At 32.8% G+C, this 214809-nt stretch overlaps 16 protein-coding genes, 1 long non-coding RNA gene and 2 other non-coding genes across 34 annotated transcripts; 12 read left to right on the forward strand and 7 right to left on the reverse strand.

Annotated features, from left to right (window-relative positions):
- The first annotated feature begins 3617 nt into the window (after window positions 1-3617).
- On the forward strand, window positions 3618-3699 carry Trnas-aga (transfer RNA serine (anticodon AGA)). The gene has a single exon. It is a non-coding gene; the product is annotated as a tRNA-Ser (tRNA).
- A 6224-nt stretch (window positions 3700-9923) lies between these two features.
- Trnar-acg (transfer RNA arginine (anticodon ACG)) lies at window positions 9924-9996 on the forward strand. Its single transcript has one exon. It is a non-coding gene; the product is annotated as a tRNA-Arg (tRNA).
- Window positions 9997-43893: 33897 nt separating this feature from the next.
- LOC113394017 (splicing factor 3B subunit 3) lies at window positions 43894-51631 on the forward strand. 2 transcript variants are annotated; one of them, XM_026631191.2, is made up of 17 exons: window positions 43894-44065; window positions 44319-44565; window positions 44872-45042; window positions 45173-45367; window positions 45538-46012; window positions 46258-46415; window positions 46505-46681; window positions 47155-47462; window positions 47763-47918; window positions 48110-48294; window positions 48491-48657; window positions 48903-49107; window positions 49305-49444; window positions 49688-49914; window positions 50046-50493; window positions 50674-50948; window positions 51448-51631. In XM_026631191.2, the coding sequence occupies exons 2-17, from the start codon at window positions 44340-44342 to the stop codon at window positions 51586-51588; spliced, it is 3654 nt and encodes a 1217-aa protein (XP_026486976.1). In that variant the 5' UTR covers window positions 43894-44065; window positions 44319-44339; the 3' UTR covers window positions 51589-51631. The 2 variants fall into 2 exon arrangements, with proteins under 2 accessions (XP_026486976.1, XP_026486977.1); XM_026631192.2 differs by lacking the exons at window positions 47763-47918; window positions 48110-48294; window positions 48491-48657; ... (4 more) ...; window positions 50674-50948; window positions 51448-51631 and adding an exon at window positions 46991-47037 and having other exon boundaries at window positions 47155-47433.
- A 689-nt stretch (window positions 51632-52320) lies between these two features.
- Window positions 52321-59038, forward strand: LOC113394018 (DNA ligase 1). Its single transcript, XM_026631193.2, has 5 exons — window positions 52321-52736; window positions 55820-56219; window positions 56847-57003; window positions 57210-57364; window positions 57445-59038. The coding sequence occupies exons 1-5, from the start codon at window positions 52670-52672 to the stop codon at window positions 59036-59038; spliced, it is 2373 nt and encodes a 790-aa protein (XP_026486978.2). The 5' UTR covers window positions 52321-52669.
- Window positions 59007-61177, forward strand: LOC113394020 (uncharacterized). The gene is made up of 4 exons (XM_026631196.2): window positions 59007-59381; window positions 59454-59704; window positions 60220-60374; window positions 60521-61177. The coding sequence occupies exons 1-4, from the start codon at window positions 59241-59243 to the stop codon at window positions 60736-60738; spliced, it is 765 nt and encodes a 254-aa protein (XP_026486981.1). The 5' UTR covers window positions 59007-59240; the 3' UTR covers window positions 60739-61177.
- A 2107-nt stretch (window positions 61178-63284) lies between these two features.
- Window positions 63285-67132, reverse strand: LOC113393909 (ABC transporter F family member 4-like). The gene is made up of 5 exons (XM_026631025.2): window positions 66798-67132; window positions 66058-66555; window positions 65493-65633; window positions 65263-65368; window positions 63285-65164 (listed from the first exon to the last, which is right to left on the reverse strand). Exons 1-5 carry the CDS (start codon window positions 66987-66989, stop codon window positions 65103-65105), a joined length of 999 nt encoding a protein of 332 aa, XP_026486810.2. The 5' UTR covers window positions 66990-67132; the 3' UTR covers window positions 63285-65102.
- A 656-nt stretch (window positions 67133-67788) lies between these two features.
- On the forward strand, window positions 67789-68673 carry LOC113393911 (uncharacterized protein C7orf50 homolog). Its single transcript, XM_026631027.2, has one exon. It carries the CDS (start codon window positions 67973-67975, stop codon window positions 68669-68671), a length of 699 nt encoding a protein of 232 aa, XP_026486812.1. The 5' UTR covers window positions 67789-67972; the 3' UTR covers window positions 68672-68673.
- Window positions 68674-68679: 6 nt separating this feature from the next.
- LOC113393912 (thioredoxin, mitochondrial) lies at window positions 68680-69702 on the reverse strand. Its single transcript, XM_026631028.2, has 2 exons — window positions 69424-69702; window positions 68680-69048 (listed from the first exon to the last, which is right to left on the reverse strand). The coding sequence occupies exons 1-2, from the start codon at window positions 69606-69608 to the stop codon at window positions 68784-68786; spliced, it is 450 nt and encodes a 149-aa protein (XP_026486813.1). The 5' UTR covers window positions 69609-69702; the 3' UTR covers window positions 68680-68783.
- A 556-nt stretch (window positions 69703-70258) lies between these two features.
- On the forward strand, window positions 70259-74906 carry LOC113393907 (eukaryotic translation initiation factor 3 subunit L). The gene is made up of 10 exons (XM_026631023.2): window positions 70259-70395; window positions 70610-70705; window positions 70784-70948; window positions 71362-71585; window positions 71657-71789; window positions 71872-72012; window positions 72183-72470; window positions 72695-72880; window positions 74085-74318; window positions 74584-74906. Exons 1-10 carry the CDS (start codon window positions 70369-70371, stop codon window positions 74716-74718), a joined length of 1629 nt encoding a protein of 542 aa, XP_026486808.1. The 5' UTR covers window positions 70259-70368; the 3' UTR covers window positions 74719-74906.
- LOC113393906 (pentatricopeptide repeat-containing protein 1, mitochondrial) lies at window positions 74780-77614 on the reverse strand. The gene is made up of 4 exons (XM_026631021.2): window positions 76002-77614; window positions 75745-75914; window positions 75128-75299; window positions 74780-75041 (listed from the first exon to the last, which is right to left on the reverse strand). The coding sequence occupies exons 1-4, from the start codon at window positions 77514-77516 to the stop codon at window positions 74802-74804; spliced, it is 2097 nt and encodes a 698-aa protein (XP_026486806.2). The 5' UTR covers window positions 77517-77614; the 3' UTR covers window positions 74780-74801.
- Window positions 77615-79210: 1596 nt separating this feature from the next.
- Window positions 79211-83357, forward strand: LOC113393908 (glutamate-rich WD repeat-containing protein 1). Its single transcript, XM_026631024.2, has 7 exons — window positions 79211-79606; window positions 79695-79869; window positions 79957-80175; window positions 82175-82311; window positions 82388-82542; window positions 82808-83025; window positions 83156-83357. The coding sequence occupies exons 1-7, from the start codon at window positions 79293-79295 to the stop codon at window positions 83291-83293; spliced, it is 1356 nt and encodes a 451-aa protein (XP_026486809.1). The 5' UTR covers window positions 79211-79292; the 3' UTR covers window positions 83294-83357.
- Window positions 83308-87332, reverse strand: LOC113393905 (mismatch repair endonuclease PMS2). Its single transcript, XM_026631020.2, has 8 exons — window positions 87232-87332; window positions 86733-86892; window positions 86256-86399; window positions 85913-86114; window positions 84246-85754; window positions 83963-84161; window positions 83737-83886; window positions 83308-83451 (listed from the first exon to the last, which is right to left on the reverse strand). Exons 1-8 carry the CDS (start codon window positions 87319-87321, stop codon window positions 83374-83376), a joined length of 2532 nt encoding a protein of 843 aa, XP_026486805.2. The 5' UTR covers window positions 87322-87332; the 3' UTR covers window positions 83308-83373.
- A 347-nt stretch (window positions 87333-87679) lies between these two features.
- Window positions 87680-91393, forward strand: LOC113393910 (WW domain-binding protein 2). Of its 3 annotated transcripts, XR_010309382.1 has the most exons (8): window positions 87680-87842; window positions 88195-88369; window positions 88455-88614; window positions 89315-89445; window positions 89612-89741; window positions 89924-89979; window positions 90530-90612; window positions 90871-91393. XR_010309382.1 is itself a non-coding variant. In XM_026631026.2 (7 exons), exons 1-7 carry the CDS (start codon window positions 87787-87789, stop codon window positions 90916-90918), a joined length of 906 nt encoding a protein of 301 aa, XP_026486811.1. In that variant the 5' UTR covers window positions 87680-87786; the 3' UTR covers window positions 90919-91393. The 3 variants fall into 3 exon arrangements, 2 of the variants coding, with proteins under 2 accessions (XP_026486811.1, XP_064073379.1); XM_026631026.2 differs by lacking the exon at window positions 89924-89979 and having other exon boundaries at window positions 89612-89864; XM_064217309.1 differs by lacking the exon at window positions 89924-89979.
- A 230-nt stretch (window positions 91394-91623) lies between these two features.
- Window positions 91624-94162, forward strand: LOC135193694 (uncharacterized). The gene is made up of 3 exons (XR_010309381.1): window positions 91624-91918; window positions 92704-93164; window positions 93790-94162. It is a non-coding gene; the product is annotated as an uncharacterized LOC135193694 (long non-coding RNA).
- A 3235-nt stretch (window positions 94163-97397) lies between these two features.
- On the forward strand, window positions 97398-127724 carry Spn (Spinophilin). 10 transcript variants are annotated; one of them, XM_026631182.2, is made up of 24 exons: window positions 97398-97829; window positions 100910-101004; window positions 107788-109363; window positions 113758-113981; window positions 115377-115549; window positions 116548-116568; window positions 116839-116964; window positions 117291-117537; window positions 117752-117840; window positions 118009-118187; window positions 118780-118916; window positions 119244-119395; window positions 119596-119704; window positions 119858-120010; window positions 120330-120485; window positions 120574-120685; window positions 120793-121141; window positions 121366-121588; window positions 122113-122130; window positions 122782-122874; window positions 123450-123537; window positions 124092-124247; window positions 125341-125501; window positions 125710-127724. In XM_026631182.2, the coding sequence occupies exons 3-24, from the start codon at window positions 107818-107820 to the stop codon at window positions 125944-125946; spliced, it is 4749 nt and encodes a 1582-aa protein (XP_026486967.2). In that variant the 5' UTR covers window positions 97398-97829; window positions 100910-101004; window positions 107788-107817; the 3' UTR covers window positions 125947-127724. The 10 variants fall into 10 exon arrangements, with proteins under 10 accessions (XP_026486967.2, XP_026486970.2, XP_026486972.2 ...); XM_026631185.2 differs by having other exon boundaries at window positions 125365-125501; XM_026631187.2 differs by lacking the exon at window positions 124092-124247.
- Window positions 101071-107247, reverse strand: LOC113394016 (uncharacterized). The gene is made up of 7 exons (XM_026631190.2): window positions 106983-107247; window positions 104520-104616; window positions 104269-104345; window positions 103718-103903; window positions 103269-103440; window positions 103120-103199; window positions 101071-101303 (listed from the first exon to the last, which is right to left on the reverse strand). The coding sequence occupies exons 1-7, from the start codon at window positions 107218-107220 to the stop codon at window positions 101086-101088; spliced, it is 1068 nt and encodes a 355-aa protein (XP_026486975.2). The 5' UTR covers window positions 107221-107247; the 3' UTR covers window positions 101071-101085.
- Window positions 127725-129196: 1472 nt separating the features above from the next.
- On the reverse strand, window positions 129197-130740 carry LOC113393966 (p21-activated protein kinase-interacting protein 1-like). Its single transcript, XM_026631111.2, has 3 exons — window positions 130567-130740; window positions 130184-130475; window positions 129197-129992 (listed from the first exon to the last, which is right to left on the reverse strand). Exons 1-3 carry the CDS (start codon window positions 130633-130635, stop codon window positions 129217-129219), a joined length of 1137 nt encoding a protein of 378 aa, XP_026486896.1. The 5' UTR covers window positions 130636-130740; the 3' UTR covers window positions 129197-129216.
- Window positions 130741-130996: 256 nt separating this feature from the next.
- On the forward strand, window positions 130997-137749 carry LOC113393882 (uncharacterized). The gene is made up of 9 exons (XM_064217304.1): window positions 130997-131154; window positions 131258-131532; window positions 131837-131999; window positions 132205-132376; window positions 132872-132982; window positions 133133-133334; window positions 133503-133735; window positions 133917-134013; window positions 134396-137749. The coding sequence occupies exons 2-9, from the start codon at window positions 131294-131296 to the stop codon at window positions 134445-134447; spliced, it is 1269 nt and encodes a 422-aa protein (XP_064073374.1). The 5' UTR covers window positions 130997-131154; window positions 131258-131293; the 3' UTR covers window positions 134448-137749.
- A 969-nt stretch (window positions 137750-138718) lies between these two features.
- On the reverse strand, window positions 138719-188032 carry LOC113393916 (protein-L-histidine N-pros-methyltransferase). 4 transcript variants are annotated; one of them, XM_026631032.2, is made up of 6 exons: window positions 185350-185543; window positions 185003-185206; window positions 169079-169269; window positions 141815-142030; window positions 141041-141216; window positions 138719-140125 (listed from the first exon to the last, which is right to left on the reverse strand). In XM_026631032.2, exons 2-6 carry the CDS (start codon window positions 185114-185116, stop codon window positions 139914-139916), a joined length of 909 nt encoding a protein of 302 aa, XP_026486817.2. In that variant the 5' UTR covers window positions 185117-185206; window positions 185350-185543; the 3' UTR covers window positions 138719-139913. The 4 variants fall into 4 exon arrangements, with proteins under 4 accessions (XP_026486817.2, XP_026486818.2, XP_026486820.2 ...); XM_026631033.2 differs by having other exon boundaries at window positions 185497-185513; XM_026631035.2 differs by lacking the exons at window positions 185003-185206; window positions 185350-185543 and adding an exon at window positions 187879-188032.
- Window positions 188033-214809: the final 26777 nt, after the last annotated feature.

Raw genomic sequence — 214809 nt, forward strand, 5'->3', positions numbered from 1 at the left:
GAAAAAAGGTGAAATTACATACAAACTTTCCACCTAAGTTTTCTCACGTACGGTAAAATATTTTAAAAAAAATTGACGGCTGTGTTTAACTCATTAACATGAGCCTAAATACAAATTATTTTTTTTATAATATTAGATATAACGATTTTCTTTACAAACATTCATCAACCATTTAGTCCCGTAGGAGGTGAATTTTAGAAAATAACTTCTCGCCTTTTCTGCGCTCCATAAGCAATTCAGCAATAACCATTTCATTCCGTTAGACTACTAAGGTTACATGGTTGTAAGGTTACATTGTTATATATTGCATATGAGTGTGAAATACTAACTTACTACCAAAATACACAAAAAGATCCCTAATTGAATTTATTGAACACACCGGGATGTTACCAATGATCTAAGTGTGTGTGATTACAGGATATAAGAAGATTCCCAGGAAATAGTTACCATACGCTTGATATCAAACGACTACAAACGCATCGCGCCAAATGTTTCCTATGGCTTCGTTCTTAGTTACATATTACTCTTCCATCGTTCCAAAATGCATTACTTCATTTATTTATTCCATTGTTTATAAAACAAAAGCGTTACAATTAAAATTCGACCTTGACAATTTTCCTATAAAAAAAAAAGAAACATTACATAACATTATAGCTACTTGTTTTAAAAAAGTATTAACAATGAATACACATACATATATCACATTTATGTTACCGTATCTCCAGTCTGTGTGCAGCGGAAGTGACGCCCCAGTCACCTCGTGCATTGTGTACCAAATAACCAATGTTATCTATGGCGCATATGTTCTATTTTTACTTAACTGGCCTTAGTGCATGTTGCATGACATGGTTAACAACCACATAACTGACATCCTTTTATATCTAGCTGGTGTATCCGTGTCCTTACGCGAGATATCAAGGACCAAGAAATTTGTTTAATGTTTAACACATTGGATTGTCATACTCGTACCATATTAAGTAATAACCTTTTTTACTTTGCAATTTGACAATATGATCCGGAAGAATTTACAGCACTAGTTGTAGCAACAATAGATAATGATGGTTGTAAGATAGTTCGCTAAGCTGTTTATTGTCATTTCATCATAACATCACTGGACTTTACACTTTCAACCATTGGTACTTACTCGTTATTTCCTCGTACATGTTATTACACTGGCTCACTCACCCTTTGGGTATATATTTTTAATTTACATTTAAGTGTTTAATCTTATGTTAAATATATTTAACTGGCATATTTTTTGTCTTCAAGTTACTCATTATTATTTTTTAATAATTCAGGTTTCGAGCTAAAAAATTCTCTAAATTAGGTAGTATGATGCAAAGTTTGCGGGTGTGTAAATAATAATTAAATGTACTAATACAGAAATGTATTCAAATATATACAAACACACATACGCCTATTCATACCAAAATAATCAAGACATAATTTTTTTAAATATTATACATAAAGCCGGGTATTATCGACCTTAATAATATTACGTAGACGTAATTTATTGACATGAAGAGGTAGCTATAATATTCAACAAGTTCATTAACTAAAACGATTTCAGTTAATCAATGAGTACATTGTAACTGAGTGCGTTTATTTACAAGCGGCGTGAACACTAATCAAAGTGTACGGTGAGTGGGCAATTTGACATGACACTAACTTAGTGTAGACGGTAATGAGATGAATACGTACAATCTATTTTAATGAAATCCGTACAAAGTATTAACATCAAGAAAATGACAATTGGTGGTTTAAAAGTCACAAATGTCATAAACTGGCTTAGTAAAACCTTTTTTATAAAAACTCTTGATTACCATGACTCGTAACGCAGTTCTAATAGATATAATATCCCGAATTACATACTTTGAAAATGATGCTACAAAGTCTTATTTTATTTTTAAAAAACTGCTTTACTGTGAACATCTTTTTGAAATCATTTCAAATCACTGGAATAAATCTTCTATGTTCTGTGTACAAAATTTTACGCCCGTGCTATTGACCATTAAGGAATTTGATGGTCTGGGGCCAATTTTAGTTGTAGAATTTGAGCTAACTTACTATAAAAATGCAAAAATGTATATCTTATGAATGAATATCTTATATGTACACAAATTTATCGTGACTTATTTTTATTGAATATTTAACTTAAAAGTCACAACCACAATTATTAAGCTATAAGGATGAAAAATTATAGAATGCTTTATATAGAAACTGCATGGTGGTAGCTTATACCCGGACAACATGGGTATTCATTTTATCTAAGTCAATGTAGAGTTAAAGGTGAGCCTAAATAATCTTTATCACTATATCGAACATATATGCTACGCACGTTTTCGTAAAATGTATATGATAACTTGGCCTAAAATTATATAAACATATACTTGTACATATATATTATAACTTTTTAAAACAGTCATTAATGTATTAAATAATTTAACCGAACCCCATGCAGGTTTATAACACCGTGCAGATTTTTTAACAAACTGATATGTATGCGCAAATTGTAATTTTATTTTATTTCTTTGAACGATAGAAATATGAAGTATTTTCATAATTAAAATTCGTAACTTTTTAAACTAAAAACGTATAAGTGTTCCTATGAATAATCATATTCATTCGTAGGGCCTTTTTGTTTTACGTATGTTTTAATGATTTGTAGTTAATTAGTTACACGGAAGTCATTAAAATTTATATAATAGATAAAGTAAAATATGATCTAAATCCAAAGGCCAGAGTATCTTGTTATTTTGTTGACAAAAAATACCCTTAAATAATCATGAAAAACATAGTTAGTTTTATTATTTTAATATATATATAATCAATGTATTTTCTTTTTCTAGATTCACGCACAAAGTGCCATTCCGTTTGAAATGAAACATTACAGTATATTTTTTATCGTTTCAGAATGGACATAGACTCAATATATTCAACAAATTTTAAGTTGTTCTTATTTAAATCTGTTGAATAGAATTAAACGAAAAAGAAAACTAATAATCAGGTACTTATTGGTGATTATTATTATTCATTTCATGCTATTTAGATCATCAGATGATTGATCTATGTTATAATTTTTATCATTTAGTCTATAATCCAAGCTAAATAACGTTGACTAATTTTCATATAGAATTTCAAGAGTCAACAACATAGTCTACGTTTTAAAGTTCAAAAGCAACAACGCCCAAACGAGGAACGAAGTAATTTAATACTCAAGTACAAACACAATATCTAAGCTTATACGAATAAAATAGTACAATATTTAATAATAAATTTCTACAGTGTAAATCACAAATGTAAAATAAAATAAAACAAAAAGGCGATTTCTTTCGCACAAACTTTCAAGGTTTCAATAAACAAAAATTTAACCGTAACAAAAACATAATAAACTTGTACCATATATATGTTTGAATAAAATTCAAAAATCGTCTAGATACAAAACAAAGCTGTGATTCATCTTATTACTAACACGAGCAGTGACCACTTACGTCTTACGTGTAGCGGGAATTGAGGATATATTTATTTATTATGTGTCTCGCAATATAACTCTAAGCTTGTGTCTTTATATTAATATTTTATATATATACTTTCATAATTTTACAGTCCAGTTATCAGCAGTCGTGGCCGAGCGGTTAAGGCGTCTGACTAGAAATCAGATTCCCTCTGGGAGCGTAGGTTCGAATCCTACCGACTGCGACAATTTTATAATAAATTCTTAACTTATTTTTATAATTTTTTACTTAAACAATAAATTAATTTCTTAACTTAATATACCACCAGAGATATCAAGAGGAAATAAAAAAATAAATTTTGGCAGATTTTTATTCAATAAATACTGTTTTGTTACTAATGCTTAATGGTAATGTTAATGGTTAATTAGTACATATACCTACTTATAAAAATAATAAATTGTATATATCGATTTGCTTTTGTTATCAATATGTTAATAAATCTATACGAAAACAATGGCACACAAATAATGATTAATAACGTGAATAACGAGCGATCATATAACAAGCCACTTGATATAAGGTAACAACGCGGTGTAACAAAATTACAAGCAAAATGTCTTTCTCATGTCTACCTTGATATTAAAATAGTTGCACGAACAGCATTACACGAACATAACTCAGAACAACAAAACTAACAAGCTTCCCACTCATTGATCGGTCGGAAGATGGCCGTTCCAGCCAACCAGGCTCTCATTAAGCCTGCACGTGCGTCGCCCACGGCATTGCATGCTTCTACCAGGGTTGCGACACAGACTAAACGGAATAAAAGCGGGGATCGTCGAGTTCAAACTTGGAATATACATTCGCGAGACCGCCGAGCTACATTAAACAAACAAGTTTCTTATCTCTCCATTAACTTCTATAAATACATTCGTAATGGGATTACACCGAAAAAACAACGTAACGCGAATAAAAACACAATTTGCAACTGAAATGAAATACTAAACCACATTAGCTCCGGCCAACTGCCACCCCTGTGCAAAATAACTTTTCGTCATGGGATTACGAGTCCGTACCAGGGATTTAAGGTTTCATTACTTTGCTTCGTCTCTCCCTTCTCTCTGTAGGCCCTACCAATAAACTAACTAAGATTCTCACAAATACTCATAGAGAACTCTACACAATATTCTTGCGAGTAATCTATAAAAAGGTAGGTTCTTAAAACCATATTCATTATTTTAAAACCGTTATACTATCAGAAAACACACCTTACCTTTATACCTTTGTTAAAAAAATGAAGGTTTCATAGAAATATTAAACAAAGTAATAATAAAAACATAAACATACAAAACAAACAAAGTAATATTTGTATACATTATTTACTAACAAGTAAATTATTTTTACTCGATTTAATTGCATTCGTGAAATCATAGTAAATGCGAATGTCCCCTGATGAGTGAGGCTATAGAGTCAAGTTGGGGACGGGGAGCGTAGCGAGGCGAGACCTCTAATGTACAAATATTGCGGACGAAATGAATATATTCGGCCCCTCCCCCGGAGGGCCAGACAAGTGCACGTTTTGATTAAGTCGCTGATATGAATGTATGAAGACAGAAATTAGAAGGGACGTTGTTCGAGATGGATGCGTTCTTTTAAGGGCTTAAGATGGTATTACCAACTAATTTTGTTTATAACTTCATGTTGACATTATAAATGAAAACTTAGAAATTAAGAAAATATCATTAGAGATAAGAAAATAAAATACGTTTTTCAAATGTAGATACAATTTTTTGGAAAATGCAAATGTACAATATTTTACAAAATTATTCTTCAACTACAATTTACAAATCAAATCAAATCAAAATACTCTTTATTATACACCAGTAAACATAAAGTTGAATCACATTTAAGAAAGATGCACAAGAGGCGGCCGTATCGCTAAACAGCGATCTCTTCCAGGCAACCTTAGGGTAGAGGAAAGAAACAGATATAGAATGGTAGGGGTAGGTAGGTAAAGGTATAAATTAATTTATTCAAGTAAAATTCGCAATAAAGCGTTTTTGAATCGACAATACCTATTTAAATACTACCACCGTTTCGGAAAGCAGCGAAAAAATTGACTACGTAAGCACTACGGAACAAACAAGCTATATATAAATATTAAACTATAATATGTAAATAGTAAAAAGAACTAAAACAAGGTTTGTGTGCAAAAGTTGACAGTTGTTCCCATTCCGACCAATCCTTACTACAGTACGTCCCAAGTGTCTCGCTAATACTCCATATGGCGTTATACAGTCTGCTACCTACAGTTAGCCATTACTAAAAGGCCTCTAACTGCAATATTTAGAGTAGATAAATGAACGGTTCAGGTTATACTGGTTTAATATTCATAACATTGAAAGGGCGGAAAAGTTGATGCAATGCCATGTGCATGCATTAGGGACGATGAGACAATCGGACACCAGTCGCGTCGATTAGTTCCAACAACTGGCCACTGTGTACGATTGTACCGGACTGTCTAATTAAGTAATGTGAGTTACTTAATGTGACGGTTCGTATACAATATATATATATTAATAGAGGATGTTCATTGTTATCATGTAAAGAAAAGTTTTTATTGCCCCAACTACAAAACTAAACAAATCATATCAATTTTAATTTTACTTTTATTGCTATGCTAGCTAAACCTATGGCTTAACCAGCGCGAAATTTATAAAACTTTACCTATAACTAGCAAATCGCCAACCGAATTTGACCCTCTCGAGGGGTGAATTAAAATAAGTAGACAGTTGTAGTAGCTAACTATTTACGTACCAGATTTCATCTAAATCGGTTCAGTGGTTTAAGTATGAAGAGGTAACGAACAGGGTTACTTTCGCTTCTATAATATTAGCATAGATGGCAAAAGGAACCAGCTCAGTATAGCTGAGTCGAAACAGGGAAAATCAGAAATCAAATTATCGATATCACCTCCAATCCTATGTTGCTATATAAATATATATACATCGATTTGGTTTTCATTGAATTACATTCACCATAAAAAATAGTTATTCTTCTGTTAATAATAATAAATAATAATAAATAATAAAATGGCGTCAACACCGTCAAATGGGATTGGCGTTTCGTCAGACCAAAACAAACTCGGACAGAATTTATTCGTTTACAAACTTTAGTACTTACATATTGACTTATTGCATATTATACAATATTTCATTCGGAATGTAAAGAATTATTGCATATTCGCACACAACTGTCAATGTCTGCAAATTTCTTACAAGCTCTCATGTTTCCTGAAGTACCGTCTGTCTGGCGCCGGATATGTGACACCCACGCTTGTTACCAACTAAGACGTTGGTACTACTATTTGCTAATGAATGTATGACTTGCCTTCACGATCAACTCATTACATATAATTAATTTAAGAAGTATATTAGAAAAATATGAAGTACATGAATATTATTATCTCAAAGAAATATTATCATAAAATTTGTATTTGCATTATAGTTTTTAATAAAGTGCTGATCTGAGGTATATATCGGTTCTACCTTTTAATAATGTTGGCCGTTTAAGAGAAAAATAAAAAATACATGTACACCATAAATAAAAAATAATTAAAACTATTTTTGTTGATAATAGTATTCATTGTATCATGATGATGGTAATATTCGTAAAAAGATGAATACCTAAGGTTTCAAGGAAAATGTGGCAAACATTTTATAAAATGAGAATAAAAGCTAAGGTTTTTAAACGCCGTTTCATTTTCCAATTGTACGAAGGAAAACCAATACGATAGTTTATCTTAGAGCAGTCTTGAAAAATCTCGCAGACAACTACAAATATTATACATATGCTTATTGTATGTATTACTATCTGAACCAGCGGCTTTATCTGTACGAAATTTATAAAACTTTAACTATAGCACAGAAAACAACACCCCCATTTTACCCCTCGAGGGGTGAATTAAAAAAAGCAACCGATTTAGATGAAAATGTGTATCTCCATTCAGTTTCATCTTAATCGGTTTAAGCGTGAAAGGTAATAGACAGAATTACATTCGCATTTATAAATTATAAAGCATTTTAATTTTAAAAGTATTTAATGGTGGAAGAAACAAAAACATTTATTTATTTGATTTAATTCGATGAGATTAAATTTCGACGATAAATTGATTTCAATTGGCAAAGCAATTATTCAGAATTTTCTTTCGTCAACACCTACCTATACCCAAGGTAATCAATGTATACGATTGATTTCCCAAAAAATTATATCGAATAAGTAAAATCATTCAATAAAATAAGAGAACTCAGTTTAGTTAGCCCTCTTTACAGCTCCGTGTTTGCAGTTCACACGGCCGTCATCCCACACGTTTCACAGTTCACACCTTGGTGTTGGTTGAAATGAATGACGTCATCCGTTCTGAAACATTCTAAAATATTTATCGATGTAATAAGATACAAAGTTTTATTCAACTTGTTATTGCTTACTATAAGAAGTGAAATATTTTGTGTTTAAAAAGTGTTATAATTATTGGACCTAGCTTTTCAAATAACTAAAAAATCAGTACTAAACGATAAGGTCAAAAGTCTCTATTATAATAAGTACTTCAGTATTATTTTTCTATGTATGCGGTGCACAATATTAGAGTAATCTATCTATCTATATTTACAATATTAAAATTATTTCTAAGTAATCTTGAGTTAAAACATTTTGGTTACAGAGGTAATGAAAAGATGTATAAATCTCTCACATTGTTTTCTAAAAAACGTACATTTAGTTTACGGTAGAGAGACAAGTATATTTTATAGAGTTATAGATGTAAAATATGTACGGATGGCTTGCAAAATCAGTGATTATTTTGATGTAAAGAGTATTTGATTTCGAGTAATGTAGTTTTTGTTGTTGAATCTCCATGGAAGGGAAAAAACATTTTTTATTCAATTTATCGACGTTTTCGGCTCAGGTACAGAGGTTCTAGGTAACAAAAACACACAAATATATCAATCACCACTTAATTGCTACCTTTTCGTTCACACTTTCAGTGTTAGTGTTAACAAAAATTAATGGGTGACTGAGAGTTCTTTAAGTACTTAATTGTTAGTAATTGGAAGAGGAAAAAGCTTATTACAAAACTTACAATATCTACAGGAATCAAACAAATGTACAACGATGAATACAAGCATACTATGTATCCTTGTATTTGAATCTGTTTAAATATGTTTGATGTTGGCTGATATTTTCACCTTATGGCCTTAGACGTAGCCAAACAAATGGACCACCTGATAGTAAGTAATCACATTCTAAGATGATGAAAATAATAAGTGATATTGTGTATCAAGTGACCGTGAGGTTTAATATTTAGAAATATATGAGTAGTGTTAGCACTAATAAAGTTTATGACCTATAATGAAATAAATTACCATTTTCTTTGGCAGAAAATTTTCCCCATTTATTAAGTCTTATTATTTCAATGTTATTATAATAAAAACTTGAATCATAAATTATTACGTGACAACTTTGAACTACCTGTTAAAATAACGCACAAGTATATTATTATACTTTCAAGAGATGAAAGTAACATAAAAAAATATTTTTATTAATAGAAATTATAGTAGTATTAAAATTTGTATTATTTTATTAGTATCCTATATTTATAATAGAGAGTCATAAAAATGTACTTTTTATGAGGCAAGTGGCGAGAGTGGACATGTTAGATAGAGAAGCCGTCGACAGGTTGATGATTCGAAAAACCTTGTCACGGAAATTTACAGTATATAATGGTCTGCCTGATATGTTTTATAGTATGAGAAATAGTTTGACACGAAAATATAAAAGCGTTCACAAAAATAAAACGTTAGTAAAACGGAGCCCGTGTTTTAACGTTCATTAAATTTGATTACGAAATACAATACACGTATACATATACGTGTATTGTATTGTATTTTATACAATACAATACAATTTGAAAATATTTTTAATACAATTTTTAGTTTTTGTCTTTTGTGAAAAATTATTAACTTAAATATTCATATAATTTTATTATGCGATTTTTCTATAAACTAAAAAAGAGATAACAAGTTTAAATTAACTAAAGTTTACATATTTGATCCTAACAAGCAAAAAATAAAAATAATATTTTTCGTCGTAAATCAACGCCATTGGACCAGTGGCGCCGCGTGCGGGAATAATGTGCACTAACAAGCACACGCGACTTGCACACGACAACTAGAATGCTCATGTTAATTCATTTAATAATAATAATTATAATCAAGTATGTATTTAGTTATTTACTTAAACATAACCAATCCACAATTATATAACGTGTTCATATAATTATTGTTTTTTTTTTGGAATAATAGTCCTCCACACACATATCATTTATGTATGAATAATTCATACTTTATTGTTATATTTTTAACAATAACAAAAACTAAGCTACTGGTTTAGTTTTTCACCATTATAAATATCGGCCCTGTGGCGCAACGGATAACGCGTCTGACTACGGATCAGAAGATTCCAGGTTCGAATCCTGGCAGGGTCGCATAATTCTATTTTGTTTTTTTTTTCATTTAGATTATATTTTGATACAAATTTCTTATTTTAGATTTTTAATCAAATTTATTTATACTATATTCTTAATGGTGCAATATTTAAGAGTAAACATTTTAAGTATATGTTATTACATAAGTTAGTCAAAATTCAATCTCAACATTTATAATACTTACTTTTATACGAAAACAACAAAAACAACCATACTATTTTTAAGGAAAAAAATCCTTTAAAATCTCTAAGTACAAACACTTGTAAACAACACAAACATTTCATCGCCTATAATAAATTTTCGCTATCTTTAATCTCACGATTTGTTAAGTGTCAAAATACACAAGTTGAACCAAATATATCTTCTACGCGATAAGATATTGCACATTGAACTTTTTTAATCGTCAAAAATGAACTCCCATACTTGAATTTTTTTAAGCTTGTATGTAAAAACAAAATACTTTATTTGAATAATACAAGCAGACCCCAAGCGTTACAACATTTAAAAAACGATCTAATTTGATTTAAATTTTAAAATAGATTTTTTATTTTAATATATGTAAAATCCTTACAAAAAATGATAATTTTAACTCTACTACCAGCTGTTCTGTATTTAGTAGAGCTTATCAGTAAAGGTCAAGAGCGCGCCTTCCGCCCGACAGAGATAAGCCTCCGAAACACAGCATCCACAGCCTAAGTTTATTTATAACCCGATACCAACGGAATAAAAAACATCGATAGTGACGGCATGTCACAATTCTGTTTGTACGATTGTATAGTTTGTGTTTGCGATAAGAGCAGATAATAGAAAAGCTAAAGATACTGCATCCAGCTAGGGGTTTGCCAGAGTTACACAAGCACTAAAAACTTGCATTTAATTAGTGTAAGCGCCATAACGTGGACAAACGTTCTTGTATTTCCCTCGTTACATAAGGGTAAGAACTATTTTCGTTTTTAAGGGGACTACAAGAGCTAAGTGCCCTTGAGAATTGCACGCACACACTTACAAAATCGACAAAAACGGCAAGCCCGTGAACTAAGGGTTAAGCGAGGTGACGAGGTTACGCCCAAATATTCTAATAGATGGCGCCAAACCGAGCGAAGTAAGATCAATCATAAATCTCATAAAAAATAGATAGGACAACAGAATTGTTTTTATTTCTTTCGATGTTAGTTAACGAATGATTATAAAAAAACTGATTCAATTAAACTTACAATATTTTTATTTATATTTTGTACACAATAAAATAGACAGTTAGTTTTAACCTTTTTTTCTTTTATTTATATTATTATACCTACCACAATTAGTTGTTATACTAAATATTAAAACATACCAATTTTTAATATTTTATAAAAGTTTGATAATCTATTTATATAATAAAATCGTAAGTGTTCGAAACCTGTAGTGTAGTAACCGTGGGGTAACATATAGCGTAGTGTTTGTTCGTTTTATTAATATCGGTTCACAAAGAAAAAAAAAATTCAATTAAAACAAAAACATCTAAATATTTACAAGAAAAAAATGTCGTCAAGTCGATTTGGTTGAATCATTGGTTAACTAGGTTAATCATACTAGGTTTAATTATAAATCTCATAAAAATAGATAGGATATTAGAATTATTTGTTTTGCTTTGGACTGTTATTCGAAAATGATTAAATAATAAAACTGATTTAATTAAACTTAAAATATTTGGATTTGGTACTACAAAAAAAAAACATTTAGTGTTAATTTTTTTATTAAAATATTTTATTTAATTTCACTTGTATGTATGAATGTATGTACGTATGTCCTGAAATCTTGCAATCAATATTACACCTACTTCCATTGAAGCTATGGAGCTGAAAGTTGGCACACATATTTAGTCTCGATGACAATCCACGATTCATGAATTGCTTCCATTTTCAATCTAATATGGCGGACGTTACTAAAAATTACAATTTTTGAATTACGTACAAATGACACTTCTAAATATTCTAGTTCTCTGGTTCACAACAATTACATTATTTTTTTTATTATTAAAATTAGTTCATACATAACTTTAATTCCTATTATAAACAAAATCGATAAAATTAAACTCTTACGCAATATAAATAGCTTCCGTGTTATTGTTTTCGACTTTCTTTATTCTGTAAAAAATAAATATATGTTAGTAATTATATTTTTATTAATTATAAAATTATGTATTTAAAAAATATGTATCTAAATATGCCCCATAGTATTTTTAATGAAAAATATCAAATTGCTTCGAGATCATGGGGATCGAACGTAGTCACTCTCAATTGATTTTATCCTTACTTTCACCAAATACTCTATCATAATAATTGAAGAACAGCTCGAAAAATCTGATTCTATGCGAACTGATTGCACATTTTTTCTAATAGATGTTTTCAATATTCATAATTTATAAAAAAAAAATATGTTTACTAAAAAAATACTCTTACCTTTTAATATCGTTCATAAGTATGTTCGGCGCTTAATTTATATAAACGTTTTTTAGTTTTCCTCACGCGTTTCACTTCATGTCCCATATTTACACAATTAAAATTTATGACAAATAATATAATAAAAAACAAATGCCTAATTACTACTACATTATTTTAACTTAATATATTTATCTACAAGAAAGAATAATATTTATTATAAGAAAACATGAAACAATGAATTTACAATTAAAATTACAAAAAAATATTTCGTTACGTAATGAGGCTCGTAACGAAAAGATCGACACGTCTGTATAGCATCAGGCCTCGGCCGGCAATGTCTGTACACGGCGTTTACGCACACATGCGTACGAATTTTGTTCGAAAATAAGAATATCTGATTTAAAAAAAATCTATTGAAGTTATTAAAAAAGTGACGCAGAGGTTAAATAATATATTGCTTGTAGAATAATCTGACAAAAAACCAGAATTATTGAATGTATATAAGTATAGTTTTTATTCATTAAAAGATTTTTTTAGAGGTAACTTTGTGATTTTTTTCTATCGTACCAAATTAATTACATCATGTTTTCAAAATAGCAAATAACTAGCATGTATCCTGAAGATTATCATATATTTTTTTCATTTGGTTTACTGTATCGGATCTTATACTTTTTTGCATTATAAAACTTGCATTTAGCTCATGTAGTCCCCTTAAATGAATAAATAACAATAACACGATGTTGTTGTTTCGGTTAAATAGATAATATGTATTACCCTGTATATGTGTATTATATTATATATAATATGTATTAACTTGTATAAACTTGCTAGAATACAAATGTTTTTTTTTTTTACATTAATTAAATAAACAAAATTTATAATTACGAAATTAAACAAAACTGGTTCATTTTCATTAAAATATAAAAGTTTTATTCTGGTTTAAGTGGAATATTATGATAATATTAAATAAAAAACGTGAACTTAGTTATTTTTAAATATTTTAGCGTATGATTTAGAATGTATGAATAGAATATTTATAGTGGCAGTCTAATATGTGAATATTGTATTAGTTTTTAAATATTTTCATAGCTTTTAGCCCCTTATACGTGAGGCAAACATCCTGTCGACGGACAAATATTGGCCTGTCCGTCGCGAGATGGCTCCGGACGTCACAGACATGTGCTAAACACCTATCTCGTGTAAACTCACCATTACATCCATTTACGTACTTTTTAACAGATAATATAAATTGTGTTTACTTTGAATACATTCGAACTTACCTTTCTTTTATTTGTAGATGATAAAAAAGGTTCCAAAACAAAAAATTATCAAAATTTCGAGAAAATAGTCCAAAATATTTATTTGTATTTTTTCTTTATAAGAGACAACGTGTTCTTATTTCAACACGATCACGTCTATGAAATATCAATTTGAGCATTTTATAATTATTCCTCAGCTTCCCGAGATATAATTGAAAAAATCGATTAGCATTACCCTACACGGTGACTGTGATTTGTAAATTCGACAGATATTTAAAGTATTACAAGATTGCAAGTAGTAAAAATACAAACTATAAGATACGTTAATGTACTATTTCAAATTCAAACTACAGATTAAATAAAATAAAATCACAACCTATATAAGTATAATTTATAATATAATGTATTACTTATTGGTAAATAATACAATCAACAGTATTATTGAAAAATTAAGACTCGATAAGAAGACAACAACTTATTGGCTGCTAACTCTTTCTGAATCAATTAAAAATTATATTTGTGGTCTCTAAATCGATAACAAACAAGATCGATCTTTATAAAAAAAATATGCTGATATGACCCTCTTAATTTTTTATTATACGTTCAGATTAACTAAAATATGTTATTGCAGATTAATGCTATAAAATCTATCAAATTAATCTGATCAACAGTCAATGGGATATCATGTTAATGTCGCACTTAAGATGATGTTAACATTATTTCATGACACGCGGCAACGCGACACGACCCTATCATACTTGTCACGCTAAATGCGCTCACTCATAAAGAAATGATAAAGGTTCTTTCGCATGTGCATAAAGTGATAAATATAATCAAATTTTATTTTATTATTAATAATAACGGATTTACTTACGATGTTCGTTGGGAAATGTTAGACTTGATTCAGAATGACGTCTCCCGTCATTAAAGTTAAGCCGAGTTCATTAATTATTTTATTTAATTTAATACTTTTGTTTCATATGACTGTAAAAGTTAATAGTTTAATTGGGCTTAAAGGCTACACGCAGTTGTATCAAAAACAAACATCAATAGCAATTTTCTAAAGATTTGAGTTTGCATTTATTAAAAAAAGCTATTATGGCTTCTTCGCATGTCAAGCCAAACATCAGAATTAATTTGAATAAAACTTTCTCTTAGTATTTGATTCTCTTAATTACATCAACAAAACTACAACAAGTAATTACAAATGACAGAGCAATAAGCTGTCAGGCAGAAATCTAAACTGAGGTCGCTATTGAGGATACATTATACATACTTAACAGTATATTTAGTTACGCTGCGATACGTTCACATTGAGACCGGTCACGGTTATCACTTCCAACCACATGGAAGCGAAGGGCGATTGTCATTATCTATGAACGAGAAAAAAAAATCGGTAGACAAATAAGTTGAGTTACAAGGTTTCAACATATTGCGTTTTAACGTATTTCACAGAAATCAGTTTTTCTTTTCTATATTTGATAAAATAGACGCGAGGGGTAAGGCTTATTTACATATTTATTTCAACCTACCCTTGAGTAAATTGTATATTGTACAAATTTCCATAGTGACTCAACGAAAACTCAACTTCCGGCTCGCCACGTGAACACATTTCCTGTCTTGCGGAAATGGTCGTATATCGTGAGAAAAATGTATTGATTCTGTTTCCCTTAATATTTTAGACATTCAATGTAACTTAAATATTTTTAGATATTCAGTGTAACTAAATATGTTTTCAAGTAAACATTGCTTTTTATGTTAATTTAATTAAAATTTGCAAGCACAAAAGGAACTCTCCAGGATTTTAATAATAATTGGTACTTTAAAAAGTATAGATTTGTTTATGTTTACCTTTCTGCTATTAACCATAGCATAACTGATCATCTTTTATCCTATGGTTAATAGCACAAGAGTCGTAGCTTTAAAATTACTCTAGCTCACTCACTTTTTAAATCAAAACAATGATTTGATACTTGGCGATAGAAAAATTAATGGAGACCAACCCGAGTGACCTTCTTACTTAAATTCATTGTAGTGTCAATAAGATAAGCTTTTACTCAACATTAACCTTAACTTCGATGAAATCCAACGATTATATATAAATTAATATACATTTTTACTAGATTTTAGACCAATATTAAAACAAAACAAAAACAACCCTGTTACATATTCATATTGCTAATTTATAAATATTTGTATATCGAGCCCATTCCTTCTTACCACATACTAATGAGGGATATAAAAGGCTCCTCACATCCGATCATTAATTGCGATTGAACATAGTAATTTACTTTAAATCTTCAATCACGCTATTAAAAGCGAATAAGTTTCAACTCATTAGTCTATTTTCCCTTTTATAGACATCCGATTGACAATAATTACTCGTCCTAATTTAGGTTTCAAATTACACGCTAATTGATAGATAACTAAATAGATGTTAATTAACAACTTCGTCTTTTAATTAAATGACTTAAACTTTGTTCTTCTTGATACTTTATTACGCACATACTTGTAAAAGTGTGTCTTGATTGCTACGCTATCAAGTAGGTAATCCATTTATCTTGTTAGTGTATGCCGTTTAATTGATGACCGGAATTTCTGTGCCTTGAATGAAACAATATCTCCATTTTATTGGGCCCAACAGATCTTCTATCGAATTCTAAAGTATTGAAAACACTTAAAACAATGTGATATTTAGTCCCAATATAAAAAAAATGAGAAATCTAAATTGTAGGGATCATAACGCTCATTGAATCGAAAAATAAAACAATTCTTATTGCCAAACATATATTACACAGTTAGAAAATTTAGGTTTCAGCTGATTGACGGGAAAAGTTTTTGAAATAATATTATGTTTTTTTTACGCACATTATATGAACAAATTGGCGTGTAGACAGAACTCTGAACTTTGCGCGGTAAAAAATTTAGACTGTTGACTGATGTTGACACGGCTAGCCAAGTGTATTTAGTTATTTCTCCGTAGAAATACCATAATACATTAATTTATTTAATTTTCACTTCATTTCGAGAAATAAATATTATACTGATGAAAATGATTGCCAAAATGAAGCAAAAGTAATTTAATTAAAAAAAATTGGATTTTTTTCGATCGTAAAGCACTCTCGATGCTCAATTCAATATTTATGTGAAATTCGTGTTTAAATTATGTGTGATAAAAATATATATAATAATAGATAGCTACTACTAATAGGTTGCTATACATATAACGATAAACATAATGTTCTTTATTTATTTTAGTCATTCTCGTTAAAAAAAAGAAAAAACAAATTGTAATATGAAACATTTCTGTACTAATATAATAATGTTTATCTTAAGGAATAAGAAATACTCAATAAAGGTTTGGAATTTGAAAATTAATGGTGCTAATATGTAAAATTTCGTTCATGGAAACGAGTGAAGCTATAGGTCTTTTGCCTTACCTCTCATCGGATATCGGATAACCATCCCAACGAACTATGAGAACGAGAGAATAAAGGCATCTATCTTTGCACATAACTTGTGCTATATTGAAATGAACCACCACACCCAAAATTTAGTGAGAAGAACATTATAAAAAACAATATTATATGTATTATAGCAAAACAGAAGAAATATTTCAAACAATAAAACGCGTTAGATAAAATAATTTTCTGATAACATTTAATTTGATCAAGATACAAGAGTTCTTGCAAAAGATTACCTCAGGCTTATATGGTACAGCCTCGATGTTTGCTTTTCTTAACTTAACGCTTAAACTCTGTTTTTGCAAAAAATATATAAAACTAGTTATCGCCCGCGGCTTCGCTGGCGTTTTAGAAGTTGGCTGTCATGTGTTAGGCAAAAAAGTAGCCTATGTCCTTCTTTTGAGTTCAAGTTTACTTCATAACAAATTTCGTCAAATGGTTCATTAGTTTGGCAGTGAAAGAGCGACAGACGACTCTGTCTGACAGAGTTACTTTCACATAATATTAGTATAGATTAAGTATTGAATTCAGAAAACATCATCAGGCAGCGTATTTTTGTTTAGTATATATAATAACACAGATGTGCTTAAAGTTCATATCTGATGGCCAAGGCGTGGCGACAACGCCCCGGGGACACAGTATGTGAAAGGGTTTCCCCTCCGGCCTCCAGCAGACTTACAACTATTCCAATTTAGAAGGAATTTTCATTAAGCATTTGTTAATTACTTACCAGCTGAGCGATAAATGTTCTTCCGAACCGGAATACCTTCTTTTTTTATTATGTAATATAATTATAGTTTGTTTTAAGAATTATTTTAAAATGAAAAATCAACTATCAACGAGTCCAATGTGCAAAAATTCTTTTGCACTAGATGGATTACTACACGACTCTTCGGGCCACGGAATAGTAGGTAAGGTTTAACACAGGTGAAACCGCGCGAAAGACCTAGTTTATATTTGAAACTAGAGAATTAATACCCACGGTTGATTGAATCGGGAGCTATCTATAGTGCTATTCAAAAAAATAAGCTCTATACTTAGACAGCTCATTTATTGAGTAATTTAATATAGGTACCATAGATAAGACGAGTAACTGTTGACGTCAACCAGTTTGGCAAACTGCTATTTAGTTATTTCTGTTAGTTCAAATCAAAATTTGACAAGCATGCACCGTGGTGTACAACTACTTATTATATAAAACTACAGTATAATCATTACGGCACTGTAATGTAGTGCGCATGCGTTATGGCCCCAAGTAATACTTACATCGGTCTTACACAGTTTTCTACTCCGAGCTCAATCCAAGTAGAATAGGGTAAGTGTGCTTAAGTTAAAGCGCTTGAATATGAAAGCGCTTGAAATAAATCTTGAATTTTAGACATTTTTCTTTTATAAACCATATTTTATCTGTATAATGTAATGCAACAGGCCTACATAAACTACTTAAAAAGCAATGAATGTTTTACATATAAAAACGAATGCTCATTTTATTTTTATTATATGTAATGCACCTACAAATCTTATAAAGTTGTAACTTGGTATAGTAATTACATTATAGAACATTCTAACAATAGTTACTTGATTTATAATGGTTATAATCATAATATAATCATCAGCGCGAATATCATATTAGGAATAAACCTTGGCCTTAACATTCAAATAAATTAATTGATGACATGTTCTAATTTCGTAAGTATGTTATATTTAATTACTTTTACTATAAATAGTCGTTACATATCTATTGCTTAATGATTTATTTATCAACTTACTTACGAATAAATTATCTAACTCATAATTATCATGTATTTTATTGTACTTAATAAACAAAAGAGTCAAAAAAGTAGCGGAAAATTTATGAAAATACTAATAGATACGTATGATTTTGTGTTTTTTTTTTAGTTTTTTCAGCTATGAGATCTCGTATAAATCCAACTTGGCAGAAAGGCATAGCAAATTATATCATTGTTTTTTTTATATTCTTGTCTATAAACCATTGTAAAGGGCATAAAACTTCAACTAGTTACCAAGCCTCCTTTGTAGATGGTCTTTAAGAAATGCAATGGACTAATTTGAATACTTGCTATGTTCAAATATTTATATAAAAAAATATTCGAATGTAATAAAAAAACATTTTTATTCAATAAAATTATAAATAATATTTATAATATATGTATATGTATAATATAAAAATATATCTAGTTCACACACAAAATTTCAGTCTTATTACAAATATCTAGTTAATACGATTTAATTCAATAAGCTGTCGTAGAAGGGCGGAAAGAATTGGTCAAATTAATCTAATTTGAGTAAATCGAAAACTGTATAAATCATACGGGCGATCCGGAGACCATACAAGTCCGTATACCAGCTGTACGCCGCCCTCAAACTCCAAATCAATTTAATAAAAAGGTTTCCCATTGATTGTTCGTCTAATGAAACGTCGGTATGCACGTGCGCAGTTTGTGTAACAATTGAAGTTATATTTTCTTTATTTAAAGCGGGACAGTGCACGTGATTAGTAAACTCAATCACTTAAGTTAACAAGGTTAGATAAGTGAAAAAAATATCGTAAATGAACATATTATTTTAAGATTATAACTTCAATCAATTTAAATATAATGTTGAAAAAACATTGATTAATAGGCTTAAAGATAATAAGACAAAAAATAAGGATAAAAGACTATATCTATACTATTATTATAAATGCGAATCTCTATCTCTCTGTCTGTCTGTCTGTCTATTGCTCTTTCAAGACCAAACCACTGTCCTAAATTCAATTAAATTTGATATCAATCAAGTTTAGTTATAAACAACAATAAATCGTGTTATTTTTAATAAATTTGTTTCAACCCTCAAGCATGAATATGAAATCCACTATAATTAGGCTGCAATATATTTACGTTTAAAACTATTACAGTAAACCAATACCTCTAAGCTATCCCAAAATATATATCCAATCAATTCTTGTAACATAAAATCAATACTGATAATTCAAATAGTTGATCACGTTTAATGCTAAAAAAACAATATAACGAATAGTATATATTTACTATATCACGTTATATTCGCACGATATCGCACTCAGAGAAGGGTCTTGATTAAATTACTTGACATGCGCGCGCCAATTTGTATCCTTCTTCCCCCTTTAAACTACAGAGAATACTTCGTCAGCTAAATCCTGTTACTGTTTCATAATTAAATAGCTTTTATTCATAGCAATAATAAAAGCTTTAACGTTCAACAACCTAAAAGTGACTTATACTTCAATGTTAATAAATTAAATTATGTTATAGGAAATATAACACGTTAGTCTTAACTAAATGATTACCAACAGAGAGATATTTACAGGCTGCTTGGTACTTTTTAAAAGAGATAATTGCAAACCCATCTTAAGCGTTGGCGGTAATACCCAGTCATCACATTATAATCCAACGCCAAGCATCAGTACTGAGTGTTGTTGTACGTCGGTTGGGAGAGTGTGTAAGCCAGTGTATTCGCAGGAGTAGGAGACCAACTTAATTCCCAAGATTGGTGAGTGATTGCAATATAAGTGATTGTTAATATTTACAATGTATATGAGCAGTCATCAGTTGGCCCATTCGCCCGTCCACCTGCCTATTTTATATATAAAAAACAATGATATACTCTAAAAGGTGCAATTCCATGTAGTAAAGCAATTATTTTTTGCAATATTAGAGATACAGTTTGTGAACTAAACAAATATCCCAAAATATATTTTTTTCTAAGTATATTTATTCCGTTATTTTTGGTTTGTTAATATTAGTAGTGCCAATGTCTGTCGGCGGTTGTGACCACTCACCATCAGGTGTCCTATTTGTCAGTCAAATTTATATATATCCATATCCAGATCTTAGACATAGATGTTATACCAAATTTAATTACAATCAATTCAGTGACTCAGCGTAATGAAGTAAAAAACGGATAGACAGAGTTACTTTCGGGTTAATAATATTAGCCTGATTACACACCTCGTATGACCTCCCTCGTTTCTAATGCAGACTTGTAACACGATTTGCGCACGTATAAATTTCATTACAATTTATAAACCAAACTAAAAGCTTCTCTCATCGCGGCTAGTCCACTAATACACTTCCTACTATAAACAATAACATGGAAACTTTTTAACACGTCATATAGTTTATACTCTAGCGAAGTCGGCAAACGAGGCGAATAATTCGACTTGTTAAGAAAATACGCGCACGTGCAGCCAACGAGCGTGGTTCAAGTGACGTTTGTTTAAAATTTTCCCAAATAAACGATCCCTTTGTATTAATCATTGTTATATTTAGTATAGATACGGGATATATTGTTTTATATTTAAGCGCTGGTAACAATGATTGAATATTAAATAAACAATAAAATTTAATTTTGTAAAACATCTATATTTTTAGTTTTATCTTATATTCCAACTAGACAAACATTATTTTAAACATTACGTAATATATTCTATAATTATCTTATCACTAATAACTTAAGTCTTTTTTATTAGAAATAATAAAGTTGATTATAAATTAGCCAAAGAACAAATACATCGTACCCGATGTATTCCTTGATCCACATTTCAACATTAAAAGGATGTCATTATATTACAAAACGGAATCTTATAGCCATTTAATTAAAAACATTAAACTTGTACCACGCAGTTATACAAACAGAGGGCGGCGCCGACGCCGAAGAGATTATGATCGGCGTGATTAATAACGAACTATCGCTGCGCCCGCGCCGCGGAGTCGCGGACGTCTTGTGTAGATCAAACTGAGCCACTTTGGTTAATCTTAAAAATATGACCCTACGCAAACGTATTATCTATTTTAAAACTTATATTACTTTTGTAAAGGACAATGGAAATAAATGTCGGTTCGACTTAATATTCTGAATTAAAGACAATAATAAATCGATATCATGCAAAAAAAGATAAAAATCGTTTTCGCGTTTAAGTTCTTAATGATACAAACTGACTAACCAAATAGATGAAAGACATCACGAATGTAATAAATAAATCAGTGCGCGCGCAGGCGTCGCCTTCGTCAGCTATGACGACGCGCGACGCCTGACAGCAGTCGCCTTAATGACTCATTCCTTTGAGAACTTCGCTTTTCATTCTGAATATTAGTTCGTGTGTCATAAACAGAAAACATCGAAAACAATATATTTAAAATATATATTTCAAACTGTATTTAGAACAATTTTAGAATTTCAATAAATTCAATTTAAACATAATTCGCGATATAACTATTAGTTTATATTAATACTCATCAATAAATAATGATAAGAAAAGGTGACCGGTGGCTACAAACAATAATCTCTATTCCATAGAACGCTATGGCACTTCGCCCAACCGTCCTTATAAAACAATGAACATATACAAGTACGAACAAGCTAATAAAAACTGAAACAATTACAGTTGTCAAATATATCCAGCCATAAGCACGTAGTTTACTTGACAAATATCGAACAGCGGCTCATGAACATACTTCTATTACAGAACATGTAAATTTAGATTTTAAATTTCTGTAAGTGGCAAGTATGTCGTGGTGATAGGGTTCAAATCTGCGCTAAGTGAATACAAGTACATGTGGTTAGCACAAGTGGAGCGCAGGCGCAGCTGTCGCGACGACCAGACAACAGTTGTCGACGAAGTGTGACTGGATGTGCTGTACGAGTGCGCATCGCATTAACCGAGCACTGATTTACTGTCGACTATTTTTTATTAACAACTGCCCGATTATTCATCCTATAGAGCAAGTTAAGCCTAATTTATTCAGAACCTAATCCCTGTCTAACTAACACGGGATACTAATGTAATCAAGTGCAACGATAAGCTTTGACAATTATGATCGATGTTCTAATTTGGATAGATTATGATTGTCTAGACCTGTCACAATTAAAACTCTTCGTCCCTGACACTGGCAGAATTGTCAACCTATTGACAGAAGCCATAAATATAATTAATAATAAAACTCTTCGTAAATTAATAGTCTTAAAGCAACGACATCCCTGACACTTTCATTGACAGTATCTATTATTTACCTACATAAATTAAAAGTACTTGAATATTATCTAATTAAACGTATTTTTTTAAAAGTAATATCTGTTTCATTTTTCTCAAAATAAACAACAAGCTATCAGTATTCGCTACCTCATAAATAAAATGTTTCCTTATGTAACGTAGTATATTATAAACATATCTGTTTAATTTACATCGCCCATTATATTACCGTCCAGTCACATATCTGAATATGATATTACCGTTTTCCTGTAGTTAATTATTATTAATGTCCTCGACGAGTTAAGAGTAGCCGAGTGTTATTTATTGTGAAAATGTTATTTATGCTACAAATAAGTGCGGTGTGGTATTTTTCATGTGTCGCTCGTCAGAAACTCTTCGCGTTCGAGATCTGGCTCAATACTTTTGTTTACTTGTTTTTGGACGAGTTCTTATTACAGACTTGGCTATCATTAACGTAACTATATTTAATGAACGTATATAATATACATGTGATTTCTACTTTAAATGCCTAAATTAAAATCAGTTGCAAAATTTTTAATATATGTTAAAAACAATATTAATGAATATACACTTAATTTTTCTATGAATAATTTACAGCAATGCATTAATCATTCATTAGTCTTTTAATCAGCTGGGAGGCGATATCTTTAAGAGAAAACACATTATGAAATATACTCTAAAACTAATTAATCTTAAAATATTTGTAAATTAATGTTGCATTGAGAAAAAACATAAACGACTCGTAATTTTTCATTTATTTTCATTAAAAATTAAATGTGAATATTTAACCTTAAAACTGTTATAACGAAAATTACCAAATAAGCATATATGTTTTTTGTAGAATGATTTGGATAAAAAATCATCACAGATTTCCTTATATTGTCTGACTAAGGTCTACGATAACAACTATAATAAACACAATAAATGTAACAATAGTAGCTCAGATAGAGTTGATTTCGCCAGATCCTTTATAATTAACCCTACAAACAATGCTGATGTAACTTACCATCACAGCGACATTGATTTTATATTATATTTAAGGTAAAATTATCCGAAATAGGCGTATGTTTTCCAACGGAAGCGCGCTATATGCCCTCATGATTAAGCCAACAACTGGTGTGATTTTTAAAGGAAAAATGTCCAGATGAGCGCTGTATCTTGTGACATGAACGAAAATAATTTGACGCAGCCGTTCGGCGGACGACATACGGGGACACGTGGGCACGATATATTACACGCGAGCCGCGCACTAAAAATATTGTGTTGGCAAATTAATGGGCATTCCCGACGGTAGGTTGTGGGATGAAAGGAAGTGCCTTTTATATGTGAAACGTTGGTTTTGTATGAAAATGCATGGCAGCCGCTCACACCTGTCCGCTCGCTTTGGAACTGAGAGTGGAAAGCGACAGGGTTAATGCGTGAGACGAATAAACTATAATTATCCAGTGATACATTGAAGAAAATATGAATTCCTGTAGCATTTCCATAGCGTGTACGAACGTAAGACTAAGGCCACACTGCGAAATCACACAAATGTAAAATTTGTAACAAGCAATTGTTTTTTTATAATTTTGTGTGTACGTATACGTACTACGTATACGAGACTATAAGTAGCACAGAATTGTGCAAATTAAAACACCCTATTCCTTTATTATGTATGAATAAATAAAATGATACAAAAGGTGCATACTTAAATTTAAAATATTTGCATTTTTTTTTTAAATAATAAACTAACCTAATTATATTTAATTAAATACTTGCCATTTGTGTATTGGCGTAGTGTGTTGTTATAAAATATATATATTAAAGTGGCTGCTTTTACATCAAATATTCAAACAGCAAAATTCAAAATCGCATCATCACGGTTCTTATTTAAAATGATGTTCATCTCAACTCTTTCTATTCATCTCTAGACAGCCCTGCGAGACGGATGTTACGGAGAAGACATGCGTCGTAGTGTGCGTCAGATTCATAATGATTGAGCAGATTAATATCCCTCCGGGGTGTTCATATTTCGCCGTCCGGCCTCTGCCGTCTGTCGACTTCTTCCGCCACCCATTTTACATATCGCCCACGATTTTTACGTTAAAAAACTCATTAATTTTAGAAATATGCCAGTTCAATGACAACTTTATTCATATTTCAGTCCGTATTACCTGCTGTTATGAATTATCTAAACTTTTAAAACTTTGCTTAAACCAAATTACCAATATATAGCAACAAATCAAAAGAACGTATTCACATACAACTTTCGATGACGCTTTCACTAATCTCCCATGCATAATAAGAATGAAATTATGTTAAATTAATGTCAAGCAGTTATAACATTAATGTTCATCGTTAATTACTCATATACGGTATATTTATTTTTTACAATATGACAACTACATTTTACTATATTTACGATATTTTACCGCAAACAGTAGACAAAACTAAAATTAAAAAAAAATAACACTGAAATACTCTTCTCTGACATCTTCATTTTCGATATAAAAGAACACATCGCGACATCTGTTTCAACTTAAATGTTATACGAATTCTTATAGTCAGTTTAATTTCTTATAAGTAGATATAGATTCGAAGTATATTGCTATTAGGTATAAGTAGCGAGGATCCTGATGCAGGGCGGGCGGCGCAGTATAAATACGTGGCACGTGCGCTCGCGCAGCTGCCCGCCACGTGGCCGCCTCTTTACACATTTAAATATAGATCATTGTCTCGACTATCGCGGACACGCCCACAAAGCAGATAAAACACCACATCAAACGCTGAGCTGTAAATCGGCCGTTTATACGGTAACCAATTCTGTTATACCACCTGCACGTACGGCAGCTTACATCATGTTTTTGTAAGTTCGTGAGTTTTTTTATTGAGCAAATGTTTAGACAGGGCTTGAAACAGTGTCTAAATCCAACGTACAATACCGCATCCAGAGACTATAAACAAATTTCAGATCTACAAAGTAAAGAAACAGTTAAACCAGAAACGATACTTCATAGATCACAACAAACGCCATCGGGAATTTATTTTCGATGAGCCTTCTAAAAGTTTCCATGTACTACGTTTATATATATCGAGTACGGCCGATGTCCCCTCGCTAAAAAAAGGAAACAAAAAGACAATCGAGCTTACTTCCGCAGCAAAATGCTTCCTCTAATGATAAATTCCCTTCATACAAATATCTCCCCATCAAGTAGAGATGTCTCAAGGTGCTTTTGAAAATGATGCAAAGATTTTTTCAATATCCGTAGATGTTCCATAAATTATTATCTGCAGACAGCTGTAAAATTTAGTTATACATAAAAATCTACTTATCATATAGTCATTATTACTACCATACCTATATTTATACTGAAAATTGATTTTCAATATAAAAAGCTATTTAAATTTTTAAATAAAACTATATAATTCATTTTCATAAGAATAAAAAAGTCGTGTTAATAAAACAGGAAGTTCACATTAAAAGATTTTATGATTTTTTTTTCATTGAAAAATTATATGATATAGAACTTGATTACTTTTGATAACGTATATTTTTATGATATGTACAGAATCGTGTCGTGAAAATAATATTTTTTTTGTAACATATTGCATTTCATTTGTAAATAACTATCATTCTTATTTGGAATTAACTCATTTTCAAAAGAGGAACATTTGTATGAGTTTATGCTTAACGTTTTAAGGTAAAATTACTACAGTAAAATAATGTTATTAACCACATAATTTTTTTATTTTGGTTCGTACCCGCTAAACCTCTACGGTATTCCACTCTCCGTCTAGCATCAAAATACCAGTACAAGGGTAAGCACAATTTACTACGCCTCATTCCCCCTAAACCTCTCCCCTAGCGATCGATAGCCGGCGCCATTTTGAATTTTCCGACCAATACGCGTTGTCAGGGAAAGCGGTAACCATGGAAACATTACGCTTCGCCACTCGGCCTGAAGGGGAAAGTCAAGGAGGCTTTGAGGTAACCTACCTCTATTATAATATATCTACGTTAATACATAATATGCATATTCAAATGTAATCGTAGAGTTTTCTGTGCATTCATTTAAATATTTTATAATACACACACTTTACAACTTAAAATATCTAGTTTAGTTGATTGATACTTACAAAGCCTACATTACTTTATTTATATGTATTTTTACAAGCCTGTTGTGTTATATGCAAATTTACAGATAACATGTATGTTAAAAATAAAGTAAAATCTTCTTAATATAAATTACTTTAACACTTATACAATGTTCATAGTGCATCATATTCCACTACAAATGAAGTTATTGTTAATAAATTTGTAAAATATGTACAAAACACATCAAAGTTTCGGTATTTATTTTCCTTGTTCACATCATACTGCTGGATTAACAGATATACAATATTAACTACAAACGAAAAATACTAGATTACATCAAATTTACACAATTTTTTTTGTAGTTAATATGTATATTAAGTAATAATATTTATATAAGTATTAAGATGGTAATTTCACCAAAATATTTAGTTTGACACATATGTATATGTATTTGATTGTTTGATTTGTTTTGATTCGGGAAAAATTAATGCATCAACAACCAACCTCGAGTATTTTAAATTGTATTTCTAAAATATCCTATAATAATAATTTTAATTAGAGTTAATTCGAAACTAAATATAAGATTCAAATATTAGCACGCTTCTTTTTTTAAATATTGTACATACGTATATTTTTTAAAATAAATAAGAAATTATTTTATTCGAATAAAATTATATTCAGTGTGGTGTTAGCAATAAGTATTATATGTGTTGTACGTAAAAAAAATAGATTAAATTTTATTAAAACTTAACAATACATAAACATCAATTTTCAATGTTGGTGTATAAGTATGTTATGTTGATTACAACAATTATGACCAAACTTAAACGAACAGTTAAACTTGCCATCCCAAGAATCACTAAGAATTTTAATACGCGTGAAGTACCATTTTGTTGTTAGTAGTCACTTCAAGAGAATCGCAACTGTATTTTCCTAACATTTATGAATAGCATGGACATCGTTTCTAAAGAGCACGCATTGTATTGTAATGTTTTGCCAACACCGACGCTCCCCGCACAAAGCGACCGTCGTGCTAATATCTTTCATACTCAAGTAAATTTCAAACATTATGAACAACTTCCTCGCCTTTCTTGCCTTCAACCGCATCGGTGTTGTATTTACGAACGCTACCCATTGTTTATATCTCGTTTTCTACTCGAGTGAAGTTCTCTAGTGATGACACCTGCAAGTTTCGACCTACCTGTCCGTACGGCGAAATCTTTTACAACGACACTTTCAACTTTACTGTTTCCTGTATTTGTTCATCAACAATAGGCCGTAAGACTGCCGGTATCACGTTGACAAGCGACTATACTGTTCCATTACTGAGACTCCTTTTGACGTTATACTCATTCAGTAATTGTTGCATTAAAACACCTTTATTGTGATATGGGTTTTCGACATTCAATTTTGCATAAAATGTACTTTTGGTAATCTTAAGCCCTTTGTCATCATTTAGACCTCTCAACATACTTGGTTCATGTTTTTATTTTTATCTGCTCATTATATCGTAACCGTATCTTGAATATTTTAAACATTTTCTTTGAAAACAAACAAGAATCCGGCATCAAACTATAATGATACAAGAAAGCTATCCAAAGCATCCGAAGACCTACAGCGGAGTGCCATTACCATTATCGACAGACAGTTAATTTGAAATAATTACACAATAAGCTCTATAATCGACTAAGTTTAACATACCAAATGCCTTTTATGAGAATTTTGATAATATACAAACTTTTTAATTCTAAATCAAATAGACGTCCCCAATTAAAATTAGATGTCACAATATTATGAGCACTTTCGTATAAGGCATAACATTGGTAATTAAGACGAAACGTTGTAATTATCTTAGAGTAAGCATTTAAACATTTTCTTAGATAAAAATTATGACGCAGTCATTAAATTAATTTATCAACAAAGAAATTAACTGTCATAGAAAACATTTATTTGTAATTAAAAACTAAAGAAATCTTGCTACCTGCATATTAATAACCTAGCTTTTTACTATAAGAATGATTTCTCTTATAATATTAGATCATAAATATGACTCTCGTTATTAATAATAAACAGTCTTATTACAACTGTTTGACAAAAGAGGTAGGTTAGTCATATAACACTTTGTCATGTACATAACCTTAGGTTAACCATCTGGACATACATATTACTTGACCGTCTTTATATTATCCTTGCGTGCCTGTAGTGTCGAATCACAGCGTCTCACCCTGACCCGCGGCCGTTCTTATCGTTAGGGCTCAGCCCACACGAGTCGAGAGCATTGACTCTGCAGGTGTCGCGCATCTCGAGTGACGTCATCGAGCGTTGCCTTCACGCTCTTAAGGCGAGTTATACGTATTACCATTAATGTTCTCACAGATTTAAGATAATTTTAGTATTCTCAGAGAAAGCAATTGTTTTATTCACTTGTAGTCTTTCGTATAACTTTATTTATTTAAAAGTATGCAATAAATATGAATTACTATTTGTCAGGTTTTATTATGCTCATCTTTATTATTATAAATATCATTAATAAGATATAATTAATATCAGCTCAGTTTTCTTGCTATTTTTTTTTAATTATTACAAAGATAATTATTCGTTACATACACAAATTTAATCAGAAGCCGACTGAGATAGGCGCCTTCTACTAGAGAGCGAATGACAAGACTACAAGAGCGGTCGTTATGTTAACGCCCTTATGCGGCCGGCGCCGGCGCAAGCTCGCGTTCAACAATGCGCATTATGCTTTGATTTACGTTTCTGTGCCTATATAAAGAAAATGCTATGTCCGATGTATTCAATTTGAATTTAATGAGTCCACATTTTATATTATTAGTAACCACTTGTGATAATTCTCAAGATGAACAGTTAAATATAAATTTACATCTTAGGCTTTTTTTACTTTTAAAAAATTGAAGTTTTATAAATATAAATATTGTAAATACTTTAAACTCAAGGAGGGATTTTTAAGTGTTATTTGTACTTAAGTGCGAAAAACTGAGTTAATCCAACGAAAGTTATATAGAACATGTAAACGGTCGCTATCATATATAAATCACGTAACTAAGTACAACAATCGAATATTCTGGTTGTAATTGTATACTTTCGACTTTCTGATTGTTCTCTCGTATTTTTATATCATTGTACTAAAATTCAATATATAAAGCTGGTTAGTATTATTTCAGGTATTTAAGTAGAAAGATTATATTATTTTAAGACAAAACTGGGTTATAATGTTGTAACAATTATCCTTAGATATATTAAACGTTAATTCGCTTAATAGGCTGCTTGTATAGCTGTATCGGGAAATCTATTGAAAATAAAAACGTAAAAGTCTCAACACGCGAAATATTTGTGTAGTTATATTTTCGCACAGATAGATATAATGTAAGATCCTATTTTTTTCATTTGTTCAGTTTTTGTTCCTGCAACTTTAATAGTAAAACCGTAATGATCGTTGAATTTAATACAAATATAAACTATATAATTATAATAGACACAAATGTACCTCTAAATTCAGCTTTTATTATTGTTTAAAATAAATTATATTTATTAAGGACATTATGTATAGTGATGGGCCGAAATTCGTTTTATGTTCGACTTCTCAATTTACCGGTATTAAAATAAAAATCTTTGATTAATCAAATACACATCAAAAGGCACGTTACAAAATTTATGTAAAATACTAACAACAATTATTGCTTTTATTTGCTAAAAATTAAACAACTATTCTATTATTTTTATTCCTATTCAGATTCATAAATTCAAATCATTTGTAAAAAATACACTAATAAATAAAGCATAATATTCAAAACAAGATTATATAAATGATAAAAAAGCATGGAACTAGTACTTGTTGACTTTCAGGCGGGATAAATCAAGTATATATACATAATTGTATTTAACTAACATAACTTTGTATTTTAAATTTTGGAAAAGAGTAACTACTGAGTTTCTTGCCGGTTCTTCTCGGTAGAATCTACATTCCAAACCGATGGTACCTTCATAAATAAACTTTTTTAAAATGACGATTCAAAAATACTTGTAAAAGCCAACTTGTATAAAGTATATTTTGGTTTTTGATTTTGATCAACATTATGGATAAGATTAATTGAACATAGATCTTTCAGAGCTAACTCGAAAATCACCACAGAACACGATCGTGAAATATCTGAAAGAGATTTTGATCGAAACAGCATATCAGTAAGTCAGTTTTCAACATTTTACGAGTGAGTATACAAGTAAGTTAACTCAGGATAGCAATGCAGTTGTTAAATATAGTAGAGGTAGTTGCTAAAGAAGTAATTATAACAATCATCACCTTTTCATCATTGGCTAGGTTTAATTTATTCTAAATATACTGTAATTGGCAAATATAGTGTTGAGTTTTAAAACTACCTAGTGTGTAGAACCTTTCAGTACCCACATCTATTTCTGTTTTATCTATATGCTTTTTACAGATGTTAAACGCAACTTCCAAGTTACCTTGATTAAATATAGGCACTCCTCTCCATTGTTAAGGTACTATAGATACTCGTATAAGAGAGTTGATATGATTTTGGATGACATTAGTTAACTAATTTCATGTGTGAGAAAAAATTATCCAATAGTGACTTTATTATAATAATATTTTTACTTGATTTTTAATTTTCCTTCGATCTACACATTTTGATACGAGTTACATTTATTTATTTTACTAACATTCTAAAATACATAAATATTTATATCCTGACGACTGGTCGACGAATTTCGAATTCCATGACGTTAAGATTTCTCTATCGTCGCCTTACATTGGTATAAAGATAACATAATGACGCTTTCAATGTTTGTAAAAATTGTAACAATACATAGTCAGTCACCAATTATTATTATTATTTAAATGCTAAATAAACACAAGCTCCTTTTACATAAAAACTGGATTATCATAAGCAATTATATTTTGCTAGTACTGTTAAGAATACAAAATTAAAGAGCTCACTCTTAAATATGTTTCATTATAATAATAATTAATATATATATGTGTGTTTTATTTGCGTATAAAAATAATAACACAGATGAATTATTATTTTTTTAGTTAATGTTATATCCTCAATCCTTGATATTGAATGTGAACGATTATTCATTGAAAATAAATGAATGTTAAGGTTTTTATCAAATTGACACAAATAAAAACTTTAAAGTATATTTTATTAAAAGAAAACTGAAAAATCTTTCCATGCAAACCTTACCTTATAGAGTTAGCGTAATGATTGACTTAATAAAAAATACTGCGGTCAAGTCCGTGTGAGGTTATATAAATAGTAGGGTTCTGTTATGAATTCATTTTGCTGTCAGCGCCCACTTATACGTTTATTCATTTGGTAAAGTCGGAATCGCATAATATCTTAGTACCCTCTTAAGCTTCTAATAAAAAACAAACATAAAAATATAATTTGATTAAGAATTTTATTTTAATTATAAATTTTATTTTAAGTGCATGATACCCAGACATAGTTCATCTTCTAGAACATTTTTTTCCAAAATAACTGCTCATACCTCACAATATGAAATAAAACAATTCGGATGAAATATACATTTTATAAAGCAATTATTTGTAAATATCTCAATCTGTATCGTTCGTGCTATTGTTGATAAAATTAATAACAGTTCTATCTGAAATATCTAACTGCAAAATTACATGTACATGTAGAATTTACCGGCGTGGTAAACCATCCAGAGGAGACCAGTCCGTACCGCCCTATAGTGCCGCCCACTCTAAACAGTACTGCTTTGAAAATACTAATCTAATCTTACGATGCGAAGGGTAAATTAACCATTATTACAGTCACAAGGGATTTATCAAAATAGGTTTGCTTCTTACATTCACTTAAATTGAATTGTCTAGGATAAATTATTTATTTGCTAAGTGGCTTTTAGTTGTACCAACACACTAGATACGGCTGTATCTAGTGTGTTGCGTGGCTACGCAAGATGAAAAATACAAGATGTTGATCGATTCATTGTCTATGACTTACCAGTAAAATTCCATATCAGCGTATACCTATTGCCTGCCATATTCATATATTAAGCGTCTCTTTGATTTTACAGCACCATCGAGGCTATAGATCTCTAGTCTTAGATACAAATTATAGGACAAAATTATTGGTCTTTTCTGTGAAGGATTTTAGAGTAGCACCCTGAAATTCGAAAGTGGCAGTCTTGTGGCAGTTGGCAGGTGGCATTCTTTTTTGTGTTTATGAAGAAATAGAGAACATGCTTCAAAATTCTGACTTGGACATTTTAATATTTCCTATGGAGAAGCTAGTCTCTGTCGAAGATTTTTTTTTTGAAAAGGCATTTGTCAATGCACTATTTTATGATAAGTACATACCTATTTATTTAATGTTGTATATTTGAATTCGTTTATTGAGAAATATGAACACTACAATAATTACAATTAAGTAACTCTTCTGTATTACAACAATAATTTAAAGTAAAATAAGGGTCTTGTGTATGTAAGACTACGATACCCTAAAAGGATAAAAAGTATTTTTACGGTGCCGTTTCGAATAAGCAATGTTCAAGAATCGAGCTTACCTTTCTTGCATTTTGGCTTCCCGTTTTATAACATTACCTTATAAGAAGACGGTTTTTTATATCTAACTCGGGAAGGAAAGTTGCAATCGCCTTATCTCTGTCGCCTACAATGATATAGTTCAAATTGAATTCAATTTGTCTGTATATAGCTTAATTAATTTATTCTTAAAATCCATAACTGAAGTTACCTGATTACGACTAACAATCATGTCTTCGTCAATGACGCACAAGCCACGACTTTCTTTTCAATAAAATAAAGTATATCTTCAGTAATAATATGGAATTAATTTTACCTACCAAAAATCTTAAGGTATAACTTATGAATATAAGAGGAATAATTTATTAAAAATTTCACAATTTCGGTTCATATCAATCACCCCCGAAAAAATATTATATATATCATGAGAAGTCAAAGTCCTCTCCTCGTATCAAGTCGACAGGCTTCCTTCCATACATATGGTCATGGTCCATAAGAAATCACTGCCTGCACATATACTTATCCATATTAGGACTAAATGGACAGGTGCACTCGGTAGCTACTGAAATGGGTAAGAAAAAAAATACATTAACGAGAATCGGTGCGGTAACTATTCTTCCATAGTTCTTAAATATGATAATAAGCCACATCAAATTTTCGGCACAGCTAAAACTTTTCTGTAATTAACAGAAATATAGGTTTATATAATCTATATTTTTATATATAACTCAATATTAAACTACGTATATTATATATTATATTGTATTGTATTTTATTTTATTTAGTAAAGCATTTTAGCTTTACTAAATAAAATAAAATATTTAAAATATACCAAAATTAGAATTTATATTTTCTACATTCTATCTAACTTTAGATTTTTACCAATAAAGACAACACGAAAAGCTATAGATTGAAATAATACTTAACCATAAAATCAAAACCAATATAAAATTACATTTACTAAATATTACGAAGTTTAAGTCGTTAATCATCGACAAATAGTTATGTCATTCTTCTGTCTGTGGAATTCATAAAAGAATTTGTAATGTTGGTCACATAACACCGCGCCGCAGCGGCGCGGTGGCGCCGGCTTATCAACCTGCAACTTGCGACTTTTGACCATTACTCATAATACATAAATAATGAACCTCTTTTGTGGCTAAAATGTGAGCAAACTCAAATACCGTTTTTATTAATTAGAGGCAATTACTTAATTATGATGAATACCGTCATTTATCATTAGTTCTATTTATACGGATTAATTAAATAAATAATAAATATAAAAGAACATCAAATACGTCTATTAATATTTTTGTGCTTGATTATTAAGTATTTAAGCTCGATTGCATTACATTGAAAGGAAAATGAATGCTAACATCTTTAAAGATCTACTCTGATTTCTGAAATAATGTTAGACATGTTTTAAAATTAGACCTTCCAAAAACAATTAAAATTTTAAATAAACTACAGCAAGATCTTGAAGCTAATTAGTCTTAATCATCCAAACTCGTATAAGTTCCGACGAAGCCGTAAGTAAAAATTGTAAGGTATGCGTTGATGTCAGATGAGTCGGTAGAGGTTATCAGAGCGTCTCTACGGCGCCGCGCCATCCTTATCAACCTGCCAGTGCCACTCGCGGCGTTATTTAGCCTCTCGTCTCGTCAATATACCACGACTATTTGTCGTGCTGACATCATGAGCATATTGCATACAATATACAATTAAAAACAATTAGTAGAAAATGATGTTTAAACACGTCTAGCCGGCATTTGTGATTCGAACAAACTGTGGTTGAAAATTATTTTTAAATTAACTTTTTATAAAATAATTGTTTCCATGAAGTTTCATCATATCAAAAATCATTTTGTTTTTGGAATTATAAGGAATGAGTTCAAACTAAATGTTACAAGTGACATTCACACTCATAAAGTCAACGTTTTTACGTTCTTATAAAAGTAAAAGTAGTTTCTAATGAAGAACGAATATAGAATTAAATCTGAAACATGCTTTTATGCAGTTACACTAACTTTATCCAAATGATTTGATCATTTTTGGAATTCTTATCCTAATTTAAATTCCAAAATAACCCAGAAAATTATAACGACTCTAAATGACTAATCAAAATACCGATATAAAGAGGATGGTTGGTTCTGTATGTGAATATTTACAGATTATTTCGACTTAGGTATCAGTACAGACTGTTTAATATTGTGTGATAAAATTGGTATTTCTTTTAAACTCAAGATCGTCTTGATAAAGTTTTGGCTCATCAACTTTTTTTATGATCCTTATTGTCAATTTCTGTTTCTCTTTTAACGAAATTATTCCATTCAAAATTAATGTCATTATTTTACAAACTATAATATTACAATAAAAATATTTCAGAAGTATATAAGCTATAAACATGTCTTCTTACAAAACAATGTAAGTATTACAATGTTTAATAAAATTTTGTTAAAAAGTAAATCCCATAATAAGGAACCCTACGGTGACTCCTTAACAAAGCTTGGGAAACTTCTTGACATTGTGAAGGCTTTTAAAACACAATAAAAAAACATACACGTTTCTTCAATACAAAAATGCACCTGAGAATGAAGGCGGGCCACTTGACTAATATTTCGATTATTATAAATCACAGTTCGACGTCAACATTTAAAGTGTATAACATACACCACGTACTCCAGTCAATAAAATAGAAACATTTCAATACGAAACAAGCAATGGACGACAAATACAGCGAATCTGTAATGCAATATCTTCGTCACCGGAAAGGAAGTTGCAGGTAGTGGTGAATAATTCGTTTAGTCCGAGTTGCGCCCACACTTTTTTTCACTTTGGGCCACACAGGTGCGCCTGTCTACTAATTTACTATTCCTGCTAGGGTACGTGAGCCATGGAACGGAGAGGATTTAATGGGTCTTTGTAGCATAAGTCGTGATAGGATTTATTTTATCTCGTATATTTTAATATTAATGGTCATTTGTATAGAACATAATTTGTCACTACGCCGAACTCTATCCAATACGAAACTTATTAATATGAATAGAAACATAATGAACTTGAAAAACAGCTACAAATATAGTCGATAATGTGTAATAAAAACTTATTTTTCTTTACTTTTACTTTCAATAAGGATGCCATTTACAAAATTCGAATTTGGTTAAGAAAACAAGTATCTATTAAATATAATATTAAAAATCATATAAAAATAAAAGTTAAATAATGTTAAGGTTACCCACATATACCCAATTATATAAACATATTTCTATTTTGTAGCCGGAAACATATAAAATAATTAAATTAAAAGTCTGAATCATCTAATAACACTAAAATATATTCGAATATACGCCAATTAATTTCCCTGCAAGCCGGGATGATGACGTCAGGACGAAAGACAATTAAGTGAACTGTAGAAGCTCGTGACCAATCTTAATGGATCAGCATCTGATCAATTTGTTGGTGTGATAACATCAGAACGTGCCCGGCTTCGCAAGCAATTACGGTTACTCGATTAACTCTCAACAAAGACAAACGCAGGGTCAACGTTAAGAGAGCTCTATCTCTTAAATCACGGTTATTTGAAATGCATATACATAGATGAGAATAAGATTTGTGTAGCAGTAGCAGGTCCATTGTATAGATATGTGTTTCTGGAGCATAATAAACCGGGGTTCTTCAAGGTAAGAGTGAATAGGCATCGTCTCAGTAACGTTCCACCTTAGACTGATCACCATCTTGCTATGAATCAAACATAAGCCTGTATAAAAAAGGTGCATGCTAAAGAAAAAACTAAAAAAAATAATGATAAAAATTAAGGTATAGGGTTATAGGTATAGGTTTCTGATTCCCAGGATTTTGCTGATTATTAAATTAATACCTATAAGTTTCATAATCAGCAATGTTGAACGCATGTTGAACTAATTGTTAAGGGGTTATATGATGTTCGATCTTTCTCATTCAACCGACATTCCTTTTATAAATTTTGTTTCCATTAAGCTACTCATTGACCTGGTTTTATATTCGATATTGCCTTATGGTTTAATCATTATCAATCAGCGGTCGGGTCGGTCATGGACCCGGCCGTGATTGTCTACAATGACACGACACTGACGTGTTCCTTCTAAATACACGAGACGCAATTCTCTTTATGTGAACTAATGACAACTTATTTTTAGCGTTATTAAAGCGCTGTTCTAATTTCGCAATGTATTTGTTACGTTTTCATCACTGTTTTAATTGCTTCTAATTACAAGTGTCTAGTCTTTGCAATTTTTATGCCTTTATGGATCACTTAGTGCTGATTTTATTACAGCTCTTTTATACTGGTTAGCATTGTCTTCCAAAATGTAATAAAAACGTGTCGATGACAATAAAACCCCGAAAAAGTTGATTCGAATTTTAAATTCGGTAATTATTCTTATCATAATCTAATGTTAATCGATCCACGTAACTATCAACGGGAAGTAGTTGAAATAAAACCTCAGTTACAATGGCGGGAGGCTATAAAGCAAGGCGCCATTTTGAATTCGTATTGACGCCGATGCAATGGTATTGTCACTGGGAGGTCCGCATCCGGCGCCGGCCATTTGCATCGAACGCGACTCGAATCGATTATTTTGTTTAGAATTAATTTGTACCCATTAGTGGCAACGCTAGCGGAGTCTATTAATAAACTTATCCTCCAAAATTGGTAATGACCAGATAGCGTTCTAACTTACCAGAGTTAATACTAAAATATTATTTCCATTTGGTATTTGATTTTGTTTACAAATCGAAACAATATTAAAAATGCTTTAATTTTATAAGATTATGAAGTTTTATACTTATTTACTTTTAAATTTTGAAATACAAAATGATTATAGAATAGAACAGTTAAGCACAAATTATTCAATTATAAGACTTCTTAAAATAAATAAAATTATTTTGTATATTGCAGGTACGTCTAGTTTGCTGTAATACAAAATCTCTCTTAATTTAAAAGATAATTTTCCTACATAAAGTAAAATGACTGTCCCATCTTACAACATGGCAATCAAAATTACTGGCGTTTTGCATGTACCTATTAATTGTGAAGGAGTAACAAGTGTAGAATCAACGACAGGTGGCCACGCACGTGCCAACTTGAATAAAAAGCAATGAATGTCAAACGAACTCGCGAATATGCATCCTTGCGCCCTTTGACTCCCATCAAATACTCGAATCAGACTCTACCTTTCCATTATTAAAGTCTAAAATATTTTCGTCGATTTTGGCACTGACGCCTTTTTTAACCTATGGGTGAAAGATACTTTCTGATTCCATATCATTAAGATATTTATTGCGAACATTGCGCGTGCTATCGTTTTATTTTAGCGGTTCGGTTCAGCATCATAAAAGACAATTTTGCTGGGCCAGGGTGTGTCCCAGGACCGAGGGTTAATACGCCACCCTCTATGACTGTCTGACTTTTCATTATCGAGATGTTTTATTAAAGAAGGGCTGGTATACGGGGGAAAATTAGGGTTGTCGCATCAAATCATTTTTTTATCATTTAATCACTTCTATAAGCCTATGCTTCATATATTAAAATTACACAATTAAGTTACCTGTTATAACAATTTTATGTAAAACATATTCTACTAATTGATTTTTTTACGCATATTTATATTATTTAAGAATGTGACCAACTGGCAACCCTACAGTGGATCAAGCGCCAAATATTGAGTTACACGATCGGGTGTGGGTGGAATGTTTACACTTGGATTTAGGGTTGCCAATATTACATTCCACTACAGTCTACACTTTACAACGGTTTTACAATTTCACAGCCGCTTCTATATATAGTGGCCATAGCTTAATACATAGGAAATTTAAATAAAATAAATATGGTTTGAAGTGACGAATATGAATATATAATATTTAACAATTATAGAACTTAACAAAATATGTTTCTCCTTAATTTTCAAAATAAACGGTTCGAATAGTTTGTTACGTCTTGGTAATCTGACGTCGTGTGTTGTCTATCGAACAGGATACGAGCTGTAGTAGATTAAACAACCAGTGTTATAACACACAATTACCACGAAACAATGTTTAACTAAACATGATAGACAATGCCACGCGCCGAATCAAAACATGTGACTCAGTCATTCACGTTGTCCACAAACAATTCACTAGTCACGACTTATTCATAAGACATTAAAATAAGGTGATGAATTTGAAAATATAAACAGCGAAATTTCTTCATCTATCTTTAGCCATAATGAACCAACTAATTGTTCCTAAAGCAAAAGGCTTGCAAAGTGCAAAATATTTATGAACTTTATTCATACACATCCGGTAGTCTAAAAGTTAAAGTTCTTTCAATTCTATCTAAAGAAAGCATTCGATTTATATGAACACTAATAGATAATATGTGTACATATGAGTAATAAAATATGATTAGAATATATTACCAAACAATATTATTTGTAACATTAATGCATTATGCAAGTCAGCAATGCTATTCTGTAAGACATTTAATATCGCACTAGTAAAATGATGGTAACTGACTTATATTGATATGCTATTTTGATAAGTGTAGATTAAATTACATAATAGAGTTAAATTATACATAATTACCAATGTAAGATAAATTATCTATGTCGGATATACATTTTTGACATTTCATGATCGTATTCCACGTTGAGATTCGGGTTTTTTTGCAGAATAGCTCTACCTACAGCAGTAGGTATATCCAAGTGCATAATTTCGAAAACTTGTTTCATTAAGTAACAATTCTTCAAAGGCCTTGTACACCTGTACGCATTTATTGTTACATTAATATACCTAATATAAAAACAGATAATCGGCTGTACATTTTAAGATCTTTATGTACCTGTGTATTTTAACTTCAAAATTACAGTGTACTACATTTTTATATCTTTTACTTTGCATTATCATCATTTCAGTCCATCTTATTAGTGATTTTGCTTAAATCAATTTAATCAATCTCAGCAGGCAAAACACTTATGAAAATTAAATATTAAATTCAAAATGTATATTCAATACAACACTATCAAACGAAAGTTACAAACTTTTAAAAATGGAACACAATTATGTACGTGTGTCGATATTATCTATTAATAACTTACGTCGATGTGGTGGTAAGACCAGTATAGTATATTATTTATCTATAGACCATCGATGGGCCACCCGATGTGAACTAATTGGCATAATCAGTAAGATCGCAGCTGCGATAATTGCACCCGCGTTTAATTATGCCTAGCACTGCTTTAAACACTTCAAATAAGACTATACTACACAATAAAAGTAATTGTCCAGAATATTATTTAATGCGTTTAACTAACCTAATGTGCTTCAGCTAGTATATCACGAAAGTCTATCTTCTGCTCATGAAAGTTTTCTTGTTAAGTAGGTATACAATATTAACCTAAAATTCAATAGTATGTTAATTATTTTGTACGAAAATTGCACTAAACTAGATATATTATAAAATAATCTCTTTATTTTTCAAAAACCGTAGTCGAATGAATATAGTAGTATAGCTTTTGAATATTACCATTCGATAAGATAAGGCAAGACAAGTAATTCAAATATACCAACTGACATAAAATTAATTAAACACATTACATACCTACTTCTTAAGCAATGACATTAAACGAAGTATCTAATTTACTAATCCTCCTACACTGTTAAAAAATATAGTATAACAAAAATCTTGATAGAAGGCATTACATTTCAAAGCCCACTCAAGGGTCACGTAAATGTAAATTTACATACAAATATCTGTAAGCGGACACAGAGCCCATTTTTAAACGCATCTGATACTACTAGCAACGATTAAATGTCCTACAATTTACGCTTAAAACGTTACTAAAATATTTTTATAGTCAATTATTGGTTGAAAGTACCGTGTAGTAAAGATTTTTCCCGTTTTTGATGCGAGCACACGTGCAGGGTCGTCGGCTTGTGATTCATGCGCATCAGGTATACAATAAAACGGAATACGCCAGCGCTAGTTTCTTTATGTGGCTTTGCACTTCCATATTCAATGTTCATTTTATGTTCACTGCAAATCTTGCTAGCTTTTAGCACTATTATAAATATAACTTCAAAAATTGGTGCAATATGAAAAACGAAATATTTTTGAATTCATTCAATAATGCGTGCGTTACGAAAGATGAAGACATCAATAGCTAGTTTTAACATTCATTTGCTGACACTGCTATAATTGATTAGGATCAATTGCAACCTAAACAATTATAGTTTAAAACTAGTTAGGTTACTTATTTTAAAAAACAAACAACCCAATATAAAAATAAAGTATTTATTTAAACAGTGTTTGGACGGTGACCAAATATATATACAATTTCTTGTTGACTGATGATCCAATAAAGAACGCGGCGTCTCAAAGTGAAATGGGTCCAAATACTCAGGTGCGCCGGCGCAGCGAACGGATACATTGTGATGCCTCGCCTCGCCGCGCCGCGCGGCCAGAAAATAGAATTAAAAGACAAGCCACAATGGACTCAGCCCTTACAATACACGTACAAATACGGAGCTAAATCCCACCAGAATGCTTCAGGTTTTCGTATTTGTAGTTAATGCCAAGATCCAAAGCTCATAATAATAACCGTCGTAGAGATTTAACTTGAAATGTATTTAAAGAACATAAATGTTTTAATAATTAACATATTTACTTTATTAAATAATGTTTGTATTTCTTTATCTGTATTTATATTGTAAATGCGAAACAAACTGTGTCTGTATGTCTTTTACGCTTTCACGGCTAAACCACTGAACCGAATTTGATGAAATTTATTAAAAAATAAACTTGAACCCCAAGGAAAGATATAACCTTTTGTATACCTAAAATCAACCACTGCCCCGCCCAAACACTGTGAAAACTCAAAACTTAAACACGTTTAAGATATAAGTATCATATTAAATCTATTTTGTGGAAAAAATACACTACAACTGCTACACTCTTCTTCTATCTTTTTGTATAATACATAAGCAGGTACCTAAGAGACAAGTCAGATATATCACAAACGGTAATATCAAAAAAATTATGTCATAAATGTATTATAATGTATTTTAAATAAAAGTCATATTTTTCTCATATAATGGGATAAGTCTAATTAATACCTACTTATATTGAAAATTTTTTAGAGAAACACGTTTGAAAATATCAGTATTTATAAATTACTAGTTGTCACTCGCGTTAGGGCAATCGTGTAGTCAGATGTTAGGTAAATCATTAAATTCGCTTAATTGGTTTTACCGTGGGCAAGTACCAGAGGACAAAAAGACTAAGTTAATTTTGCATTTAAAATATTAGTATATATTAGTACAGATTAAGTGTACATAAAATGCCACTTTCATACTAACTAAAGTACGTCGTGTCCCTATGTTCGTTTATTTCACATCAAATACTGCTAAGCACTACAATAAAGAAAATATACACATTAATTAAATACCAACTATATTATATATAACGGAATTAATTAAAAAAAATACCAATTTTTAAGTAAAGTGAATCACGGGCGTACGCAAGATTTTATAACGAGAACTCGATATTTTGTTCCATATTTTATATATGTATATAGTGTATATTATCTGTACCTGTAAAGTCATAGAAAGATTTCTAAAAGGTAAATATTCTAATATACCGTCCTATTACCTCTATTAGTTACAGGATGTCTAGTTAATTTTTCACCCAGATTATTTAAATTTCGATTCAAGTGGACATATCGGCTAGTCACCATTCCAATGTCATATATCTGTAGTCTGTACACTATATCAAAAAAATCTTACTTGTACCTTATCCGTGTAAGTAGTAAAACTATAACAATAAAAATAAAGAATTGACTGCCATCTTCTGGATATAAATAAGTTCATTTTATTTCCAAAATGTACAAAAGATGTCACTTCACGCAAAACTATTATTTATCAGTGCCATCTATTGTGAAGTAGTTGAAGTTAAATTTGGAGCATAACGCCATCTGTTTGTCAATAATCAACTAATTGATAAACTTAAAATTGTCTATGATTTCTTGGTATGGCAACCCTACTACTATATAAGAAGGCGCCATGTTAAGTATTGCTCTATTTTGATTGGTCATTGTGGTTGGCGCTCTTCTTCCATTCGTAAGTTGACATGCGTTCAGTAGCGTCTCATCAACCGGCGTCGGCCATTTTGCCGTCATATGCTCTTTGGGCCGGCGCTAAAATATTATATCCAGCCGCATTGCGGCCATCGGATACTTATTCATTTCAAGTAAGTTTAAACTAAATGTATTTTATTGTGTGTGTCCCTTTGTAATGAGTATTTGCACGAGGTATCTCCACGAAAGGTTTTATATCTATCGTGGTCGTTTTTTAAGTGCAATAGTATCTAAGCTCACCCATTCGGAAACACATGCTCATTCTGTTTTCGTTAGTTACGAGCCTTACAATCTCTTAAACCTAAAACTTCAAATGACGCGTGCTTCTCAAATGCGTAGCTATAATTAGATTTAATTTTGTTTTAGGACGGATAAGACTGATTTATCATGTATTTGTATAACCTTACACTGCAAGGCTCTACGGCCATTACGCATGCCGTGCATGGTAATTTTTCTGGCACCAAGCAGCAGGAAATAATTATATCGCGAGGGAAAACGCTGGAGTTACTACGTCCTGACCCTAACACTGGAAAAGTCCACACGCTCATGAAAGTAGAAATATTCGGCGTTGTCCGATCGATGATGGCGTTCCGTTTAACCGGTGGCACTAAAGGTACTTGACCGTTTTTAAATATAATGAACACTTTAAATTTATAATATTCGTAACTGAAATTCCCACGTGGTATTTAATAATGTTGCATTGTCTTGCTCCGTGCTCTTTCTTATTTGAAAGAAGCTTGGTATAACTAGATGCATAGAATGTATCCATCACGTCGCTCTTGACTGCTTAAATAGCAGCTGGGATGTATCTTGTTATGGTACATTATGTACGTAATGCTTTCATTAAAAATATTAACCGAAAATAAGTAATATTAAATATTATTCAAAGAAATCACTATAGCCAAATCTTTATTTACAGATTACATTGTTGTGGGGTCAGATTCGGGACGAATCGTCATATTAGAATATATACCAGCGAAAAATATACTTGAGAAGGTGCATCAGGAGACTTTCGGAAAGTCTGGCTGCAGAAGAATAGTACCAGGACAGTATCTGGCTATTGATCCGAAAGGACGAGCTGTGATGATCGGTAAGTGGAATTTATTTTCCGAACCGGTGATAGCTTATGAGCCTTTAATAATGAAAATTTAGATCGATCTCCCTAATAATCTTCTATTATGCTTCTTGGTATATGTACTAATGAAAATTATAAATTTTAGGTGCAATTGAAAAGCAGAAGCTGGTGTACATTCTCAATAGAGATGCTGAAGCGAGATTAACAATTTCTTCTCCTTTGGAAGCTCACAAATCAAATACATTAGTTTATCACATGGTGGGAGTTGATGTTGGATTTGAAAATCCTATGTTTGCCTGCTTAGAAATTGATTACGAAGAAGCAGACTCGGACCCTTCAGGTGAAGTAAATAATTGTATTTTTAAGTCAGATTAAAATATTTAATGATTATGATGAGGTCCGTGTTTCCGATTGGCAGTGACGCTAAAACCTCTTTTAAATGAATTCTATATGAAGTAAAATGGAACTTTAATTGTAAGATGTGATGAATAACTATAAATATTTGTGCAGGTGAAGCAGCTCAAAAAACACAACAAACTTTAACATTCTACGAATTAGATTTGGGACTGAATCATGTTGTAAGAAAATATTCCGAACCCTTAGAAGAACATGCTAATTTCCTCATAACAGTACCAGGTGGTAATGATGGCCCATCAGGTGTACTTATCTGCTCAGAAAACTATTTGACATATAAGAATTTAGGTGACCAGCATGACATAAGGTGCCCTATTCCAAGACGTCGTAATGACTTGGATGACCCAGAGAGAGGAATGATTTTTGTATGTTCAGCCACACACAAAACAAAATCCATGTTCTTTTTCTTGGCTCAAACTGAACAGGGAGACATATTCAAAATTACCATTGAGACTGATGAAGACATGGTAACCGAGATAAAACTGAAATATTTTGATACAGTCCCTGTAGCAACAGCTATGTGTGTTTTGAAGACTGGATTTTTATTTGTGGCCTGTGAATTTGGCAACCAGTAAGTATTTTGATATTTAAGTTATAATAATATAATATTAAAAAAAAATTAAGTGCATGTAAGCCTTGTGTGTTTGAAATAAATTCATTTACACTACTGATCCACATGCTACAAAAGACATCTCTGAACCAAGGTTTTCATTTTCTATAGAGTGAATGCACACTGATATGAGATGAACAATCTTATTCTGAATCAAAATATTAGTATTTTGATATTTCCACATACTTACATATTTATCTTTACAGCTACTTATATCAAATTGCCCACTTGGGTGATGAAGATGATGAACCAGAATTCAGTTCAGCCATGCCGCTTGAAGAGGGCGATACATTCTTCTTTGCTCCACGACCTCTAAGAAATTTAGTTCTTGTTGATGAGCTAGATTCACTTTCCCCAATATTGGGTAAGATATAATAACATGTTAAACAAATAACTATTTTTGATAAATAGATTCATTAAGGAAGGCAACATCCAAATATTTTTTTTTTTTAGCTTGCCATGTGGCTGATTTGACAGGTGAAGACACACCCCAAGTTTATTTAGCTTGTGGTAGAGGACCCCGATCATCTCTGAGGGCTTTGAGACATGGTTTAGAAGTAGCAGAAATGGCAGTTTCAGAACTGCCTGGATCCCCTAATGCAGTATGGACTGTACGCCGCCATAAAGACGGTAAGTTTCTATAAATAGATACTATCTTTACACAAGTAGATTTCTATGCTAGTATCCAATAAACAGTAAGTAGTTCCATCTATTGCTCATTATTAAAAATATATTCATATTATGGATGCACACAGGGTTTATGCAGACTCCATAATCCTGAGCACCAAGGGAGCTTAATGATTATATTTTTTGGTCCGTGTTACTGATATACTGTGACGCTACAAACTAACCACTTATGAACGCTCCTCTTTATCAACAAGTTACTAATAAAACCCTGGTTGTTTGTTATACATAAACACCAGTGGTTTTTCTTTTCAGAATCTGCTAACGGGCGATGAACATTTTGAAGTACTGGTGATGCTCAGGTAGGCATCAATACTCCATTCACTTCACTGGAGGCTGTCATCATAAGAAGATCATGCGTTTTTTACAAATTAGACCATTTGATAATTATTCTACATTTGTTTTCTCTTTGGTTGCAGATGAGTTTGATTCATACATCATAGTATCATTCGTAAATGCTACACTTGTGCTCTCTATTGGGGAAACTGTTGAAGAAGTGACCGACTCGGGTTTTTTGGGAACTACACCTACGCTCAGCTGCCATGCTCTAGGAAGTGATGCTTTGGTACAAGTTTACCCAGATGGTATAAGACACATACGAGCCGACAAACGAGTCAATGAATGGAAAGCCCCTGGCAAAAAGTCAATTGTCAAGTGTGCTGTGAATCAGAGACAAGTTGTTATTGCTTTAACAGGCGGAGAATTAGTCTACTTTGAAATGGATCCTGTAAGTATAAATAATAGAATTTCTCAAATAAAATTCCCGACGTGTTTGCGAAACGTGGCCTTCGGGTCGTGTCTCGTAAGAGTGGTGCGTAGCTGTATCCATGCAGTGATAAGCCCACAACGTCGCAGATCAAGTCTTACTCCTACATTGTGGTTGAGTAAGGCACTTGGCATATTCCATAGCCAAACTGGAGTCGCTTAGACTGTGAAGGTGGCAAAACCATGCCATGGACAAACATTTTAAGAAAAAAATCTATTTTGATTTACTTTTTTCCATAGTATAACCAAATATTGTTTTCAGACAGGGCAATTGAATGAATATACAGAAAGAAAAAAATTGTCATGTGATGTTTCTTGTATGGCATTGGGATCTGTGGCAACTGGAGAACAAAGAGCTTGGTTCTTAGCTGTTGGCCTTATTGATAACACTGTCAGAATAATATCATTAGATCCAGCTGTAAGTACAAATACAAATTTGTATTCTTTTAATTATAACATGTACTAACAATATGATGATACAAGGACACCCCTGAATTTATTTGATTACAAACACCCAAAATGCGTTATTCTCAATTTTCTGATCTTACTTAAAAATAAAGTAAGTAATATTTTTAATATGTAAATTTTAATGTAAAAAAAAATTTTCAGGATTGCTTAGCGCCTCGCTCAATGCAAGCTTTGCCAGCCAGTCCAGAGTCGTTATGTATTGTTGACCAACCATTTGAATCGGGTGCTAAATCTGCATTGCATTTGAATATAGGTCTAAGTAATGGAGTATTATTGAGAACAACCTTAGATTCTGTGAGTGGGGATTTAGCAGACACAAGAACAAGGTAAATAAATAAAACATTCAATATTAAATGATACAATTTATTATATTTTATTATTTATCGATGATGTCAAAACTTTTCGCTCCGTGTTTCATCTGAAAGACTGTGACGATTTATTAACCAGATCTGAGATATTACAGCATAAATATCTTATAAAATAAACTCTACTTCTTGTTATAAACATGTGTTAATTTTTAAGGTACCTTGGATCTCGGCCTGTGAAATTATTCAAAGTCAGAGTACAATCTGCTGAAGCAGTACTAGCTGTGTCATCTAGAACATGGTTAGGGTACCAATATCAAAATCGTTTCCATCTCACACCACTGTCATATGAATGCCTAGAATATGCTGCAGGTTTCAGTTCTGGTAAGTGTAATTTATTAAATACTTAAATCGTAAATTAAATTTCGATGTATTATCAATGGTATGTCCTTTGGGTCATCCTTTGTTAGGCGGTGTGTAGCTGTGTTCTCTGCATAATCCATAGCCAAACTGGTGCTGCTTAAGCTTTGAAGGTGGCAAAACCATGCTGTGGACATGTAAAAAGTAATACCAAATGTGTCAAAAGTTAATTAAAATTGATGAAACTAATCCGTATAACTCTATTTCAGAACAGTGTACTGAGGGTATTGTAGCAATCTCTTCAAACACCTTGAGAATTTTGGCCTTAGAAAAATTGGGTGCAGTATTCAATCAGACTTACCAACCCTTGGAATATACGCCGAGAAAGTTTATAATCAACTCTGACAATAATCAAATCATAATTTTAGAAACTGATCATAATTCATACACCGAAGAAATGAAGAAGCAGAGAAGGTAAATAAATATTATTTTACATTCTTTCATCTTATCATATCATAATCGGAAGTAATAATTTCTTCAAATGATGACAAACTCACACTTGAACCTGAATTTCCTGTTGATACTCCTGCAGTACTGATTAAATTTCAAAATTTTGAAATACAATGTTCCTTTTCAAAGTTTTGTAGCTAAAAGCCTTTTTAATTTTTTAGAGTTCAAATGGCACAAGAAATGCGCGAAGCCGCCGCCGGTGGTGGGCCGGAAGAGCAACAGCTAGCAAACGAAATGGCTGATGCCTTCCTTTCAGATGTTTTACCTGAAAATGTTTTCTCATCACCTAAAGCTGGAGCAGGTTAGTAATTATATTTGGTTACTTGCAATAATAGCCATATTCTCTGGGCAAGAGCAGCACATGTTATCAAACATTCTGTCTCTAATCGAATATGGCTAGATTAAACCCATGCATTAATCCCAGGTGGCTAAATATAAGCTATTTGATTCAAGCATTGGAAACAAATACAAGTTTATACAGTTTTAATATACAAATCTATTTAGGCTGAGATAAAAAGTCCTAATGAGTTATATGTACCCTCAGGTATGTGGGCATCACAAATCCGCGTAGTTGACATGAGCGTGAGCGGCGCTCAGCCGAGTACGGTGCTGAAGCTGCCGCTGGAGCAGAACGAGGCGGCCGTGTCGCTGTGCGCGCTGCGCTGGGCCGTGCACGCCGAGCACGCCGCGCTGCATCTCGTAGTGGGCGTCGCCAAAGACCTCCTGCTCTCGCCGCGCTCCTGCACGGAGGGGAGTTTGCACGTGTACAAGGTATGTTTATATGACGATGTGTGCATGTGTGTAATTATTACTGAAAATATTTATTCTAAAATTGAATAAAATGCTTTCCTAATTTAATAAGATAAAATAGCAATTATAGTAATAAATATCCTTATTTTTAGGTATATAACACTGGTAAATTAGAACTCGTTCACAAAACGCCGATTGACGAATACCCTGGTGCGTTGGCAGCATTCAATGGCAAATTGTTAGCTGGTGTGGGTCGCATGTTGAGACTCTACGACATCGGTAGAAGAAAATTATTGCGCAAATGCGAAAACCGACACATACCAAATCTCATTGCCGATATTAAAACTGTCAGACAAAGAATATTTGTATCAGATGTGCAAGAGTCCATATTTTGCGTAAAGTACAAAAAAAGAGAGAACCAACTTATAATATTTGCAGATGATACAAATCCCAGATGGATTACGAATACCTGCATTCTAGACTACGACACAGTAGCCATGTCTGATAAATTTGGTAATATAGCTGTTATGAGATTACCCCAGTCTATAACAGATGATGTAGATGAAGATCCTACAGGAAATAAAGCATTATGGGATAGGGGTCAGTAATACATATTTTAAAAATTTAATTATATATCGTAATTGAATGATGAAATGAATAAAAATCACACATGCTAGACTAATGATAATCAATGATTAACTTATTCTTTATCTGAATTTAACTTAAGATTTAATAAAATATTATTTCTGATGTCTATACTAATAGAAGTTATTTTTTTAGGTTTACTCAATGGTGCTTCTCAAAAAGGAGATATTGTCGTCAATTTCCATGTAGGCGAAACTGTTACGTCCCTTCAGCGTGCAACTTTAATCCCTGGTGGCTCCGAAGCGCTGCTTTACGCTACTGTCAGTGGGTCACTAGGTGTATTTCTACCATTCACCTCGAGAGAAGACCATGACTTCTTCCAACATTTAGAAATGCATATGAGAAGCGAAAACTCGCCTCTGTGTGGTCGTGATCATCTGTCATATAGAAGTTATTATTACCCAGTTAAGGTTTGTAAAGTTTTTAAAAATATTCGTTCTAATGCATCTCCATCTTGTAGCGCGCTAGATATTTTTTTTTTTTTAGTAATATGGGCATGATAAAACAAGATGAATAATTGTCGTAAGCTAGTGAAAATCAATATCCAAAGTGTAGTCAACAGGTGTTCAAGTAGAACATTTGTGTTACGACGTTGGTAGAGAGTGCCGCGCGCGCGCCGCCCGCGTGCGCTCCGTGCTGGCAGCGCGCGCGGCGCGGCGGCGCCGGCCGTTCCCGAGAGTCGGCCGCCGCTCGTGCGGGCGCGCCGTAGTGTTAGGAACGCACAACTTTCTTCAAATTAATCATCAATATTTATATCTTGTTATCTAACTACATCAGTTTCATCTAGCGGATGTTGCGTAAGTCGTCTACTAGATATGACTTGTGCTGATTGTACTCGTGCGTGTTAAAAAGTGAGATTGAATAAAATCACGTAAGATTTTAATTCCCGGTTATTTTTATTTTTTTCAGAATGTGATCGATGGAGATATGTGCGAGCAGTTCAACTCGTTGGATCCTGCGAAGCAGAAAGCGATAGCGGGAGACCTAGAACGTACACCTGCTGAAGTGTCTAAAAAACTAGAAGACATTAGAACTAGATATGCGTTTTAAGTTTAATATTCATGGATTTGCTAAATATAAGGAATTATTCGTACGATTTGTTTTAATTTCAATATAGTTCTGCCCTCGTATACCTTAAACCTTCCTACCAAAATAAAATGCTATTATTTTACACTTTCTTCTACTTCTAAGCGGTATTTATCTATCAACTCTTATTAGATTTTTAACACGTTTATCTTCCCTTATCTAAAAACTAGTGTGTATTATTTATATATCGGACTGACATTAAGCGTCGATTTTCGACCCAAGGGTGAAAAAAATTCTATCTAAAGACGTTACATGCTAATAAAAATAATTTATACAACTTTATATAGATAGTAACATATAACAGTAAAAAGTATGTTAATGTTAGTCTTAAAATAATTATCATTGAAACTAAATAGTTTCATAAACCTAATAAAAATATACACGAAAATTAATTCAGGTACCATTATCGATGGCATGGCGATAGCTGTTATTTTTTGTTCGAAATAAATAGATTAGAAGATTATTAATTATTATTTGTAATACGAACTTCGTATATGACCCTATTAAAAGGAATATATAATAGCGTAAGATAAAAAAAAATTATAATTTAATTATAGTTCTAGCTTGGTGGCCTAAATGCAAATGAGAAAAAGCCACATTTCCTTGCTTATACGTAAAACATCGTTACTATGACGATAATATCGACCGGGGGCTTTTCCGAGGCTTTCGTCTGAAGTTTCCACATTGCGTGTCAACCACTGTAATATTAACGCCTGAAAATGTCTAGACATCGTGACTGTGGATAGGGGAGGTCCACAAGCTAGTAGTGCGACCAATTTTATTAAAACGACCGCAACATAATGCTGTTCATAAAAAAAACATTGTTATTGTAGTATTGTATGGTATTCAGTAGTTCAGAATGCAAACAATGAGTGCACGAGTTAAGCGAACCGCAACGCGCATCCACCTATGCGCGGGCGTCTGCTTTTAAAGAGCACTCCGGAGCACTCATTAGCCGGTGCACCGTAACTGTGCTGCGGTTGGGAGGAAACGCAACGCGTGTGCAATACGGGGTATTAGAAAGTGTAATGTATATTCTAGTGCGATGCTGACAGTGGGCAAGCCCGTATCTCTAGTACAGCAAAAGAAGCAGCAGTGGGCCCAGGAAAGAGGTGCGTACCGCGTGTTTTTATTATACGCACCCCGAGCACTGCTATAACTGCACGCGCACGCAAGCCGGCAGTTCACATTGTTTTGCAATAATTCGCGGTGACGATTTTGTCTAAAAGTAGCGGTCATTAAATTAACCATTGCCACTGTAAAAGTCAACTTGTTTGCACGAATCATGTGTTGTTAAAGAAAAATTGATAAGAGTCGTTTATAATATTCGGTTGGTACGTATCCTCTAAACCTATATTTAAACATCAAACAGATTAGTTTTTAAATTAAAAATTTAAGTACAGCCTTTCTATTACTATCTACGACTTTTCAGAACATTAATGGTAAGTTCCTTATTATTTAATACCATAATTGTAAAAAGATCTGCACTATTTCGGTACGAACACATTTAGATCAAATACACTCCACCCAATCCCGGACACAAAGAAATAATTAATTAGTCACAACATACTGTGAAGTAAAGTAAGCATTAGTTAACTAAGCAACAAGTCGTTAGTGATTTAGAAAACGAAAAGCTATTTTAATAGCTGTCTTGATCTGGATTTCAAATTACTGATATATATCTATACGATCACGCATCGATTCTTTATAAAATGCTTTACATTTAGAAAGCAAGTCATAAGATTATGTTCAATTCAAATTTTTATTATTATTTATTTATTTAGGACTATATGTTAAGCAAATGAGTTAATAGAGATAATCTTTTTATTGCGTTTTAGTATTAGTAAACTAATAATACAAATGAAACTTAAATAAATGTTGTAGCTCGATTGTGTATAATTAGAAATTGACCCTAATTAATGGCAAAATAACTTGACCGAGACAATGAGTCAAAGCTAGTACATATATTTATTTACTTTATTATAATAAAGTAAGTACGTATATTAAAACACCTTCCTTATAGCTACCTGATTAAAATTTTTAAAATGATCACAATACCTCGATTTTTCACACAATCCCGATCTTATCTTATCTTACATACTTAAATACCAAATATAAATTTTCTTCTTTTTAGTTTCGATAACCCATTATAAATATAAAAAAAATCATCAAATTATACCTTTGAAACTAGTAGCATACATTTTAATTTTGAAATATTAATTAAAAATATGAATTCTGAGAATTATTAACTTATGGGTGTTATTATTATTCATTTTTTTTAAATGTACGTCATTTTAGTAAAATTCTCTTTTTTGAAAAATATCGTTTTCTGTTGGTCGTGGAATTTATTCAATCAATTATTATTAGATTAAATCAATCATCAATATATTACCATAAATCCTGAGATGGCCAAGTGGTTAGATGTGAATCTTATAACCCATGATTGCGGGTTCAAACTTACGTAAGCACCACTAAATCTAATCTTAAACGAAAAGCATTGTGGAGAAACCTATGCGGTGAGTGTAAGTTCGCCAAAAATATATAGAAGCAGCGTGTTAGAATAAGCGCCAAGCCTCTTCCTCAACAGGAGACGAGGTCTTAGCTTAGCACTGGAAACACAGCCTTCTACTTTAATTTGTAATTCGATACAATATATTTCTACATGCAAATTAGGTAGGACGTCAAGTGGCAAGTTGATTCATATTCATATTTTTCAAATATGTACCTATATAGGTATATTTTATCTACAAAATCCATTTTTAATATTTTAACACATAACTTGAAATCATTGTATAACAGACGAATATATATGAATATATTAATAATATTCAGATTATAATGATGTAGAATAAGACACAACAATATTATTTGAGAAATAAAACTGAAACATGATATTAGTACCTACAAAGATTCCTATATTATTATAAATTAGAAAAATATACCAATGTTCTAATATTAGGTATATGTGTAGTAACTATACGTTTCCGTGTTATTTCTTTTTTAAGGCAAGAAACCTGTATAGACAAATGCCTATAAGGTTCCGTTATCTAAAATACAAAATTTGAGACAAATCGTTAGTAAACGACGATATACGATGCGAAATAACTTTATGCTTATATAAACATAATTGTTCATTTAATAAAATAAAAATAAGATCTATTTAGGTTTTAGTCTACAATTACATATCTATTTCCATTACATAAAGGTTGACGTAGCGTTCAAATAATAATATAAAAAACAATTTCGCTCGTGAATTTATTGCGCATGAAAGCGTAGCGAAAAGCATCTAACAAAATATACCTACCACAATCTAGTTGATCTTAAATATTCTGTTAATTACTTGATGTATTTTTACTTCAGAATTAGATTGAAGTTTTTTAATTTGTTAAATTCGCCATTTACGTAAAAGTATAATACAAGAAATTTCTAAATATTACGTCGAATTGCAAACTCAAGAAGAGAAAATACAGTCATGTTTTCGAGTAAGACAAAACATTATTACCTAACGTTTTTAAATTACAAAAGTGACTCACAAAAACACTTTTAAATTAAACATGCCACGTTTTAGAGCTCGAAATAAAATATGTTCGCGTCAATATGTCCCATTCGATAGTAGAGGTGACTCTTAGCCGATGATTGCGGGTTGAAACTAAAGCGGGACCAAATAATTTTCATGTAGCTTAATTTCCTCAACAGGAAGTAAAGTAATCTTTTAAATGTGTAAATTTGTCATTTTTGTATTCACCAACCAGTATTGGAATATGAGCCTGGTGGCATAAGTTGTAAACATTGTCTTCCAAAACGAGAGGAGGTTTAGTAAAATCCAGCTGTAAAACTTATACAGACTATTTATTTACTTTTACTTTCAGTTTTGTATGCGAATGAATGTCAAATGGTATGAAAAATAGTTGCAAGATATCTATGTTGATTTCACACGAACATATTTATGACAACCAACTACATTATACATAAGTACGTAAACTGTTGGCATGCGTTTCTTCCGTTGTTCTACTTACATGCTTTATCGACAAAACTTAGAGCCCTTATGTAACTAAGTAAAGGGGAAATCTTGAATATTTTTCTTTGATGAAAAAAAATACTATTCATTTGGAAGCTACTTTCGACATAAAACGTTCTCTCATTCGAAAACATAATTAAATAAAAGAATTAAATATTAATCTTTAATCCTTAACAGAAGAGATGTCACATCTTTATCTTCCCTGGGGATCCGGAGAACGGTATACCAATCGTTTGCAAGTACGAAATCAGTTTGCCAGTTCTCTCGAACTTCACAAACATTCTTCATACGAATATCAGGAGCCAATTCAACGCCAAAGAAGTCCAAGTCTGCCACCAATACATAATATCGAATTGAAAAAATCGTTAGATGAAAGTAGAAGACAGAAAGAAGTTTTAAATAGAAACGTTTCTAGTGCAAAGAGATTCGCGTTCTATGATGAAGATGGGGAAGGAGATACCTCGGGCTATGGCAGTGAAACAGTCAACCATATGAACATCAAAAATCAGTGCGGAACTTTTCATGATATTGCCAATAACCCTGTCGTAGCATGGCATCAAGAAGGAAAAGAAAAAAGGTACACTTATTAGTAAAACTTCTTGGTGTTCACTGATTCACACTATTATTATTAGTCTTTAATCTTGCTTATAGTAGTTAGTCATTCCTAACATTCACTAATTTTATACCTTTTTTTTGATATCCGAATATTTTTTTCACAGCTCAATACCTTTTAAATGTATTGTTTCTTTTTCTTCCGAACTAAACATTAAACAACGAAATATTTCTTGGAACACGACCTTATTTCCTATTTAAAATTGGGAGCAACCCTCGATAGGCAATAGAAATACCGAAAACACGCCGTAGACGGTCGTAGTGATTAAACCTTATAACCGGTCATTGCTCTGTAACAATTACGACTTGAACTTTAGTTCTGATATTTTTGGAATTTATTGTGTGTTTGCGAACAGACGTGGCAGTCTACAATATACAATAGAGAACCTAAATCATTCTAATATGAAAGAATATATTTTGTAATGTAGGATTCAAAAATTTACTATCAATGTGTCTCTGAAAAAATATAAAAAGATTAAACAGTTTTCATTTAAATAGAAAGAAACCAACAATTAATTACTTTTCATAGAAACCTATCATCCTATTTTCATACGAGTGAGTATATGAGTATAATGTAAAATGTTTTAAGTAGAAAGCAACCTTCAAGCGGGCGGTCGGGTATGACAGACGGCGCTCTATCTGCGCGGAGCACGTCCGGTATAGACGAGGGTCGTCCCCGATGGGGAGACAGGGGAGTCGCCACGGGTCGGCTCTGGGAGCCCACTGCCCCCACTGCTAGATTACCTCAGGTAATTTTAGAAAAAGTATGTATTGATTATTATTGGGAACTCTCAATTCAATATTGATGAACGTAATAAATTAACTAACTAATTAAACACTTTGAAACGAAATATGTCCATTTGATTATTTAAATGTTAATGTTGCGTAAGTATGTCGCTTTTATTAATATAACTTTTATGTTGCTATTTATTAAGTTTAAATAAATTTGCTTTAGATGCAAAACCAAAAAAAAGGAACTCCGTCGTGGGTAGAGCGTGGACTTAATATGATAGATAGTACATCTGAAGTGTTAGTCGTTGACCAAAGAAGCTCTACGAATTCGGGATTGGATTATGACCGATCATCATACAATGGTAGTGATGAGGGCAGGTCCGTATATATTCATATTATGTTACATATTTCATAATTAATAATAAATAAAAATATACTTACTAAAATATTTTTCTTAGGACCTTTTTAAGAGGACAAAATGTACCGATTGAACCAGAAATTAAAGCTCAAAGGGAAACTAAACGGGTTAAAGCTTTAGAACTACAGTCGGCTATATTAAACCAATTAGAAGAGCGAGAAAAATATCGTCAAGAAGAAAGAGAAAGAAAACTTAGAGAGGAACGTATAGAAGAACTAAGAATACAGAAACAACAAGAAGAAGATCTGTTACGGTTGGAAGATGAAAAAAGAAAAATAAAAGAGAAACAACTATTTGAACATCGTAAATTGGAAGCTTTAAAAAAGGCATTAGAAGATGCAGAAAAAAAAGCAAAACAAGATAAAGAAAAAAAATTTAACTGTCACCGTCAACTTACAAATTCTATTGAAACGCTCGATTCCAAAGAATCAAATTTAACTGAACATTATGAAACGGAACAACCTAGTCCAATCAAAACTTGTAGCCCTACCAAAACAAACAGAACTTACAATGTACAATCATCTCGAAATAAAGAAAGTAACTCCCAACAGACTACAACTTTTAACTCACCTCGGTCTTTACCAGCTAGTAACTTGAATTTATTTATACACAATGTGCCACCGCTTAACTTAACAGATAATCAATTCAATGTTGTGCCAATTGGAATGACAAATGCTGCTGAAATAATTAATAACCAGTCAAACAATATACAACTTGCAGTTTTACTGCCGCAAAATAAAAATTTATATAGTATGTCGTTAAATTCAGTCAATAATTTGCACGAGTTAGAAGATTTGGAAAAAGTGCTTACGCCTAGCAAATATCGTACACACAGGACCAAAGATGCTTATACTCAAACTGATATTAATACTACATCGCAAGTATGCGAAAAAATAGAAAAAGATGATGTCATACGATACGTTGATAAAAATTATTCTAAAATAGATGAAAATGCTCCCCAAGATTGTCACCGTAATACTAAAAAAGATCGTCGTTTAAGATCGGAAGAAAGGTTCAAAAAAGACATCGAAAGTCGGCCCAAATGGGGTGCAAATAAGCCTGTAGCTCAATATAAAAAGCAAAGCGAAAAAGATCCTTTTTATACCCAAAAAAGAAAAATACGTCAAAAATACCGACCACAAATAAGACAGTATGTGTCGCAATCTAGTGAAGATAGTCGATCTCCAAGTCCTCCTACAAGGAGCGAAAAAACTTTGGAAAATATCAAACAACGAAACTCATTGAGTCAGTCGTATTGGAGAAGTAAAAGATCTAGTCAAGATTTTACGACAGTTACATGTGATACTGTAAATAATGTAGTACCAGAATTTACATCTCTTGCACAAATAACTGCCGATGTAAAAATTGAATCAAAAAAGTCTCCAAAACTGTCCCCATCAAAAAGACTTACATTATCTCAAAAATTTATAAACGATAAATATGGTAGTAAAAAAATGTGGACCGAGGACAGTGAGCAAAATTCTAAGTACAATTTTAATGATTTAGATAACACAAAAAAAAATTGTGAAAGGTTAGGTTTTTTAAAAAAAGTTATCAATGAGAAAGATGATCGCCAAGATCACAATTTAGAATACGAAACTTTTCCATTAAAAACACAAAACGTGAAATTTTAATTTAATTTGAACAATAATTAAGAACGAGACATTTGTATCATTATTGTACAGCATTCGTAGATGTGTTTAGTTGCTCAGTTTAAGTTTATTATTGATTCAGCAGTTACTAAGGTATACAACGACACGTTAAATCGATAACAGAAGTTACGTTCAAGTCTTAAGTTAAAAGTTGAAACTAGGACATCAGGCTTTCAATTAAAAAATGTCGAAGCTCGATGACTTATTTGATAAAAAAAAAGATGAAGCGCCTATGCTAGACTTATCTAAAGTGGTCATAAATAATGCTGAGGAATACCGTGAAGTTTTGGACAAAGTGCCAGATTTCAAAACGAGGCCGGAAAAGGTTTGACATTAGAATTGAATTGAATATTTTTTTCTATTTACTTTAGTTTTACATATAAAATATTTTTAAAAGGTTAAGCTTGAAGATATTAAAATTAAAGATAAACCAGAAGATCACAAAACAAAGACTCCTAAAAAGGAAATAAAAGCTTATGAAAAACTAGGTACGCGTGGCTATGAAGAAAAGCAATTTACGTTTATGGATCCGATACCAGTGGAAATGCAAGGATTAAAATTCGATGAACTTTGCGCAGTACCTATTGAATGGCGAATGTTGACGTCCATTAGACCGAAATCGAAACTGGATGAAGAGTATTTTAATAGGTAACAGAGAGCATTATTAATAACATAAACGTTCTTGTAATTATACTTCTCATAGAATATATGTTTTATAATGTAGATGGGCACCGAGAATCGAGTTAAGAAAATCTCTAAGGGATTTTTTAAATAAAGTTTGATAGTTAGTTTTTTTTTTTACTTTTTTATGTTACCAATAAGAAATATAGTCTTTATCAGTTTTTATACAAATTATTACATATCATACTTACTAAAAATAAGGGGCCAACGTTTGTATGGAATTAATTCTTCGCCTCCAACCAAGGAATAAAAAAGAAGGCATACACTTAGCCGTTAACTATTATAAAAGCTGTAATATTTTAAAATAGGCAGATAATTCTTGATATGTTTTTTACCGGGATTATTATTTCGAAGCCAGAACGTATCTACATGAAAAACAATCCATATAAATAAAAAAAAATCATAAAGTCTTTTAAACTATTTCCTGCTAAATATAAGTTAAGAAAATTGGATCGAAAATAAAACCTTCTTTTCTTTTGAAGATTAATAGAACTCGGCAAATCCGAATTAAGAACAAAAGCAAGAGATAAGAGGGAATATGCTAAAAACAACATGATTAGAAAAACTAAGACTCGTTCGGGTGTAACTGAAACACGCATCGTGTCATGCTCTGAGTGCGGCGAAGAGTACTGCAATGGTGCGTAGTATTCCGTTATTATGTTATGGTTACAATGTATGAGTTATGGTTATAATAACAATTACTTTAATCCATTCATCTATTCCATGCTCAAAGCTATTTAATCTTATTATACATTATTTATTGGCGTATTCTATTTATTTCAGGTAAAATGTGTACCATAACAAACTACGACATGTTCGCAAGGCTAAAGTTAGAAGTAGAGACGAAAACCAATCGTGCGCAGGCGCCAACCGCGCAATTGAGCAAGATGCGTCGCATGCGTCGTCGCGTGCGGCGCAAGCCGCGCAGCAAGAGTGCCGCGCCCGCTTACAACAAACCAGGAGCCACTAAGCTTGGCGCTAGAAGTGACACTGAAATTTAAACCTGATGAGCATATACTTACAGTACATTACATCTCTGGTGTTTTTATAATAATTAACAACATATGATTGCTTTTAAAACTACCCAAAACATTTGTTTTATCAATAATACGGTTAATGTTTTATTGGATAAAAACTTAAGATTGATTGAAGAATCTTATTAGGTATGTAACGGTTGGCATACCGTAAACACGTATGATTTTTATGAGTCGGGCCGGAAATTCGACCTGTCTCCAACCTAGATCAGTGGCTGCACTAGCTATCATAGAAATACTTGTTAAAAATTCAGCTGTACACTATGACTACAGCATACTGCTACGAAAACAACCGACATATATATATGAAATTAATACGCTAAGAATTATAGCACTAGTTAGCATTGATGATGTCTTCATTTAAAAGCTTTTAATTCATATCATTACATAGGATAAAACAAAGTCGCTTACCGCTTTGTCTCTATGTATGCTTAGAGCTTTAAAATTACACAACGGATTTTGATGCGGTTTTTTATAATAGATAGATTGATTCAAGACAAAGATTTATATGTATAATACATGTACAATATAGTAGAGAAACTATAAATGTGATGTCTTAAATAAACACATTTTTTACGCTTACATTGTAAACGCTGGCTAAACCCTACGAGATAAAACAAAATAATGTACTACAGTATTGAACACATTAAAAAAGTCTTCAAAAAATTCTGCGATGGTATGTGTCTATCTCTTAGGGATAAATACAATAACCATTTTTTATCCTTTACTTTTTACGAGCAATAATGGCTTGTTTTCGATATTACAGAATTAAAACGCAGGGACATAGCGGTTTGTATTGTCTAATGACTGAAAAACTGTGAACATTGTAAGATATTCTGAAGGATATTTAGAATCAGCATTACACCCGTGCGTAACCGGGGCGGGTCGTTAGTACCTAATATAAGTATATAAACGATATTCGGCATTTGACACAATACATAACTACCGTGTTAATAATATATTTGAAATAAAAATAATCAATTATACACAAATAAAGTACATTAATTATGTACCTACATATAATTTTTATTTATAAAAATATGGTTATATTTATATATTCGCTGTACTCATGTTTTAGAAATGCATTTAATGTGAAAGTTTTAACATTGATTTCTTATTATATAAAAGTCAAGCCCCAATTTGGCAAATTATAATTAAGCTTTAACCTAACCTAAGTGAAAATCAACTAAGTACAACAAATGATTATCTGAATCGATTCCTATTCTTCATTATGGTTCCATTGTTAAAACTGGAACACAAATATATAATTGTTTGAATGTGCATTGAAATTGTAACCAGTTTTGATTTTAAATTATTCGGCTTAAGATTTCATTAAATTTAAATATAATAAATAAAATTAAGGCACACGTCTTAGATAAATAAGAACTCCCAATGAAACAACTCTTAATAAGAGTTTTAGCAAATAGGTGTGATAATTTAATATGGTACACCGTATACACACACGTACACACACACGTTACTTAAATAAAGTCCAACAAAATACACTTGTTTGTACAATATACGGGGGATTACGTGGCTTAACACGTCACCTACAAATTTTTACTAATACCTACAACTAAGTAAGCGAAATGGTATTAAGTCTAGTCGACAAAATAATTATAAATTACCTTTTTACAGTAATTTTGAATCTCAATTTTTATACTTACAATTATTATCATTAAAAGATATTAAAACAACTTCGCAATTAATATAGTGTTTTATAATTTTCACCTTAATTTTGAATAATCCCTTATTTTAAAATAATGACAAAACATAATATTTAAGACCAGCTGTTGGTTACTTTTACCATTAAACCATTCTTGAGTTAATCCTATACATTGGGATTAAAATTAAATATATAGGGATTAAAATACAAAACTGGTAATCCGTGCACGTTGTAAGTTTAAAAAAAATGCTTTTTTTCCCTACATTATAATATATTTCAACTAAGAAAATAAAGAATAACAAGATACTAGTTTGAAAAAGTTCTTAAAAAATTACTAATTATAAGAAAATTACTATTTGTTTATTTTGTAAAAGCATTCTAGTAAAGTAATATATAAGTCAAGGCAACAGAGGAATGCAATAAGTACAAGTTGATAATGAATTTCAAGTATCTAATTTTTAAGAAAAGAAAACATAAGTTGATCTTCTAATATCAAAATATTGAATCTAGATTTCAAATAAATACGTGTGAAATTGGTGGTTACAACATCTCAATCTCACCAAATATTGTGGGTTCAAAGCCGGGCAAGCAACACTATTTTTTATGAATTGCTGATAGCGAAGCTCAGCAATGAAGACAAACTTCTAGAGGAAACCTGCTTTTGTTGGAATAAATTCTGCCACAAATGTCAAATCCACCAATCCGCATTCTTGCAGCGTTTGAATTAAGCAGTAGCTTCACTTTCTCAGTGTTTTTTTTTTATTAACTTCATAAACTCAAACGGAGTGCCTCTAGCCCAACAGAACAGTTACAGGCTATTGATTCACGTGTGAAATAAGACTATAAGTATTAATATCACTCTTTATTGATTTTAAAAAAATATTTATATTACACATTCATTACGTTTTAGAGCCTATAGACAACATCCTCATGATACAATGACACTATACGATAATATGATAAGTCTGTCTAATTGAATCGATGACTTTCGATTCGCGATTCACTTAATCTACGAATAAAAAGTCGAAAATATATTTTATCCCTAATGTTCTTAAACATTGAACGAAAGGTTTAAAAGTAAAAGTAAGAAGTCTTGAAGTTTATTTTTTCACACTTTAAGATTGTTTAGGCCCTAAGTACAAATGTCTAGAAATAAATAACTGAGCACAATTTTAAAGAAACACAAATAACTGAAAATAAACCTCTCTTCCAATATCTTTCCTATATTAAATTCACCTACAGCGATATAATTAATTAACAATAATAATTATTGGTAAATTCCATGAGTGCGCTCAACGGAATTTCGCTGTTACATTAACAATCTTACTTAAATTACTTATTGCAACAAACTGATTGCCTACAGATTACCCTCTGACACGAACTGATATCACAAGATAAAGAACGCACAACTCAAAACAATTAAATATAGTAGAAAAAAACGGAGCCAAAATCATTACAGATCGCAGACATGTGGCTACATATTACGATTATAGCTGTATTGCGATTTAAATTTTGAAAACTTACAATCAATTAGTATTCCCAGGTTGACGCTTTTCTTCTTTCATGATTGAAAATAAATTAAGAGTATAATTTCCGAACAGGCCATGAAAAGTTGTATTGAATATTTTTTTTATTCTGATGTCTTATATTATCCTTATATCTAATATACAAAACAGGAATCTGCAATAAACTAATCGATGTTATACTACATTCAATTGTAAGAGCTATTTTGACTACAATAATAACTCATAGATTAGGCTCTGTATGAACATTGAAAGAGGAATATAGTATTGGAGGAATATGGACGGATAATCCGACATATGCTGTTTAAGCAGACGAAAATGATACAGTATTTCACTGGTTTTTACATATTATGTTTGCCTTAATATTGGCAATGGTTAATATATTTTTACCGTCTTTTAAAATTATAATTACATATTAGTACCTTATTAAGAAATAGTAATGAATTTAATTCACATGAAAATTCGGTTTGTAATTGTTAATCAAGAATAAAATACACACATGGAATGGAGTCAAGACACTTACCGCTACAAGCACCAGGATATTTAATGTTAAAGGTTTGAAAGGTTTAAAACTATTTACTACATAGATACTAAATTGAATAATGATCTAAAAAATGTCATTTCTTACACCATATTTAATTAAAAAAATATTTAGTAATTTTGAATATACTTTAAATCTCATCAGATTAAGGTAGTAACACCAAATATATTGCAGATTCCAAAAGATTTCTCTCATAAAAATATAATGACTCTTTAAAAACATATAAAAACAATTTGTATTATTATGCATCAGTGAAAACAAATAATTAAATTATTATGAAAAACAAGTCATAACATAAAATATGAAACTAAAACATGGACGTAAGTAATCTGAATGTGTAAGAACAGTTACATAATTAAAACTTAAAATATATTCACACCATATAAAACTACAATTGTAATGTCACATTCACATAATCATTCGATTAATATTAATTTGATAGTATATTTCTTTATAAACTAAAGAGTACTATAAAAAACATTTTAAGTATCATGTCATAAATTACTTTAACAAAAAAAAAACGGCATTGTAGTTTTATGAGTGATGTGAACAGCATTGAGCTAGCACTGGGGCAGACACCCGGCCGGACCCTATTAAGACCTCACTGGTCTTTGCGAGGTTTCTTTTTGCTCTTTTTAGCCACTTTTGCATCTGTCCAAGTATCTGAAAGTTAAAAACAGATTACATTATTCATACAACATTATATTCTTTCTAATATTATGTTTATCATGTAAAAAAAATTTTTTACAATTAATGTTTACCTCCAAGCTCATCAAACACTGGACCTGCAGGTTTATCTTCTTGCTTTTCAGAAGATTCCAAATTTTCATTTTCCTCAGGTTTGATGTTTTTAGCTACTGCAGTAGCCTAAAGAGAAATATAAAAAATATAATATACAAATAAGATGTATTATATATAAAAAATATAGAAGAAATTTTATAGAGAAAAACTTAATAAAGATCTCTATACATATCTGTTTAAAGGATTGTACCTCATTAGCCTTTTTCTTGATTTGTTTTTCTTTATTTTCCTTTTTCTTGTTGCTTCTGAGATCTTTCACTTCGGTTAATTCATTTTCTGGCACATCATCTTCCTCAACAGACCCAAGTTGAATTTGGTCACGGCGTTCAGCCTGAAGAACGAAAATTTTGTAAAAATATAAAATAAATATATTTTCATTGATAGTGTAACATTAATGATTGTATGATAATTTTTAAGTCTTCTGATTATGATTGAACACTTATGTTCTGTGATAATATGAATTATAGTAATATGTATAAGGCATTTTTATAATAATATCCATTTTATGATGATATGATTATGATTTAAACTGCATTACAGCTGTTTAAATTAAATTTTAAAAAATAAATAGTTTTATTATATGAATGTATTGCTCTCTGTCATACCTCATCTATTAATTTCAAAGTATGACTTTTTTCTATAGCATAATAATTTTCATAGACTATAATGACAATTTTTATCAAGAATTATTCCATTAAATTATGGAATATAATTGTAATAAGAAAATAATATTAAAATTATTAAGATTTATATACCTCTTTAAGGACTCTTTGTAATTCTTCTACTTGAGCCTGCAAAGCTTTGGCTGCATCTTCATCAACATATGGGCCCTCAGCACTCAGTACTTTAATGGTACCTGATGGTTGTTCAGGTTCCTCGGCTGGCTGAGCAGCTTCAACATCTGCTTCCTTAGTCTTCTTCTTATTCTTCTTAGAGGGACTCTCTTTCTTGTCCTTATCATCTGGCTTTACTTTACTCACTTTACTTACTTTCTTATCACTCTTCTTTGGGACTTCTTCCCAAACACCCTCATCAAAATCTGCAGGTTTCTCTGCATCAGAGACAGCTTTACCTTTCTTAGCCTTCTTGATATCAGCTGCAGGCTTTACAACCTTAGTTTCAGTCTTTTCCTTAGGCTTGGGCTTTTCAACTTCTTTCACCTTATCCTCTTTTTTCTCCTTTGCTGGTGATTTTTTAGTACTTTCTGTTTTTGATTTCGCATCTTCATTTGAAGTACGGTTTGGAGAAGACTTCTAAAATAATAAAAAAGCTTGATATAGATACATCTGGATAGTAAATTTAATTATAATGGATGGAAATGACTTATTCTTTAATTATAACATTTATAGTACATTATCGACTCTTATTTAATTTTTCATTCAAAATTCTCAAACAATTTCTATCCTATTCAAAACATGTTCATATGTTAACGGGTTAAAAATAAAACGAGCACAAAAGACCCCTGCGTCAGAAGATTAATTTCATTATCACTTACCTTCTCTTTCGTTTTCCTTTTCTTGTTTGAAGATTTCCTGTCATCGACAATTAAAGGTAGCTTATCGAATTGCGGCTGTTCCGCCGTGTGGAACCCGAATATAAATACAAGCGCAGCGCATACTAAAACAACCGCTACAGCTGCCGCAGGAAACAGAAGCTGCGTATTGGATACCTGCCGTAATAATTCCATCTTAAAAAATAATTTCGAGACAGTCTTTACTTTACAGTCCACATAAAAACGTTTCGATAAGGTATGATTATGTCGAATAAATTAATTCCCAAGCGATAAAAGCAGACACGGAGACATGATGACGCGGCTGTGACGTGCCAAAAATTGCGACCTGTAGGGTGGCCAGTTCAGTGCAATAAAATGTCATAAAAGATTAATCATATTTTAATAAATTATATTTTAATCGGTAATATTTTTTATTTTCAATTAACAATAATTATCATTGCAAAAGAATGTTGGGTTTTATGTTTATCTTATATCTATGTTAATACATTGGTGTAATTTTATTTATTTTCATAAATAGGTAAATATTTACGTAAACACAACTTGAAATATTTTGTTGTCTTATTTATAATATAAGTATTAATATTATTAAACAAAAATATAAAATATTAAATATATTAATTATTATTATAATATTAATATATTAAAATATAAAAAACAAAATATACCTATTGATTTTATATACAAAAATATGATATAATATTTTACTAATATTCATAATCTTAATACAAAATTTCAAATATTGAAAAACATAATAAAAAATAAAATCGTATTTAGCTCTTTTATAAATATTTAAATGTTCCAAAATCAATAATTATCAACCTTACATGTTATTTTTCGCTGAAGGATAAACATGAAAATGTACGTGTTCTAGAAAATAAGCCTATCAATTTGGAATAAGGATACCAAATTCGATATTTTAATTTTTTAGGTTAGAATTACGTCAATAATGTCATGCATCGATTGCATGGTTTATGCATCCGACTACTGATCACTATTCATATTTCAATAAATGTCTAGGTGAAACAAGATAAATTTCGATTAGATTCTCTAACATATTATACTAGTTAAAAAAACAAAGATATTTTGTATATTATATCATAGTGTGTATAGCATATAATTGTATAATATACGTGGTAAACATTTTATAAGCAATAATCATGGGAGGCAAAAAGAAACGGAACAAGACCATGCAAAATATAACTGAAAATACAGAAGTCGAAAATGTTAATGAACAAAGTACTGAAAATCATGATGTCATTAGTGGATCACAACAAGAAAACCAAGAAGATACTGAGATCTTAGACAAGAAAGTAAACAAGAGACCTCATGCAGATGATGGTTCAGACTCAGATTCGGAAAAGCCTAAAAAAGCAAAAAAGAAAAAGAAGAAACCACCTGTGGCTGCAGAGGAAACATCAAATAAAAAAGGTAAGAAGTCAATACGTCAGTTGAAAAAGGAAAAATATGCTCAGCGACAAGCCGATGCACAAGCAGTTGCTAAAGATCAATTGAAATCTCAATGTCTCAACTACCTATCACAGTGGAAACATGACAAACAAAATTGGAAATTTATGAAAGCTAAACAAGTGTGGCTATATAAAAATAAATTTTCTACACAACTTGTACCAGAAGCAAACTGGCCAGTCTTCTTAGAATATTTTGAATCAGCAACAGGAAACATTAAGAAGATGCTGCTTGATGATGCTCACAAAATTATAAAACAAATGGATGAGTGGACTGAATCACATCAAAATGAAGATGCTGAAGATAAAGAAGAAGAAACCACATCAGTAACTAAACCTGACGAAAACATTTATAATAGAGCTCGGAGTTTAATACAATGTCTACAAGAATAAAACTGCTCTTTTACTTTTGCTAAATTTTATTCCAACTACATAATTATGAGTAACAAGATCAATAATTTATATCAACAAATAATAAAATTGTATTATCCATCCCTTTGATAATTTAGGCTTTAATTTTCACTTCTGACTCCTCAGACGATAACTGCTCAATCCATTTCCGTAATTTATCCGTATCTTGCAAGCCCACCAATCTCTGTTGCACTTTCCCATTTTTTATTGCTACCAGAACTGGTACTGAGCTGACTTCATAATCGAGAGCTAAATCTGTTTGCTCATCAATATCTACTTTGGCTAGGAGCACTTTACCTTTATTTTCAGAAATAATTGATTCAAGCCTTGGTGTAAGAAGCCGGCATGGATTGCACCACCTGTAATCATATTTCATATAAAATGATAACAGTCTGTAAATGTCCCACTGCTGGGCTAAGACCTCATCTCTCTTTGAGAAGAAGATTTGGAGCTTATTGCAGTGGATAATATATTTTCGGGTTGGAATAATAGATTTAATTTGTAATAGAAGGTTTGTGAAGTTCACAATAATATCAATTAGATACAAAAATAAGTATATTGTTTTAGATTTTTTTATTTTATACATAGATAATATCAGCAATGAGATTACAACTATGCTTAACAAATGAATGCTAACATTAATCCTTATCTGATCTCAGTTTTAATTAGATTATTTTGTTGAAAAAAATTGTTTTATATTTATTCTATACTTATTACTAGTATACTATACTTACGTTGCAAAAAAATCAACAACAACAGGTACTTTACTATTGATAACTTTATCCTTAAAGTCATCGGTGCTTTGAATTTTTATAATGTCATTGTTCACCGGCGTCACGGAGATATTTCTTAAAATTAAAGAGGGTTTATTAAAATAAGGATTTCTCACTAATAAGGCAGTTGCGCTTCGACCAAACATTTTAAATACTTCGGCAAAAATGTGCGAACTTGTGATGTGACTAGTGAGTAGTGACAAATGAAACAATTGAAATTGACAATTTACTTTTCTAATGTCAATATCAATTTATCCTTGATGCAGTCAATTATATGATGATTGATGATATTATAATACAGAAAGTTAGAATCTGATAATAGTATATGCGTAAATTATATTTTAATAGTAGGTATTATTATTTTTTGATTCAGTAAGTAATAATTAAAAAAAAATACATATTTTTATACGTATTTCTACAATTTTGAATACGTTATAAATAATTATATATAAATAGTTATCTGTGAAGTGTTTTCACAGTGTTTAAGTAGTTTTAAATTAGTTTCTTTTAAAATAAATTGTCTGTTTTTTTAAATACAATCTTTACATGACAGAAATGGACCGCTTAGCCTATTTGTAGAATTATAAAAATAGTAATAGGAAATCATATGCTATCCAGCTAATTAAAGTCTAAATCTAAATCACTATGTGAATCAATCTAATAAATTAAAAAATTGATTATATAATTATTTTAATAAATAAAATTTAAAGTGCTATTTTTTATTACATATTTAAATGAAAAACTGTATTGACTCTGTTTTTAACTTTATTATGTACCATGTACAATCTGTTTTTTTGACAAATCCTTTCGAGCGTCAAAAATATTCCCTTTACGTCAAAAATCACAACGCGATTGAAAGTTGTGCCAACGAAATATATTTAATGTATTTTATGAAGTATAATTAAGATGTACTCAAGCGACGATTACAATGAGGTTTGTTTATTTCATTTCGACTCTTTAATATAAAAGTGACTGAATTATTAATTTTACATATCTAGCTAAAAATAACCTACTAGTTTTAAAAGCTAACATTTTTATTTGGAGCTTATTTTATCTTTCGTATTTAATCCGTTTTAGGTTGAATATTTCTTAAATATATATAAGGTTTAATATTTCTTAATTAAATATATATTATTAAATATTTCAGGGTGGTTATGAGTCCTATGGCGACTATGAGCCTCATACAGGAGACCCGCAATATGACTTGGAGTATGACAGATCATATTATCAAATGCCGGACATGGTAGGTAACTTTATGGCATATAATTTTTAAAGGTTAAATGTATAACACTGGTAAATTTTCATGTTATATTGATTTCAGGTAAAAAAATTCCTTGTCTATTTTCGTAATATGATCACCGAGGGAATGACATTTGAGATTTTGAATTTATATGAAAATACATTCCCTAAACTTACTGAGCAGTATTTTGAAAATACCCCATGGCCAGATGAGAAAGAAGTCTCACCAGTTGTAGACAATGATCATGTAAGTTATATTACTTCTTTTCAGAACAAAGTATATTAATTTCTAATAAAATTCTACAGTCTATACTTAATACACTTTTAAAACAGTAAAGCCTTTAAAGTACTCTAAAATATCACTGTAAACACTGTTAGAATCCACATGAAGTCATCAGTGTTAATAGTCAATGATTTAAAAATACACCTAAAGGTTACTGTTTTAACAAAAATATTTTCTTCTTATATTGCCTCCATCTATAAAAAGAACAAACAAACAACATAACATAGCAAACAACAGCTATACACAAAAAAACAAGGTAACACTTGAGTGTATTGGAGTGTGATTGGACAGAATGTGAAATTTTTAATAAACAGTAATAGAACTAGTACTTTAACAGAAACTTAATTTATATAATTTTTTTTTTTTTATAATTATAGGTGTTCATGATTCTCTACAAAGAACTTTACTTCCGTGATATCTATGCACGGGTACCAGGTGGGCCTAAACCTGAGCAAAGATTCTTGTCATTCTACAATTATTGTGACCTATTTAATTACATCCTCTCAGCTGAGAAACCAGTTCCTCTTGAATTGCCTGATCAATGGCTCTGGGAACTCATTGATGAATTTGTCTACCAATTTCAATCTTTTGCTCAGTACAGGTAAAATACTTTGTTACTTTAGATAATTATTGAATACATTCTGTGCCAATGTAAAACAAATTTTTTTTTAGATCCCGTACTTCTAAGTTAAGTCAAGCTGAGATTGAAGCTTTGAATACGGAGAACAAAGCATGGAATGTCCTTTGCATTCTGAATGTCCTGCACTCTCTTGTAGATAAATCTAACATCAAGCGTCAACTAGAGGTATTATTATTATTTTAATGTTTAAATTGAATTATACAAATAAACACTTATTATTTGATTTTTCTTTTTGTTTAAATAAAAGGTATATGTCACTGGTGGGGACCCAGATTCTGTGGCTGGAGAGTTTGGCCGTCACTCTCTTTACAAAATGCTTGGTTATTTCTCTTTGGTTGGTTTGCTACGGTTGCATTCTTTGCTTGGAGATTATTACCAAGCTATAAAGGTAATGTTTATATAAGTTTTATTCATTATTTTTTAGTTTATTGATACCTTATAGAATACAATAGAAAATTAATAAAACAGTAAATGAAATTTGTAATCAGTGTATAATTTTTGCATATTTATTATAGCACTAAAAGAACACAAGTAAATTATTTACGACTTTTGATACAGGTGCTCGAAAATATTGAGCTCCACAAGAAGTCTCAATATTCCCACGTACCTGCATGCCAGATCTCCACATCCTACTATGTGGGCTTCGCGTACATGATGATGCGTCGTTATGCCGACGCCATTCGCACGCTTTCTTCAGCTCTGCTTTACATGCAGCGCACTAAGCAGCTGTTCTCGACTCGTTCTTACCAAAACGATCAGATCAACAAACAAACAGAACAGATGTATCATCTGCTCGCAATCTGCTTGGTACTCCACCCTCAGTGTGTCGACGAGTCCATACAACAGGTTAGTCAAAAAAGATGTTTCTATGTAAATATCATATAAATGTTGCTATTAAATAATTGCTTTTAAAGGCTACCAAAGTAAAATATATTTTTTTCCTTGTTTATATTATTACTTTGTATATATTAATTATTCATTCCTCCAGAAATTTGACATGACTTAAGTATATGCAGTTTCATTTGAGTAAATAATACAGTAATACAAAAATTTCCATCATCACACCTCAGGTTCTTCGTGAAAAGAACTACCACGAGAAGATGTTCAAGATGCAATATGGCGACCTCGGAGAGTTTGAGAGCTGCTTCACGTTCGCGTGCCCCAAGTTCCTGTCGCCCTGCCCTCCGCCCATCGAGCCTGGCTCCAACTACGGCCGCGACGCCGTCAAACACCAGACGCAGGTCTTCATGGACGAGGTACGCCTCTAAATTATGACCCAGTTGTTGCAGTGTCTTGAGCTCAGAAAAACGATTACTTCAGATAATAATAAAAAAATTGCTTTAGATAATCATAAAAATATTGCTTGAATTATGAAGTGAATAATGTTATAGCGAATGGGTTGAAAGAGTATGCATTTTAGTTAATAGCATATAGATACCGATTTATATGGCAAGGAGGAGGTCAATTTCCAAAACCAAGCAATCAGAAGAATATTAATAAGATTTTTATTTGAATTAGCCTTATATGTAATTGCAAACAATTTCAATACCATGTCAAGGACACTGTCTATGGCAATTACTAATGTTATTTTCGGCGGATGAATTATGTATTCATCATCAAGACAATCGTACAAATCTGCATTGTTACATATATATATTTTAAAAGGTTTAATGTAATGGAAAAAGTTATAATCTGTTATATCGGTTTTGTTTCTGTAAAATGATGCACCTTTTTTTTTCAAATGTTAAGGTATTAATTAATGTTTATTTTTAGTAATAACACTATTAAGGCATATAAAGCCGGTTTACTGTCGTCCTTAATCATTACAGAGTTAGTTGTCTATGGAGAAAATTAGGTTAGAAACATTTAAATTGAGATTAAAAGGGGGTACCCAATGATGTATAATTTTATTTATATTATAGATTAATTTTATCATTTACTTAACATATAATACAATTGGAGTGTCTGTTTGTTATATTAAAATAACCTCGTTTTACTAAATGCATATGTATGTATACATGGTACATATACCAAAATAACACTTTTTACAATTCTTGTCAATCTGTCTGTTTGTTCCTAATCTAACCTAGCTAATTTCTGGAACGGCTGGAAAGATTTTGACGGGACTTTCACTGGCAGATAGCTGATGTAATAAGGAGTAACTTAGGCTACTTTCATTTTAGAATTATATATTGAATAAAGTCAGGCTGCAATGTCCAATGTCAATGAATACTGCCCAGTACCGCGCGCAGCCCTCGCGCCGCCGTCACGTCGTGCCTCCCACCAACGATTTAATATCACAAAAGCTGCCTAATAATAAATAAATAATACAGAATTAATAAGTTATAATAAAATCTGTGAACTGAACAATAACTTTTGTTAAATTCAAACGCGCACGAAGTCGCGGGCTTAGGTAATTAATAAACTATTTCTGCTATGTATAAAATGTTCCGTCATTAGGTTCGCCAACAAAAAATGCTACCCACTATCCGCTCGTACCTCAAACTGTACACGACGCTGCCGCTGGCCAAGCTGGCCGCCTTCATGTCGGCAGCTCGCGGCGGGGAGCGCGACGCGGCTCGCGAGCATGCCGCGCTCGCCATACACCTGCTGTGCTTCAAGCACAAGATGAAGAACGTAGTATGGACCAAGGGCCCGAGTGGACTCGACGGCAGGTTCCAGAGTGGATCTGAGGTATTATATTTTACATATATACCCTGCAAGTCAAGTCATATAGTAATATAAATGTCTTAATTTTTATATTTCATGTCATATTTTTGTACTGCATTATTGAAAGAAGCAATGGTATTGTGAAAACTATGTCAGGTGTAATAAAATTTGTATGAATTATTAATCAAATTACATATTAACATTAATTCTATGCATAAGTAATAAGATAATCATAAAAACGTTTTTAGTGCAATTTAGAAAACTACTCATTTTTATTTTTAATTCACAGTTGGACTTCTACATTGATAATGACATGATCCACATTGCGGACACAAAGGTGGCTCACCGTTATGGCGATTTCTTTATTCGCAAGCTTCTTAAGTTTGAAGAACTCAACCGCAAATTGCATCATATTAAAATATAAATATCTTTTGTAATGTATTGTTGTACCATTACATTTGTATCAAAATAAAAAACTAAAAAAATATTTTATATTTTATTTCATATTTACAATCTTGGTCTATAATGTATAAATTTACGGCTTCTCTTATAAAACTTTTTTGGTTCAACAATTTTCATGTTTTCCCTTTGTATTGGTGTTGGATTTGCTTCGACGAATTGCTTCCAAGGATGTTCAGGCTTTAAAACTTCTTCAACATTCATTTCTTTTAACCAATTATTGTATATGTTATTAAATCTCTTGTAAGCTGCCATAAATACAGGACTTTCTCGTTGTTCTCTATTATTCTGAAACATATTTTATATTAATAATGAACACATTCAACAATATGTAAATGAAAACTGAACTAAATCATTTGTAATTCTTTGACTACCTTCTCTATTATGTGTAAACATTTATCATTAAAACCTTCCAAATGTTTTATAAATACATCATTAACTCTCAAATCTTCCTGCTTCACAATATTCATTATGTATAATATATATCCAAATTGTGTTTGTCTTGTACCATTTTTTAACAAGGTCCCCAAAATTTCAATATTGATTCTGCAAAATGTTTTGTTATAAAATATGTATCACAATTTCATTCACAAGAAAGCAAAAGAATAAATATAGAAAGCAGATAGAATAAATATTCTTTGAGTAATAATAATAAAATAGTTCAGCAATAATGTATGTTGCAGTATATTTATTAAGATACAGGTAGGAAAGTGGGCCATTTGTTGGGAGTAGTCACCACTGCCCATTGACGCTGCAAGAAAAATTAACCATTCCTTATGTGACCAAGCTTGGGAACTAAGATGGTTTGAAGGGTGAGTAAACCAGTGTAACTATAGGTACAAGGGACATAACAACATAGTACTTGAGGTTGGTGGCACATTGGAGAGGTAAAGAAAGTTTAAAAATTTCTTATACCGTCAATCAGTGGTGACCTTTAACCAGTCCACATAACTAAAATTTTAAAGTATATTTTTCCTGAGTTTATACTTACTTTAACTGATTCTCTTTCATTTCTGAAAGTAAACTCTCAGCTTTTTCTTTTGTATCACAAGTCATGGCTAATACACCATAAGTCATAATATTTGCTTTTAATTTATGTTTTTTGTTTAAAGGGTGTCGCTGGCGTGATTTACTATCCTTCTCCATTATACTCCTTACCTCCTAAAATACAAAAATAATTAACAGAGGCATAAAATATATTAATAATATTATTAATAGTAAAAAATTTTTATTTATTATCCCACTTACTATTGCATTATTATAGTCTAATCTTAGACATCTTCGTTTAATAAGCATATTATAGAAATCTATATCAGCTTTAATCTTAAGTATTTTCATAGTATCCATTAATTTATTCTCAGCTTCTATACTATCATCTATGACATAGAGCATTTGTGTAAATGTTTTGATGTTTGGTTTTACAGAATATGCTTCCATTTCTTTAAGGAAATCATCTTGTCCACCAATCATGGCAAATTTATCTTGTGCTGTGTGCACATCCTGAAATGCTAAGACTTCATTGATATTTACTATTTTTGAAAGCAAATTTGGTAATGTCCTCTCTGGTATTTGTGGAAGCAGCTTTTTCTGACTTTGTATTAATTCAATGTGAAAACCATCTTGATTTAAACAACCTGCATTAGAATTGTTTTCTTGTGTATCTATCATCCCAATGCTATATTTTGTTCTATTATATTCTGCCTGTCTGGTTAGCTCTTTATCTTTTTCATCTAAAAATTTAGTTTCAACTTTTGCTTTAGTTTCAATTGAATCTATGTTTGAATGAGAGGGACTAGTGGATGGATTGGCTTCAATTTGTAATTGTTGAGGTTTTACATCTAAAAGCAAATTCTGTTCTTGTATAATACCTATTATATCAAGCACATCCTCTTTGGTGCCTAAATTACAATCTTTTATACATTTAAGCATCAAATTAAATGAATAAAGATTTGGTTTTTCTTTCATTTTCAACATCTTCCTCCAGACAATGAGTGCTTGTTTCAATCCAGACTCTTTGTTAGCTATACAAGCTTGTAGTAAATGGTTAAAAGTATGTACTCTAATTTTTATTTTTTTAGAAATCATTTCATCAACAATCTTAAAAGCTGTTGGTAAATCCGACAATCTACCAAATGTTTTAATCATAACATTGAAAATGGTTATATTAGGTTCTACACCTTTTTCAATCATGAGACTTCTTAAATGGGTTGCCATTTTTAAGCCATAAGAAGGAAAGGGACTATTCATACATGATTCAAATAAACATGTATAAGTGTCTCCTGTTGGTTTAAGAGCACGTCTTTTCATATCATTAAACAATTTGAATGCTTTTTTTGTATATCCTACTTCAGCACAAGCTCCGATTAATATGTTATAAATATAATTTTCGGGTTTAACTCTATCTTCTTTAAGCATCTTAATTTCTAGTACATCTATAGCATCTTTTATTCTCTTATATTTTAAATACTGCTTTATTAAATCTGCATATTGCTTGGTAGACAATTTTTGAGAATTCAGTGGAATATTTTGCAGAAACTGTTCCTCTTTAATATCGCCTTCATCTTCCAACGTCTCCTTAATGATTGGGCCACTTAAAGTTCCAAAAGAATCGGGATCCCGTACATATGCTATACGGTCTTCTGTTCTGTTTTTTTTAATGTCGTTTATTCTGTTCGGTGTTATCGACGTACATAATAAATTTTGGCGTAATATTACATTACTGCTTCTTATATTTTTTAAAAGATTCAAACAACGTAATGCCATTTTGTATGATTTAAAAATTGTTTTTCACTTAAATAAAAGCAAACATTATTGAATTATATAAAAACGGTGAAATAAAACAATATTTTTAACTCATTTTCATATTGTTATTAAAAATAACCTCCAAAATCAAAGTAGATCTCTACTCTCTAGAAAAGAAAATATTTACATCAAAGTTTAACGAGTCGACCAGTGCTGCCAGATTTGAGTCATAATTTTACTCGAGACAATTTTGATATATTTAACTCAAATTCACCTTTTAATTTAATACTAAATTTTCCTCCACGCTGCTCCAATGCGGGTTGGTGGAATACACATGTGGCAGAATTTCGTTGAAATTAGCCACATGCAGGTTTCCTCACGATGTTTTCCTTCACTGCCAAGCACGAGATGAATTATAAATACAAATTAAGCACATGAAAATTCAGTGGTGCTTGCCTGGGTTTGAACCCGAAATCATCGGTTAAGATGCACGCGTTCTAACCACTGTGCCATCTCGGCTCTCATGTTTGTTAATAATAAAAAATACATGTTAAATTTCCAGTTAGTTTATTGCTAAAATAATGTTTCGCATATCAATCCGGATTACAATAAATATGAGCTTTACTCATAGCAACACATATGACATACATAACAATTAAGAAGGCGGGGAGAAATAATGGGGACGATCTACTTTTGAAGTGATAACTTCTTATGGGAGGATTAACAAATTCGTTACGTAATGCGTTACAGAGCCATTCTATCTAGCTTCCCTTTCGCTTACGCATGTTGCAGCGGTAAACAGGAATTAATGATACTAATGATGCACATACACAAAATTCTTCTGTACATATTCAAGAATTTTAACTAAGAATATAATATGTTTTATAATCATTAAAAGTTTTTTTTTTATCTTATAGGGGGCAAATGAGCAGGAGACTCACCTGATGGAAAGTGATTACTGGCGTCCATGGACATCTGCAACACCAGGGGTATTGCAGGTGCGCTGCCGGATTTTATTAATAAATAACCTTTCCTTACATTATCATATTAATATACATCAAATTTAAGTATTAACCTAAGCTTTTCTCAAGTTAAGCAATTTAAATATTAAATAGTACTACTTATATTAGTTTAAGTTATCACTTCTATCGGGTGTCCGGAGATATACGTGAGTTACGCACACGTATTTTTTTAAAGTTGTTTTTTTTTTTTTATTTCAACTGTTCATTAACTTTTTTTCATTGTTCGACTAACATATTTTTTTGTAATAATACACAATTTAATATTGAATTCTCTACGCATTAAATAACGAAAGCCACGACGACGATTGCATATCATATTATCGTTTAGGCTCAAAAATCTTCGGCACTGGCCAACCCAATGTTGCTTTAAGTAGAGCCATATCACTAGAGGGTATCGTTTTTGAAGTATTAAATTATAATAAATGAATAGACGAGTGACCGTACAGCAATGATGCATTAATCGAAATTAACAGAGCTAGAAACATGTCTAGCTACCATTTTTTTTCTCTTGCACTGATATTCTTTACCCTATATTATTCAATTCAATTCAATTCTTAGTTTAATGGCTTTTAGTTGTGCCACAGGGCCCAGATTATTTCGCCAATGTCACGTAGGACCTATATTATTATTTGTCTGTATAAACTGATTGACAATCATTAATCAATTGACAATTGACATTGAAAGGTAAATTATTTCGTGTAAACACGTGCTGCTACCTAAATTTTAATATTTAACGCCTGATATTGAAAAGAAATTGTAACATTAATAATTAGAAATGTCTAATATACAAGAAGATCACATGGTAGAGAGCTCCTCTGAAAGTGAAGATGAAGATATGGACGAGGGTGAAGAGGGAAGTAATGATGAAGACACTCGCCCCAATACTTACTTACCCGATCAGCCGTTAAAAGAGGATGAACATTTAATATGTGATCAGTCGGCTTACGTTATGCTTCATCAGGCACAAACGGGTGCACCTTGCCTCAGTTTCGATATTATTACTGATAATCTCGGCAACGATAGACATGAGTTCCCAATGACTACATATTTAGTTGCCGGTACTCAGGCATCCAGCGCACAATTAAACAAGTACGTTTTTAATTTGTCATTATTTACTTCATAACGTATTTACTATACTAAATAATATGTTTTATATATATCTAAATGTTTTTCTTAGTCTTTTAGTTGTCAAAATGTCAAATCTACATCCAACTTCAAAACCAGAGAATGAAGAAAATTCAGAAGATGAGGATGACGATGATGATGATGAGGATGAAGAGGAAGATGAGGAAAAAAAACCTCAAATGACATTCTCATTTATAAAACACCAAGGATGTGTCAATAGAATTAGGGTATGATTTTTAATAGCATTCTTAATATTGTTAAAATATTGATTATACCTATTTTATTAATTTATAGAAATTTAAATATAATTTCAGGCATCAAATTTTAAAAATTCTGTTTTGGCAGCAAGTTGGTCAGAACTTGGTAGAGTGGATATTTGGAACATAACTCAACAGTTACAAGCTGTAGATGAGCCTACTCTGCTTGAAAGGTACAATCTGGATACTGTTAATAACCCAGTGAAACCATTGTATTCTTTTAATGGACATCAACAAGAAGGTTTTGGTATTGACTGGTGCCCGACAGAACAAGGTGTAAGTTAAATGTTTCTGATATTTATATATATATACTGTTAACATTATTATTATTTTCTTTATTAATTCTCCTTCATGTATAATAAATTTTTAAATATAAAATACAAAATATATAAAATATATTTAAAAATATACAATACAGAGGCCAACCAGTGGCGGGAACAGGGTCCAAGCCACCGGTGGTCAGGGCCCCAGAGAGAGGAACTTCCTCACAATATGCGCCGTGCTGAGGAGTACTGCCTTCTGCATCAGGCCCTTGACCCAGCTGCCTAATGAGAGCCTCTTAAGGTGTTGGTCGAGGCTCTTGGCCATTAGGCCATTCGCTGAAACGACTATTGGCACAATAATTGCTGTATCCACATCCCACATGTCGACAACCTCGTGAGCTAAGTCAAGATATTTTATTTGCTTATCCTTCTCAGCCTTCACGAGATTCTCGTCATGAGGGATGGTGACGTCAACAATTATCGTGCGGCGCTCTGACCGATCTATCACCACTATATCAGGCTTGTTGGCGACAACAGTCCTGTCAGTGATTATAGATCGGTCCCAGTACAGTGTGATACGACCATTCTCGAGAACTGGGTCGGGCACATACCTGTAGTAGGGTACCTCTGATACCACAAGACCGTATCGAAGTGCAAGTTGTTGATGGATAATCTTGGCCACTTGATTATGTCTGTGCAAATACTCTCCGTTAGCAAGACGAGAACAACCGGAAATAATATGTCTAAGGGATTCGCCCGGAGTGTGACACGCCTGACATATGTCCACCGTGCCATCCCTCACAATATACTTCCGGTAATTGTTCGTCATGATAACTTCGTCCATAATTGCACAGACAAAACCTTCGGTTTCACCAAATAGGTTGCCGAACCGTAGCCAAGATACGGACGCCATAAAGTCCACATCGGGTCCATGAAGGGCCCGATAGAAGCGTCCGCGTAACTCCTTGCTCTTCCATACCCCCTTGCAGTTCTCAGTACTTAGTACTACAGGCTTGCGCCAGTTCTCTTTGCCTAAGGAGAGCGGAGTTAGCCCCTTGTCCATTGTAACTATATCTCGGTGCATATCCAAGTCAGTGTGGAGAAAATACTCTCTGAGTTTGTATACCTCATGGTTATGTAGGGTCTTGGCATTTAAAAAGCCACGGCCACCACATCTCCGTGGGATATACAATCTCATCACCGAAGACCGAGGATGATGCATCCGATATGCAGTCAGCAGGACACGGACTCTCCTATCCAAGGCGTCTAGTTCTTTTTGAGTCCACTTGAGTATGCCGAAAGAGTACATCAAGACCGGCATGACCCAACCATTGAAGGCGCGAACCTTATTGCCACCCGATAAAAGACTTTTGAGTACTTTTTTCAGACGACCAAAGAAATGCTCCTGCAGTGATTGTTTCATGTCGGTCACATTGATGCCTAACGCTTCCGACACACCCAAGTATCTGTATGATTCGTTTGCGGACAGTGATCTAAAGTTTATGGAATCTGAAAGTTGTAATCCGTCAGATTCCATAATCTCTCCTCTCTCTATATGCATAACCGCGCACTTGTCAACTCCAAATTCCATTCTAATAGAATTACTAAAAGTTTCTGTTACCTTTAGTAACTCCATTAGTTGTGAACCTGAAGGTGCAAAGAGCTTTAAGTCATCCATGTAAAGTAGGTGGGATATTACTTTACCGCCTCTCCACAAACAATAGCCTAACCTTGAACCCTCTAACAGAGTACTTAGAGGGTTCAAGGCTAAACAAAACCACAATGGACTCAAACTATCGCCCTGGAATATTCCCCGCTCAATCCTTATCGGTTCGTCATTACCATGAATCATTCGGCATCCTGGATAGCGAAGGACTGTCCGCCATTGCCCCATACATGATCTCAAGAAACTGCATAGAGTTGTATCTAATTTATACAACTCCAGCACCCTCAAGTTATTATTATTATTATTAGAGAAAATTTTGTTTATTAAGCTTGATTTTGTTATATAGGTATTAGCTACTGGTGATTGTAGGAGAGATATACACATATGGAAACCAAATGAAGGAGGTACTTGGACAGTGGATCAACGTCCATTGATTGGTCATACAAGCTCTGTTGAAGATATACAATGGTCACCTAATGAAAGGTATATTTGCCATATGATCTAAATTTAAGTTAATTAAAATAAAAGTGTTTATTTGTAACAATGTTAATGCTTATAGAAATGTATTAGCATCATGTTCAGTAGACAAGACTATAAGAATATGGGACACGAGAGCCCCACCCCACAAAGCTTGCATGCTGACAGCTGAAAATGCTCATGAAAATGACATAAATGTTTTGTCATGGAATAATAAGGAGCCATTTATTGCTAGTGGTAAGTTTGTTACATATACATTATATTATAAACTTGGTCAGTTTATATGGTTGAACATGTTTGTCTCAGTTACTACAAGTCCAAAGAATATTATGTATGATAATTTTTTTTAATAATACAAAGTAGCAGAGAAGTAACTTTCCTAGACCTCTATTGGAAACTTATAGTCAACAATAGTATAACTCAAGCTCAAAATGCAACTACTATAGCCATCAGCTGTTTGATGTCAATCTTGTCTAGAATATAATATATTTAATGTTTTTAGGTGGAGATGATGGTTTTCTTCATATTTGGGATTTAAGGCAGTTCCCCAGTAACACGCCTGTGGGTACATTCAAACATCATACAGCCCCAATCACTTCAGTTGAATGGCATTGGTCAGAACCTAGTGTTTTGGCTTCAGCTGGTGAGGACAACCAAGTTGCCCTCTGGGATTTAGCAGTTGAAAGAGATGATGAAGAAGTTGTAGATGAAGAGTTAAAGGTATATTGTGACTTAATATTATTATAATATTAAATAGGCTCATTATCTTATTAAATGTATTTATTCTAATCATTTGTTAATAGTTTTTTCTAAAAGAGAAGTTTGAATGAATTGTTAAAATTTGTTTCAGAATCTGCCACCACAGTTACTATTCATTCATCAAGGACAAACTGACATCAAAGAACTTCATTGGCATAAACAAATTCCTGGGGTTATAGTGACCACTGCACATACAGGTTTTAATATATTTAAAACTATTAGTGTATAAAATAAAATATTAAAAACAAAAAAAAATGTTTAATTTAAATATTCAAGTAAAACTTTCATGATTTTCTGATATTTAACTTATTAGATTCTATCATTATTGGTTTGAACCATTGCTAAGTTAACAAGATGACGAATTGTTGGTCTGCCATGAGGGCAATTCTGTAAAAAAAGATATATGAACATTATAAATTTATAGTTTTTGACACTTGCCTATGAGTACTAGACTATGACAAGCTAGTAGCTTGTACATAGTAAATTTATTTGGTGGCTTTGTGTAGGCACATTTCATCATGCTATCCTTATGAAATATATAACCTACTCAATCATAATACCACCCTACATTTCGGCTTTGAGTCAATTTAATTACTGGTATAACATCTTAAATACATATATTTGTTGTTTAAATATTACTAAAGTAAATTTAAAAAAATTGAATAAAATTACCCAGGGTTTATCAATTTCAGCCATGTGATCAACTAGTTGACGCATGTCAGATTTACCTAAAGCTGTCCCAATCATGACAGATTTTCTACAAGCTCTAGATGCAAACATAGCTCTAACTCGACTTGGCCTACAATATTCAGATTGGTTTTCCTAAAACAATAAAAAAATTTATAAAATCTTGAATTTTTAAAAATAAAATTTCATCAAGATAGTTATTTATACCAACTTTTAATATAAACAGAAGCTCTTCAATGTCATCCTTACCAAATATCCAATTTTTTGACATTGGAATTGTTAAAAGTTTAACTCGTTTAGTAGGTGGAGCATCTTCATCTATCTTAAAAGTAAAGCCATTCTTTTTGAAAACACCCACATTATCCATTAATATTTGTTCATTGACACCTGTTAGCTCTAGTTGTTGTGGACTAAAAATTAAAGTATACCTTTCTCATATAAATTGAAAATTCAATTTGTATCATATACAGTTTAATTTAGTAATATTTACTTACATAACAAGTTTCTGACTTGTTAATTCTGTTGTTTTTTGTAATGTTTCGAAATTATAAATTTCATCAGTCGCATGTTGGTCTATTATAAACAGATCATCATCTAACTTGGTTATTATAAAGCCTAAATTGAATTGACCTACAATTGACATATTTTTAAATGATTCTTTTGATATTTCCTTACTTAATTCTTCTTCACATTTCTTGTTAAAAACTGGATTAATACCTGATTTAAATTTTATCCTATCAGGATTAGATTTAGAAAAATTGCTGTCACACAAATTTGCTACTTTTTTAATATCTTCTAGGGAAGTCTTCAAAATTACAGATTTTCTTGCATGTTTGCCTAGGTCATCTTTATCAGTTACTACTTTTTGTATTTTAGATTTTGGTGTTTTTATTTCTGCACATTTTGTTTTGCAATATATAGTATAAGATTCTTCACAAACACTATCTGAAATATTTTTTATTGAATCAGGAGAATGATTATCATCAGTAGATAAATTGTCTTCTTCAATTTTATTTCCTTCTGAAATTTTCTTAGTCTTTACATCAGTTGTATCTGCATTTTTAAGTTCAGATAAGTTATTTATGGGTGAAGACTTTGATTGAGTTTCATAAGATACTTCACTTTCTAGTATATCTTCATCATTAGGATTATAACTTTTTTTTATACTTATAAAGTTATCTAAATTTGATGAAGATTTTCTCTTTAATTCTGATTTTCCAGATGAATCAGCTTTATTATCCATAGACAATTCAGATTGATTACTAAATTGTTTTAAGAATGAGTTAAAAATTCTTGGTTGTTTAAGTTCAGGTTCAAGTGTTTGAGTAAGAAAGGATGTTGTTTCAACTTTTAATGTTCGAGGCACATTTTCAAAAAGTTTTGTTAATGAAGCCTTCAGAACATCCAAAATAAACTTCTCCTTTATTAAAAATACTTTCCTCTTATCTGGAGTGACATTGACATCTACTGATATTCTTTCCACATTAATATTAAGAAAAATAAAAGGATATTGATTAGGGTTGTACTGCCTATAAATTTCATTTATCAGTTTTATAACTTTAGTAGGTTCACAAGGTCTTGAATTAACGAAAAAATATTGTCTATCTGTGCTTGATCGACCACAACCATGTGCACAAGAAGAGATATATCCTACAAGCTCTACAGGATCAGGTAAGTTCTTATAACCTTGTGTCTTTTGTGTACTTGTTATGATTTCTTGTGAAATTTTAGTTTCATCATTTTGTGCATCATTTGAATCTTCAGATAAATCTATTTCTACATCTTCTATATTGATACTTTCATTGTTATCTTTTACCCCTCCAGATAAACCCTTAAATATATTATCTTTTATATTGTATGCATACTCTGATTTTATTTCAAATATATTTTGTAATTGTTTAATGCCAAAAATACAAGCAATATTATCCTTATAAGATAAAGATCCTTGAGTAGCTACAACTGTTGATTTATTTGAAACACTAACATGGTTAGTGCAGGTTATCCTAAAATAGAAAAATGTAGGACTAGTTGCTGTGGCAATAATTATATAAATAATAGCATTAGTGTTATTATTTTACTTATTATATTATATATGAGCTCAACTATCTATGATATATTATTTAGAAATATTAAATAAAAACCTATATTTTTAATTACTTACTTAACTCCGACTGATATCAAACAATATGCATATAGTAAATTTGTCATTTTATTGAACTCTCTTTTAGCGTTCTTGTGGAATTCCTTTTTCCTTACTGGCAGAGAACAAAACAGATTTGACAAAGAGACAGTTGTTCCAATTTGCCGGGAACATGGTGTCTTATTTGTTATATTTCCTTTATGATCATACTGTATTTTAGTAGCTGAAGATAATTTATAAATTATATAATAGTATATATTCATATTTAAGTTCAATTTATAGCTGATAAGGCTAAATTGTAAAGCAGCAGCTTATTTTAAAGATTGTTAAATATTTATTGGTAAGATATTTAAGGAATACATACCAAATTGAGAGCTTTCATGTCTAGTAGTGATTGTAAGGTCTGCTAATGAACATAAAGAACTTAATGCTTCTCCTCTAAAACCGAAACTTGATACTCCTAGCAAGTCAGAGTAATCATTTAGCTTTGAAGTATGGTATTTTAATGCTGAAAAATTGAATATACAGTTTAATTAGAATTATACATAGTAATTTTTTAAATATCTCTGATAGGAAGGTTCTAATATGGCACTGTTGGCTTAACAGAATATAAATTAACATCATAAATTTAAATTCTTGCTTGTAAAAAATATATTTAGAATATATACACATTTAGGTTTATATAATAAAAGAGAAACAAATATGCCATAATATGACATAAATAGGACCTAAGTTGGGAAATCTCTTGTGGTAATAATTAGAATTTTGAGAGAGTTAAATCCAACAGGATCTGCATAGCACATAAAAAATATTTTAAAAATCGATATAATGTATTGCATACTTAGAGCTGAAAAATTATCTTCTGTTACACCTGATCCATTATCTGTAACTTCAATTAAGTCAATACCATAATTTTTAATTCTTATATCAATATTTGTGGCACCAGCATCTAGCGAATTTTCTACTAATTCTTTAACTGCTACTGCTAAACTAAGCACCACCTACAATAAGATTACTTGAGATAAATTTTATTTACATGAATTTATTCAAAGGCCAATTTTTTTTTAAATTACAATTCAGTTGCTTTTTATTATAATGTTAACAATATTTTCCCAGATACCAAATCATTTCAATAAATTTAAAAATATTCGGGCTAAAATGTTATTAGTTTAACATTTTTAATAACAAAAAATTACGCAAAAAGCTATATGTTATCAATCAACATAGGTTAATTTTTATCTTTTCAAATTACTAACAGTAAGGGTTGTTGATATTAGTTCCTTTTAGCATAAGATCACAGACTAATATATTAATAAAAATAGCAACAATTTATACTGCACCTGGCCAGAACATATTTTGTGCACTGTGTCTTTGTTAATAGGTTTAATACCATTAACTTGAACTCCGGATAAATCATTTATTTCTTCCATGATTACTATAGATTTCTACAACAATTATAATTAATAAAACTTTATTACATTACATAGTTTCGACTTCCATATTCCCGCTCTTGCCTCTTATCATGAGTCAAAATGTCATTAATTTTGGATGCGTTCCACTTAACACACAATTGCACTCACGACCGCATAGAAATAATAAAAATAAATTTTTGATCGGACAATGAACAGTTGATAAAGCAAAAAATATATAAAGAAAATTTTATTTGATCAATTGATCATGAATCGATAATGAAAATACGAATGAGATTCGTCTTCACTTGTCGAGGAATGTTTAAGAAAATAGGCAAATAGGTATGTGATATGTCAATTATCTTTTTCATGTGTCAGACTGTCACTGTCAGTAAAGTTCGAGACTTTCTAGTATATACGCAGTTTTTCCTTTATCATCGACTTGCTGTGGAGGCAAGAACAAAAGACTTAGTTTAATTGTAAAAAATGTCTTTAAATACCGCTCATGCTGACCATGGCGTTCTAATACATGCTGGAGAAGTGTAAGTATTCCATAAATTCACAAATACAATAACAAACACTCGACTTGATGCAATCAATATTTTTATTTACACCTTATGACTCATAGTAAACGTTTTACAGGCCAAAAAAAAAACCTAAAAAAAAGAACTTAGAACAGCTACAACAAAATAAATTTTCAAATACTTATTTCCATTTTAATTATAATTTCGTTATACTTTATTTTTGTTAAGATGAGATTATAAAGTAGAAATTCTATATATTTACAAGTCCCTAATCGTATTTTTTTTTTAGATAGGTATATCTTGCTGTAAAATAATTATTAATATTTATAATATTACAGTTACTATAGCATATTCATGGTAATTTTTTCAGTATCATCTTATTTTCCGATAATGTAACTGTGGAATTCTATGGAAATGAGACATCTGAATTTAAAGGCACAAAAAATGGTCGTATGTATCTTACAACTCATCGCATGATATATAACTCAAAGGCTAATTCAGATGCACTTCGATCATTTAGTTTTCCTTTCATAGCACTACAAGATGTAAGTATTATGAAATGATGATGCAAATAGTTGCCAATGACATTTCTTAAATTATTGGTAATGAAATTTAATACCATGTTTTTAGGTGACTGTGGAGCAACCTATGTTTGGTGCAAATTATATCAAGGGGAAAGTAAGGGCACAACCAAATGGGAATTTCATTGGAGAAGTCAAATTCAAACTAACATTCAAGTCTGGAGGAGCAATTGAATTTGGACAGGCTATGCTAAAAGCAGCACACCTTGGTAAATATAATCCTAATTAATTAAACAATAGAATTTTAGAATTCATATTTACTTTTATCTATCAAGTTTATTTCAGTATCAAATAAACATTGACAAATATGAGTCTTATTTATATAAAGAATTTGAAAATTTATGTTTTCTGAGGACATCACACTTGCTTGGCCTATTAAAGAATCCAGAATCCATGCTGAATATTAAGCCATTTATTTCAATTATAAATTTAAAAAAATATTCTACTTTTGATCCCATTTTTACCAGTCAAGTTTTCCTAATGCCTTGCCTTATCTACATGTTAAATACAGAATGATTCTACATTTAAAAATAACCAGGGTGATAAATGATTTCAATAATTTGATCCTATAATCATTTCAATTACTTTAATATGGCTTCTCAATGTCATCAAGACATTCTTAATGCATTATTATCTGTTCCTGGAAAACAGTAAATAATAAAATTGCTTATTATGTTTATAAAGGAATAGTTATATAATCAAGTGTTAAATTTTTTTTATCTATTATTTTTTTTTTTAATTATGTTTAAAGTTAGATAGGTTAAGTGTAGGTTGAAAATAAGAACAAATTGATTGCTGTATCAAGAATAATGAGTTAATATTATTTTACTAAGATTTATAAATAATTGGGTTATAATTTATTTGTAATTTAATTTTACAATTATTAACATTATAATGCATTTATATCAGCATCAAGGCACACTTCACCAAATGCACCACCGCCACCTTACACTCCGCCTTCTGGACCTTGGTATGCTGCCCCTCCTCCGGCATATGCTCCTCCACCACAGGGATATTATGGCTGGGTGCCACCATATACAGTAAGTAAAAGACTTATAACCTACATATGTATATGAATCTAACTTATGTAGGGTCGTTCATACATTATGTTTGTTGATAAAAATTCTTATATTTTTTTACATTAATTTATATTAATTATCAATTACTATTAAGACACAAAAAGGTAAATAAGAATCTTTTTAACAGGCATTTCCCGATCAACCATCTCCAAACTCTGTCTTCGTATCGAATAATCCACCTCCTTACCCTGGTGTGATGGGTGCTACATATCCACCGGGAGCAGGATTCTCCGGTGCTGCTGGCCTTAGCCCCACAGGTGTGCAAAACAATGGTTATCCGGGTAATATGCCACCACCGGGCTACCCGGGTAATGCCAACATGCCGCCTCCAGGCTACCCAGGCGGCTTTGTCCCAGGTGCACCCAGCATGTCATCAAGTGGTAAGATCTATTAGTTAATATATACAGTGAGTTTTATAAAATTATTGACAATTTTACAGGTTATTACATAGCACTTGTCAAGTGGATATAACATAACTTACAAACCAAAACCAAGGTATTACCTTTCTTAAAGTTTAAAAATGTTTGCTAAAATGAGTAACACACACACACACACACTTCTATATTAACATGATGCTAGTTAATAAGTTATACTAATCTTTCCTAGGGTTTTGTCCTAATAATTCACAATAATTGTAGTCATAGTCCCTGCAGTTGTTTGATTGAAGAGCACAATAATTGATGAATAAACTGATGTTTATTTTGTAAAGATTATTAATTTATGTTTCCTTGGATCAAATTGTCAATAATTTTTATTTAACCATTTAATTTTCATCACATTAACAGATATATCTTCACAGACTTCCTTAACAAGTGGATTTATTATTGTGACTGTGAATTGTATTTTTGAGATTAAGAAAAAATATAGATTTAGTTATTTGTAGATAGATATTTCATAACAATGCTACTAATGTTGCTCATTTTGTTGATAGTGTACTTTACTTGTAATAAACAATTTTAGTAATTTGAGCAGATTATCATGTAATTAGTATATAACGTAATCATTGTGTATGAAGATTATAGAGTAGTTTAAATAATAATTCCAGATGCTAAAGCAGCAGAAGCAGCTCAGAGTGCTTACTATGATCCAAATAAGCCCCAAACAGCTTATGTACCACCACCCTACAATGTAAGTTATTATATAGGCAGATTTTAATTAATACTTTTTAGATTCTGAACAATAAGTAGTATTCATTTATTTAATTACAATATTTTTACTATACTCAGAATATATAAATATGTTATTGGTCTACATATTAAAAAAAAAAGAAACAATAAATTGATCACTACATGTACATTGCACATGTCTCTTTTCATGATTTTTGATGGAAAAATTATTTAGATATATAAATATGTATTGTATGATAAACAAAATATTGTTTTACAGGATCAACCACCGACTTATCAGGAGTCTACGTCAAAGAAAGACAACTAATGCACTGTCCTCACTACCACATGGACACTCCCCGCCACACGGCTTATTTTAACTCAAATGAGACTTAATAAGCTTTGTATGTTTCACAAAAATAAAGTGTTGCAATTATTTAATAATGTTAAAAATATTTAGTTGCTTTAACGCATTCCAGTATTGTATGGTGGCTTATAAAGAGTGCTGTTAGAATATTATAAGGCTGTGTTTAATCACATACAAGCTAAAATTTTTGTTACCAAAGCATAAAAAATATATAAAGATATTCATTGGTATTAAAAAGTATTTTATAAAATAAACAATTATAGCGTTTTTGATATTCTTTCATTGTTTCTGTTTTTTAACATATTATATAATTATGTAAATATACTAATCTATTTAATGAAAGTTAGAACTATTTTGCTATAGAAAATGTTTGTTCTACAACTATTTATTTAAATTGTAATTCACTATTAATAAATTCTATTCAAATATTTAATAATTGTTTCAATATTTAAGTATTGTTTATTATATTTGCAATTTAATTATTAATTTTAAGTTTCAATATTCAAAGAATACTGAACAAATAATGGGGGCAGTTTTTTCTTTATGAATTAGCTATTTAACATTAATTATGAGTTATAATTGGCAAGCAAACATATGCAATTTATAAAAAACCTAAACTGTTATCGTTTGTATAATATATGATATAATTGACTAAACTAAAGTCATCATCCGGATGGACAACAGACTTACTTTCAGGATTTCTAATGTTACCTATTATTTAATTATTATTAAGGAACCCTAATATTATAATATTGTGGAAAAAGGTCTGTTTTAACTTCGTAATCTTGCACTCAAAAGAAGAGATTAAATGTCAGTATTAAATATAGAAGTTCACCTGATTTTTGTGTCAATAATGAAAAATTCAAGTGTCAGTTAAAAATATTAAAACATAAATATAAAAATGCAATTTTAATAGACATGAGGTAGTATTAGTTAATATCATTCGACTTTCATAATATGGGTAAGTTTTTGCCGCAAGACGTAGCAATTTTTATTTAACAGCTTTGTACAAAAATCCTACGACTGTAGATTTATTTGATAACAAAGCCAGCTTTATAACATCTGCCACTCAAATATACAAAAGTTCAATTGCAGTTTCATAATTAATAATATGCTTACAGAATCAAAATATTACGTTTAAATAAACAGGCGTTGAACTTTTGTACAAAGTTGTATAAACAAATAATCAGTTTAACAATTTATATGACCCCAGTCTGTCTGGAGAAGTTGATCAATGTTTTCGATTGTTAGTTTTAAAGTTTTAGTTGTGGGATCGGAATATCTTGTTTGTTATCAAAATGAGTAAAACGTGAACAAGTACTGTACTCGTTCGTATCATTATTCTATATATTGATGTTAAATAAATAGGAAGCAGACTTTAGGTTGAGTAATAATAAGTAATCTTTTTCCCTACGCATTGGTATCTCAAGTTAAATGACTTCGATTTCAATGTCAATACCATGTCAGACGTGGAACTTCTTTGTTTATATTACACTCGCTTACTCACTATTAATACCGGAATACATTTAACTAATTTCTAAGATTACCAAGTGAAATATCCCTATTAGACTTGTATTTTAACTAATATTATGTGCGTTAAAAATGTAAAATGTCAAGATACTAATAACTTGGTAAGTAATAAATTTTTATATTAATAGAATTCTATGAGTGGCAGATTAATAATGTTAATGCTGGCAAGTTGTTTTTTTTTAACATATATTATTAATTTTCTTTACATTTCCTCAGAGGTATAACTGTACCAATGGCGCCACATCCTCCGTGTACACCGACAGCATCATGTACCCCAATAAGATGTCATCCAACTCCGCCACCTTGTCAAAATCCGGAACGATGTTTGAAAAGGACGACCTCAAAGGGCTTAAAGCCATGTCGAAGCGCAGTTTCTATTATGGCTGCCAAGTCGAAGACAAATTGCGGCAGTTGCGGCAAGTTTAAATCTACCTCATCTGACCCAAGAAATGTAAAAGCCGTAGATAAGTTTCTGAAACAGAAATCCAAAGAGGCAAAAATGAAAAAGCAAGATAGATTAACGGGAAGTCATAGTTATACAAATTATACTAAAAGACAAGGCTCACCAAGAGCAAAGGGCGAGTGTTGCCCTGGTAAAGGACATAGAGGACGGCTGAAACGAGAGAAAAAATGCTGTGAAATACTTTAAGTCAATATCTAAATTATATCTTTTAGAAGTGCGTAGCTTTGATGCTTAATTTCCATATGTAAAATAGAAATATATTTGTTATTATACTATAAATAAACGTTATTGCTCCTTCAATTGTTTTTTTGTTACTTTTCTTAGAAAATCCATTTTTTTCTTGATATAACATAAGCGTACTGACCTTAACCCCTCGACAATCTTACTGAAATGAAAAATATACACCACTTCTAGCATCGCCAATAAATAAATAAATAATTATTGGACAACATCACATACATTACTCACTTAATATAAGAGTAGTGCGTACACCGGTTTTCATGGGTACGCCACTCCTAGGTCCCGGGTTCTATTTCCGGCCGAGACGACGTCGAAAAAGTTCATTGGTTTTCTATGTTTTCTTGGGTCTGGGTGTATGTGGTAACGTCGTTACTTCTGATTTTCCATAACACAAGTGCTTTAGCTACTTACATTGGAATCAAGAGTAATATATGTGATGTTGTCCAATAATTATTTATTTATTATTTAACTATTGTTAGGTGTTTCGAATACAAAGATTTCATATATCTATATAAATTTAGTTCTGCATGTAATATATTTTAACGTTGCTAATAACCATTAGTACTAATAATGATTACAGATTAGTTATTACTTTTCAGCCGTCAATTCATCAAAAAGTCTTAAACCTTGCATATCAGAACCGACATGCAGTATTCACAAGCATAGACCTAGATCTGCACCCTGTGCAGAACCTGACAAGTGCTACAAAAAATGCATCAAAACTAAAAGCAAAAATAAATGCCCCAGTGCAATGGATACAGTCAGTCGTTTGGGTTCGCCCTGTGAGTGCGCAAGGATACAATCTAAGGATTCTCGTCTAAGTAACAATAGAACCAATAAAACTCATAAGAAACGACTACGGAAAGTTTATAAACAACGTTCAATGGAATCACGATGGAAAAGACAAAAGAAATGTTGTACAATTATTTAAAAAAAAATAGGTATTACACCTATATATAATATATATTTCATAACTGTCATTTATTTATTCATATTTAAATAAATTCATAACATAAAAAGATAAAATATATGACTAGAATGATGAATATCTTTTTTTTTATTAATATGTTAATTAAAAGTATAATAGAAGCCTTGCAGTCATATTGGTAGAAAGGTTTGTTTAGAAATGAAATGGATGGCAGTATACTGCTGACATGGCAGCTCTTATTGTAAATTGTAATGACGAAAAATTACTAGTTTATGGTTAGAGATCTTATCTTAATATAGCTGATGGTTAAATTTTAAAAAATAACTAAAGTATTCATTACGTGCAATTTAGAGCATACCTAACTATGTTTAATGCGCTTCAGTCCGTAATAGCGGGGCTCTTTAAAGTATAAAACGTATCGGAAGCAATTCAAAAAACAAGACTAATTTAAAAACTATCACCCCATTTCAATAATTTTTACTATAACAAAAGTCTTTGAATCTAATAAATCGCATAAATTAAAAGTATTTTAATAATATTTCAGTACGGGCGTTTAACCAAACGCTCATCAAGAAATAATATGTTAGTATGACGTATTTATTTTCAATCTGGCTATGGCGTATGGATCACGTGCAGACAATTTATACAAATAACTCAAAAATAGAAAGTTATTGCATTCTGTTAGCTTGAGGTCTGATGAAATCTTATCTTAATCTTGCAGAATAACACATGTAGAAATTCAAGCAGTTATTAACGGAACGCTATCTATTGTTGAGGTAGTGCATGTCTAGGGGTCTCTCAGGTATCTATTCGAGGACCAATGTTTTAAAATTTCTATATAAAAGACATTGTGTCAATATTTTAAAACTGTACCGTGAGATAAAATGCTGACGATTTAAAATTAACAAAAATCTTTATTCAATATAGAAGTGTTTACACTTGCTTATTGATTGTCAAAAATCTACCACCGGTTCGGAATTTAGCACCTCGGACCTGAGAAGAACCGGCGAAAGAAACTCAGCGGGATATCTTTTTTTTTTTTTTTTTTTTTTTTTTTTTTTTTTTTTTTTTTTTTTTTTTTTTTTTTTTTTTTCATTTTGCATGTACAATAATTATTATATTTTAGTTATTTGAAACAGCCTGGAGGCGATCATTTCATTCCCAAGGTGTGCAGTCAACTAAAAAGTCATTAGTGTTGTAATATCCTTTAGCACACAAACGCTCTTTAACGATTCTTTTGAATTTTATAATTGAATAATTTTGAACGTTTTCTGGGATCCTGTTGTAAAAACGTATACATTGCCCCAAAAAAGAGTTACTAACCCTGTGTAATCGGGTACTTGGAGTAACAAGTTTATTCTTGTTCCTAGTGTTAATAGAATGTACGTCACAATTTCTGGGAAAATCGTTTATGTTTTTGCGTACATACATAACATTATCAAAAACAAATTGAGAAGCGACAGTCATTATTTTAATTTCTTTAAATTTATCTCTTAACGAATCTTTTGGGCCCAGGTTATAAATTGCACGAATAGCCCTCTTCTGCAGTACAAAAATAGTATTAATGTCAGCTGCATTACCCCAGAGTAGGATGCCATACGACATTATACTGTGGAAATAACTGAAGTACACAAGGCGAGCCGTATCCACATCAGTCAAAAGTCTAATTTTTTTTACCGCATAGGCTGCAGAGCTGAGTCTATTCGCCAACTTATTTATAAGCTCCTGACTTAACTTACAAAGCAACTTAACAACTCCAATTTTCATTAAAAATAATAAAAATTGTGTGAACAATACCTTTATTTTTAAAAGTATTAAATACAAAACATTTTATAAAGGTTTCATTATAAGCATAATATATACAAATAGAATTAAAAATAATTACTGTACAAATTAATTATAACATATTAATACAATTATTGTATTTGACAGCTCATCAGACATCTGCTTATTATAAGAATAGAGATCTTTTTAGAATCAATTTATTCTAAAAAATCTGACATGCTTAAAATAGTGTCACTTATCAATATTATCGATATCCTGAATAGTTTTCGAGGTCAACTATCGATAATCAAACTGTCGATAGTTTTCCAACACTGGCTTAAAATAGGTCTCACTCAAATATATAGATATTTTTCCCTTTAATTTAATCAACAGTAGCATCGGTAATCGACTGAATTGTTACATCCAATCGATTACTTTTTCATAATAAGTTCAGGGAAATTTCATATTTTGTTCAGAAATAAGTCATTAGAACGGTCGTACCGTTTCTAATGACTTATTTCTATTTAAATCAACACAATATTTTATTCTAACCATAAAAGAATAAAATAATATGGTCAATCATAGAAGTTGGTCATTTATAGTTATGTATTTTCAAGTTTTTGTTGTCTGAGCAAGAAATTACAAATCAAAGCCTCTTTTCAAATGCTTGTCTTCTTAAATATGCTACATGAACGAAAATCGATATAAGTCTCCAATAATTATGCATATTCGTTTTTTAATCTTTTTAATGACTTTGAATTCAGGGGATAAAAACAGTCATTAATTCATCGTATCAAAGTGTTTAATCTATTTTATGATTTGTTCTATATATGAAAAATCGTATATGTTAATATATAAAAACCCGTTTTAAATAATAATAATAAAATTGAATTTTATCAACAATAATAATTTTAATAACAATAATTATATTAGTTGTCAATTCATCACGTTAACTTGGCTTTTTAAATGAAAAATACCACGTAATTATAACCTATTATATTGTGAAAAATCGTTATATATAGGTTAGGATAAATTGGGTGCATCTCATAAAAGTTCTGATGTAATGCACTAATGTCATTTCTATGCACATTTATATTTACATTTAACAAACATAAAATAAGTGAATTGAATGAAGTAAATAATATTTGAGCTTAAATAAAGAATTAATACAATTAATTTTGTTATGTTTAAATTGGTTATGTAATTTCCTGCTTTTTTGTAATAAACTAAAATTGGAATTTTAAGTTATTTTTTGAATAAGCAGATATGATTTTGATAGAACACAAATAAAAATTTCAACAAAGATTTTTTGCAGCTGCCTAGTATTTAGTTTTTCTGGCTATACTATAAATATAATAATAATATAAATAAAATAAAAGATAAAATAAATAACAAATTATTCTTTATTTTAAAAAACTCATTTAAAATTAATAAAGAAGCAATAGAATTTTGTCTATCGATTTTAAAATCGATGTTTCCGTCGACGCGTCGAATTTATTGGGTGTAGAACATCTCTATGGAAAGAGCTGCAAATGCAAAATTAGCATTTACACAGCAAAGAGAAAGACTAAATTTTTGGTAGTAAATGAGTGGCACGTAAATTATTGGCATTAATTAAAAAATACGGTTTTCTTGACTTTATTTATTCGATCTTTCATAATATTTTAAGTAAAAAAAAATATCTTAATTTTTATATACGAGCTTTGCTGGCCTGGATTATTGACGTTTTGTGAGTCGGGAATAGGCTTCTGAATGCTGTTTGTGTCGGTGTGTTGGGTGTGCGGTGTTACGAATATTTATTAAAAATAATAATTTAAATATTTAATTAATAATTGTGATAAGTGCCAAATTGTGTATAATATTTTATATTTAAAATGTGGTGCAAATTAGCACTGATGTGGCAAACCGGATTGCACCAAGTTGGTGAAAACGTGACTCTGTTTTAAGGTCAGTATCGTATTATCTTTTCTATTAAATTCCGATAGTAATGAAGGTATACATCAGATCATAGCAACCTAAATTATTTTTTGCTTATTATTAAAAAAATGATTAGCTAAATAGAAACATTATTGCTATTCTGAGCAAATCCTAGTAGTAACAGTAAAAAAGTATGAGTATATCGTAAAATTTACATTAATAGTAAATATTACAAGTTAAGTACTTCCACAGTTATTATTAAAGAAATATATTTTTTTTTTATTGAAAAGGTATAATTAAAATACAATACTTTCTTTATTAATAAACTAAAATTCATTGAATAAATAAAATTTGTATAACAATTATATTTGGGAGCAGTTATTTAAATATATATATATAATTAAAAAATCCCAATTGTATCACTACAAGCTGCAGTTATATCAATGAGGACCAGTTGAACTCATTAATACAACTGTACTTTCCTTATCTTGCTTGATGTGTTATGGCAAAAAAAACTTTTCAGTGTTATTTTGCTTTTTCCATAAAGCAGCTACATTTTTTTTTTCTATTAAAATATGATAACATGTATGATCTAAATATTGATGAAATAAATGTTTGTTACTATAGTTATCGATAATGAATAATAAATTCAATTATAATCAAAAACAGTATCAAAAATTTCTAAAAAAAACTGAATTGTATATATCCATCTGCCTTATTAATTAGAACTGAAGGTTATTTAAAATTAAGCTTTTACTAGTACTTGTATGTACTTGGAGACTTGATTTCTAACTTATATATTATCATTCACATTCCCTTATCTGATTATTTAGTCGCTACTAACCATGCCAAGGCATGTTGTTCTCATACAATCATCTCATACCTTAAGAACAACTCAAGTCAGGATTTGAATACTCAAATCCAATGACTTTAGTTTCTTTTCTTTCACATGTCTACTCTCAAACAATCCATCCACTGTTTTTTAAGCTTTTCTCTTGTTTATTTTTATATCTAACATTCTCTTATATCATTTATCACTTTGGATATTATCAAATTCCTATCTATTAACTAGAAAAATTACTTAGTATACTAATTTAGTTTATTTTTTTTTCTGTCGTATTTCTAATAATAGTTATTATTAATATTAATTAATTATTTCATTATACACAATGAATCTAGTCTTCATTCTGATACATCAGATATCTATACTTATATACTAATATTATAAATGTGAAAGTAACTCATGTCTGTCTGTTGCTCTTTCTTGGCAAAATCACTTAATGAAATTTGATATGAAACCAGCGTGAACTTCAAGGAAGAACATAGGCTACTTTTTATGACTAACACAAGATGATCGACACCTAAAACATGAATGAAGCAGCAGGCGACAACTAGTTATTCATAATTATATATTAATTATATAAGATCCCTTAAGATTCTCTTAATTCAGTTAATAGAAAACATGTAGTAGTAAATTCATATATATATATTATAATTTTTTTTCAATTAACAAGCTGAGTTACCATTGGTTAGGCAGATTCCTAAATAATTGAAATTGCAGATTAAACATTGCTAATTCATCAACAAGTAATGATATTGTTAGGCACTTATTGTTTTATAAATATGAAAAGAAATAATTTATTTCATAAATCAATCAATTCCATAATCACACACACACATACGTATATTATAATTAGTAGTGTGGTTGTATTATGGGAGAAAAATTTTGGAGATGGATTTTTTCTATGTTAGCAATCTTTATTTATATGAAACTAATAAATGTTTGTGTAACTTGTAAGAGTCATTTTCTAAGAGTTGTTTTATATGTAGTATTCCATGTAATATTCATATTTGAACCATTTGATTGTATTACCTTCTAATGAATATAAATTTATAATCACAATTTTTTATACTCAGACCATTTAACGGGGATTTCGTGTAATAATTTTAATTAAATAAAATCTGTTTGATAGTTATCAAGGTTATTGCTTTGAAAGTCAAAACTGGATTTGTGTATATTTATTAATGATCAAAAAGAAAACTAATAATTTTGAATTTAGCAGTTGTGTTTTAACTCGATCATAATAATTACGATAATACGGTTGCCAATTGATTGGGTATTTCAGATCATTATCCCTATTTAAATTTACATTAGTAAAAACGACCAATACTTTGAAAATCTGTAATAAGGTCGTAAATGAACTCAGTGATTACTTGGGCACGTTTATTTGTAAAAATTCGTTTCTTTATGAATAGAAATGTTGTAAATTTAAATACAAGTATGAGACACGCTCGTACCAGAAAAACGTAGTTGAATATAGTCATCGACCATGGCCAAAAAGCAAAAGAAATACCGGCAATTTACTTAAAATAAAAGTAAAATACTATGCGAAATTGCGATTTGCAAATGTTTCACCGTATCGAAATTGGAATGGGCGATAAGAACAAATTCTGTATTTTTAATGCTTTCTAATTACAATTTAAAGTAATTTTATGTTGTGTGCTTACATTATTAAAAAAATTGTCTCGTAATAAAAGACTATGTTTATCAAAAGAGGGTGTAACGTGCCCAAGTGCCAAGAAGCTGACTTACACTCCGGTCCACCCTCCATTGAGCACCCTCTTTATGAAATATAACAGCTAACTTGTCCTTATGGCCCGTTTCTTTAAAAGGGTTTCTTTAAGCTTATGTAAAACTTAAGGAATATTTAGTTTTAGTTACTTTTCACTATTTATTCTGTCATTTAACAATAAGTTATTGATATTATGATTTATTATATTGTTTTCATCATAATAGTATAAGGTTTTATATCGTTATTCGGTAGAAGTAAATATTTCGTTATAGAAAGAACTTTAATATGTTATTACTATAAGTATAATTATTGTGTCTTTATTAAACGAAGACTCGTTTCCGAAAAAATAAGTGATATCGATGAATTAATTTCTACAAAAGCAATCGATTATTTTATTTTGTTTCCGGTGGTAGGTTGATTTTGAATGTTATGACTTTATCTTGTTTTTGAAAGTATCACAACAAAGGTCAGTCGACCTTGGTCGAGTCGGAGGTGAAGTGCGGTTGCAGCATTGGTAATCCGAGCCTCGTGTTCCAGATGGGCGAGCGCGCGCGGCGAGCGAGCGGCCGCGCGGCGTCGGGTGACACGCGTTGCACGACGCTTGCGCCATACACCGGGTTCTCACTTGTAACGTAGGTATCAATATTACATATAATTTAAATAAGTTTATTTAAAATCATGATTTAAAGTCAATAATACATATTAAAACATTTTTAAAACTTGTCTTGTATGATATTTGATTTAATTTCGTCAGCATTTCTGACACATTCATCAGGCCAATCCTCCCTCTCAATGTGGTAGCCGTCCGAATCGACGCAGTAAGGCACATCTCCTGCGAACTGACTAGGCCGATAGTTTCCATTTGGCTCACAAACCTCAGAGACAGTCATGCCCTTTTCTGGGAAGTATATGTTAGTGTCGCGCGCGCAATCTGCAGAAAACAATAAAAACATAGTTTGAACTCTAAAGGCAAATTAAAAATATAATAAAAAAAGTTATAATATGAATATCAAAAATTTAATTAACATGTCGGGAAATAAACATTTTAATATTCTTAGGATTCTCATAAAATGTATTACATTTAATTTTGTAATCGTAATGTTCTACTCGCATATATAAACAAGATACTCGATATGATTTAGCCGAATTTTACCCTTATTCATTACATATTTATAAATACTCTTAATACAACTGCATGAAATGTATTAAGAGTATTAGTTTCATGTACAGTACATACACAGTGTTGCAGTACAGTACCGTTAGTTAGTACAATATTTTTTTTTGCGATTTTACTTTTCATTTACTTTTCATCCACCGAGTGCGTTGTCCTTCTATTGAAATAAAGTTAAGATCTAACCGACCATTTTACCGCTTAAAACTTCGTATAAGAATTACATTTCACGAATTTTACGTGCCCAATTCGGCTGAACTATTTTTTAAGGTTTCGTACAATGAAGAACTCTTATAGTTGTATCCGTCTGTCGCAATCGTTTCCCCTAATCGTTTCTTCAGTTTTAGAACAATCTGCACATCATTTTATAAGTATACTAGCTGAACCTGCGGCTTTATAAAACACAAACTTCCAACAACCGTTCGATCCCCTTAGAGATGGAGCATCGTAAAATCTGTTCTTAGCGGATGTTTACACCATGTATGGACCCTACCTGACAAATTTCAAGTTTGTAGGTGTTATAGTTACTGAGATTTCGTGTTTAATCAGTGAGTGATATTTCGCTTTTATATATATATATTATTCATATGGAGTTTCAGCCATTGTTAGTCGAAATTTTGGCTATATGGCTATTTGGCTAAAATCGATAATGTTTTTTGTATGTGTAACATTCTTCGTAGATTTAATGTTTCCCGGTAAATTTGTTTGATATATTTAACGCTTCAAATCGACGATTATTAAAATTTATTAAAAAGTTTAATAATTCTTAAATCAACATTACTTTCACACCAAGAACCTTCACAAGTTTTCCCGTCTTATTCTACCCTGATTTATAAATTAAGGCGCTAATTTGTCGTAACATTCTCAATCAAAATTAATTAAGTAGATGCAATTCAATAGTTTAAATACAAGATATGTTTCAAGTAAGAAACTACAAAAATACTGTACGCAATGTAACGTAATTGGATTGAGGTATTGATCGAAGTTGAATTCATTAGCATGTTACTGTTCTACCTTACCGTCATCACTTCTTGAAAATAATATTTTCACTCTTATCATAATTCGAGCTTATCTTAAATATTTCATATCGCGCTTTCCTTATCGATGAATATATGTGGCTACGTTACGTATGTAAACAAGTAAACTATGTTTTCCCTCGAACTCGTTGAACAGTTATATTTTGGTGAGAGATCCAGTATTGCGGCTCCCGCATTCCATCTGAGCGTCAACCGATTGAATGGAGTACAACATGTCGGGAATAGGGTCACGGTCGCAAACCGGTCGCCGAGAGTTCGCTCCGCAATGCATGTGCGCTAACGGTACAGCCATACATTTCCGCGTGTTTAAACTTATTAGCATATTTAATATATCAATTTATATCAATGTTATATTAAAGATCAACAAAATTAATATTAAATATTACCGGAAGTTAAAATTTTAAATATTTTAAAATAGTATTAATTCAATTATTATCAAGAATTATTTATGTGATGTTAAGTTCAAATAATTTGGTAAAAATATTTTAACAATAGTAACTTTCGTTACTAATAATATGAACCGAGGCGTTTGTACTTACTGCAATTCATTCCTCTCATTTTATTTACGACGACCTGCCACGAGCCTAAGATTTTGCCATCTCGACCGGTACAGTAGGCACTGAAAGTAAAGTTATATTAATTCTACGCTCCCGCTCCCGAATGAATGCTATAGACAAATTAATCTTACATTCCATTTTGAATCTGATACGGTCCGTAGCTGCCGTCGTAGTCGCAGGATGTTATGGAGTTACCTAAGAAAAAAGTTCCATGTTCCTCTTGTTCTCTCTTTATGGTGGCCAGCGAATAAACGATACTTTCGCATCTTCGTAGATAATTCTCACCGACAACTGTTGCACTATCTAATGAAAAAAGTTACTGGTGTTTCAGTTATATTTAAATGTGTTAATAATAAAGCTCACATAGAAGACTTTTCAGTGTCTCACCCCATATCACTGACGCTTCAGTGAACGTGAGAGCGTTCTATTTTGAGAGTACGTTTTGTTCACCCAACGTCATTATGCGACAATATTTAAGAAGATCTTATAAATAAAATAATGTTATTTCTTTCCTAAAATGAGATCCCTTTTGTGAACTGTATAAATTTAGTGAATTCAAAAGTTAAAAAAGGATTATTACAACATGGCAGCATAGCCATATCTGCTTCTGGCACTGGAGCTACTGTCGGTTGGCCAGAATTCGGGCTTGCACACCAGCACATGCCTTCATCACACTGCAGTGGTTCGTAATCTCCAGTGCTAGTACAATGCAATGTCGACATTTTGTTCCGAGATTTTTCTAATTCTTGTCTCCTGCGACTACAAGCTGAAACCAAATATTCAGCTGTAATTTTATGCTCCCATATAAAACCTCCGTTGGGTATTTTATAATTTGATTTGCAATATTATGAAGTTATAATGACGTTTTAGTTGTAATCGATGTTTAAGTCAAAATTATTAAAATTCTAAAATAAATCGCGTGTATCGGCCCTATTTGATAAATTAAAATTATAGGAGTGTATTTATGTTCTTTACGGTACTAGTAGATACGGTATTTAAAATGGATATTACATTAATGGAGTTCTATACATAAAAATATACATGGGTATAATATAAAGTTCAATAATATACTGTCATGTTTAATCCAACGGTAATTATTATTTGATTAATTTTACATTAACAAAAACTTACCACAAGTCATCTCGTCGGCATCCCTTCTCCACATTTGTCCAAATATTCTGTTTCCTTCATCATCGGAGCAGAAACACCTGTGTATTGTGTAAATAGTTGGTGCAGTGAAGCGTAGTTAAGTAAAAATTTTAATAAACACATAAATGTATCTATGTATATGTGAATTTCATGAAGTTCTTTGTCGTATTTAGACATAAAATAATTGAATATTGATTAATGAATAGTGGTAAAGTTTTTAAATTAGCAATAACCTTCCAACAAACAGATCGCCTTTACATTGTACGGGTGCATAACGTCCATCAGGTAAACAAGTGGACGGAGGTCGACATGCTTCTGCAGGAGTTACATCTGTATAAAATTATTATGACGTTATTTATGTTATATAAACTTTAGTACAAAACGTTGAAGCATAATTAGAGTAACGGCCTGCTGGACTAAGACCTTCTCATTTCTTTTTGTTTGGAAATTATTCTATTATGTTGCTCTAATGTGGGTTAGTGGATACGTATGTGGTAGATTTTCATACGGTACGTGCAGTTTCCCTTATAATGGTTTCTTAAACACTGAACGCGAAATGAATTATAAACACAAATTAAGCCTATGGAATTCAGTGGTGCTTGCCCGGCTTGAACCATTGACCAACGCGGATCAAAAAACGTTAAACTACTTTCTATACTTATAATATAACATGTCCTGACTGACTGATCATCATCGCCGAACGTAAACTATTAAATTTAAGGGTGAAATAGGGGTTGAAAGTTTGTGTCGAAGTCCATCATTTTTGAAGTTAGAACCAGCCTTCTCCAATAATGTTACTCGAGAATTTAAGATTTTCAAAATTATGCAACGGCACCAAACTAACAGAAACGGCACTCCATGCGTGGTATACAAAGAGGTCTTGAATTAACGTAATATTTTAAATGAATCTGTAATATAATCAACTTCTATGCGAGCAAAGCTGCGGGTAACAGCTAGTTTATTATATAAAATGTATGTAAATATAAGCATTATACAATTAAAAAGGACATGATTCTAAATTGCCTAGTAATAAAAATAAATTTGATTCAAGATATTGACATTGGTATTTGGCATATAATTTCATTAAATTGAACTAATATAATATTGTAGTATCCGTATCTCATCTGAACCTCGGGGTAAATATCGCATTTAAAATAGTAGGTAATTGATCTGTGGTATTTTTTATGGCTTAGGGAAGTACGATTCGAATTTCGAATTATATGTATTTATTAGATTTTCTTAAATCTATTTATCTCATCTATCGAATTGTCTCTGATTAAGTCACTAAAATATAAAAAGTTCGATTGTCGTTATTATTAACAACATTTTAAAACGGCTGGTTATATTATACCAGATTATTACCTACTATGATTATTAACGATTTTTCATTCGGAGAACAAATCATAAAGCAGATTAGAGGCAACTATAATAATGTTGATGTCGAATGAGCAAAAGGTTGTAAACTTTTTGTTAAATGGAAATATCTTGGCGTTTAAATAAAACTAGTGGGTCTCCCGCGAAACTTTGCGTTTATTCAAAATATTTTTTAGAAATTTCGAAACCTATGACAGGACTTATTTAGATTTAATTTCATTGTAAACTGTAAGTCGCTCATCTACATTTTGCGCGACAATTATGAAAAAAATAATATAAATGAAAATTTTAATTTCAAATATTATACATTAGTTCAGTTAGAATTGGAATTTGTCGAAAAAAATTTACTTTAATTTTGTATAAGTTTTTAATTTTTTTTCTTACACAGACGCTTATGCAGTACTATCTAACCGGCCGGTAAATTTTTCCGCTCTCTAAAATTAACTATTTGTTAAATTGTAACAATTTAGTAAATTGCAATCAAAAATCCTCTTTAATTTTCTGCACATCTACGACTGGAGCTCTTCAAAATGAGACCATAACCGATTTTTTATGTACAGCCATCGTCCAATAATCACTGGGACAGAAATCGACTTACGCTATTAATATATAAGATTCCCTGAATTGGTATTCGAATATAGAAAAATAAACATGTCAAAAAGATAATAAAAATGTAATCGATTCGATCTAATGATACAATCGATTACATTCTGGGGAAAATATCGATATATTTAAGTCATTGGAAATATGTCTATTTATTTGAAAAATATGCGAAGCGTATTAGTGACATTGTTGTTTAAGCCGGAAGCTTTGTTTTTTTTTCCTTTTCTATCAAATATACCGAGGGTTTCTCAAAGGTGATAGTTATGAATTATGAAACTACTTAACCAGCAAGTGTAGAAAATATAACATCTGTTTTTGCAAATTATGTTTTTTACTTTAGGTAGTTGCATACAAAATCAGATCATGTCCTTTGATCATGAAATAATTAACACCAATTTTCTTTTTGGCGGTTTAACTTAAATTTTGGAAAGCTTTGATATCACCGTTCATAAAAGTTATTTTACCATCAGCTCTTTTTATGCAAGGAAGTATAGAAAGGGCTATTGGTATATACATACATCTCCCTAGTCTAGGGTTGGGAGATGCACTAACTCCAATCCAATTAGGATTTTTGTTTGCAAGTCGGTTACTTGGGATCGTATAAATGAGGAAGTCGCTTAAACTGATATCGTATTTAATATTGCATAACAATTGTTGTTTAATCATTTTCATATTAATTAATTTTTATATATTAAAAAGTAAATATTTATAAAACTTACCAGTGCCATTATTATTATTTCCGCCATCAGTTATAAGTTTGCAACCTGGACAACAACCAAAAATATTAAAATTTTGAGTGAGCACTAAACCAGCCCCGCATTCTGTTTGCGTTAGGTCAGTCAAACAAACTTGGGCCACCTCACATTGAGAAGCTACCGTTTGATAAACCACACTTATTAATATTAAGAATAAAGTAATATGATATATTGTCATACTGAAGCAATTAAATGCATGCATGGCAATGCGAAGAAACAAAAGAACTGATTCTAGAATTGATTAGTTATTGTATGCTTATCGTTAAATGTTATCATCTAAATCTTATCGTACATACACTTAATTCTTGATAATTGTAAAATAACATCAAATACAATAATTATTGCTATATACTAAGTATATTTCCCAGTAGAAACATACCCACTTATATTATGTATTGGTAAAAAGCACTGGCTGTAGCATATTCTGTACTTAAAATATTTAAGATCATTTTGTTTTTTTTTTTTAAATAGATTATACTCAACGCCGTGAGTATGTGATTAAAAATGACATATATGTACTTATGTTATTTAGTAGTTTTATGAGTAAGGCATTATTATCAGCGCTATCGTTATCTCTGTTTTATTTCGCTGCAAACGAGGGAGCTAAGACGCGTCGGTCGCACTAGTACGAAGCGCCGACTACCTGCGTCGCTAGCGCTTATCTTATATTATCAGTTTAACATTTGAAAACGCGGCCTATTTTTCATATTTGTACTAAGTGACATGAAGATACTTTTCGTTAATTCATATTGGATAATTCCTTTTCCAGACTGGATTGAAGCGGCCGTACCGGGCTAGTATGGAGGAGTGCAAGAAACGAGCACAAGGCACTAAAGTTTCTAAAATTGCAAATATTTTTCAAGGAATGCCGTCAAGGGACGACGACGACATGCGCGGAAGTGATGTGACAGTGGTTCGAACTGAAAGCCATTTGGCGAGGTTTAATAATGCTAGAGCTTTATTTGAAAAATTAGGTGAAGAAAATCGTAATTTTCGAATTGAAAAGTCGCCTTCTGCGGCAGCTAGTTTTGCGGGAACAAGAGGCTTACCGGTGGTTCCTTCGCGCTCCCGTTCAAGTTCAGCGGGCTCTGTGAGTCCGACTCGGAACAATGCCACTCCAACATCCACTCTCGCACCAGCTGTTAATGGCGATCGCTTATCTAATGGTGCTACCCAACAGCCTCTACAGAAACCAGTTAAACCGAGTGTCCTTCCTAAACCTGAGAAGCCAGATAGAAGGTTTAATAAAGAACTGATTGAGAAACAGAGAAACTGGACGGCCCATTTTAATAAGTCACGACCGACAAGATATGAACAAGAACAAAGATTGGATTATAAATCAAGTGTTGGCTATCAAGACAGAAAATCGCCAGAAGTTGCAGACATACATGTTCCGTCACGAGTTTACTCACCACCGCTTTCCCCTGGTGCCGGTGATTCTCATATAGAGCGTCCTAGTACTCTTCCTTGTGTAGTTAATCGAGGTATACATGTTGCGAAGTCCCCTAGTCCTGTAAAAAATGTCGCTCCTGTATTACCTTCGCCTAGATCTAATAATAATATTTCACCTACAATAAGATCGGACATAATATGTTCACCAACAACAAAAAAAGATACTTCTAGTTCACCTCAAACACCCCAAAAGCCAGAATCGATGGAAAGGAAATGTGTAGAAAGATCTTCTATTTCGCTGGAATTTGAAAAAAGAAAAATAGACACAATAGATGAATTTGTTTCAAGGACTGAAATTAATTTACAAAATTCTAAAGCTACAGAATCCCCCAAAGTGGTAATGTCATCTTCAATTACACCGGATATGAATGTCGATACAAGTCCAAAGTATCCTAAAATACCACCATCGCCACCGATTCGTGCTCCAAAATCACCACCACCACCGATACCTGAAGAAACAAAAATACTAAGTGATACTTCTAAATCTGAAGAAACTGAAAGTAGAACCGTTTTAGAAATAGCAAATGATGATACTGATATGTCACAGAATATTTTGAAACCTTCGTGTATACCTTCCTTTATAGAAGAAGTAATAACGAAGAATGACTTTAATGATACTGAAACTTCCGTAATAGTTACACCCGATGTATGTGATATTTTATTGAGATCACCTGCAAAGAGTCAAGAGGAGGATGTGTTTGAAACGTTGTGTGGTGAACTTTGTAGTGGTGATTGGAACGAAAAACGTAAACGTCGATCTTCGACGCCCGAGTCGCCTATCCATGCAACTCAAGCCGACGACACACCGGGGTCTCCTCTTGCGACGCCGTTAGCTTCTCCAGTGCATAGCCTACCGTATTCTACATCTCCGGCGCCTGCTTCACCATCACAAGGTAAATTGTCATAAATATTACTTTATTAAAACTGTTATTGGTTCATTCTTAAATTAAAAAGTTAAATCATATCTACTCACAGTTGATATTTCGACGAATCAAAAAAAAAATCTCTAAATAAATAAGTCGGAAATCATTAAAAATATAACTATTTCAATGAAATTACAGCAAGATTCAAGGAACTATATATATATTTTTTTGAATTGTATTTTATAAATATTAACCATATACATATAATTCCTAAGAGGTCCTCAAGAGTCTAGAACCGGGGGATTCATGGAATGGAAGTTATGGTAGACGTTAAGCTTTTGGTTTAGCTTAATCTTATAAATACGACTCGCATAACATGACGAGGGTTTAAAAAAAAAAGACTTATATTACAATAAAACGTAATATAAGAACATAGTTATTTTGTTTAGGGGCGACAAGGTTGTGTCCTATAAGATTTCATAACATTTTCGAATCTCTCAATATGACGGATATCATGAATGTGATTCATTTGTTTTTGGTTATTCTTCAATCAGCTCTTTCTTCTCGATTTTCTTCAATGTTCCTTGTTTTTATTGTGGCTGCTTATAGTGTTTTAAGAAAAGGGGCTGTATTTCCCACATTGTTCGATAGTTAGTTAGGTAGTTGTGTTTGGAAATAATATCGGTAAATTGCCTATTCTTGAGGTCAGGTTTATCTCACTATCTTGAAATAAAAATGATTTTGTTGTGGGCCGGGATCTTTCAAATATGATACATATTTTATCGATATTTTACGATGCCCTACTACTGTATATAAAGTTTCAGCTTTATAACTAAAGAAATCGTTAATTCTCAGTATCACTACTATAACAACTTTGCAAAAATAAAACAGTCCATTGAAAAGTAATTTCAAAATATTAAATAAAAATTGTGAACTTGTGGGACGTAAATTAACCCAAGGAGTTGGTAAAAGTGGGCGTCGATTGACGTACGTTTGGCGGTCTCGTGTTCAGCGGGTTCAATGTAATATTGAGGAAGTCAAGGTATTTGAGTCGTTGCGAGAGTTGCGAGTCGATCCCGATTTAGATGCTCCGGCGCCGCCGCCTCCGCCTCCGCCGCGACGACGCAGTAACCCGAGCGACGTCGTCCTGCACGCCCTTCCCTAACCTCTTTACTTCACGTTACCAATTGGAACAATCGTTTTAACAATTCAATTTTCCACTTAAATCTCGCTGCCAATGTGACGTTTGTGACCGTGTTTATGTTATTATCGTCATGTGTAAATTATTTCATTTGAATATTATATAGTTCGGTAAACACGATAATGTGTTGTATGTTTTGAATAATTACTTCTTGACGTTGACGCTTGTGAAAGTGATCGTTGTCTTACCTACTATACAAGCGCAGTAAGCATATAGTCAAATACATAAGTAATTTATTGTAATATCTTTTTCGACATAGAGGTAAACATTTTCTGTTAAGAGACTCTTACACACTCGTGTGTGATTTTTTTATAAACCTTCTTTCACTGTCTCTAAGATAATTTTACCTTCAACTGACTCATATAACCATATTTTACGAAAAAAAAAATAACCATAAAAACAATAAAATAATGGCAACCTTATTTTAGTTATGAAATTCAAATCATTATTTTGTACTTAAAAAATAATAGAGCACTACCACGCCGCTTCGTAGCGCGGTGTGCAATAAATCAAGAAACAGTGGTTTTCTTTTCGAAAATATCATTGGATTTATAAGATTTCTAATTTAAATTTGACTTTTTAAAATTAGCTGAAGCGGCACAAATCGCAAGATGTTGTCGATATTAATAAATACTGTTTATTTTGAGTAAATAATACAGAAATATGACAAATCTTATTAAGTTAGAATAAATATCAAACTTTTTGTTGATCAATATTTCATTTTTATAAGGCAATGAGAACATTCAGAATGCGGACTTGGTTCATTATTCTGTGTTGAGGTATTAAGAACATAAGACGTTAAAATGATTGAGTGTTAGAATTGGTGTTTAATTGTGTAGTGTGAGTTGGCAAAATACGTCGTTTCGAGTTAAAAGTGAGTGTGAGTGTGCAAGGCGCTGCCGTATCTTCGGGCGGGCGATGGCGTGGCGATGAAGTCGTCACGTGCACACACCCGCGCTCGCACAACATGCGCCTCTGCGGATGCTGTATCGGTTAGTCAGGGAATCATCTTTGACATCATATCGATAGTGAGATAATTGCTTTACAGTATGAGTATAGCGATGACATGCGTCAGCTAATACCATATATAATATGTGCATTGTGGCTCCTGATAATTTACAGGACAGTTCTTTGATACATATGATTCTAAACAGTCGCTACAACTAATGTATTTATTGAATCATAAATGACATCATTTTGTTAATGTTTTTATAGAAAAGTTTAATTATGCCGGTATAATTATTTTTTTATATAATTTATTTAAATTTTGAATAAATAATTCTCACGTTATGGTTACGGTCATTTCGTACAACTATTATAACTGTTTCGTGAAATAGTATAATTATTAAGCATTTAATAAATTATAAAGCAAACAAAGTAATATAATATGTTATGATAATAATGAAAAGACTTACAGAATATTTTGTTTTAAACTATTGTTGATACAAATGATGGTCAATATTTATCTATACTCTGATATAGGTCGAGTATGAATGGATCTCGTTTTGTATAAGGCGCTAAGCCATACTAATATCAATCTTGGCACGTCGTCACACCATTCAGTTGACTGAACCTTTATTGCTAGAATGTTTTGTACGGACCCAATGTAATTAATAAACATTGTTTTTTACAATACTATTTGTTTTGTTACTGCATTGTATTCAGAAGATATACATACACATTGTGTTTATAAGATGAATGCATTCGATTTACGCACTACACATTAAATTTCTTTGTTTTTTTTTTAATTCTTGGAGATATTTGTCAAGAATTTTTTTTTTAGAATTTTGGAAATATTATGTCCTCTACGTGTAGTGTGATTTTTATAAAATAAAATTTATAATCAAACATAAAATAACTTTGAATCACATAATATAAATGATATACTTGTTAGTTTATTTATGCGTGTATTGCGTGGGACGTTTAACCCGTTTACATCATTTAGCTCTAAGATGAATACCAATTTAGGAAAGTTGACTTAATAAATAACGAGCGTCTCATTCTGTAATGGAATTTAAAAGTCCATATCGTGTGTTCTCAATTTAAACATTCATAAATAGTCTACTCGGCTCCGTCTTAGTTAGATTAACGTTTAGAATTATACCGTAAACAATGCCTGGCATGGCTTAGTAACTGTACCGAAGAATTAACAACAAACAAAGCGTCTGAATGTCGACGTTTATTAATTAGTAAAGTGGAAATGGAACTTCACTCGTTGCCTCAATGAGTTAGATCGCGTTCCGCTCCACTATATCGTTTTCGAAACAAATTTAACGTTTCACAAGTCCACTACGCACGATTTAAAACGTTTTTATATAGATATCGGAAAAACATTATTAAATGCATTATTTCTCTGAAATTATTGCCGTCATTATAAATTAACGATTATATTAATGTTACAATAAATCATTACTGTAAAATTAATTGAAATGTTATGACTTGAATACTAGATTAAAATAATAAATTAAGAATATTTAATTACAGGTTTTTTTTTGTTAAAGTGCTTCATTTCACTATAGTAAAATTTTTCTCACAGAGTGAAAGTAACGGTTTCGTTTGTCTTCATTTGAATAAATAAAAATAGGCGTGTGAATAGTTCGTATAACCGATTCTTATATATTCGAATCGGATGTCGGAACGCAATAGGCGGGGCACCTGTGGTAGAGCCGAAGATAAAATTAACTATGTATATTAACCTATTTTAATTTTACACACATTCAAGTCTGGATGTATTGCCATGCTAATGTTCGAGTACCTACTTTATCCTATTCAGTTTATCTTTCCCCTTCACATACGTTATTTTGGCTTATAGATGCTAGATAGTTATAGGTTAGAAAGGGTCCTTGGACTCGTATTACGTTTCATTTACATTTAAACCGATAACGTACACAATTGATGAGCGATAATTTGTTATCATGCTCATTTTGACAAATGAGTTATTTATTATTTTTGGTAGGTGTTTTCGAATGTCACATGTATGTATAGAGCTAATAATATGGTTTTCGTATTTTTTAAATTATTTTATCTTAACCGATAATTGCGGGTTCAAACCCAGGCAAGCACCACTGAATTTTCATGTGCTTAATTTGTATTTATATTTCATCTCGTGGTCGGCGGTGAAGGAAATGATCGTGAGAGATCAAATGCAAGTTGCATTTGACTAATTTCTTCGATATATTTATATTAAAGTAGATCTATATAAATTAACTTACATGGTTCTCAGTGGGCGGAGATCGCAAGTCATCGGAGACGGAGGAGGTGGCGGGTCGCGCTCGCTCGCGCACTTCGAGCGTGTCCGACGAGGGTGGATTCAACGAACCCTCGCCGGAAGTGGTAGCACGGCTAAAGCCTGCCGACTATCGCGACCCGCAACCGCCGCTCACCAGCGACATACGGGACGCGGAGCGCGCTAGATCCGATCCCGATACGCTTTCCGTGCTGCAGCAGGTGATTAAATACTTCTTACAAAGCAAAGTCTCCAAAGGTTCCAAGAATAAGTCTTGTATGTCTTCTAATTGGGGCATTTTTCAGCGGTAGTCTATTCGAGTTGGATCCACAGACTACCTAAAAGTTTTTCTTTGTATTGACGATAAAGAAGACCATTATATAAGCTAAACATTACATTTTGAGCATGTGTAAATTTGCACCTTTGATATCAGTTGATATTATTTAAAAAAAAATCTCATTTGATAGTATACCTTAAATAATAGGTAAATTAAAATGTATCCAGTAAAACATTTTAATTAAGTACACTAATAAATTAATTTGTCAGTCGTTTAAAATGTTCCGTTTAAATTAATACTTACAATTTTAACGCCAATCATACAGTTGATTTATATATTTTATACGTTTAGTCCAAACGTTTTACAAAATTGTATTACACAATAGGTATTTTACAATATATTACTGTTTGCAATTAATAGTATTTATGAAAAACATCATATTTTCATTTAATCGAACGTGGTGTTGAATTGTTGGCTTATAATATATTACAAGTAATGCGGATGCACTTGTTTCCCTTCAGGAAACGTGCATACATTACGTTTTTACGGTGAATTTATAATACAATACAACAATAATTGTTGCAAACTTGGAAGTCACCTTTTTTGTAGTTTAATTTCATTCATAATTAACGCGATTAAAAGTAAAAACAAATTTAATATATGTTAATCGTTATAAAAAAGTTCATTTAGGATACGACTTGTTTCGAGTACAATTTTGAAATAAACATGCTGATTAGGTACATAGTTATATTAGTATTACGGGTGTTTATGATAAATCTTATGTTTAATACAACACATTATTTCTACCAACTCTTCAACTTTTAGTATTATAAAGTAGTATAGATTTTAACTTATAGATTGCGACATAAATCCTTTATAATTTTAATATAAGAACGGATAACATACCAATCTTGGCTATGTCTGTAGTGAACTAAAGCTATTTCTATGTTTCCATAGAATTACGTCGAATATTGCTTTTTATACAACAATGAAACAAAGTTCATTAAAAAAGTCATTATCATATTTGATAATGTTTTTATTTATAAATGTTTATATAAATATTATAATAATATAAGTATATTTTTATTTTACATGAGATATTTTTTAAAAAGAATTTGAGGAACATTAAATTAAATGGATCACATAAAATATTGCTATAATATCAACTACGATAGACTAATTCCCGAGGCAAAGTAAGACGCGCTTGCACAATCAGATTGAGACAAACATTTGCATAGCCGATAGCGATATTTGTCGAGCACAGGTACGCTGACGACAGCGCCGGGCTAAATTGGATGCTACTAAACTACCTCTATAAGAATCTACGCTACTGTCACAGGACTCTGGTGTAGTGGTAAGCGAGGCGAGTCAGGGCTCCATAGAGGTGCTCGATAAGTCGACCACCAGCCAATGGAGCGTGTCGGAGGAGGGCCCCGGCGAGGCGCGCGGCGACGAGGACAAGCAGCCCGACAGCATGACGCCCGACGAGGCTGAGATACTCTTGAGCTCCAGGTACGATACTGTACACCCCACTCTCCTCTTCTTCGAGATACACTTTTTCATTCCCACACTTCTCTCCTCTACACTTCCTTTTCTTATTTCGAACTAGTTTCGATTCGCGGCATCACCCGCGTGTTACAGGTGCCCTATATTCTTATCTGTACCCGAGACGACCTATAAATTTAATAATGATCGTTTGAGTAATTAAGACGTGAAAGCTTAACATACAAACAAACTCACTTTTGCATGTATCATATTAGTAAGGATGTTAAAACCCATCTCTTCCTCCTCTTTGAATGTTTAGAATTATTTTCTTTTGGGAAATGTTATTGAGATGCGGTGGACTGTATGAGATTTTAACACAGTATTGTAGTTTTGCAACGTAGCACATACATTTTGTCATGTAACAACATATATTAGTTATAAGTACATATATCAAAATTAAATGATTGTAAAATGTTTTGCATGTTAGTTTTCAATTTATGTTTTAAAATTTTGCATCATAATTTAAGTTATATTGTATACGGATATTGGTTCGATAAATGAAATTGTTAACTGTAGTATTTTGAGCAATAACAGCTATATAATGCTTCCCTTATCAGGAAAGGAATAAGTATATCCGTTTTCGGTAAAAGAAATCACGAAGGAATCGACTTGAATGAAATAAATGCGTAAATAATATTCTCAAGGTCAAGATTGAATTTGCAATAATTTTATTTTGTTGTGTTCTAAGACAATTTCATAAGTACTACAACATATACAAGCTTTAGTTATTTATACACACCGTATGTAAATTGTAATTTCTCTTTCGCACAATACTATATGATATTATGATTTTTTTTGTTGCACGCTTATTCTTTGTTTTCAAATCTCCACCTACGTGTAAGTATACTGTTTCTATGCTTTTTAGAATTAGTTAATTTTACTTGGAGCTTATTATTAAATGTTTGATTTTTATCATTTGCATGCTGCCTGTGCGCACAACGCTTCATTCTTGACCGCATTCGCAGTATTCTGGAGAAAAAACTTAGGTAAGCTTGCTATGTAATCTATGTCGTTTCCCTTCCTTTTCTATTTCACTTTTGATTTTCATTATTTCATTTTAGAAGCAATCCCATTAAAAGTACAAAAGTATGATAATGTAGTGTATTATGTTTTTAATTGAATAATATTTTTTTTATTAATAAAGAATCATTAATAGGATACAGCTCGCGTATTATACCTTTCCTTGAATTCGACGTTCCATTGGTGGCATTGGAAAAAAGCACATGGATTAATAAAGTATCGTTCGTGTCGAGCAGGCAAGAAGCTCTGCTGTCGGACGAGCAAGCCCAGGAGATAGTGGCCATGCTCTCTCCGCACGCGTTGCCGCACGACAACGGCGTCTCGCTCAACGACAGCTACCAGTCTGTGCTCTCCTACGAGAGGTAACACTCCTTTCGTTTATAAGTCTAAACATCACACTAAATAAATTCATTTGATAGTAAGATTTTAAATTACTTGTTCACGAGTTCTCGTGAACAAGACATTCGTAGATAATGTCGAAATATCGAGCTCCACCAAATAAAAATAAAAAACATGGTAAATATCCCGTTTTAGATACTGTTAGTAATATCATTTGATAGTGTTAGAAATGTTATTAGAGTCGTAATAATAACCTTTACTAATCTTAAGTTGGCCGATTGTTTGGTCGTGATCGGTAACATTCCCGGAATATATATACAAATTAATATAGAATTGTATTTTCTTACAGCATGCAGTCAGTGGATGAGAGCTACGAGTTTGTGTCTCTGGAGGCAGACACGGGTGCGGGCGGAGACGCGCGGCCGCTCGAGCCGGAGCCCGAGCCCGAGCGCGAGCCCGAGCCCGAGCCCGAACCCGAGCCGCAGCCCGAGCCCGAACCCGCCACTGTCTTTGAGCACTATCCGCCGCGAGCATTGCGCGAGCTCGCTGAGGAGAACGGCATCCATTACTTCGAAGACGGACACTTTTATACAGAGGTATGCTTTCAATAATTACTTCAAATAATCGGACTTCTAAAATATATTAGTATTTTTTAACTAGACTAGACATATTATACACACAAGCAAAACCTATGAAAGTAATTAATAAAAACTACCAGTCAGAATTTATCATATCATTTGAAATTATAGATAGAAAATAATGGAAGAACAAATATAAACAATACAATAAAATTATCTATTTTATTTTTAGGTCGCCGGTCTTCCACCAATCGAAGAAGACGACGATGACGACTACTACCCACCGGTATTCGTCAAGAGAAACACTAGAGTTAAATTCAGGTACTTATGATTATTTGGAACTACCTATAGTCTTCGTTACATACGTATATATTGTGCATTATTATTTACAGATTTAAAAAAATCACACATCATTTGGACTAATTTGTCCTCAGTGGCTGAAATTATAAATGTATACTAAAATTAATTATTCCCTCACTGTGTCCGCAGCACGGACCCCATGCGCGTGTTCTCGACGCACTCGGTGCGCGAGTACGACCGGCGCAACGAGGACGTGGATCCCGTGGCCGCCTCCGCCGAGTACGAGCTGGAGAAGCGCGTCGAGAAGATGCACGTCTTCCCGGTGGACCTCATCAAGGGAGCAGACGGACTCGGACTCTCCATTATCGGTTAGTCTGATCGTTGAATGACATTGCCTCGTGACATATCTCCTCTTTCTCATCTTTGAGTTGTGGCATGTGTGCCAGTTTGAAGGGTGAATGAGCCAGTGTAACTACAGGCACATGGGACATAACATCTTAGTTCCCAAGGTTGGCGGCGCATTAGCCATGTTAGGAATGGTTAATATTTCTTACAGCGTCATTGTCTTTGCGGTTGTGACCACTTACCATCAGATGGCATTTGCTCGTCCGCCAAACTATAATATAAAAAAAAAAATTTTTTTAATCCATCCCAATAACTGGAAAAAAATGATATTTATATTCGGAGATTTTGATTAACATTCTGAGAAAATATATATGTATCTCTTATCATATATGTCTTTTACCATTCGATTGGTATCTGACTTTACATAACACAAATAGTATGATTTAAAAACAAACTTTATTTTATTTCTGTCATATAAAGTCTATATTAGCATATTCATCTCACGATATATTTCAAGTTAACAATTTAAAGTCAAAGCTCAAATTATCACTATATATTATGTTCCGTACATGTTTCCGTTATAGTAATAAATTTCTGGTATAATTTTTCTATCAGGCATGGGAGTGGGAGCAGACGCTGGACTTGAAAAATTGGGCATCTTCGTGAAGACGATCACAGAGAGCGGGGCGGCCGCGCGCGACGGACGCATACAGGTCAACGACCAGATCATAGAGGTGGACGGGAAGAGTCTCGTGAGTACCATATACTCTTTTACAATCACGTTCTAGCAGAATGCGACCACCATTCTGAACGGAAATTGCCAAATGCACAGACAGGTGTACTTCTCTACCCAACTAAATTTTCATTGAAGGACTATTTACGCCGCCGAGCGAATCCATAATTATAGTATGGATTATTTAGCATCTCGACATCGCATCATTTCCATTTTAGTGCTTTTTCAGCTAAATTTAAAATAAATTATAGCCAGTGTTAATTTCAAAAATATATATAATCTATTGTTAAAGACGCGAGATGAACTATTTTTTAAATAGGTCACTAGTTTTATTCATATTTTTTAGGTGGGCGTAACACAAGCTTACGCGGCGTCTGTCCTTCGAAACACTTCGGGTCCCGTTAAGTTCCTCATCGGACGAGAGAAGGATCCCGAGAACAGCGAAGTGGCTCATCTCATACGACAGTCACTTGCCGCGGACAAAGAGAGGGAAGAAAGGTGATTATCACGTTGGTCGCAATTATATATTCACTCGGGGCTCTTTAATGATACATACACCCCCTATTTTTTAAGATTTATTTAAAAACATAAGCAGCATATATATATATACGATAGACAAACAAGCACACAAAACTTTCCTTACCTCTAGTAATATTAGGATAGTTATAAAATGATGATTTAAACTTGGCATCGAGTAGATCTGCTCGCGAGCGACAGCGACGTCAGCAGACGGAGGAGGAGAGCAGCCCGCCCGCCGTCGACGCGCGACATCCCGATATCACCGAGCTGCGCGCGCTGCTCAACGAGGTTAGTATTAACATGATAACTGTCTTATTACGACGATAATTTAGATCAAGTAAATAGTTTAACTGATTTAATTTTGATCTTCACCACTATCTTAAACGCAAGATTCAAAACCTGTAAGCTTTATTATTATTAATACCCTATATGAAATCTTAGGTAGTGGGTATGGAAGCGGGTGGCGGCAGCAGCACCGAGATCAGCTCCCGTGTACGCGACTGGTGCGCGACGCGCGCGCCGCAAGACAGCCTGCGCCGCGCCATCGCCTCCGCCGCCGACACCGCGCAGCGAGCGCACCGCAAGTACGAAAAGGTGCGAGGCCTGGCCTTACTCTCAGCCTACTTGTTTTGGAAGTCATTCCATACCAACATAACATAGATCTAGATTTAATTTTTTTCTTTTTATAATTTTATTTACACTATCATTCAACCATCAATTATAGTGTGAAAATGTAATAAAATTATATAATTATTCCATAAAATTTTAATCGTACTTCGTGAACCGTTATTCAGGATCATCCGTATTGACTGCTCAATGAAGTTCCTAAATATTATAAAATGTATCATTAATTGAAGTCCTTAATTGGCCATAATGATAATGGATGAAAGTGACGTGCATATCCGGTACGCAGGCGAGACGCGCGCTCCGCGAGTGGCGCCGCACGCGCGCCATGGTGCGCGCGCGCGAGGAGTGGTGGAGCGGCGCGCTGCGGGACGCGCACCGCGAGTACGCCGCCGCGCTGTCCGCGCTGCACGACCGCGTCGCGCGCCTCGAGGTGCTGCTGCTGGTGAGTTGCCGTCGCCGCTCGCTGCCACGACACTGGCTGGGTGGTGAACTCGATTATTGTAACATCTGTCGAATTAAATTTATTTCAGGAGACTCAAAAGAAAGCGGGTCTGCCAGTTATGCTGCCTCACGAACCGTCGGCTCGGCGTGAAACGCCGCCGCTCCCACGCCGGCCAGATCCAGATCCACTACTAATTAATGGTGATTATGCGCTAGATCTCTGCACTTCGGTGCAATAACATCATATTGTATGATATCTGAACATCATATGTATGTTTACATTATTATGAAACAATTTTCGCTTCCAGATCCTTGGAGTTCCGATAGCGACCTATCCGATCTATCTCCAGTAGAAGATGAGTACGCAAAAGTCGACAAGTCAGATAAAAAGCAACGCGAGGCGCCTGACATCGGAGACGTTACGGCGATCACAGCAAGCGACGTCAAACCACAAGCCATCGTCACTACGAGCTCTGTAACTTCGTATGCTAATGTTGTCTCAACTACTTCATACGCTAACGTGACCACTTCGTCGTACGTTAACGTGACTACGAGTAACATCTCGTCGACAGCGGCCGTCACCCCACCGTCGAATTCTATAAGCCATATTACCGCTACAACGGTTGCGCCCGCTCCAGCTATTGTAACGGATACTTTGTAAGTACTGAATATTTGACAAAATGTTGTTTAAATTAAATGTTGTTATAATATCATTGAAGTTTTTTTAAACCCTTGGATCGTAAAAAATATATGTTAAGGTCGATCGCTACGAGCTGGAATGGATATTTCGATTTTTTATGCCGAATTCATCCGCTTGCCTCTCACGCGGAATTCATCTGCTGCCCGACATTATCCGGAATATAATATGAGATCACCGACAGGAGCGGAACAAACGCAACGGGAGCGGGTGGCGGGACAGGCGGGACAGGCGGCGGCGCGGGCGGTGAGGCGGTGACGTCCCGCGAGCTGGACGCGGCCGTCCCGCGCGGCGCGCTGCTGGACACGTCGGCGCACCGCGCGCGCACGGACCTGGCGCGCCACCGCCACCACGCGCCGCTCTCGCACTCCACGCACTCGCCGCACTCGCTCAGCAACGCGAGCTCCGTATGTACACACCCGTATACGTGTCGACTCATAGTAATACTTTGGTTGACCGCTTTATTGTACAAATTGAATTTGAATGAACCTTTTTTGGCATTAGTGTAAATATTATATATTAATGCTCGTTTACCAATTATTATTTTATTTGTTTGACTAATCTAGTTATTTATCATACGCAAAAATACTTAATGCTACTCTAAAAGTCTACAAAGACAGACTTATCCCAAAGTTGACCACTTTCAATAAAATTTAAAATACTGAGTTATATCAATGTAGTCTTTCGATTACGAATTTTAATTGAGGACTATGATAATTATAAATATATTTCATCCAAATACCCGATTGATTCTGTTGTGTGTTAGCGAATTTCAATTTACTTGACACTAATCCAATTTAATTCAAAATTACATAATGAATAGATTTATTTTATAAACAGAAAAAAGAAACTCTTGAAGAACGTGTTAACTAATCACTTTATTTTCTTTACTTCAAATCGCCGAAACCCTGGGCGCCATGGTGATTTAAAGGCAGACGTAACTCATCACGTAAACAATAGAATATTATTATTTAGCTATTTCAATATTAGAGCTTATAGTTCAGTATTCAGTTAATCGTCATATTATAAGCCATAGTTTTATACACAGCATAGTTCATAAAAAAAAAATATATTGCACTTAATTAGTGTACCATCGAGAGTGTATTAATTTATTATCACTAACTTCTACGTAGCTTTTTTTTAAATACAACATTAAATTAGTTTGATTCAATTTTCATTTCTAATTCTTCTCTGATACATTGTAAACACAGAACATGGCTATTTCACCAACTCATTAGGCATTAGGATCTGTATTTATATAATTTATGACATGATATGTTTCATAATAATTAATAATGTTTGGTTTCTTACGATGATTATAAAGTATAAAAAAATATTTCTATAATAATAATAATGGTCGGCTTTTTCTACTTTACTTCAATAGAATATATTTGAACGTGAAATAACATTAAGTACAAATAAAGTAGAAATATTATGCGTTCAAGCTTAAAAGACGCGTAGTAGCGTTATTATAAACGAAGGATAATGTCATAATTAAAGCCGAATGTTGCCTTAAATGAAACATTACTTTTATAGGTATTACAATTTTTTTTTACAATTAATACCTATCAACACTAATAATAAAATGTACCATTTTCAGTACGACGGCTTAGATGACTCATACAACGACTCTGCAGACGAATCGCTGAGTGAATCCACGTCGGGTGCCCCCACACACACCTCCCACCACACTGTTAGTACAACATGACGTTCTAGACATATTATTCATCATATAAACTAGAGTTCAAAATCCATTAGGCGGAGAAAAGATATATTAAATATAAATATATAACATAAATTCAGGACAAATGATTAATTTTGACATGACTTGTACCGACCTCCTGGTTTATAAAACAATTTATTAATGTGCTTTTAAAATTGAATTATATTTTAGTAAATTTCAAGTTTCCTTACTCGATGTCATGAGATATAACGGAAATATTAAGATACTCATTTCATACTTAACACTGTTAACTCTAATGTGATATTATAACTTAATTGTTTTTTTAACGTGTTAATGTATAAATTCCTGTTTTAACTTAACAGCTCGATTGATACTTACAAAGTAATGACGTAAATAACAATTCACTGAGGAAAGTGTTCTTAAAATTATTGAAAATAGAACGATAATTTTTGTATTTCCATGCTTGCTGTGGTTGATTTACGGTTTTACTAACACTTCTTCAATCAATTATTTGACATATTAAATGATTTATTATATGTATGTATTTTTAAATGTAGAATATGGTTTATGTACGTAATTCTCAGCGCGAGCGTCAGAGTTGCGGCAGCTCGATCGGCAGCGCCACCGACGACGCGGTGTACGCGCGCGACCCGCGCCTGCACCCGCTGTCAGGTACGCCCCGCCCGCCGCGCACGCTGTCCGCTAGCTTTGTGTTTGACGCTTCGTTCACTGATTACTCTCGTGTCACACATCACACGTGTTTGTCTTATGTTATATGTTTAATGTTATGCTCGTGATTAATTGACAAGTAACCTAGTATCGGCTTATAATTGTCACTGTGTTAAATGGGTAGATTAAGTTTTTAAGATTTATATTTATCATACGTGAAAACGAAAATCATCAAAAAAATATCATACGTTTTTTTAAAATATAATAAAAGATGTAATCTTGAGTGTACACAAAACGTATCTAATTGGGTCTAAAATATTATGTGAAAAAATATACAATGAATTGTAATATGATTTAGAATTCACCAATATCGTGTTAGCAAAAGTTTGCCAAACGTCATGATAAGATATGATAACGATATTTGAATCTCGCTAAGGAGATACGTCGTCATAAAAACATTACAAGGAGAGCTATAATATTTCATAACAAGTGGTGCAAAGTATCCGATAAGCACGTCGGTACGTGTCGGTGGGGAGTGACCGTGAGTGCGTGGGCAGGTCCGCCCGCGTCGCTGGCGGAGCAGCTGAAGCAGGTGCTGGCGGAGCGCGAGCGGCGCCTGGCGGCCGGCAGCTCGCCGCAGCCCGACGCCGTGCAGCTCACCAACGACCTCGTGGACGAGATCCGCCAGGCCGTCAGCGAGGCCAACGCCAGAGGTGAGCCGCCGACGACGAACGGACGATAGTGCTCCCGTACTCTGATCGTTTATTCATTCGAAGGAATAAAGGGTTCGATCGCGATTCAAACAAAAAACCGACAACTTTTGATCCGGGAAACTCTAAAAGACGATATACTCGTGTCTCGATATAGTATATCGAGCTCGGTGAGATTGTTAAAAGCCGTTTACGTTGTGCGTCCATTTATACAAAACACTTTTTAGTCGGGTTTCGATAAAATGGTATTATACATCTGATAGATGGGGAATCAAATGGTTACGAATTAGACTAAAGTCAAATACAACATTAAATTAGTTTGATTCGTATTTTTAAATGGTACCTTTACTTGTTATTTTTACTGTTCAGATTTACTGTTTAGTTAAATTATTTAATTAAATTTACAAATATTTTGAAGATTAGTAAATTTAACGATTGCAATCATTGCATAATATATAAAAAAGATCGTAGGCGTTTACAAGCCCGATAAGTGTACAAATTATTGCTCGATTTTGTCTTCTTTGTTCAGTCTTTTATTAATCTTAATGTTGATCTTGATTACGATCAACATATATTAATTATTTTGAAGTTATATTTATTTGCTTATCTACTGGATAAATATAATTATATTTATTTTTCTTATTAACTAGTTAGTAATGGTACATGTTTGCTCTTGCTGTAACTAATGTTTCCTATTTGTAGTCGATTATACATATGATATGTAGTTGGTTCTATTTCCTAGAAAAAAATATTGTTTAATGTTAATCACTACAAATTTCGTATTTGGTGTTGGTGGCATAATAACTTCTATCTCGCTTATTCATTAACATTTTGTTCTGCTTTTGTGATAGCTTTAAATTCGTAATTTAGAAAAATATGTGACACAGTCATCTTTTGTTTTTTACTAATTATTTTGAAATACATAAAATCTTCGATTTAAATGTTACAACCTCGATAGTGGGTTGATTCATGGTAAAGCGAAGTGTCGCACGATCGGACACTAAGATCGGTTTCGCGTGGCCGGCATGACGTCACACCACGTGTAACCACGTGTAACGACGTGTCGGCGCGGGGTGATGCGGTGCTGTGGTTGTAGTGAAGAAAGCTCCGGCTTGTGTAGTCGGCGGCGAGGTGCCGTGGCAGCCGCTGTCGGCGTGCGCGTCCGAGGCCAGCCTGTCGCCCGCGCACGCGCCGCACGCCGCCGCGCCCGCGCTCGCCGCGCCGCCGCACCCCGTCAACCTCTGGACCAAGCAGCAGGTGACAGATGTACTTCCGTTGATGATGCCGGTCGATCACTAGAAACTTTATTTCTTTACTTAGTCGCCAATCGCAGGGCCCAGTCGATTGACTCCCGTTAACCGATGATCTTCTAGAAACTCATAAGTGAGATATTTTTAATTACGATCCTGTGGGAATTCAACTTTTTAGTATAAGTGGTACTAAAACGTGTGCTATCGCTCGTCAGGTATGGCAGTGGGTGTCGGGCCTGGGCGAGGGGCTGGAGCGATATGCGGGCGCGTTCGCGACGCGCGGCGTGGACGGCGCGCTGCTGCTGTCGCTCAGCTCGGCCGACCTCAAGCTGCTGGGCCTGCCGGGCGACGAGCGCCGCCGCATGAAGCGCCGTCTCAAGGACCTGCGCGCCAAACACGAGAAGCACCTCAAGGCGGTCAAGAAGGCTGAAAAGAAGGCCCGCAAGAAGTAGTGCGCCAGCCCCCTCTCCCTCCCGCGAAGCGCGCCCGCCCGCCAAAGAGAGCCTCGGTTCACGTAAAGGACACGTCCGTCGTCTAGTCTTTAGGTTTTTAAATTTTGTCTTTCGCTACTTCTGCGTCTCTTGCCTCTTTTATTTATGTAATTGACTCGTTCTTATGACAGCTACGTTTCTTCCTTTCATGCGTGTCCGCTTTATGTGAACCGTCTCCCCATCGAATGTATTACTGTTTACCACTGATCGTAAATTAGGTATGTAGGGCCATACTTAAAATATTATGGTATGTGAACTTAAAGAAAATAGGGTTTCTTTTGTGTTTTGTATTGAAGTGAAATGAAAAGGTGTTATACGATATGAGTTTAGATGTATGTATGTAGTATCGTATGATTATTCAAAAAGTCGATAGTCAGATATCCATTTTGGACGATACTGATGTTGCGATTAACGAATTTGCCAGATGTTGGACTATAAATTATAGTAATATTTAAGTGCGATACTGGACTATTTTATTTCGTTCATTATAAATACTGAATTATACTCAGTATGTTTGTGGGTAAAGCTGCCTGATAGCATAGAGTGCCATCTGACGTAGCTTTTAGTCAGTAGAGACGATCTTAGACGATAGCTTCGAGCGAAGAATCGAATCGTGTTGGTCGAAACATAGATTAAATTTAATTAACAAATATGAAATAGATCGATCCAATTGACGATATAATAACTACTACCAAAGTGAAATAAATACAATTAATATATTTTCAATGCTACAATTCTTCGTTGTTCCTACATTTTATATTAAATGTCTATAATTCTGAGTTTAGTGTGTGTTGATGGATTGTCTGAAAATACTGGCTCAATCTAGTCATAAGATCAATTTGTAAGCTATTCGGACTTATGAACTACTACTAAAACTTTTTTCTCCGGAATTTTTCAATTTTTAGGATAAATTGTAACTTCGAAGTGTAATAATTTAGGATCTATGTATTAATAAAATGATAACATTGCGATAGTCGTCTTAAGTCAATATTCAGAATTTTACAAGTTGATTTTGGTAATGGCATTTATTTATAAATTATACTGCACAAAATGTACTTAGGTGAATAATTATTCGTATATATCCCATGTATTTGTGTATTAAAATATTAGTATCGAGTATTCACTATTGTGTGATCTCATGATGTAAGAGGATATCCACATCTTTTACAGCAATAATAATTACAGTATTTATTAGACGAGCTGCCTACATCCCAGTTCCTGTTATAACAATCTAAATGATTTATATTACATTCCAATGACTTTCTCTCAATATAGTTATTTCATTGTGTGTTAAATGATTTTAGACAAGCTTTATAGTTTTCTTAGGCGACATTACTAGGATTTTCTAAGTGTTAATCTGTCTTTGTATCCTTAGACGAGTTTGGTTCTGTAGCTACATTTACCGTGTATATATAGTCTCGAAGTGGACTGACTGGAGACTAATGCATGTTTGTTGTGTTCGTATGACTGAATATACATCATTCATTTAGATTATTTATTTCGATTAAGATTTAACAATTAATATAAGTAGAACTCCATTAACTATTGCCAAAATTGATGAGTACTTTTTTTTATATTTGTTGATTTTTTTAATTTACTTTCATTTAAATTATTTTAATATTTATTTTGGGACCAAATTAATTTATTATAACCTTACAATTTATTGTTTATGTATTTTGGGTGTGTTCAGAAGAAAGAATTTTATTTATAAATAAATAAAGAAACCAAAGTCTATATCACACTGTTTTTTATTATATCCCGTATATAAAAAATAAAATATAAAAACAAAATATATATATTAAAATATATATTTATATATATATATATATATATATATATATATATATATATATTCCGAAGAAAGACCACTGAAAAAATACAGAAGATAAAAATAAATCAAATTGCACAGAAATATCGAAAATCACCGTCTCTAATTTGAAGGTTATTATGTAAAACACCTAACTCTGGTTATTAATTTTGCATAAAAATAAACAAACGGGGAATAACTCAAAATGTACTTTAACTGAGAAGTATTTATAAGCACAACTGAATTTTTTAACACAATTTAATTTAAATTACCACCCTTTCTGAATGTACGTTTTACCGAAAAGCACCAGTAAGAAACTCATTAGTTACATTTTTCTAAATATTTTTATAGGAATATATTTAATAGGAATATTTATTTAATATATTATAATTATAGTTTATCCTACCTAAAAAGTATTTTTTATCATCAATAAATCTTTAATCGAGAATATGTCTATTAATTACCGTTTTTTTTAATATGTTTTTTAAATTGATTAATTGGTATTGCTACCTACATAAGAACATATTAAAGAAATTTTATTACCGCCTTGACCAAGATATGATGAAATACTATACAGAGACAAAAACCACAACCATAGATATTGTTGTTGTATGAAATATAAACCATTCCTTACATGGTCAATACGCCACCAACTTTGGGAGCTGAGATCATGCCTTATTCCTTTGATTGTGGAAGATAATCTAATGTAATGTATGTTATTGTCTCTTGCCAGATGTTCAGAATTATTGGAGTAATTTAACGTGTGCCTACTTAATATTGTTACAAAAATATTTTGTGACGGCACTGTAAGTGTGCCATTTTTGTTACAAACATAACGATGGGAATCTTACTTAGCTTATTCGTAGAAAACGAAGATATTATGAAAAATACTTATCGAGCATATTTACTGTCAGGTGACTAACATTGCCGATGCCATATATTAAGGCGATATCATTTCGCCTTTCAATGAAGTCTTGAATGAAAAAACAAAAAAATACTTGTAAAATTTTGCCACACCCAAATGCTATTGCGTACGGGCCGCACTAACTACGCTACTCACTACAGTTATGCGCTCGAAGCTACTTTAAATTTAATAGTTATTTGTTATAACAACAATAAGAAGAATAGATATAATAAAAAAAAAACATGTTTAAAGCTTAATAGATATCTTCAAATATAATATAATTCATTTAAGGTTATTCCATTCCTTATGCAAGCTTTATGCAGAATTTCTGTTGAATTGAGATTTGAGTCTGCTTTCCAATAATTTAATATTGTTTATACTATTTGATTTTAATAATGGATATATTGTAGTTAGAATTTATTTTGCAATTAATCAAGGTTATCTTGTTAATATAAGTCCATTTTTAATAAACATTTATGTTCTAATGAAAAAAAAAAAGATTTAAACATAGGAAAATTTATTATTTAACATTTTTATTTTTCTTCTTATTTCTCTTCTTCCTCTTTGTTTTCTTTGCTGGAGATGGTTTATTTTCTTCGGCTTCTTTATCATCATAACTAATTGTTACAAATGCCCCGGGTTTTCTTTTCAATAAGGTTTTTTGTACATTATTTGTATCAGTTTCAGAAATATTTTCACTGTTATCTGAGAAATTTTGTTCTTCAATCTCATCATCAGATTTTTCTTTCTTAATTAGGTGATTCTGCCTATTTAATGCTACACAAGTAACTCTACAAGCGGCATTTGCAGAGCAGATTTCCTCTAATATATTGTCATTAATAGACCAAGATTTTAGCTCACCCGTACTTGAAGCAGTATATAAAGTTTCATTTTCATAATGCATGCACTTAACTCTTTGTTTATGGGCCTGAAATGTTTGTGCACGCGTTTCTGATACTGTGAACTTAATTAAATTCCCATTTTCAAGACCAACAAATAACCTATCATCATCAGTCCATTGAGCTGTACTAGGTTTTGAATTACATGTCAAGCGTTTTTCTAATCCTGCTTTGCTAATAGTCCATACATCAATATTCTGTAAAGAAATAAGTGAGAACCTATCACCAGTAGGTGAAAATTTAATTTCAGTTGGCAGAGTTACTCCTTTGCTTCCAAGATTGATTGTAAATGCTGGACGACCCTTTACAAGATTCCAAGTTCGTAGCGTTTTATCACCTCCAATACTAAGTGCTAACTTATCTGATGGGTGAACAGAAATTGCAGTAACAGGTTGACCTGCAAATTTTATAAATTTTATTAGAAAATTATTTTTAGATTACCATTAACAGTACAATTATTTAATATTGAGACAAGAATATATACAGAACAAAATAAGGTTCTTTCTAAATAATTTTCAAAATAAGTTTATTTCTTACAAACATTGTAAGAAATAAAGATCAAGATACGTATTATTAATATAAACTTACCACCGTGAGCTTTTTTCCAGATTTTCTCAGTTTGCCAATTGCCTGTTCTAGTTACAATTATACATCCATCATCACTGCCTGTGAGCAAATGCGTCCCTCCATGAGTAAAAGCAACGGCATTCACTGTGCCGTCGTGATTCATGAGAACTGTATGCTCTTTACGTGTTTTTAAATCTATTACGACCACTTTGTCGTCTGTTCCACCTGAAGCTAAAAATTTACCAGCAATTGATATGCAACGTACTGACGCTGTATGAGAATGCGTTGCAAATGTTTGTTTTAATTTCCGTCCCTAAAATGATTAAGTAAACATTTAGTATTACAATTACAAGGAGCATGCTTGCAATTTCATTATACATGTGAAAGAAAATGTAATTACTTACATCTTCTTGAGGTAGCAGTGAATATCCCAGCAAAAATCCTTCATAGGTCCCTACAATTAGTTCATCCATTTTAATACAAAATAAAGACTTATTGTCTTATTAAGCATTAAATTAATAACCTCTTAGGCCAACTTATGGTTATATTAGACATCTGACATTTTGTTTATCTGTCATTCATGAAAATTGACGTTTCTTTGACAATGACAATTTATTTTTTCTTTAATTTGTCAAAAAAATATTTTAGTCATTTACTTTATTATCTATATACGTTATTTTATTATATCATCCAAATGGACATTTGACCCATATTTATTATAGACATGATTTTTTGTTTCATCTTACATGTTGGTTTCTTTTAAGATTAATTTATAATCTATACAGATTATATACATTTTAAATAGTACTGTGCAAAAACACAGATAATCTATAAACACAACGATGTTGACAGTGTCAAAAAGAAAGAAGCTTCCATTATTTTAATAATTTACTCTTATTTGTATCTTATAACGTCTTATGAATGTAGTTTTTTCAATACCGTTTATATTAATCGTATTTCGCATTTGTAGATAAAGACATACATTCATTCTGGTGAGTGTAAGTTTACTTTTGCAACTGTGTGCTTGAAGTTCTACAAATGTCTGCTACTATCGATTATTAACATGCTATTTAGTTTACTTTCGTGTTCGCACAGGATTCCCAAAAGAGGACTTATTTAGACATCTACAAGATGGATTTGGCGGAGACAATGAAAAGTGTTCTGGCGAAAAGTACGGGAAATGCCAGCGGTGCATCAAGCAGTTCAAGCGCAGCTGCACCGCATAGTGCTGAAGGATATGTGACAGAGAAACTTTACATGCTGCTGCAATTATACTTGCAAAACAAAGGCTGGAGTCCTAGCATTGAACTTTTGCAGTGCTTTAGTGATTTAAAAGAATCATCTATGCTTCCTAGTGCTGCCTATTTACAGTAAGTCTGTCTAAATAATATTAGTATTAGGTTAAACAATCATCTTATTTACAAATAAATAAAAAATATATTTGATAAATTATATTTAAAAGTTCTATGGCATAATACCAGTTCCCTAGTGAAAATTCCTAGTTCAATCTTGTTCAGTCATTTATACTCATAACGAACAACTCTAATGTGGAGAGAATGAAGTAGATTTAGACATATGGATGTCTCAAAATAACATGCATAGATAAAGGTCTATTGAAATATTCATAATATTTTTTACATACTAAAAATATCTGTATTTCCTTTTTATTATTAGAATGATGGCTTCAAGAGTGGGCTTAGATGCTCAAGGTAGACTTATTTACCGTGAAAATGGAAAAATTATTCTTCCATATGAACATTTTGCTAATGCAGTGATGTTAAAACATATGAATGGCCCCCATGGACTACATCTTGGGTTGGAAGCTACTGTCCGAGCCGTAAGTACATAAAATAATATCAATTTTTTTTTAATTTGTAACTTAAAAACATACTTATCATTAATGCATATTTAAAGCATATTTATTCTCTTGATAAAGTATTTATTTTTGGTTTTAAAATTGCACAATTATGTAATTTTGTTTATATGAAAAGTAAATTTCTTAAAGGTGTTACCAATTTATTATGAACGTTTTTCCCTAACAGGTTGTGGAGTCATATACTATTGGACGTGATCAATTTGGCATGGAGAAAGAGTTTATTGTTGAAGTTGTTCAAAATTGTCCAAATCCAGCTTGTCGCTACTACAAAAATCAATTAGAGATGACACAAAAATCTATTCAGCAACATCTGTCACAACAACCAACATATATCCCAGGCAAGTAACACTTTTTGATCTTGATATTCTAGTAGCAATGTGTGTTAATATAGTGATTAATTAAGTTGCCCCTATGTATCAAGTGGGCCATTTGTTAGTTTGCTTTCCTATTATACAAAAGGTCACTTTGAAATAAAAATTTAAAAATATATATATATAAAATTGTACATGTATAAAATATATTTTTTTAAATCTTAACAGTTACTGTCTATTGTGTTTTCATTTTTTAATTAGTGTTATAAAATAACATTAAAAGTATTCAAGGTTTTCCCAGTAAAGTTCCTATGGTTGTCATTATCCTTTTTCTCTATGATCATATTATTAGCAAAATTGTTGATGACACCGAAAAATATTTATACTTTTTTACTTCTTAATTTACCTTTACTAGTTTTATGTCAATCTTATTCGTTTTTTATGTGAATAAGTAAAAAAATAAACACTCTCCTTTATATATATAATATATACTCAATTAATAGGAGTCTTTCACATCCCCAGAGGCGGGCAGCACAGCTCTACCTGATAGCGCAGCAGTAGAGCGGCTACTGCGTGGAGCTGCGCTACCTCAAGATTATCAGCTGCCTATCGCGCCACATATTGCCGCACTTTGTGAGTTACTGTGTAAAAATCACTAATATTCTTATCTTGGTTTTACACCAATACATTTTTTGTGAAACTAATTGAGCTCTAGCAATGTTAAAGCAAAATGGTGGTAACATCTTTTATACAATCTTAACAATATTTTATTTATATTTTCAGCCAATTTAGCTGGTGAAAAGTCAGAACGACGTGCAGAGAAAATGTCTCAGCAGATGTTATTGCAGCAGAATAGATCACTGGGCCACCAGTCCTCCATTGATAAGTACTCCCATCAGCAACGGTCCAGCGCCTCACACTCCAGCCTCGAAACTAAGTCCAAACATCACTACTCTGATGAACACAAGCTTACCGACTTCTTGAGGTATATTATTAATTTTTATACACTGCAATACTTATCCATATCATACCATATAAATAAAATGTCCTAATACTAAAATACCATAGTCATTCTCAGGTTGAAATTTTTATATAAAATTATTTTTCAGATGAATGTGTATGTTAGCAGCTATACTAGTACATATTTTCGCAGGGCCAACCTCGAGAGCCTGGAGTCGCTGTCGGGCGGCGGCGCGGCGGGCGGCGCGGCGGGCGGTGCGCACGGCGAGCGCGCGGCGGCGGCGGGCGCGGGAGGCGCGGCGGGCGGCCAGGAGCGCGTCGTGCGCGCCTTCGCCGAGCTGGCGCGCAACCTGCAGCGCATGCGGCCCTGCGTGCGGCCCGCCATGTGCAAGCCCTACGGCAAGCAGAGCGAGCAGCTGCAAAAGAGTGAGTTCGTTATCTTTCCGGGCGTCCTGGTCAAATTACTAATTTATATTTCCTTTACTGATACATAACATCACCACCAACATCACCGTGGTAAATATGTAGTACCGCCACCCTGCAAATTTGATTACAGGTTCAAATTGAATTTTTGTATCTACTATTATGGGCTATAATTTTATTTCAGTTTTGCTGGACACGATTCAGTTGGTTCAGTCCTTACGAAGCTATCTGCCGCCTCCACACATTCAAGTGACGTCGTGGAAAAATGATGATAAACTACGGTAAGATAATTTTTTATTTATGAGCAATATTATGATATAAACATTTTGAAATGTATATTAATTTCACAAACATGTATGTAGTAGTTGTCTATATGGACTAAACACAATATGATTGGCTCAATTTAGACTTTATAATTCACTTCCAGCTGGACGGTAAAGTAAAAGATCTTAAGGAAACCTGTATATTTCTTATTCCTACGACAGTATGTACACCGACCACAATTAAAACTGTGTTCAGTAAATTCAATAAACTTCTACTTGATAGACGAGGTGGCCTTTGCCAGCTGACATATCGGGTTTATAACTTCTACTATTATATATTGTCTATTATTACTGTGTGACTCTATTAGCAAAATTGTAATAAATGTTTATTGGTTTTCAGTTCAAACAACATGGAGGAACTTGAAAATCGTAAGATCGTGAGCGGCAACTAGCCTTCGCAGTTTTATTTTTCTTCACATTCATTTTTGTAGATCGAATCGACTTTGGTGTCAGTAAATTTTTCCTCTTTTTATTGTCGATATAAGATTGAGGAGGTTGGTTTTTGAGTCTTTAAAAATGACTTGGATAATATGTTTCGTGCAATAAGCCGTTTAAAAATATTTCCTTTTTAAATTACAATGATTGTTGTTGCTTTTATGTATTTTATAAACAATGAAAGTATTTTATCCAAAAGTATGCATCGTTTCCATGTTTTATATTTTAAACGAAAAGTTTTTTTTTTACAATTGACGTGATATTGTATCTACACGCTGGAAGTGTTGCTAGCGTCAAATATAATTTTATAGTTTAATGCATTTTTAAGCACAAAATTGTATTTTAATTTAAGAAAAACAATGTATGTTTGTTAGAATTAAGTACTATTTTATTGATTGCTTTATTCTTGTTGGTGTTTCTTATGGAAACTTTTCTTTTGTCTGACCTTTATTATTTCATGTTATGTATTTTCGTGTGCTACTTATAGCGCTTTTGATGTTATGATTATTATTATTGTATGTTTTTTTTTTCATATTTGTGTATCGATTTGGCGTTTCTCGCTAATTACTCTTGTAGTCTCGGTTTACTGCTGTAAGTGCATTATTTACACTGTGATAGAGGTGTAATAGGTTGTAGGTTGATGGAAATCTTGACATGGATCTAAAGTATTATCTAAATTAAGAAATTGAATCATGGGCTTCGATCAGTGATCCACATTGACGTATCACACATGCACACATCCAAGTCGACGAACAAGAATATTTGCACGCACATTGCGTACGTGCGTTGATCTTGTGTATATATTGCGTGTGTGCGTTGATGTGGGTTATTGGCTTATATCTAAATTAAATAGACTTTTCTTTTGTATGATAAAACTTGCCCAGTTTTTTACAAAGGTGTTATTATTGAAATTGGCTTTGACCATTTGATTTAGGATTAAGCAAATATAATGAAATGTTTTTGGAATAAATAGCCATGTCTTGTCTTGTAAAGTGATAGAGAGGATAGTATCGTTTCGAAGACTGCAAGTTTTTCACATTAAGCTATAGATAGCTACTGAGTGTAGGTATAGTCGGTATGATCTGTAGGCAAGGTTGTATCGAGGACCTTGTACGGCACTGGTGCGTGTCCAGAGTTGAAGTTTTCATTAGTTTATAAAACTTAGGCGTATTTTGACCTTATTATTTGTATTTGGTTACTGACTCGGTATTTCAGTTTATTCATGTATTCTTCGAAATGTTTTATAATTTTTTTTGTTTAAAAAGAAATGACAAAATGGTTACTCTAAATATATTCATGGACTATGTTTATTGTATAGCTTTAAATGTTTACAATTTTTTTTTAAATATTTGATTTCATATACTTAAAAAACATGTTTATATTTTTTTTTCATAGGCATCACTTAAAGTTCGTTAGTGCAATAATTAGGCAAAGCCTACATTAAATTTTATATCTTAGTACCTTAGTTCTAAATTATAAAGCGTACACATACTTACGACATTCGAAGGTTCGTAACCAAAGTATACATTATTGAAAATGATCTTCAAGTATAGTGGAATTAATTGTTGTAATACATATTACCAGAATGGATATATATAATCGATTTTGATGTAATTTACCCTAATTATAGATTTGATTTGACCTTGAATCGATTTTATAAGACAATTGCCATATCAGTGAATAAAAAAGTGTATAGGTTGCTGTTTAAAATACAAATTTAAAATTTAATTATAGCTCACGCCTAAAATATACGAGACAAAAAAAAAACTATATTTTTAAATAAATAAAATTATCAATAATAAAAACTTGGGCACGAATCTTCGACAGCCGTTAACATTTATTATATAGGCGTATGAGGTTGTATTCGTGTAAGGGCTACCAGTTATAGTTATATATGTATATATAACTTCTTATAACTGAACTCTCGAAAACATCACATTAAATCTATTTACAATAAGAACAGCTCTGTATAAATATTACAATTTTATGTATATTAAATAATTTAATACTAAGGCAGTTATAATAACGCTTAGGTTTTGATTCGTGGCTGCCTCATCCAAATATGAAACGAGGCTAAACATTTTCTTCTGAAACTTGTACAATACGTCTAGTATTAAGTTCATTTCCTCGAAGTATTATAACGACCGGATGAATCTCTCTCTCTGTATTAGAATTAAGTTTTCTAGTCAAAAATTGATATCATATTCTTAAAATTTTGGTCTTATTGGCAAAATTAAACAATCGCGATTAGTAATTTATTATAAATAAATTTGAACAGTAAACATATCATGCGTCATAGGAGCCACTGTTTGAGGAGGAATTACAACGTTTTGATCTCAATTCAGCATCACGCCGGAATCATTTCATTTTTCTTTTTAACACAATCGATGCTTCGACTTGTATGAAAATTTTCGACTTGCATTTCCATTGAAGCATAAGCAATGTTCAATATAATCAATTAATATTTAATGTTTGCGTTTCCGTAGTGACATTTCTACGACGTAATTTATGTAATAAGTCCGTTATGAAATAATCTCGAATAAATAATAGTGCATAAATCTTCTTCTATTACATAATACGTATATTAAGTGTGCGACTGAGCCGTGTACCTCCTGGTAAAGTTTTTTTTTTTTATAATATACCTTTGCTTCAACAATTAATAATTTTATATTTACATAATCCATTCGAATAGAACATGCACAATGTATAAATAAGGAAAAAAAATACGCAAAAAGGTTACTTTTAGAATATTTTATATATTTTTTTTGTTTTACATCAAGTGTCGGGATATCCCATCGGTTGTAACGTTAATCTCTTGCTTACTTTAATATCCGATTTCAACGATTTCTTGAGTGATGAATTTTCAGAAACGTTGAACAGCGGAAGTTTTTTTATATAATTTGTACGTTCTATTGAAATGGACTATTCATGACCTTTGTTGTTTTTTAAGTTTTATACACGTTATTTGTATTGACATTTACCGTTTCTTGTATTTTGTTTAGGGAAAAGTGATTTTGCATTTTGTAATATGGCAACTGGACCCTGTGATAATATAAGTTTTTCGTGGCTTTGTAGTTTATTTCATAATTAAATGTATGTTTTTCTTGGTATTTAAACAAACTTATTTGTATTGTAACCGTTTTAGATGGTGTAAGATTGGCCTTGCCATGTAATGAACTATTTGCCGATATTGTTTATCTGTAAAAATATTATAATAAATTGATCGAAAAGCATTAGAATAAATAAAATGATGCAAAAATTTGGTATTTTTTTATTCACGTATTAGTTCAAGTTATTGAACAAGCGACGGTACCGCTGGGTGTAGAAGTTATGTGGATGAAAGCTTTAAAATAGTTTTCCTTTACTTTAAAATTGTTTTTTCTTTTACACTAGTTTGCTTTCGAATTTCAACGAGAAAGAAATTTAATCTGAAAATAGATCCTGAGTAAACAAGCGGCTAGGAAGCATTTCAGTATAAGGTTTGCTCATGTTTCATATCGATTGAAGTTTACTCCAGTTAAAGCCGCTACGTTTTTGAGTTACAGCACTTCATAATTGTAAAATTAAAAAGTCTGATGGTCGCTTCCATTGATTATATATTTATTTATATTTAATAATTTGAATGACATTAGATTTTTTTTCTTAATGCGCGGTACTTTTGCAGTTTTTTTTCAAGAAATTATTCAAAAAACTTTGAAATATCAGAGTAGATATCTGCCTCAATGATTGCCTTTGTTTTTGGAAGTAATTTTATTATCCCTCCTAGCAGAAATTAGAAAATTATATAGTACGCCTATTTTTTTACATTTTCGAAGCGCTGTAAATTGACAAAGCAGAGGCAACAAATGGCAGAATATTTTTCTGTGGTTATTCACGACGTCGATAATGTAATAATTCTGCCAGGTTACGGTATTTGTGAAAGCGATCCTGCGTTGGTTTTTCAGTGGGCATTCAGGTGTACTAGGGCGCACGAGGCTTACTCGACCGTCCCGAATGAATGAATGGATTTATAGCTAGTGTCACTCGGGTTGATTGGAAAATTCTGAATAATTCAACCAAATATTTTCTGGCATTAGAAGTTCATGCACATGGATCATGCACGTGAAACATACCAACCCTTTTTGGGCAGTTGCATAAAAATAAATTTTTGAAAAATATTTTCTAACATTTAACAAAATATATTTGTGCGATTACTTATTGAGATTTGGGACTTTAATTAAACCAAATATATATTCAAGAATTTTATTATAAATACACGTAAAAGTTTATTAAATATAACATCGATAAAATTACAAATTGACAAACACTTTTAAATATATCAAGATAAATGAAATTACTAATTCAAAATATTATCTTAAGCTACAAAAACATCGAAATACAATAAACCACTCCCAGTTTTACTTGGTAAGTGTTTCAATTTTTAAGACTTAAACAAAGAAATCTCTACACTAGATAAAAATATTTAAAAACAGATAATAAATAGTTTCGAGAGGAAAGTTCTAGAATTTCAAAAAGATTTATTTAATATACCAATACCAAGATAGAGGAATGGTTACGACCCTAAGAAGCATTTAAAGTAATTAGCGATATTTGATTTTCGATTTTTATTCGAATTTTAAAAATTACTGCTTTCCAACATAGATAGGAGCAATAGACAATAATCTAGACTTTACATGTAATACAATAGATTAATAATTTATAAAAGCTACGTCATGTAAATTTAAAAAAAATACAGCCAATATTTCCCTTCGTTATAAAAGTGAAGTGAACGGACACGATTCATTCGATGCTTCAGCGAACATGCGACGTTATCGTTGGAAAATTCGTTAAATATCACCGTATTGTATAAATTATAAAATTTCATTTCCTCGTTTCCGCCAGCTGTCGGTCCTATTAATGAGGTAGGAAATCTTGCGCTTATATTAACAGTTATTAATTTATTTATCAACGTACTTATGATTATATAGATATAAATGTGTACAATGTAAGATTTCTAACAAATGGAATGTATTTTTTGTCCATAGAGCTTTTGTTTACTTTTACAAGGTTAAATGACAATTATAAAAAGATGGCGGGTTTCTTAAATCGCCTTTATCTTTAAGGAATCCGGAACAAAATTTAGTTTAATTGATCATAAAATAATTAATAAGTAATAGACTAATTTGGATTTTGATGTTACTAAGTACAAATTAAGTATTTTTCGCAATAGCTTCAATTATATGGGTACAAATGTGGGTACATGACATTTAATACACTTTGTAGGTGAAAAAGATTTCACTTGATCTTAATATTTGTATTATGGTCATTGTTTACAGTGTCTGACTTAACATTGCGACTTATTGTTATTAATTATAATAGTTTACGTATTTTATTTGAACGTTTGAATTCAGACGTAAAACGAATCTGAAGATTTAATTTTTCGTTCATTCCCGAATAGGGCTGAACACATATATGGAATCGTCGAGCCAGTAGTAGGCTTGTGCGAAATCTCCTTCGCATAAGTATGGAGCCCGGGACCACGCTACCGCCTCGAAGCCGATCTCGTCTCTCATGAACTGCATGAAGGAAGCCGCTTGCTCTTCAAAGCTTACTCCTTGTATTGGCAAACGTTCCTCGGGCTTGTGGTCGGTTGTAACTGTAATGGCAAAAAACAAAACTATAAATATTAAAAAAATTAAAAAAAAGCATTGTTGAATCTACTTAATAAAATTTTAAAATGACTGATTGACATACAACCCGGCCGCCTAAATCCAACAGGTGCATCATCAACAATCCAACAGCTAAATACAACAAGGTGGGTCCAACAGGATACAATTTTGCACAGAAATTCTTTACGGGCACCACACGGGTAGGTAGAGCACTAAGAGATAATTTTTGAAAATTCATCTCCTTAGGGATTTAAAGGAGGGATAAAAAATCGTAATATCTGATGTTAGAAATATGGAAACCAATATTTAAGCTTATGTTAATGAGTTAAAGGCAGATTAAACTTTGTTTGAGAGTTCATCATCTTTGAAAGTTAGATGGATAAAATTGGTGTTGACTTCTGTTTGTGAGAAAAAAAATTAAAGTGTTTTTGAAAATTTATCGCCCAAGAGGGTGAAATTAGGGATAGAAATTCACCTTTTTCAATATTTGAATTATGGAAATCTGTTCTTAGGCTTGCGATTACGAATAGAAGTTTATCATTAAAGCGTTTTCAAAAAGTCATTCCTTAAGGAGGTAAATTGGGGATAAAAGTTTTAATGGGAGTTCGTCATTTTTTACGTTAGAAACATTGAAACGGTAGTTATTCTTTAACGTATAAGTGAAAGAACAACGTTGCAGTGCTATCCGATGGAAAGCCCTTCGGGTACACGGCTAGTTTCATCATATAAAAATAGGCTAGACTGAAGTCATTGTTTTAAATTTTTGATAAAACACACATATTTCGATAAAAATCACGTATGGTAAGGATCAAACTTAACAAGAACTAATTTAATGTCGAAATAATTACGTTGACGTTTACATTAATCGGTGCCTGCACTTGCAATTTGCAGGTTTTAACTACCTTCAACGTAGGGCTTGTAGGGCAGCACGAGAGCGAGCAGGAGGACGCCGTCGGGCCCGATGGCAGCCTTGGCCTGTCGCAGCATGCTCCTAGGCTTACTGCAGCGATCCAACAGGTTCAACATGCACACGCAGTCAAAGCGCTGTTCGCGCCACCACTCCTCGGTATCTAGCAACCTTAAGAGAACAATTTCGATTGTATTTCTTTTAGTAACATTCGTATTTAAATAATTTCGCTATAGCTATCCTAATTTACTATTTGATAATCGTCCAATGGCTAGAGAAGAAATAAATAAACAACTTTGATCTTGAATTGATCTTGACATGACACAATATATTATTCGTCGAAATTTAAAATAATCAATGGTATGGCATTATGGATTCGTGAAAAACTGGCGTTTTGAATGTCGGCAATGTTGTTATTGGACCTTTCGTATATTGGGATTATACTGGGGAGCTATTAGGAAATCCAATGAAATGATTACTTATATCTAAGTTTTGTCAACCTTTATTTCTCGTGCCATTGGATTAAAGTATCGGTACTTTTTATTTGCTGTTTCCAAAGTGTTGCCATATTAATTTATGTAAGAATAAGTTGCTATGCAAAAAAATTGAAGGATACTTAACTTGTTACTAGTTAAATATTACATGATATATATTATATGACCGTATATACATTGACATTGGCGAATTGGTGTTTTCATTTAGCGCGACTTCAATCCTATAAAAAATATAACCTGCTATATTATTATATAATTCATACAAAGTGACTTACGTGTATCCCTTGCTGCTGAGTGCTTTCCGCATGCAGCTTGATATCTCAGTAGCGTATTTGTTGGTATAGAGGTGAGCAAACCGACGACTCACTTCGCCGTCGCCGGCCCCGACGTCGACGAGCGCGCCCGTGCTGTTCATACCACGTTTGGCTGCACTCAGCAGCGACCGGGCTTGCGCCGCGGAGAGCACGAACATCGAACCACGACCCAGCCATCTTAAAAAATATTTTAAATTATATGTCAATGCAACGTTTACAGTCAGTTAACTCTTCCACCAAGTGAATATAGACAATGTCGTTGGTTTGAGATATCGTCTTTACATTAACATTATATTAACAGCCTGTAAATATCCCACTGCTGGGCTAAGGCCTCCTCTCCCTTTGAGGAACAGGTTTGAAGCATATTCCACCACGCTGCTCCAATGCGGGTTGGTGGAATACACATGTGGCAGAATTTCGTTAAAATTAGACACATGCAGGTTTCCTCACGATGTTTTCCTTCACCACCGAGCACGAGATGAATTATAAACACAAATTAAGCACATGAAAATTCAGTGGTGCTTGTCTGGATTTGAACCCGAAATCATCGGTTAAGATGCACGCGTTCTAACCACTGGGCCATGTCGGCTCTAGTGGCCATATCGTCTTTACTAGAGTAGAATTAAAATTATTATTCTAACATTCTACATAAGTTGTTGACGAACTTAATTTTTTTATATACCTACTAATTATTATCGAAATAACAAGTGAACGGATGCTACTTGTAATTCCGATGAACAACGATTTAGTTGTCCGGGTGCTGTGGATGTTTAGAACAATAGCGCAATTACCCTCCACCATCGGTCGTGTGGTGGTCGTTCGACGGTGATTCGCGTTGGGCTTGCAATTACCGAGGATAAAACACAAGGCGCGCTACGGGCAACGGTGTTTGGCGTCCAGCGATCGAGCGCGGCAAATTGTACGCCCGCGGCTCGGGCCCCCCGCGCGCCTCACCCGCGACGTCTTCATCGCGCCTCGGGCCAGCGGCGAAAGTGGATAATAACTAGTAAATCCTGCACTCATTAGCTGAGAGCGAGCGTCGCAACGATCGATACCAATCGTCTTTGTCGAGAAAAGGGATAATCGGCACGAGGTCCGAGCTCTGTTATTAGACGCTGTACCATATATCACGCGCGGCATTACCCGCGGCCCCTGGCGGCAGCGCAGCGATTACTCTGGCGCGATCGGAACAAAACTAAGTCCTACTGACCGTTACTTCGACTTTTCAACTTTAACTTTTTACAAATGTTTGTAAAATCTTTTATGTTCTAACCTAGAACCATATTCTAATATGAATAATGGAATATGATAATATCCACCATATTCTGAAAAGTAGGTATGTGTCTATTCGATAATAAAATGATAATGAGTCCTCCCAATACCTACTTCAAAAATCTGAATTGACTTGCCGATGAAGTGTGATACGTGATTCAGTACCTACCGCACCTTTACATATCAAGTTGTGTCTGAATCGAGGAGCAATATTTAGCTGCCCATTATTAAAATTTAGTATACTTAGACAACGGCTGGAAAAGTGTTCTGCTATAAAAACAGGATTCTCCGAATGATTAGGGGGTGACTGTCGGGGTCGGTGACCAGGTTCTTTGATGTTTGGATAGCCTGGGCTCTACTTTAACGATTTAAAATTATTTTATTAAATCTGGAAAAAATGCCAACCCAGCAGTTTAATATAAATAGTGGCAGTATATTGCAAGTGCAAAAGATGATTTCTCACAATTTTCGACTTTACTCCGAGGAGTACAGTCGAAAATTGTGAGAAAGGGTGACGCGTAGGTAAAGCGAGTAGAGCAGTAGGTGGCTAGGCGGTATCGAGTATCTATTTCAATAGAATGCGGTGGCTTGCAACAAGGAATCCGATGCGGTTATCGAAGACGGAGGTGAGAGATGTGTGTGCGGGCCGAGGGGGCGGCAGGGCTCGTATCGCGATTGCATCGGAGAGCAAACAAGCGGGCGGGGTGTCGCGCCCGGGGCCGTTCAAATCATATTACCCCCGTCCTCACACCCGGCGCCGCGCCACACACGTCATTTGAGTGTGCGTCGCTATGGCGACGGCCCGGGCCGTGCATGATATTAGTACGTGCGCGACTCATCTCCGGGTGTTTAAACTTAACGCGCCGCCCGCCTCCGCCTCGCGCGGGAAATTAAAACGGCCCCGAAGCCGGAAGGCGCTCGGCCCTCGCCCGGCGCTGCACCGGCCGCGGCCCATCCGCACGCTGCCCGTCACCTCCCCGCTACAGCGTAGTGCATGCGAGCATTAGCTCTCAAATCTTATTGCAGACATTACTTATATTAACTCTATAATATTTTACATAACATAATTTGGAGATATCGTTTAAATTAATTGAAGAATAATACCCGCCCCAAACATTATATCTTTGTACCCACTTTATTATCCATCTACTGCGGTAAAATGTTTGATCTCTTGAGAGACGACGTCAATTGGTATCATTTCAAACTAATAGATATAATATAAAACTTGCTATTTTAATAAACATTTGTATGTTTAGTTATGTATATAGCATTACATTTTCTGTAAGTATTTAGCTCGAAAAAGAAAATGTTGAAATGTAAAACAGTAAAAGTATATTTTAAAATTATATAAACATTCAAATTTTCTGCTTACTGCTGTTTTTATTATAGGTATACCTACTGTATAAAATTAAAGAATAAAAACTATTATTTAACTCATATTCTAAATCTTAATCTATAGGTATATTAATATAACTTAATAAGATCTAAGTATCATTTTTTATTAAATAAACTCGTTATATTGTCCCCATTTTATTTGAAAATTTATTAAAATAAGTTAATGTAATCAAGAATATTAATAGTGTAATTATAAAAGTCATATAGTTAATGATGGCACAGAGTTCTGTGTAATATCATAATATATACACAGGCGTCGTATCTAAGAGGCGACGTTAGTTGAGATAGGTGGAACTCCGCCCCTCGTATGTAGATACCTACACGTTTGCTTTGCTCAAAGACATTGTCGCTTTCAGGCACCTCATTAGAGCGCGTCCCATGTGAGCCTACCCTCCGCCACCCTCACCCAACCCCCTCACATACAAAGGAGAGCAATTCTTTTCCACAGCTCGCCAACTTGGATGGATAATTACAGATAGGTACCAACCCATTCCATGTTTATCTTACTTATCAGGTACGTACTATAAACATGATTAGGTACCTTTAAGTAATCAGCTCGCTTTAATCCAAATTTAAAATACAAATTTGTTTTATTATGAAATATTTTTACTTGATGTTTTTCTCGAACTAGAATGTCACGTGTCGAACTTACATGAGCTTTTAAAGGGTGAACCTACGTACCTACCTACGTAATATGAGTGATGGGTGCTTTCATACACGGCACGATGAAGTCAGTTCGAATAGTTATTAGTATTTGAGACACTGTAAGACTGCAATAAAAATCAAACTCGATGGCATATTATCGAACTGTCACTCAAACAGTTACGTGTCGTAACCCCGAACGGCACTCGAGTCGCAATAAACTATAAAAAAGTGGATAGTAAAATGTTATAAACAATGAGAGCAGGGCTAAAACGTTTTAGTGTTAAGAGTGGGCCCATAAACCGTTGACACGCACCCGTAAAATATTAACGATAGCTACGAGAAAAATGACGACTATCAATGTACGAACCGATTTTCGGTCGCGAGGACGCGCTACAAATAATGGTGGGGCCGAATTTATACGCAGACCCGAATTGCCCCGATTGAATATTTTACCACGCCACGAATGCGTCCGACGATATTTTTCTATTTCACCGCCCATTTCTACTATCAATTGCTTAGTTTCCTCTTTAATATCGTTTCAACGATCGAAGATTAAAGGGAGATGCAAACGGTGATGTCATTTGTAGCACGCTGTTACGGTTTTTCTTTTAAATAAATTATAGGAAAAAAAAAATCGTGGGTTGTTATTTACCATTGGAAATATTTATACTGTTTAAATATACAAAACATTTTTAAGAACACGTTCGTCGTATCTGCTATGTGTAGGTAGGTATAGCTCGGATCGTTAAAACAAAAACAATATACTGAGAGACATTTGTATTTTATTGAAACAATTCATTCGTAAATTTGTTTGTGTTTTCCTTCAATGTATTATTACTTCATTCAATTATTGAAAAGCCAATTTCATAGGTATACAGAGTATTATCAGTTAGTTGCAAGTATGACGGTATTAATTACGCTTATTATGTACTTAATTATTTACCTAAAAATAGTATTAGGCTTTTAGTTATATAGGCACTCTAAATAGATACAATTTTGCAATTGTTTCGTCTGTCTTTGACAAAGATTATTGGTACTGTTTAAATATACTTTTATTGTAAAATTATTAAATATTGTTTAAGATAATGATATAAAATTCTGAATTTCCTCAAGTGTAGATTTTTTCCAACAGTTGCTACCAGTAACGAGTTTAATAGGAACAAAATAAATGGAAACCTGCAGAATAAAGTATCCAGCGCTCCTTGTAACAAGGGAATCATGAATTATGATAGTTACTCGAGAAACCCGGCGACTAGTGCTTTGTGTAGCGACCTATTTTACAATTGCAGGTTCCTACTTACTTCTTGAGTAGGTATTCTTTTTAGTTAGATTTTTAATTTCATTGGATGACGTACCTACCGATCTGAGTGCTGAGGATGTTTTTCGTTAGAAGGGACACAATTCTTAAATAAAGATCAGTAGGTACCTCCTTTATATTTAATATTTATTCATTAATATTATGATTCTTTGCCGTTTTTCTTTACATTATATAACAACAAGTGCGAGAAAGCTCTCTCGAAAATGACAACAAGCAATAAGTTTTGCGTTTCGGAAACACAATAACCTTTAAAAGGCGTAAAGTCGCATCCCAGTCAGACTTTAAAATAACTTCTCGGAGGCGTATAGTTTATTGCTTATTGAGTAGCTCTGACGAAACGCGCCTGAGAAGCTAAAACATTTCAAAGTTAAATCTCAGTCAATATCACAATATACGTGGCGACATTGAAATTATCGCTCGGTGGGAGGTGTGCCCGGTGCCCGCCGATGAGATGGAGTTGACTAAAACAAAATGAGAATCGTTTTAAACAATGAGCATTGTCGCGATGTCCGCGGCAGGCGCGCTGGGGCAGGCGCAGGCGCAGACGCGGAGCGTGCGCGGGTGCGCGCGCGGGCGCGGGCGAGCTCGTTAGCGGGCCGAGCGCCATTGGCCGCCGTGCGGTGGGCGGGGCACGCGACAAACTGCGCACACGCAAATAGCGCACTCACACACAAATTAAAATAATAAAATGAAAGTAATAAAACAAAGTAAGGACCGAAGAGTACCCGCTATCGAGACTTAATGGCCGAGCGGAGGCGACGCTGTTTCGATTTATTGAGTCGCTTTCACACCGCCGCGCCACTGACAGCGCTACGAGCCATTGACGGAATATAACGCAGTCATTATTATTACAAGAATTATTTTGACTTGAGAAATAAAACAATAAATCCAGAAAATATTTTATAGGTAGCTACTGTATACTATAGAATGGATAGTCAATACATACTGCCTCTAGCAATTATAAAAATTAATATATAATTGTTTCTAATTAATTAAAGTGCTATAGAATACGAAATACATTATAATATTAATACTTATATACATTTTACAGTTAGACAGACTGTTTCACGATCAATTTGCTTCAGAAGGCTTTCAATGAGAGAACAGTCGGGCTCGCTCCGCGTAACGAATGTCGTCTCATTTACTAATGTGTCACACACAGGCGGTGCTGTTTCACGGGCTGGGGGGAAGGGTGGCGGGGTACCGGGGCCTGAGATGTGGATACATGACCAATTATGGTCGATGCCATTCATGTTAAGTATTAACTGAACATTATAAAACTTAGCGTAGGTTGCTATATATTTTTACAGAAGTTGAATTCTATAATGTTTATTACGTATATTTCTTTTTTACAAGATGTCGCCTGCAATTACGTCGTATATTTACTTGCTGCCTGATTTTGTTTACAAAATGGAAAACGTAATGTTTTCCTCAAGGAGGCGCGCTTTGTTAGTTAGCCGGCTAGGCGAAAACATTTGACGTCAAAGCGTGATTGTGAAAAGGATCGTGATTATTACAGTGCGCGTAGTTAGCGGAGGCTTCATTAGATGGGGGTGGAGGGTGGCGGGCGACGCGGGGAGACGGGAACTCATCTCGTCGGGTGCATCGTGGCTGCGCGCGCAAACAAATTAAAAACGTAAGACGCGCCCTAATCAATAGCCGACTACGCCGCGAAGCCGAATTAACTCGCCCGAATGAAAAAATGAACAAAATGATATTCGCGCGAGACCTCGATCCCCCGGCCTCCCCGTGCCGCCCGAGGAAATTGCTTTTCTTTCAGTGGGCGCGCGGCGCGCACACACGGCTGGCGGTAAGGCGACGCGGGCGCGAGAGGGTTAGCTCCGACACACACAATATTATAATTTACGTTTCCTCGTATATCGCCTTGTAAGTAGGCACTTTACCTGGGCGTTTCACGCCTGCTCAGCCCTCGGCTCTCGCTAAATCTGAGCTTTATACGTTCACTTGACGCGAAGAGAGCGATATTAGTTTCCAGCCAACTCTTCTCCTACTACAATATTTATTAATACTCTAAAAGGTTACCTGAGTACTTGCACTAATATTAAAGTATATATTACAGGCTGTATGGTAGGTACAGCTACATACTATTGCAGATAACATTTCGAAATCTGCGCTACAATACTAAAACGATTAATTAATGACACTCTTACAATATTGCAAAAATTGAGTATACTGTGTAGGCACGTTAAAACAATAGGTAGAATATTAGCAAGTTATTCTCTGCCACTATGTATAGATAGAGGGCTAAAGAGCTCTCATTAATCGAAGGCGCTGGTCTAATCCACGCGGCAGGCCGCCCAATTAACGCGTGGGCGAAGATCTGCCGCCCAGCGCCGGCCAATGGCGGCCGCGCGGGGATTAATTAAGTAACTTCCCGGCAGTTCACCCTGCCCCCCTCGCACCCCACACCCCCGCACGTCCGCAGACTCCGCGGACACGCCCGGAAAACTAACCACCTAATGAGGGGAGATGACCTCACGTGTTTGTGTGCTTTGTCTACTCGTGTACGTACAAACTGTGTCCGAGCATCGTATGCTCGTGTTGGTCTTTTGTGTAACCGTTATGTATTGTACTGCTTTGTGTTTTTAGTTACATTCCCCATTACATTACGTTCGGTGCAGTGCTAAAAGATCAGATACCGGTACTTTGTCCAATCCGATTTTACCTACGCCAAAAATCCTCAAAATATACAATAAATACATTAATAATTTAATTTGTTGCATATCACCACTGCCAGACGTATATTGCTAAAAAATAAGGTTTACATTAGTTTAATATTTATAAAGTTTATGGTAAATTATCAATGGAACTTGTTGACGAATTAAAAATGCTCATATCACGTATGTTATGTAGTATGTAATTTTGTGTGGATAGAACAAAGGTCAATTAACAAAGCAGGGTCGGAAGCACCGATGACAGATGGGAGGGCCTGTTTGTACCGCGTGTCCTCTGTGGATGATCGAGCGACACGTACACAGTGACAAATATATAATGCGTTATAACCTCAGCTGAGTTGGGTGGTCCATATTTTCGTGAAATATTTTTGGAGACGAAACTTTGACAATTTCCCTCTCATTCACGGGAGTAATGTTGTAAAATAAAGCAAAGTTTCAAAGTATTCTGGCGAGGCTTTTAATCTAAGAAAAACTTCAATTCGTTTTACTGAGGTCTTTCGTTACGGTTAAATCTGGTTACAGGTATTCATACTTTACACATTGAGGTCTTGAAGACTTTAAAATTCACGAGATGTTTTAATATAATTCAACATTATTGGTTAAACAACTCCATTGTACTCGCGCAACGTCAGTCAGACGAAGACTTGTGAAAAGTAATTGTCTCTTAATACAAATGTTGTCGTCAAATATTTCCTTTGTATGTATCTCATGTTTATGATTGAGGCAAGTATTAAATATGTAGCGAACTTCATAAATAAGTTAACAGCAATGAAAGTTTTATGGGCCGTATTCTTTATCATGCCTTGAATTTCATCAACGTTATTCTGAAGTCAGATTTTATTGTTAGGTTAAATTTTTAGTTGATTTCTTATAAACAGTATTGTTTTATAGATGTAGGTAAAGCATATGTATACTTGCCCTTCATAATCGACTATAAACCGTACTTGCTTTTTTACCATATTATAAATTTATATTCAACGCGCGTTAACTCTTTCGAATAGTAATAAATAGCAGCACATTCTAACTAAATCTGTTAATATTTCCTTAACCAGCTAATTAAAGTTCCTATTTCACAACAATTGGTACTTTTATTGTTTGTATTAAGTAATTTAGATTTAGCCTATAATTATGAATAGTTATAGTAATAATAATATTATTTTAAGAATGTACCTGAAAGACGTTGAGCGTTAAACGCTTTAAATTAATATGATAATATTCTTAGCGGCCAACTAGCATCCTACGAATTTTAGCAATGACGTCAAAAGTAAAGATTATATTTGAGGTAAAGTTCATAGCGATTCCTTACGTAACAGGGTAAAAACAAACGGTCTGGTATAATCGTCGGCGCGGGATGCAGGGGTGCCAAAATAACTAATAGTTTTCGCGGGGGCGTGTTAGCATTTTTCTTCTGGCGGTGACGGGCGGGTATGAGGGTGGGGGCCGGGGGGAGGCTGGGTCGACTTCGGCTCGCGGATCATTTACACTTCATCGGCTCTCTTAATAACACGTTAGACTCGGCTGATGTTGTTTCCTTTGCAATGAAATCGAAGTGCATCAACTTTTGTTAGCAACGAGACAATTCCGCAATAGCCTTTTATGTACAAGCAGCTGCCTACTACTCCTCCATCAGACTAATCGTTGTGTATAATTCAAATTAATCCTTTAATATACCTGCCATAGTCAATTAAAAAACATACTAGAGTAGGTACATATATCTCAATTATTTATTTCGACGTTGATTTCACAATTACACAAATTCCAAGTAGCAATACAATACGATATTGTAACCTTTCAATTTCGTTTAACATTTAATAAGTTCTCTACCTATTCGTTTAATGTTTCGGAGAACACGAATTGAATCGTGAGTGTCTGGAAGGTGAATAAAAACTCTCGTTTAGTCAAATAGTGGCGCATTTCGAGGCGTAGTGAGGTGCGTGGAGGCTATTTACAACGCGGAACGGCGCGAAATTCTCGCTTCAACTAGGGTTGGCATAAGTGTTTTCACTCAAACCCGGATATTAAATGATTTATCTTTGTAGTTTTGTTTGATTCATTTTGATCAGTAAATTTAAAAATTAATCTTTTATTTCAGGACGCGGAATAGCTTACATACCTACTTAGGTCTTTGAAATACTTTGGTTTGTTGGCCTTTACTAGGTTTCGGTATCGCGTGTAGGATGTGTGGCTTCCCTATTTCAAACTCAATTCCCTCTACCTACATCTGTTTTACGTTCCAATGAATAGCTGCATGCAAATAAACCTGCCTTATTGTTTCTTTGAAAGGTCTGAAAACGGTTTTGGATAGGCGATTTTTCATCGCGTAAAATGTGTTAGCAGAAGTATTTGTTTGTGTAGCTATTTGTGATAAATCATAATTATCTGAGCTTATTACCTATTTACATAGCATTACTAGTGCCATTGAGATTTCGTGTGCTAAGTAATTCCTTTAATTAAATAGGTAAATAAATATTAATGAGAGAAACTAAGCGATGTGAATTACATAGATGCGAACGGTGTTTAGAAACAAGCACCTAAAAGGGAGCGATTAATCAACGCCCTCACTGTTAGAACGCCCGGAAAATCAACCCTTTCGTCTTAATTACCACGCCTCGCTTCAGTCGACGACTCCCATTGGCTGGTTCTCGTGCCGCTCTGTCGCCCCGCATTTTAATTGGTCGCGCGTAATTAACGCCATGTAATCACCAACCGCGCGTCGAGGGGACGACTCTCTAATTTGAATTTTTAATTACTCCTCTACGTGAATGTTTCAGCTTCGCCTATTGGTCGACTTCCCTTGCCTATTTTACATAGGAACAATATCTATTGTCTTCGTTATGTTTTCATGTACACTCGGACAGACTCTGAAGTTTTTATTGATTGTAAAAATACTACCAACAATGCTGCGAACAATTTTGTCAGCTATTTGAATATAAGACAAACAGAAATTGTTTTATCATATCATTGGGACGTTTTTCTGATCTCGATGAATGAGTTGTGCTTATATCTACAAACACACATCTAAAAACAATAGGTTTGTTTTCAGTATTACTAAATTGTTGTTTATTTAATAAATATTTATTAATTTACTTTATAACACATTATGTAAAGATTACAATATAGATCATCGAAAATGGTATGTAACTGTCTTATTAATCATACCATAGACAATCTTTGCTAAAATAAGTTTGCGGAGAGAAGGGGTACCCAAGTAAATATAGATAATTTAATTCACACATACCTTTGCCTACGTATCATACAAATCATCATATAAACAAAATCACCAATTTGAATCTAATTCGTTAATTATCGACCCTGTTTTGTTATCATTCACAAAATAGTTATCGACCCAAGTCGATGACTGTTCAAACTCGTGGCTCGTGTAGCAAACATTTAAGTGAATTTATTAAATAGGTGGGTATATTAATTATTTATGTGGTGTTCTTGTATCTTATTGATAAATTCAAACCTGCATTTCTACTCCCTATATCTAAAATTTTACATTATGACCACGAAGAGCACATAAAACAATCAGACGTCAACCTTAGTTTGGTCCTTTTTGTAACTTTTGTCATTATGAAGTCAGCGAAACAATAAATATTTGATTGATTATGCATCGTATAACGGTATATGAGCAGAAAGCCTTGGTCGTCGTTTCGTGCATGAATAAACCAAACACGTTTATGGAAACAATTCCGCGAGACCCTAAAACGGGAAGCTAAGGAGGTGTTTATGCGCCCGCGCAGAGCGGACTGACGTTGAGTGACGCGCCGGGCGTGCGGCTTCCCTTAATAAGGTAAACGAGGTGCTGCGTGTGCGCAGGTTTTTAGTATAATTAGTAACACAATAATGAAATTGATTTTCAATAAAGCTAAGTCCAACTTTTTGATTGGTCAAAGTTATAATAATTTTTGTTAGGAAAAAATAGAATCTAATTAAAAAATAATATTATTTGAATTGGAATACCTATATAGATATAGACATATGTATACCTATATCTATATCTCCTATATGTACGGTATCCAAATTATATTTATATATCAATTTACATCTAAATATTATTTGCGCTTTGTACTTAGCAGTTTGCAAGCATTTTACAAGGCTTTGTAAAAAGCGTGCAAATTGTTTGCAAATTTATTTTCAATATTTGTCTACTGGTAAAATAATTAACTATAAAAAGCGAAATCACAATTTATAATTACCTTAAAAGTTTAAAAATGGTACCAGTGCCAAGACGTCATCATGAAATCAGCTAGTGAACAGCAAAAGAAATTCTTTAAAAATAATTTGTCAACGTTAGGTATTTTTATCGATAAAAACGTGTTCGATCCCATTTTTTATCCAATTAAAAGTGGTTCGGTGGGTTTTTACGATTCGTTATTAGTTTTTAGTACGGTTTTTTGCCCGGGGCACGGGTCAAGCGCGCTGAGACAAAGCTCGCCGTGGCAGAGCGTCGCGCGTCGTGACGCGCGCTTGGTTCCGCGTGCCGGTCTACCATTCAGCGCTAATCGCTTCATTCACCACCGACCGAGCGCTTTTCCCTGCGCCTTCGCAACGATCGGTCATGCATTCCAAGTGCAAGCCGCTGCCCGAGTGCAATCTGTCGTCGTCTGATATCGTCTGTGGCAAATTAGCTAACGAGCTGATACTATTTGCTGACTGACATTCCATAAACAAGCTAGACTTTATAATTTATTAATATTATGCGTATTTTTATTAATTTCAATAACTCTTTTACAATACATGCATTGACTGACATTAGATACTTTTATACATATTGCAATATAAAATGTTAAAAATATTTAGGTTTCGTAACTGTAAGCGTTAACCTCCATAGGTACTTTAAATAAAAATAACGCATTATTCACGAAGTAGTCTCTCACTAAATCCTGACTGTTTTAGAGTTCAGAATCGATGTGCCGTTTCAAATACTCGATTGAAAGCGTCGGTATAATTTAGTGTTCGCGAAAAAGGTATAATCCAATAGGGATATTGTTAATATTTTATATTGAACACAATGGTTAAGTCATATTCATTGTTTTCGTTAACACAATCTTACCAAATTCATTAGGTACATTTATAGAAATAGTGATTTTGAGTACTATTTATGTGTAGTCTTGATTTTAAGTGCATGTAAAAATAATATTCAAGGGTAGAGTAACAACAATTTGTATTCGTTAAGAAATTACAAATCGTCTAAAAATCCATAAATTTAGGTACTTTTATTAACTACAAAGTAATATTGAAACAAACAAAAATCAATTGATATCGATTCGGTTATGAGCAATTAAAAGCAGAAACAATTAACAATTGGTAGCGCGAAGGCAGCGTCATCGTAAACTTCATGGATCGTTGGAGTCCCGGCGCGAGCGCAATGCGTTTATTGCGACACGTCGTACCATCAGTCGTATATGCAGGACCGACTATAAAACCGATTACGATTTTTTATAATTACTTCTGATTTGAAGTTATTTTTGAGCATTTTTATTTGAACTGAACTTTGTTTAAAATTTTAATTTAAATGTTTCAACTGATTTGAGTTCCATATTTCATACCTAAATCTAGAAATATAGAAGATACCTTCTCGCTGAGACATTGTCAAAGAGAGTGGGATATTGTCAAATAACGAATTATTAGCGGGCTGTTATTTAAAATTAACTGATTGCTAGAAAATTACACATGTCTTCATCTAATCGTTATTTTTTACAGCAACGTTATTTAGTAACTATATAAAAATAATTATAAACGCAACACGTTACAACAGTCTAACAGTTAAATACGATAACCGTCAGACCATTTCAAGTAATTACTGGCAAACAAGAAACTTATACTATAACTCGTCAAAGTACTTGGATGAGCTTCCGCTAAGCCGGCGTGAAATAACACTACAACAATGACTATCCGCTACCCGACAGTAATACGTACTCTTAAATAATACCTGCTTTATGCTACACGGCATCATTCGGCTTTCGAAACATTCAATTATATCAACAGTAACTTCTATCACGGTAGTCGTTTTTGTTACCAACAAACTTTGGCATTTTCGTTACGTATTGGAATTTATTCTCTTTCTTCAAGAGAAATGTATAAAACGGATCATTTAAAAGTAAATTGGAAATATTAAAAAATCTATCAGTTCATATCTGTGAACCGACGGATGATCTGTCTATCTAAAGATCATGATTGTAACGACTTCTTGAAATTTTCTCCTAATGAGAAATCAAACAGCAGTTAGCTGTTGAAGGCTTATCGCTAAATATTACTGAAATGGATCACGTTTTGCATTCCATAACCAAATTAACAAGATTAATGTCGCATATGAACTATTTTTCATAGGGACCATGATGGAAAATATATAAAAGAGATGGAAATCTCGTCTCCTATAACGGTAGGTATCACAATGGACGAGCATGTAAATTGCGTAGAGTGGATGCGACGATGCCGGTGGGAGGACATGTTGGTGGTCGAGTGATGGCGCGCATGTCTCGTGAGTCACTAGCTCGGTGCGGCGCGCGAGCAGCTCGCTCGTGTGTAACCCAAGCCGCGCAGTACCGCAGCGGCCGCGCCATAACATAATTAAAAATGATTTAAAGCATTCGCTCCGACTGCTTTGTTTCGCGCATTATGTTTCACTTGTTCGCGTCGCCGTGCCTCGCACACCTCCCTTTTTAACGCGTCCGTTCTTAATTCTGTCACAGTTTTTATAACCCTTTTGTATTTATTAATGCCCTTTTGGCTCCAGTAGCGCTACGCTTCTCAGAAAATGGTTTTGACGCGACATTTCTTTGTGTCGCCGTGTCTCTGCGTTAATGAAGCATCCGATTCCGACGCCGTTATATTTCAAATATCAAAATAGCTAATTAATTTAAGACTCATTTGTTTTGTTCCGTCGTTCCGGGTAGAATTCGCCATCAAAATAGTTTTGTATTCAAAAGAATAAACCGCTGTAAAAAAAGGTTTTAATTAACGATCTAAAAAAAACAATCATATTGACGGCCTTTCAAGTTAAAGGTTAAGAAATAAATAAAAAAAAACCATTCAAGTTTGGTGAACAATAGCGATATTAAGGCAGGAGGCGCGAGCTTTAAATACGTATGAAAAGGATTAACTCCGGCTTGTTGACGCGTCGCAGGCAGTCATCGGGTTTCGCGAACTGTTCTCGTTCGGTAACCGTGTCCTGACCGGCGAAGAGTCATTATTCACAGGCATTTACATTGTTTTAAACGAGTCCGTAAATATTTGATTAGTTTATAAATTGGTACAACTACGAATCAATTAGAAAACGAAAAATGTTTCAATAAGCAAATTATTAATACAACAAGGACTAGCAACAATTTTAATTATTTTATTATAATTTATTATGTATAAGGAATTTCTCATATTGAAACAAAATTGCTTGTTCGAGAGGGCTTGTAGAACACTTAACTCCAAACAAAATCTAGTTAATAACGAATGGGATCTTATTAATTATTTTAATAAAAACAAATAAAGCAACTCTGTTGTATTGTATAAGATTCATACAGGTTGTTTCTTTGCAAACTTCGATGCAACATACATCTTGTAAAACCATTGCCTTCGCACTGTTTACTTGGGTACATTCACCGTGCTTGGCTGTGATCCATCAAACGGTCTATCCGTCACTGACTTGTGCCGACGACTCGACAGACGGACGAACGCTTGTTTTATAGATTGCAAGTTGACTGACATTACTATATGTTGGGGAAAGAATTAAAATTAGATGTACGTATGTACTGGAATACATTCTTGGAAGTAGATTTTGATGCTGCTTTTATTTGCGACATAGTTCGTGACCTTAAAAACTAATTACACTCTAGTGCTTGAGGCAAAGCTTACATAAAATAGGAACTACATAAAATGTAATGTTTGATTTTAATTTATCTCGGCTGCGTCGCGCCGGAGTGGGCATCGTGCAGCGCTGCAGCGAGAGCAGTCGGCGCTCGAATCCATCTTTGTTAATTAGTTTTTTGTGGGGCGGGCGGGGCGGTCGACGCCATCAAATTACGATGAGTCGGCCTTTCGGCTACCGGCGCCGCGCTGATAATAATTATACACTCGTTACTACCGTGCTGCCTGCGCCCGCACTCCTCGCCCGCACCCCGCACTCCACTGACCATTCTAGACGAATGAAACTGGTGAAATCACTCATACCATTGTGCAACTAAGCATTCTATTCAGAGAGACATTCTGATATGTCATTGTTGTGCTTGCGATTCAATGTCAAACGAGCTAGAAGTAATAAGGATTTGTTTGGGATGTGAATCGTAATATTTAAATATATTTTTAATGGCTTAGTAACTAATATTGGTTTTGTTTAATGTAAACAATTTTGTTATTAAATAATGATGTTCATATTACGTAACTAGGTAACTTTTTTAATCTCAATATTTAAGGATAAATATTAATTCAAAGTGAACCTTAAATATAGTTTTTTTTATTGTCGATTATAATTCTTCTTATGATAAACCTTTTTTGCTTTACATAATAATCCAGGGCTTATATTTGATTTATCATGTGTATAAAACATCTAGAAATGTAATCTACTTATCGATAGCACTTTATATAATATAATCAATGCATCGATTCGTTTTTTTCTAATCACGTTGCGTGAAGAGCATAGGGCCGTGCGCGAGTGGCTTAAGTATCGACGATAAATTCCATCGATAAAATCGGCGACGTCGACAGCGCGCTCGGTAATTTCTTAACGACAGCGTAACCCGGTGGCGACGCGTGCGCGTACGCATTTTATTTCTCTCAGATCAAGAAGCCGACTCGGAAATAATCGTCATCCACTCAACATAGATGGTAATCAAGTCGACTATTACGAAGATCTTAATGTAACTTTTTTTGGGCAACGAACGAACGACAATCAAAGATCGAATCTCGGCGTATCGGCGCCTACACGTGTCCCGCTCTTAGTGTGTTAGAGATGTCAGATTGAGATATCACTAAAAATCTTAAAGCTAATTTAAAATTTATTACGTTTAATTGGATTATATTTATCTTAATTGCTCTCATAAAGATACATTTTGATTTAGATGGCAATTTACTTACCTATTTCTATAAAACGTTTCAAGTCGAAATATTGAAGATAAAAAATATTATGTTCGTAAATTGAATTCAGTTGTTGCGGATAGTGTATTGAAATCTTGACTGATTATTTAATATTCGAGGTGGCGCGGTGCTACCGACTTTGTTGCTTCTATTCAGAGCTCGAATGAGCTTGTTACTAATTACCACTGATGTTAAAAGAGGCACAGGGTCGCCTCAATTATTTATCTAAATAACATTTAATATTTAAAACGTTTCCGGTTTTGAAGATTTATAAGATTCACGATACAAGATGTCGATCGGGACGTAATGGCGTATAATATTATATTTAATAAACAAATGATGATATATATTTCCTTTCGATGTTTTTGTTGCAGAAGTACGACGGAATTAAATTAACTTAAGCATAATGAGATGGTTGAGATGGCCTAGTGAATCCTAGCCTCTAGATTCGAACCCGGTAAGCACTATTGAATTTTTATGTGCTTAATTGTCAACAATAATTCATCTCGTGCTCGGTGAAGACTCGTTACTAAACCTTCATGTTTAGGATGAAAAACCGTACTGAAGCGATGTGATTCTTTTATATTGAGAAGCGGTAATTCAGCTGTGACAATTATATGCTTTAATTTTACTTTCTTAAAAGATTTAACAATTAAATGCTCAAACAACATCGGTAAGTGACAACCCTGGACGAAGCAGTAGCTATATCGTGTGCTATGTTACATTATCTTTAATTAAAAACTGGAGAGGCCATCACTAGATTAGTCGGAACGGTCAAAAAAAGGGTTACGAGGGATCAGGCGAAACACCTTCTCGATTCGTCACGAATCACAGCTTTATTTTTATTTGAGGGAGCCCTTTGTCAAAGTTAACCGAATTTGCTGTTCAATAAAAACACTCTAATTAAGAAATGTTCGGACCGCCGTTAAAAGTTTTAGCGTTCTTATGTTGTGAATGTCCGGACTCAAATTTTATCGCGTTCAAATATTTCATTAGTTAATTCTTTCGAGTTAGCATCACGATCTTTTCGTTTCATACACCGTTACTTTGAATGAATGTTCATGTTTAATCGACTTCAATTATAGACTTACAATTGTATAATCAAGGTTAATAAATATAGTAATTCATAATTCGTCCAAATTTAATTAAGATTGGAAGGCTATTTGTAAAACAAATTTATAATCACAATAGTATTTAATTTGACAGTTCAAAGCAATTCACTGTTTTAGAATTCGAATACTTAAAACCTTGAAGTTCTTAACATGACTTACTTATTAGTTTTATTTGACTTATTTTAAATTAAAAATGTTACACATGTTTAATCTATTTAATATATAGAAGTTGATATTCAAAGAATCATCTAGAACACGTCTTTATTTCATCAACAGAAATGTAGTATTTCATGAAACGAATAGAATTCAGTTTATTAGTTTGTATTGTCATATGATCCTTAACGTAAGATTTGACGCACACATGTTCCAACTTGTTAAGGTATGCCTTAAGTTTAATAACTCATAAGTTAAATAAAAACTTGTAAAATACTTAATACTTTGTAATTCAGTCACGTTGTGTTTACACAATTTTATATTACCCGTTTTATTTGCATAGTAAATAAATAAGCCAAATAAAGGCAAAAATATCTTTAACATTCGAGTAGAAAATACAAAGACCAGCGGCCAGCTAGGTACCGGTGTAATTTTTTGATGAAGTAGTTAGGCGGATTCGCAAATGAGCCACCTGATGGTAAATGGTCACAACCGCTTACAGACATTGGCGCCGTAAGAATGTTTAACCTTTCATTAATTCATTCATTTATGTCTCTTGTGTCTGTACTTACACTGGCTCACTTAACCTTCAAATCGGAACACAACAATACTGAATACTGCTGTTTGGCGGTAGAATATATGACGTCTGGGTACCTACTCAGACAACAACATTAACAGCCTTTAAATTTCTCATTGCTGGGCTAAGGCCTCCTCTCCTTTGAGGAGAAGGTTTGGTGCATATCCCACCTTGCTGCTTCAATGCGGGTTGGTGGATACAAATGTGGCAGAATTTCGTTGAAATTAGACACATGCTGGTTTCCTCACGATGTTTTCCTTCACCGCCGAGCACGAGATGAATTATAAACACAAATTAAGCACATGAAAATTCAGTGATGCTTACCTGGGTTTGAACCCGCAATCATCGATTAAGATGCACGCGTTCTAACCACTGGGCCATCTCTAGTTCACCTACTCAGACGAGCTCGCACAAAGCCTTACCACCCAAGAAAATATACAAATGTTATATCTATATATTTTATTTCTGTAACAGTTTTCTTCATAAAATTACTAAGACTTTTTTTATTTATAAATATATCAATCTGAAATAAGAAATACAATCACATTTATATTAAAATCATTCGTTCGTTTCGCTCTTCTGTTAAAGCGGAACGAGTCGTGAAATAGATGTCGAAACCATACACTTGTGACCGAATATACAAATTAAATAGAGCTATTATTTATTACGCCAAGTGACAAATGCAAATACGAATGATAAAATAGAGGATCATTTTAATACGTCATTTGCAACATCGAAACATAATTGATTAACCTTCCATAAAATTTTAAGATAGCAAGTATTGACAAGATGTTTCGTGTACTTACCTATTAGAAATTTATTACCAGTTTCGTATAGTGAGATTATTTTTTCTAAATGCTAAGTTTTTCTCGTTGGTTCTTTTCAGGCCAGGGTAATTTGGCGATTTAAGGAATGTTTAATATTTCTTAGAGCGCCATTGTCTATAAGCGGTGGTGACCACTTACCATCAGGTGGCCAATATGCTTGTCCGCCAACCAAATTTCAATTTCTTTTTAGGGCATAATAAAAAAAAAAATTTAAATAAAGGAAATTTAATTAAAAAACAAAAAAATAATTTCTTTAAAATAAGGTTTAACAAAAATAATACTGTGAACCAACATGGTTTATTGACATTTTGACAATTGTTATGTATTGGGAACTTAAATTGAATGAAAAGGTACTTATATGAAACCATATTATATATTTCTTAAACTTATTTTGTAAGATTCTTATTCAACAACATAAAAAATGCAAAACATTTATGCAAGTATGGTGCTTAGATCATTATTTAGAAAGCCTGTATTTATCTTTTTTTCTAATATATTAATCAAACTTTATGTAGTAGGTACTTTTATTTGTAAAGAATTTTCATTGTTTTTTTTATACATGGTGTTTCTAATCTATCACAAGACTTCTACCCCACAACCTGCATATTGGAAATGTTTTCGTAGGTTTTTTTTTCGGTAGCGAAGGTAATATTAAGTGCCAAAAATAACAATAGTTTAAATTTTGTGTTCATTAATAAAAGAAATATTCTTTACATAATCGAATAAAAAAAAATAACTTGTTCCACACGTATATTATATAGTACCTCTCTTATAAATCATCAGCTAACACGACATAATATAGGTATCAAAGGTGAATTTCTAACAAAAATGTTTCTTTAATATACAGCAAAATACAGGCGATGATTACAGGCAAGTTCATAGAGCTATTGTAAAGAGGTTTTAAGGCATCTTGTAACAGATACGGGGATCCACTTGGACATAATTATACCGCAGACAATTGCGGTGTATGGTGTTAACGAGATTGTATTGAGACCATTAGGACCCTAGTTCAAGTATAGTTCGAGTCAGCCGCAACAACCATTATATTTTTCACACTCGTTTTTTCCACAACACCTAATTTGTGGTCTACATCTCTGTTATATGTAAGCTAATACATAATAATCTTTCTAAAATTATAAATAAATTTAGTTTCTGAGTATTGCATGTATATAATAAGAAAATAAATTAAATTTTCTTATCAAAGAGTTAACTTTGATAAGCAGGAACAGTATAAATTATTTAAGTTAATCATTTTCGCTGCTTGAAACAGCCTAATAACAAGTTAATATAATGGAGCTGTAATGAAAACATCACTGGATTTCGTTATTTGAAAACAGGCCGTTAGCTTTCATTACGTACGGAAATAAATCAAAATAATACCAACGCAAAGATGGCGCATGGAAAATCAGCCCATCCCCGCTCGGGTGATTTATGCCGGTAATTTTCCAGACGGTTACGAAAGCAACCTGCGATTTTTCTTCGCACACACGTAATTAGATAATTTTCGCGAATTTTTTGATCTCTTCGTGCTTTCGGTATATAAAAATTTACATATTTCTTTAAGTGTCGAAGTTTTGTATATAGCATGCATGTTTCATTTTTATAGCGGATTTTTAGGTACTTTAACTTTGTGGTAATAGATGTAAGAGTTCTATATTGATATTTTGTGTTGTATATTTAATTTTATATATACAGCTTATAAAACTGCAAATACTCTTCGTCAAAACGTTTTAAAAAAAAAAAACCCAAGTTGGGTAAATAAAAAATATAAATATTGAAAAGTAGGGAGATTTTGCACTCCTGTTCCTCGGAAAGCTGTAAACTCCCTTCGATAAGTCAGATTGTCGTCCCATCGAATTATGAGAGTAAGGAAATGCATTTGAATTTAACAATTTATTTATGATCTGGGCGGTCGGGTAATCTCTGTTGAGAATAACTATCGTGACCGGAATCGGTGTGGAGGGCAACATATTTTAGAGTAATTAAAGCTACGCCATAAAAAAAAACTAACCGACAAGGTTGTAAATTTACATAAGGACAAATCAGGATCGCGTATTAATTTTAAACCTGCAGGTTTAATTACCGTCTTCACGCTTAAGCTTTTAATAAATTCAGAGATAGTCGGCTTAGCTTAACACGACCAAAAAATTCTTATGCAGGGCCCGCTCGGCCAAAAAAAGGACAGATTTTAATTTATAAGAGACAGGACAAACGATTAATAATTTATTTGTATCCTCCGTTTCTTGCGCGAGAGGGTCCGAGCGTTAAAAACAACCGTTAAAACCGGCGACTTTGTATAGCTCGCGCTTAGCCCGAAATGCCAATTGCGGGTAGACACAAGTATACAGCGAGTCGGAATGTCGCTTTAAAAAACCTCGCAAATAAATAAATCGCGTCGCACGCACCGGTCGCGCAAAAAAAACAACCACCATATTCGATTCTTTAATGTGATTTTAAAAAAATAGAAGTAAGCGGAGGCTGGCTTCGATTGAAAATGAATGAGGGCGAGCGCGATAGTGGAAATTAGCATTGAGCTGGGATTCAGGAGCGGCCTTTGTGCGATCATATCGAGGTGTATTCTTTGCGCTTTTTACGGCGACGGGCCCGCGCCCGCTCCCGCGCCCGGCACGCTCTTTCAGCCCTTATTACTCGCGTCGCCTGCTTGTCGATAATTACGCTCTACGGACACAATAAGTGAATACGTTCCTGGGCCGATCGTTTCGTGGTTTTATAAGTGCTCCTATTATACAGAACAATAAGTTAAAAGTTCGCATGTCATTTAAATAAATATATTCATATCCGAGGACACATATTACAATAATTCGATTTGCGATAGATGTGTTCCATTTCTAGAACAAAATAAATAACGAGAAATGTTTCAAGGTATTTCAAACCCAGCGTATAAATAATTTATATAAGCCAAATTTTTTATCTAATTCTATTTCAGTCATTTGTTATGCGATGTAGGTGTAGGTAGTGGTGACGCTTGCATTTGATGATCACTCTGATGATATTCGTTTCAATGTTACGTATGGAGTATTTTGGATGAGATGAAGCTTTCGATATTGTCATTTGGACACAATGAGTAAGATGAGATCTAGTGGAATGCGATTTATAAATTAACGATTACGCACATATAGAATAATAGAGGTAACAATGGGATTCAATGCAGATGAGCAGAGGGCGCGGGCTCGGAGGCGATCGACATTTGTATGCGATATCTAAGCTCACAATTGGACGCCGGCGCGAGTCTTCGCGCTAATGGTACACTATCGAATGATCGCTCGCCCGCTTGAAAAGTGGAGACCGCCTCGAACTGCGACCACACGGCAGTTTACTACCCACAATAAATAAATACAATGCGAAGATTTATTAAACACCTTAAACTAGTTCATCGATTACGCAAATATTTAAAATTAATAATAGTGTAAAAGACGATATTCCAGCTCTCATGAACGACGAAACACGTAAATTAAAAAATTAAAATGCAATAATCATTTGGTACCGTAATTAGGGATTTTCGAAATCGCAATTTCGACGCCGAATAAAACGTACTTAAATACCTTTATGGGCAGTTTAGCGCAATATCAAAAGGTCAAAGTAATTAAAATGTCCAAACAGCATTTTATTAATGCGAGACCTTTAATATTTTTGCTTATTAATTATACATACCCTTACCGCAATCTTAATGTAATGATCTTGACGAGGAAGAGACGTGACTCATATCTTTAAAAAAATGTTAAGTGATATGCATAATAATAACTTTATAGTCTTTTAAATATCTTTGGGGTCTATAATTTGTTAGCCTGTGTTTTTTTTGTAAATTAAATACGTTAGCTTCAAAGAATGAAACAGTAATTATTATTATTTATTTGTTTACTTTAAGTAAACGTAAACTTTTAAATGAAATCAATTTATTTTATAAGTCCATAATGACAATAAACATGAAGATGAAGAAAATTATTGTATTCCTTTTTGCTAAAGTAAATAATTTTTTTTATTATATTTTGCGCTATATTTTTTATATGTTTTTATTGCTACTAATTATAATCGGAGTCATAATGAAATCATTACAAATTAGTAACGTCAGTGTCTTGAAATAGTAGTTACATTTACAAAGAAAACGAAGGAGATTGTGTTATGTAATACGCGAGAACAATTTTTCTTTTTAATTTGTCTTCATTAATTATAATGAAACCTCGTATGTCTCAAATCCTCTTCATATTATGTACCATATTATACTGGGTGTAAACTATATCCGATGGTATAGGCCAATTAAAAATCAATCAAATCAAAATATACTTTCATATATTCAAGTAGCGTCGACGTAACAGTAGTGTCGAGCACTTTTGAATCCTTTTACATGATTAAATTAAATTTAAAGCTACCACCGGTTCGGAATGTACAGAGATTCTACCGAGAAGAACCATCAAGAACTTAATAGTAATTATTACATAGATAATTAAACACAATAATTGTATTATTACTAATCCCACACGGAAATCAATGAATACTAACTCCATACTTTTTTGTTGTCCACATTAACCATTATGAGTTTATTATTATAAAGTTTTTTTGCTTATAAGGCTGCAAGTTTGCAACAGTTAACAATTTCCTAATTTATATAGTTAGGTAATGGGTTATACTCCTGTGCCTTGAATACACGCAAAGGCGTTGCGCCCGTCCTCTCTTCCGTGGATTTACACAGTATATAAACATCTCTCGCTGTCTATTCGATTGTCCGAGGCGAAAATTCGATCGATAGGAATTCATATAGCCTAGTCAATATGATAGCAATCAAGGTTCGTAAAAGGTAGATAAAATAAAATTAGTAACAAAGTATGCAGGCTGTACGACTACATACATACATTATTTACGAGTGTAATTTAAAAAACGAACGAATCACTTAATAATCACAATTAAGATTCCTCTTGAATAATTTGTAATCAAAATTAATAAAACATCGACATAAATCAGCGATGGCATTATATTTTCTCCTCTTAGAGAATTCTAAGAACTTATAATCATCCGTTGTATTCAAGTTCCAATTAGTCACTCAGCCTCTATCCTTTGTTGATGAAGTTGAAATCGCCGCCTTAACACAGGTAATTTCTGTAGTTGATTGAGTGCTCATAAAACGCGAATGAGGCAGCGAATTGGCACCCGATCACTGTCATCGAACTCGCCGATATTATTAGGTATTGTGATTGCCGAGTCATATAGTCACGTTGGAAGTGTTAATGTAACTTATTTCTTTACAAAACTCTATATATATATTGGAAATGTTCTTATTTGTATTTGTAGGATCTATTGAACAGTTCCAATATGTTATAGTAACATTTTAAAGGTTATCAGTTATCATCTTCTGTTTGGGATTTAAAATTTTCGATTTCCTGATAATAACCGTTTGATGGTTTCACCTGTGCGGAAACATCGACTTTGAATGGTTTGATTGTAGTAATTTATGATGAGTTTAGTAGTAAAAAAATATTGCTATTTATATAAACACTAATATGTACCCCTAAATGAATACATAGATTAATAATTTCTACCAAAGGTAAAGGCTATACTCAAAGGTAAAACTGGACTTATCTTTGAACACCCCTTCCATATAACATATTCGTATCAATTGCAAAAATTAAATTTAAATCTTCTCCCGCTGTTCATTAACAAAATCAATGTTCAAGTTCGATTCGAAGATGGATTTTATAATGTCTTTTAAAGCACGAGCGAACGTGTTCGTGCTCGGTCAATATTTTGAAAAATCCTTTTGTTAACATGAGTGATATCTGGCGCGTCGTGAGTCCAAACGTTTCCAGTTGTATCGACGGCTGTCGCTCCGTGCGACAACAACGCGCCTGTCGGAGTGAAACCAATTGATTTTGGCAGTTTATTGGCCATGTCAATAAGCCCGTCTCGTCTGACGCGCTGATTGAAATGCGTTGTTTTTTAACGAGTTAGAGTAAAGCGCAAGACTCAAGTTATAAATTATGATTTATTTTTCTTGATCAAAATCTACTTTATTTAAGTAGGCTTTTACAAGCACTTTTGAATCGTCATTTTACAAACTATATTAAGTGAAGATACCGGTTCGGAATGTAGATTCTACGGAAAAGAAACTCAGTAGTTACTCTCTTCCAAGATTTAAAATACAGTTATTTTAATTGAGTACAATTATATATGTATAATGTATATAATATATTCTGCCTGGAAGTCAACAAGTATTAGTTTCACCCTTTTTATCATCCTTATAATCTTGTATTGAACAATATGCTTTTTTATTTTGTATTTTTTACAAATGATTTGAATTTATGAATCGGCAAAGTTAAAAATATCTGGCTTCCCTTATGTTACAGATATGCATTTATTTTTGGCAGGCTGTTCAATTAAGTTGCCTTTGTCTATTATGTAACGGTTTTGGTGTTTAATCATAATTGATGGAAATCAAAGTTTCATTTTAAATAATTGATAATAAATTAATTTAGACATTTACACCGGAAAAGGCAATAGTGTTCGAAGCGAGCGTTCATTGAGTAATTTATCCTAACTATGGCGCAATGATTAATATCCCGGATATTTTGCTTAAGGGGAGCTACACTGACGTCACAATCGCTTCCTGATAAAGTATTTGGACGGGTAGTATGATGGGAAAAATTTGGAAATATGTATCCCTTAATTAAAGAACACACATAGACGCGTATTAATGTACTCATAGAATGTTAATAAATTGACAATCTCTATAAGATACAATCGATATAAGATACACACATAGATATAAATTCGGAAATTATATTTGTGTGAGTAATATCAACTTTAGTTAAGATATAATATACTGAGTTAAAAATGTTATTAGATATCGTATATCGGCGACCGTAGTTTTACATTTTTAATGAGAGTTTGGAGCACCGAATGATGAAATATACGATGGTTTAAAAAGCTTTTTTAAACCCTTAATATTATGGATAAAAAATATATCTGCTGTTCCAATTAAGAAATTGTTGCGAGTGTGGAGTTATTTGTGTTGTAGTTGTTATTGTATATTAGCAATGAATTGGGTACATTGAAGCGTATGCGGTACCAATAAAATTAGTGGCACCTAAGCAATATGCAGAGCGATTGCGCGGTAGCGGCGGGGCTTTGGTCGACAAGTAGTAAGTGATAAATAAAGCGTAATTGAGAGACGGAAACAGCCAATGAGTAAATCTCGTCCGTCAATTTATTTAAATTATTTATTAGTGCCCGGCTATAGACACCCGGAGCCGCGATCGTTTTCAGTGCACGTTCACAGAGCGCGCTCCGGACGCGGCCAGTGCATCGTGCCATTGTGTGTTATCGATATCGATAAATTATTACAAATCCCGTTATATTTTGTCAACCAATTATATATTTAACTATAATTATCAATCATTGTAATGTGGGAGTAATACATTATTTGATGAGAAGTACGTAGCAGACATTTTTTAATAACAGACCCAAATGAGAATGCTATGTAGGCAGGTACAAAACAGCGTACCCACGGTATTACGAATTACCGTTACAAATTAACGTCGTTTGTGGGTACGTCTAATTTTATTAGTAGTAGTATTGTTATAAACCCGGATAATAATCTCTTGTACATTTTATTAAAGCTTAATTTATCTTCTACCTTATCATTTCTTGAAATAACGATGTAAAAATAAACCGAATGAAATCATGGTATAAATGCCCTGGATGGATATAAACGCTTCATTTACTTTGTTTGCAACGATAGAAGATTAATCAGACACAAACAAGCGATACGGTCGAATAGCACGAAAACACTTTATTTTATGGTGATAGTTTTATCGATAAATATACGTTCTAGCGGCAAGCTCGTAACTAGTGGCGACTCGAATTAGTTAATTTGTGCAGATACGACACAATGGATGAGGAAATAATATACTCACATGTACTTATGCCTACCAGGAGATTGTAATTGGCGTAATTGGACGAATCTGGACGCACTTAATAATGTTTCATTGTCGTGATTCAAATGGCAATTCATCGTTTGTGTAAGAAGTGATTCATTAACTACCAAGGTTAATGTTTTTATTTGGGCAAACATTTTCGGGAAAGGTGTATCTTATCGCGCTAAAAGTTTTTTTTCTAAATTACAAATTGTTTTTAATAATTAAGAACTTACCCATTGATATCAGTGATTGTCCAGAAGTGTTTCAGGACCGCCTTTGCCAGCAAGTACCAGATCTGAGTCCATACCCAGGTAGACTTATCAATGGAATTAGTGAGGAACTCTTTTGTTTCTTCATCAGGCTGCAACTGGACGAACTTCTGCTGCAAATCTTCTGTTAATCGACTTTTATCAACGCGGTACCACTGAAACAAAATTACTTGTTTAAATGTTTACTAATTATAAAATCTTCAAGATTCATTTCATATTTCGATAGGAGATTTCAATGATATAATTGGCGTATAAGAAGTTGAACTATCTTTAATTACACGAAAGGATCATTGATGGTTACCAACAAAGGTTTTTATGTAGATACAGGAATGAGCAAAAAATTATCTAATACTGTAAAGCTGGGTCTTGATTACCTCGGTAAATTAGTAAAGACGTTATTAATATAAGGCGCGGATCTCGGGAGCGTAATCGTAAATTGATGTTTAACAACTCTCCGGCTCAGATTTTAATGAAAGTATATAAAAAGAGTAATGGAGTGCAAATAAGAGAGTGTAGTATGAAAGAACCGTGTAGCTCGTCACCCGTTGTGTGTTTAAGTCAGCCGCCGCGGCCCTACAAAGGGCAATGCGGCGGCTGTTAATTTCACGCTGCCTCGAATTAACATTTCTTTACGCCACAGAATAATAACGAATTAAAAAAACTTCTCGCCTCTACATGTACCCGTAATGACGGCGGGCGGTGAGCGAGCGGGACGCCGCGAACTCATCAGCTCGACTTAATTAATGCCCGATCTGTCTTTATATTAAAATCGAAGTCGGCAGCACAGTGGAAAAAATTGATAACACACATTGATGATGGGTACCCGAACAAATGTTCGTTTTATATGAGAATGTATTTTGTTTACGATTGCCTTCTTGTTCTTACTTAAGTGTCACACGTGCATCGCAATTGTGATAAATACGTACCTAGTGTTTAAGAGATATACTTCTTAAGCTATTAGGTACTGTCTAGAGATAACCAATGTATAATTGGACAAAAGAATTACGTCTAAAAATACAAAGTACCTTATGAAAAAGTCGAGACAAATAAATATTTATTAAGGAATACTGATGGCGAATCACGTTGGTGATTATGCAATGCGCCGTCTTTACATTTAAAATAACCTGCATCGGAACTACGGGATTCGACGAGGCGAATTCTCCAGACAGAATACAAATCGTGGAAAATTTTGAATGCCGCAGTCATTGATAATAATATTCTGTTTTCAGATTATTCGTTGAACGGTGATCTAATTTTCTGTTTTTGATTTTTTTATGTAACTAGAGGATGTAAATTGATAGTCATATTAAAACAGGCCTACGTGACCTCAGCTATAAGCGTCCGTCTGATGTTTGGATTTACAATGACAAAAAGTGTCAATATTATTCTAACACTGATATTCATCTTCAAGATGTAAAATAAGATGCATAATTTATATATCAATCTATTTCGGATCTGATATTCATTTAATATTATCAAGATTTTTATTACTTTTACTAAAATTGATAGATTGACGGCGAACATTTAGTAACTTCAGATAACAAATACTCTAACTTCCTTTAAATTTTAAGATCAAACACGTGCTGAAAATTGTAGATATAGCTAACGAGATAACTGTAACTTAAAATGACTTCCGCGTTGTTGTTTTTGAGCAATATGTAGTCTTACAGGCGCCTGGCACGATTATTTATGAGACCCATGTTTAGGATTCAATTTCTGCTCGTGTAAAGCTAGGTTTGCATGAATAAAAATATATGTATTTTAAAAATCTACCTGTTAAGGAAGACAAATCGAGAATGATTTATTCAGTTCGAGCTATCGAAGCCGAAAGACTTGTTTATTTTAAGGAGTTTATGTGGGTTACTATTTTCTCATTCTGGTCAACGGGTCAGTCAGTAAAAATAAGATTTTAATTGTGTCTTTGTATATTTACTACAAATCAAGTTAAGCTGTCATATGCATTGAAAGCGATCATTATCCTTCGTTGACTCGTTAGCGCTCAGGTCAGCGGAGGTGCACCGATGGAACGAATGGAGGGATGCAGATCTTTTATCCAGCGGTCGTTCGCCTCTCGGCTAATGAATCAAAGACCTGTGAGCATATTGTCAATACGAAGCGAAATATTAACGTTGAATGCGTTCAACCTGCACAATGCCAGATTAATTCCCATTTAAGTGTGTGAAATAAATGGTGACGAGCGGCAATTCACAGGCAGGAGTGGCGGCTTCCAAGCTAAAGTCCGATGAATAGCCGTCAATGCTGCGGTATATTTAATGTGTCGCATATTAGCAACTAATGACTCTGTCAAGTACCATTCCTTCTTTGTTCTTGGCACAATATATTACAATTTTAGCTAGCGGTTTTCTTTATGTAATTTTTTTTTGTTTTTCAGTCAATTGTTTTGAATATATACACTTGTGCAGCATAATACGAACAGCTCCGAAGCCATAGTGAAATTTGAAACGTAACACCGATGTCAATAATTTCGGGTAAAGGTAATGTTACTCGTACAATAATTTAAGTTAAAATACTTATAACCATTTATTTAGGTAGTAGATGCTATAAAAGATAGTCGGAGCTAAGTGGCGCATAGGATCTCGGTGGATTTGCCGTAAGCGGCTCGGGAGCTTGTTTGCCGGGCGCTCCATTAAAATGGGATCAGCCGTGATGCAGATTGCCTGGACGTTCAGTACGAGCTGAGGAAATTTAGGTATAAGTTTTTGTGAATCTGATTTAACATTAAGGTATGTATAAAGATGTGGAACAGAATTGGTATACTTATATTCTATAAGACAAATGAATACAGATCGGACAATTGGTTGGTTACTTATTTTAATTACATTCTACAAAGCGTAAATATTTATAAGCAGTGAGATGTATATTGTTGTTATTGTATAACTTCACCAATCAACAATTTGTGTAATAAAATTCAAAAGTGTTTTTTTCTTTGTTACAACGAGATAATCTTTAAAGGCCTGATTAGAAAGAAAAGGTTGCGTTCGATAGCCCATTTATAACTAAAGAATGAAGACTATAACATCATACTGCGACTCATTGGGGTCAGCAGTAAAGTTTAACGCTGGAGAAATCACGCTTAGCAGCTAGGTTATGTAGATATAAACTTAACAGATACGCTAACTCAATTTTTAAAATAGATCCACTATGCCGATACATTGTAGATAGACGGATCAAGATGTCATCACATCCTAACAAAGTTCTACTCTACGGTTGATCACGAAATAATTCGTAAAGAAATTAAGTATTCGAACAAATAAGAATCTGCAATCTTTAGTTAACGATTCACGTTTCATAACCATTGGTCCAACTCACCTCTTTAATTACATCATGTAAATTTATTCCCACCTCACATTTTGCACTTTAAATCAAGACTAGAGATCTACAGCGGTGGTATTACTAGTGCATAAATAAAGTATTGTAATAGCCTTGAGGAAATATGAACGTCTGTGAGTCTCAATTAAAGATTAAAATGACTTATAGCTTTAAAACAATTGATTTCGATTAACACTAGACAAAGCTACTAGAAGATAAACTGTACTGTACTATCTGTACTCTATAGATTATAATCGATTTATGTACTTATACATACATAGGTACATCTGCATATTGTCAAAGAATAAAAGGCAACCGCGCTATCATAATTTTATTTATGTATGATAGAAGGGGCTTAGTTTAGCGACGTATAATTAAGCAAACTGGCTTTTTCTTATCTTTTAAGAAACATTAAATATTTCTTTTCGCTTAAATTTATAAAATTTGTATAAAATAGAATTGTAATATGAGATAATTAAACTTAGAGATTTAAATAATTTAATAAACAATTAGTCGTAGCTATGTTGGTAAGTAATTTAAAATTTTTAAACGTTGGAGTCAAGACGTGCTATTTGTGTATCTGCATTCTATGGTATCACGAGCAGCCTGAGGGCCACCGTTGCGTAATTGTTTTGAACTCGTCTTTTAATTGTTCTATCGGGGGACGGGATTTATGGGCTCACGTGACCTCGAGACACGAAGGCATTCAGATTCATTTTCACTATTATTTCCGCACGCCAGACCATGGGAATGCATCCCGACAATAGCAATTTTAATCAAAGATCACTCGTTCTTGCCCAATAGAATTAACATTTAGAATAATTGAATCCATTGTTTTTGTTTATGTAACTCTGGGTGGCCGTTACGGCACTCTGTTGTTAAATTTAATCAGTATTTTGTAATCGTGGATTCGGTAGAAAATAGTATCAACAATTTAAACATTGTTTTCAAACATCGAACTTAGTTTAGTTGTAATTGGATATTGATGTAGTAAAAGTTGACACGTGGAGGTGTTCGGGGTGTAGCCTGAGCACCTATGAGATGCAGTGTGATTTGCGCGTGGGCACGCGCTCGAAAGATTTACGAGTGTATTTAAACTGGTTTTACATTAAGCTCCAACTGAGCCGATTTGATCGTAAAATCAGCCGTTATGTCTCGAGACAATATCGTGGCTGCTTACCACCCAGGCCGAATGTTAAATTAACTCCAGGTTAACTATAGGTCAGGTTTGTGGCCGAATTGATTTCACTTTTTGCAAGATTTTATCTCCATAGCTTTATTTCAAAACGTTTATTAAGTATGGGTTTTATTGCTGCGACGATCAACGTATAATATCTATTACTAATTTAACGCAAATATTCTTAATGTATATCTTGTTATTAAAGTAAAGACATAAGAAAAATATCTCTTTAAAATGTATACAAAAGTAACCGACGAAAGTTTATCTAATCAATATTGGATATTGATAAAAGTCAAACAATGGTCGAAGTATATAAAGCTATTTGCATACAGTTAAATTAACTGAAGCACTTATGGAGATGTTGGAATGAAAATTATTGAGCGGTAAAGAGAGCAATTAAGCGAGCTCACGCCAAGCTGATTGTGCGGACGCGGGCGACCGCTCGCCCCATTGTCCGCTGAAATTAACAGCAGTGACAAAAAGCGGCGGCTTTTGAATCTCCGTAGACTCCGCCACGAATTAAAATAACAATAAAATTGTTTTAACTTTGCAAGACATCGAGCTGTCGGCTGCTCTTTTTGCAACCACCTAACACGTGATTAAGGACAGCTTTTATTTTTTATTTTCGTCTATCTAACACAAGAAATTAACAACTATTGTTCGTTATCGTAGCCTTTTATTTCTCAGATATGCAGTAAGTTTGGTTTTTAACAAACATATAATGTTAGAAAATAAGTATAAGTGTATCTAATTTCCTAGACAGGTTAAAGCTTTCTAAACACAATTCCAAAATTAAACGACTTGTGAAATTCTTCAATAATTGCCGTTGTCATGATCCTAAATTGTGTGATTCCATCTTTCAAATCTATATTTATGATTTCCACGGTTCAAATTTCGAGCATCACAATATTTGGGCGTCAAGAGCCAATCGAATGATGGTTGATTGAATTGATTTACAAAGAAATGGAGACGGTAGAGGCGGCCTCGTCCGGCGGTATTTTTATAGCCTGTACACGTCCCAGAACGCGGTGGCGACACATTCCCGTCGAAGCTACGTTTTTGCTCGCCAAGTTTCATTAGACACCGCGCCGCGGGGAATGAGGCGTTTCCTTATAATAAATGAGTTATGCCTTTTATCAAAAAACGCTTTTTTCTATCTTAAGGCTAAAAGTTAAGACGTCAAGTAGCTTAAGACTGAATTGCATCTAGAACAATGTTGCGTGAAAGAGATTTTATTACTTTCTAAACATACCAAGTACAAAATACTAGAAATACTGATTTGTAATTTGCACATTTTTCCTGTAAATAAAACCGAAGTAATATGTCATTACGTTTACCGAACTTTCTCACTTAAGTTAAAATTAATCAAACACATAATATAACCATGTATATATTTTTTTGCCGCATGGATAGAATCTCATTTTTTAAACATATACCTATCAACTAAACTGCAGACTGGTTTCGTTTTTTAAACAAGATTTATATTCTGGGACTCTTAGGAAATAAAATAATCACAGCGGCGTCGATTTGCATACAATGGTAAAATAATTTTACGCGCGTTTCGCCGCGCTTAATTCTACTTTTTATTTGGCTTTTCGCATGCTATCTATGAATCAACAAGACTGGACCGACCGGACTGAGGTCTTTAAGTGTTAATTTTTTTTACCAAATTGGAAATTATTATGAATCTAAAATTGGAAATTATACGAGCCGCTTTATAAAAATATATTGAAAAAGTTTTGTTTCAAATTAGTTTAAATTATATAGGGGTATGAAAATTAAAAAAATAAAGCGTAGTATAAATCCATTTGACATTTTGAATACATGCTTCGATGGGAAATTCCGCATGTGGCAGACGGCGTGGCGAGGTCGCGCGGTTCACGGGCACCAACAGTCGTCTTGGCGCCGTCTACGAGCACAGATGCGTACCCTGCGTGCGACGGTACATTCCGTTTCCTATAGGTACATGCTTAGTAGAAGCTTATAATCAGTAGATGTAATAAAAACACCGCTTTTTCCTTTAACGTTATTTACATTCAGAACAAACATCGTCTGTCATAAATTCACAAAAGTGCGAGCGAAGGCCGAGTAGCAACAAAGGGGCATGACTTTTCCCGCAAAAAGATGATCCTTAATCTGATTAAATCTCCATCGCGGCGGACGTCGGACCGTGAAAGATTAATGAATATTTGTGAGAGGATTCCCGGAGCCGGGTTGGCACGTAGCACTGTCATAATCATATTAGCTGCGACCGGAGGTCGACTAGGCACGCACGCACGCACCGCTGGGCTATACTGGCTCTCTACATCGCAACGGAGGCAATACGGCACCGAGCGTGACACCTCACTTCTATTGAAACTTTACGATGTGACTACACGACAGCCGCGGTTACGGCTTAACATTGGCCACCGGTACACTTTGGCATTTTACATTCTTAAGCCTATTCAAATATTTTACAATGAGGTACATAACTTATTACAAGTATAAAAATATAAATTTTCACAGTTTAATTAATTCAAAAATAAATAAATACAAATATTAAATGATACTAAGCATCACATGCACATTATTAAGAACATTTTGAATTAATAACACACTCGATAATAGTGCACTGATGTAGATTAATTATAATCTTTTCATATGGTTATTTTTATAATAAATTGCTTTTGTGAAAATGCCAACTTTTTATAGATTAAAGAACATAAGTAGGTTTCTTTTTCAACGCGAATTAAGCATTATTTACTTATTAATGTTTTAGTTGAAGTTGTTTATAAAACTTTAGCATATTTCTTGAAATATGTAAATAATAAATAAATATTGGACAGCATCACATACATTACTCTGATCCCAATCTAAGTAGCTAAAGCACTTGTGTTATTGAAAATCAGATGTAACGACGGTACCACAAACACCCAGACCCAAGATAACATAGAAAACGAATGAACTTTTTCTACATCGACGCGGCCGGGAATCGAACCCGAGACCTCAGAGTGGCGTACCCATGAAAACCGGTGTACACACTACTCGACCACGGAGGTCGTCAAAGAAGTATGTAAGATAATATTAAAACGCCATAAACATAACATAAAACATAATCAGCCTGTAAATTTCCCACTGCTGGGCTAAGGCCTCCTCTCCCGTTGAGGAGAAGGTAACAAAAAACGCCACAAAGCTTTATTATATATCAACTATTCAGACATACAGTTGATTTTGTCGTAAAGCCATTTTATAAAATAAAATACTATTTATTTGCTTAATAAATGCGGAGTATATATATATATATATATATATATATATATATATAGATATATAATTAAATTTCGATTAATAAATAAAATAATATAAGAGCTTTCGCGGAAAATGTTAAGGAATTAAAAGTCTATTGTCTGTTACCTATGTACATACATATAAAAATACTAAGTGATAAATCTCAGATTTTTAAAAGCATAGTCGACATTTCGCATATTGGGAACGTAATAAACACACTCGTAAAAATATCAATTGAGGCCCTTAAGAAATTAAACGTGAGAATGTATTGTTTCGTAGAGGCGTGCAAAAAAACCTTGCAGCGTTAACCAGGTCGCAGGTCGTTTTCGACTAACTCTCAAACAAACAAAAGTGCCTTTAATAAAAACTGTATTTACGACATTCAGCTCATACTTTATTTTTAAATACTTCGATATTGAACGAGCGATATTTGTATAAATGTTTATAGCATTACCATATTTTTGAGGGAGAGAAATTCATCAAGAACGGTTTTAGGATAAAATTGTCGCGAATACAGAAGTGATATTCTGTAAAAACTTACTTCGTTTCTAACTCGTAAAATATTGAAAACCGATCAATGATGACTCGCTGTTTTAGTTATTTAAATGTTATAATTATTGATAAAGTCACTGTGGCATATCTGATGACATTTCAAGATTGTTTAGTGTGGCGTATTTCGAGATTGTTCTATACACAAGTTTTATTGGTCTATCATTTTTTTTAAATGACCGAATGCCGTTTAGCTATAATTAAAAAATATCGTCAAAACATAGCAAGAAAGAGCGTTAGTTTTTACATCATTATGCTAATAACTCAAAATATTGGCATTATTATACAATCTTAATAACTGGCTGTCATTGAAAATAATGATAGGTATTTATTAATGATTTCAAAACCTTATATGGTAAAGAGTAATTAAAATATAATTATACAGCCGCAGTCAAATGAAAAAAACCTTGGCATTTGATTGAGTCCAGAGGCATGAGAGCGTGTTGTTATTAACGTTTCGAAGGCAGGTAATTAATTATTTGACATTGTTTGTGGTAGCAATAAAGGGTCCATCAATGATTCAGCGAGGCGAGCTGGCGCGTGCACCGCGAGCATTATCCGCCGTAAGACATCATAAACGGGCTACCATCATCTGGTCTTATAAAAAATTCATGCTCATCTCACATTTCGTCGCCCCTCTTAATTTCGTGAGCCTCTTCTAGCTTCGTGTAAAAACTTCGGGTGTCTTTTTATGACTTTTACTGCGGTATAATTGGGAGGGGCGAGAGCTTGCGTCCCCGAGGTGACATAAATACACCCCCCACACTCCACGCTTTCAACTACTCCGACTTAATCTCATGTAAGACTATAAGGTAAGAGATGTTTTGGCAAGTGTACGTTAATTTTGTTAAGAACTGAATAGTATTTTGGCAAGCTTCTGGTAACCGTGAAAAGTTTCAAGATAAAAAAAAGTTTTGATGATACTTTATAAAGTAAAGAAAATTCATCGAAGGTCTATTACAATATCGTCGTTTGACTTTTAGTCTTTCATAAACATAACAAAATTATTTATTAAATATTTTATTAAGATATCATTTAAATTGTATCTAGTTCCCAATATTGGTAAACGAAAACCGTAGCTTTCAAGAGATAGACACCAAATGCGAATTCAATTTTAAAACTAGTAGTGATGCGCTAGGCGAGGCAGGTTCGGCGTCGAATGCATGTATTTATTTCCAAATTCCGAATAGCTTTCAATATGTAGAGGTGCGACTGACTCCCGCCTGTCGATCTCTTCCAATATAGTATCCGGGGACGTCACGAAGGCGGCACTGCTATTCGAGGCGACGACGATTGGATCGAACCAATAGTTTAGGACGCAGTATGATAGATGAGCGACGCAAAAAACATAAACGTAATTGAGATTTCTATTATGAAAATTGATAGCGATCAGTTTTTTTTCTGTTTGTTTACATAATGTGAGTGGCGACAGTGCGCTATCGCGTTTCGGAAGCAACGGCGGACGTCAATTTGTATATTGTCATTATTAGACTCAGTGCGGAAAGTTTGGTTGCGTTCATCCATCATAGTGTGACGGGTGGCCGGTCCGATATCGCGCCTAATACGTATTGATTTCCCACTTAGCGTTTTTCTTGTGAATCAAGGCGCTCCACCCTTCCGTCTGATGCTTAACGAGCAGTTTGTCCTCCACTTACGATCAACTTCGTCATAACCCTGGATTGTACGAATGCGATGATTTAACAAAGCGCGATCTGATATATTGTACACTCAATAAATTTATTTACTTTACTACTTATTAGTAAATTGCTTCTTTTAACAAACTGATTGTATTAACTAATTCATATTTAAAAAGTATTTAATAGTAGTATCATACTTAAGATTTTAAATATTAGAAGAATACTGGCGATTGAATGGTTTTTTATTTCGATACTTTGTCTGAGGACTTAGATTTGTCAAACCCATAGGCGCAAATATTTCATCAAATTATTTAAAAATATTAAATAATAAGGAAACTATGAATGATATTATTATGCATTCTAATTGATACTATACGAATAATTTTAATACCTAATAAGAATCAGTGCCACTTAAACTCAGTACCTACTACCTACGACTGTAATAAAATTTTGATAAGTCCCACGTTATCTTAACGAGTTTCACTTTAGTACTGCATCGAGAAACTTTGATTCTGATATTTCGAAAACTGTTTCAGAGATAGGAGAATAAGGAAATTTTAAATAAAAAAGTAAATGAAAATGTTACATAGGTAGCAAGTAGGCGTAAATGATATAAAAACAGAGACAAACATCTAACATAAAAATTAATATTACTTACAAAACGAACACGTTATATGTGTAACGTAATAAGTTCTTAGATAGTGTACATTTATGTAAATGCTGAAGAAAAAGATTGCGTCACCAAGGTCCCCCGTGGGGGTGGAAGCGAGAACAATGGTTTCGGTTCTCACACGTGTGGAGGATTATTTGCATTCGGAAATAAAGAGAGGAATGATAAAAGAAAGGCGCGAGAGGTCCCACCGCCTCGGGGCAGGGTGTGGGAATAAGAGGGAGGGGGAGAGGCCGGGAGGTTCCGAGGGGGGAGGGGGCTCGTTACGCGAACAATGGAGAAATAATGTACAGATTGCAGTGAGCGATGCGCCCAGTGCGACTCAGGTGTCTTAGTTGTGTGCGGACATCGCGCCTCTTGTACAGGCGATATGTAATACTGACGTACCTATATATTGTTGTACCTTCGTTACATCATTATATACCGATAGTAAGGAGTTGGAAGTCTAAGATACATAATACAAAGCTTACATCTGAGATTCAGTCTAGCGTTACTCTTTACAAAAGAATATAAATTACCTACTTACACACAGATTTTAATGTTTTTAGATAATAAAATTGCTGTAAGTTATTTATTAGATAAATAAAGGTTTCTTTGGTACTTTTACCTATCTAAGGAATAATATTTATTAAATCAAAGCGTACCTAATTCAAGTAGGCTGAAACGTGAACTTTAATCATTATTTACAGAATTTAATTAAGTTTAATTTAAAATAGTTTCTACAGAGAACAATCACGTGAAAGTTCTTTTCAATTTATTCGATTATGAATTTTGTATGTACCGCAATTATTTTAGTATTTACTTAAGTAACGAATACGTGTAATAGTAGTAATATTTATTATTATTATTAATTTTCTTTCTTAAATCGAGGAATCCTAAGATTGAAATATTTCGGTATAGAACTCGCAGCTGTGTAGTATAATGGAGCGAGCATCATTTTTTATGAAAATATAGAATTTAAAATCATGCTTAAGAATGAAATAATTAATAAACGACTGCCGCTAGATACTCCTTAGACATACCTTAGACAAGAACAAAATTACATTGAAAACTACATCTTTATCATGAGGAATTACATCGATAGCATTACACACTGTGAAAGCTGAACTAGCGAGCGTGTAGTGAGTCTAATAGGCTTCTAGCGAGGCCGAATCGTTTCGTAAAGGATGCCTTCATAGGAAGCGCAAGCAATCACAACACAATCACCCCATCCTCGCATGACACCGAAAACGTCCTCGTTCATAAGTATAAATTAAACCATTTAGAATGGTCGCCCGGCACCGACCGACCGACGATTAACGGAAACGTCTACTTAACTAATTTATCCCCGGGTAGTTTTAACAGAATGGATAGCAGTGATTACGGCTGATGGCGAAGATTGCCTGATGCGGCTGAGTTTGTGCGTACGCAATATGCACTTGAGGAAAAATTTGAATTTATAATTTTTAATACTGTATTATTTCAAAAAAATGATTTATGACATTCTCACGTATGTTATAAAGTTTAAATAAAAAAATCAAACATAATAAGATGATTATTATATGCGATTAGTGTAGCGGTCAAACTTTTAGTAATGAAAACTTTAGATATAATATTTCTAAAATTCAAAAGATTTTATTTAAACTTTTATAAAAAGAAAGCATAATTTATCATTGTAATAAATATCCTTTAGTGAACCCTATTTTATAGACTATCAGCATTATTGATCTCAAAGAACATTTATAATATGTTCGAGTTAATACAATGTCGCGAACTAGTCATAATATCGGCCACCCATTATTATGAAGCAGCTTATACGATAGTCAGATGTTTGTAATCCCGCAAGCCCGCGACATTTTAATAACATTGATCAAATAGAACAAAAGTATGTGGACCGAGCACTCGACAGAGATGAAAGTTAAAAGGGTCGCGGGGGGCTCGTGGAGGGGGGAAGGAGAGCGGGTTGAATGTCTTATTCCCTCCACAATTCAGAGGTATTTCGTGTTTTTCATACGCAAATATATCCTCGTTACCGAAGCACACGTGAGTCCCGATTGCATGTATCTACGCTACATATATAAGTTCGCCTCTATGATGGTTGTAAGTGAAAGTGTTTTCATCAATAGAATACATTTTGAACATGTTTTCATAAGAGACAACTAAATTATGAAAACCGTAAATAAGCACGTACTTTTTTATCCAAATACATTTTGAACTAAGTGTGCCTTAGAGAGGTACATTTCTTTAATTAAATTATTAAATTGTTAAACAAGTCAACATATTCCTTCAAAACACATTTTATTCATCATTTATGGAAAATGTTACCAGAAACGCGTTGCCAAAAAAGTTTATTTTTAAGACAGTTCATCACGCAATATTTTTTTTCTGACTACTTCTACAACATAATCATTTATATTAATAAATTAGAAACTCCAGACATTATTATATTATTATCTACATTTGAAGGTTTTTGTAATATATCACGTGACGACTAATTATATTTCTCAATCTTTTTTCATGAGTCTTACGCTGTCTCAGTGATTTTCTCTACTATTTTTATTAACTATTTTTTTTAAAATATAATATATTTAAAAAAAATGCGATTTTAAAATGAGTTTATTAAGATAATTTGCGACATAATAATGAGAGTTGATTTATTAAAGAAAAATAATGGGTTCAAAATACCTATTACATCTATTGTCTTGTTTAGAAGTTTGAAATACGAAACAGCCGCCTGATTGACTTAACTATTGTTAAGACCTATGGACTTAAAGGAAAATAATCCTTTTAAAAAACCACTATCTAAATACGTTGCTTTTAATTATAATCAAATAAAAACTTAAGTGTTAAGTTTAAAAAACGTTTAAGTGCCTTTTCTTTTTAGCTGCTTACTATGTCCTACTATTAGTTATTAAATATTTTTTTTACTATCACATAAGGGACATATGTTGAAAACGTCATCATCAGAGTTACTTTCATATTCTACATTCTAATATAGTAGCATAAATGGATGACTGTTATAATTTAGCTGATGTTAGACACGGGTGCTCGGAATGGTTATGGTCTTGTTCTTTTTGATGCAATTAAGTATATTTGATAAAATATGGAATATTTGAATATTCGAAGGTGAATTAAAACGTTTTTATGTAAATAGTTATATAAATATTTTATACATATATAATCTTTTTGGAGGTAGTTTGATATTTGTTTTAAATATTTTCAATGACACAATATTTGTTATCATTTTCACTTGATTTCGTCACGTAATTTGATTTCTGCCTACATAATGAGTAATACAATTGGTGCAAAGAGTTGTTAAAAACCAAAAAAATCTGGAGTAAAGCCAGTTAAGTGCATCATAATGTAACTGTACCAGAATAAACTGCCTACATTTTTTTTGGATATGCAGTAGATATTCGATAATGATGATTATGATAAGCGGGAAAAATACTCTAAAGATGGCACCTTTTTATAAATTAAAAAATAACTACTTCTATAACTAGCTAACGGCAGTACCATGTTTGCCACAAGTGCACAAAAGGCCCGGGCTCAGGACCCTCATTCTCAGGGGGTAAGAGTAGAGGGTCTTGCGGGCAAGATGTAAAAAAAACAATTTCAAGACAAAGAAAAAACTTAGGTGGTCCACGATTTCTATACTGTAAGAAGCAAACAAAACCACATATTGTTGGGTGTCCTACAGGCCGGGAATAAGCCTAGCACATATCAACTCAAAGTGGGTTATTTACTTTCTTTTATGTTTAATTGGTATTATTTATACTTAAAATTCTTTCTAACATCAAGCAGTAAATAAAGTAAAACAAAGACAATACAAAACATAGACAAATTATATTATAATAACTAAAAAATTTAACTCCAATAATACACTCCAGTTCTGTCAAAATACATAATTATTAATGTAATATTAATCTTTCCGATATAAATGTCCCACTTTTAAACAATGGCTTGTAAAAATATTGAGTGTAAAGAGTACAATAAAATATACTTGTATGGTATAAGCTTTAGTAATCGGGGTGAGGTACAGTTTTATTTGAACAGAATTAATAAAATATTTAGAATTAACTAAAGGAGAATGAAATATTGGCTAATTATTGAAAACTAGGTAAAATTGGTGACAAGTTATTAATCAGGTCAAAGTTACACTTTAATGTTTTAATAACAACAATGCAATATTTTTCAGAAATGACAAAACATATGTATAATATAAGACCAAACTTTGATTTAAATTGTGGCATATGAAACAAAACTATTTTTTCTTAATCCAACAAATACTGCCAAATCTATTGTACAAAATCTTTATAAACTAAGTTGACAGTACTAAGAATGCTGTTATTTCTTTCTCATGTAAAGTGTTAAAATATATAGACAATTTATTTGTCTTTGTAAATTTTTAAGCTTAGGGCTGGTAATACAACAAAATAATAAAAAATATGACAGCATGGACCATTGATTCATTTTAGGTATATAAAAGTAATTATATTTTATTCAGTTTTGACAATTTTTGTTTAATGTATTTTGGAGCATATGTTTTAGATTTCACTTGATGGTGACTACAACATCCTAGACATCTGCTACATGAATGCAGGCTTATGGTGCTACAACTTGCAGGTGCATTTCCGGCCTTTCAGGTAGACTCTTTTCTTTAAAGCTCCCAAGTCATTAATATTATTATTCTTATTTTAAAGCAAATAAAATTATATTTCATATTTTATTTTCAGTAAGCAAAACAAACAAAGCAAAAGTATTTTAACAAATGTGAAAGATATTTATACAGTATGTATTTATTTTGGTGCATGAACCTAATTAGAGTATTACCTTTTTAGTGATGGCTAGTCCTTTAAAAAGGCTATTTTTGGCCGAGGTTTGTTATATCTCTATATTTCATATAAAGATTGATTTAAAAAAGTACAGGAACATTGATTAAATAGTTAATGAATAATATTACATTTTTCATATTATGATATTTCAAATTTTAATTCTAAAGTAAGCTGCCTCAACTTTTATCAAGCAATCAATGAATGTTTATTCCTTTAAGAGGATATGAATTCACAAAAAGTATAAATCCGAAGTTACTCTTATAAATAATTTAAATATGTGCTTAATTTAATTTGTAGCCAAGAACATATTATGGTTTCATAATTTAGATCATTCGCAAATCAAGCACCTATCCAAATTATTTATTATTATCTATTATCTGTATGGTAAACTATCAGTAATATAAAAATATCTGCATTTAATATCTTATTAAGTTTTCTTACCTCATGTTGATCAAACTCCTGCAGGTGGCGGTCATTTCTTTGTTTCTCATATAAAGCCCGAGCTAATGCACTTCTCGGACGATATAAACCATTTAAAGCCCAATGATTTGCCATTTCTTCATTCTCTAGTTCTTTTATTCGAGTTATTCTTGGAATTTCGTTTGTATCATTACATTCATTTCTTAAGCAGATTTGTTGATACTCCTTTGTACAATAAGAGTAATTATCAAGTTTTGAGCAAGTGTAACAAGTTTGTTGCAAGTAAACACGATACACTAATGAAAAATGTACAGTAAACCAAAAAATAAACAACATTTACTGTTGTCGTTGGATTATTGTGTAAGTACCTTTTTAATATAACCTCAATCTGTATTTCTCTGATGAAACTTTATCATTTACCGCTTTGATTCTTTGAATTTTCTATAGTATTATAGATTTATACAGGATTTAGGGTAAAAATACATTATTTTCAATAAAAATAACGATAAACTTACAAGAAAAGGAATTTATTATGAACTGTCAGTCGGTCGACAGTGTCAATGTCAAGTTTATTTTGTTTTCAAAGTCGTAGCGTTTATGAGGAATGTTAAAAATTTAAGAGATTTGAATTTATTTTATTTATTAATTGTTAATTTTTACAAATAGTTACAATTCATTCACATTTACCTAAAGATATAATATTTCAAACACTAAAGTATCAAGACTGGTCTTGATGGAAGTAACCTTTTGTTGTCTACGTAAAATGTTTTGTATCGTTATCTTTTATATATGTAAATGCGCTAATCCTTAAATAAAGCTGTTTTCTAATCTAAGGTATTAATACAGATATTAATTTCCAATTACATATTAATTTAATATTTGCTTATAAGATCCATCCTAAGATGTTTAATTTTCATAAAAATAAAATAAGCATAATACAGAAAGCCCTTCGTATCTAATAAATTTAAATATAATAAATATAACTAGTAAGTAGGGTACAAACCGTTCGTTGTTTGGATTCAACCGATGCCCTCGCAACAATTTCACGTAAAACGGTATTCATCATTTTGCTTTCACAAACTTCTCCGCGTTGTACAACGACCGTAAGTAGTTATTATTTGTAAAACCGTGTATCTATCTGTATACTCAGTAGATACATTGAACGAAATAAAGGCACAAGCAACTATTTAATTTGTTATAACTTCCTGGTACATTGTTCGGTAAGAGATAGACTATTTTGTAGATGTATTTTTCGATTAAAGATCGATGAAATCTAAAACCTGGTTCGGCCTTGGCCGTGACCGACCGTTCACTATCTTACCGGTGTGCTTGACCACTTCTTGAAGACGTCGACAAAAACGAGTGCTTTTGAATGCGAAACCAATGGATTGTTTACTATTTTTATACTTTTTCTTTTTAACTTTTACACTTACTTCTTAGTGACAAGATATTTGAAGGATAGATATTTTTTATTAATCAACGCATTTACTCCAAATATTTTCAGTTTGTTGTCTGTAACAAATTTTTATCAAACTTGGAACATTATGATCTGTATCGAACCAATCGATCACTACTCCCTTAATATATATTGTAATATCTCTGCAAGCAATGGCACAAATTTAAAGAGTAATTCTTGTTCACTATTAATAAAATATATATGTTATCTTTTTTGAAATGTTGTTTAGTTTCCTATTTATTAAGCAAAAAAAAAATACCATATTTTACTTAGAAAATATAGATGAAAGTATTCGCAGCCGCGGATTTTTTGTTTCCGTAAATATTTTGGAAGTCTACAAAGGTTACATACATAGTCCTCTTCGGCGTTTGCTTGGAAAGCTCCTGGACACTAAAAGGTATGAATATGTTGGCACATTTTAAGCTATATCTCAAAAATAAACTATTTCAATACATACAGAGATTATTTCTATTTCATTTATGATAATATTTTGCAGATCCATTTCAATTGCATTGGTTTTACTGTTTTATACAAACAAACCTATTAAGTTACCTGTCTATGATTTTTTTTTAACTATTAATAAATTCTATAATTATGTGTAAAGTAAATACTTTACACAAAATTATAATATTTATATAAAAATAATATAATACGTAAGAAACGTTCTTGGTTAGTTTTTTTTTTATAAAAAGCATATATTTAAAAGTCAATTTCCATAATAGTACTTATTGAACAATAAGTTACGTTATCGAAGAAAACTCTAATTCCAAAAATTAAATTCGATTAAATAATATGTATCATAGGGATGGAGTTTTCAAAATATTGTTTTTGAATGCTGACTTCGCTTGACACTATTAAAAGTAATAATTAGATTATTAAGAAGATAAGGAAAATTTTGTTTCCAGCATATTTATATATATATAGTGTATTTTTTTTGTCAAATTTAGTATCATTAGAAAGGTCTTGACCTAAATTTGAGGCTTTTAAAGAGTTATATGCCCAGTTTACCCTGTACCCTGCAACAGCTAATTTAAAGTGATAAGTTTTCTCGGCGGTCACATATGAACTGCTGGTTGCTAGATTAATATTATTGTAATAAATAATTAATTTGCAATAAATTACCTAACGCTTACCAGTTGGTTTTTTAATTGTTGTTTTAACAAAGCAAAATCATCGGCAGACGTTGTCTGGTAAGTTTTTAGTATTTTTTTCAGTTAGGAAATACAAAAAAACGGTTTACTCATTTATTAATATAGATTTATGCTTTAGGGTATAAATATAATATAGATTGGTGAAGTTCTATATATATTTATAATTTTAAATATACTACCGTTTTTAAGGGATTACGTTAATTATTCTATACGATCTATTTAAAACAATAAGACTATTTTTAAAAAGTATATATAATTCTATTTTTTAATAATTCAATTTTAGTACTCACATCTTCTTGTACTTCTGGTATTCTTAATTGTTGAAAGTTATAAGTCATTGCAAATCAGTTATCACTAATAAAAACAAAATTACTAAATATAGGTTATGTTTTTGTAAATTTTACACTGACTTGAAGTGAGCCGCGTTCAAATGATACTTCGGACCAGTTCGATAGAGAAGAGTTGCGTGATAATGTTAAAAGTGATAAAGATGTAGCTAGATAAAACACTAAGTATAGACAGATAAGAAATTAGTTTGGATTGTGTTACTTATTTTTATGATAAGTAGGCATTTTTTTGATAATTTAATTGTTGATACGAGCCTATTTTAGGTCATGTATAATAAGATTGAGAATTTGACGTCATATCTTAGAGAACTATTAAGTAAATAATACCATTGTAATGTTATTTTACACGACGTCTGGGCTTATGTTTTTGTATTAAACTTTAATTTTTATTGTAATAGTTTATGTCCATAAGTTATATTAAGCCCTTGTAAGAAATGCATTAATGCTATATGTTTTAAAAAGAAAACTAAAATTTTAGATTTCTTTAGATATTAGAATGCGAATATTTAAATAACCGTCACAACTGAATTTATACGAGCATTATTATTACATTATTTGCTTCACTATCAACAATTCATGTTGTGCTTGCAGTGAAAAGGAAGGATCGAGAAGAAACCTTCCCGTTTCGGATAATTGGAACATTGTAGTGAAATGAGCTCCAAGCCATGTCTTGTAAAAGTGACGAGGCGTTAGCCCAGCGGTGGGATATTTTAGATTCTGTTACTTACTTTACATCTTATAAAACATTACTAGTAGTGGCTATGACGAGTGGCAGATATAAAATAGGATAAATTTATATATTTATTTATCAAAACTGTACAGATATCATTACAGTACATGGTTGTTCTAATTCGATAATACAACACGTTTAATAACAATATTTCAAATTAGTTAGCATATATACTTTATGCATATACTAATTGCAACAAAATAAAGTTATAATGTAATGTTGATAATTATAAAATATTTAAAGTTTAAGTTTACAATTTTTTATATCTTTAAGTCTCTGCTGTGATTGTTTGTCTGTCTGAACGCGTCCAAAACTACCAAACGGATTTTCGTACGATTTTCATCAACGGACGGTTGGTTTTGTGTATAATGGCTGAAAAATTACGATCATTGTTGAAGATTTCGGAAAAGATCATTCCGACTGGGAGTTTTAGTGGAGTGTGCCGTGTTAACCCAGTACAACAGTATATTACGGTATGAATGTATTATATAGGATATCACACGAAGTTCCGTTCCAAAAGATTCGATCATAACACTATAGGTATGCGATTATGCTAATAAAAATAATAAGTGTATTTCGTATATATATATATATATATATATATATATATATAAGTATAAAAGAGTAAAAATAGTTTTAAAATATGTACATAGGCACTTTAAAGGCAATATATACTACTATTACCAACCATGGAGATAGCTGATGTGGAGCCAATGGCTATTCTTAAAATCAGAACACGGAACGGAAAATTACCTATTGATCTTTATCTAATTATAAACAAACAGACACATTTTTTTTTAATGTATATCCACTACTTTAAACTAACTTTTGCCTAGTTACGCGCATATGCTTTTTTAAGCCATATCATCTTTGATCTAATCAAGGAGGTTAAGTATCATTACTTATTAAAATACCTTATGATTGCATGTTTTTTTGCTAAGTTGCAGTAAGAAAAGTTTATAGACCGGTGTTTTTGTCTTATTACATGCATAACAAGATATCTTCCTGACCGTTATCGAGCTCAACGACTAGTCTACGCTGGAGATTTTATGGTCATGCTCATGTGTGTGCTCCAAACACAAGTGCACTCTCTACTTCCTTGCACAAAGAACGAAACAGTAATAAAATGTACTGTATTTTTAATTTGTAAATATTGATGGATTGATCATTTTTTTTTTGTCAAAAAAGCAATTCGTAAAGTAAGTTGTTGAGATATTTTTAATCTGAATGCAATTAAAATAAAAATCAAAACAATAGCTAATTTTGTGCAAGTTCAATATGGGTTCTCGATCACGCGCGGATTGCCTGAAGCGCGCCTGCGCCGGCGCACGCGGGACATTTAAAATAATTACAAGCCATCGGAGAAACGTAACAGCCAGTGTTTTGAGACCATTACTTATTTTTTAATTCCAAAAATTATTTTAAAAGCGCACACTTAGTGATTGAGTGCTATACGAACAGAGGGACATTTATTTTTTATTTTTATGGAATAACTTTCACGGCAATGTTGTTAATAATTTACATTATTATTAAAATATTACCTTCGGCGAATTACGCTCATTTTTCTTATAAATAACAAAATTTAGTTAAACTTGAGTGCAGACATAAAGCCAGATACTTTTAAATATCCATCTCAGTTATAATTACTCCTATTGTTAAAGTTCACGATAAGGTGTTTTAAAACAAAAGCAAGTGGTCAGTTTAATTTAAATCCGTGCTCGTAGTTTTTGCACCCTCAACCGCATTCTCACAGCGGCGAGACTTGATGCACTTCACTTCTGATTGGATCATTACCGAGTTCATCATACCCCGTGCGATCCTCGGGCTACGACAGAGAGGGAGATACCTACCTTCTTCGAGAAGAAAGAGCCGCACACAGCACGGCCACATCGCCCAGGAATTATTTCATATCATGATTATTGGAACTTTATTGCACTCTGTAACTAACAATTGACATTAGGAAATGCAATTTCATATTGATTTCGTAATCTTGTCCGTCGTTTATTTTTATCAATGCAGCAAATCTTTCTATGATTTGCGGCTAACCATCGTCGGTCATGTTTGTTGTTTTATTGTGGTGTACATTCCGAGAAAATGTCATTAAAAGCTCGATAGGGGATTAAGCCGGTTAAATTTTCACGTAGCACGGCAGGAAATCGGTTTAACCGTCACAAAGGGTGGGAAGAAACCGAGAAATTATCTTTTAGTCGGAGTTAAAACCGCTAAACGGGCAATTACACGTTACAGATTGGGTTATAAAGTGATCAAAAAATAATAATTTTTCACACCGGCCGGAAGGTGTCGTGGCGATCACGTACGTTCGCCGCAATGTTCTGGACCTTCTCTGATTTCGGCACGAATACAGTCATCACGTTTCTAATAAAAATCCCTCAGCCAGACATCTGTCGTATTGCGTAACCGCATTTATTGCAGTTAATGGTCGCCTTTACTTGCGTTAATTTAGGACCGAGTTGGGTCTATACCCATAACTCGACTTGTTATCGTCAAAATATATTTTCGTGCTTATCGTTTGCACAAATTTTTCACTGCGAGCACTTAACAGTGTCATTATCTGTAATTATCGAGGACGGCGCTGTAGGGTATACATTGTTGGATTCAGTTTATGATAGAACTAATTTAAGTAAGAATACATCACAATAGCTAATCATTATTTCGGTTTCAAAGCAAAGATCCGATTTTAAGGCTAATTGGTTTTATATATAATTTACTAGGACAGCATAAACGGTAAGCATTACTATAGAGATGGATCGGAATTAAATATAATTCGTATAATCGTAGCTCGGGCAATAATACAATAAGACAAAAGCATAGTACGAGTGCGGCCGACATTAGTGAGGGAACGAAGGATTTCAATTTTGAACGTGATGAGGCGAGTTTTCATTTACGTACTGTGTTCGATGATGTTCGTATTTGTAATGATGCGGAGCTTGCGTTGAACGGTGGATTACAACTCGTGATATAATCTTTGACTAAGTATCGTCATTATGTTTATGAAAAATTAAAGTCAACGTAACATTTATTTATTACAAACTATTTCGATTTTTCCTTTCAATCTCACTTATCATACATATATTATTAATTCGATATTAATTGTAATGTTTAATATAATATAAATATACATTTTTTTCAATAGTTCTATGTCTATTAATTAATTGCATTTAGCAAAACAAGTACGTCGTAAAATACTTTGCTAATCTCAAAATGTTAAAAACGTGAGCATAAACGAACTATAAATAAAGGAACGTTAAACGCTATGGATAGAAGTCATACCTCATTACAAAAGTTGAAGCTCGATGACCGCCGACAGGCTTGGTAGTTCAAGATGCTAATTCGAGCTCTTTTTAAGAGCCTGTACTTCATTTCTATCAAAGAAAAGTAGCTATTATTCTTATGAACACAGGGCTCAAATTAAAAATAATATTCTTTTCATATGTCTTTTCTATACTTAGTACCCGGAGGTGTTCGTTAGGCAGTTCCATAATTAAAAATTAAATTGACGCCTGCGCGGCGAGGTGCTGAAAGTTGTACAAGCAATGCTTGAATTATGTTTTTGCAAACATTTTTATGTACTCAATGAATATTTATGACTAAGGACTTTCCCGTAGTCATAAATATGCAGGTATATAATTATATATTTTTACTTACATATTGTTTAAAGTTTTAAAATGTACATTTTTTAGAGCTACATATTATTAAATATGTGCATACCGATTCAAATAAAGAACTAATTGTAACCAATTTTAGTTCATCAATAAGCCCGCATAAGTGCAATCTGAAAACATAATTTCTTTTCCTTGCAATTTAGATTACAAAAACAAATTGCGGCTCATTCCTCACGCATCATCGCTCTGACCGGGCAAATAATTAAAGGCACTAATAATTACCGGCCGGTGCTTAAAATGCAAATGTTGTCGCCCGCAGAGTCTTCAACGCGTAATGTATGCGAATTGAGAACAGATAAGGGCATGAGATTTACACTTCGCCGTGTCATGTCTTGTACCGTTCGTTGACCGAACGTTGTGGATTATTTTTAGGGTGTTTCGAACTTGTTTATCGAGACAACATTAAATAATTTAACACCCATCCAATTCCCTTTAATTACTCTCAGAGACATATTTTTAGCGTTTGTCTCAAACACTGTCGAAATTATTTTTGAAACAAAAGAAGAAAAAAATATACTAGGATTGTTTTTATTTCAACATGGTAACATTTTATGGTAACGTGCAGAAGAGCAAAATGCAATTTAAAAGTAAATTAAGCTTTAAACCTTAATTTGATCGCAATTTTTACAATGTTTTTGATTGAAGACGAATACAGCTATAATGTTGGCACGTTACCGTGACTTAATAATGGGAAATTCGTCATTTGGGCGCTATTATTTCTGCAAACGTCGTTCCATTATGACAGTTAAATTTTAAAAGTGTCATGTGATTTTTAAACAGTTTACCGAACAATCTTGAGAATGGATTCTATAATTTTACAAAGACTATAAATGAAAAAAAAAGATAAGTAATATTCAAATAAAAAAACTAATTCGTATTATTAGTTTGTTTGAAATTGATATGATTTAACTTTTAATGATTCGATGATTTAAATTTAACAAATATCAAAACTTGTAACAATATTATTCGTCAACTAAAAAAAAAACTTCGCACATTTATTCACCTTCGAATTTTATAAGACAAACATGACATTATTGGAAGGTAATACAAGATATAGTGCAATAAACGAGTTTCAATCCAAAAACATAACACGAGGATAGTCTTGTCTTTTGTATCCGTATACTTTTTTAGTTTGAGGACGTTTTTCCGCAAGTTGGTAAGGTTCGACAACAAAAGCTAACAAATCCCGTTTGTCCAGCGGGAAACGTCCGTGATTTAATACAAATTATTATTAGACGACATAAATAACGCGGTGCGAGGGCAAGTCTGGCAGAAGCTGCTTAATAAGTAATAAAGGGGTCATCGTTCATTGTGAGTGTGGGGCGGAATTAACCCTGGACATATGGTGTTTTTATTTATAATGACAAAACTAACACAAGTACTGATCGTTCTCTTCTAGAAGTTTAATAATTCAATATTCCTTTATTAACCGATGTCATAATTTATAGAGTATTTTTAAGTGTGTTAATCTGTGGCATTTATAATTTCGGTTAAACATATAAAACAATGTTAATATCTACATATGTAGGTAACTTATTGATAAAAAAATGCCATAAACAAATGCCTCTATTTGAGATATTATCGCAATGTATTTAATTTTTCTTTTTGAATTATGACATAGGTATGTATATATCATACCTTTATTTGAAATGGACATTAGGAACATGTCTCAAAAATCTCTGATCTTTAATACTGTTTTAGGAAATGCCGATGGTAAACCGAAAGTATACATTCAATTGTTTTATAATTTAGCTAAATATTGTCGACATTGATAATATTATTGGAGTCAATCTGTTGCATCAATAACGTTTGAACAATACTATTCTTAATATTTCTAAAAATGTTCTTGATATAAATGTAATATTAATGTATTGACTTCATTTCATAGAGCAATAATGAAGGTAAAGGTAATTAATATTGCAGTTGCGTACCCTAACACGGTGTAGTTGTTTATTATAGCCGCAATTCATTCATCGCTTTATTAGAAAGGTGCGTGAGACGCATGCTAAGGGCAATGTATAAGGGAGAAACTTTCTTAACTGATTTGTAACCCTTTATGTAACCTTGTTGTATTAGAAAGACATTTTAACTGACGTTTTGGTACACTTTACTCTGTAAGGTAAGAATTTTTGAGTTGTTTACATATTAGCGCGTTTCCAGTGAGACACGTGCGCTTATTGCCGAACTTCTTTTAAAATTAAAAAACGTAATAACGATATATATCCTACTGCTAGATTGGAGTATCTCTGGTTTTGGAGCTCTTTCCACCATATTTTTGCAATGCGGTTTGGTCACTTCTAGGCTTCCTTACGATGTTTTTCTTTACCTTCAATTACGGTATATATTATAAACACATATAAAGCACATGAAAATTCAGTGGTGCTTATCCGGGTTTGAATTCACAATATTCGGTAAGAATCACGTATTTTTACCACTTTTTATGACAAAATTAATTTAGCACGGGGCAGGTCGATTTCACAGGCCTCCCTTGAAATCGAATTTTCCCAGAATCAGTGTGCTTCTCTACTACGAAACGAAGGATTCGTCCGAATTACAAGTCTCTACGTTTAAGCTGATATTCAATCAGGACATGTCATAATATATAATTATGGGTATTAAAATATCTAATTAAATCAGTTCAATAATATATAAGAATATGCAAAGTATTTTGATGTCATTAAACGCTCTTTGTTTTTCGTTTTGTGAAGTGTGAGAAATAAATAAATTATTCGTTATATTATATTCAAAGAAACGATTTCAAATGTAATAGCTATTCTAAGAGTAATCGCAATGATATTAATTCACTTATATCGAGCTTCTGAAATAATTTTAAGCCTCAAAGCCGAAAGGGTTGCCGCAGATCTACAAAGCGCCGTAATTCCTGCAAAGCCGTGTTCCCATTACTGTACTAATCGGCAAAGTGCCGATGCTCTAAATATCGCTTTACGCATATTTATCGAACCGTAAATAAAAACTCTATGAAAAATATAAATACTCCCCCTTTTTTTCTATCGTTTACCGAGTATCGCGTTTTTTTCATAGAGTCAAAAGCTTGAACAGACCACTTTCGCATTATGGAATTGCCAAAACTCCATTTGAGATTTATTTTCATACGGCTTACGTATTAACCGATCCATCCAAATTGCGACTTTATCGCTATCCTAAAAGATGTTTTTTTAGAGAAAAGATTATATCCGATAGGTCTTTTAGTATCGTGCATTTGCAGTGAGCGTAGAAATGAGATATTTTGGCAGTATTACGCAAATTGGATAGCTTTCGACACTCAACGGAGTAGGTTCCGAACTTTCGCGGGGAAAATTGAATTAAAAATATCATAAGATGTAAATATGTATGGAAATCGTAATGATGTTGCTTTTGCAGTGGCTTCGTGGTCGGATCGTTTCATATAAAATGTTATTTCATTGCCTCGACTACTTACAATTTGTGAAGTACCTACCTGGTAATAAAATAAATAAGTTGCAATTAGAAACGTATGGATTTCACACGTACGATTGTTCTTATTCTGACTTACTGCATTGGTTCTGGGGTCCGAATTATTTCATTGATAAAATGTTTCGACATTTGTGTTTGATATTTTAAGTTTTATTTTATTGATTAACTTTGATATAGATAAACTAAAGCATTGTCATTAATAAATAATGTTTTTAATTTTACATTGAATACCGTAAAGGAGTTAAATAAAATCAAAGTTAATTAATTTTAATTAGAGAATTTATTGTCAAGGCTTAATCCGATATTAATTGCCATAAATAATATTAATATTATAATTAATATAAGAATTTATTGTATTAACTCGTATAAAAGGTTAAAACATTTCCGAAACTCGATTGCTAAAAATTAAACAACAATTATGTATAATCTTTCCTTATAATCTTGTCGATCGTTCTTGATGATCCAATTTAAGAATCCAGCTATAATTAAAATAATTACCTGATTTCCATAATAATATATAGATGATTTTGTACCATCTCGCAGCATCCGAATCTGTAATTATCTAACGACAAATATATAATTAAATAAAATTGTAATCGGATTGTAAGGTTTTTTATAATTACTTTTATATGTATTTAAAATAAAGTAATGTATATACAGTAAGTTTTATAATAAATCAGTTTATCATATTGTATATATTTTTGCGTCTGTGCCTTTTTTATGGTTCTTGTATTCATGTGTAATCGGTGTTGATTTTTAATGTCTCCGTTACACTAATTTTATTTTCATACATGCAATATTTATTGGAGAAAACTCTAAAATCAGAAAACTCTTAACTTTTAAACGATTTATAATTAAATTAAAAAGTACTCCATCAGGGTTTAGAAGTTTCTTTAATTTACAAATTTTCGCATTTATAATATTAATAAAACATACGTTGTTGATCATGAATTCTCGCAATGAAACGTTTAATACATATATATAAAATATATATATATTTACGTGTATAATGTGTATATTTTATGTAATATACTTATATCGTCGAAGCTTCATGAACTTGACCTCGCCGAGTAGTTGTTGAGTCACTATTATGTCAAACAGAATCAATGTGAAAATACGACAAGAAATACTGAACTCGACGGCGAAGTTTATCCTGAAATGTATAAATAGGAACGTGAAGGAAATACGTTATTATAATAATAAACATTATTATTACAAATTAAATTTGTCATTCATATATCTTATAATTTAGCCTTACTTAGTAATTATAAGTCTTAGCCCTATCGGAGAAGAACCTAACTTTAGAAAATATAGACCCGTTGGTACAGGGTTCAATTCCTGGGTGGAGTCAATGAAAGTTATTGGATTTTTGTCAAGTTGGCTGTGTTGACACTATCTTACTTTGAATAACACTTAAAGAAGTTGACTACTGCACCTGTTCCTGTTGGTTATGTGCAAAGGGCTTCTTGAGGTTGGCTGGCGAAATTTGCCGGAAGAAGGGCACTATTTCAATTGTTCGGCATTAAGTCCTACAAGCTTTTGAGTTAAATCTATACTAATATTATAATTGCGAAAATAACGATGTCTATCTGTTGCTCTTAAATGTTGAAACTGAACCGAATTTGATGAAACTTTGTATGAAGCGAAGCCGTGGGCGACAATTAGTATATCACATAATAGTTGTTGTTAAAAAAATAATTAATTTATACATATACATAAATATTGTGCTATAATGAAAAGTAAATCTTTCAGTTACTAATTTCTTTGCACCTAAAACGATTCAAATGAATTATATCTTAAGAACATCATATAACGAAATCTCTACATGTTGTTAAAAAAGTTGATTATATAGATATATTTATTCAAATATTAGATATACATTGATGCCATGACATTGTTTAAAGGCTAGGATTGAATCCTAGGCGTGGGCGTGGGCGTGGGGTGGCGTAATACTTTTAAGAGTGACAACGTGTAATGTACCTTACAGAGAGTAATGTAGCATTACATTTCCTAATCTTAATTTTTAAGTATTATTCCATATTTAAAATTCTTTTCATTCATAAACACGCAAGATAAAAAGCAAGGAGCCAGCCGATAATAATTATTTATGATTAGCTGACGTTATAAAAAACTCGAAATGATAACCGGAAAAAAACCGTCATCTATAATTTTTGATAATTACACGTAGCCCGAAATTAAGCGGACTACTTGAGCGTGGGATGAAGACACACATACGTAAATAATTGTTTCTTATTAAAAGCAACGTTAATCTTTTCGGGGCAGATTCGAAGGAGCGCACCATCGCATTATGTTTAAGAATCGACAGCTATAATTTCTGTTCAATCAAGATTTAATTGTTTTAATGAGTCTACATGCGTGAATGGCCGCCCCAATTATTGTTTATTTTTAATCGCCCCAAGTCGTTTTTATGTTCGCAACCAAGCACGCATGGCGGCCGCGAGCGATCATTTTCATTATTTTAATAATGTAAACTTCCAATAATAATTTACAGTGATTTGGGGTTAAACACGTTAAGAGATATTTATGAATTCCTTGAGAGGTCTAAAGCAGTTAGCTCCGTAATTTGATCCCCAATCGGAGGTTTTGTCCTTTTTGTTACATCGGAGGTTTGTTGGAGCTTGTCTAGATTACACAATTTCCTATATTGGACTGTTAATTTCGACGTATAAGCCGACAGACCCTGTGCATAGAATACATGCATCTTAAGCAAATGTTGCGGGTTCATATTAGGGAAAGCAAAACTGAGTTTTTAAATACTAAATTAGTGCATAGATTCATCATGTTCTGTGTTATAAAGAACAATAGTAGGAAATCTGAAACGACAGTGTGTTCTTTTATTTATTTAAAATAGATAGACAGTCTAATAAATGGGCTCCCTGACGATAAGTGGTCATCACCGCCCATAGACGTTGGCACTATAACTAATAGGTATTACTTAATTTTTACTAACAAAATGCTATGGCCCTGTAGTGACACTGGCTCACTCACCCTTCAAACCGAAAAACAATAATAGTAATATTGATGTTTATCAACAAAATATGTATGAGTGAACAGTACTTACCCAGACGGACTTGCACAACGTCTTATCCCTCTGACCCTCAATTAGGCAATGCGGTTGAATAATATTATAATATTCTCCTTTACAGTCTCAGAAAACTTATACCAAACAGTGGAATATTTGCAAACTTTTAATTTTCCTTTAATACAGTTAGTTTGCTCGCGCCTTCGACCGCGTTAGGTGACATTTGTCCTTTTCTGAATTCGCGAAATCGTGTGTCTGATATTTTATGAGGATCGGTTGAACACTTAAAACATTAAAGCGTTACAAACAAACAAGCTCACTTTTACATTTACAATATAGTTAGGATAGATATGACGTAAGACAATGCCTTATTGTATAGTTAATTGTATTTGGGTTTTAAATATTTCAACAACGTCCTTTAATTTCTCAAAAATCACGCTAAAAGTCGACGCATGTTGATAGTATTATTTCCATAAATTATCTGATTTCGATATATTTCACGTACAGATGTGGCGCCTTACCATTTGATTACAGGTGTAGATTATATTAGAGTCAGATATTTAGTCAGTCAGGGATTTAGCCAATATATTTGTGACAGACGACGTCAGACACGGTGCTGAATTGAAGAGCTGCGCAGTATCTTCAGCAATTATACAATCGATTCAATCAAGCGGTTGTCAAAATAGATTTGGCCTGATTGTCAATTGAATCCATCATTATTAGTAAGATTCATAATTGATAGACAATTTGAATACTATTTCGGTCAATTAAAAACAATTGGCTGGAGTTTGTACTGATATACAAATCCACTGTAAGTCATTTGATTTAATCCTTGCTCAGTTTATTTATTATTACAATCGACTAAATATAATTGTAAAGAGATACTGATCAGACCGTTGCTTTAATTTAGAGAGATTTGAGTTGGCTCAGTAGTTATAGCAAGTGAGTATTGATTGATTGAGCAATTTGTAATTTCAGTTTGTGTGAAACTGATATATTCTCAATTTGTTAAGTACCTGTTTCGTCAATTTATTATTCCTATCTTCCTGATAACATTTTCATTTAAAATGAAATTGACATAACTATAGATGGATCGATGTCATATATGGTACCTATATAGTAATCATCCAGACCAGTTACGAGTGCTTCTATGTTCCATAATTTATAAACAGAAAGCGAAAAAAAACCGACTTGTTTTTAAATCAAAAGATATTCTACGTAAAAGAAGAAATTGATAAATGAAATTTGTGTAAGACAGCCACACATAAACCAATATTATTAATACAGAATTGGGTTATGTTTTGTATCTTTGGAAATTTAAGAGAAGGTAATTTCTCCAACAAAGTCTTATATTGTAGGTTCTAACTAACAAGTTAATACAGCCTCGGGCGCGTATAAAGTTTATATCGCGTTTTGTATTATGGTTCATTATCTTAGAAATTTTTGCCGAGTTTCAGGGCTGTAGGAAATTTGATAATTTAGGAATATCAATTCTTCGTAATTTACGTCAGAATTTATGAAAAAAAAATGTAATTAAATTACACTTAAGATAATAATATAATATCACTTGTGCGTGTTAAATATGAATTTCAACGTTTGCAATAAGTAAATTAAAATAATTTATTTTTCTTTTAATTATTATGAAATAAATAGAGTGTTATTAATTTATGAATGGTCACAACCCTGGAGATCTCAGGTGAAACAGTGGGTCGCCAACGGCGCTTCAGACGCTGCGCTCACTGCGGCCTTTGATCGATCTGCACCTAACAATTAGTGCGAGATCTATTCACTAATCATTGAACAATGTTAAAGGTTTTAACAATTACGGAAGTAAAATTTTTTGTAACATATTTGTATAATATTTATAAAGCGGTTATTTATTTAACGAACTGTATGAACTTTGAAAAGAATTACAATATATTTCTATCCAACATTAAATTAATATAAATCTTAAAAGTGAAACAAAAAATATTATAACATCAAATGGATTTAAAATCACAAGTTCAATCACAAGTAATCACAGATTTGTGCGGAACCGTCCAGGTTAATTCTCATAATCATTTCAGGCTTTTAGTTGTACCGACTGGGCACAGATTATTTCGGCAGTGTCACGTTGGCTGGAGAAGGCACGAAGGAGATTGATCGGTACGGTCTAGAAAACAAAATCAATTAAATTTTTGAATATAAATATAAAAGTCGTTATTTCCCTGTTAGTTTATAATAAAATTACTTTTTTTTTTATGGTATAGGTTGGCGGCCAAGCATATGGGTCACCTGATCGCCATCAAACTTGGGAACTAAGATATATATATCTGATGAGTGGGTGGTACCTACCCAGACGGGCTTGCACAACGCCCTACCGCCAAGTTATAAATTATTGTTAGTATTTTAAATTATATATAATAATAAACTACGACACTCACTTCGACTATTCATACCTTATTTTTATTTTATTTTATTTTATATATTTAGATAAGAATGAACAAAATGGGCCCAAACAAGCAGGTTAAAGACGCTCAACAGACCTCTACAAAAAATATTACATATATCAAGTATAATAAAGTTCATTTCATTATAATAATTAATCTAAATTATGGCCTAATAAGCTAGACGACAGAAATGTAGCAGTCAATGATATTTATGTGACTTCTACTTGACCTATTTTACATTAGTTACCTACTAGACATTACGAATGCAAAAATTTAGTTAAAAGTAAACAATAGCCACAACAAGACAATCCGATTGAACAGCTAACCAAGCAAACAGCATTAGAACGAAATTGGCCATTTTACTAAAAGCGGACAAACCTCAATTAGGTACAATTGTAATAGTGACGCCGTAGAAATAAATAAGAGTTGCCTCCATTAGAGGAGAGTTAATCTCGATGACGGAACACATTACCAGCGGCGGTAATGAGCGGAGCGTGAACTCGGAACAATTTACAAACTCCTAAAGGCATTTGGAGGTACGGAGCACCGATTTTGTTGGCCCTAGCTCTAAGATAATAACTAAACAACACGCTGCCATTGTGACGGATATGCAAGCCTTTTGATTGTTCCGTTTGAAATCCCGCTACTCCCGACTAGTAGAGATCTGCGAATGAAGTATCTTTCGATCTATCACAATGTCAAAGTGTTATGTGTAACATTTCGTATATTGGTTGATACATATTATATTTGAATCTCATTCTGGTGTAGCTTTTCTTCATTAGGAAAAACCTTAGTATGATATCAGTTTATTTGGGTTAATATGGTAAATATGTATAACATGTTTGTCTGTGCCAGACGGTTCGTAGTAAGGGTTTAATGCACCTTAAAACATAAATCCCTTTAGACAATATATAAAGAAAATTATTATGAAAGAAGATAATGTTAAGCGTAGCCTCTAGCTATGATTAGTGATTTTATGAACGTCGTTGTTTTGTTCCGAAGTGGTCTAGTGCTTACGATGCAATGGTAATAAATACGATGCTCTGACACCTCAATTTCAAAATCTTAAGGTCTATAAAGTTCGACGTGACCGCAATGATAGAAAATTAGCACCATCCTAGTAAAGTTGGGGTGAGGAATGGGGGCCTCGAGGCATCGCGCACAATACCGGTACACACCTACATATTAGTGCAACGCGTTCAGGGACATTGGACCGCGGGCTCGTACGTAACAGAGGACCCAAATAGCCGGGCCCGTCTCATTTTGATTTATACCTAATTGTCCAACCTGCTTTGCATCCCTAGTTATAGCATTACGATAATTTATCCCCATTGCATCAGGTTCTAAGCGGTGACCGTTCGCTAGCCGCGCAACGATTGATAATAATCGCTCGCGAAGTATAATGGCGTACACCCACGGGTAATTATTGTTGTGCAGTCGTGAGTTCGTGAGCCGTTGGAATGCATCTCCTTCGGGGGTTGTGCTGTAAACCAACACGGCTCAGTTCGCCCGCAAATAACTGATCGCTTCCCCGTGCTAATGATAGTGCTCGCCGCGTCCTCTTTACTCGACGCCGATAAAATAATTACGAGAATTTATAAGTATTTGCTGTTAGAAATAGCTTACTTGTTAAATTAAGTGCGCGTCATATCATTACAATATTTTACTCAAGCATTTCAATTAACGAAATAAAACTTAATTTATATATAATATAAATTATAATATTTACATACATTTATTAAGAGAAACATGAAACGTGCATTCGACGAACCGCAATAAAATGTCTCAGTCTGGATTCACAATGAAGTCATTCTTTTGTCTGGTGCAGCATCACTTTCCGCCTCGGGGTGCCATCCGAGAATGCTGCAAACACACTGAGGTTGCATTGACGTTTGGTCACGGGGCATCGCCGGTACTCCCGCAACGTTAATGGGCCATAGTGGCCGACGGCTCCGTTATTCCTTGTAGTTAATGATTGGCCGGCATTAAGTCTCGACTCTTCCATGCGATTATTGGATCTAACAGATAATTTTATATCGCATTGTCCCGAAGCGTAAAATTTTCTGTTATTATTACGGGGAAGACTTCGCTGAGTTTATGTCTTCTAATCATTGAAACGATATACATAGGTAGAAAGATACCCAAACAAATGTTGAGATAAATTAATTGCAACAAAAATACTCGTTCGTAGATATGTATATTATTCTTAAACTATTAACCGCTTGTGATATTTCAGATAAACAACAGGTATTTATATGAATTATTCACATTCTGATCGTAACATTAAATGTAGTAATTGTAAACACGGTAAATTATTACTACAATCTAACGACATATCCGACTGGGTGATGTTGAAAGGATTGTTATAAGAAATTATGAATAGAATTATCAAGAGCGACTCTGTTAGGTCGGGTTCGCACTTCACGATCGCCATTCTTCCCGCGCTCGTAATGAGACCTCTAAATCAAACAATAGCATTAAAGTGTCAATACAAACTCGATAACACCTAGCCGTTTTCTTTTGCGGAATTATAGCTATAAATCCGTACAAGCCCGTTTAGAGTCTGCGACCGGCTACGATAGATAGTGTTTCATTTGTGTATTGTTATCTGACAGCGTGTCTCATTTTGTTATTAATGCAATATACAAAGCGCTCAACACTGGTCGCTCTCTTATTGTTTCTGTTCGCTATTAGGTTCTGTTACCGCTGAAATACAAACTTATCAGGACTATCAATGGTCCCTATGTTAACATAATAATATAAATGGTTTCATTTAAAATAATTAGCACGTAAATTTTTATGATAGTCACAACTTGCACGGTTAAAATTAGATCTAAGATATTCTATAAATTTAAACACATTTGCGAAAAAGCTTAGGTATATGCAATATTTTTTTCTTTTTTTATATATTGTACTTGCGACCGTTTTCCTATATGTGTAAATATTTCGGAGTAAGCAATAATTACACGAGCGAAGTTAGCCTATTAGTGGGATATACGGATATACAATGTAAGACTTTTTTTATAAATTTTACAATTACATTTTTTTAATTATAGTGTATTTTTGCTTCTTATTTTGAATAATAAATTTAAAAAAAAAACCAAAAAGAACTCATGGATATAAAACAAAGATCTTAAGATGATTGCAGGTTCAAATTCTGGGCAACAACTATCACATTTTAAGTGCTTCATTTGTTTTTATATTTCATGTCGTGCTGGGTAGTGAAAGGAGATATCGTTAGGAATCTTGTCTGACCTGAATGAGATCCCTCCTATTTTGAAACCTACCTGCATTGGAATAGCATGTTAGTTACCAACCTGCACAGTTAGAGTAAGCTCCAAATCTTATTATTAAGAGGCGTTTGCCCAGCAGTGGAAAATCAACGGGTTGTTACTGTACCTTTGTTTTTTTTTTTTAGTTATTGTGCAATACATAGCTAATGTTTATGTTTATATTTTTTATCAATATTATATATTTTATATTAGAATGAGGCGAATATGAGTGTTTAAGCTCCAAATGAGATATTGTCGCATCATCACATTTAATAGTTTAAAAGAATACCAATAATTATTATTCAACTTCGTTACTTTGCAGGTAATAATTAAAAATCGAGCGCAAATAAAAATAAAAAAATTAATCATACATCACATTTATGTCGCCGTGGAAAGGTGGCAAGGAGGCGAACAGAAAAAAAGACGTTAACTGAATCGATATTGTAATTATTTAGTTTAAAGATAACAAACTACAAGAATTAGAAAGAAAATAATCTTGAAAGTCAATCGCATCAAGGGTTGGAGATAAATACAATTGGTACAGGGGCCGGGTCGAGATAAACACCGCTCAATTTGTACAACTACATAAATGCACAACCCCTTTCTACGCAGAGGGTGCTCTTCTAAACTTAGAGTGTATGAAATGACAGAAAATACACTAACGCAAGGAGCGAATACGAAACTTACGAGTATATTTAGTTACTATATGTCAATATGAGATAATAACTCGACACCATATAGCTTCAACTACACACATTAGTAAAATTTTCTTTTAATTTTAATACACTTATCTAAAACACATGTGTTTGTTTTTTGTGTTTTATTTAGTCTATGTTATAAATATGAGTATATTTCCTTGTACTATCGTACTTGGTGATGGGGCTTTGTAAGTCCGTCTGGGTAGGTATCATCCTCTCATCACGTATTCCACGAAACAGCAATACTTAGTATTGTTGTGTTTTTTTGAAGGGATAATGAGCCAGTGTAACTACAGACATAAAGGACATAATATCTTAGTTACCAAAGTTGGTCGCCGATGTTGCAATGACTGTGTGAAGAATGATTAATATTTCGTACAGATCCAATGTTTGTGTGTGCCAATAAAAAAATATATGTATACGCAACTAATTTATAAAATTTGAAAATGTCATGCAAATACAAAAAGAGTAAAAAAAATGAAATAATGTTAACGTTTTTTTAATTTTGTAACATAATAAAATAACTACAGAACAAATATTCCAATAATTAAAATTTAATTATCTCTTTAAAAAATTTAACGAGTATGTACTTACGCCTGTTTGCGTCTTGTTACAGTTTGTTATTCAATCATCAAAATTTAGTTTACTTTCTTGGAAATATAAAGCGTGATATACACTTTCTCTTACTAATGTCACTATTATGTATGTATTCAAATACATAAAGTATACCCATTCCATAGGTATTTAGTTCATTAAAAAAAAAGTATTCTGAAATATTATATTGCGTTATTTACATATTATACCGAAGACTATCTAAATGGCCATTTCTTTAATCTATCTAATCAAGTCTGGTCGTTTGTACCTGATTAAAAGCTTTTTATCTCTTGACGTTAATATATTTTAAGATACTTCGATCACTATGCCTTCGATAATTATTTCCATCTATTTTTATCTCGGGTTATATACCTTTACAATATTCAGAGTCATGAGTTTAAATTAATTTAATTACTGAGTGTAGACAAGAGCTAAAAGCCCGTTACAATTATTAGTAGTATATTGAAAAAGAGTCTGTTCGAAATATGAAGTAAATCTAATAATCTTAGTCTAAAGCAAAACTGGTTGGTTTTAACAAAACAATAATAATTACTAAAAAAATATTCCAGTTATAATTAATTTCAAAGTAAAAAATCTCAGTTTGATATTGAAGTCATCAGGTATCTGAAATATAAATTATTATATTTTTTTTATTTGTGAAATATCATCGTACTCGGACTGTATATACAACCGACTATGGGAACGAAGATGTAACTTGTACCTCTAATTACATTGGCCCATTCATTTGTTAAACCGAAACACCGGAAGTAGGACCGTCTGGCGACACAATATTTGACGACATACAATGAATACAATCAGATCGATACTGAATAAAATTGTTATCAGGAAACCTACGGAATATTAAATATATTGTTAGAAGAAAATTAAAGTCACAAATGGCAACACTACGACCGGATATATAAGGACGACGGTTGGCGGCACTTGTCTAACCGCTTAGCTGTCCGAATATAGCGATTGCCTGTCATAGAAGGAAAATGTCTGTTGGCCGCCATTACAATATTTTTAAAAAGATCATTTCATTTTCTATTTGTAACATCAGAAGTGGGATCTGAAGGCTGAAAAGCCACTGAAAGCCTACATTTCTGATTTTATAAATGAAATTAGTACTGTTAGATTATCACCACGTGGTCTGATTAATTAATGTTCTGACGGAATTTTTGTCTCTGCGATGCCTTCCAACGACCAACGTAACAAGCGAAAGCGTCGCGAGCGCACTCCTTCGCCCAATCCGATGGAAGAGATTTTGAGAAGATTACGCGCGTTGGAAGACCAACTCCGTTCGTCTGTGGAGACACCATCGGTATCGGTGCTTGGCATCTACACCGCTGCGTGAGCTTGTGTCCGCGCAATTGGGGACGCAGCCGCTGACTCCACGCACCAGAAACATGGAATCAACGCAGTCTGAGGACGCACGCCGTGGAGCGTCTATTGACCGCCATCAACTATGCTCAGGTCAGATCCAACCGATATTTTGTCTCTGATTTTGATCCGAGTGTTCATGATTTCGACTCGTGGTGTGATGAAGTAAAGAGAGCTCGTATTGCGAACTATTGGGACGATAGAGAATGCCTTGCTCGCGTGCGATATTGCCTAAAAGGGGAATCTCAGACCTGGCTGAGCCAATAGACAAGCAATATTCGCAATTAGAACTAAAAGCGCTATGCCCACGATCAGTCGTTGTCGCGAACATTCTTTATGATGTAATGCGGACAGAGTCCGAATTCACCACATACGTTGAGTATTACTCGCAAATCGCTTTTAAGGTTGCCATGGTTACCAACGCTAAACTATCACCCGATTCTATTGTGGAGTTTTTGTCGAGCTTTGTTAAACCTTCTAACAACTTTAAGAAAGTGTATTTTAATGATAATCAAACTTATAATTCATTCAACAATAATAATTCAAATCGCAAACCGTTAAAACGTCAATATGATTCTAAAGATTTAAAATCAATAAAGTGTTTCCAGTGTAATCACTTCGGTCATAAGAGCGTTAATTGTTTAACTGATGCAGGTTTTTCACTTAATTTAAGGATATGTACTTTCCTTACCAATGAGATAGAATATCTAGGTAGGATTATAAAAGATTGTCAGGTTAGGCCGAGTAATTATAAAATTGATACATTGGTTAAATCGCCGCGACCGAATAATATCTAACAGGTTGGCCAATTTCTTGGCCTCGCAGGATATTTCCGAAGATAAATTCCTAATTACGCGATTAAGGCTGCACAAATCGCCGCTCTAACTAGAAAAGGTGTAATCTTTAATTGGAGTGATGATCACGAAAATGCACGTCAAGAGATCATGACTTATATAACCCATGGAAGGTATTTGTTGTACTTGTTTCGCTGTTTGCTTTGTTAGCTGATATTCCTCTTGTTTTCTATCCTATTCTTGAGTTAGATTATGTACTAAACTAGCCCGTATTTAGTTTTGGCCATGTTATGTAAGTGTTGTGTTCAGTGGAAGAGACCCGTATAAATCCTGTGCGCCATGGTATTGGGTTGACCCTGACACTGGTGGTTTCTGGGGTGAGTCGGTGGCGCAACCGACAACAGACCTGTGTAAATCCAGCCATCATTAGGTATCTGGGGTGACCTACTAGAGACCGATGTAAATCCTGTGTGCATAGACGAGTATATGCGGGGTATTTGGTTGCGTGGGAACAGACCTGTGTAAAGCCTATGTGATTTGAAATTCTTATGTGTGGCGTTTCTGATGGTCATGTTGAACTTAGCTAATTCGTACGTAATCTAACGCTTTTATGTGAAATTAGGCCAGCTACTAATAATAACAGATGTAAATAAGTGTGATTTTTAGACTGTGTGTATCTTCACAGAAACCGATGATGATGACGCAGAGCAGCCATTGAACGCGGAGGTTGTTGCTGGACCATCCTCGAGTTACTGCTAAGGACTTCGAGCACGCAGTCCCGTCAGGAGAAGCCGTGTTAGAAGAAAATTAAAGTCACAAATGGCAACACTACGACCGGATATATAAGGACGACGGTTGGCGGCACTTGTCTAACCGCTTAGCTGTCCGAATATAGCGATTGCCTGTCATAGAAGGAAAATGTCTGTTGGCCGCCATTACAATATTTTTAAAAAGATCATTTCATTTTCTATTTGTAACAATATTATAATTGAGAAGAATGAATTAATATTCATATAGATTTAAAAGAATCAAGTCTTAGACCTGCTTAAGCTACCTACGAACTGGTAAATCCTCTCATCCTCATTGCGAATGCTCAGAATAAACAGCAGCCCTCATTAATCACGAGAAACTTTGTCTATTCACCAGACTCCACCTGACTTGGATATTTTCTTTTAACTTTTAAGCTTTGTTCAGAACTTTTGATGGACTTTGAGTTTTAAGTTAGTCGAATAGTAATATATCTTAGCAAGCGGTATTGTTATCGCGAGAGTTGTAAAGTACTTAGTTCTTATAATATCTACATTCTTGGATTTCTTGAATATTTTAATGATGGTAAGGTTAAAATTGTATTGAAAATATTTGCATTTTTTTAATTCTAGTGTAAAAACTACAAAAAGTGCCTTTCTGGAACCATTAATCATCGGCTGATCATTATGTTTTGTCCAAATCAAAATATTCAAGTGCCTACTTTAATGAGGTTGGTATATTCTTATTTCGACATAAAATAGAGAGAAAGAGGAAGTGATTATGATATATGGCAAGAGACTTGTTAGGATGCACTTTTGAATCGTAATAGTTATTTTGTGTTCAAAAGGGAGCTAGAGTGACGTTACCATCGATAGTGTTGCACGATCAACATTGCACAAACCAAATTTTTTTGATATACATAATATTTAATTAAATCATGCAATTGACAAAGGTAAAAATTGCGACTACTATTTTTTAAACATAAGTTTAATGACGACGTCAAACATTAGTTTCATATTGTGTCAATTCAAAGACTTACAAAATGTGTCCTTCCTAATGTCAAGAGACGATAACATTAAAAAGCAGGCGCCAGTGATTTCAACGTTCACTAATAAAATACCTCATCATAATGTCAGACGTAACTGACGTAACTACAATAGACTACATCGCATATACTGAGTGAAAGATAATCGAGATTAATTTTTAATATTTCCATCATTGATATACATTACGTTATCAAAGTAGTGCCATTAGGTAAGGGTCATTTCAATCTAACGCGGAATTAGTTCCACCTTATTGCCGACTTGAGAATTTTTATCACAGCTAAAGCAATCAGAGCGCCAATAATTTCCTTCATAATGACTCGGCGGTCGTAAAATTTGAGCATTGCGCCAAAATGGTGGCACATTAAAATTCTCTCCCCATCGTTATAACGGGAGTTATCGGTTCGGTGCCGCGGTTCGGGTTATTCTGCATTAGGATGAAACTGCATGGGGCATTTCAACTGCCTACTTAGAACGTGATGACCTTGCGAAAGATGGTAAGAGGTTCTAGCGTTTTGGTTGCAAAAGTGTTGGTCGCTTGAGCAACTATTAATGATATAATTTAATGCTCTATTCCTAATATTAATCGTGGCATTTATTTGTCAATTCCAAATGATAAATTTGATTAGTGAATTATCGATATTCATTTCAGTTGTGCTTGTTAGTTAGTTTGCGTTTGTTAATTTTTATTTGCGTATTTTTGCATTTATTTTTAAATCAGTCTTTCGTTTTGGTTTTGTTTGTTTTTTTTTTAACATAACAGTATTGTAAATAATTAGTGTCTAGAAAATAGACCAACACCAAAATAAATTGCCCAAATTAAAAAGTCAGTATCGGATTTATTGACGCTGAAGGTTGCACGTGCGGAACTCCCTGTCTGTTTTTGCCCTTATGCAGCTCGGATTCTGCCTGTACCCGTCAGTTTTCTTTTTTAAATCGCGCGTTAAGGATTCGGCGTGAATGCGTGAAGGGTTGTCCCTCACCCGTCCCGCCCTCTCATATGTGTTCAATAGCCTACGATTCCCAATTTACGTATTTGATTGTTCTTTGTTACTACAGTTAATTCGACTTGAAAGTTAAAAAGTATTTGTTTGTTTATTTAACAATTTATTATGCTTACCAGAAACGAAATAGATATATTATTTTTAAAAGAGAACTAAGTATTATATAAAAGTCTTGTTTTACCTTGAATATATTTCTGTCGGCACACAGATAAGAAAAAGGTAGATACGTATAATCACACAAATCTTAAACATGTATTCATAATCTCTACAGAGACTCTTAGTTATTAAAAATTCATTTGTGGTTGTATGTGTTATTACCAAATATGGCTAAATAAAGATGTACATTGTACAACTCTGTGCACTTTTTTAATCAGCCGGGTTATAAATTGCTCTCATTCAATCTGGAGAATTTTATTATAGTCTACTATTGTCGAATTTTATATTTTCATTCGTTAAAGATTCGTTATATACTTTTTCAATAGACATATAGTATATAAAAGAATAATATAATATACAAAGAAAATTAAGTAAAGCAATAACAGTAGCCCGCTGAAACTTATGCACGTATAAATATTTTATTTCTCTTCAATATCTTTCAAACTGCATTCGAAACACAATACCACGTCCACACTTCGGTAAATCTTTTCTGCAAGTATGTCTCATGTATGTAAAATAATGCGGCCGATCTGAACTCCCTGAAGGGGTGTGGGGCGACCCCCGCGACTTATTCCGATATAATCAATAACTTAGTGAGATCCCCTTTGCATCTGTCCGTGTGACAGTTCCTCCAATCGAACGGGTGATTGCTCGTACAGACGTTAGACAAATTTGTCTTAAAATAAAATGTAAAAATACTTTTTATTGTTCTTATGCTATTTTGGAGCAATAAATATAATTGTTTGCTATATAATATAAGAAAATAATCAACATATTTTATAAGATGTATCCATTTTCGTGATTGCTTTATTAGTAATCTGAAATTACTAGTGGTTTAGTGGCTAGCTTATGAGACTGTAGATCCTGAAGCGGGGTTTTGATTTCCGAGCCGGGAGAATGAGTTTTATAGTCACCATAATTTCAGCAGCAAGAAGTTTGTAGTACCTACCAAGTTTTAGTCTTGCACATGGTCTTTCTTCAAATCAGACAAGACCCATCAGACTATGAGAGCAAGGGAAGTAGTGAGCTGGGAGGAACGGCGACTTCTGTGTCTGCCCATACGCTTGTGTGTTATAAAGTGTTCTAATCAATTGGGGAATTTCAGTTAGGAGGATATTATTAATATTACAATAACCTGAATGTGGAGTTAATTTTTTACGGTACTTTTAAACGAGTACAAAAATTTACTAACCATTAGAAAGTTTGAATTCGTTTATGATTTTACAATCTCCATATTAGCCTTGATGGTGTCTTGTGTGTACGCAAAGTTTAAGACTTTACTTTTTTATTCAAACAGAGCCTGATTAGAGCATTCTGGAAGGTTTTGATGTTGACTTTTCACGAATCGGTAATTTTACACTCACTCGTAATAGCGTTCACTTTGATGTGCAGTTTTTAGTCAAAAGTAATGTTATGTAAATGTTAGTTTTGGCAATAAATAAATTTTAAATTTCGTAAATAGACTTTTTAAGTACTTTTATTTGAAACTTAATAAACTATTTGTTAGTTCATATACGCACAGCAAGTATGAAATACAATAACATCAGAAAAAGTACATACTACTGTAGACATTAGTTTATATATATACGGTTTTACAACAGGATCTCAGAAAGCGTTAAAATTGCGTCATTCGCCAAATAAAAAAAAAATGTTTTAAGGAACTCTTGTGTTCGAAAGGTTATACAATTAGTGGGTTTATGGTTAGTAGCACCTTGGGAATGAAACGATCTCCTCCTGGCTATTTCTTTTTGGTATTGAATCTATGTAAATATTCATAATTTGACAATAAAAACCCGTTGAGCTTCTTTCCCGGTTCTTCTCAGGTCAGGGTATTATCTTTTGCGTTTAAATTTATAGTAAAGTATTGTGATGCTTCAATATTGAATAAAGTAGTTTAATTTGAATTGAAAATGTATTCATATTGGGCATATAAAACAGACAAAATATAACTGCTATCTAGTTATAATACATAGATTGGTCACTCAGGTAATGTAAAATGATGCAAAAACTCTTGTCAAAAACGACTTAGCACATCAGGAACAAAAATTTAATGGACACGTCTTCGGATTTGCTTAAATATAGAGATGCACTTGGGGACATTGTTTTATGTAAAGGAGCAAGGGACCAAACAAACTGCTCGACCAAGCGAAGTAGAAGCGAATGCGACGTGGGATCGTTTATAAAGCTACGGGTACACTATGCGATTAAGATGCTTGGTAGACATATTTGTTGTAGTTGTGTTTGTATTATGTAGCTTCCAAATGATTCCATGTGAGTTCGACTATCGCGTCTGTAAGTGTGATTTCAGTGAGTATAAGTTGTGATTTTACCAGTCCATTCATAATGTGAGTATAATAATTATCTATGTGTTTTTCATATGAAAGAAGAATTTAATCAAATATCACAGAAACAATTTATATAAATTACCAGTTTTCGTCTGCGGCTTCGCCCGAGTGGGGGGGGGGGGGAGTTATGGAGACGGGGGCGGTTTTAGGTGCCTTATGTTCTTTTCTGTATCTCTGACAACATGTATGTAAAATGATTGGTTGGGTATTTAACACGTGAGCACCGTAACAATCGATCAAAATTCTCTTTTCATTTATAATACATATTAGAAGATAGGTTTTAAATGATAAATTAATATTACCTAAATGAAATTAAATATTAATTAAATATACATAAAAAATAAAAATAAACACGTCTGCAATTTAAGTTTCTTAGATATCTATGTTTAACTAAATTTCCAAAAGAAAAGAATGTTTAAAAATGGTAAAGCGTATAATTATTATTAGTTAGATGTTTTGCTATGTAACATTTTGTTAATAAGATGGTTTTGTAGTTCGACACAGACGTTATGAGCATGAGGCCACGCAGCTCCGTTGGTACAAATTGTTAGTAAAAATATATATTTCTAAGAATATTTTTAAAAGCAAAAATTGGTACTATATGTTCTATATATAGGTAATTCGTATATATAAGGTAGGTTTTATTGTAGAATGGTATTAAATAATAAAAAAAAACTTAGTTTTTAACTTTATTTTTATATTAATATTACATTATATCGTTATTTAAATTAATTACTTTTTTCATACTGTTTCACCTGCCATTAATCAGTAATGCTAAACAAAGTTATTGTTTGTTATTTAAAGCGTGTACAACTGTTCAAAATATTTTTTTCACCTGCGTTTTTCACGCGTAGTTCGGATAACTTAAATTTTTCAAAGTAAAAGATTTCGAGACTTTTATTGTCAGTAATAAGTTAAAATAGTATAAGTGAGTAGGTATAATAAACAATGCAGATATAATGACGAATACATTTAATTGCTGTCTCGCTATAGTGACTATTTTAAAAGTTGCCGAGTTGCAGATCACGAAGTGCCAATTCACATCCTGGAGTCGGAAGAAATAAATGTGTTAGTTTCCCGCGCCTCGTACTTTTCGCTGATCTTCCTTTGCGACACGAGATGTGAATCATCTCGGTTGTGTCGCATAGCTGTCCTAATAGACAATGATAGCGTGAATGTACACTCCAGCTACATTTGTTTGTGCTGCAAGCATACAGTTGTATCCCTAGCTCCATTGGTTAGTTTTTTTAGTTATGCTGAGTGGTCTAAATCTGACAGATTACAGCTATACACTATACACTCACGAGGGCACGCTCCATGTTAAATTATTATCAGAGTGTTAAATTATTAGTAGGTATGATTGAGTGACCCCCTTCTTACGAGACTAATACATTAGTATGCGTGACTTACTAAGAGTAAAGATAGTAAAAAAATACGAACTCGATTTTTTAAGTTTATTTTATTAAAAATATCTGTTTTAGTTATCCTACCTCTGTTTAATTT

Source organism: Vanessa tameamea, chromosome 16, assembly GCF_037043105.1.
Source record: "Vanessa tameamea isolate UH-Manoa-2023 chromosome 16, ilVanTame1 primary haplotype, whole genome shotgun sequence".
NCBI classification, from domain to species: domain Eukaryota; kingdom Metazoa; phylum Arthropoda; class Insecta; order Lepidoptera; family Nymphalidae; genus Vanessa; species Vanessa tameamea.

Excerpts from the sequence above, each read along its gene's own strand:
- LOC113394017 (XM_026631191.2), top strand. The coding sequence starts at position 44,340 with ATGTATTTGTATAACCTTACACTGCAAGGCTCTACGGCCATTACGCAT. Across the intron at positions 45,368-45,537 it reads AGCAGACTCGGACCCTTCAG|GTGAAGCAGCTCAAAAAACA; the intron begins GTGAAGTAAATA and ends ATATTTGTGCAG. Across the intron at positions 49,445-49,687 it reads ATCACCTAAAGCTGGAGCAG|GTATGTGGGCATCACAAATC; the intron begins GTTAGTAATTAT and ends ATGTACCCTCAG.
- LOC113394018 (XM_026631193.2), top strand. The coding sequence starts at position 52,670 with ATGCTGACAGTGGGCAAGCCCGTATCTCTAGTACAGCAAAAGAAGCAG. Across the intron at positions 52,737-55,819 it reads GCAGTGGGCCCAGGAAAGAG|AAGAGATGTCACATCTTTAT; the intron begins GTGCGTACCGCG and ends AATCCTTAACAG. Across the intron at positions 57,365-57,444 it reads AATGGTAGTGATGAGGGCAG|GACCTTTTTAAGAGGACAAA; the intron begins GTCCGTATATAT and ends TATTTTTCTTAG.
- LOC113394020 (XM_026631196.2), top strand. The coding sequence starts at position 59,241 with ATGTCGAAGCTCGATGACTTATTTGATAAAAAAAAAGATGAAGCGCCT. Across the intron at positions 59,382-59,453 it reads TCAAAACGAGGCCGGAAAAG|GTTAAGCTTGAAGATATTAA; the intron begins GTTTGACATTAG and ends TATTTTTAAAAG. Across the intron at positions 59,705-60,219 it reads GATGAAGAGTATTTTAATAG|ATTAATAGAACTCGGCAAAT; the intron begins GTAACAGAGAGC and ends TTTCTTTTGAAG.
- LOC113393909 (XM_026631025.2), bottom strand. The coding sequence starts at position 66,989 with ATGGAATTATTACGGCAGGTATCCAATACGCAGCTTCTGTTTCCTGCG. Across the intron at positions 66,556-66,797 it reads AAAGGAAAACGAAAGAGAAG|AAGTCTTCTCCAAACCGTAC; the intron begins GTAAGTGATAAT and ends TTATTATTTTAG. Across the intron at positions 65,634-66,057 it reads TACAAAGAGTCCTTAAAGAG|GCTGAACGCCGTGACCAAAT; the intron begins GTATATAAATCT and ends TTCGTTCTTCAG.
- LOC113393911 (XM_026631027.2), top strand. The coding sequence starts at position 67,973 with ATGGGAGGCAAAAAGAAACGGAACAAGACCATGCAAAATATAACTGAA.
- LOC113393912 (XM_026631028.2), bottom strand. The coding sequence starts at position 69,608 with ATGTTTGGTCGAAGCGCAACTGCCTTATTAGTGAGAAATCCTTATTTT. Across the intron at positions 69,049-69,423 it reads GTTGTTGATTTTTTTGCAAC|GTGGTGCAATCCATGCCGGC; the intron begins GTAAGTATAGTA and ends ATATGATTACAG.
- LOC113393907 (XM_026631023.2), top strand. The coding sequence starts at position 70,369 with ATGTACTCAAGCGACGATTACAATGAG. Across the intron at positions 70,949-71,361 it reads CAGTTGTAGACAATGATCAT|GTGTTCATGATTCTCTACAA; the intron begins GTAAGTTATATT and ends TTATAATTATAG. Across the intron at positions 72,013-72,182 it reads ATTATTACCAAGCTATAAAG|GTGCTCGAAAATATTGAGCT; the intron begins GTAATGTTTATA and ends CTTTTGATACAG.
- LOC113393906 (XM_026631021.2), bottom strand. The coding sequence starts at position 77,516 with ATGGCATTACGTTGTTTGAATCTTTTAAAAAATATAAGAAGCAGTAAT. Across the intron at positions 75,300-75,744 it reads ATGAAAGAGAATCAGTTAAA|AATCAATATTGAAATTTTGG; the intron begins GTAAGTATAAAC and ends AACATTTTGCAG. Across the intron at positions 75,042-75,127 it reads GTTTACACATAATAGAGAAG|AATAATAGAGAACAACGAGA; the intron begins GTAGTCAAAGAA and ends AATATGTTTCAG.
- LOC113393908 (XM_026631024.2), top strand. The coding sequence starts at position 79,293 with ATGTCTAATATACAAGAAGATCACATGGTAGAGAGCTCCTCTGAAAGT. Across the intron at positions 79,870-79,956 it reads GATGTGTCAATAGAATTAGG|GCATCAAATTTTAAAAATTC; the intron begins GTATGATTTTTA and ends ATATAATTTCAG. Across the intron at positions 82,543-82,807 it reads GGAGCCATTTATTGCTAGTG|GTGGAGATGATGGTTTTCTT; the intron begins GTAAGTTTGTTA and ends TAATGTTTTTAG.
- LOC113393905 (XM_026631020.2), bottom strand. The coding sequence starts at position 87,321 with ATGGAAGAAATAAATGATTTATCCGGAGTTCAAGTTAATGGTATTAAA. Across the intron at positions 86,115-86,255 it reads ACATGAAAGCTCTCAATTTG|CTACTAAAATACAGTATGAT; the intron begins GTATGTATTCCT and ends AATTATCTTCAG. Across the intron at positions 83,452-83,736 it reads CTGAAATTGATAAACCCTGG|AATTGCCCTCATGGCAGACC; the intron begins GTAATTTTATTC and ends CTTTTTTTACAG.
- LOC113393910 (XM_026631026.2), top strand. The coding sequence starts at position 87,787 with ATGTCTTTAAATACCGCTCATGCTGACCATGGCGTTCTAATACATGCT. Across the intron at positions 89,446-89,611 it reads GCTGGGTGCCACCATATACA|GCATTTCCCGATCAACCATC; the intron begins GTAAGTAAAAGA and ends TCTTTTTAACAG. Across the intron at positions 89,865-90,529 it reads ACCCAGCATGTCATCAAGTG|ATGCTAAAGCAGCAGAAGCA; the intron begins GTAAGATCTATT and ends TAATAATTCCAG.
- LOC113394016 (XM_026631190.2), bottom strand. The coding sequence starts at position 107,220 with ATGCATGCATTTAATTGCTTCAGTATGACAATATATCATATTACTTTA. Across the intron at positions 104,617-106,982 it reads AAATAATAATAATGGCACTG|ATGTAACTCCTGCAGAAGCA; the intron begins GTAAGTTTTATA and ends AATTTTATACAG. Across the intron at positions 103,200-103,268 it reads TATCAGATTCAAAATGGAAT|TGCCTACTGTACCGGTCGAG; the intron begins GTAAGATTAATT and ends CTTTACTTTCAG.
- Spn (XM_026631182.2), top strand. The coding sequence starts at position 107,818 with ATGGAGGAGTGCAAGAAACGAGCACAAGGCACTAAAGTTTCTAAAATT. Across the intron at positions 118,917-119,243 it reads AGGTGGACGGGAAGAGTCTC|GTGGGCGTAACACAAGCTTA; the intron begins GTGAGTACCATA and ends CATATTTTTTAG. Across the intron at positions 119,705-119,857 it reads TGCGCGCGCTGCTCAACGAG|GTAGTGGGTATGGAAGCGGG; the intron begins GTTAGTATTAAC and ends ATGAAATCTTAG.
- LOC113393966 (XM_026631111.2), bottom strand. The coding sequence starts at position 130,635 with ATGGATGAACTAATTGTAGGGACCTATGAAGGATTTTTGCTGGGATAT. Across the intron at positions 130,476-130,566 it reads CACTGCTACCTCAAGAAGAT|GGACGGAAATTAAAACAAAC; the intron begins GTAAGTAATTAC and ends TAATCATTTTAG. Across the intron at positions 129,993-130,183 it reads CTGGAAAAAAGCTCACGGTG|GTCAACCTGTTACTGCAATT; the intron begins GTAAGTTTATAT and ends TAAAATTTGCAG.
- LOC113393882 (XM_064217304.1), top strand. The coding sequence starts at position 131,294 with ATGGATTTGGCGGAGACAATGAAAAGTGTTCTGGCGAAAAGTACGGGA. Across the intron at positions 132,000-132,204 it reads TGGAAGCTACTGTCCGAGCC|GTTGTGGAGTCATATACTAT; the intron begins GTAAGTACATAA and ends TTTCCCTAACAG. Across the intron at positions 133,335-133,502 it reads AAGCTTACCGACTTCTTGAG|GGCCAACCTCGAGAGCCTGG; the intron begins GTATATTATTAA and ends ATATTTTCGCAG.
- LOC113393916 (XM_026631031.2), bottom strand. The coding sequence starts at position 185,317 with ATGTTGTTTATTTTTTGGTTTACTGTACATTTTTCATTAGTGTATCGT. Across the intron at positions 141,217-141,814 it reads CTCAGCAGCAAGGGATACAC|GTTGCTAGATACCGAGGAGT; the intron begins GTAAGTCACTTT and ends TGTTCTCTTAAG. Across the intron at positions 140,126-141,040 it reads CTACAAGCCCTACGTTGAAG|TTACAACCGACCACAAGCCC; the intron begins GTAGTTAAAACC and ends TTGCCATTACAG.